The following is a 288,358-nucleotide window of genomic DNA, read 5'->3' on the forward strand; positions in this document are numbered from 1 at the left end:
AAATACAACTTCATCGAAGGAGAGATATACTCTGATGTTCCATTTCATAAATGCTTCTAGATCACTATGGTATATATGTCAGTGGCTGGGAAGAAATCTTTAAACTTTAGAGCAGTGATCTGAAACAAATTGCAGATTGCTTAATTATGCAGAATCATCTGAATCAGCCAGGTCATTGAGAGTTGTAATTATGGTTCATCATATATGAACTAGATGTTTAAGGTGGATTAGGCATTTTTATCCCCTTAAGAAGCTAAGATGCTGTTCTTTAATGATGTTAAAGGTACTGTTACAGGATATAAACTATTCCAAGTAAAGTTGCCTTTTGCAATTGACTGGTGATGATTTTGTTAATATCAGTGGTATTCAAGTAGTGCTCCAGATGTTTTGGGATTGGATTCAAAGCATCTAATACTATTGATGCTATATTTGTTTTCTTTTACCATAATCTTTCTACTTTTATTTGCAAGTCTTTTCATTTTATTTTCTCAAGTTCAGGGGAGTTCTTTATTTTCTGTTCTGCTGTCTTCAGATGCTATACTGTTCGATTCTTCTCAAGTCTGAGGTGTGATGTGGCAAGTACTTGCTCATTTGAATTCTAAAATCTCAGAGCACCTTAGCTTCATTTTTTATTTTGTCTATTTTATGGCCTGACCAATTCTTGCTTACAGACAAATGGAATTTCTTGCAGATATTCCAATGTACCATTGTTGTTACTTTGTCATGGGATTATCTGTAGTAAATCTGTGCCTTCTTGCAGCAGCTAACTAGGTCCACTATTTTTTTCAGCTCCTTTGCAGAGGCAGCACTCCAGTCTTCCCAATTCTGATTTTGTATGTTTATTAGGCTTGGTCTTAATACAGTCCAAATTAGCCCTTTTTCTCTCCTTCTTCCATTTTCTTGCTCTTAGTCATTGCCAGAACTTATCTGCTTTGCCTATTTTTAAAAATGTACTGCCATGAAATACTTTGACTTGTCATGTCTCTTTTCTGTTGTTCATTACGTCATTCTTTTAGGCTGGTTTGCTCTCTCTCCAGTACTCTGCAGGCTTCCTGATAAACTATCTTCAATGCATCTTCTTCTGTTCTTCAAAAATTATTCCAATGCCCTTTTGCTTCAACTTTCTTGATGTTCTTGCAACATTCCACACCCACCTATTTTCCTTGGTATGTTGTCTGTCGTCTCTGCATGAAGGGTATGATTCATTGCCATTATTTTTCTGGCCTTCCTATCCAGTTTTTAGTTCTGCTCAAGTTGTCCTTTATTTTAGCCATCTAACGACAGGAATTGTCTACCTGTTGTTGCTTTTACATCAGTTTAAGGCTGCAAATATTCTCCAAATGGATCATTTTATAAGAGAAAGATTTGTCTACAGCAAAATTCTGTTGGAAGCACTGGCAAGTTCTTAAAAATAAGAAATCTTGAGAAATTGTGAAAAAAGTCAAGTCCTTGATGGAATTTCTCACTTCTTTAGGCTGATCCTGAATTTCACATGCAGCATATCATCAAAAATTCAGAAAAATGGAGCACAAGACTGAGGACAAATAATGAACCATTTACTTTTTTGTTTGTTCATAATTTTTATTATATATTTTAAATACAATAGTAAAAGCTGAAGTCTCCCAGAACTATCAGCCTGAGTACAAGCAAATATATTTCACTGCAGGACAATTAAGTGAGCAGCAACTCTCACTTATCTCTATGGCCTAACCTAAAAAAAAAGAGGATCTGTCATCCAGCAATGTTAGAATCAGGATCCCTATTGACTACTAAAGACTATAAATAACAAAACACTCCTGTCCTGGAATTGCAGCTGGAGCCCATTAGAAACCCAGAAGGGTTTGGGTGATGAAGGCCAGGTTGGCCCTCTCATCCATGATCAGGTCATGGATGACGGGAGCTTTATTAAAGCCAGTATTTTGAAGCAGTAGCAGTGAGTCACAAAATCTCCAAAAACAGGTCTTGGGGCTGAACGAAGCAAGCCAGAATGCAGTATCTTGGTCATTGTCTTGTCACTTGCATTTCCACTTGATTTTCAAGTTTATCTAGCTTTATTTTGTGTATCCAGCAAAAAAAAATCCTTATTAGGGTCATTTTGCCAATTATAATTTTATTTTAATTACCTTTACTATATTGTAATCCACATTTTATTATCCAATATTTCTGGTTCCAGTATTTCTGCATCAGAATTAATATCTTTTGGACAGTTATCCATACAAGTAGACATCATTACTGACATTTCTGATATTATGGCTACTGATGTTTGCCCCATTCTTCAAAAATCTCAATTTTTAATGTTTTGTGTCATTTTGTAAAGCCTTAGAAATGTAAATAAGCAATTTTTAAATATGATTAGAAAGTAAGGTTTGTGAATTCAGTATTCTTTGAAAGCCTCTGCCACGGTTGTATGATGGCTGATCCCTTTGTCTCCTGGCTCTCAGACTTGTGAGAGACTATGGTCTACTTGCTAGTTCTTTGGTCATAGCCATCTGTTGGAACCATCTTTATTCCATGGCTCCACTGGAAATCAGACCCAACTGCTTACAGTATTTTAATAATTGTCGCATTACAGCTTTACAAGTAGGATTCCTAAAATAGTATATTTGATATTAGTATGAGTTCCTGATATTCACAATTAACTTGTTATGTCACGCCATCCATTATGGTTTGCACAATAACAGCAAAACTGAACATACAATTTTGTAACTCAATAAATTAATGAACAAAGGGGCTACCAAAAGTTTTCAGAATAAAATTGTGAACCTCATCAGATACAATCACACGAGACTAGATTTGGATTCTCAAATGTCTTAACAAACTTTTTGAAACAAGTTTATTTAAAAAAAATTCAAAATGCACATTCAACCTATTTTGCTAAAATCCATGGTTGCAAATAAATGTTTTTTATTCAGTTTATCAACACAATATTCGTAACTAGAATAAGATTACCAAGAGACATGTGGAAAATTTGCCATACTTTTATTAAAGGCAAGGTCATATTTAGCAGACAAACTATTATGAGGCTTGAGAGTTGGCTTAGCTTGATTGAATTGTACTCTTGGATAATTTGTTTTTAAAATTTTAGAGAAATTAATTGACAAAAATATTCAATCCCTCTTCTCCCCAAATATTCAGGCTGAAGTACAAAGCCTGGCAAAAGGCTAGGCAAAGCTGTACCTAAAACAAATCCTATAGAATAAAAAAAGTCCCTTCTTTTGTACTCTTAAGGTAGATCCACCTATTGGCTCTGTTGCACACAAGGGGATTTTTTCATGCCTCAATCAAGTCTTGTAATACTACAGAAGTGGGCAGTTTAAGAGAAGCATTTCCTTCTAACAACTATGTACAGTATATAACAGCTCCCTCCTGCATTTATCAGAAGCAGTCACTTGAAGTATACAGTGCAAAGTCTCTAAGATTTATTAGGCTTGTGCTAATCTGTTGTCTAGGTTTTAAGTTACACCTCAATGGATGGCAAGCTCTGTAATTTTCAGCCGCATTTCCCCTCCTAGAGAGCATGGAAACCATATGGTTAAGCTTGGATCGAATGACAGAATAGTGAAATTCCCTCTCCTTGTTTAGTTTGCGGAAATAATCTCCCCGATGATTGACAGAATAGTCAATAGACCTAAGGGATGTTAGTGAACCAGTAGAACTTGCCCGAGAACAATGGGAAGACAATGAAGAAAGTGATCGTGCACTAGAAGAAGTTGAGGTGGACTTTCTAGAAATAGGAGACCCTTCTTTAGAGGACATTTTTTGATCAGGAATCCTCTGATCAGGTATTCTCTGAGCCAGGGGTACTTCCACATTATCTCTTTTGTCAGTCTGTGTCATAGAGGTTTTGTATACAACTGTCGTCTGAGTGCCCACCATTCTAGATCGAGTAGTGGTCTGGGTGGTGGCTGAAACCACAGAAGTAGTAGTTTGTGTGGCACAATTTATGAATGTTGTTGTTCGTTTCTCGTCTAAAGTTTCAGTCTGAGTGGACTGGCTGTTTGTCTCCTTAGGTTTTGTTAGGATTTCAGAACCACTATGCCATTCCTCTTCACCACTAAGGTGTGGACGTTTAGCACTCATCCGCCCCCCTTGGAGCTCTTTCACCTGTTCTATTTCTCTTTCAAGTTTCTTGGGGGAGCTTGAGAGCCTAGCAAATTCAGCTCTCAAAAGGTTACCCACAGTGAAATCTTTGCAAGGTGTTAGTTTATTGACTAGATGCTCATGGCAAATACTAGTCCTGCAGCTTTGAGGCAGCTTGGAATTAAGAGGCTTAGATTGTGCATAAAGGATTCGGAACTCCAAATCAAAATGTTCCACTATTTGGCCTGAGAGTAGCAATAAATTACTGCTATTCAACTTCCCATCAGTCCAGGTGAAGCTAGAAAGATGGAAAAAGAAAATATTATATAATACATTTATAGTATGAATTAATTAAATTAAAATATCTCTTCCCTTTAAAGTAGGCAGTTATCCCCATTTATCATCTTGAGGCTGAGATACTAATTCATGGAGGTACATCTAGCAATCATGGCTCCGAAACAAATTTATTGAGGGGAAGCATTCTACTAATACCAAATAACAGAATTACCCTACTGTAACATTTAGGTAATTGCTGTTGTTAGTTTTTCATCCAGCCTTCACCAATTTATATATAATTGGTAAAAACAAAGACTGGTTACATTTAGAAGTATAAGACAAAATATTATCGTAGTTTCATCTCAATATACTCTATGAACAAAATTAAGTTAACTATGGGAAAATCAAGAATTTTAATCATTGTTGCTTATTAAGTCAAATGACTATTAGCTAACTGTCAGATGGCTATTAGGACAAGCCTACACTAGAAGAAGAATAATGATTTAATTATGCATTTTAAAGTGTTTAATGATATATTTTGAGCAAGAGATTATAATCTAGGGAAAATGGGCACAAAGATATGTTAGATATTTATGTCTGCAATAGATTAAGCTTAGAAAATAACACCTGCTCAAGGTCATTCCATGGGTAAATTTGAAACTCTGCCTTCCTAGTCCTAACTGAATAAATGAACAACCAAACTACATCTATCGTAGAATTTGAAGTGTTTATAAACACGTTACTTTACAAATGAATAAAGTTATCCTGGATTTTTAAATAAATGCCTTATGATTTTTATTTTAATTTATTAAGGATGTTAGTCACCACTGCACTAATAGTATAGAACTCCAATGGGATTAGAATCCTCTATGGCTAAAAGTATAATAGTGAAGAATAAACTCTACTGCTAAGCCTGTAAGCCGCCCTGAGTCTTCGGAGAAGGGCGGGATATAAATGGAATTAAAAAATAAAATAAATTAAAAAAAAATAAAACTCTATCCCAAGGGCTACGTATAAATACAAGCTTATGGCAGTTCAGGCAGACCTTATTAGACCTATTCCAAGTTAATGGTATTATTAACTTGATGAAACTCAGTCTTCCAATAACAAAGTTTATAAAGGAAAGGGGAAAAGCCTGTGTGAAAAAGTGCGTTTTTCTCTTTTTCAATATCATTTCTTGCAATAACCATTCCAGTCAAAATATATTTATGCTTGTCCCCATTTTCTCCATATTCCATATTTTAAAAGCAATCTTAGATCCTTAAAAGCTGAACCTTGTTAGATCATCTTACAGTAGTGTTCCTTAAAATCCTCTCAAAGATCCACTAAATCAAAATTTCTCAGCCTTTGTTGAAAAAAATACAATATTAAAGTCTCTTCAATGATGAGAAATGACAGCAAATGCATCAATTTTAATTTTTAATATAATAAAGACTGATGAATAAAACCCATTCAAACAAAAGCCTTTTTGGGTTGTCTCCATAAAAAGTGTGAAAGCATTCTGAGAGAAAAAATAACACTATCTTACAGAGAAAGATTAATCCACTACATTTTATTTGTAAAGAGAAGAGACAACTTGCTGAAATTTGATGGCAACCCACTTTAAATATGAAAACTAAAGCCCAAAAAGGAACCACACTTCCATTCTAATATAAAAATATATATAAAACAATGTTTTTAAGAAACACAGCCTTGCTTTTCACACCAAATTCCCTACAGAAATGTTAACATACATCCATTCTTAGATCTACTAAGAGAGGATTAGCTTTCCCTGCATGTATGCCCTTCTACAATACTAGATTATTAGCACTAAATAATACTGGAGGATTATGGAAAGTTGTTGTTGTTGTTGTTAGCTGCAAAGTCGTGTCCGACCCATCGCGACCCTATGGACAACGTTCTTCCAGGCCTTCCTGTCCTCTAGGGAAAATTATGCCAAGTCAACTGGGTTACTCAGCTGGAGAACGCTTGTCCACCTATTGAAAGCATGGCCTATTTCGAACAGACCAAGCTAGTTTTGCCGTAATTTGTAACAGATACTTTACCTGTAGGAGCCTGTAGTCACTCTTACACCATCAATAAGCATGAACTTCTCATGGACACTCCCGATTATCTTGGCTCCTGATCTTGCATAATATGTGTTTCCAATAATAGTTCGGACTCTCATTAACTGTTTTCAAAATGACACAAATTTTAGACAAAATTACCAAGGCAATGTGTTTAACCACCTACATACATACATATTATTGCAATGCAGAAATATAATATAGTGAAATATAAATGTTCGGGTCACTGTCAAGTCAACTTTCACATTGTCCATGAAAACAAGCAATTATTATATGGGCAACATGCTTATCTACTGAATACTTATCAGTTCCATGTATTTCTTTGTTCCAAAATTAAATTGTCCAAAATTAATCTTATTGTTTTTCTTCTATGTGATTTAACATTTATTTCTGCTGTCAGTTAAAAGGATGGGACTGTGCCTCATCCATTCAATTCCTTTGATATGGCGAAGGGATAAAATGGACTTGACAGTGCAGAAACAAAGATTTATGACTATACAACACAATGCTATCCTTATCTTCAACTGCAGATTTCTCCATTAGAGCTTCTATGCACTATCAAACCAGGAAATCAGTATTCTTATTAGTAATAGGCACCGAAACCACATTATTAAGAAATGTCAAGAAATCTGCTGCAGGGGATACTACTGGGAAAAAATAAGAATGGCAGAAATCGAATCAAATCCTTTATTTATTATTCTAGCTCAACAAAATACAAATACAAAATTAAGAATACAGGAAAAGAAATATATAAGCCTGAAATATTTGTTGATAAGATGATACCAACTAGTTTCTGCAACCGATAACTATTGCTAAAAACATGGCAATCCAAGCTTAAATCTTCCAGAAGACTAGAATTTTTTGATTAGAGAATTTCTGAAAACCAGGTTTATGAATGCCAGATGCCATAAGTGGAAAATGAGAAGTTAACAATACATGAATTACTGTCTCAACATCTGAATCTGAATAGTCACACATACAATTGCTGTATAGGAGACTAATATATTTTTCTATAGTTTTAATAAGTGCTCCAATTGAAATCAAATTAAAAAAAACAATCACATACATTACTATAATCTTCCAGTTATGACCAAAATGGTGTCTGCTCATCACAACCTGATTTTAGACTATTTTTGTCAAGTTTGTTTAATGAATGGTGTGGTTATTAAGTGAACCAACGGTATGCTAAGGAGCATAATTTTGCCAAAAACTGTAAGTAAATGCTGGTTTTAGCAAAACAGTCATAAAACAGGGTGATATGACTGTGGGGCACTGCAAATGGCTATAAATGCAACCTGGTTGCTAATTACCCAAAGTGCAGTCGTATGACTGTAAGAGGCCCCAACTGTTGAGAAACTTTAAATCTGTGTCATAAGGACCTCCCAAGAAGGTCCGTCAGAACTTCAAACAGTCACTTAGTGACAGATCATAAGTAAAGAATTACCTGTATATGAAATATGCAGGATGTTACAGAAGCAGCCAAGAACTGACAGTGGAGAGTCTACAATTATGCCAACATGGGAATGGATGGTTTGATTCCTGTCATTTTGTAAATCTAAGTCCCAAATCCTTTATTTAGTTTTGATTAAGGCTCTGTCTAGGCTGAGTGGAAACGCTCAGATCAGAATTATTTGCCTCCTTAATGAAGAAAACCTATCTAGTAGGGTAAAGTGATTTAACCAAAATTTGAGTTGGCAATATCTCAGGCAGCCCCCCCCCAAAAAAATGTAGCCAAACTCCAGATGAAAAAGTGATTTTCATATTGAGAGAGGGAGGTAAAGTATGGCATTCAGAAACAGTAGCTTCTAAAGTTGGATCATATTTATAAACACAAGGTTATGCAGAACATAATACAGCATTTATAAAGTATAAAGCAGAACATTTGCTTTATACAGTTATATTGCTGTAGGAGCATAATTATTGACTTAGCATACTTTAAGAGTGTTGGAAACTTTTTGAACTCTAATACAAAGTCCACTCAATTGGTTTTTCCAGTGAGTGAAGGGTTAGAAGTGGATGCCTAGGTACTTGAAGTCTTAATCAGTTGATCTTTTGTTCATATTCCATTTAATGGAGTCTTAAAGTGCATGCAACAGAAAACTAGAACCTTATTTTTTTAGTAATGGATCTCAAAATATTCCCTAAACCAGTAGGAAACTAAATTAACTCAGCAACTGTGAAAGACCAGTTAAGTTACAGATAAAATGGCTATATCATATCCGTACAAGAGAACTGTATATAGGGCAGTAAGTCTAGCAGAAGTTATTTACCAACAAAAAGAATTTAGGCTGGTAAATGGGCCAAAATACATATATTAAATTTAAATGGACAAAAAAAGATAGCAGATAGAGAACCTTAGTCTTCCTTAAGCTATCAGATTGATATATACTAAACTAATTCTGCAAACCACTGAAGATTATAGTATATGCTCTTATTGATAATCTAAGTACTTGTTTATTTTTTACAGCTGTGGATGCATCATTGACAGTCTCTGTGGTAGAGATTGTAAGATAACTTGTAAAACTATTTTATCAGTATAGATAAAATTTTATCTTCTAGAGAGTCATTTTAAAAGGCAGACACTTCACTACCTCTTCCTGAAGTTAATACAATTTATGAAATCAAATGACAGTTATTAACATTATTACTAAATCTAGTTTATTACTTTCTCCTTTTTTCAACAGTGTTCAAATAATTTATGATCTTATGTGTGTATCTGTAAAGATAAAAAAAAGGCCCATAACATACATTTTCCTGTTCAGGGTAGAATTCCAAGTTTTTGCACATTTCTAAGAAATGGCAGAGAAAATATTGATCCAGAAGTATATACACAGGAACCAGCCTCTTCTTACAAGCTTCCTGAAGATCACTGAAGATGTCCATATCTGTGAAGGTGTCCATAACCACAGCAATAACCTTGAAGATAAAAATCAAATGGATTCCAACATTACAAACATTTTATCAAAGGCTTTAGCACAAAATGAAGTATATTTCCATGCTGCAGCATAACTTTTCTCCTTATACCATGCAGATATTCTAAATGCCATTTCCATATTTTTTCGCTAGTATGAATATTCATAGCTCAAACATTTAAACATTCCCTTTATAACCCTTCTTCTTTCCAAGTAAAATGTGTAATGAAACATCTCTGTTCTCTTAATGTTACTGGCTAATGAATTTAAAAAAATATTAAATTTACCGAGGCGTGCTTTCTATTTTCAGTGTGAAACATATATTCTTCCAGGATGACATCTAAAAAATTCATATGTGAATAAATCAGGCCTGTACATAGTTTCTCATTCCATCCATTTTTAAAAAATATACCCATCTCCTGTATTATATCATTTTATTGAATAAAAATGATGGAGCAATATGTAGAGTGATTTTTGCCTACATTAAAAATTCTGCTTCGGCGTCGAGGCCAATTTCAAATGCCACAGCTGTAGAGCTTCACTTTCTTCCTCGCTGATTCTTATTTTACAAGATTGAGGAGCTGGGAAAAGCTCACCAAGTTTTCCTACCAGCAAACCTGTAATTGCAACCTATTTGCTGGGGGAAATAATAGTTTTCATTTTTCTTTGATTATAGCTAATCGTACACAGCCTGCTAATTAGCTGATCAAGAAACTACCTGGATAACATTGTGGGTGGGGAAGCCACTGATTTATCTTCAATAAAGATTTATTCTTACTGTCTAGAGCAGGGCTTTTCAACCAGTGGTACAGGTACCACCTGTGGTACATTGGCACCTGGCAGGTGATACATGACCATCCTAGAAAAGTGGTAGTGGGGAAGGGGAATGAGCTGAACCAGTGGCAGCACCACACAAGCCTGAGCAAGAGACGGATGGAGCTGCAGGGCTGTCAGGGCTCAGCGGAAGCACCAGGATCAGCGCCAGGCTCCAGCTGGAGCTCGGCGCTGATCCCAGTGCTTCTCCTGAGCCCAGAAGCGCCGATCAGCTGGAATGTTGCAGCATCTCCAGGGTCTTGTGATTTACATTCAGATGCTTGGCAACTGATTCATATTTATGACAATCACAGTGTCCCAGGGTCATGTGAAGTGACCAAAACCTGCTGCAACCACTCAGCAGATGGGGCGAATAAAAACCAAACACCTCTCCACCCCACCCCCGCTGCCAATCCTCAACAGAAATGCTCACAACAATGAAAACCTTTGACAGAAGGAAGAGCACCGCTGGGCAGGCAGGCAGATGTCTTGCTCGGCTGTGGCTTGGGGGGGACTTTTTTCAGTGCCATTCTAACTTCAAACAGTCACTAAGCAAACTGTTGTAAGTTGAGGACTACCTATACTTCATCACTTATTTCCTTTTTTTTGGTCATCAAGTTTTTGACACCTTGCTGGGCGACTGGTGGTACTCGGATGTTGCCATATCCTAAAAGTGGTAGAATGGGTGAAAAGGTTGAAAAGCCCTGGTCTAGAGCAGCCTTCCCCAATCTGCATAGTTGAGGTATATAAAGTAGTATAGCAATTGGCCATACTGTCAATTGAATTCTGGAATAAAAATCTCAGTTAATGAAGACCAATCCAGAAAATATGCAATGATTGTAATACATTTCCTTTCTCACTTCTGTTGAAAATATCATGTTTCCACAATTAAGCTTCTATGTTGGGCTTGTATAATTACTTTCATCATGGCCACTAGAAGCTACTGTAGCAAAGTCGGCTATCTTTCAACATTTTCTCCACTCCCTTCCTTCAAGGCAGAAATTGAACCAAGTACCAGCTTGCTGCAGGTGCTGTTGGGAATGTCAGTGCTGTATTTAAGATTTAAAATTGTTAAAAACAAATCTACAAACTACATGTGACTTCTCATTTTTGGAACACTAAACATACATACAAGAATGACAAATTATTAGAACTTGGCACTACTTTTGTATAGGAATGTCATGTATTCCTGGATCCTTGAAAGAAATACTAATTGCCTCAGACTTTTACAATCCTACAGGAGAAAGGCGGGGTGGGGAAGAGTCATCGAGAGAACACTAATGAAAAAGCAACACTTTTTAAGTCTCTAGGTTTATCAAATACCTTCTGTATATTAATAATTGTGGCACATTTATAGAGGCTGTCCTAAATCAAGACATCACTATGACTTTCTATTAGTAATATAGAAGAATAAGCTATTTACGAAGTTCTCATTCTCATGCAGAGATTTTGTATGTTCTCCAAGAAAACTGATACCTGGCTCTGACACTTTACGTCTTGTATCCAAAGGATTTTTTTTAACCAGATGTTTGGCAGACAGAAATTTAAAAAGTAATCTTCTACATCATAATATAATCCAGGACACTTGTCTAAACATCCCATCATGTAATCTAGTGGCTATTTCTTGGTGTTACCTGTACAGCAACTTAATTACCTTCATTTTTTTGTGAAATGCACCTTTTCTTGTCATAATCTAAAATCTAAATGGATTATTCCCTTTGTGTCAATTTGATATTTGACCATTGCCTTTGAAACTCCAAACTCCAAGATATGTTAACCAAAATAACCTAAGCCAAGGTTTACTGAATTAAACGATTTGCCTGTTTGCCTAACATTCTAAACCACACTTTGTTTATATCTCATACTGAGCCATACATATCCAAAGCCACTTTTTAGCACATCACATCAAGTAAATCAAATTCTTCCTCTAGATCACACTAATTGTCCTAGATGAACAATTGATATGCAAGTCCTGATTTTGCCTTCCAGTCTACTTGAACTACTTTTACAACACTATTATGTTAACATATGTAATTATTCATATGAAGTTCCTTTAAAAACACTTGAACACTGGTCTATATACCACCTATTTAGATATTCCTAATCCTGTTACTAAATATCTTTTTACTGAAGATCTTGCTTGCATCTACAGGAAAAGCATTGATTTCCCCCCCCCACACACACACACTGCACATTAAATTCTGAGAACTAGTGGTTTCAATAGGGCTATTACAAACTTCTCTTTGTTCTCAGTTTTGTTAACAGTTTAACCCTCTTGATTTCATCAAGTCTTATGGACTACAGAATCAGAAAAGCTAAATAAGATGACCGAAAGAAAATGAGCAATACTATACAATCATAAAGTGGCTATACAAGAATTACAGGTACATTGGTCTAGTATTGTGTCAGCCAAATGAATATATACACTGCACTGAACACACCCGAACCGTTGGGCGGGATGGATATCTTAAGGAAATGTCAAACTTGCATGATATAGATTGAAATTTATTGAAACATCCAGAACATAGTTATTTCTACATATTAATCTCCAAAATCCATCAAGCATATCAATATAATAGCAACATATTTGAAAATACAGCAATGACTATAGATCTTTGTATGGAAAGATCAATGAGCATCTTTTCCCTGAAAATATCTAAAATTTCTTTTGATTGTAATAAAGACAGCCAGTACTGTTAATTAAGTTGTTCTGGACAATTCACTCCCACATTCTTTTCTTGTAAACCTGTCCATGCAGCTTCTGCTTTCCTGGAAAAAAGTCCAAATTGTACTTGAAAAGTGAATTCTACATCTGCTTTATAAAATCGTTTGCCCCGCAGTAAATGGAGCTTGTCCTTCAACAGGCACCATTCCAACATTCCGTTAGGCAGATGAGTAACTGCATTCCACTGCATATTTGTCTGTATGTGTATATATTTCAATCTGTCAAAGAAGGATATTGAAAGAATTAACATCCCCCAAGTAATTACAGCAATCCCGTTTACAATTACAGTGAGCACATAAGACAATTTATATAGAAGTTATTTGACCTGAATATGTAGATACTGCTGTAGTATTGTATATCACTTTAAATTAAATTATTTTTTTAAGAAATAAATTCCCAACTGAAATGGAGTATGACCATCCCCATCCCTCAGCTGAAATAGAAGAGTAAGGATTCTGGATATCTGGAACTCAACCAGATCAATTATTTGTAGATGAAGGTAAGGCAATTTGTTTTAGAGAACTGGGCTCTGGAACTGTTCACTAAATTGTGATACTTCAATATGATTCTGATGCAAAATGACTGTATACTACTGTATTTATCTTAAATCCAAATTCAATAAAATATAAATAAAGAGCATCTACTCTAAGTTGTATTCTCCAGCACTGCCACAACAAATAATGCCCAAAGATGGTTCAAAAGATGAAATTTGGTTTGGATTATTTCTACATAAATCACTGAATAGCAGTTACAAAAACATTGAATCATTCAACACCAAGCCAAAAGAAAAAAGAAAGAAAAAGCAGGCAAAAAAGCTGCTGTTCGTATTATATAGATGTCATTTCATATACTCTGTAGTTAAGTTGTACTTGATAGTATGGATTGGGAATGATCTTTAGAAATTTAGAAACAAAACCTAAGAGAGACAAGGGACAGTAAAGAAAAATGCATCACAAAAAAACTTCACCACTGAAGAGGTTGTATGCAATATCAAAATATTGATACGAAAGGGCACAGTTTGCACTATGATATCAAAAGTCAGTATTTTGTCATTATCATGGCTGGCTGTAGATGCCTCCAGGTCATTTTTAATCTTAGTTTTTGGTGATCACAAATTCACTCTGTATCATAAAGTACAGAGTAACTTTTCAAGCCCTAGCCAGTCAACCAGGCTCTGTCCACAGGATACAGCAGTCCAGTCTCTGGCCCTGGTTTTCTATTCCTCTAGTCCAGGGGTGTCAAACTCAATTTCATTGAGGGCCGCATCAGCATTGCGGTTGCCCTCAGGGGGCCAGGTGGGTATGGCCAGGGTGGGCGTGGCCTACTAGGTGGGCGTGGCCAGCTCTACATCGTTCACATCAAGGGTGCCTATGGGGGCCCGGGCAGGAGTGGGACAGATCTGAGGGTCTCTGGCAGAAGGAGGGTCTCTGGGCCAGGGCCAAGGCAGTGGGGGCCGTTCCCTCACTGTTTCCAGGATGGCTTCGCGGGCCACATGAAACCACTTTGCGGGCCAGATCTGGCCCCTGGGCCTTGTGTTTGACATGTCTGCTCTAGTCTCTACCCAAACTAAATACTAAAAAAATAGCAGCCAGAGAACAAGCCTCATTAAGTTTGGATGCTACATTAAAATAATTGTTCTACAATGGATGCACGTATAACAACATACAGCCTTTTCCAAACCAATATCCAATATTTCAGGATACAGTCCCATCTTAAACTTGATGGGGGCTTATAGGAGCTAGAGTACACAAATGAGAGTGTATCAAGTTAGAAACTGTAAAATCAAATTATCATCAGTGCTATGTTTTGATACAAGAACTAATCAAATTAGTCAAGATATTTTCAGAGGAAGCCTAGATTATTTCATGATTCTCACATCAGTACCTCCTCTTACAACATAAACTAAATTGTACCTTCTGAACAAAACATAATGGACTGCAGTTGCATATTTTCTGTTTAGCATAATTACTTGTTTAGAAATGATGGAAATTTTCATTTAGAACTTTAATTACAGGCTATATCACATTTGAAAGAACTAGTATCTCAACATATGGAGAATGCTCACATGAATTTGTAAACAATGCATTTTTCTAAATAGGACTAGTAATCTCAAAGTCTGTAGCTGTATCAGTATCACAAAATGGTAGGTGATCAGCCTTACATGGTGCCATACTATCAACAGCCAGAAATAGTAGGAAACAGCTGAGTTAAATATTAACATCCTGGTATCTCCACCCATTAGTAAGCATAGCAGAAATTACAGTTGCTATCTGAAGTGGAAAGACAAGAAATCAAACATAACAAATGGACTTGTGATAATTTGTACTATAAATCCAGAAAACAACTTTTCTACTAATTCTTTAATAAATATTGGGAAGGGGGTTGTTTGCTTTTATCAAAGCATGCTTGCAGATTTGTGCAATTCTATTCTTGCTATCATATGCTGCCAAGTCACTGAGAGTCAGTTGATATACAAATTTTAAAAATAAAGTTTTTATTTCCTCTTCCTATCTTGAATCCAACAACTTTTCACTTATGTCAGTGATGGCCCATGTAGTTTGGTAAGAGACTATCTTACTATGCTCACCATATCAATAAAGATAATGCAAAAAATCTATGCCACAAAACATAGGATAATGGGTACATTAAAGCAGGGCTTTTCAACCAGTGGTACGGGTACCACCTGTGGTACATTGGAACCTAGCAGGTGGTACGCGACCATCCTGGAAAAGTGGTAGCGGGGGAGGGAAATGAGCTGAACCGGTGGCAGCACCGCACAAGCCTAAGCGAGAGATGGCTGGAGCTGCAGGGCCGAGTAGAAGCACCAGGATCAGCACAAGGCTCCAGCTGGAGCCCGGCGCTGATCCTGGTGCTTCTGCTGAGCCCAGAAATGCCGATCAGCTGGAATGTTGCAGCATCTCCAGGGTCTTGTGATTTACATTCAGATGCTTGGCAACTGATTCATATTTATGATGGTCACAGTGTCCCAGGATCATGTGAAATGACCAAAACCTGCTGCAACCACCCAGCAGATGGGGCGAATAAAAACCAAACACCCTTCCACCCCACCCCCACTGCCAATCCTCAACAGAAATGCTCAAAACAATGAAAACCTCGGACAGGAGGAAGAGCACCGTCAGGCAGGCAGGCGTCTTGCTGGGCTGTGGCTTGGGGGGGCACTTTTTTCAGTGCCATTGTAACTTCAAACAGTCACTAAGCAAACTGTTGTAAGTCGAGGACTACCTGTACTTCATTACTTTTTTCCTTTTTTTTTTGGTCATCAAGTTTTAGAAACCTTGCTAGGCGACTGGTGGTACTTGGATGTTGCCATATCCTAAAAGTGGTACAATGGGTGAAAAGGTTGAAAAGCCCTGCATTAAAGCATCCTAGTTAATTTGAAGCAATAGTTAAAATTACAAAATATTTCAATGCTGTGCTCATGTTTTAATAGAAAAGATGTTATATATGCATCTATATTTTGCATACATTCACTGTGAGAATAAATACATTTAGATATCATGGTTTACTAAATTAACTAATTTTGGCTTTCTGTGTTCTATGAACCTAATCATTGTAGTTCACAAAACAATGCATTATATCACCCCAAAACACATTATGACTTAGCACAATGTCAATTCAAACTACAGGTAGTCCTTGACTTACAACCATAATTGAATCTGGCATAATTATAATTTGTGATGGTCATCACATAACTGACCTGATATTATAGTCCTTTTTGTGGTGATCATTAAGTGAACGTAGTGGTCAATTAGCAAACCATTGTTCACTATGGGCCTGTTTTTGCTGGAAACAAATGTCAGTTTGTCATTGTAAATTGCTATCATGACTGTGTAGCACCACAAAAAGCTGTAAATGAAAGCTGGTTGCAGAGTGCCCAAAATGTAGTTACATGACCACTGGAGGGGGGCAGGGAGGGGAAATATCAGAACTTTGAAACCAGCTTTCTGGGGAAAGGGTTCCATTGAAACTTCACACAATTATCCAGTCATCAGTCAGGAAGACAAGGTAAATAATCTGGCATGGTACAAAGCAACTTCCTGTATTCCTAGAGATATAAACTAGATTATATGACAGTAGGCAAATGGTACCAGATGAAATAACTGATGGAAAGACATTGAGAAATAAAATCCAAAACAAATGCTATTAATATTGCCACTGTCAAATGTATATTTCATTAAATAAATCACTTTTGAATAAACACATTTGTCATCTGCTCTCTTTACCTTTGGTTATCAACCTTATTTACATCAGAGCCAAGAAGGAATATAGGTACTCATTTAATCAATTTGCCTTTCTTACTTCTGTGTCACTGAGTCTCTGTAATGTGAATTTCCTTCTTCCTACTGATTATAACACTATGGTTCACAACACAATAGGCATGTAGGTCAGGAAACAAAACATTCCACCAAGTAATGGCTTCACATGTTTACAGTGCCATTAATCATGAAAACATACTCATCACAAGAACAGTATTGTTTATTATTGGTTCCAAAGTCCTTAGGTACCCCTGCTTCAATATTTTTAGCTAGGATTACCACTCAATATTTTAGAATTAACACATGGGAAAAGATCTGGGTGAGGAACGTAAAATTTACACAAGCTCAAAACCTAAGAGAGAACTTTTATAAAATGTTTTATAGATGGCATTTAGATCCTAAAAAGCTTGCAAGTATGTATCCGAATTATCAGCCAAAATGCTGGAGGTGTGGTGGCGAAGATGCAACATATTTTCACATACGGTGGACCTGCAAAAAGGTTAAGGCTTTTTGGATAAAAATTTGGTGGAATATGCAGAAGATCTTCAAGCAAAGGATAAAGTTTTGTCCGCAATTGTTTTTGTTGGGCATAATTACAGATGCTACTGTTGTGGACACTAAGTTGATGTTGAATTTAATTACAGCAGCAAGACTTTTAATAGGTCAATATTGGAAGAAGGAGGAACTGCCGACTATAGAAGAATGGACTTTAAAGGTTTCTGACCTGGCAGAGATGGCAAAGATATCGGCTTATTTGAAAGATCACTCGCAAGAACGTTATATTATGGAGTGGAAAAAATGGATTGAATATATTCAGAACAAATATGGGACTAAAAAGTTTCATTTAGCATTTGAATAAGTCTTCCTTTCTATTTTCTTTTCTTTTTATATGTAATATTAGTATTGCTTGTAGTTATCTTATATGAGCTACAGAGTGATAGATTTAAGAATTTATTGTTGGTAGCATATGGATGTTTATGATTGTTCTTTGTTTTTATACCTTGTACTTAGCTCTGGGAAGTCGGGGGGGGGGGGAAGGGGGGAGGGGTAGGGAGGGATAGGTAGGGGTGGGGGGAGGGGGGATTGTTAAAGATAAAATGTATTTTAAAACTTTTCAATAAAAAAAATATTTTAGAATTAACTCACTAGAACCCTCCCATGCCAAATATAGCATTATGGTATGATAGAGACCTTCATGCTTCTTATTTTAGAAGCCTCAACCAGAATCAGGTACTCCACTTCAATACAACCAAACAATAACTTTGGCCTTCTTTGCAAGAGACACTTCTCAATGGCTGTGATTTTTCAGTTACTTATTATTACAGATGATCAGTTATGGAATTCTTAAGTGTAGGCTATATTTATACTAAGAGATAATTATCCATAACAGATACAAAGCAGGAATCAATAATTTGATGACCAACTAATAATTTCAATTACAGGTAGTTCTCTACTTACAACAGTTTGATTAGTGACAATACTAACTAGTAACTAGTGAAGTTACAACAGCACTGAAAAAAGTGACTTATGACAGTTTTTCACACAACTACTGCAGCATCACCATGGTCATGTGATCAAAATTCAGTCGCTTGGCAACTGACTCATATTTATGATAGTTGCAGTGTCCCAGGGTCATGTGATCACCTTTTGCAACCATTGACAAGCAAAGTCAATGGGGAAGGCATTCACTTAACAACTGTGGCAAGAAAGGTCATAAAATGAGACAAAACTCACTTAACTGTGGCTTATCAACAGAAATTTTGGGGTCAGTTATGGTCATAGGTTGAGGACTAACTGTATAATCTTTCTAGTTCCTGCCTTTGGCCATGTCAACTGCGACTAAGATGAGTTAAAGGGTACCAGGTTGCCAGAAGTAAGGAACGCATGAAACTGATCATTAAGATGAAGGATTTTGGAAGCAGGTTAACCAAGAGCTTTAGCTGCCAACGGAAACCAGATGAAGGATACAGAAAGTCCACAGAGGGTATAACGCAGGGCTTTTCAACCAGTGGTACAGGTACCACCTGTGGTACATTGCACCTGGCAGGTGGTACGTGAGCATCCTAGAAAACTGGTAGCAGGGGAGGGGAATGAGCTGAACCAGTGGCAGCACCGCGCAAGCCTGAGCGAGAAATGGTTGGAGCTGCAGGGCTGTCAGGGCTCAGTGGAAGCAACAGGATCAGTGCCAGGCTCCAGCTGGAGCTCAGCACTGATCCTGGCGCTTCAGCTGAGCTCAGAAGCATTGATCAGCTGGAATGTTGCAGCATCTCCAGGGTCTTGTGATTTACATTCAGATGCTTGGCAACTAATTCATATTTATGACGGTCACAGTGTCCCAGGATCATGTGAAGTGACCAAAACCGGCTGCAACCATCCAGCAGAGGGGGACGGGGGAATAAAAACCAAACACACCTCACCCCACCCCCACTGCCAATCCTCAATAGAAATGCTCACAACAATGAAAACCTTGGAAAAGAGGAAAAGCACCGCCGGGCAAGCAGGGGTCTTGCTCGGCTGTGGCTTGGGGGGCACTTTTTTCAGTGCCATTGTAACTTCAAACAGTCACTAAGTGAACTTTTGTAAGTCGAGGACTACCCATACTTCATCACTTTTTTCCTTTTTTTTGACACCTTGCTGGCGACTGGTGGTTCTCAGATGTTGTCATATCCCTAAAAGTAGTACAGTGGGTGAAAAGGTTGAAAAGCCCTGGTGTAATGAATGCATCATTTGGTGCAGTAATAAACCAGACCTTTACAGCTCCTAAATTGTAAGCTCCATTCAGGCTGGAACTCACTAGTCTTAGACAAGTAATATTGTCTATATTAGGGTAAAATACTAAACTCATAGGGCTGTAGAAAATTATTGTATCTAAAGTACTTTGAAGACCAGTCCTATAATAAAACTTGATTAAAAATAAGTACTGTAAGTCTTGATCTTTGACAATGCCAATTTAGCCTTTATTTTTTTCTATAATTATTTAAATAATGTCATTTCAGTCTAAAGAACTGGCACAAAATTTCAAAGAGCTTGTACTGATTATTTGCAAAGCTAGTTATTTTTCGATTCCTTCAGTTATATTTCTAACTAAATGTTGATCTTAATAGCCAAACTTAAACAGACGAAGCATAACAAGCATTTATATACTATTACATTAGCTTGTATACAATATCAAATTCATTACACCATCCTTTAATCTTGAATTTATCATTTTTATGTAAAATTCCCATCCGAAGGTATAAGATATGAATCAAAGCCAACTTCCCTATTATTACTGACCATTGTTTTTATCTTGGCTTGTTTTCTGTTGCAAGTCACCCAGATTTGCATTGTTAGTATTGGAGGAGCCATGTAATTTTTTTTTTAATGATCCTTGCTGAAATTACAGAAGTTCACTAAATAAAACGCCCTGAGTCCTTCGGCAGATAGGGCGGCATATAAGTCCCAATAATAATAAAAAGAGATCTTCAACTAATGCTTCTACAACAATTACACAATACTTTCAATTAATTTTCAAGAGATAGGAATCTACCATGAAAAGCAAAATGAAAATAACACAATGAATTTATTTTAAAGTTAGACAAAAGATCAACTTCAGTTGACTCTGGCTGGTTAACAGCTTATTTCCATTCCTCAAGAATTGCCTTTGCTTCCAGTCCATATGCCAACTGATGATTTCTGCTCAATTCAAATTGGGCTGGTATTCTTTCCTTGTTTACATTGACAGCAATTGTATACAAAGACTAAATGAAAGCACAACCACCATATTTGACAGCCAACATAATACCCAACCTCCTATTCCCAAAATAAGTCAAACAAGTCCCAGTTACATTGGGGAATCACAGGCATAAAGGATTTCTCTTTAAGAGATAAGAAATCGGTGAGTTTCTGGCTGCTACTGAACACAACTCCCTGTACACTGAAATCAGTTGAAGCTCCTGGGAATCAAAGCTTAGCAACAATCCAGAGCACTGATCTCCAACTGAGTAAAACAATTTATTGTGGTGGAGGAAGAAAAAATTAGAACATTGCCATCTACTACATCATTTTTTTTAAAAAAATGGAATGTTGATTATCTACATATTAATGCATGTATATAACTTATACTGCAAGATCAAGAATCAAGATCAAGCTAGCTGTCCTTCACTGCATTAAACTAACCTTTTATTATGGCATTTGAGTTTCACCTTTCATACAGAACCACAGTAATTCTGTACTGCTTCTGTAAAGGTAAAGAGTCCACCACCACCACCCCCGCGCATACTTTCTTGGAAAACAATTACAGTGTAACACAACAAATTAGTGCCTGGTAGTGGAAGTATTTATTTATTTATTTAATTACATTTATATACCGCCCTTTTCCGAAGGACTGAGGGCGGTTTACAGGGTAATTAAAAAACAAAGATACAAAAGTTAAAAACAGATTTAAAAAATTATATTCGTCCCTGCATAAGTAAAATCCCAATTAAAATTAAGATTAAAATTAAAATTCTCAGCCTGGGCCAGAGAGCTCAAAGAGCCAGGTCTTCAGGTCCCGGCGGAATGAACGGAGGTCGGGGGCAGTAATGCTGTGTAGTTCTTTTTCCCCCGCATCCGACTTCCAAACTTTATTTATTTATTTATTTTAATCCCATTTATATCCCGCCCTTCTCCGAAGACTCAGGGCGGCTTACAATCTAAGCACAACTTTGAGGCTTTTTTGATAACCACAAATTATCGACTAATGAAGACAAAAAGGTAAATCACCACACGCACACCGAACTTCCGACCACACATTAAGGCGACTCCTAGGAGATATGCGTCTCCTAAGAGTAGTAATTTGCGGGTATAGAATAGTAAAGAAGGTTGCGAGGACTCTTGATGGCGGCTGCGGGAACGGACTCTTAAAAACAAAGAGCTGAGCCTGATCTGGTTGCAACCTTGCCGTCCTTTACCACGGCTGTTCCACCCAGGCTGAATCGTGCCCACCACACCAAGCGCAACTCCTGCCTGCCAAAGTAACAAACACTTGTCCCTCACTCACTTCTCTGGCTGACCGGATCTGCTTGCGCACCGCCTCTTTGCAAGCATAGATCACCTCTCCAAAACTGGGCTGGAAATAAGTCTCCACGCGGGTCAGTCCTCGATAAGAGCCGGTGACAAAGGCCGGCCAGCCCAGCTCTAAGACAGGCGGTTCTACGTCGGACTGCACCGGGAAGTATGTGAGCGAGGAGCTATCCAGTGAGGTGTTCAGGACTTGGTCTGTAGAGGAGACACTTTCGTTGGCTCCGAGTGGCGGCACGGCGACGCGCAAAATAGCTTCGATCTCGGGATCGGAAAGGAAAGAGCGCATTTTTTCCCGGCGCAAGAAAGCCTGGAAAGCCGGCCGGCCTTTAGCGATAAGCTGTTCCAGCGCCAGGCGCTGCGCCTCGTTATAGGCCGGAGAGGGAATGAGCTCCCAACCGCGTAAACCTCTAAAAGGGGCATCGTCTAGGCACTGGGACTGGTTCGCCATCGGCCTAGCTAACCTCACCCTTCGGCAGACGCGGACCTCGGGGAATACTTGGGCCCGTGGGAGGAGTTGGTACTTTATAGACAATTTGAATCTAAACTGGCGTCCGCGCTTCCCTTATAGGCTGGAATGGCTCGCGCCTCGCCTCTCAAGAGGCGGGAAAAGCTCGCTGATTGGCTGTATTGGCTGAGCGGCCGTTCCAATCCCGAGAGAAAGAAAGGCGTATCTTGGAGATTTAAAAAACAACCATCCTTCCAAAGCTCTTGGGCCTCAGCAGATACGCATCGCTCAGGCCCGGGGCTTGGGCGCGGTGCGGTGATTGCTGTACTCTTCGATCAGGTAGGTAAATGAAACAAGCTGCAAGCCGCCTGAACTGTAGCCTGTCAATTAAGCCGGTGGCTCAGGGTGGTGTCAAAGTTGTTGCTGAACGCCTTGTCTCCTCTGGCTCTCCAGAATCAAATCAGAGCAGATCAAATCGCCTGCAGATTTCTAGTTCGGTCCTGCACTGATCGACTTCCACGGAATAAATGCCAAAGGCATAAAATAAAAATGAAAGTATCCTCGGGGGGGGGGTCCCGAAATCACCGTCCCCAGAACAAAATAGCTGTTATTTTCATAAAACTGCTAAATTGTTTTTATTATCAGCATTCATACTAAGGACTGGAATTTAGCCCAGTTTTTTTTAAAAGGGGTTGTGGATTGAGGGCAGTAAAGGAAATCATAGAGTACCTGAATATTTGTTTTGGGGAAATGATTGGAAAAATTAGTGAAAACCAAAGGTACCAGACCTAACTCATTGGAAATAATTGAAAACCAGGAAAGGGCAATAAATGGACTGTGTGAAACTACACCCCCACCCCAAGGATCACTAGTGCTTTTTGTTTAAATTTTATTTAAAATTTTATTCTTTTCAAATGATCTGGAATGAGGCCTGAAAAGAGGGAATGTCATGTTTGTGGATGACACCAAACTAGTCAGAACAGTAAACTCAAAAAAGATTGGGGAATGTTTGAAAGTGGGTGAATATATTTCAAAATGGCAAATGAAATTCATTATAAACAACTATAGTGATGCATGTAAGTATCAAACATCTGATTTGGTAGCAAGAGTGGATCAGAAACGAAGTACATAGTTCTGTGAAAATATCAGAGTGCACCACACCTTAAGAAAATATTATAAAGCTTGAAAATGTGCAAAAAGGCAGTCAAAATTATTACTGTACAAGAGCAACTCCCATACAAAGATTACAGTAACAGGAGCTTTTTAGCTTGGAATAAGGGTAAAGACCCCTTCATGGATTACTGCCTTGTCGTGGCGAAGGGGCTTGCGTAATTCAATGAAGCTATGAGCTATGCCGTGCAGGGCCACCCAAGACGGACAGGTCATAGCAGAGAGTTCTGACAAAACGTGATCCACTGGAGAAGGAAATGGCAACCCACTCCAGTATCTTTGCCATGAAAACCCTATGGACAGTACCAAAAGGCAAAACGATACGACGCTGGAAGATGAGCCCCTCAGGTCGGAAGGCGTCCAATATGCTACTGGGGAAGAGCAGAGGGCTAGTACTAGTAGCGCCAGAAAGAATGAAGCGACTGGGCCAAAGCCGAAAGGACGCTCAGCTGTGGATGTGTCTGGTGGTGAAAGGAAAGTCCGATGCTGTAAAGATTTTTTCTCCATAGGAACCTGGAATGTAAGATCCATGAATCAAGGAAAACTGGACGTGGTCAAACAAGAGATGACAAGACTGAACATTGACATCTTAGGTATCAGCGAACTAAAATGGACAGGAATGGGTGAATTTAATTCAGATGACCATCAGGTATACTACTGTGGGCAAGAATCCTTCAGAAGAAATGGAGTAGCCTTCATAGTCAATAAAAGAGTAGGAAAAGCAATACTGGGATACAATCCTCAAAATGACAGAATGATCTCAGTTCGAATCCAAGGGAAACCATTCAATATCACAGTAGTCCAAGTCTATGCCCCAACCACCAGTGCTGAAGAGGATGAAATTGACCAGTTCTATGAAGCACTACAGCACCTTATAGAACTAACACCCAAAAATGATGTTCTTATCATCATGGGGGATTGGAATGCTAAAGTAGGAAGCCAAAAGATAACTGGAATAACAGGCAAGTTTGGCCTTGGAGTGCAAAATGAAGCAGGGCACAGGCTGATAGAATTCTGTCAAGAGAATACGATGGTCATAGCAAACACTCTTTTCCAACAACCCAAGAGACGGCTCTACACATGGACATCACCAGATGGTCAACACAGAAATCAGATTGACTATATGCTCTGCAGCCAAAGATGGAGAAGCTCTATACAGTCAGTAAAAACAAGACCAGGAGCTGACTGTGGCTCAGACCATGAGCTTCTCCTTGCAAAGTTTAGGCTTAAACTGAAGAAAGTAGGGAAAAGCACTAGGCCACTCAGGTATGAATTAAATCATATCCCTGTTGAATATACAGTAGAGGTGACAAATAGATTTAAGGAATTAGATCTGATAGACAGAGTGCCTGAAGAACTATGGACAGAGGTTCGTGACATTGTACAACAGGTAGCAACCAAAACCATCCCAAAGAAAAAGAAATGCAAGAAAGCAAAATGGCTGTCTGAGGAAGCTTTGCAAATAGCTGAGGAAAGGAGGGAAGCGAAAGGCAAGGGAGAAAAAGAAAGATACACCCAATTGAATGCAGAATTCCAGAGAATAGCTAGAAGAGATAAGAATGCCTTCTTAAATGAACAGTGCAAAGAAATAGAAGAAAACAATAGAATAGGGAGGACCAGAGATCTTTTCAAGAAAATTGGAGAAATGAAGGGAACGTTTAATGCAAAAATGGGCATGATAAAGGACCAAAATGGCAGGGACCTAACAGAGGCAGAAGAGATTAAGAAGAGGTGCCAAAATTACACAGAAGAACTATACAAGAATGAGCTTAACGTCCCTGATAATCACAATGAGGTGGTCACTGACCTCGAGCCAGACATCCTAGAATGTGAAGTGAAGTGGGCCTTAGAAAAGCTGAGCAACAACAAAGCTAGTGGAGGTGACAGTATTCCAGCTGAGCTATTCAAAATCTTAAAAGACAATGCAGTAAAAGTGCTACACTCAATTTGCCAGCAAATTTGGAAAACTCAACAGTGGCCACAGGATTGGAAAAGATCAGTTTACATTCCAATTCCTAAGAAAGGCAGTGCCAAAGAATGTTCAAACTATCGCACCATTGCACTCATTTCTCATGCTAGTAAAGTCATGCTTAAAATCCTACAAGCTAGACTTCAGCAGTATGTGGATCGAGAACTACCAGAAGTGCAGGCAGGATTTCGAAGAGGCAGAGGAACTAGAGATCAAATTGCCAACATACGCTGGATCATGGAGAAAGCTAGGGAGTTCCAGAAAAACATCTACTTCTGCTTCATTGACTATGCTAAAGCCTTTGATTGTGTGGATCATAACAAACTGTGGCAAGTTCTTAAAGAGATGGGAGTACCAGACCATCTTATTGGTCTCTTGAGAAACCTATATGCGGGTCAAGAAGCAACAGTGAGAACTGGACACGGAACCACTGATTGGTTCAAAATTGGGAAAGGAGTCCGGCAAGGCTGTATACTGTCGCCCTGCCTATTTAACTTATATGCAGAGCACATCATGAGAAAGGCAGGGCTAGATGAATCAAAAGTTGGAATTAAGATTGCCGGAAGAAATATCAACAACCTAAGATACGCAGATGATACCACTCTAATGGCAGAAAGTGAAGAAGAACTAAAGAGCCTCTTGTTGCAGGTGAAGAAGGAGAGTGCAAAACTTGGGTTGAAACTTAACATTAAGAAAACCAAGATCATGGCATCCGGCCCTCTCAATTCCTGGCAAATAGATGGGGAAGAAATGGAGGTAGTGACAGATTTTATTTTCCTGGGCTCCAAGATCACTGCAGATGGGGACTGTAGCCAAGAAATTAAAAGACGCTTGCTCCTGGGGAGGAAAGCCATGGCAAATCTAGACAGCACACTAAAAAGCAGAGACATCACCCTGTCAACAAAAGTGCGTATAGTCAAGGCTATGGTCTTTCCAGTTGCAATGTATGGTAGTGAAAGTTGGACCATAAGAAAGGCTGAGCGCCAAAGAATTGAGGCCTTTGAACTGTGGTGCTGGAGAAGACTCCTGCGAGTCCCTTGGACTGCAAGGCGATCAAACCGGTCAGTCCTAGAGGAGATCAATCCTGACTGCTCTTTAGAAGGCCAGATCCTGAAGCTAAAACTCAAGTACTTTGGCCACCTAATGAGAAGGAAGGACTCCCTGGAGAAGAGCCTAATGCTGGGGAAGATCGAGGGCAATAGAAGAAGGGGACGACAGAGAATGAGGTGGCTGGATGGAGTCACTGAAGCAGTAGGCGTGAGCTTAAATGGACTCCAGAAGATGGTAGAGGACAGGAAGGCCTGGAGGAATGTTGTCCATAGGGTCGCGATGGGTCGGACACGACTTCGCAGCTAACAACAACAAAGGGTAAAGGATGAAATGATAGAGGAATTTGCTGTCAGGAATTGTGGCTACTGTAGCTAATTTGGATGATTCTAAAAGGGGACCAGATAATTGCCTAGAGCAGGGGTCGGCAACCTTGGCTCTTTTATGACTCGCGGACTTCAATTCCCAGAATTCCTGAGCCAGCATAGCTGGCTCAGGAATTCTGGGAGTTGAAGTCCGCGAGTCATAAAAGAGCCAAGGTTGCCGACCCCTGGCCTAGAGGATCAAGTATAAAAATTTACAGTCTCTTTACTTCAGAAATTGTTTACTATCTCCTGAGCGGCTTAAAATGAGTTGGTGGGAAGTAATAGTAAAAGGGGACAATCTCCCTCCAGTCCAGAGAATGTGACACACAGTGCTTCAATAGATAATCCTTGTTCTAACAGGCTCTTCACATGGAATTTGAATAAGTTCTCTTTCACAAAAGCATAAGAGTTGGAAAGCAACATTTAGACCAGTGTTTCTCAACCTGAGCAACTTTAATGCATCTGGACTTCAACTCCCAGAATTCTCTAGCCAGCAAATGCAATACACTGCTCAGTTTAGGAATTTAGTTTGAAACATCTGTGGCTGTCAAGCCTCTGCTTGAACATACCTGGCAAAAGGAAACATACTGCCTGTCTTAATAATTGGTTCCATTGCCAAACTCTTCCTTAGTTTATTCTACCATTTAATGAGTGTTGTGCGATAATATTTCAGTTTGAAGTGTTATCATATTCTGCTCAGTATTTAGGTCTCAAGCCTGAACATGCTGAGTTCCTTTATTCTTCCTAGTGATTATCTTCTAGATCCTCAATGTCTTCGTTGCTTTTCTCTGAACCTGTTCCAGTTTTTCTAAATAGCATGGTACCCAGAACTGAGACAAACTCAAGGTAAAATCTCACTAATGAAGAATAAAATAGAATTGTTTCTTCCACTGATTTAAGATATGCAATTCCAAAATTGCATTTGCTTTTTTTACAGTCTCATCACACTTTTGAGCCACATTCAGTTTATATCTTCTACTATTGCAAGAGCTTTTTCATAAGCCTCATTGCCAAGCTAGCTGCATCTCATTCTATATCTGTATGTTTCATGTTTCTTAAGTAATTTTGTACTTGGCTTGCTTAAATTTCATTCCATTATTTTCTCCAAGCTATCAAGATGATTTTGAATTTTATTTCAGTCTTCTAATTAATTAATTAGCTATCGTAATGTAAATCACAAGACCCTGGGATGCTGCAACATTCCAGCTGATCAGCGCTTTTTCTGGGCTCAGCAGAAGCACCGGGATCAGCGCCGAGCTCCAGCTGGAGCCTGGCGCTGATCCTAGCGCTTCCGCTGAGCCCTGACAGCCCTGCAGCTCCAGCTGTCTCTCACTCAGGCTTGTGTGGTGCTGCCATCGGTTTGGCTCATTCCCCTCTCCCATTATCACTTTTCTAGGATGGTTGTGTACCACCTGCCAGGTGCCAATGTACCAAAGGTGGTACCCGTACCACTGGTTGAAAAGCCCTGTTTTATAGTATTTGCCATGCTTTCAGGAATTGTGAACATTGAAAGTCAAATATTAGTAAGTCAATCAATGAGAAGTATGTTTTTTTAAAACAGCTATGAGAATTTAAATACATTTTGAACCTGTATTTAGGATTATGTTTACTATATTACAACAACCCCTAAATATTTTTCTCTTCATTTTTTCCAAAAGAATCTTCCATAAGGTTTCTTTACTTTTCAGCTAGGGTTCAGGTTTATTGCCACTGAGTTCAAATTTATAGTAGTTTGGAGTGCTTACATTTTCTGTCATAAATAGGTAACTTTGTAGTGGAAATCATTCTGAATCTACTAGAGTCAATTTAATGAATTGGAGGACACAGCCTGTGGTGATGTGAGATGAGGAAAACAACTTGAGACCATCAAGGATTGAGATCCAAGGAAACCAACAGTAGTAAAAATAGTTAGATGGCATCAGGATTCACGGCTCCGGACCTTTGGCATTTAGGCCTTGAACTGGAGGCTCCTTTACCTATCCCAAGGAAAACCACCATTGCTAGAGAAGGGGTCAGAAGCAAAGAGGCACATGAATGCTTAGCTGTGTACGGAACCATGTAACACAGGCAAATCTATTCAAGAGCAACTTGGAACAGAAAATAAGGATTGATCAATGCCAGATTCCTGTATTTAACATCCACAATCTTTAGCCATATATTGTATGTTGCTTTTAAATATGTTCCTATTATCTAGCCATGAAGTTTGACTTTAAAAAGTAACATTGTCTCGAGTATTGTTTCCAATCCCAGTCTGCGATTCTCAAAGGGAACATCTCCCTTGTTCCTGCTGTAGCTGTACAAGGCAGCTGTGTGATCCTGGGGAAAAAGTTGCTATATGGAATTGCCAGGAGATGCAACGTGGATACTCTTAAAGTCTGAAGCTGTATACAACCCTCATCTGTCACATACATATTTTATTTTATTGAGTGACGAAAATCTTTTGTATACTGCTTCCCATTAAAACTTGAAGTGAAATAGGTTTAAAGTAGGAAATGTCATAAGAAAAAAATTCCCCTCAAGAAATCAGCTTGAGCTTAGTTATTGCAAAGAGGTATTTTCTATTCTTTAAATTGAATCAGATGGCAGAGTGCCAAAGGACACAGCTCAATCAACTTTAATCTGCATTTTTATAACTTTGCCAGATGTTAAGTTTATCGAGTTTCCCACATATAGTTCAAGGCAGCTACCTACATGCAGCAGCAAATCTAAATATATCAGATTATTTTTCACTATCTCTTTCCGGATGAATGGGCACATCAGATAAACAGATGTACTGAATAATTAAATACACTAGGAGGCCACAAGTTTTATCTTCATACCACATGCATTTGGATGTGTATTTGTAATGTATGCATACTTGTTTACATCTGCGTAGGCACATCTGTGTGAGCAGGAACTCTGCATTTTTTCCCATATTCATCTGAGTTAGTGATACCAAGAAAAAAAATACGTCTTTATTTGATGAATTTTTTAAAATTCTTATAGTTGCATGTACTAATTATGAGGTGCATGTGACCATCATGCCTTTCATTCTATAATCTTCTTTTCTTACCCTGCAGCCTCCCTAGCTTTCCATTCCCTAGCCTTGGTGGAGCAGTGGGCTAATGCCTCCTTAAGTAACACCAGCTGCCTGCAATTATTGCAGGTTCGCATCCCACAAGGCTCAAGGTTGACTCAGCCTTCCATCCTTCCGAGGTAGGTAAAATGAGGACCCAGATTGTTGGGGGCAATTAAGCTGACTTTGTAATAATGCCGCTTGGGGGGGGGGGAGTCCTAATAAGCAGGCATATACATAGGATGAAGGCTACTGCTAAGCTTGTAAGCCGCCCTGAGTCTTCGGAGAAGGGTGGGATATAAATGGAATTAAAATAAATAAATAAATAAATTCATTCATCAATTTTCAAATAAAGATATATTAAAAGAATCCTTGTTATGAAAGATTTCAGTTCTAAAAATATGGGCAGCTAGAGAGACTTCAGAAAGAGCAAAATATATGTGTCTGTAGGTCTAGGAAGAATAAGTAGTATACCATCTGCAGCATGGGTGTCAAACTCGCCATGTCATGTGACGTGTCACAACGTATCACTACTTTTTTTTCGCATTGCCAGAGCTGGGGTGGTCACTGCCTCCACATGATGCAACTGGCCCGCAGTCTGGCAGTTTGACACCCCTGATCTGTAGCATTATAATCCAACAGCATTAGACTCAAAAACCCCAAGGGAAATTGGAAAGAACGTTGGTGTGCCACAGCTTTTTATTTTCAGCCATCAACTAGTGTAAGTATATTTTGTAAAAGAAGATGACAAAAGAAAAATTATGGTTAAAAATTGGCCAGATCAGGCTGGGGACTGTGGTGGAAAATATGCCATAAAGAACTTTCTCATTCATTCCTTGGGAAAGGCAACCTGAAAAAGCAAAAGAGCCACTGGGAAGCGGTTCCATCACACATAAAAAAAAGTGGAGCCGCGTGCGTGAGTCCATGCACGCGCATGCGCAAAAATAGTTTGCGCATGCACAAAACATTTTGTTTCTTGCGCATGCGCATATGCGCGCGCACGGTTACTTTATGTGTGATGGAACCGGTTGCGCGGCGGCGACGGCCCATTTGCAGAGCCGACATTAATCTGGCACCCAGTCAAACGGTCACCTCCTTATTGTGATGCCATCTTTCAACCACCCGTGTAAAATTTTCTGGCAAAGCTTCCGTAATCTTAGAAATACAGGGAGAAAGAAAAGCAACACAGAGCGTGAGCCTTTTGTTTTTTCTTTACGAGAAAAGATCCTGTTGTTAAAGTGCTCTTTTCCCTACGACATAAAAGCCCAAACCTTACAAACTGGCAGCCCTCCTCCATTGCATCAGCTCTCCACACAGCCTAGTATTGTGCTGATTTAATTTAAAAAGTCCCGGAGAGTTCCGAGGAACTTGCTCCCCAACTTCGACGTTTTCCCATTTCGACAAAATGGCAGAACCCCACCCCTCTTCTTGGTGCCATTCGATGCTTTAATAACTACGAGAAAGGCAGAAATTTAGCACGATCAGCCCTCAGGCAGTGCTGGCTGCCCCAGTATTTCTGCCTCCCACGCAGCAGAAAGAGCACAAGGGGTGAGACTGGGTGGAGGGGGTGGCAGCGATATGACAAACCCTTGAAAGAAGCCCGATTCCCTTTTCCTTACCCAACGCAATCGCGGCCTCAGTCACCGAAGCCTCGCATTCTCCCAAGCAGAAAAAGGGGACCTCTGTGCGCGACTATGTGAAGGGTAGTGCTGAGAGGCCCAACCGCACCTACTCTGAACTTTCTTGCTGCTTTGTGGCTATAAAAAGAACTCCTGGGACTTAATTTTCCCAGCTAAACAGCCGACGGGTTTGGTTTTTCTGGAGCCTCTGAGAGCCGAGTCGCGTCAGGAACTGCTTGGCGCTTGTTAAAAAGCAAACCAGCCTTTCTTCTCTGGCCTCTTAAACGCAATGAAATACGGAAGTGCAAGTCCATACTATTTCCGTTGCCATCGCTTAGTTCAGCGCCACATTTTGAGTGGAAAAATTGCCCAGTTTCCTTAGAAACTGGCAAGTTATGTGTGCTCTGCAATATGTAGAGTTTAGTAACAGGCCGCAGCAACTTTCCATTCGGAGAGGTGCGTGCGCAGCTCTCCAAAGGTTTGGAGAGGTGCGTGTGCAGCTCTCCAAAGGTTTGGAGAGCTGCGTGCGCACCTCCACCCGTTTGGAGAGGTGCGTGTGCGGCGCCACCCGTTTACAGACCTGCTGCCGCGGCCCGTTTGCAGAGCTACCACCATATATATATATATATATATTTGTTCTCTGTATGTATATATATATATATACATGAATAGGCCTACAACTGAATCCAGCTGCCTCTTTAAAGAAAAATAAATGCTTACATGCTCTGTCAACATCAATAAACAAGCAGAAGGAAAAATCTTTATAAGATAGATGGATAGATTTGTCTGGCCACAGACTGCTAGGTAAGGTAGAACTGGTTCAACAAAACTACTGTGTTTGTAAACAAATCCAGAGAGTCACTTATCATGATCATGTGACTTCCAGGCTATAAATTCTATAGAACAGAGAGAAAATAGGTGTTTCAGTGCACACTGTGGATTCATATTGAATAAAGATTCTTTTATTCTCAATCTCTATGTTTCAGTGTAATCAGGAATGCCATAAAAATATGTAGTCTATGCAGTGCTTTTTTTGTAAAAGAAAAAGGTGCCGGAACTCACATATGTCATACAACCCGCCTTGCTTACCCTACAAGGTTCCATCCAAAAAAGGTGCCGGAACTCCGTTCTGAGCATTCTATGAGAAAAAAAGCCCTGAGTCTATGAACAAAACTTCAATTATTTCCTGAATCCTGACTGTAATCTTTTAATTTATTTATATCCCACTTTTCTCACATGGAATTTACAATAAATTACATTGGTTTCTCAGCTAGTACTGACTTGAGACTATATCTGGTCAGCTTCAGCTAAGCTGGTAGATCAGGAACTTTTAAATATATTACCGTACTGGCCAGATTTCCAGTAAAAGCTAGAGTTACAGTTCAGCAACACCTGGAGTGTTGCATATTGCTTCCTTCTACATTAGGTCCTATTGCAAGGCAACAAAATAGATTGCTAAAAAAAAACACACTGTTTACACATAGGACAGAGATATTAAAGTTCTGCAAGCACAATCCTTTTTTCATACATTACTTTTGAATAGGCACAAAGAATCAACACTCATCTCCTTTGCTGTTAATAAATTTAAACTTTACGTTAAAAACTGTTCACTTAAACAAAGGCAGAAACTTATACTGATTACCCCATGTCATCAGATTTCTGAGGCAGTTTAAGACTTCATATATTGTTTCAAATAGTTATGGAATGACCATCTTTTCATGCATCATATAATCCTATTGTCTTTCATAAAAATAAGAAATAATCCTTCTTTTAAAACTTTTAATATATTAGATTTGATGGGCCAAAATGATGTCTCTATATACACTGTGTTGCTAATATACAATGTTTTCTTTACCTTCACCCTCACTTTTTTTTACAAATATTTCAATGAAATCCTTAGAGTCCTCATTGCAAAGGCTAACCAAACTGCTGAAATGGTGTGAATGTAGCTTATCGTCACTGTTTATTGGTCAGTCACCAGTGGCTCCTAAATTATCGTGTAACATTTACCTCATGCCAGAATAATCATTACAACAATCTGTCTTAAAAAGATAGCCCATTTTTAACAACCCCCTTAATTAAAAAGCAATAGTTTTCCAATGACATTACTAGACATTTCTCTCATTTTACTGTAAAGATTAGGATTCTGTGGAAATTTGAAATTCAGAAATGACAGTTTGGAGAGGAAAACAGATGGTCAGATTCTATGCTACAAGAATGCCTCATGGGGATTTTTATTTTGTTTGTTGTTTCAAAATTACAAAACAAGTTGGAGCTATAGATAATGAAATTCTTTCCAAAAATAGAGTTATAGGGAGAGCTATTTAAATTACAAAAGAAAATTGTACAAAAGAAAACTTGGGGTAAATTGTGGATGCTTTCCATTGCTAATAGAACTTGGAGAAATGGCTGGATTATTTTTTAATAGGCATTAACTTTTAAAGTAACAAAATGAACATGACTCCATTCTATGGAAAACTCACTGCATTCTCCTAAAAGCAAGCAATATCTGTCTGGAAGGTACTTTGTTTTTAAGCATTTTTTGTTTGCTTCATACAACAGAATTTACACCTCTTTCTGCATAAAAATATAGACCACATTTCTACAACTTCTTGAGGCCTCTCATTGTTACCTTCAGCTCCTTGAATATTTCACCAACTATTCATTCAGTTCCATGAAACTACACCAAGTTGAGGAAAATCGAAACACCCTAAAGCTTGCAATTATTAGCAAAACAGAGATTCTGGTAATGGATGCTATTTCAACCTACCCACATATAAAATAAATATTATTATTTGGCAATTCCGTATAACTCAGGTTGTCTAAAAATATTTTGATTACATACAAATAGTCACGGGAATAAAGTTGCCACAATGCATGGCAAGCCTGGTTTTGAAATGATAACTTGGGATTTATAGCAACATATGTGATCGGGTTTTCCCCAAATGTGTCATATAGCCTCACATAGAAAAAAATGTAAACTGCATTTGGGATTTAGTATATACCAGTTGGAGTATGGTATGAATATTATTTTAACTGAATTTACAGATTAGGCAAGTAAGAAGACATTTTTTCAGATAGGTAGGAATAAGAAAAACAAATCTGAGCCAGTCATGCTATAAAATGATTCTCTCAAGTCTATACCAACTGTGAGGAATATGTGTTTCCACAAGTTGCACAAGATCTTTGTTAGCTGTAGCTGTTAGCTGTAAAAGTTGGGGGTTATAGGAGCTGAAATTCAACAATAGTTGGCTTCATAAATTCCTGCAGTTTTACAGTTATTGTGGTAATTTGAGTCCTGCATCAGACATCTGAAAAATATATATTGTGTAATACTTTTACTGTCCACCTGAGGGCATGACAGACCTGTATTCAGCATACACTGACTATTAAAGGGCTGGTATAAATTCAAGAAGTTAATGAGGAAATAGCATTTAAATAAACTACATAGAGACATTTTCTATTGTTGTTTTTCCAATTGGTGGTAGTATAGTAAATATCTTACAATTCTGCATATATAGATTTACAACAAAGCAACAAAGCTGATTTTTTTTAAAAAAAAAATCTGGCACTACATACATTGGAGCGGACTGTACTAGAAAGCAGATTAAATACAGTACTGTATATTCTTTAACAAAGCTTTGGAAAAAAAATATAGAAGTGGTGATAAAACTCAAGAAAGTTACAAGCAGAAAGAAACTAGATCAGGACCTAATACATTAACATTTTCTCTTCTACGTGCAATTACTGATGCTACATAGATTTACTTGTCAGGGTTCCCTATAAATCATAATTTGATATAGATGCTGAGAGGTTTTGTTAAACACCTGTCTCCTTGCTACTAACTACAGAACAATTCTTTCAACTGCTGGAGAAGAAGGAAGATTGTACTTCTGAACTATCCTTAATTGCTATTGTATGTTATGATCAACATTTTATCACTTTGACTATCTTATTGAAAACAGAGAACCAGGATTACCTGCTCAGATGTACAGCTCTTTGCATAGAAAGCTTCAGAGAGAACATGTACCTAACAATTTAGATAAAAGAGAAAAAGTCCAACAAAATAATCCTGTTTCAGTATTATCCTCTTTCTCCAATTTAAAACATCTTTTGAAAAACTGAAGCAAATATAAATAAAAATAAAGACAAGTGTTTTGAAGTTATATTTGTAAGTACAAAATTGACTGAATATTGAATAGGTGACATTTTCAGCTACTTTATTATTTATCAGCTCTAGCACAACACTAAAGAGATGCTTTTTCAACATTATGAATTAAATAAGATGTGAGATTTTCATTGCTGAATCAGTCATTTTAATCACATATAATTTGCCAACACACAGCTGCTCTTACTTTGCACTGAAGACTGTTTCTCATTATTGTGTGTTAAGCACAAGTTCAGATCTCTAGAACACTTTTAATAAAACAGTCACTTTTTCAGATGAAACATTCATCGTGTGCAATATATATAATTTTAAAAGCCCTATAATTATTCTAAAAATTACACCCTTGGATATATAGTAGAAAAGGCTAAGTTGCCTAGTTTGCCTCTTAGATAGCTAGTTTGCTATGTGTTGTACATTGTTTTCCCTGTTAACGAAAAATGAGCTTTTTTGCTTGCTTGCCGAATGGTTGCCAAAGGAATACAGACTTTGGGTTTTAGCAAGAAAATTCCAAACTTAATCTTCAATTAATGGAACAGTATATCAGATGTAGCATGAAGAGTTTCAGAAGTTACTACATTTTCCTTTCACTCTAAAGAAACTTTATGGGAAGTTAAGATTAAACCACTGCTATTGCATAAATAAGGTATGAGTCAAGAAGAGATTGGGTTAAAAAATAAGACCACCAGCGATCAGTATACCTTTCAGCAAACTAAAATAAATGTGCAGTTAAGCCTCTTATGCAGGCATGTCAAACTGCCGGCCTGTGGGTCAGATGTGTCACGCCGAAACCACACCTACCGATTGCTGGCAATGGGGAAAAGTCGTGATATGTCGTGCAACATCATGTGACATCACGAGTTTGGGAGATAAGAACACATATTTATCTCTTGCAGTCAGGCTTCTACCACATTGGCTAGGGTGCTGGCCACTTACAAATTAAAATATTGCTAGATATTGTTAAGTGGCTTTTATTCAATGTGAAAAGCTCCTTCCTTATGTGTCATATTTCAACAAAAGTCATGGGATGTGCTTCTTTGGAGTGAAGTGATGTACAATACCTTTTGAATGTAACATAGGAAATTTGCAATTGTCCCCAAGCTTTATCCTCCAGGTGCTGGCAGAGAATTTTGAATACTATATTCCTAACACAGTTGGATTGCATCAAAGAAAAGAAGGGTAAATAAATATGTTACAATGAGGAGAACCTGACTCAGGAATGTAGATCTCATATGAATACAACTAAATTCCAGCATATAAATTCTGGCCATCAGTTTCTTGATCAGAAGAAAAGCAGAAAGTGGTAATTACAGAGATTTAGCTAACATTAGCAGTGAAACATAAAATGATGCTCATCCCATCCTCAAACCCTAGTACAGATTTAATGTTTAAAAGCCACTTCAAGGGGTCTTTTTATGCACAGAAGAGCAAGTTAATCAAATGATAGTACAAGTTGCAAGGCATAACACTGAGAAGAAAGAAAACCTCTTTCAAAATCTTCAAAATAGAAGTTGGGGGTAAATCAAAAATGGTAGTTCTCTGATGGAGCATGATGAATTAAAATTTGCTACACTACTGCAATGCATATCAAAATATTTTCAAGTGCAAACTAAATGAAAAAGGATGGGTAGAAAGCATGAATTCTTTTTAACTGAACTGCTCCTCTGAGGAGCTGAAAATAATCTCTTCCTTAAAAGAGTTGAAAATTTCATACTTCATTATTTTATAAAATAATAATAAATGATGGCAAAACAAAATTGGCAGCAAGATAGTTAACATTCCAACAGTGCAGTCACATTAGAGGCCGTGTTTTTGGGTTGGTTCTCATAAAGTGCATATATCTTCATGTACAAAACATTACACAGAGTTGTTTACCTAGTCTGCTTGTAAAAAAGTATTTGTCAGTAATGCTGTACCAATGTCAAAAGAATTTATTTCTCATGTGCTGATTATGGTCCCAGAAACCCATGAATAGATATTTGAAATCAGATTAGAGTTGTAATCAAACAAACACTCTCTCATCTAGTAGATAAAAGTTATGTGTAAAGAGTTTCACTTCCACTTCTCTTTCCACCTACATATGCTCATTTTTCAATGAAACTGCAAAAACAAAATATGGAATTGGGTATGCATAAACCTTGAAGAGCCTAGTCCCGGATGATTAAACCAGATCCTGTGATGAAGTGAAAATGAAGATTCAGTAGTGGATGCAACATGCCTACCAACTTGATAGGAATAAACTGAGATCAGGAGATTCTGCAGCAGCCATGCACCTTCTCCTCCATTTCTTCCATGGGAGCCTTGAATTTTAAGAGAGGTGGGTCACCACTTGACATGGTGTAATAAACTGAAGTTCCATTGGAGGTATAAGAAGGTGTCCTGGAACTAATCAAATGTTCTTTAGCTTCTCCCCCATTTTCCACTGTGTCTCCTATACTGCTACTAAAGTGTGTACTAATGAAGGGGTGGTTGAGAAGTTTGGCTGCTGCTCGCTGCCGTTTCAGTTCAGAAAGGGTTTGGTGGCTCCTTTCTTTGTACTCGTCCCAGATGTGATGAGAGTCAGAAACACCAGGGGTATTGTAGGGCAATACTTGGCTTCCATCATTGTCCAGGGCTGAATGCATTATCCAAACATCTCCATTTGGAATAGAATATTGGTAAGGAATGGAGGGTAGACTGAGTCCATTCTGAAGCAAATTTTCTGAATCACATTGTGTTCCTTTTGTTACCAGCTCTGGAAGGATTATAGCTGTATCAATGGTCAAGTTCTGGAACACAAAAATATATATGAGGTGCAACTTTGCTATTCCATCTATCAAACAACTAACAATGTTTACTGATTTTCTTGCATTATAAAATCAAGCCCTTGTGCTCTACCACATAACTATCCAGCTGAAGGTTCAGGACCACATGAGATATCCCAAAACCTTTTGTGTGGCTCCCAGCGACCCCTACCCCAAAGTTCTTACCAAACTGAATTTCTTAAAGAGAGGGAAAATAGTACATTATTTGACTGGATGATAATCAAATTAAGTTAAAGATAGTTTTTTTTCCTTGCCCCATCTATTATTATCCCAACACACAACTTGGAGGCTAAATACAATTACCGTAAGAAAATGTGCAATCTTGCTGTATGTTAAACCAATACATGGCTTTTTTCCATTGAATGGAATCTATAAAGAATATTTGTTTCCTTTAAAAAAATATAAGGGGCCAGCAATGTTATGAACATAAGATGGAAAGGGAAATAAAGAAGATTTCATAACAGACTATTTATGCTTTGGTTATCATAAGTTTTAGTTATGCAACTGGTACTTCCATAAGATTCACATGGTTTCTTGATTGGAAATGCTTTAATAGGAACAGAAGATTTTGTTAATTATTAGATTTTCCTTACTGGATCTGTGTTCTCTTGGTTAGAGGAAGCCTCCCGAATGTCAATACCGTAGTCAGAAGTTCTTTGCTCCTCAGAAGATTCTATCTGTTGCCAGATAATAGCCTCCTTCTCATATTCCTTTCTATAAAGATTTGTTCGATCTGAAAGGCTTGCCCTCCGCACCACTTTTCTAAGACAAAATGTAAAGAGATGACTTACTAAAATGGTGATTTGCAGAAATGGAATGGACATTTTTCTATAGCTGTACTCACAGCTGCACTTTTCTGAAGAAGGAAAAACCGTCTACCTGAACAGAAATGGACCAGTTTTCTAACACCAGGTGGTACTCATGAGTCATTCTTTTTATTTATTCAAAAGTAGATTGTCAACCATCACAAAATTGAAATTCATGGATGAATCCTCGTTCATCCATATCACATACTGATTCACTCCCTCACTTTAAATTAAATTCATTTCTGTTACACATTCATGGTTTAGAATTTTTCAGACAGCTATTTAATCATGTAAATGTAATGTCAACCTGCAAATTGTTCCTCAATTAATTATAAATCTTACTGTTGCTATCCAAACACTAATAAATTTTTGGATTCTAAATTAATTTTCATCACAGTTTGTATGGAATAACATTTCTTGAGCATTTAAATACTGCACATTTAAATTCAAGAATACGAAGTTACATTTTGGTGCCTTCAAGTCAGTCTTGATTCCTGCTGACTGCCTGGACAAGCCCTGTAGTTTTCATGGCAGTTTTTTGAATGGCAGTGGTTTGCCATTGCCTGTTTCATAGATCTGATAGAAAATGACTGGCCCAAAGTCATCCAACTGGGTTTATATATAAAGTGAGTCTAGAACTCAGGGTCTCCTGGTTCCTAGCCAGATGCCTTAACCACTACACTAAACTAGCATTCTTACATATACACCAAGATATTAATTAGACAAAGTTTATATCTATATCCTAATTATGATGGGGGAATGTCTTAATCTTTCATTTAATGAACTATTCTTTTTATGGATTTCCAAGTTTTAAATCTGATACTCCCAATGTAGTTGCAACTTGCACTATCCCTCTCTGTTGTCCATATTGGCTTGAGCAGTATTCCTAGTTTAAAATATCATCACATGTTCCTCTAGCTAATAGAAAGGTAAGTACCTTGTTGCAATCCATTTTAAACTGCGTGAAACTCTGTTTCCAGATTACTCAAAGTATAAGCAATTGACTTAAATCAAGGATAGTTAACATAGAACATATAGCTAATCAAAAGAACAAAAGTCCAGAGAAAGTTTTTGCTTTATTAGACTAAAAATGGTGGCTAGATTCAGGCCAGTGTTTTGTTCATAAGTTTGTCTATCTGCCACCCCCAAAAGGACAATAGTAAGATACAGTGATACAGAATTAGAAGGCATAATATGGATTTCCCATCTTGAAAAACAGTATGATTGGCTATGTCAATGATAATGACTATTTTGTGAGGTAACTACAGCACACTTCCAAATGTATCCACCATTTGAAAGATTTGTTAATCCCTGCTTTAGGAACAAGCCAAATATAATAACCTATTTAAACTTGGCAATCTTTTGTCAATATTAATTGTTAAAATACATCTTGAATGCCATCATAGATAATAACACATGTTGAACTGCTGTATGGTTTTTTTTCCTTCAGCTCTACCACATGAGTGCATAATTTTGTAATAATAATAATAATAATAATAATAATAATAATAATAATAATAATAATAAGAAGAAGAAGAAGAAGAAGAAGAAGAAGAAGAAGAAGAAGAAGAAGAAGAAGAAGTAGTTGGAAGGGACCTTGGAGGTCATCTAGTCCAACCCCCTGCTCAGGCAGGAAACCCTATACCATTTCATACAAATGGCTGTCCAGTCTCTTCTTAAAAGCTTCCAGTGTTGGAGCATTCACAGCTTCTGGAGGCAGGTTGTTTCACTGGTTAATTGTTCTAACTGTCAGGAATTTTCTCCTTAGTTCTAGGTTGCTTCTCTCCTTGACTAGTTTCCATCTGTTGCTTCTTGTCCTGCTTTCAGGTGCTTTGTAGAATAGCTTGACTGCCTCTTCTTTGTGGCAGCCCCTGAGATATTGGAACACTGCTATCATGTCACCCCTCACCCTTCTCTTCATTAAACTATACATACCCAATTCCAGCAACCGTTCCCTATATGTTTTAGTCTCCAGTCCCCCAATCATCTTTGTTGCTCTTCTCTGTACTCTTTCTATAGTCTCAACATCTTTTTTACATCGTGGTGACCAAAACTGGATACAGTATTCCAGGTGTGGCCTTACCAAGGCATTGTAAAGTGGTATTAGTACTTCATGTGATCTTGATTCTATCCCTCTGTTAATGCAGCCTAGCACTGTGTTTGCTTTTTTGGCAGCTGCAGCATACTGCTGGCTCATATTGAAGTGATTGTCTACTAGGACTCTGAGATCCCTCTCACAGTTACTACTATTGAGCAAGGTACCACCTATACTATACCTGTGCATTTGATTTTTCCTGCCTAAATGTAGAACCTTACTTTTTTCACCATTGAATTTCATTTTTTTAGATAGTGCCCAGTGTTCGAGTTTGTCCAGATCCTCCTGTATCTTAAGCCTATCTTCTGGAGTATTGGCTATTCCTGCCAGCTTGGTGTCGTCTGCAAATTGGATGAGTTCCCCATCTATCCCCTCATCCAAATCGTTGATGATGATGTTGAAGAGCGCTGGGCCCAGAAAAAAGCCCTGGGGTACCCTGAGATCCAAGCTGAAAACTCTATTTAGTCATGAAACTTCTTGGATGAATTCTGGTCAATCTACATCAAAGGTCTTCAAACTTGGCCCTTTTATGACTTGTGGACTTCAACTCCCAGAATTCCTCAGGTCACCAATTAATAGAGAAAATATTTGTCAGTAGAGTGAAATATTAATTTAAAAATCTATCTGAAATATGGACTCTATTTGCTTCAAATAAAACATGTAGAAAAGTAGTGGTTTGGGGGGCAGTGAACAGTATCTTAGTACAAATATTTTGGTTAGCATTTCTTCACCTCAGAATTAGATGGTCATGGTGAAAATCAACCTCAAGAAATTGAAACTGTAGTTTAGGAAAAACTTTGTACAGTCCAGACTGACTGACTGGCAGACAACAGATTTTTAACAAATTTGTTTTTTCCTAATCACTCACCCTCTGCTTCCAGTGCTTGATGTTCTCCTGTTCAAGGAGGACTTATGCCTCATTTGAGACTTCATGATGACATCATGTTTATGCTTTAGCTCTAAGAGCAGAACTTTAAACTCCTCTTCTTCACACAGGTCTAAAGGAACACAAATAAATTCATTTAACTGAATTGCTCAGTGATGATAAAACTGACATAAACATGAAATATTGCATCCAATAGACATTCTACATATAGTACATGGTGCAGGATAGGGAAAAATAGGTGTCTTGTATATCTTTAAGAACTATAGAGTTGATGGCAGATCTGTTATTTGAAGAACACTGTGGATTAAGGCTACCATATCTGAGCTATATAAATCTGGGTAATTGCAGTCAAAAGTTAAAGAGGTTCTGTGATATTTTGTGTAATATACAGATTGCATTTTAATAATTATTAATACCAGGATTTGTAGATTTAGAGAAGTAGACAATCCAGGGGACATCTATATTCTGAAAGATATATTTGCCCAAGAGGTGCATCTAAAACTATTCCTTAAGCATCCATAGTTAATCTATCAGCAAGTGAATCTGTGGGCTCTGCTTTCAAGTTAAGAAATATTAAACACATAAATAGCTTTTAGGGGCATCTGACAATTTCAGGATTACTGAAGAATGCAATAGTTTTATTCTAATGAAGACATAATCCAGACTCAGATTTTCTTTCTTCATCCTTGATACAAAACACAGATTTTCTCACACGTAAAGGCATTTTCAGGAGCATTTTCCCATACTTTACATAACAGCAATGCCTGAGAAATGAAACCAACATTTCATGTTTAGCAAATTTGACAAAGGATTCTGAAGGAATTCTTCTGCAGTATCTCATCCTTACCACCTACATGCTTTGCATGCTATTCATGAACATCATTTTACAAACTAATTTAAGGATACAAGGGCTAGGCAAACTAACAGAGCAATTCCTAAAAGAGAATCAAGATATTTGAATGTTGTTATGCTGTCAAAACTTTGGCTAAGAATAGAAGTGTCAGAAATTCACCTATTGGCATCTCATCCATAGCTGTTCGGGCACTCAGGTTTGCCCCATGGGACACTAAGAGCTCTGCCATTTGCATCTGGAACAAAGAAAATGATGTTAAAATGTAATACCTTCCCACAACATCACCCACCTTTTACTTAAATCTAGCACTAAAAGAAGATAAGCTAGGCAACCAGTATGAAGGTAAACCCTCTCTAAGGCGATATATTTTTCAATAACTACCTTAAAATTAAAATGAAGTGTGAGAATAGGTGAAGTTACTTTTTGAATGGGACCTTTTTCTTCCTAGAATGCATCTACTATACTATACTATTAATTCTGCACATGGGCATCATCTAATATGCAGTATATCAGGAGTCAGCAATGAAGCCCACAATGTAAACAGGTTACCCACTAATAAATCAAATCTAATAAATATTTCAGTTCAATTTTTCCCAAGCTATGCCTTTCAGAAATACTGGGATTTAAATTTTCATAAGCTGTTCAAACTATCGCACCATTGCACTCATTTCTCATGCTAGTAAAGTTATGCTTAAAATCCTACAAGCTAGACTCCAGCAGTATGTGGATCGAGAACTACCAGAAGTACAGGCAGGATTTCGAAGAGGCAGAAGAACTAGAGATCAAATTGCCAACATAAGCTGGATCATGGAGAAAGCTAGAGAGTTCCAGAAAAACATCTACTTCTGCTTCATTGACTATGCTAAAGCCTTTGATTGTGTGGATCATAACAAACTGTGGCAAGTTCTTAAGGAGATGGAAGTACCAGAACATCTTATTTGTCTCTTGAGAAACCTATATGCGGGCCAAGAAGCAACAGTGAGAACTGGACACGGAACCAGTGATTGGTTCAAAATTGGGAAAGGAGTCCGGCAAGGCTGTATACCGTCGCCTTGCCTATTTAACTTATATGCAGAGCACATCATGAGAAAGGCAGGGCTAGATGAATCAAAAGTTGGAATTAAGATTGCTGGAAGAAATATCAACAACCTAAGATATGCAGATGATACCACTCTAATGGCAGAAAGTGAAGAGGAACTGAAGAGTCTCTTGTTGCGAGTGAAGAGGGAGAGTGCAAAAGTTGGGTTGAAACTAAACATTAAGAAAGCCAAGATCATGGCATCCGGCCCTCTCAATTCCTGGCAAATAGATGGGGAAGAAATGGAGGTAGTGACAGATTTTATTTTCCTGGGCTCCAAGATTGCTGCAGATAGGGACTGTAGCCAAGAAATTAAAAGACGCTTGCTCCTCGGGAGGAAAGCCATGGCAAATCTAGACAGCACACTAAAAAGCAGAGACATCACCCTGTCAACAAAAGTGCGTATAGTCAAGGCTATGGTCTTCCCAGTTGCAATGTATGGCAGTGAAAGTTGGACCATAAGAAAGGCTGAGCGCAAAAGAATTGAGGCCTTTGAACTCTGGTGCTGGAGAAGACTCCTGCGAGTCCCTTGGACTGCAAGGCAATCAAACCGGTCAGTCCTAGAGGAGATCAACCCTGACTGCTCTTTAGAAGGCCAGATCCTGAAGCTAAAACTCAAATACTTTGGCCACCTAATGAGGAGGAAGGACTCACTGGAGAAGAGTCTAATGCTGGGAAAGATTGAGGGAAATAGAAGAAGGGGACGACAGAGAATGAGGTGGCTGGATGGAGTTACTGAAGCAGTAGGCGTGAGCTTAAATGGACTGCAGAAGATGGTAGAGGACAGGAAAGCCTGGAGGAACATTGTCCATAGGGTCGCGATGGGTCGGACACGACTTTGCAACTAACAACAACAAGCTGTAGTCAGCTTGGCCAATAAGTGAGTTGGAATTCTGGGAGTCATAATCTAATACTTCTGGAATATACTAGGCTGGGCAAGACTGAGCTAAACTAGGCACATAAACTAATCTGATGTTTCAAGGACAATTCACAACTAGGTAATGTGGGGAAATTACTATCCTGCTTTCTGCTTGCCTGTTCTCCTCACAAGAACAGCCCCAAGCTGGTATTCAGTGACACACAGTTCTGGACAGATTCCATTTAGATGTATGGTAAATATTTCTTGATAATCCAATTTTTCTTGAATTGCTCTAGTCACATTTGAACTGGTCCATTAATGAAACACATACATGTCCCCAGAAAGCAGCAGCATGGAGGGGTTCCCAGCCATCGCAGTCCTTAAGATCCAGTCTTGCTCCCTGGTCTAGAAGCAGCTCTGCTGCATGTAGATAGCCATTGGCTGCAGATATGTGTAACTATAGTCAGGAAGAAAGAAAAATGGTTTAAATGTCTGCAATTTTCTGTAATATATGCACATGTATCTAAGTATACTCTCATTTTTTTCATTTTCTTTCATTCTTTGCACATTCTTTGTAATGCTTGTTTTGATTTTGACTTACAGCTATCCTGGTATTCATTCTACAGGACCAGCGTTATGTGACTTAATTATCAGTGGCTTGCTATAGTAGTCAGCCTAGTTTCAGACTAGGGGAAGCTAGTGTTTAGAATGATTTCTGTTCTTACATTGATCTAACTATATAAATGTGCAGGATCTAATATATAATATTTGAGCATTAACTAATCAATGGTAAGATTTCTTGAGCAAATGGTAATAGGTAATATCTGCATTAAAAATCTACATTGGCACTCTAAAGTTGGAATCTGGCATCTGTCTTGCTGTTGTGAGCCACTCAGATAGGGAGCCATATAAATCTTTTAAATAAATAAATAAAATAAAATGTCTTAGGGCTCAACTAGAAGAGAACATTTTCTTTGTTCCCATTTGTACTGTGGAAAAAGCCTGCTAACTTTGCCTCTTCTTCCACCTAAAAGGCTCCCTTGAAGCTGCTCTTATCAGAAGATTCAAAACAGATGCCATTCTAGATCTTTCCTCCCACTATATCATGCCACAGGTAATAACAATTTTGGAAAAGGGAAAAGCAATTTAAGTGTGTTAACTGGCTCTGAAGGAAAAGACTGGTCTAATTTTTCCTCCCCAAATCCCTAGTGAGATGGCCTCACTCCTAATTACAGAACTGCACCATGATTTCAGCAGTGCAAAAAGTATGACAATAAACTCCCTGGAGAAATAGACAAAAAACTTTCTCTCTAGTTCAACATTCTTGACGTATAGCAGCCATTCAAAAAGTAAGCCGAAGTTAAAGGCAATAGCTATCTTCCATATTATTCCAGAGCAGTATTTATTTAAAGATGCCACCTTTGATTTTGGAGATAATTTATAGTTGCCAAACCCAGTAATCTAATCTCTAGGAATTTCTGTTTGAAGCTCCCTACAATTGTGCCTAGGAAATTCTGCAGCTTATGTATGAAACAAGATCTTTTATTGGTCTAGAATCCCATCCCTTATTTAGATTCAATGGATAATATGGGGAAAACCTATTTTCCATGACATGAGATAATGTTTATTATGTACTACTAAGATCCTAGTAATATTGTACAATGTGTATTTTGTTAGAATTGCTGTCATGTTACTAAAAGATCATGCATTGTCAAAGTCATCATCAAAACTTCTGAATACATAGGACCATTCTTATAAAGTCATTTCATTGTTTCTGTTTTATGGATTACCTTTCACATTGTTATTTGAATGTATTTTCTAGCTCACTTAATGCAGAATTCACTATTAACAAGTTAAACTTAATAAAAATATTAAAAAACATGATTTATTTCTCTTGCACTTTTATTATATTGAGTTTATAATCCCAATTCAGTCTCTGACATATACTATATAGTAGAGTAAAATAGCAGAAGCTTTTACATGGTGAAGCATCTAATTTAGTGTCATTGAGTCTAACCTCGTCCAGAAAGGCAGTTCCATGGTAATCTCTATTGTTGAATGCAAATCTGATGAATAGATAAATATAACTATATGACTAGTTTATTCAAACCTTTAGTTCCAAACGTAGCCTCAATTAATGATTATGCCATGAGATCAGTCTACTATGTTAAGAGGTTTCTATTACTGTTGCTGTTATTGAACAGACATAAAATTACAGCATGAATCTTTGGGCAATTTCATACTTTCAGCCAATGAATCTTAATTTCTGTGTAAATGTCATCTGTATAAAATCATTGTGTTTAATTCTGTCTTCAGTGTACATGTACTAGAGTTTGCATGTGGTAATTTGAACACTGGTTGTTGGGGGGCTTTTTGCATTCATTTGCAACCTTAAATTTCAATTCCTGCCATTCTGAGGCAGAAAACAAGCCAATGTAATAGGCAGTACCCCCAAATCATATCCCCAGCCCCATCTATGAATCTAACAAGTTTCCATATGTCTGCTTTCAAGTTAAAAGCAGCTATGTTTTTCCAGATGTAATACAGGAGCAGCAGCATTTAAGCCTTGGGCAAAAAATAATAATACAGATCAGAGCAAAAATAATGAGACTCAAAGCAAGCAGATAAATAAGTAGAATTTCTTCATTTTTCTTGGAGGGAAAAAACCCAACCTGTTTTGAACACTGACCATTTCAGGACCATGTACTTTAAGAAAACCCTACAGGGTGTCTTGAAGGTATATAGGTCCAACTAGATGGCCAGCCTGCATCCCAGCTGTAAAAACAATGCAGATATGGCTCACCAGTGAAACACCTTGAGCATCTATTATGTTCAGATCCTCTCCTCTTGCAATCATCTCTGAAATATCATCAACCATTGCCTGTTCAGGAGCAGCTCGCATCTCATTGATTTTCTCTTGTGTGATTCCTACAACGAATATAACAGGAAATTTGCAATATACAATTTCTGGAAACATTAAAGCAAATGAATAGGAAAAAAATGGAAAAATATGCAATAATTTTTAAAAGTGCCTTTCACATTTATTTAAAATACAAAAATGCTGCTGCATTAACCATTCCAATCCCAGGGTCTCAGTATAATTTTATTGGCTATTCCCAACATCTAATATAACCCATACTGTAATCCTCAAAAATGATCAGATTCCATGAAAACTACTATTACCCTGGATAGTAAAGTAAGGTATTGTTTTGACTCTTCAGAAACAGTGATGCAATAAGTATCTCCTTGGCCTAGATTTTATTTTATTTTACAAGACTAAACAATTTTTATTCAGGCCTAGGAACACAGCCTTTTTTGTCCTGGAACCCACTCTTTGGAACCTCTTTCCCACAGAAATCAGATTGGCCCTGACCCTCTTAGCCTTATACAAGAAAAGACATGCTTCTTTCTGTCTGTGCCAATTTGTATTGTATGTTTTTTTAACCTCAGCTATGTTTTTATTATTTTATGCTGTTTTTAAACTAATTTAGTAAGTTATTTTTTAGGGTTATTTTAGTTTGTTCCTCTTTTTTAATTAACTTGCTGGACACGTGTATTTTACTCTTTTAAATTATTTTTCCATACTGGTTTTTTGAATTTCTTTTTCTAAATGGAAATAAAATTACAGATATAAAATAACATAATACAATGTGTATTTTTTAAAAAATATACCAAGTCTGTCTTTTCCTTATGAAATATCTCAGTACCAACTGCAGGAAGAATTGCATTCTTGACCTTGACTTCAGAGCTCTGTTGTCCTTTGTGTAAATGAACTGTAATGATTTGATACTCTAAATAGTCTTCCTATTACATAAATTTTAGAAATCACTTGGGAGAGTAAACATCGCATTGCAATATATGAAGACTTTTCTTAATTTTTAATGCATCAATTTAAAAAGAAATATTTAAAAAAATCAAAGTTTTCTTACATTTTCTTATGGGAAAAATTGTAAAAAACATATATTGATGATGCACCCACTATTTGCTTTTTAAATTTTGGTTAGCTTTTTACACCATTATATTGACATGTGATGTCTGAACAACCCTGTTGCTATCTTTTCAGTAAGAAAAATCATAAAAAGTCATAAAAATCAGGATTCTTATGAATGTTACTTTTTCATTCTCATTTAATGTTTTCCAAATATAATAATAATAAACAAAATGTTATTTTATGCATAACAATTGATTCCAAGCAGAGAATATCACTGATTGTTGATAAAATGAGTAAATGGATAGAAATACTGCTTCTATGCAACTAAGTGTATAGATGGCAGAACAATGTGTCCTAATCTGATGGCAATGTACCTATATTTGACTATAACTCCCAGAATTATTAAAATGAAGGAGTTCTTTTTTCCCATTTATATATAATACTTGAATATTTTTTAATGTTAGTAAAATATCAAAACTAGAAAAAGAGGATTTTCTTAATATGAATTATGATAAAGATTAAGGAGTTAACAGAAGCATATGCTATTTCTCACAGCAAAAAGAGGCAGAGGTGGTCAAACTGATTCTTTTATCCAAAGAAGAGAACATATCTAACCTTGTTTCTATTTTGAAATTGCTTCTGGATTTTTGATTTTAATGAAAAAAGAAAAGAAACTTTGATTTTGATTTTGCTAATTAGATAGGTTATAGAAATGGCTTGTACATACTGCTGTGTAAAAGTAAAAAGTTGCAGTTGTAATGTTACTTTCCACTATGCTAAAAAGAGTCGGAAGTTTGTGCCTTTCCTTTTCCCACTGTAGACTTTTTTTCCTCCCCCCCCCCACTTTTCTATTACCTTTTAAAATTTCTTTTTGTATTTTATATTCTGAGAAACCAATAAAAGTTTGAATGCTCCCAGAATTCTAGCTGCATGTAAACAGCAAGAATAAATGAGCGTTTCACACCAATGCACCTGGAAGGGAAGAGGTTGGTACAATCTGTCTTAGCCTGCAAACAGAAAAATTATACTATGGGGCAAAAAATTGACAATCTCATTTGATGCTCCAGGTTCTCATATCCTGCCTTACCTTGGTATGCCATGCAGGTTTCAATAACATCCAGAGTTGGTTCATCTTCACAGAGGTCATATGGCATGTTGCCATCTGCATTCACTGCCAGTAGGTCTGCCCCACTACAAGAAAAAAAAGCAAGACATGAGAGATATCTGCAAAGTTGGACAGAAAATCCTCAGGCACTTTGAAGGATGTATAGTAAGAAGCAAAAAATGCAGCCTACAGGCCAGGTACAGCCTACTAGCATCCTCACCATTCCCACAGCCCCCACAGAGTAGGTGGAGCAAAAAAGATGATACTCACCTCTCCTCCCCCGGGCAAGTTTACAGCTGTCATTTTATCCATGGAAACTTTCCACCATTATGGGACACACTTTAGATATATAGTTCTTGAAATTCCAGTAAAATAACCATTGAAAACTAGATGATTTCTACTTTTATATAGCATGCAGTAAGGTTACATTTTTAATTTTCTAATTATATACTAAATGAATTTACATACTGAAGGATATTTAGAAAATGACTGGTCATTGAGGTCAGTTTTATTATACTGAGTCCTGTGGCTCCCAGAGGGAGGGCGTTCTCTGTGAGTGCGCCTGACCTATGGAACCGTTTACTGGTTGAGCTCCGGATGGCTCCCGACCTTCGCTCCTTCCGACGCGACCTAAAAACATATCTGTTTAAGCAATACGGTCTGGTCTGACGGGTTCTGTTTTAATTATTGTTTTAAGATAATTATTTGTGCATTCTGTTATTTATGTTCACTGTTCACCGCCCTGAGTCCTTAGGGAGAAGGGCGGTATACAAATCAAATAAATAAATAAATAAACCCTAGCTAAATGTTACTTATGGCCACTGAGGGGGAGTGCTAATTTGTTATTGTTGCAGTTCTTTATAATTTTAGTGTTCTATAACCACCATATTGTTATTTTGATTTTTGACAAGCTACAAATACTGGCAAATAGATAAATGTGTTGGGTTTTATAGGAAATACAGTTCATGCGTAAATGGATAATCCATGGGAATTTATGTTTCTCTTGCATGTTTTGCAGAACCGGTCTCATTTGTCTCATAGGTAATTTATCATGTACTACTGTATATGTATATGAGATTTTTAAAAAACAAAACACAGCCATATCTATTTGCAAACCCGTGATTTTTTTTTACTGATTACTAAAAAAATTGCCACCAAGCTAATAAGCAAACACACTTCCCAAGAGTCTCACTAAATTCTAAGATGAATGAGCATTTTTTAAAATAAGTAATCAGTATTGAGTATTGTAAATGTTTACATTCTTGGAGAACATTTCTTTCTTTATTAGAGTAGAAGGTGCTGAGAGGCATGTGCGCCCTAAACTAGCAGCCACTCCTTCATGATTTATGTTATCTACATTTTTGGTCCGCCAAGCAAACATGGCATATGTTATTATACAGATCAAGTCTTTCCCATGTGTTCAATACACAGACCGTTCATAATTCTCAGCACTGGTTATATTAAGCTGGGGAATTCTGGGAATTAAAATCCACATATTAGAGGAACACATGGGTGGGAAAGAAAGCTATAGGCTCTAATAATAATTATTAGAGCTATAATAATTATTAGAGCTATAGGCTCTAATAATCCAAATAATAAAATAATATAATGCTTGATAACAAGAACATTCTGGCTTAGTGAGATAACACTAAGCTAGAATGTGATTTGTTGTTTCTGGCTTATTACTGTACAAATCTAGTTACTGTACTTTACAATTAATGGCTTAGGCTTAACATATTATACTTGTTGAACAACTATCTTAGTGCAAGGTATGAACCAATCCATGCTACATATTACAAGTACAGAAAGCCCTTCTATCCACCCAAGTTATTTATTTTGTCTGAGCAGTTCATCTCATCAAATAACTTTATAAATTCTTCTACTTTTTCCTTTCTACTTCAGTGTATCCTTCTAGCACATTCTCTGTCCTCATGAATCTTTATGTAGAAACAGAATAAACCACCAGTGACCTTCCCTGGATTTTGATGTTTAACAGAGTTACTGCCATTTCACTACTAATAGCATTTAAGAATATTAATCACATAAAAGCAATTCAGCTTAAAACATAATAATGAAACTAATCAAAGGTTGTGTTGAGCAAAAACATGTTACTATCTTTCTACGGTTTTTCAGTCAATATAACAAAATTGGCATAAGAGAATTTTTCAAAGAAAAGGACAGTTCTGTATAGTTTGTGGAACTCTTGCATTTAGGTTAATCATAAGCTAGCCACCATTCACTCTACAATCATTTGTAAATCTTTTTGTGTATCAGGCCAATCAAAGGAAGGAACTCTTCCTCTGGCTTTTTCAATAGGGATGATTCCTGCCAGAGAAGGGATCCTTGAGAAACTGATAATTTCCAATTTCCTGGAGAAAACTGGAGGACTGACCACCAAACTTCTCTGCCCACAAATAAGGTAGAGAGTTCAAAAAACTATTTACAGCAAAAAATATACTTCAGCAAACAGCTTAAAATTAAGCACCTATCTGAATTAAAATATGTATTCCTGTTAGTTCAGGTTTTCTATTGTGATTGGATATTAAGGAGGATATAAACATGACCTCATACATAGCAGTGGCCTCATACATGCATTTCCTTAAAATATCTTTCCATTTATTTTACCAGCTACTTTGTGAAGAGTATCTAAACTGATAAACCCACTATTCTCCTGCAAGAGGTGATACCTACCCCCAGATAAATTGCCAGAAAGGTACCAAATATTCTGAATTACTTGAACCTCAACATGCAAATATTCAGTACAGATTAAGCTTGATCCGCCTTGACATTGAAAGCCTTTGAAGAGGACCAACCAACCACTCTTACGGATATTTATGCTCATTTTTCTACCCCATGAGAACAGAGGAAATTAAAATGTAAAATGCACCTGAAAGCTGTTTGTCTATATCAGCAAACAAAGCCTAGGATTAGGCTTCCTTTGTGCTGCTGCTACTTTTACAAGTCTCTTTGGGTTCCATGCTCTGACACTGAAGCCTTTTGATTCTGTGCTTAAATAAGCTCTTTGATCCCAAAGACTTCTGACAGAATCCTGCTTTGATTAGAACAAACGTATGTTGCTTTGTGTTCCGCAAATAAACAAATAAAAACGAATCCAGCCCATTGCCTATTTTGATACAAAAGCTCAACTGCTTCAATGAAACTATAGCCAAAACACGCCCTTCTCTTCCAAGTTCACGGTAGCACATGTAAAGTTTCCCCCACTACTTTTTATTTTATTTCTATAGCAATCTTCTGTGAACATTTCAGAAATGGGCTATAGTGAGTAAATATATGATGGCTCATCCATCCATCCATCCATCCATCCATCCATCCATCCATCCATCATTCATTCATTCATTCATTCATTCATTCATATATATATTTATATAGTGGTCTTTCTGGCTTTGAAGTCCATAAATAATTAATCATAATTAAACCATAACAACCAAATTTGAAAATTCAAATAAAAATAACTACAACAATTATATTAATATGATGTTTTCAAGGTCCTCAAAAGCCCCTTACAACCTACAGTCATACAGCTGGATTTATCCTGGCCCAATGCTCAGGAAAATAGACACCTTTTTAGAGCTTTTCAGAACACCAGAGGGACTGGGGCCATCTGAATCTCATGGTAGAATGATATTCCAGAGGCAGCCACTGGGATAGAGAAAGTTTACCTCTGTGGTCTTCTTTATGTGACACTATTTCAAAGATGGGATCTGGGATATGCCCAGCATGTCTGATCTGGTGAATAAGCAGAAACAATTGGAGACAGATGATACTGAAATAACCTGGCTCTATGTCTGGTTATTTATATAAATCTCCATGTATCTTTGGGTTGGGGTTGAGGGAAGATTCAGAACCCACAAATAGCATCATATTGCCAGAATTGAGCTACAGTTGGCAAAGAGCTTTTGACAATTTCATGGGACAAAGTTTTACAACTAAGTACTATCAGCATACTCATGATATTTCATCTCATCTCATCTAATCTGGCAATTTCATATCAATGTTGAAAAGGACTAGGGGAAAGAGTGGAGCCTTGCAGTATCCCTCAGTGGACTTCTCCTCACATACAAATATTGACTGGAAGCAGCCTCAAAGGAAGGAGAATCACCATAAAACAATGTTCCCTAATCCCATGAGCCACAGTGCTATCAAAGCCCCCGTCAACTCTACAAATGAGCATGGCTGCAGCATTTTCCTTCTCATTCTAGGATGCCACATAGATCAGAGGGAGGGGGTTGTCAAGGTGCTTTATTAGTCAAAATAATCTTTTGTCCCATGGGAACCAAGGTCATTGGGTGCTCCTGAGACTAGGGAATGGGCATTGCATGGGTGGGACATTTAACTTTGTATTGGGGAATTGTTACTTGTGTATCCAGACTCTTGACCATGCTGATACTTTGTAATGAATAAAGATGTTCTTCTGAGGAATTTGCAAGCCTTGAAGTTCTGCTTTATTCATCTCTGTCGGAACCATGACACCCTCAAGGTCATTGGGAGATCAAGGAGATCATGGTTGGTCTGATTCTTTATTCATTTTTTTTCAGTGGCATTCTAGGTCTCAATTTTGTCATTTCATCATCTAGTTTCCTCTGAAAACTAGAGGGTGGTCCAGAATTCATGTGCATAGAGAGTTTGCATAGGCAAGATTTGGTCTAAGGCTGTCATCACCCCCTCATTCCAGATAGCAATAAAGGCCTCAACCAAACCATGCACTAGAACCTCAGGAACAATCCCAATTTCCAATGAAACTCAACAGAGTCCATTAAATATCTAGGTTGGACCAACTGAATACTGTATGTCCTTTCTTTGTACTGAAGAGAATAGCAAGATCTAACAAATGACCCTCAAAAATCTGGGTCAGGTATATAGTTGCCATGGTGGTCATGAACTCCAAAGCTGTCTCAATCTAATCCTATATATGTCAAGATAATGCTCTCCCCCTCTCCCCCCATTACCATACACTTGGGGAACTCAAAAAATAGAGATCACCTTGATGAAAGAATGGATGAGCCATTAAAAGAGGAAAAATTATATCTAATTTCTGGGAAAGTGGAAAGGGTGAGAAAGAAACTCAAAATAAAACTGCCTTGATTCTGTTTGGTATAAAATGGGCCAGAGAGAAACTCTGACATGCTTTCAAGGGTCTGTTACTATGCCATATAATAACATATAATAACATAGTAACATTTCTGGAAAAGATGTGGTGTCTGACCTGGCCACGTCAAAGGGCTGGCAACTGCCAAACTAGCAATGCACAGTTCACATACGGATACTGCCATGTGGCAGGAAGCTGATTCACTAGAAAGAGTTCCATTTCATCCCTATAGTCTGACTTCATGAACAGTGTCTCACATTTGGTTATCTTTGGAGTAGCATCCCTGGAACCCACCAGAATCTCTCAGATGACAATTGCAAGATCATTGCCCCTACCCCTGGAGCCCCACCTGATGTCACACACAGATAGCCACATTTCTGAGAAGCTCCACCCTTTCCCATACACAACAGATTTGTAATGTATGCAAAATTGATCCTGTCATCATGAATAAGACCAACCATGCATTGAGCAGCCAGAAATCTGAGACTCTGAAGACCACCATTAGCGAGAAGTGCAGGGGATGAAAAGTCAGCATTGGCTCTAAACACTGAAATTGTCTTTCCCCAGAATGGCCCAGTCCCTTTCTCCCACCATCTCTTTCCCTCTGAATTAGAATCTTCATGTTCCATTAACAAAGCAAACATACATGCTACAATTTTTTTTGCAGACCCAATTCATACTGCCAGTTTTTCAGTTTAAACTTTGGCCAGTTTGAAAGCAAGACATCTGCAGAATCATCACTTTAATTATTTGCTTCACAAGCTTTATATTTGCTCCCAAAGATTTGGGTTACTGCCATAATCGGTTCCTTTTGGCAGGATGCCAAGCTGTTTAATTAAGGTGTGCCTTTTGTGTGTTTCAGTGAGGAGATCTGACTGCTATTTTATTTTAACTGCTGAGATGCTTTTATTGTTTTCAGCCAATTTCAAAGATGGCTATAAAAACTGCTTCATCCCAGGTGAGGCTGCCGTATTAGTTCATCTAGTCTGCTATTATCTATTCTGATCACCATTTTCTGACATTGTAAGAGAAGCCAAGCTATTTTTGTTTTGTTTTTTCATTAGAGATGCCAGGATTCATCATGGAACCTTAAGTTCTCTGTTGGGGCGCCTGCCCTTTGGAATCAGCTCCCCCAAGAACTTCGGATGGCCCCAGATCTCCGGTCCTTTCATCGCGACCTAAAAACATACCTTTTCCAACTGGCCAACCTGGACTGATGTTGGGGGTTTTAATGATGTTTTTAATTTTTACAGGTTTTAGTGGGACTTTGTAAAATTTAATTTCTTTTAATATTTGTATTCATTGTTTTTATTGTTGTTTTTATTGTTGTTAGCCGCCCTGAGTCCTTCGGGAGATAGGGCGGCATATAAGTCCCATAATTAAATTAAATTAAATTAAATTAAATTAAATTAAATTAAATTAAATTAAATTAAATTAAATTAAATTAAATTAAATTAAATATAAACAGCATATTCCCTGTGACTAAGAAATTATTTCTTAGAATGAGAGATCTACATATATATACACACATGAACACACGTTGACACACCCACACCTACACAAATTTACCAATGATCTAAAGCAGGGGTGTCAAACTCAATTTCATTGAGGGCTGCATCAGCATTGCAGATGCCCTCAGGGGGCCAGGTGGGTGTGGCCTGGGTGGGCGTAGCTAAAGTGCGTATGGCCTACTGGGTGGGCGTGGCCAGCTCTACATCGTTCGCATCAAGGGTGCCTATGGGGGCCTGGGCAGGCCTGGGACAGATCTGAGGGTCTCTGGCAGGAGGAGGGTCTCTGGGCCAGGGCCAAGGCAGTGGGGGCCGTTCCCTCACTGTTTCCAGGATGGCTTTGTGGGCCGCATGAAACCACTTCACGGGCCAAATCCTGCCCCCGGGCCTTGTGTTTGACATGTCTGATCTAAAGAACATACTTTCACTTATGTATTAAAAAATAAAGCTATGCAACACATCAGTGGTAAAAAGGTGTAATGTCCAAAGCATATTATTATTTTCACGTACAACTCCACTAAATATTTACCATGGATAACATTGAACAGGAAGATGAAAAAAAGATAGACCACAAATACAAATACTTTTCTCAAAATAGATATAGACGAAGATCATTAAAGACTCTTACCTACTGAAACAGCCATGTGAAAAAGCATACCTACCCATTCCACACAACCATCAGCTCCATCTCCCAAACCCTCAGAAGTATCTTACAAGATTTACTGTTGCCATCTTTGTAAAAAGCCACCTTACTTCAGTTCCTTAAATGACACCTTTTGAACTGTTAACAACACACTTGACTTCAACAGAAAGTGAGGAAAAGCTGAGCAGCTGGGAAACAGGATGAGATGATTCTCACAAACTGAAAACTGTCCACCGGAACAGCTCTAGCATTTCTGCTGAACAAGTCTCTTTACCGCATTAGTGCTGGAATTAAACTGCAGCCAATAGTTGCAGAAAAATCTACCAGTAACAACGGTATGGTGTTGATCACAAAGCAGCCCATATGCCCCCCATATGGAAGAACCCTACCAGACCATTATGTCTTGCTGGATACTGAAGCTATTCATCCATCTTGTCTCTATCTCATTACTATGTTGTCTTGATTTCATCACTATACTCTATTTCATTTTCTATCCTGTCTTTCCACTAAAGTTTCTGCTTCAGCGCTGCTATGATAGAATGAAGACATATGCTTCAATTACTATCTACCCAAAGAAAATAGATTTATAACATCTCTGGAAGATGAGAGAGACATTTCTTTATTGGGAGACCTCTTTTCCTGAGAATTTCCTCTGAAAAATGTTAGTATACAGTACTACAATCTGCTCCTCAGGAGAAAACTTTAGCTGTTCAAGGGTTTATATTTGGAAACCAGAAGCAAGATATCTTTCTATTGCAGTTTTTTAAAAACGCACCCAAAAGACGGAATGCACTCTGTGGGGTACGGTATTCAAGCATTTGCCTGAATCTGTAAGGGTTCAGAATAGATAGATGATGCAACAATGTATACTGACTACCATACTCATACTTTCCCTGAATTATTCACATTGAGCAAAAATGTCTAAAGGAGAATTGCACTCTTGTTATTTGAATGGGAGTATAGTTTTCTGCATAAATCGGAAGCCAGGATCACAGGATAATCATATTAAACATATGTGAACATAACTCCTATTTAGATCTTCCAGTTGACTGCATGGAGATGTGCAATAGTAGGTGGATAAGTATAGGGACACTGGTGGAGCATGCACATACCTTTACCTAATTGTCTTCACACACCCAAGCAAATGTTTCAAGAGAGCTTCTGTGTAGACTAGGTTTAGCACAAAACTGGGTCAACAAAAAATACCAAATATCACAGGTCACCTACTGCTGAATCAGGATCTTCACTAGATTGATGTGTCCACATGTTGCTGCTGCATGCAGAGGAGTCCACAATTCATTGTCCTTTGCATTGACATTGGCTCCATGGCTCAGAAGGAGTGTAACTATTTCTTCATAGTTGTCTATGCAGCACTGTTGAGAAATCAAACCAATAATGTTAAGCTTTAATTTGTATAGATGATTTCTGCCCCCTGAAGCAATGGAGGGACTTTCATTTTACTGCCACCTGACAGAGCATTGATGCCTTGATAACATACAGATGATTGAAAGACAAACGTCAAGGTGATGAAGACAAGCTTTGTGTTCGCAATGGGGAGACTAATGTTGTAATATGAGATGTAACCACCTAATGTTGTAATTGCATTTATTCTTCCATTCCATGATGCAAACCTAAATAGAAAAATTACCAACAGCTTTTGGCTCAGTCGCTTTCTTTGCCTTATAGTTCTAGATACTAAAACATTCTTCATAAAAAAAGTTCCAAGCAGAGGCTCAGAATTCGGTGTCAGTGAAAAAGTATGTATTACTTCTCATAGGCAATATCCAATAGCCACCTGCCAACAGATCCATCAAAAATAATTTTTATTTCACTAATACAGATGTTATCTTTTTATAATCCAGTATTCATGAGAAAGTGTGAAATCAAAAGCAGAAAAATCAATCTGACACATAAAAATGGAAATGTGCACCTCAGGCAATGATATTCTGCAATTCTCCAAAACTACAAAAAAGTTTTAATTTATAACAACTTCCAAGTATCATTGGTCTTCTTTTATATAGATAATACAAATGGTACAATCTCTGGAGCCATCTGCTTAAGATTTTGGCTCATAGTGGTGTGAAATATATTAGGTAAAGGTAAAGTTTCCCCCGCACATGCGTGCTAGTCGTTTCCGACTCTAGGGGCCGGTGCTCATCTCTGTTTCAAAGCTGAAGAGCCAGCGCTTGTCCGAGGACGTCTCCGTGGTCATGTGGCCGGCATGACTAGACGCCAAAGGCGCATGGAACACTGTTACCTTCCCACCGTAGTGGTCCCTACTTTTCTACTTGCATTTTTACGTGCTTTCGAACTGCTAGGTTGGCAGAAGCTGGGACGAGTAACAGGCACTCACTCTGTTACACGGCACTCGGGATTTGACCCGCCAAACTGCCGACCATCTGATCGACAAGCTCAGCGTCCTAACCCACTGAGGCTAAACAATTTGAATGAAAATTCAGTAAGCTGTTAAAAAAGTCCACAGCACCGAGATTTTATTTGTATATTGTACATGGCTCTGGAGCAGCTTCTTCCTTCTAGACTGACTACCTGATCAATTCTGGGTGGTTAAGATGGAGTCCTCTTTTTATTTATCTTCATAACAAGCTTTCAAGTTGTGCCCAGGAATTAATGTGTGATTCGTTTAGATGTTACACACTTCCTTACACAACGCACAGCAACTGATAAGTCAGTACCTTTCTTATGAATTCCTAAGAAATTTTCATTTAAACATACAATTGATTTATGACACCTTTGGTAAATTTAATGTCAAATGCTAGGAGCAAAAATAAGCCAAATCTGATGTTTTAAAATCCAATACTCTTCTTCCATTTGCATAGGTGAGATATAGCAGAGCTTTTCAAACTGTGTTCTGTGTAATCTAGGCAATTGTGATAACTTGATGGGGGCTCCATGAGAAACTAAGAGCAAAAGAGGAAAAAGCTCATTCAAAAACAGTGCTTTTCTATCACTAGAGGTTTGCCTCTTGATCAAAGCTCTAAGAATTTGATATTTTTTTTAAACTGACAACTTCCATGGCCTGAAAAATTTGAAACCCCTAGTATAAAGCAATGTCTCACATTAACATTATTCAGCAACACTTATATTTATTATTTAAAAAAAATTATGAATGAATTCAGGTTATATGAATGTCAAGGCATTCCAAAGAACTTAAATAATTCCAAGTTTAAAGAAAATCCCAAAATGATGCCTCCCAACTCAAATGTCCACTAGGAAAAAGAGACAGAATTCAACCTGCCTAAACAACCTGACTTCTAATGTGCAATATTTTATATGATTACTTTTCTTATTTTATTTAATTACTATATTTCAAAATCATCCTTTGCTCTGGATTATATGCTAATTAAAACAAGAAAGAAAATGTAGCAACAGGAAAAAGAATCACAAAGCAAATAGTTGAATAAGCTATGTTGCCAATATGACTGCATTCTGAAATATGTATTGGACAATGTCCAATACTGATGTGCAAATTCTTGAGCTCTCTTAATTTTCAGTAAGTAAAACATTCAAACAAAAGCATGGGAAATGGAGAGAGGAAAATAAGGAGATGACTTAATAAGTAAAGGTAAAGGTTCCCCCGCACATGCGTGCTAGTCGTTTCCAACTCTAGGGGCCGGTGCTCATCTCCGTTTCAAAGCCGAAGAGCCAGCGCTTGTCCGAGGACATCTCCATGGTCATGTGGTCGGCATGACTAGATGCCAAAGGCGCACGGAACGCTGTTACCTTACCACCATAGTGGTCCCTATTTTTCTACTTGCATTTTTACATGCTTTCGAACTGCTAGGCTGGCAGAAGCTGGGACGAGTAACAGGCGCTCACTCTGTTACGCGGCACTCAGGATTCGACCCGCCAAACTGCCGACCATCTGATCGACAAGCTCAGCATCCTAACATGGAAGGAGACTGGGGACTGGTGTACTGATAATTTTGGCTTGTGTTCAAGGCTTCATTTAGTATTGTGAGGATATGAAACCAATGGCAGAGCTCTTGCTTTTAAAAATATAAAATCCAAGAATTACTCTCACCCATTTTCTTCTTTAAGCAAAATACAGAGTGAAATAATGGGAAAATACAGTCTTTGATGAACAGGAAAAATCAGTAAATTATAACTTGTACTGTAATTCTACAGTTGATCTATTATTTTTATATTTATTATGTTTATATTTAATTCTTACTTTGCAATATCCATAACATGCATACTGATTTCCAGGGATCTCTTGCTGCTTATGTTTTAACTCACTTGCACTTTTATCTGCTGATGAGAAACTTCTTCTTCCATCTATACTGTAGATCCAATACTGTGTAGATTGACTAGAAGAGCTGCTGCAGCTAATAGCTTTTTATCTGAATAAATGCAAGTATGGTGGGTGCAGGGGTTCAGAATTGAAGGAGGATAATTAATTCCTACCATCACCACGCATGTCATTTTCTTAACTTAAATCAGGCACTGAAATCAATTAACTACATAATTGGAAATAAAAATGCAACTTCTGTCCCCGACAGGTTTTGTACAACAGAAAACAGTAGTTACATACTACCAGCTTTCCCAATGGGTAGCGAGGAAAACATGATTTGGTCTATGCCTATTTCACAAAGAGATCAACTGAGTGTTTTCTTTAAGATAGTAACTACTTTCATGTATTGCAGTCCACTATTTCCTACTGTCCCTAGACCTATACACTAGTAACACAGAAATCCTGATATACGGCTATTTTTCTTCCTTTCTCCCTGAAAGATGTCACTTCTCAGCTTTCCAAAATGCTTACTTGATGCAGAGCAGTTAATCCATCTTCATTGCACAGATCGGGACTGAAGTCGTTCAATAAATAACAGACTGAAAGAGACAAGGCAAAGATTTATCTTCAGGAAGGTTTATTATACTTTATACTTAGATGGAACAAACAATTGGCCCCAAAGGGAACCACTATGTCTAAAATGCACAAAGAAATAAGCTGAATGTGCTTTATATTATTATTCAATACAATAGAACAAGCACCATCTTAAATCCAAAAACTTTCACTCAGCAATTGTTTTAAAAGCTATCTAGTACTCAGTCATCCCCAGGTGCATTGTTATAGCAAGCTATTGCTAGCATTTAATTAACATCAGAACATTTGACAGATGAATCCTGTTCAGCAATCACAATTATCAGTTTCATTGCTTCCAATCAAGGACTAGTAATGTGCTCTCCTTCAAAGTTACTGCACTGCAGTTTTGGTGAGTTTAAACCAGTGTGGTCAATGGTGAATGCAGACTTGTACTTCAACAATATTTGAAAGGTTGCCCAAGTATTTTTTTAAAGAGGACTGCAAAAATGTCTCTTGGTCCCTAAAGATGAATCCTAAATTAGTGTTAAGAAATCCATAGAAAAATGAGAATTTTGGAAGTGAACATCTTAGTTGCTCATCTACATCAGGAAAGCAGTGTAAAGATCCAAAGCACTGGTTCTTCACCATCAGACATCAGGTTCAAAGGATTCAAAGAAACTAGAAGCAAAATAATGAAAACAGTTGTATTTTTAACAGGGAAAATGCACTGAACAATGGGAAGCTATTGTACGTATAAATGGTTTTTAAAAATGAAACAAGGATGAATTTAAGCACTTTGGTAGACTATTTATTAAGGAGATGAAAATGGGAGGAGAAATTTTAAGATGTGCAAATGTCATAGGAAGATAGTGGATAATATGTAGTTTGTTGCAAAAGATGAATGCTTGTCAAGAGAAATGAAAATGTCTTTGTACAAGGGAATTCTCCTGCCCACTTTGTCATATGGAACTGATGGTTAGACAACTCATAAAAACATAAAACAAACTATAGGTGGTAGAAATTGGGGCCCTTAAGAAGAATGTATGACAAAGCAAGAATGAATGTGTAATGAATGAATGTGGACCATATACAATATTAGTGACCATTATGAATGAAATATGGGCTGTTTGATTATATAATGACAATTAATTAAGATCAGTTCACTGTATGATGAAAGCCTCTTCACTGAAAGTCATGGACTTGAATTGACTATGCTATTCCAGTGTGGTGTTGATCCTTATCAGTTTTCCAGTCTAAGACTAAGACAGAGTCACTGGCCTAAAATGTCCCAGCTAGCTTTCATATTTAAGAGAGGATTAGAAACAGGATATTCCGACTCCTAGTCCAGCATCACTAACCACTAACATAAATATATACAGCGGTATGATCAGCTTTTATATTTATTTTAGATACAGCATCCCATGGTCACACGAATGCCATTTGCAACCTTCTTTGCTTGCTTCCTACAGGAAAAGTCAATGGGAATGCCAGGAGGAGGTTGCAAATGGCAAACATATGATGTCCTTGTGTATGTGTAGTGAAAAATTACAGCATCTCAGATTTACTATCTGCACAGCCTATGTACCTATCACATAGACACCAATACATAGTCTATATCTGTATCTATATCTTTATATATTATGATTTGCTTAAATTAATTTTTCCTATTTTATTGCCTTCCACATGCATTGGTCTATATCTGACATGCTAATTGGGGTTGGAAAAAAGCTGCAGTTCATCATCTGCACTTCTGAAAGGTGCTAGACAGAAGAAATCTGGGTCAGGCATCCTTTTTCTTGAGTGTGCATGAAAACTGGACTGTTTTTGTTAATTCTATTTAAGACACCATCATAAAAAAGAGAAAAAGAGAGAAGAAAACTAAGATTTGAGAAGTATTTTTTGTAAGTTCTAGAGAAAACTTTAAATTTTCCCTAATAACCAATAGCATTTGCAAACATACAGTACACTATGATGGACTTTTACTTTCCCTTATGATTATGCCCCTTCCTATCCTTTCTCATCTGAACAATGCATTATTTATATTTTCAACTCATCCAAAGAGGCAGTGTGTGCAACCCAGAAGGTATGTAGAATGGTTTCCAACCATTGTTTCTTGTCCTGCCCTCTGGTGCTTTGGAGAATAATTTGACCCCCTCTTCTTTGTGGCAGCCCCTCAAATATATGTTTCTGCTGCCCTTCTTGGAGGAACTGACTAATAAATGTGTCATTCACCAGTGACTCTGGCTTTTCTGATTTACTCTGAATACAACTTACATTAGGATTCTTAATTCAATCTGACTCATTTAAAAGCCATTGTGGACTAATGACATGAGTATCTGTAATCACACTGGGTCTGCTTCCAGTGATATAGCCATGTTGCTACATGAAAATTAAATTTTATCAGTTCTTTCTGCTTCCCTTCTATTTTACAATATATTCAGAAAAAAATAAACTTGCCTTTTCTGTTCTTTCCCCTACCTCATATTCTTTACCCCTTGGGTATACATTTGCATCCACAAATTTTAAGTAATGAATGAGATGTTATACCTAATTTGCTGAGCAAATGCAAACTGGTTTTATCCAGATAGAAGCAAAGACTTTGGTTTCTTATTCCTAATATTTATATTTTGTTCTTGACTGAGGTTTCAAAGCCATTTATTAGAGCAATTTAGTGGCTTTTTCCTCCATTAATGTGCTTGATCCAGTCAGGCCATATGTATTAGTGATTATCCCCACACATTCTGGAAGTGAATTTGGCATTGACTGCATATTTATGAAAGGATACTTTTTTGTTTATTTTATATAATTATTGCTAATTAATTATATTGGATGGCATTTTGTTGTTCCAAGATGCATAGAAGCTACAAGGGAGGAAAACTCTACCTATTCACACACCCCTTTTCTTCTTCATACAAATAGTTCAGTCATTTATTGTGATGTAGCTGCTGACATCCTTAGTCTATGCTACAAAAAATGGGAATAGGTGCAGCAAGCTGCTTGCGATGATTAGATGCAGCATCTCATTACATAAAATCCCTCTACTGTCCTTCCCATAAATCTTTGTGCTACTATTGTGCTACAAGGGGCTGCCTCAAAAAAGAGGTTAGTCTATTTTCCAAAGCACCTGAAGGCAGGACAAGAAGCTATGGATGGAAACTAATCAGGGAGCGAACCAACCTGGAACTAAGGAGAAATTTCCTGACAATGAGAACAGTTATTCAGTGGAACGACTTGCCTCAAGAAGTTGTGGGTGCTCCAAAACTGGAGTTTTTTAAGAAGAGATTGGACAATCATTTGTTTGAAATGGTATAAGATCTCCTGCTTGAGCAGGCGGTTGGACTAGAAGAACTCCAAAATCCCTTCCAACTCTGTTATTCTGTTACTATATGTCTTCTTTTCCAAAATACATAGGTAGTCCTCAAGTCATGACCATAATCGAGGCCCGCAATTATAGTCATAAATCATGATTATAATATGGGGTACCTCATAATTGGACCTAATTTTACGACACATTTTGTTAAGTGAATGGAACGGTCATAAAGTGAATGCAACAATTGTTAAGCAATGGTTGTTCAACATTGTTGACTATGGGGTGAAGTAAACACTGGTTTCCAGAAAAAAAATGTCATAAATCACAGACAAATGACCAGAAGGCATTGCAAACAACCATAAATGTGGGCTGGTTGCCGAGTGCTCAAAATGTGATCAGGTTATTATGGGAGGAATAGATATTGGATCTTTGAAACCAGGTTGTAAGTCACTTTTTTGGGTCCATCATAACTTTGAATCGTCACTAAGCAACCAGTCACAAGTTGAGGGCTACCTATTTTAGACAATTACTTAGGAAGAATAAACAAAGCTAAGTTTTCAAACTGAGCTATGATGTGCTCAATAAACAGTGGCTGAGTTCATACAACATTTCATGCCAAAACCAAACAAAGCACATTTTGATTCAGTACACTGTTTGAAATCCACATATATTGGGAATGTTATTCAAAATCCCCAGGAGTAAATATGGCTTTATGTAATGGTAGAGAAAGGAATATCTGAACAAGTCTCCAGAAAATAACAGTAGCCCTGTTTCAAAACATTTTCACACTTGATCTTGGCCAAAAAAGCTGAGAAGCTTTTCTGAAATATAAGTTGCTAATCATGACAAAGTTGTTGGTTCATTGAATTCCATTTATATTTTACTTTAATGTTTTTTTTACAAAGCATAGAGGTCACAGAAAGCCCTGTACATTACAGAGACAATTTAGGATGGTTTCCAGTAGATGGAGAAGATAACTGTGTAGGTAGGTGTAAATAGGTTTGTGTTCTTGCTGGCTTGGCTATGATATTGCTTTGCTTTCCTGCTGCATTTCAAGACCATTTGTCAAGATTTTGCAACAAGGTGACAACAGTATAGCAAAACGGATTTCAAGTGTGTTAATAAAGAAAAATTCAATGCCAGATGTACCTTATTTGGTTACTTATTCTTCTCATCCCCCAAGAAAATCCTGAGAACTTTAGTTGCATAAGGTATTTTAAAAATGGAATTACAATTTTGTGACAAGGTGACAGCAATACAGCAAAAGGGACTTCAAGTGGGTAAAGACAAATTCAATGCCAGATGGAAGAATATCTTGGGAACTTTAGTTGCATAAAATATTTTTAAAATAGATTTACAATTTCTAGGCTATTGGCAAGACACCAAATCAAAAATAATATAGGTTCCTAGTGTGAGGACTAACTACGCCAAGAATGCTAACTTAAGAAAAGTGACCATGCAAGATACCTGAAAGCTAGTCCATTTCAGGGTTTCCACTTTTTTAGATAGACCAACACATTTTAAAAAGGGGGAAATAGTGGCTGCTGAAGCAAGTTTCCCTCAAGAAAACTGTGAGAGATGTGAAAAAAGGTTAGAAGCTGAATGATGTTATGGCATTACATAAAGGAAACCACCAGAAGTAATTGAAGCCACAGGTTTACTAATACAGAACACATCGTTCCAAGTTGTCCATGTGTATCAATGCAATTAACACTGCCTTTGTACCACATTGGGAGGTGAAAACTACTTTCAGAGCAGAGCACCTAAGGCCACCTTTAAACTGACTCAATAGCAAATAAATAATAAAATGCAAGTAGTAGGAAGCAGATGTTTCTCTGGAAATAGTTAGCAGGCCAACTCCTTGTACTAGGCAAGAAGGCTGCATAGATTTGCTCTCTCTCTCTCTCTCTCTCACACACACACACACACAAACACACACACACACACAAACGAGAGAGAGAGAGAGAGAGAGAGAGAGAGAGAGAGAGAGAGAGAGAGAGAGAGAGAGAGAGAGAGAGAGAGAGAGAGAGAGAGAGATTGTGGATAGGGTTTTTCTGGGATTTGCAGAAAATCCAGAGGGATTCTTTGCTCCAGAAACCAGGTCTGAACTATTTTAAAGCTTATGCTACATATTTTGGATGTTTTAAAATGAGGGAAAGAAAAAGCTGCACTGATTTTCAATGTCAGTAGTCAGACAGGGTTCTGGGAATTACCCATTGCTGCTTTAAATTCTTCAAAAGAAAGAATAAGAGAGTAGGCAAATTCAGGGGTTGCAAAAGTTTTTGTATCACTAAAAGGTTCTACTTTTAAATTAAGTGGCCTAGTTTTGCATATTAAATTGTTTCAAGAGCAGTGTAAGTTGAAGATAGTACCTTCATAATATAAATAGTTACCCTTGGACAAAGCTTATCAGAATTGTAAGACACATGATCAGTTTTACCCATTAAATTAAGAAACAAGACATTATGAACAGTTCTCAATGCCCTTAAGTCTCTGGACTACTTCCTGCCTACCTTACACTCCTTGTCTCTAAAATGCCTACTATCACAATACTGGGCAGCTGTATAAGTATTTGAGCCCCAGGGCAGACTCTGTTAGTTACCAAGACCATGTACAAGAAGTAATTTGACACAGCTAAGACAAACTGCTAGACAGTTGCTTCATTTCACAGTCCTCCCGCCCCTCCTCTCCCCCCCCTTTTCAAATTCATGAATATCTTTACTTCTCAATTACTTCTTTATCCTGAGAGCTATTCCTAGAATATGGTCACTTGACCTTTCACTGACATTACTGGACTTCATGTGTGTTGAGGCTTCTACTTGCAAATTTTGCAAAAGGTTATTATTCAATGAACAAAACAGAGAAGCAGTCAGCAGGAAACCATTCAGTGTAGCAACTTATCATCTCCTAGAAACATCATTTCTCAAGGTGTTCCATAAACATGACAGTCTTAAGTTCATGGTGTGGCTGGAGGCTACACTTCACTGATCTTCAATTGGTGGCCAATTACTTGATCCTGATCTGGAAGCAAGCCAAGCAAAGTTGAACAACACTCATATGTTCTTGTTCTTTTTATTGTGGTTTTTGTTTTACTTTTAAAAAATGTAGAAAAAATGGCCAATACAACAGATGAAAGGGGAAAGTTATGTCTTTCCTCCTCTAAATACAAAGTTTTCATTTCAGATATTTATCAGCTTTATATACATACCCATCTCACCAAAAATAATTCTGGATGGTGTACAACAATCAGATAAAAGCACAATATAAAAACAATCAATTTTAAAAATATAGACAATCATTAGTGATTTTTTTAATCATCAAAAATTATTAGGATTGCAATTTTCAATATAACAGGTGACCCATTGAAATAATGGCAAGGTTCACATATCAAACTGAATGCTTGCTTTTGGATTAATATGATACATGAACCCAACCATTGTGGATTGCTTAAAGTTGTGTGTGAACACAGCTAGTGCGGCTTACTCAACCATCAAAATTTTAAGAAGCCATGGCTGTCCTTAATATGAGATTCTAATCTTAAACACACCCATCTTTCTGAGTGAGAAAAGAAATGATGATTTTTAAGGAGCATTAATCTCAAACCCAGTTGCAACATACATATACTATTTCAAATCAAATAATTTGCCAGGACCAAATTATCTGACACACACATGGGGGACTATTTTTGTTTACCTACTCAATGTGTATGTGCATGCCTTTGAGTCAGCGTTGACTCCTGGTGACTGCGTGGACTAATCCCTGTAGTTTTCTTGATGGGGTTTCAGAAGGGGTTTGCACTACATCCTTCCCAGACTAAGTGTGTGTGACTGGCCCAAGGTCACCAGCTGTCTTCCAGTCAAAGGTGGGTCAGAAGTCACCATCTTTTGCCTTCTAGCCTGGGGCCTTAATGGCTGTCATTGAGGATAATTTATTGGAAGACAATAAAGGGTAACTACTTTATTACCCTTTATTGTCTTCCAACAAGTTACTCTCAATGAGGGCAATTTATTAGATGTTACACACCAACTCTCAGATGTTACACAGTCCAACCAAAGTCAAAATGGATGCTCTGCTCTACACTTTATCTTTTCAACTGCCACGTGAAGTCTTAAGTAAATCAAGTAAATCTAAAGTCTTACCAGACACTTGAATTTGTTAGACGGATCTTTTGAAATTAGGTACAAGTATATATTAAATTAGACTGAGAGCTATTTCTGATGTAACTCATTGAACTCTCATATATCTTATTAAGCTGTTTTGGCTGAATCACATATTGTTAAATGTGTTACATATGGTTTATTGAACAAACTGATTATGCTAAACCATAAGTTCCCAGAGCATGCTAATTCGAAGAAAAATAAACTATATTATGGCTCAGAACAGGGATGGGGAACCATGGCCTTTTTATGACTTGTGGAGTTCAACTCCCAGAATTCCTCAGCCAGTTGAAGTCCACAAGTCATAAAAAGGTCATGGTTCCCCACTCCTGGCTTAGAACAAAATGTGACCTGAGTTATTTCCTTGACCGGCAATAAATCTCTAGGATTTTCAGAAAGAAGCCCTTCAGGGCTACCTATAAATGCCAAGATGCAGCCCAGAGCATGGCAGGTGTTTGAACAACTTTTTTCCTTGGATTGTTTTTTGTTTGTTTGTCTAGTCTTACCCCATTTAAAATGATTGAAATATGTATTATTAAACAGCTAGATTCCTTTATTGGACTAGCAATTCCAATTATTTTATAATTGCCATGGTTTATGTAACTGAAGGGGTTAGAAAGAGTCACAAATTGTTCTTCAGTGCATCAGTAGTGCTGATTATAATCTTAAATTTTGGGTGCCAACAATAAATCTAACCCTCTTTAACCTCATCAACGCCTTCTCCTTACAGCACTTTTTTAATTCTTTAGCCTCCTTTGAATGTTCTTTTATCACCCTGTTGTTAAGGCTGCCTACACAAGAAACTATTTTCTAAACTATTCCCCCAAGCTTAAAGTCACACAGTGACAAACTGCAATCTGCTCCACTGTTATTAAGTAAAATATATGCCCACACCTCCTGCATTAGGCTTTTTCTGTTTGCAGTTTTCTGTCTGTTAAAAAGATCTTTTATAACCGAAGAAAAAACAAATCACACAAACAACGGAAACTGACTCACTGGTTCAGTGCAGGAAGAACAATGAAGCTGATTGCAGGACAAAAAAAAATTTGCATCTACAAAAGAAACAAGTGACGGCTTCTTTACATTCTGACCTGCATGGTATCAATTTCTTTGTGAATATAAGCAAGACACTTTTGCTTGCAATTCCAGACTCATTCTGCTCGGTCATGTTCATGTGGATGATAACAGCAGTACCTACACACTTACTGAAACCTAGCCTGGAGCTTTTTGAGGAAAGGCAGGCTATAAATATGATTAATTAATTAATTAAATCAAGCCCACCCATCCCACTCTTCAATACCCCTTCTAGGACTGAGTGCAGATTAAAATAAATTCAGCACAACAGTAAATACAATTCTTTATTATGCATATATTATACATACTTGAGTATTATGGCATTGAATATAGTTGTTTTCATATTCCATAAATGCCCAAATACCTTGCTGCATATTAGAATTTATTGTAAAATGAAAAACATAATGTGTGCAAGACAATATTTTCATTTAACCTGGGCCCCAACTGATGACTCCAAGCTCCTGGATTCCAGAACCCCTTCAAATGTGCTTCCATATTATGGATTCCCACTGTTTTGTGGTATGAAATAGAAAATAACTATAATGCAATCTCCATACAGTTGCAAGAAAAAGTATGTGAACCCTTTGGGATTATGTGGAGTTTTGCATGAATTGGCCATAAAATGCACTCTAAACGTCATGTAAGTCACAACAATAGAAAAACACAGTCTGCTTAAAATAATACTACACAAACATTAGCTGTTGTCATGTTTTAATTGAACATAAGATGGAAACATTCACAGTGAAGGGTGGAAAAAGTATGTGAACCCCTAGCCTAATTACTTCTCCAACAGCTAATTGAGGCCAGGAGTGAGCCAACCTTGACTCCAATCAGTGTGATATTGGATGTGTTGCTGACAGCTGTCCTGTCCTTTAAAAACACACACCTGTTTTGGGTTTACTGGTCTCAAGAAGCACTGTCTGATGTGAACCATGCCTCGCAGAAAAGAGCTCTCAGAAGACCTACAATCAAGAATTGTTGACTTGCATGAAGCTGGAAAGGGTTACAAAAGTATCTCCAAAAGCCTTGATGTTCATGTGTCCATGGTAAGACAGACTGTCTCCAAATGGAGGAAGTTTAGCACTGTTGCTACTCTCCCTAGGCGTGGTCGTCCTTTAAAAATGACTGCAAGAGCACAGCGCATAATGCTTAATGAGGTAAAGAAGAATCCTAGAGTGTCAGCTAAAGACCTACAGAAATCTCTAGCACATGCTAACATTTTTGTTGACACATCTACAATAAGGAAAACATTAAACAAGAATGGAGGACATGGGAGGACACCACGGAGGAAGCCATTGCTGTCCAAAAAAAATATTGCAGCATGTTTGAAGTTTGCAAAAGAGCACCTGGATGTTCCGCAGCACTATTGGCAAAATATACTGTGGACAGATGAAACCAAAATTGAGTTGTTTGGGAAAAACACACAACACTATGTGTGGAGAAAAAAAGGCACAGCACACCAACATCAAAACCTCATCCCCACTGTAAAACATGGCGGAGGGAGCATCATGGTTTGGGGCTGCTTTGCTGCCTCAGGGCCTGGACGGATTGTTGTCATTGATGGGAAAATGAATTCCAGAGTTTATCAGGACATTTTGCAGGAAAACGTACAACCATCTGTCCGCCAACTAAAGCTCCGCAGAGGATGGGTGATGCAACAGGACAATGACCCAAAGCATACAAGTAATTCAACAAAACAATGGCTTCAACAGAACAGAATATGCCTTCTGGAGTGGCCCAGTCAGAGTCCTGACCTCAACCCAATTGAAATGCTGTGGCATGACCTTAAGAGAGCGATTCACACCAGACATCCCAAGAATATTGCTACACCGAAACAGTTTTGTGAAGAGGAGTGGTCCAAAATTACTCCAGATCGTTGTGCAGGTCTGATCTGCAACTACAGGAAGTGTTTGGTTGAGGTTATTGCTGCCAAAGGAGGGTCAACCAGTTATTAAGTCCAAAGGTTCACATACTTTTTCCACCTTGCACTGTGAATGTTTCCATCTTATGTTCAATTAAAACATGACAACAGCTAATGTTTGTGTAGTATTATTTTAAGCAGACTGTGTTTTTCTATTGTTGTGACTTACATGACCTTTAAAGCGCATTTTATGGCCAATTCATGCAAAACTCCACGTAATCCCAAAGGGTTCACATACTTTTTCTTGCAACTGTAGGCTTAACACTTAGAGAGAAAAGCACATAATTATAGTCTGTATACATACAATACATCAAGAGCCAGTTTGGTGTAATGTTTAGGGCATTAAGTTCCAGCCCCATCTTAGACACAAAGGCAGCTGGATTGGACCAGTCACTCTCTCTCAGTCCTAGGAAGGAGGCAATGGCAAAACACATCCAACATCTTGCCAACTGCAGGGACTTGTCTAGGCAGCTGTTAGGGATGAACACTGATTCAAAGGAAGCAAAACAACCTCTTCCCCCCACCCCCCATAAAATAAGTGGCCTATTCCTTTCCCCACCTAGAAAAGCCCCTGACCACCTCCTCAAAAATGAATTATGTGCATCTTCCAGCCCTGATATAACCTTTCAAGTCATGTTTAGAATCAAACTACATATTATGCTGGATAATACTCCATGACTAATACAACTTTCAAGGGCTACATAATGTATTGGAGAAGTAGCATGGATCTTGTTTATTTGACCCTTCCTACAATTTTCTAAACCTTTTCCTTCTCCATATCTATTGTTTGTACCAGGAGGGAAGAAAGAACTGACGTAGGTAGCACTCAAGGAAGTGGGGTACTTGGTACTTTCTGAGCTTGGTTGTTTTCTTGCAGGTGATTCATTAGCACTGATGATGTTGCCTAGTTGGGTAATGAAATGTCTGCAAGAAAACAGTCAAGGACTCCACAGCTCAACCCTGAGCTACAACCCTGCCTGAATTTCATTCCCCCCCCCCCATTGCTGGAGAGCAATCATCTCACTTAGGAGGAGGGCTCAAGTAGGGAATTAGTCTGGATTTGTTATGTAAACACAGAGGAGAAGTTCTGATTCCCCCATCCCCCACCTCCAAATACCATTAAGCCTTATCTAGTCTTTCCCAGGAGAAAGCTGCAAATCAGGAAGATTCGTGTTGAATTGGCATAGAATAATAAAGTAATTAGATTGGACTCTACACGTATGGGTCTGGTTGTTCATCCCTTAAATCCATAGACCAATAACTACTAAGGAGAGGATTTAGAATTGAAAAATTAGGAAAGGGGAAAAAAGTTAATAGGCCCAACTCTATACCCATACCTAGAACAAGGTATCAAGAACCTAGAAGTGCCTTCATATTAAGCATATATTCTGATGTAAGAGGTCTGTCTTAGATTTCCTAAAGTGAGAAACTTATTTTTTTTGTTTTCATACTGCTGTTTTAATGGATTACTTCAATTGATTTTCATTCAAATGTTTTATAAGGATTTTCATTTAAAAAAGACTTAATCCTGCTCTTGTTCTTGCTCTAAATCCAACATTTTATCTCTGCCCAAAGGCCACTTCCCCTTGAAAGTGTAATAAGCTATATACAATGGAATTGCAAAATAATTCTTTCCAAGACTATCCCAAGCAGTTCCTTTACCTGTAGGCTGACTTGTGAAACCATATATTCTGATGAGCCCCAAAAGCTGTTTATCTCAGCAGTACAGTCAAATCCATATAAACAAAAGCTCTTTCAAAACATATTCTGGGTTTGGACGTAAAAAGTATCTGGAAACTGAATGAAGACATTTAAATAAACTACAAACTACAAAGGAGCTGTGAATAAATCTCAAACTAATATATGAAAAATTGAACTTACCAAAACTGGAAAACTCAAGAAACATAACAAACATATGAAAAGAGAAGAAGATTGTACTAGTAGAAATTCATCAGAAGTTGACATTATTTTGTATTTTTGTGATAATTGGCCAAAATTATTATTGTGGGGAAAATAGGAGGAGAAAAGAGTATTGTGTGTTTTTGTCATCTTGAGTTATTTATAAAGTAATAAAAGTGAAAACAAGTAAAAACAAGACCAGGAGCTGACTGTGGCTCAGACCATGAGCTTCTCCTTGCAAAGTTTAGGCTCAAACTGAAGAAAGTAGGGAAAAGCACTAGGCCACTCAGGTATGAATTAAATCATATCCCTGTTGAATATACAGTAGAGGTGACAAATAGATTTAAGGAATTAGATCTGATAGACAGAGTGCCTGAAGAACTATGGACAGAGGTTCGTGACATTGTACAACAGGTAGCAACCAAAACCATCCCAAAGAAAAAGAAATGCAAGAAAGCAAAATGGCTGTCTGAGGAAGCTTTGCAAATAGCTGAGGAAAGGAGGGAAGCGAAAGGCAAGGGAGAAAAACATAGATATGCCCAATTGAATGCAGAATTCCAGAGAATAGCTAGAAGAGATAAGAATGCCTTCTTAAATGAACAGTGCAAAGAAATAGAAGAAAACAATAGAATAGGGAGGACCAGAGATCTTTTCAAGAAAATTGGAGAGATGAAGGGAACGTTTCATGCAAAAATGGGCATGATAAAGGACCAAAATGGCAGGGACCTAACAGAGGCAGAAGAGATTAAGATGAGGTGGCAAAATTACACAGAAGAACTATACAAGAATGAGCTTAACGTCCCTGATAATCACAATGAGGTGGTCACTGACCTCGAGCCAGACATCCTAGAATGTGAAGTGAAGTGGGCCTTAGGAAAGCTGAGCAACAACAAAGCTAGTGGAGGTGACAGTATTCCAGCTGAGCTATTCAAAATCTTAAAAGACAGTGCAGTAAAAGTGCTACACTCAATTTGCCAGCAAATTTGGAAAACTCAACAGTGGCCACAGGATTGGAAAAGATCAGTTTACATTCCAATTCCAAAGAAAGGCAGTGCCAAAGAATGTTCAAACTATCGCACCATTGCACTCATTTCTCATGCTAGTAAAGTCATGCTTAAAATCCTACAAGCTAGACTTCAGCAGTATGTGGATCGAGAACTACCAGAAGTACAGGCAGGATTTCGAAGAGGCAGAGGAACTAGAGATCAAATTGCCAACATACGCTGGATCATGGAGAAAGCTAGGGAGTTCCAGAAAAACATCTACTTCTGCTTCATTGACTATGCTAAAGCCTTTGATTGTGTGGATCATAACAAACTGTGGCAAGTTCTTAAAGAGATGGGAGTACCAGACCATCTTATTTGTCTCTTGAGAAACCTATATGCGGGTCAAGAAGCAACAGTGAGAACTGGACACGGAACCACTGATTGGTTCAAAATTGGGAAAGGAGTCCGGCAAGGCTGTATACTGTCGCCCTGCCTATTTAACTTATATGCAGAGCACATCATGAGAAAGGCAGGGCTAGATGAATCAAAAGTTGGAATTAAGATTGCCGGAAGAAATATCAACAACCTAAGATACGCAGATGATACCACTCTAATGGCAGAAAGTGAAGAAGAACTAAAGAGCCTCTTGTTGCGGGTGAAGAAGGAGAGTGCAAAACTTGGGTTGAAACTTAACATTAAGAAAACCAAGATCATGGCATCTGGCCCTCTCAATTCCTGGCAAATAGATGGGGAAGAAATGGAAGTAGTGACAGATTTTATTTTCCTGGGCTCCAAGATCACTGCAGATGGGGACTGTAGCCAAGAAATTAAAAGACGCTTGCTCCTGGGGAGAAAAGCCATGGCAAATCTAGACAGCACACTAAAAAGCAGAGACATCACCCTGTCAACAAAAGTGCGTATAGTCAAGGCTATGGTCTTCCCAGTTGCAATGTATGGCAGTGAAAGTTGGACCATAAGAAAGGCTGAGCGCCAAAGAATTGAGGCCTTTGAACTGTGGTGCTGGAGAAGACTCCTGCGAGTCCCTTGGACTGCAAGGCGATCAAACCGGTCAGTCCTAGAGGAGATCAATCCTGACTGCTCTTTAGAAGGCCAGATCCTGAAGCTAAAACTCAAATACTTTGGCCACCTAATGAGAAGGAAGGACTCAGTGGAGAAGAGCCTAATGCTGGGAAAGATCGAGGGCAATAGAAGAAGGGGACGACAGAGAATGAGGTGGCGGGATGGAGTCACTGAAGCAGTAGGCATGAGCTTAAATGGACTCCAGAAGATGGTAGAGGACAGGAAGGCCTGGAGGAACGTTGTCCATAGGGTCGCGATGGGTCGGACACGACTTCGCAGCTAACAACAACAACAAATAAAAGTGGAATTTAAAAAAAAATCAAATAAATAAAAATGGGCTATAAAGTTTTATAATCAATTAATAGAGGTAACACAACACTATCACTGTTTAAACAGCAAAACTACACTGTATGTTGTTAATGAACATAATAAGATTCAAGCTTCTTTGAGATATGTTTTCCATAATCACTGAATACATCAAGCTGGGCTTAGAATCACTTCAAGGTGCTGGTGATGACCTATAAAGCCCTAAATGGCTTGGGTCCGGGATATCTGAGGGAACACCTGCTGCCAGCATCAAGCTCCCTTCGTCCAGTGTGCTCCCACAGGGAGGGTCTTCTCAGGGTGCCGCCGGTAAAAGATTGCCGGCGGGTAACACCCAGGGGGAGGGCCTTCTCAGTGCGTGCGCCTGCCCTCTGGAACCAGCTGCCCGTGGAGCTGAGGACTGCCCCCGACCTCCGTTCATTCCGCCGGGACCTGAAGACCTGGCTCTTCGAGCTCTCTGGCCCAGGCTGAGAATTTTAATTTTAATTTTAATTGGGGGCTTTTACTTTTTCAGGGACTGTTGTAATTTTTTTTAATCTTTTTTAACTTTTGTATTTCTTGTTTTAATTACCCTGTAAACTGCCCTGAGTCCTTCGGGAAAGGGCGAAATACGAATCTAAATAAATAAATAAATAAATAAATAAATAAATAAATAAATAAACTTCAAGCACAAAGTTTGAACTGCACACATTAAGTGAATCGGCAACAAAAATATTATAGTATAGTTTCTGCATGAGGAGAAACCTTAAATCTTCAAGGTTCCTGAATGGTGAGAACCCCCTTATACAAAAATGGCACAAAGTGTATAGGAAAAATGCATATTCCATTTCTTCCAAAGATTCGTAACTCATGGGTTGGGTTGCTGGCTCAGGAAATCTTGTTCATAGAAGCAAATAACATCATCTCCATTTATAAATAAATCGAACTATCATAACCTGGATACACGCAAGTCCTCTGTAGCTCATTCCTCATCAAACATGTTGTAGCGTCATGTTAATTATTAGAATAACAAAAACAAAATCTGCTAGATCTTAGAATCTAGCAACCTTAGGAACTGGTACATGCAAAATATTTTCTTTTTTATTATATTTTATTGATTTTTTACAATAACAATCCCTAGTGCTTAGCAAACAGAGTGTTGTCTAGGTTCATATATTTAAAAATAATCAATAGTCATTTCTATAATTAATCAATATGTTAATCAATTATATATTTCCTTGATCATCTCTTCTTCCAGTAGTATTCTGTTTTCTGCATTAAACAAATATAATTCTTAATATTTTCAATACATACAAGGTTGAATATAAACATTTTTCTAGTATTTGCACAACTAACAATAACATCAACATATATCTTTTCAATCAGCTTATATTTCAAATGTATTAATAAAAGTCATCTTATTAAGTTATTATGTGTCCTGTTTTCAAGATTCTTATTTAAGCTTAATTTTCCCACTGTATTTAAACCACTCTTATCAGTCATAATTTTCTCAAAATTATTGTTATGTGATCAAAATTCAGACACTTGGCAACTGACTCATATTTATGACGGTTGCAATGTCCCAGAGTCATGTGTTTCCCTTTTGCGAACTTCAGACAAGCAAAGTCAGTCGGGAAGCTAGATTCACTTAACAATCGTGTTACTAATTTAACAACTGCAGTGATTCACTTAAGAACAGTGGCAAGAAATGTTGTAAAATGGGGCAAAACTCATTTAACAAATGTCTCACTTAACAACATAAATTTTGGGCTCAATTGTATGTGAGACATTTAATATAGAAGACAAATAGGAACTCATGTGGTAGGAGACACTAGTTCTAAGCAGACTGCATATCGCTTGCTTCTCTTACTGGAAGATTTGAAGTCTCCTGCTTCCTGGGTACCTTCTGTGAAACCTGATTCTTCTAAGTCTGGTAGGTTTTCTAGAGTTGCGGGGAGGTGAGGAAAATTCTCATGTTCTGTTTTAGGAAGGCAAAATCTCTTGCTCCATCTCTACTCGTTTTGAACTGCATGACAAATCAAGGAGACTGAAATCACAAACTAACGTATTATTTTTGGTTGATCTAATTGTAGAAGTGGTCGATGTTCAAGCTCGCTCTTAAAATAAGAGGTTCTGATCCCTTTGCATAAATCATTTAACTTGTGGAATTACAAGAGGAAGAAGCAGCAGCTAGTGGAAAAAGTCTAATTCCACTGATCACCTAGTATCCTCCTAGAAGCTAGGGGAAAGGTGTTGCTATATGCATTGGCATACAATGTCTTCTTATAACCAGAAGTATCTATCTGTTCAATATCAAATAGCATGAAAACAGTTCAAAAATTCATGATCTTCTCTTTAACAGCAACAGACTATAGAAGGCAGTACCACAAGATTCCCTTTTTGTACAGGGTTTCAGGAAACCTTTTACAATAAATCTCTTCATCTCTTCTTCTCTTCATTCAAGGCCACCTGTAATAAGTATTTTCTTTGGTCCGGAGGTCAAGAAAGAGATAAGAGATTGTAACTAGCAAAGCAACCAATGAATTCCCATCTCATTGTCTGCAACATGATCACCCATGCAGCTTGATACTATGTCAACAGTTCAACTATCCTTACAACAGCTGCTGCTGCAGTGCTACAGGAATGAGCAGCCTTCTGAAATGAACAACAAAGAACCAGCCCATTGTTTCCAATTCAATAATATAAAGTAGCTTTTTGAAAACAACCTTGTATGATACTTACCTTAAGAGTATAGTCTACCACCAATGATTTTCAGATTCCATATATTGAAAGGAGCACTGCATTTTACTTAAAAAGGGATCAGGGAAGGGTTTTTTTAATATATATATATATATATATATATATATATATATATATATATATATATATATATTCAATCAGAATCTAGTACTACATACGACAGCTGAACCACATGCAATAAAAGGAAAATACAGAACTCTGAATATTCTTAAAAGCAACTATCAGTCAGTGGAGCTGAGGTGGAAGAACTGCCTATGTAACAGGTGAACAGACTCTGACAGTCGCTCAATTCCTTTTTCCAGTAATTATATGCAACATCAACATGATATGCCTTAACTTTGCCATGATTTACTAAATTAATTCAAGTGTCCATTTCACACAACAGACTTGAACCATAATATTTTAAGCTTCAATGCATTTTGCTAGATTGTGCTTTACTGTGTCATCAACAACTCAGGCATATCATTTTGAACTTAGTTGATACAAGATAAAAATCTCTGAACATGCAGCTAGATGTTCAAAGCCAGGGCATGGGGCAAATATCCCCTACAGCAGGGATGTCAAACTGCCAGCCCACGGGCCGGGTTCACCATACTGAAGCCACGCCTACTCCATTGCTGGCAATGCAAAAAGAGTTGTGATATGTCGCGACACATCAAATGGCGAGTTTGACACCCATGCCCTACAGGTAGGGAGATGTGCATTATAAGAAGCCATTGTTTGTTTAACCATGTTTTATTGAATAAGTCACAGTTAGCTCAGTTTCTACAAGACTAATAATCAGCTTTGGTTTAACACTGCAGTTGCATAGCATGATAATCTCAAAGTTTATAATATATGTGAAGATTTCCTTGACACCAGTACGTGAGTTCAGGCAGTCTTCAATTTACACTTCATTTAGTGATCATTTGAAGTTACAACCTCACTGAAAAAAGTGGCTTATGACTGTTTTTCACACAACTGTTGCAGCATCCCCATGGTCACATGATCAAAATTCAGACTCTTGGCAACTGACTCATATTTATGATGGTTGCAGCGTCCTGAGGTCATGTGATCCCCTTTTGTGACCTTCTGACAAATAAAGTCAGAAAGGAAGCCAGATTTACATATTAACATATTACTAACTTAACAAATGCAGTGATTCAGTTAACAACTGTGGCAAGAAAAGTCATAAAATGGAGCAAAATTCATTTTGGCTTGCTTACCAACAGAAATTTTGGGCTCAGTTATAGTCGTAAGTTAAGGGCTACCTATATATAGTATACCAATCAGAGGAAGCACCTGATTCAAATATCACTTCAGCCATGGATTCAATAGGTAGCTGTAGAAAACCCTGTTTTACCTTTTAAATTCAAGCGTAATAATTGTTGGAACAATGACAATCAAAAAACTTTGAGCCAAGTATTATAATCACGATTAAATACTGACATCAGGATGCTGACAATACCAAATTCTGATTTCCCCTTGGAGGCTTGTCAAAATCTGGGAATGTTCTCATATCTTACAAAAAAAGCGCATCCTGAATATGTGAATATTGTTAATGAAAGACAGAAAATAAAAACAAAACCCAAGTGTACATTTTACTGAAAGTATTGAAGCAATATCAACTGCACAGAACTTGTTAAAAAGAACATTTAAAACATCTCTTGCATACTTTCAAATGCTTTTAAGATCATAATTAGGATTTTAAGGAACCAGGCTTTCATTTCTTATTTAACCACAGATTTTTTTAAAATTTGTAGAAAACTGGGGAGGGGGAGGGGGTTAAGACACATTACAACTAATCAGCCCCAGGTAAAAATCTTCAATTGAAAATCTCACTGGCTAATGTTGTGTGACTCATTCCCACACTGACTTGAGCTGGGTTCATGTGATTTGGTTAAACCACAAGCCATGATATTAAAAACTATTAGGGCTAAGCCAAGTCAAAAATAATTATTATATTTGCAAAACACACTTGATCTGGTTACTGAATTAATCATATTCTGGATTTACCCAATACATTCAATGACAAATATAATCAAACATGCTGGATTTTGCAGAGCATGCCAAGCCACCAGAAGCTTAATCAAAATTACTAGCCAAATTTAGTATATTAAGCAAATACAGCTTAAATTCAGTCCCTTTGATCTGTAAAAGTTCTTGAGCAAACACAACCCATGTTTCACCATGTTCTCCAAACCAGGACATTAGGGTTTACTGCAACATTATTTATCACAACTACTAAAGATGGTTTGTTAATCATATGTTATAATTTAACATATAATGCAAACCCAACCTTGATCTTTCTTGATAGAAAGTCAAGATTTCTATTAACTGCAGTTTCCCATCTGAAACTTAAACCAATGTTTGTTTTTATTGTGATTTGTGACATGGTAGACAACTAGTTGTGTTCGCTTATTCATTCAGTGAAACCATGACAAAAACCTACAATCTGAATACATTTGTATTATTGAACTAATTTGTTTTGCTGCAGTTGCTATTATTAGAAAGCATGGGAGTCACTGCCTCAGATTTAGCAACTGCACTATATTCATTAACCTCCAATTAGGTTGTCAAGATTAATAACACAGAAAAGATTTAAACCATGTATTTTGTGCTTGCCAATAAGTCAGTGCTCACTATTGAAAAGAAGAAACTAACTTTTGAAAGTTACTGCAAAAAAACAAACAAGGGTACAGCAGCCAACGCTCACTTTTAGAGTAATACTCCCAGCACACTGTTTTGTCTTCACAATTTATAGCATCAAATAAACTGTTTTAGAAGCCAAAGGTGATCTCAGTAAATTCATTAAAGTAATTAATGCTAAAGGGGCTGCCTATGCTGCATGAGAGAAAAGAGATAATTGCATACTATGGACATAGATCATAGTAATGTTCCAGGGAAGCAATGAGTCACTTCTAATTAGGAGGCAAGAGCTTGGCTTTATGTGGTAAAGTTGCGAGGACAAGGTTTTTTTTAATCATTACAGTTCAGAAAGTGCTAACACTTCCAGTTTTGAAGTCTTTAGAATCTCAGTTTTCCTATGCTGTAATAACCACATGGATGAACTGAGTATTTATTTTTAATTCTAAGAAAGAACTCTGATTGGTGGCTTGTGGATTCAGAAAAATAAATGTTGAAGGAAAAGGTTCAGTCATGGTTCAGTCCAAGCCGGGAATAAGCAACATGGAGACTGCTTTAGAAAGAAGGTTGCAGTTTATTGAAGAGGAGAGCCAGACAGAAAGATGGCTCTGGAAGAAAAGAGAGCAAGCACATGTAGGGAGTGGGTTTTTATACCCTCTGGAGCCTTTTGTTTGGAGTTGTTCCTGTGGCATGAACTTTGACCTGAGTCTGAGTGTGCCCTTTGGCATCTATGTGTTAATCCTATTATGTCCTGTCTTAGAGTTTGGGCGGAGTATGTAGATTTTAGGTGTCTTTGTCTTCTTAAGCTTCTAGCTGGGGGCCTCCAACCTTCCTGGATTATTTACATCTGCATTTCTACAAAACTGGTTTCTGCTTGTGGGAGGGAGACTTGGGACTATTAAGAAAACTGGACATGCTTTTCTGCCTCTTTAAGATCCTTTGAAAAATATATTTTTCTGCCCTTTTAATATTTCCTTCTCTGCAGTAATATATATATATATATATATATATATATATATATATATATATATATATATATATATATATATATATATATATATATATATAAACTGTCGTTCTTGTAAATACAAACTGTCATATACAAGAGAGAGTAAATTTCTGGAAAAGCCACCTGAGAATATCCCCAGTCCTGTAACAAAATCTGGTCTTGAGACACTTATTAAACTTTAGCAGGGATGGAGCCACCCTCACTTCAGAGAGGCTGAAGAATGTTATATAATGAGGGTGCCGTGACAGAGAAGGCTCACCTCCTCAGACCCACTAAGTGTAAGTCTCTAGCAGACAGGAAATAAAGCATGCCTTCTCTGATAGGTCTAATGCAGGGGTGTCAAACTGCCAGCCCACAGGCTGGATGCATCATGCGGAAGCCGCGCCCACCCCATTGCCAGCAATGGCAAAACCGTCCCAATACATTGTGCGACGTCACGTAACGTCGTGAGTTTGACATGTCTGGTCTAATGGGACAGGCAGAGTTAATTGGGGTGAGGCAAAATATAATATTAACACTAAATGACCCATTTTTAATTAACACAGTGAAAAAAAGATTCTGAAAATCATGAAGTGGAGGAAGATAGGGTAAAGTTTTAAAATGTTCTTATCACAGTTAATTTCCTCTGTCCCAGTATGTCCTGGTACAAGCTAGGAGATCCTATTCTATGATTGTGTTGACCTTTCATGTAATTAGCTTTTCCTAATTGGGGAATTTTATCCAAAATAACTTGGGGCTGAATAATCTGTATGCCCATTGATGTTTGAACATGTTAAATTGAAATCCAAATGTCCTTCTCCTTTCACTGAAGGCAGGGTGGCAAACAGTCAGATTAGTCACAGCATAATACTTTCCTAAAGAAGGACCAACTATTTCTATTTCAGCAACACTTTCAATTTGGAATGGCTCTTTGGCAATGTGCTGTGGGATGATCATTCATGGTTAGTTTGTATTCAATAATCTCTGCTAGTTATCTGCATTACTGCTACTTCTGTTCTTATTCCCATTTAAGTTCTAAAGCAAGCAAAGGAAATTTAAAGAATTCACAATGTCATAGGAAAATATAAATTAATTGTTGATAGGGTAATTTCCTTTGACTGTTTTGAACTTCAATATCCATAATCCACAAACAGCATGACTAACAGCAAACCAATATAGCAAGAGTTATAATCCAAACCCCCATGAAGTGTCTCTGCCTTGAATATGAGACAACATCAGAACCTTGAGAAATCATTTATCACTATAAGGAGGACCAATGTGACCAAAAGGAGTTAGGATAATCCTACTCAAAGAATATTTTCCAGCTGCCTCCTCTAAGGCATGGTTTGAACAACTGGATTGTATGGAACCTTTGAGTTAAAAAAAAAAACCTTGATTGGGTTGCATGAGAGATCAGGGGTCGGGGGAGTTCCCTCAAACATAACCAGTTTTCTATCACTAGAACTCTTGATCAAGAATTCCAGGTTTTTTTTTGGGGGGGGGGAACTAGCAGGTTATGCAGACTGACAAAACCATGCCCCAGGACTCAGTAGCCATTCCCTGAGGGCTGAAACTACTAGGGATTGAAGCAAAGAAATTGCAACCGGCGAAAATAGTTATTAAAATGTGATTCAGATGCCCTATACACCCATGGCTGAGAAATGAGCAACATATATTCTATATAGCAGGAGAAAGCAAATACACTACTAGCTTCTGAATACCGGCTACAGGCAGTGATTGCTGGGCTGCAGGTAAAGCTCTGACACAGCTTGTCTTGGGTAAATTGATATCTACAAGAATATGCAGCCTGCGATCAACAGTTTTACTATGACTAATACCACCTCCATGTTTACTTCCACACCAGAGTAAGAGTGTGATGCATGTCCTACACCTAGACAGAGCCATATGGCCCTCTGAGTAACTTCATACAAGCCTCTGTTACAGGAAAAGGTCTATAAAACTCTGGCAAAAGAAATAAAAGCATCTGGCAAAGGATCCATGATATGCTGATTTACCAGTAGATGAAGTGTGGGTTGGATGGATGAACAATTAAATGGATACACAGGTAGCTCAAAAATATATTCAAAGAGTACTCATCAATAGTTTTTCATCAAACTGAAGAGAAGGAACAAGTGGGAGTCACAAGCATCAGTCATGGATCTTCCACTCTTTAATGTTTTTATAAATTATTTAGATGATGAGATAAGAGCAGATGCTTATCAGCTCTGCAGATAAAACAAAATTGGGTGGGATAAGTAATCTCCCACAAGACAAAAATAACATTCAAAATGAATGATAAAAAACTGAAAGTAACACAATGAAATTTCACTGTGAAAAGTGAAAAACCCTCATCTTAGAAAACAAAAATCAAAAGCACAGATGGAGAACGAGAGTGATCTGGCTAGCTAATAGCATTTGTGAAAAAAATATTACTTTTTCAGTAAAAAATTGAATATGAGCCAGTAGCGTGAAATGGATGCTAAAAAGATAAGTGCATTTTTAGATTGCATCATCAGAATTATAATATTCAAATGAAATGAATGAAATCAAGTGAAGTTTAATTGAAAACAATTTGGAATGGAACAGCTTGCCTTCAGAAGTTGTGAGTGCTCCATCCTTGGAGGCTTTTAAGAAGAGACTGGACAGCTGATCAAAGGCCTGGAGACTAAAACACATGAAGAATGGGTATGGGACTTGGGTTTGTCTAGTCTAAAGAGAAGTAGAAATAGGGGAGACATGATAGCAGTGTTCCACTATCTGAGGGGCTGCCACAAGGCAGAGGGGTCTAGGTTGTTCACTAACGCACCAGAGAGAAGGACAAACAACAGTTGGAAACTGATCAAAGAGAGAAGCAACCTGGAATTAAGGAGAAACTTCCTGACAGTGAGGACAATCAACCAGCGAAACAACTTAAACCTAGAAATCGTGGGCGCTCCATCACTGGAAATTTTTAAGAAGAGACTGGACAGTCACCTGTCTGAGACGGTATATGTTCTTCTACTTAAGCAGGGGGCTGGACTAGAAGACTTCCAAGGTCTCTTCCAGCTCTATTCTATTCTATTCTATTCTATTCTATTCTATTCTATTCTATTCTATTCTATTCTATTCTATTCTTCTATTCTATTCTATTCTATTCTATTCTATTCTATTCTATTCTTCTATTCTATTCTATTCTATTCTATTCTATTCTATTCTATTCTTCTATTCTATTCTATTCTATTCTATTCTATTCTTCTATTCTATTCTATTCTATTCTATTCTATTATTCTATTCTATTCTATTCTATTCTTCTATTCTATTCTATTCTTCTATTCTATTCTATTCTATTCTATTCTATTCTTCTATTCTATTCTATTCTATTCTATTCTATTCTATTCTATTCTATTCTATTCTATTCTATTCTATTCTATTCTATTCTATTCTTCTATTCTATTCTATTCTATTCTATTCTATTCTTCTATTCTATTCTATTCTTCTATTCTATTCTATTCTATTCTATTATTCTATTCTATTCTATTCTTCTATTCTATTCTTCTATTCTATTCTATTCTATTCTATTCTATTCTATTCTATTCTATTCTATTCTATTCTATTATTCTATTCTATTCTATTCTATTCTATTCTTCTATTCTATTCTATTCTATTCTATTCTATTCTATTCTATTCTATTCTATTCTATTCTATTCTATTCTTCTATTCTATTCTACATGAAAGTACTTTCAGATCACTTTTACTCTTTGGTTCCATGATGAGCAAATCTAATTGCTACATCTAAGACTGTGCTGCTAGGGATGTTCTAAAAAGAAAAGAAGACTTAACAATGGGAGATAAGTGTTGGTTTTGCCAAAAGAATAAGCCAGACTGACATAGACCTGTCATGTTAGACAAAATCAGCATTACATTTATTGTAACTTCTTCTTCAGTAAAATTTACCTAATTTGACAGATGACACTTGCCTTTCACAGGAAAAATTGGATCCAATGGAACTTGAACTAGAATTTTGTTTCATCACTGAAAGAGAAAAATGAATGTACTAAATCTGCAATCAGAAAGGAACTACTTCTCACTTAACTTTTCAGGAGAACTCTTTGGTCCTTTTTCCTATACACTAAGACGAGGTATATTCCTAGTCTTGCACTGTTTTCTACAGTAGTTGAAAAAGGCAGAGTATGAAAACTAAGGTGTCATGCTGTAACCTAATGTGATTTATTATTTATTTATTTATTTATTTATTTATTTATTTATTTATTTATTTATTTATTTATTTATTTATTTATTTATATTTGTATACCGCCCTTTCCCGAAGGACTCAGGGTGGTTTACAGGGTAATTAAAACAAGAAATACAAAAGTTAAAAACGATTAAAAAAATTACAACAGTCCCTGAAAAAGTAAAAGCCCCCAATTAAAATTAAAATTAAAATTCTCAGCCTGGGCCAGAGAGCTCGAAGAGCCAGGTCTTCAGGTCCCGGCGGAATGAACGGAGGTCGGGGGCAGTCCTCAGCTCCACGGGCAGCTGGTTCCAGAGGGCAGGCGCACCCACTGAGAAGGCCCTCCCCCTGGGTGTTACCCACCGGCAATCTTTTACCGGCGGCACCCTGAGAAGACCCTCCCTGTGGGAGCGCACTGGACGAAGGGAGCCTGATGCTGGCAGCAGGTGTTCCCTCAGATATCCTGGACCCAAGCCATTTAGGGCTTTATAGGTCATTACCAGCACCCAGAGGGCAACCGGAAGCCAATGCAGCTCGCGGAGTAGAGGTCTTATTGGGCCTCTGGTCATGTTTGTTGGGGGCTGCACTTTACTTACATAACACATTAAGCTCCTGCAACCCCTTTAGATCTGTAGCAATCTGTAAAAAATGAAGCTCAACAATATATTGTGCTAAATTACGTGAATAAGACATTATGTCTTAATTATCATATCATCAGCTTAATTGTGAGCTGATGTACAATGGGAATTCTGTTAGCTTCTTGGCATAACAATGCACCGGACTTTGAACTCTGACATTGTTAAAGAAAGTCACTAAAGTTGAAAAAACAGAGCTTGGTGTGATAATCTCTAGCCAAAATAGATAAATTGCTAATATTTATAATCATGCTCGAAACATATCTGTACAGGATTGAGTTCAAATATATCCTGTTTAATACAAACAGGAGTTTCCAGTTTGTTTATTTATTCAATTTGTACGGTTTCCAGTCTCAACAAGTGATTGCGCGTGAACAAAATTAACGTTCCATTAAGAGCTTCATTTTGCAGAGAAATCAACAGTTTTCTAGCAAATTAAATATCCACCCTACACTCATGCTTCTAGCACTCCAAAAAAAGATAAGAATGCATTTATTAGACTTTTTCCAAGACTACATACTGTATTTTTACTGAAACAATGTTCCTCCTCTAGAAACTATAACAACCTCCACCCCAAATTTAGTGGTAATCTCTCTGACAAGCTGGCACACTTAAAAGCAATAGAAGTCCATATAATATCCATCTCCTTGTAAATTTACAAACTGTTTGCACTTCACACAATATGCTAAACCCACACCAGAAAAACATAATAATTTAATTTGAAAAGTAAGTCCAAAGCATTATTTCCAGGTTGATTTATCAAATTTATATCTAATAAAGGTTTATTTTCGATCTGTATAGCTCCTTTTAAGAGCTATTTTTGCATCAACTGTGACTGAGCTTAAAATCTTAAAAAGATTTGCCCTGCTTATTTCATGGAGACATGGCTACAAGAAGTCCTAGTATGATGCACTAGATTTGGGAAGTTAAAAAAATAATCACAAAGGAAGGTAATATCCTGCAGGGACCCATCTAAGGAGTTGAAATCAACTAAGATTACCTTTATTTAGTGCAGGTGTGTCTGGATAATGAAACATGCCCCTCAGATCTTGGGGCTAGAAAGGCTCAAGGACATCCCATCAGGTAGTGAACTATACTGGTAGGATAAGGAAAATTAACCTTGCCTTTGCTATTGACTAGATACATACATGCAGAACAATTAGTCTTTTGTGGACTGTTTCCAAGCCAATCCCCATACATAGATCATCAGTTCATTAAAATCTCTCTCTCTCTGATATACTTTGAAACTTTACTGGCTACTTGAGAAGGGAATGAGTCTGTTCAAAGTTGGCAGAAATAAGTGGTAACTAACTTATACTAGGTACAGTCACCCAATTACTCAAAACACAAATGAAGGATGGTGTTATTTATTTAAATTAAGTCACTGCCTACTTCTGAGGAGCCAATTTTGAGTGGCATTTTTTTTAATTTCTGCTCTCCTTGTCTCCATAGATACATCTCTCCTCCATCCCGCCACCACCATGCACACATACCATCCCTCTCCTTAATATCACACTTTCCAATGGTTATTTTGGATTAAATCCAGCAATAGTTGGGAAGGCTACATCCAAGCCAAACATCCTTGGGAAGCTATAGGTTTAAGGGTAGAAGTAGCAAATGTGGTGTGGCTTTCCAGCATCAATATTTTTTTCCATTCCAAGCCCTTCTGTGCAAATCCTAAACCCCAAGCTGCATTTTGCCTCTCAGAGAAAAAGATAAAAAGTCTACCGGAAGCCACATATAGGTATGCTTCCAAGATTTTTTGAAAAAGCAGCAGAAGAAAGTAATTGGGATCTTGAGGTAACTGAAAGATATTTACAAAAAAAAATACTAGAACTCAAAACCTGTTATTGGCATAATGAAGATATCTGGAAAATATGCTAACAAATATGTGAACACACATAGTCTCCAGATTTTATTGCCAATATTTTTATGATTATTTTGTGCTGTCAGTTCTTGGAATACTAATACTAACAACAACAACAACAACTTTTAAAGTTGACCAAGTCAAATGTCGAGCCTTTCTCAGCTACTCCGTTATTTTTGTTTTGTTAATTTTTTTTCAGTTTGGTCCTATTATTTAGATGGCTTTTTAGTCATCTGCCATTAGACAAGCAGAATAATTGTACTTCCGGTGGAAATTACAGTTCTAAGCTGTAGAATAGCATGTACTTTCCTTGGAATCAAGGAACCAGAAGGAATTTTTTTTAAAGGCCAGATAAGATTTCTTGTCATTTAGCTGCCAGCTCTGAATTAAAACTGTCTGAATTAAATAACCTAGATTGCTTTAATCCCATAGATTTAGAAAGAAGAGAAGGAAGATGCAAGAATAACAGAATAACAGAGATGGAAGGGACTTTGGAGGCCTTCTAATCCAAACCCCCACTCAAGCAGGAAATGCTATAACATTTCAGACAAATTGTCTTCTGAACCTGAAGAAGAGAACTATGGTCAAGTAATGACCTAACTACCAGCATTTTTACCACTGGCTAGGTTGGGTTGGACACCTGAAAATTGTAGAACAGTGTCTTCTGGAGAACAATCCTTGTCATGAAGGAATAGGTAACTTTCTTCCATCTGGAGTTTCTCTGTGAGGGAGATAAATAGTTCCAAAATGGGACTATTGACAACCAGATTAAGCCTTAAAAAACTCTTTTCTGAGATTAATTCAGTGCTTCCCAAACTGTGCTCAATTACCTCAAATTGGGTAAAAGTGGTTTTTCTTTGGATAACAGCAGACCAAATGATTAAGCTTAGGTTAAGCAGTCAGTGCGAAATGTTATTTGAAGAACAGAATGATCATTTGAAATCTCTGTGGTTAACACTTCACAATGTATATCCTATGTTAATTGAGAAGGCCATGATGCAATTGTTGTCATTTCCAAGCACCTGCATGTGTGAAGTAGGATTTTTCACTGTTGCCACAACAAATACGAACAAAACTGCTTGCTGAACCCTGAATATGATTTTTAGTAGTGATGAAAATATTGGGAAACTCCAAATCCATTTAATAAAATCTATGCAGATATGACATACAGTTGCAAATATTGTTCCTTTCAGTGTTTATAACTGCATGGCCAACACACTTAAAGTACATCCAAAACAATAAGGTGACATATTGGATACACCAGATCCAGCACCGTACTTATGATGAAAACTGTTAACAAGATGGATAACAGGAACCACAAAATGAAAATATTTCAGGACTGAAAGGTCAATTCTCAACTGAAGTTGTATTTGTACATTGGCAACTCTGGGTTAATAATTTATAATAAAACTGTTTGGCAAATGATGTCTCTGCTATGAGAACTGTTTGGCAAATGATATCTCTGCATAAACTGAAATAGTAATTACCACTTGAGTGGGTGACATCCCATACAAAATGAACACATATGAATATCTGCCACTCATAGAGGAAGATAAATGCAGCATTTTTAGAAGTCATCTGCTATGCCAAATTCCAACTACAGGGCAAAATCTAAGCTAGTAATTAGCAAAGGAATATAGTATCATTTTATATGTGTAAGCCATATACTTTTAAGCCTTATTTATTGTGCAAGTTTTCTTTCTTATCGATTTAACAAGAAGATCTCTTTTTTTAAGTTAAAGGAGGAAGAGGAGGAAAAAATGCTACTCTCATTATAATTGTCCCTCTGCATCTCTTCTCCATAGATGGTTTTGAAATATCTTAATAGCAATGAGAAGTCTGACCACAGATCCCTAACACCTTAGCCAGCTTGACCACTAGCAAACAAAGCAAGCATTTATTTTATTCAAATACCTGGATTTATTTCATAAAAATATATTTTCAAGTATTTTGAAATTTTGTCCTATGCCAAAAGTCTCATCAATATTATTTTCAAATAGGCTGTTGAAGCACCTAACTCAAGAGCAAATATTCCAATGTAAGAGAAGTTCACAGAGAACCATTTTAATGAATATGTGTCTGCTTGGAAAAACAGAGGCACACTCGTGCTCACATTTCAATATTATAATTTCTTAACTGATAATAAACAAATAGCAATAGCACTTAGACTTATATACTACTCCCATAGTGCTTTGCAGCCCTTTCTAAGAAGTTTACAGTGTTAGCATATTGCCCCCAACAATCTGGGTCCTCATTTTACAAATCTTGAAGAATGGTAGGCTAAGTTAACCTTGAGCTGGTCAGGATCGAACTTCTGGCAGTCGGCAGAATTATTCTGCAATACTGCATTCTAAACACTGTGCCACCACAGTTCTCTGGTGCTTGACTTATTTGACTTTGCATTTTTTCTTTCCCCTTGACTAAATATGGATTAACCTAATCTTTTTAGGTAATTCTAAACTTTCCCCTCAGTTCAAGATCTTCAAAGCCAGATATATGTCTAATAATAATGACTCAATATTGTATGTTAAAATATCAGTTATTCTCAGTAATAATTGCAACCTCTGTCCTGATATTAAGAACTAGAATGTTGGTTCTGCTTTTTCTGTAAGAAATGACAGAAGCCAGCAATACCGAGTCAGGTGGTGAGAATACAATTAAGTGTGGCTGACTCATGAGAACAAATAAGTTTGAAATAGCTATATCAGTCTCCCTTTAATTCTTTGTTAGCAATCAAAAAAAATTATGCATGTGTGTGTGTGTGTGTGTGTGTGTGTGTGTAAGAGAGAGAGAGAAGGCATGCTTGATATTTTTTACTCTTAATGTATTTTTATAAACCCTGCTTTGTTACAAAATAGAAACTGACCCACTTGAAATGTTTTCTAGCACATTCAAAAATGCCTATTTTGAAAGTGCAGAAAGGATGTGAGAGAAAACAAAGAGCATCCCACACACTTTCCCACTCTTCTGAGAAATGACACCTCTTAAAATATTGTATACAACTTCTAATTAATTGCTTTCATATGAAATGCATTTTGTTACTGTTTTTTTCTTTCTTTCTTTAGTCTAAATAATAAACATCTAACAAATTGTCCTAAGTCAATAAGTACAATATGTTGGCAATAACTAAATGCTCTGTTTGCATTTTGAGAGCAAAATGAAGTCTGCTGAGGTCAAGAAAGAACATGGGTGTTAATTTGAGATGTCAGGACACTTATCATCATTGTCACTCTTCCTTGAATACATGAATCTACTTTATTTGGATAAAAACTACTGTCCATCTGTCTTCACACTATGTACTCTGCCTAGAAGCAACTTCCCCCTCTCAGATAGGGGTATCTCTGTCTCCTGAAATCCCAGGTGAAGATACTATAATTTGGGATGTTGTGCATACATGCTCTAGCAATCACATGCTCTACCAATAAGCAAAGAAATTTCATGGCAATCCAGATTTAATATAAAAACATGTAACAGGATGAACATGCCCTTTGATAAACAGTAAAAATAATGTTCCCTCTGAAGAAATCCATAAATGCCTTTTGCTAGAAACATCATGTTCTATACTATTCACATGACACTTTCAGGTTACATCTGTCTTTCAGCATGCCCTTATCTCTCTGCTCTTAAACAAGTAGATTAATTTGCAGTAACATTTGGTTATATTGTGGTTTTATTAATGGAAATGAAATCTTTGTGAGCTGAAGTAGGGTGGAAATCAAAGGCAGTGGAATCACAGAGTGTCTCATTCTGTTCTTGACAATATAGAGTTGTTGATTTAGTAATAATCAAGCTAAGGCTAGATAACTCAATATAATGTCCATGCAAGGCTGCAGATCAAGTTCTTATTCATTTATATTGTATTTCCAATATTTAGACTAGATTAGCAGTTTAAGATATTTTCACTAAGGAGCTATATTTAATATTTAAATATTTTATATAAATGTTTAAACCAAGGAGCCTCAAAAATTGTATACAGCAGAAATAAGCCAGCACAATAAATTGTAACATGTTATTTTGCATGCACACTTTCTGGGAGGGGAAGAATGTTCTTATGTTCTAAAAATATTCCATTATGTGTCAGCATCAGTTGCACCTATTTCCACTGGAAGAAACTGAAGATCACAACAGATATGCATCTTCAGTGGCATATGTGTGTGTGTGTGTGTGTGTGTGTGTGTGTGTGTGTGTGAGTGTGTGTATACATATATGTACATGTCGTTTCCGACTCTAGGGGCCGGTGCTCATCTCCATTTCAAAGCTGAAGACCCAGCGCTTGTCCGAGGATGTCTCCCTTGTCATGTGGCCGGCATGACTAGGCGCCAAAGGCGCACGGAGCGCTGTTACCTTCCCTATTTTTCTACTTGCATTTTTAAGTGCTTTCGAACTGCTAGGTTGGCAGAAGCTGAGACAAGTAACAGGCGCTCACTCTGCTACGCGGCACTCAGGATTCGACCCGCCAAACTGCCGATCTTCTGATCGACAAGCACAGCGTCCTAACCCACTGAGCCACCGCGTCCCTATATATCTTATTTCCTGTTTCAGCCAGTGACAGCTCATATTTGTGTAAATTCTTTGGATTGCTAACAAAGAATTAAAGGGAAGCTGATATGGCCATTTCAAACTCATTTGTTCTCATCAGCCAGCCATACCCTTCCTTCTGAGATTCGAACCTGGGCCAACTGCATCTTAAGCAGTTGTTTTAACCCCTAGGCCACAGGCTCTCTCTCGCTTTGTTAGCTGCAAGGCAAGGGAGATATGTGTTAAGTGTTTGTTAAGTATTTTGAATACCTTGCTAGGCCCCAAACACGGGGCAAATCTTTTATATATATATATATGCCTTTCATTCAAGAAACATGAGTTATCTAAGAACAGTAAACTAAAGATATGCAGAGTAAAATTCCTCAAAGCAACAGCATACAAAATGATGCAAGGTGATGCAAGGATTTTAAAACTAGGGAACATTCCCTAGCGGTTCATCTCATCAACTTAAATCACAGTGTCAGATCTCAAATTGAAATTCATATCCATCTTTCTAAAGCCTTCCAAACAGGACATTCTCATTCACTTGGTTGAAAGCCATTGAGAAAACTAGGCCAAAGGGGATGTATTTGATGTTCGCATCGGCAACCTTGGATACGATTGACAATAGCCAAGAATAATTACAGTATATGAAAAAGTTGTAGGTATATGTGAAAAAATATTATAATAAGAGTCTTTATAAGGTGTGATTTAGCAAATGCAAGGGTAACAAGACTTCTCACCCTACTACGTATGTCTAGTTGCTTCTCTGTTTTGCTCTTCTCTTCTTATATAGTAGCAACATATAAGCAGCAGAAAAGATTTCTGAGTATTTTAATGTAAGAAACAAATCTACTTTACAATCACTGAAAAGGGTGTCATAATGAAAGAGCAGCCATGAGTGTTATGGAAAACCTCGCCTACCTCTTCCTGTGCCATGAGTGGAAAGCACAGAGGCACTTCCTGTGAAACAGGAGAGGGGAAAGGGTGTGTACTAGATATTACATTCCTAAACTGGGTAACTGCTGCCAAGTGGAAAAACATTTCAAATTCAGCTACTGGATCATAGCCAAATCAAGTAGTTTTGCTGCTGCATTCAATAACAACAATGATAACAATTGTGACAATGATGACAGTGATGATGGTGATGAATCTGCTAATCCAATTCACAAGAAGGAATTCATAATTATTGAAGTGTTGCTTCAGAAATTAGGATGCAATTTATTTTTGTTCTTCTGTCCTTAAAAGCAGACAGAATGAACTGAACTAGTATTTCATATTTCCAATGGAGAATTCTGTAGTGACATTGTCACTACATGGGCACATCCATTTTTTTTTGACAACTGCACTGAATTGGTTATCTCTGCCTGCTTCTTTATTTTTTTTCCTATTTCCCAATCTAGCCAATAAATCTGAGATTACCTGACGATTTTCAAAACAAATACTAAAGCCAGTCAACCATAGTTAACTGTTTTGAATCACCCAAGTTCAACTACATACTGTATACCGCTTAGAGCAAATTATGTTGCAAACATACATATAAAAATAATTTCTGACTTCTAAATACTCAAGAGAGTGCCACATGTTAATTCATAGCTATGAAATGGACGTTATCACTCGTTAGCACATATAGCACATATTAAATGCATCTGATTGGTTATGAAGCTACTACCAATTTTTCCAAGTCCAATCCAATGTTCTGGCTTTAACCAAGAAAGCCTCAATGCCTTAGATAAGGAAACATCAAAAATTGCCTCTTCTTAGACAAAGATGCTCATGCAGTTTGCATAAAGATGTTCATCAGTGGCTACATGAAATTGGCAGGAATTCAAAAATTGTTCCACATATGGCTGGTACATAATGCAGCAGCACAAACAGTTATGGACAGGCCAGGAACCTTTCCTTCATGAGCTGCACTAGTTGCTATAGGCTTCCAGATGCAGTCCATGATCCTCATTTGCATGAATTTATGGCATAGGCTTGGATATTCGAGTTATTGATCATCTCCTGTATTTTGTCCCCATCTCTTATGGTCTGACCAAGCTGGCATGCTCTAGTTCCCATTGAGCAAAGGAATGAAATCATTGTCATCTAGTGGTATCCAGAAGGTAGACCACTTCCGCCATAGCATCTTCTCTCCAAAAAATCATTTTGCCCAAGATTTATATGGACCCCTCTATCTAAGCAAGCTCTATCCATGTTAGAATGGATGATAGACCCCTGTGGGATGTTTCAGTTATTTAATTAATTATTGCTTTCGCCCAGATTTGCAGTCACTGAATGAGACAGTTGCTAAACGAGGATTACCTATGCAATTGAGAGCCAGCATGGCATAGTGGTTATTAAAATAGCAATGGGCAGACCCAGGATCTAATCTTTCCTTAGCTACCGAAGCCAACCCTGTGGCCTTTGGAATAGTCACCCTCTCTCTGCTCAAATAAGTGTAAAACTGTATAACAAACTGAAGAACAAGCCTCATTATTGTTTCAGGTATTGACAGCTTTTGTGTAAAAACATCAATCCCTCAGCACCTGGTTAAAGAACCAAATCTTTACTAATCTTCTAAAGAATAGCAAAAGGATGTGTATCTCATTTCTGGAAGGAGTCACACATCGTTGGTTTGCTTTATTAGGTAGATCTTTAATGAAGAATGGTTGCCAATGCCTTTACCTCATGCCTAGAATCTTTGCTCTTGCAAATAACCTCTGCATCTTCTTCATCACACAAAGCTTTTGTTTTGAAAGCAGACTGTTTACTGCCTGAAGTCTTGAAGACTTTGTTGGCTTCCAGTGGTATAAGCTGAACAGATGTACAGTGACATCATTTATGTGTTCTGGGGCAGCTATCAAGAGATCTTTTGAAAAGGCTCACCTGCATGATGCAGTGATTTGCCTGGCATTGCATTGCAATTATCAATTTTGGGTGGAAAATTCTTTCCATGGATCATCTTCCTACATGCCAAAAGAATACAAACATAGCAAAGTGAAGAAAGTACTTCACACAGTCACATTATTTTCCTCAGCATATAATACTGAACCAAATACAGAGACAACCATACTTAACCTACACCCATTAAACATAACTGAAAAGCTCCAGTCTACTGTAAATATGCACATTAATGTATGCACCAATAATTAGGCTCTTAGATGTACTGCAAATTTCAAAAATATTTTATGGTTTGGTTTACATGACATGTCTAGCAATAAGAATAGCCTTATTCTTATTAGCACTAGACAAGCAGTCCCTACAACTTCCCCTGCATGAGGCCCTCATCATGGCTAAATCCAGTTTTAAGCTGATTTAATGTATCACATATGAACATGCAATATTTCAGCTCAAACAATTGTATGAGGCTGCAGAGAAAAGAGTGTCCAGACTGACTTTTGAAAGATACATAAATTCTTCACAATACTTGGAAATCCTAAATAGTGATTGTATAGCTAACATTCAGCTGTTTGGAAAACTAGACTTGTACACAAGTATGACAGTAAAAGTAACATTTTACACAAGTATGACAGTTCTAAGAATGCAAAATGGAATGTATGGAAATTACTAAATATTAATTCTGCTCTAATGCTACTGATCATTTTTAGAATATTTGATTTGCATCTGCCAGCAGGAGAATTTAGCCACAAAACCCCTTTTTAGAAACCAGGCTCAATGTCAGGAAGAACAAAACCAAATTCCCTCAAAGACATAGAATGAACTTTCCATATTAATTAACAATATAACTAACTTACAACTATCAGAGACTATTCTTTACGGTCATGGATTGTGTTTGTTTGGGCATTGTCACTTTTCAGATTGCAAGGATATCAGACCACACATATATTAACAAAAGGCTGTCATGAAAAACCAGAAAAAAATGACAAAAGGTCTGATAATTTCATTTTTTGTAAATAAACTCATTGTGAAGGGAAGCAGAAATCTTTATCAACTTTCCCATATCTATAACACTCCCCAGATTTCTAGTGCAGTTCCAATAGATATGAGACTGGTTGGGAAAAATGATCTGTATTTTAATAAACTTAGAACACTGGTGTTAGAGAAGCCACCAATAATATTAGCTAAATCATTGTGATGCCATAATGATGAAGCATTGTCTGTGTTGGGGATAAATAATATATTTTATCTATATAGATGCTATGAGGAATTTTAATTACACAAGAGAAAGATCAGGCAAACTGAAACTCTTTGATGATCCTGGAAGGAAAGGAAACAGAAAAAAGACAACCAGAAACCCAATGTCTTTTTTTTTCTAACTTGCACTTATATTTAAGTCAAACTTACTATAACATATATAATTAAAACTTTTTCATTGTGATAGCAATATAACTTTCAAATTTGTGCAGTGTTTTGTTCAGCATTGATTTTATCTAGCCAGAAATGTATTTTGACATGGTATTTATATTGCATTATAACATTTTCTTTATTAAAAATATGGAAGGCAAATCTTTGGATATACATTTGTAAAGTTAAAAACTATTTGTGGATGTTTTCAGAAAATGCTGTAGTGATGGTTCTTTTATTTATAAAATCTCAATGTAGTAGCTGCGATACTGAGTCTGGATTGAACAACTCTTGGTGAACGTTAGATGGCAGTAAGGAACTAGAGTTCCTTAGTGTCTTTTTGCTGCCATCTAGTGATCTTCTGGATTTTTGCATCACATCTGGTTTTTAAAACACTCTTACTTCTTTAGGTTAAAAAAGTTTGTTTTCTTACTTTAGTTTCAGATAAAACCTCTACCGTACATGTTACTGACATGATAGTAGTGTTTCAATATGTAAGAGGTTGCCAAAAGAAGAGAGAGTCAAGCTATTCTCCAAAGGACCTGAAGGCAGGACAAGAAGCAACGGATGGAAACTAATCAAGGAGAGAAGCAATCTAGAACTAAGGAGAAATTTTCTGACAGTTACAACAATTAATCAGTGGAACAGCCTGCCTCCAGAAGTTCTGGATGCTCCAACACTGGACAATTTTAAGAAGAGATTGGACAACTATTTGTCTGGAATGGTACAGGGGGTTGGACTAGAAGACCTCCAAGGTCCCTTGCAACTCTTTTACTCTGTACTAATTTGTATCACAGTGTTATTAAGTATATAAACTTGTAACTCTATAAGCCTTTAATGAATCAATAAAATGGACTTTGAATTACAGGTTGAAATGTTAATGGAATTTGTTAAGCTGAGTCTGAAAGGTGCATAGCTATCCTCCTGTGATAACTCCTCACCTACTGAATTACTGAAAAGGTAACTAGGTGGCTTGTTCCCCATAATTATTTCAAAACTAGTCAAAGTTTAGCATTTCAGATTAAAATATACTTAAATTATCTACTGTAGTCACTGGCACTTGAAAACAATACATGTGGGGATGAGACAGCATACAGGGCGGAGGTACAAAAACTATCCATATGGTGTTGTAACAACAACTTGCACCTGAACATCGGTAAGACGAAAGAGATGGTACTAGACTTTCAGAGGAAAAAGGAGGATCCTGCCCCACTTTACATCGGGGAGGACTGTGTGGAGAGAGTTTCCTCCTTTAAATTTCTGGGAGTCTACCTCTGTGAAGATCTGACCTGGAAAGTTAATACAACCCAGGTGGCTAGAAAGGCCCAACAGAGGCTTCACTTTCTCAGGGTCTTGCAGAAGAACAGGGTAGAACAACGGCTTATGACCTTCTTTTACCGGTCTACTATAGAGAGTGTTCTCTCGTATGGTATTGTGGTTTGGTATGCTGGTCTGACAGCCGCGGATAGGAAAGTATTACAGAGGGTGGTGAGCACAGCACAAGACATTGTGGGCTGTCCCCTGACACCACTGGATGACATCGCCAGGGCTCGTTGCCTTGGAAGAGTGAGGAAGATTCTCAGGGATGACTCACACCCTGGACGGTATCTCTTTACTCTCCTACCATCGGGTAGGAGATATAGGAGTATAGCCAGCCACACCAACAGGCTGAAAAAAAGCTTTTATCCATGGGCTGTTAGGCTTTTGAATGGGAAATAATTTTTATAAACTTTACGCAGAATTGACTTGCGAGGCCAGTGTGTTGTACAATTAGTTCACATGGTGTATTAAGATGGAGGGTTTGTTGTCACTGTGAGTTGGGGGGTGGGGGCACGAAGGGAGGCTCAGCCAATCTCAATGTATACATGGTTGTACTTTGACAATAAAGGTTCATTCATTCAGGGCTTTTTAACCTTTTCACCCATTGTACCACTTTTAGGACATGGCAACATCCGAGTACCACCAGTCAGGTTTAGGTTTAGGTTTATTAAATTTATATGACACCTAGCAAGGTGTCAAAAACTTGATGACCAAATAAAAAAGGAAAAAGGTGAAGTACAGGTAGTCCTCAACTTACAACAGTTCGCTTAGTGACTGTTCGAAGTTACAGTGGCACTGAAAAAAGTGTCCCCCAAGCCACAGCCAAACAAGACACCTGCCTGCCCGCCCGGGGACGCTCTTCCTCCTGTCTGAGGTTTTCATTGTTCTGAGCATTTCTGTTGAGGATTGGCAGCGGGGGTGGGGGTGGGGGGTGTTTGATTTTTATTTCCCCCATCTGCTGAGTGGTTGCAGCAGGTTTTGGTCACTTCACATTTATTTATTTTATTTATTTTATCCCATTTATATCCTGCCCTTCTCCGAAGACTCAGGGCGGCTTACAATCTAAGAAGCACAAATCAATGTGCTTAGCAATGACCCTGGGACACTGTGACCGTCATAAATATGAATCAGTTGCCAAGCATCTGAATGTAAATCAGAAGACCCTAGAGATGCTGCAACATTCCAGCTGATCAGTGCTTCTTCTGGGCTCAGAAGAAGTGCCAGGATCAGTGCCGAGCTTCAGCTGGAGCCTGGCACTGATCCTGGCGCTTCCGCTGAGTCCTGACAGCCCTGCAGCTCCAGCCATCTCTCACTCAGGCTTGTGTGGTGCTGCCACTGGTTCAGCTCATTCCCCTCCCACACTACTTTTCTAGGATGGTCACATACCACTTGCCAGGTGCCAATGTACCACAGGTGGTACCCGTACCACTGGTTGAAAAGCCCTGTCTTATATGTTTTCATATGGAATTGCCACAATTCCAATCAAATTCAGACTCAATCATTTCTAAAAGCTACTTTGGTTCTAATATAGTACCATATTTTCCGGCGTATAAGACGACTTTTTAACCCATGAAAATCTTCTCAAAAGTTGGGGGCTCGTCTTATACGCCGGGTCATCTTATACGCCGGGAAAAAAAACAAATCAGTCGAGCGTCCCCGTTCTTGCAAAGCCGGGCCACCCCGCGCAACCGAGCTATCTCCGGCACGGCTCCGGGACACGGCTGGGTGGGAGCGTCGGGCGGCTCTCCCCACGCGAAGGCGGCGCTGCCCGTTGGCTCTTGTCCGTCGCAGAGGAGGCAAAGGCCCGACTGGCCCCGCCGGCCCTCCCGCTGCTCCCGCGCTTCTGCCGGCCCCCGAGGTGCAGCGTTTCCCGGGAGGCAGGCAGCGCCGGAGGGCAGCCGCCACCCCGCCACGGCCAGCACCCCTCCTGCTTCCCCCCCAGGCCTTGAACTTCTCCCATTCAGCGCAGGGCGGGGCAGCTCCGCCCGCAGTCTCTTTTTCATGTGCCGCTTCCCTCTCACCATCGCGCCCGCCGGACTCACCTGTCACCAGCACCACTCTCCCCCTCACAGGGATGCGCTTCCGCCTGGCGGTGCTGGCCGAGATGAGCCAGCAGGCAGCTGCCGTGAGCGCGGCACTGAGGGGCAGCGGCAGGACGGCCCAGCGCCTGCAGGATGGCCAGCAGCCCCACGCGCAGCAACGGCCGCCGGCTCAGCAACAGGTCCGAGCGCAGGAGCCGCACCGCCAGGCTGCCCAGGAAAAGCAGCCACACTGAGAGGCTGCACGCCCAGTCCAGCTCCATGAGGGGCAGGGCGGGAAGCCGGCCAGGAAGAGGGACCGGGAGCCCAGGCCGAGCGCGCCTCGGCTGACGGTGAGAGGGAAGCGGCACATGAAAAAGAGGCTGCAGGCGGAGCTGCCCCGCCCTGCACTGAATGGGAGAAGTTCAAGGCCTGGGGGGGAAGCAGGAGGGGCACCGGCCATGGCGGGGTGGCGGCTGCCCTCCGGCGCTGCCTGCCACCCGGGAAATGCTGCGCCTTGGGGGCCGGCAGAAGCGCGGGAGTAGCGGGAGGGCCGGTGGGGCCAGTCGGGCCTTCGCCTCCTCTGCGACGGACAGGGAGGGCAGGGCATGTAAGTATTTTCCGGCGTATAAGACAAAAAACCTTGAAAAACCTCTTAAAAGTAGGGGGTCATCTTATACGCCGGGTCGTCTTATACGCTGGAAAATATGGTAACTCATATGCTGCATTCCAATTTCCCAACTGATTTACACTGTCAGTACAATATTGAAAATCCTATGAATGCCATGCAGCTTGTGTTTAATAGGCTGCAAGTTGCCCTACATTTAAGAAAATATGCCTTCCCTTAAATGGCTTGTACAATCAGTTGAAATGATCAGAAGACTGATTAAATATTATTTAGCCAGTTCACAGTTCTCACCATCTGCTTTCAGCTACCAAAATCTATGACAGAATAAGGTGTCCTCAGATTTCCCTGTTGAGACCTGGCAGACAGAGTTTGCAAAACAGATGGTTACTTTAAAACACTCTGCCAGCTGGTAAAGGCAGTCCAAGGCACTTAATTCAGATAAACTGGTTAATACAAGTGCTGCAACAAATACTTACGGCCTTTAAGACAGAGTTAGACAACCTGTGATTCTAGTGATGTTGAAAGATTGTTAGCAAGTTATTAAACAATTGAAAATTAATTGGATTAATTATATTTGATTACAATTTTAATAAACATTTAAATTAGATAGAGCTAAAGCTAGTGCTATAGCTAGAGCGAGAGAGAAAGAAAGATAAAAATATTTGTTTTGTGCCCACTAATTGTTGGAAAGCAACCCTTGGCACACCACAAAATCCAAAGATGGCCATCATCTCAAAAAACATTGTGAAGTTGTGAAGTACATGTAGCGGGGCTGGCTGAAAGGCTTTGTGGGAGCCTACCCGAGGAGAGGGAAGCTCGGACAGCTGCTGCCGGTTTTGGGTGCGGAGGGCGTGGATCCAGCAGAAGAAAAAGGAGGAAAGAAAGGGTGTGGGTGTGGTTGCTGTTGTCAAGGAGAGACCAGGTGAAGCCGGATTTGAGGTTTTAGCTGATCTTTGAATGAGAGGGCAGGAAAGAGTAAGAGAGGGTGAGAAGGTGGAATTGTATTGCTTTCTTTCACAGGGGGGATATCCTGAGCGGAGGCAAGAGAGAATGAGGAGAGAGAAAGTTGCTGAGGTTGCTAAATTCAGATTTTAACAATAAAGGAAAGGGGGAGGGGTTTTGACATTGACGAGACCTGAGAGAGCGAGCGACGACAGAAGAGAAGGAGAGGCTGGTCGCTATTGCTTTGGAGACCAGCAGCCATTCGAACTTTGATTACTGTTACTTGTGCAAGTTATAGACATTGTGGGGAGTTGCCCTCGTGGGACAAGCTGTTACTGCAGAGCACCGACTACCTTCGTTGTGTTTCCATTGCTGCCTGGAGCTAGGATTTTCCCCACCCCCTTGTTTCCAAATGGTCACTATAAAATAAACACCGCCACCCATTGACTATTGGGGCTAGGGGCTGGTCATCTTTGTTCCTGAAAGCCCCCCCCCCCCCCCGACAATGAGAATCTGCCACCTCCTCACTTCACATGAGCTCCCGCTGGAAAAGATACTTTATTAACACCTTGAGAGGGCAGCTGCAGAACGCAACGGAGGGGAACAGGGCTGGGAGGACCTGAGCTTTGGCAGCCTCTGAGGGGCTAATGCTACATACATCAAAAATGTACACGTGTACAAAAGAAACAAACTGCAAACATAGCTAAGGATACAATAACATATCTCATGTTCCATTTTTTTATTAGGTGTTTGTCATATTTGATACACTCTCCTAACTAGATAATAGATTTGAGGAACATCATAAACAGAAGTGGTGTCTATTGGTATTTTTAAAATGTATTAGGAAATTAAACCTATATATTTTCAATTCTCCATTTCATATTCTCTATGAAACTTAATAAAGGAAGTTAGTGAAGTCAGGAGAAAATAATGCAACAAACAGGCTAACCCCATAAAATTAGTTGCACAGTTGGATAATCTGTATCAGCACTTGGATGATCCCTTCCTCATCCCTTTATAACTTTCAATATTAAGTAGCCTTCGGATTGCATGAAAGGATTGGGAATTGCGGCACTGATTATGATAGTTCTGCTACATCCTTAGAAAGTGATTGGTGTCAGTGGCAGGGAAGAGACATCTATTTGTTGGGCTCTCCAGTGTGGGTGTGCAGGGTTCTTTTTGTTGTGATTCAGGGTCAGCCTGTGGGTTCGGCATTTGGGTTGAATGATTCAGAGGAGGAGGAGGAGGAGGGTGTTGGAGAGGTTGCTGAGGGAGTTGGAGAGCTTGCTGATGAGAGCCCTCAGCCAGGCCCCTCCCACCTGGTCACGACGCAGACCCAGCTGTGTGAGCCTGACAGCGTGGATGAAGATGACCCACAGCTGGCCCTGTTCAAGGACGCCCGACGCAGGAGGCAGTCAATCAGGAGTAAACAGAGGAAGGCAATGGGACACCTCAGAAGGAGGCAGAGAGAAGCCACACCCTGAACTGTATAAAAGGGGAATGCGTGGGAGGGCTGGTTTGCTGAAGGCAACCGTTTGAATAGTTCCTGTTTCATGGTTCGTGTTTGCTCTCTTTGCTCTCTTTGCTCTGTTTATGTTTTTATGTTAATAAATTTGGCAGGCTTAGTTCCAGCCTCTTGCCTTCTTGTAAAAGGGGTTGTCCCTGCCTTATCTGCAGGGCCGGTAGCAGGCTGATACAGAACACTTTTCTTTTTCCCTGTTTAACATTTATATACTGCTCAAAAAATAAAGGGAACACTTAAACAACACAATTTACTGTATTTAATAGTAGGATGTCTTATCTTGTGTTCCCTTTATTTTTTTGAGCAGTATATAAAGCTGTTGAGAGTTCAGGATGAGGAATTACCAGTATACGGAAAACCCAGATACATCCTTCAGCTCAGCTTGGGATGGTGATTCAGTGGAAGTTCTGATTCAGTGCTTGAAGGCTAGAAGAATCAGGTTAAAGTTAATTCCCAGCAAAACCAAATTACTGTTTGACCATCTGACAGTGTAATTGTTCAGTGGTTATTCTGGAAGAGATAGGATTCCCTCAAAGAAGACTTTGGGGTCTTTCTAAAGTCATAGTTGCTGCTAGAGTCAGGTGGAGTTTGTGGCAAATGAGGCTGGTGTACCAGTTTTAGCCATTCCTGTTCTGCTCTGCTTGCAATGACACATGCCCTTGTCAGCTTCTTATTAGATTACTACACAACCCTGAAGGATATCTGAAAGCTGAAATCAGTAGAAAATGAAAGCCCTCCAAGCTCCCTTCAAACTTTATTCTATTCTGAAATTCTGTATGATTTGGCATCCAGGTATTTCCAGGATGGTCTACTCCAAATAGATCCTATCCATCTAGGGTGCTTGTCCCAAATGGATATATTGTGAGTTTCACCCCCTTAGGAGATTCAGGGGAGGGAGGAATAGTAGATTGTTTTGTGTGTGTGTGTGCATGCATGTGTGTGTGTGTGTGTGTGTATGTAGCAGTACCCACCCTTTGGGTGGGGTTAAATTGCACCTTTGCTCCTGAGCTTCAGGAAGACTGTGAAAACGGAGATATTTGGAAAGACATTTGGAAGTTAATATCTGTACACCCATTTATGCCAGTTTATGTACTTATGTATTTATGTACTGTTGAACTATGAATTATTAGTGATGTATTGATTTATTGTATTATCTTTTTAAATTTTAATGTAATATTGGTGTGCTGCCACACTTGTGGACTATGACAGTACATAAATAAAGTAAATATTACTCTTGCAGTATAGACAGACATACTAAATGCAATTGCTAAATGCAATCCTAAACTCTTTTGTGTTATTGTTTTTGCAGGATCCTTTGTACCTTTAAATTATATGACTGACATTTGATAACTCAATTTGCAGCTAATTTTCAACAGGACTGCTAGCCAGCAGAAAGTGGCAGTACAAGTTCCATTAACACATGTAAAGAAACAAGATAAAACAAAAATAAATATTCCACCTGCAAAAAAATGTATCAGGAAGAGGAAAGAAACCTTTCCCCAGTGTGTGACATGCTTCTACTCCTATAAACTCCACACCATGCTGCCCACTCAGCCATCCAAATTTGTCTGTAGTATTTTTATTGACTTGTGTAAACAAATCTTCCCCAAACCTAGATGTGCCATGATGTGATGGATTTTGAATCCTGTTCCTTTTATGTTGGCTCAGAATGTTGTGATTTAAAGTCCAACATATGTGACAGAATTGGGGACAGTCTGGTGAAGACTTACACATCAGAGTTTTATGCAAATATTAGAAATCTTAATATGGCATTCCATTTCTGCCAGGGTTTGGGTTCCATGAAATCATAATAAAGAAGAGACTTCATACAATATCTAGTTTAATCTACTCTGAAGAAGAATCCACTAAACCAGGGGTCCTCAAACTTGGCAACTTTAAAACTTGTGGACTTGAAGTTGAAGTCCACAAACCTTAAAGTTGCCTAGGTTGAGGACCCCTGCACTAAACCCCCTCTGATTGGCAGCATCTACCACCACCACTTCCCCATTTGAAGATTTGCATTGAGGAGGAATCCATCACTGTTCTAGGTAGTCTGTTTCACTATCAGGAAACTTTCCCAAATATTCAACCAGAATATTCTTTAATTTCAACATATCCATACTTGTTCTGCTCTTGATATCAGTGGAGAGCAGTCTTGTCCCCTCTTGCACATGACAGCTTTTACGCAGATATTTGTAGACCATTACCACATCTCCTGTGGTGGTTATACCTTTGTCAAGTTAAACATGTCCAGTTCTTCATAGACCTCGATTTCCAGACCTCATAGGATCCTGGTAATTATCTACTGAACCACCCTAAAATATTCCATGTTTCTTTTAAATTATGTTAAAATTTCATATTCCAAAAGAAGCACAGAATACAGTGGAGCTATTATCCCCTGATGCAATCTGGACACAATTGTTATTTCATGATGTTATTGTTATATAATGATGTCACCTACTTTGGGTAATGGAACATCTTCAAGAACACAACCAAATTCAGAGAGCACCAAGGACCCCTCATTTCAACCCTGAGCTACAAATATTCTCCTTTTATTAATTATCATTGTAGCCCAAGACTGCATTGGATCTTTTAGCTTCTTATCTCATCACTCGCTAATATTCTGCTGGTACCCCACTTGTACTCCTAGCTCCTTTCCACATATACTCTGCCAAACCAGATCTACACAATTTCATATTATGGATTGGATTTTTCTATGCACTTGTCACACGTGAACATCACTGTATTTGACTGGTCTAATGTTCAAGCCCTTCAAGCTAATTTTGAGTTTTGTTCATTAGTGTATAAGCCAACCTCCTAGCTTGGTGTAAACCAGGGGTCCCCAACCCTCGATCCATGGACCGTGGCATGTCCACAACTGGTCCACACAAACAAGCAAAGTCCCATTTGTGGGATGCAGGCAGCACACAAAACCACACACTTTCCAGTCCGCAGAAAAACCTTTCTCCACAGGACCGGTCTCTGGTGCCCAAAAGGTTGGGGACCTCTGGTGTACACTACAGCTCGGTGATCTACATATCCAACATGCATTCTAACATGTTGTTAAATATTCAAAAGGACCTTAATAAACTTGAACATTCAGCCCTATCCAACAAAATGTTGTTCACTGGCAAGAAATGCATGGATCTGCACTTAGGAAAAACCAGATGCACAAATACAAGATAGGCAGTAGTGGATCTGCAAAAAAACATGGAGGGAGAGGCAAAAACAGGAAGGAGATAAAAGGACAGAAGACTGAACTTAATAACAAGCATCTACATTACCTATTTATAAAAAGGCAAAGAACTTCCAGACAAGCCTTGATTATTCTGTATGGTACTATCTTGATTTTTGGGGCAACACCTTCTATTATTTATTTATAGTATTTACACTATGTGATGTTTATAGTCCTGCCTTCATATTAACTACAAATGCACTGTAGATTTTTTTTCTTCCATCTAGTTAGTCATCCTGAGATTTACTGTATATCTCTAAGCAAGACAAAAGTAATCAGATTTTACTTGCAATTTCATTCAAGTTGTATTGTTATTGTAAAGATAAAAGCTTTGGGGGGCAGATCTCCAGAGTTACCTCCCTGAAAATAATTACTGCCTGACAAGATCATTGAAATCCTTTATTATTCTCTGGCTTTTGCTTCCTTTCCTCATGCCTACCTATCAATCCTAGGTACGGACTGACAGATTTTAAAGTAGGAATTATTTTTTGTGTTGTTTTCCCTCCAGAGCTTAGTATGTGAGACCTAAACCTATGGCTGATATGAGACAAACAAGCAGCAACGTTTGAAGCAAGATACGTTAAGACTCTGGTAAGTTTTCTAATCTAAGTGAGAGGATAAATATCAAATATCACACATCCTTTCTCCTTTGCCTTGAGAAAAAAAATTCTTGTACAAATCACTTCAAAGTTACCGTAATATCCTTGCATATTCAGGCAGTTTTAGATGCAGTTTACAATAATCTTTTCCCCCAGAGATTTCCATACAGCATGGAGAGAAAAAAATCAAGACGGCTCTGCCTTTTTATCTGCCTTACAGGCAGAGGTTTGATTGCACCAACATGGCCACCATTTTGACTTTTTTGGCCACATGCTGAGACCATCCCTGAAAAGTACTCAAATAAATATGCAGGTGATAGTAGAGGTTGTAGAACAGAGAAACAGAAACGGGAATTCTTCTGAAGATGGTCAATTAACAATATAAAGGAGTTCAGTATATCTGTTTTTGATAAACAAAGGCATAAAATGCATAAAGAACTCAGCAAAATCATGTAATACATTACTACAGCTGTCCCAAAAATATTTTGGTTAATACAGGGGTCCCCAACCCCCAGCTACAGCCCACTATTGGCCGGTGGCCCTTCAGAATCTGACTGGGCAAGCGGCTGACCAGCGCACACACACATGGACACAGCTCAACTTGTGCAAGCAGCAGGCTGGCACACACGCAGCTCAATTTGCACAAGCAATGGGCCAGCACACTCACCTGTGCACACGTGCATGCTGGCCTGCACAATTCCCCTCTCCACATCGCTGGGCCATAAAGGTTGGGGGCCGCTAGGTTAATACTGTAGGCACACACACATGTATGTATGTAAAATACCTTATGTACTGGAGACAAATTATGTAAATAATATAGTACTAATTTTAGTATATTCCTGTATTCCATTTTTACTGTACTCTTGCTTAGTTGTGGTTGTTGTTAGCTGCGAAGTTGTGTCCAACCTATCACGACCCTATGGACAACGTTCCTCCAGGCCTTCCTGTCCTCTACCATTTTTAAGCTCACGCCTACTGCTTCAGTGACTCCATCCAGCCACCTCATTCTCTGTCGTCCCTTTCTTCTCTCACCCTCAATCTTTCCCAGCATTAGGCTCTTCTCCAGTGAGTCCTTCCCAGTGCTTTTTTTGTAAAAAAAAAAAAAAGGTGCCGGAACTCACACATGTCATACAACCTGCCTTGCCTACCCTACAGGGTTCCATCCAAAAAAGGTGCTGGAACTCCGTTCTGAGCGTTCTATGAGAAAAAAAGCCCTGGTCCTTCCTTCTCATTAGGTGTATTTGAGTTTCAACTTCAGGATCTGGCCTTCTAAAGAGCAGTCAGGGTTGATCTCCTCTAGGACTGACCAATTTGATTGCCTTGCAGTCCAAGGGACTCGCAGGAGTCTTCTCCAGCACCATAGTTCAAAGGCCTCTTGCTTAGTCTTTCTTTATAGGCACACTTCTTCAATCTGGCACCCTCAAGATATATTCTGAGAATTCCAAATCTCATAATTCTCAAGTAGCATCCTGTCTAAGAATTCTGGGATTGTAGTAAAAACACATTTGGAACTCAACACATTGGGGAAGACTACCTACAGGGAATTTTAGTTCCTCTTGCCCCCTCACTATCTAATCTTTAGCAAAATCCACACATTATATCAAGCGAAAATGTGGCTTCTTTTATTTTGATTTAGGAATTCCATTTTGGGGGAAGGTAGCTTTTTCACTAATTAGACCCTTATTATAAACCCACACTTAAATAAGAGGAACTAAATTCAGTTGAACCTTTTCTGGATACGTATTGAAAAATTATACAAAACTAATAGAATTATAATTGTATAGATAGCAACAGGACTTCTGTATACCATCATTTTATGGAAGTTCATATACCAAAGGATATACATTCAGGGTCAGCCCTAATGGAGCCCAGGGGAAGCAGCTATCTTGCAAGAGACGTGGCAGTAGGAGACAAATTCTCATCTACTTTACATATCATCAGGTCAATGAAATCGGGCTGAGCAAGGATGGGATCATGTTAGGTAGAGAATAGATAAACAGCCTCTTCATATGCACTGCATTGCAATAAAAATGTCACCATCTTTGCTTTAAAGAAGTGCAAGGCAAGGGTACATAGTTGAAAAACCAATCATCAAAGGAATATCAAGTTAGGCCTTTAGGCAACTGCTTTACATTGCACCCCATATACCAAGTTCTGCAACTGTAGTACATAACATCAATAATTTCATAATGTAATGGTATAGTCTTATAAAGTAATCTCTTTCAAATCCTTCAAATATATCTTAGCATTCTTAAATGTATTCTGGGTAAATACAACAACACATATTTTTCCTCCTTAATTTTTTTTTTGTAATTCGATTCTTCTACAAATCATTCTGTATAAAATAAAATCCCAAATATACATGAACATTAGCCAAATAATATTTTTTACTTCCTTATTGTATTTACTACATCATTGTATTTACTACTGTCTATCATTCAGATATACCATTTTTATTGTTGTTCAGTTGCTAAGTCATGTCTGACTCTTCGCGACCCCATAGGCCACAGGTCTGCAACCCGCGGCTCCGGAGCCGCATGCGGCTCTTTCAGCCATCTCCTGCGGCTCCCAGTCCTCTGCCATGTGCAGTCCAAAAAAAAAAGTGGGACTAAAAAAGTTCAACCAATCAATTCAAATATGCAGGGTAGGTGCATATCTTGCCTTGGCTCCACTCTTCAGTCAAACCCTGTTCTGCGCATGCGCGCATGTACGCACATGCGCACACATTTTTTGTGGCTCCCAGTTTTTCCTTTTGTGAGGGAACCGGTTCCAAGTGGCTCTTTCACTGTTTCAGGTTGCTGACCCCTGCCATAGACCATAACATGTCAGGCCCCTCTGTCCTCCACTTTCTCCATGTGTCTTCCCAAACTCATGGGCACTGCATCAAGGACACCATTGACATATACCAAATCATCTTCCCAAATCACAATATACCTGAGTTCAGATTATGCTTGACATTATCCTAATTCAAAGATTTATGCCCAATGTTGAAGCAGGAATAGGAATAATCCTAAAATTTAACTGCATCTTGACAGTTTATTATATAATTCAGAAACTACATGGCATCTTCATTCAGGTCACTTTAAAATGCTTCTAATGGATTCAGACTAATTTCTGTTTTAGATCTGGACTAATATAAAGATCAATGTAAGAAAATAATTTCATCAATCTATTTTGCACATTAGGCAAAAATACCTATCACAGCTAAAACCTTTGGAGGCCAAATAAAAAAAAAATTGATGCTCACACAAATTTACTGTGGCCAGGTTTTCAGATATTAACTAACTGACCTCCTCTACTGTATTAACACAGCTACATTAAATTCTTATGCAAAATATGCCTATCAGAAAGACAATTTGCCATTTATTAAATTGAGATAAATATAAAGTAGACTATGCAGAAAAAAAATCTGCTGCTTTCATTAGTGAATCTAATATGACCTAAGTAAAGTATGTCTTTAGGGAGAAGCATATAAAGCAGTTCAAGATCAAGTGGTGCCAACCTTGAAACAGACTGCTCCAAACTTACTGGAAGTAACCTGGGCTAGAAACAAAACAGTCCAGACCAAGTATAGAAGTACGTAATCTTCAGGAAAAGATAAAATGTGGGCAACACACTTTCTAAACATAGTAGATCAAAGGAGTCCCTTTCATGCAGCTGTTCACCTGGATTGTTGTAGACAACCACAATTTACTTAAATATCGTACTTGGTGGAACACCATTTGGTGCTTAAAATGTCTTCAGAACAAACTTAAGGTTTACAAAATGCATGTGATGTTTACATTTAGGCAGTGTTTTTTTGTAAAAGAAAAAGGTGCCGGAACTCACACATGTCATACAACCCGCCTTGCCTACCCTACAAGGTTCCATCCAAAAAAGATGCCGGAACTCCGTTCTGAGCGTTCTACGAGGAAAAAAGCCCTGCGTTTAGGATTTCTTACCTTCCTCAATATCGTTCCTTAATGAAGCTTCCAGCAATGCAACACTGGCCTCAAAAGACACCTTCTTGGAGCAGACAACATTCCTCTTTTTCTCATGCTTTCGTTTCTTGTGCTGCATCTCCTTCTCATACTGGGCCCATTTCTTCAACTGCTGAGCCCTGCGCTTCTGAGCAGCTCGGAGTCGCTCTAGGGTAGGTACCTTATCGAGAAGGTGGAGCTCTGTCAGCAAGTCCATATGGGTGTCCATTTCTTCGACAAATTAGTTGATGGGCTCAGCCACACAGCTGCTGAATGCTGACTAGCCCTGTCTAGACGACTATGTAACAACTCTCTGGCATTAAGAGAACATTCTGAAACATGAGCGGCACTTCTCAGAGTTTGAGGAACACATGGTGGCATCCTGAAAAAAGAGAAAAAAGGCCAAAAGTGAATACTGTATGTATCTTGTCCTAGATTTTTTTAAAAAAGAACAGGACAAGGGGGGGGGAACAGTAATTTTGAATGGGGACACTGATAAGATTATAAACGTTCATTATTACCATGTATATTGTAAAATATTTAAACAAATTATTTATTCCTGGAACAGACTGTTTTAACCTGTGGATAAATGCTCTGATATAAGGATTTTTGCTATCTATGGAAACTTCATTGTAAAAACAACTTTAATAGCTAATCTGCACTCCATTTACTGTATATTATTAAAAATCTTTTTTTCTGTGTCCAATAAGGAATACAAATCCATCATGTTTGGTTTTGCTTAGTTTCTTATGGTTTTTTTAACCTCAAACAAATTTACACAAACATTTTTCATGCACATTTCTAAAGATGTTTGCATTTTAGTGCCGTTTTCCTAATTTTACCTAATATGCATTCTTAAATCAATTCATTTTTAAAGTATATGAAAAACTCTTTTGGACATGAATACCTATCTAATCAAACACTGTTTCTCCAGTGATCTACCAGATATTGACAGGAAACTCCAAGATAGACAGACCTTTTGTTCATAATAGCAAATTCTATATCTCAAGAATTCGGTATATGCAACACTATCTTAATTAGAGCAACTAATATTCTAGTTTAATAATTCTGAGGATTTTGAGAGATCAGAATCACTGAAATTAATATTAAAGTCTCTGAACTGAGCCCAATGGTGATGTCATAGATGTGACTGTGCAACAATATAGAAGCAATTTGCCGTTGCTTTCATCTGGGATATTTTTCTAGACTAGCCCATGGCCTTGAGATTTCCCTGATGGTTATCTATGCAAGTGCTAATCAAATCCAACCCTATTTGGCTTTTGGCAATAACCAGTGCTGCTCTTCAGCTTGAGCCAAAAGCTCTTCTGTCTTGAGATCCATATTATTTCAAATATTATTACATCTTCCCCACTGTAAAACATTTTTGATAGTGTTAGACTTTGTACAAATAGGTAATATAACTTGTTGAATTAATTTTGCAAGTCATCAGTTCCTGCAAATAGATACAACCTATAGTTGATTAAAAATCATTTACGGCACACAAACAAAAATGAATACTTAAAATCAGCATGCAAAGGAAAAAAATGAGAGCAGAGCTTATATGGAAATGTGTCCCTTAGCATTTGGCAGTAAAGCTAATCCTTGAATTACATCAAACCACCCTGGTGTCAACTTTTGAAGCCATCTTTGTCATTCACAGTTGCCACACAGGCTGGGGGGGGAGAAAATGTGGGTATTGCTAGACATAACATCAAGCGATCCCGTGAGAACCAAGGTTATCCTCACAGGTGCTGGAAGCTGTAGAGGAGTGTCAAGGAGCCCACCAATTGCCCTCATTGGGTAGCACTCTCAATGACATGGTAAGGGAGGAGGGAAGTATTACATTTAGTTACATTGAATACACATGAGAATTTTAGAGTTGGTTTCACTTTTGATCATGCCAATATTATGTATCCAATAAACATGTTCCTTGAGGAATTTTCAAGCCTCAGAGTTCTGATTTGTTTGGATTCATTAGTCAGAACCATAGCACCAGGTTTTTCCTTGAATTGGCCAGGATCCATTGTTACTCTGGTCAGCATACACTACTATGGTTCAGAAAAAAAACACCTGAGTTACTGCTGTATCTCTTTCCAAAATGCCTCATCTTTGGAGAAGATGTCAAAAGGAGAATTTTGGAAAAGAAGAGCATGTCTGATTCTGTACAATGCTGCCAGATAGAGACTTACATGGTAAAATGAGACAGGGAAGAAAACAGAGCTGAAAGAAAGTCTTTGGATGGATAGATATTCCTGGAAGCAAAAGCAGAAATAGAATTCTGAAGAATTCAACTCCTACTCAGCAACCCTGGGGGAGAAAACCCACAAGGAGAGTTGATTAAAACCATATATGCAAATATAGTATCTCTCCTCAGACTATTGTGTTGCTGGGAAGGTTTTGTTTTCTTTTTTTTTCTTTTTTTGCTTTCTGATAGTTGTAAAGTACACTTTTCATGTGAACTCTTAGAGAGACAGAGACAGACAGAGAGCCAGAGAGAGGAAGAGAGAGAGCAAATCAGACTAGAGAAGACTATGGAAATTCAGTTCAGTGTTTGGTTTTCTCAGTGGCTAAACAGATTTATTTTTTTAGGAAGCCAGCAAGCAGGCCTTGAAGATGATAAACAACTTATATTCCCTAGAACTGATAAATACAATATTGCCTCTTGTTTCAGGAAAGATAGCATACACACATAATAGCTAGTAGTTATTGATAATCTTATTTTCTCTAAATTTATCTGACTCATTCCTCCCACAACTTTTAGAGACTTCTAAAATGGTGATTATCGTATGTCCTCAAGTAATAAATTCCAGTATGGGAAGAAGCACTCTTTTTTTGTATGCCCTAAATCATCCACTATTTCATTTTTATGAATGGGTAGAGAAGAAGTAGTAAAGAGAGGCAAGGATGCAAAGCTCATTTTGGTACTATCAGTGGATATGATTCATCACTTTTAAATGCCATTTTAAAAGAACAATTGAACACAAAACAACACTTTCACAACCAAACACCCTGTTCACTCTGCAATTAATAAAACTAGAAGCAGAATTTTCCCTCTACACACACACACACACACACACACACACAAAAAAAAGGATCAACCTGTACACATTATGGTACAATTTGGACTGGACTTATAACAAAGCTTGGAATGGTTCTACCTGACTATCCTGAAAACATTATAATATGCAGACCAACAAACTAATGATTTTTTAATGAACTTTGCTTTTCCTCACAGTTTTATAGAACACATGCAAAAGAACATAGATACGTACTGTTATCACCACAGGAACAGAGTTAAAAACGGCAAAGTTGGAAGGGACATTATTGTTTGACATGATCGAACCCCCATATCCTATTTCCACAGCATTTGCCTTATCATAATATTCAGGCCATTAGATTATTTGATAGCAACTATTCCCAGGTGAGATAATAATATAGGCTTTGCTCATGATATTATGCCAGGTTTGTTTCAGCTATGGTTAAATCTTTGGTGCATCATAAAACCTCTTCAATTCTTATTGCAAATCATTTGGTTCCTTATCCAACAGCTCTCCTTACAAAAGTACACTTATGTTCATGACCCTGATCAAACAGAACTAATGTTACCTCAACCATTCTTTAAATAAATAAATAAATAAATGAACCTTTATTGTCAAAGTACAACATGTGTACATTCAGATTAGCTGAGCCTCCCCCCGTGCTCTCTCCCCCCAACACACAGTGACAACAAACCCTCCATCCCACCACACTATGTGAACCAACTACACCACACACCGGCCTCCCAAGTCAATTCTGCATAAAGTTTATAAAAATTATTTCCCATTCAAAAGCCTAACAGCCCATGGATAAAAACTGTTTTTCAGCCTGTTGGTGTGGCTGGCTATACTCCTATATCTCCTAACGGATGGTAGGAGAGTAAAGAGATACCGTCCAGGGTGTGAGTCATCCCTGAGAATCTTCCTCACTCTTCCAAGGCAGCGAGCCCTGGCGATGTCATTCAGTGGTGTCAGGGGACAGCCCACAATGTCTTGTGCTGTGCTCACCACCCACTGTAATACTTTCCTATCCGCAGCTGTCAGACCAGCATACCAAACCACAATACCATACGAGAGGACACTCTCTATAGTAGACCGGTAAAAGAAGGTCATAAGCCGTTGTTCTACCCTGTTCTTCTGCAAGACCCTGAGAAAGTGAAGCCTCTGTTGGGCCTTTCGAGCCACCTGGATTGTGTTAACTTTCCAGGTCAGATCTTCACAGAGGTAGACTCCCAGAAATTTAAAGGAGGAAACTCTCTCTACACAGTTCTCCCCAATGTAAAGTGGGGCAGGTTCCTCCTAGGTGCAAGTTGTTGTTACTACACCATATGGATAGTTTTTGTACCTCCGCCATATATGCTGTCTCATCCCCACCTGTAATAAGACCCACCACAGTTGTATCATCTGCGAACTTGATTATCGCAGTGGATGGGTCAGATGATACACAATCATAAGTGTATAAAGAGTACAGGTAGGGGCTAAGCACACAGCCCTGTGGCATGCCAGTGCAAAGCTTCAGGGGGGTGGACAAAGCAGACCCTCACTGTTTGTAACCGATCCCTAAGAAAGTCTTGAATCCAATCGCAGATGGCAGGGGAGAATTTCAAGTCAGTCATCTTCTCGATGAGAATGCTCGGCAAAATGGTGTTGAAAGCCGAGCTGTAGTCAACAAAAAGCATCCTGACGTAACTTCCAGGCTTCTCGAGACGACTTGCTACAGAGTGTAAAGCAGTAGCCATGGCATCATCTGTCGACCTATTTCCCCTGTAGGCAAATTGATGTTTATCAAAGTCCAGTGGGAGGCATGTCCTAAGATGTTGGAGAACCAATCTTTTGAAGCATTTCATGACTACAGACGTTAATGCAATAGGTCTGTAGTCATTCAGGCACTCAACTGCAGTTTTACATATTAATCTAGAAATACGAGGCAATTCGGAAATAAACCTCTGTTTAGTTATCAATGACAGACATTTGCAGATACAGAACTTTTATTATACACATTAGAAAACTACAACATTAAATTACTTTTTGACATAATCGCCATTCAAATTGAAGCACTTGTCATAACGTATTACAAGGTTTGAAATTCCTTAGTAGTGCTTGCTCGGCGCCAAATCTGGGCTATGGGGGGTGGGGGCGTGATCAAAAACATCCCAGCAGAACTGCTTCAAAAGTTCTTGGGTGCATCTAGTAGTGTTTTGATGAGCATTACTGTGAACCAACACCACACTGGAAGTAGTGCCATAGAAAATCCCGTCAAATGTGAAGATGCCAAAGGAGTACTGCAAGTGAAGTTCATGGAGAGCAGTTCGACCATCAATTCAGATGTCTACTGTGAAACATTATGAAAACCCAGATGAGCCATCCATAACAAGCATCAGGGCATATTAACACAACTGCAAGTGTCTGTCATTGATACCCAAATGTTGGTTTATTCCTGAATTGCCCTCATACAACCAAGGACTATCACCCATTCTTGCTTCACTTCTTGCTCAAAGCTGAAACATCCACTAAGCAGTCCATTTATAATCATACAGTATACTTTACTTCCATCATATACCATTTTATCATTTTCAGTAAGCAATCTTCAACCACGTATACATGCAAAATATTCCATAATAAACCAAAAACATAAAATAAGGTTTCTCATATTAACAAATTTTTCAGTTATCTGGTAAAGAATATGAACCTAATCTACACTCTCCCTACACTCAATAAAGCCACTTTCCAAATTTGGCTCAGTCTCACATCTTGTATTCTTTCAATCAGAATTTTGCCAAACAGTTTCTCAAACCCAACTACCAAAGTCATCCCCTTGTAGTTTGTATGCATTCTTGCCACCTTTAAACGTTAATAGCATACTTCCAATCTTCAGGCACTGTTGCAGCCTTTACTCACATGTTAACAAGTCATACATTAAATCATTAAGCAAGCCATATCCATACTTTAACATTTATCCAGTTGTATTACCTATAACTATTTCCTCCTTAATTTTCAACACTCCTACAGTATTTATTACAATCTTTTAATGATGATGATTATTTGGGGACTGGAATATTTACAGCATTCATTTCAGTTTCACTCTTCAACACAGCACTAGCATTCCCATACAAAGACAAACACTCTAAAACCATTTTTCATTTTGGATTGGCAAAAAGAGTTAAGCATGCCCATGGACAGAAATTGTTTTGGGGTTGTTTTTTAAGGTCTTTGTGATCATGAACACAATCCAAGAAGTCTTTTGTCTGATATTTGAATTCTATCACGTTGTGAATGCTTTGAGTTAATATTTTAATAATAATGTTCCAATATATAAGGGGTTGCCACAAAGAAGATGGCAATCTATGCTCCAAAGCACCAAAAGGCAAGACAATAAACAATGGATGGAAACTAATCAAGGAGAGAAGCAACCTAGAATTAAGAAGAAATTTCCTGACAATTGGAACAATTAATCACTGGAACAACTTGCCTCCAGAAGTTGTGGGTGCTCCAACACTGGAGGTTTTTAAAGAAAAGACTGGACAATCATTTGTCTGAAATGGTGTAGGGTTTCCTGCCTGAGCAGGGATTGGACTAGAAGACCTCCAAGGCCCCTTCCATGATGAAAAGCTTTCACTCTCTCCTAAGTAGGATTCACCAATTGGTACAAAAGAAGTACATAGTGCTTACTTGTGAAGACATTTCTTTCAGAGTGGAGGAATCGGCAAGAAAGGATGCTTTAGCAAATCAGCAATTGCCATCAAGCAAAAACCTCTTTATTTAACCACAAAATGAAGCACCAACAGCATTGCTCAGAGATAGGCTTATAGCTGCATAGAAATCAATGCAACAGTTGCTTTGAGCAGCAATTGGGAACAGGCGGGCATGCTGATCCATTAAGTACCTAAACCCTTGAGGGAAAAGCAACTGGCCAGTTTTTTTCCTTTCAATTTCAGTGCAACAATTCATTAATTAGCACATGGCACAGTTCAGAAACTCTATGTAGATCTCTACTCTGCTCACTTTTCAAAATGACCTAGTTTCCTTCCTGGAGTAGAAAAAAAAAGAACGGAAACAGAATAAAGACATTGCACTTGGAATTTCCCTTTTCATACACACTGGCCAGACCTAATTACAGAAGCATTGCAACTTTTGCACACCTGTGAAGCAGCAGAAGTCAGTGGATCAGTCAGCAATTTCTCCCCCATCCCCACCCCACCTCTCTTCTCTACCCATCCAGATCTGTTTCCATGAAGCAGCAGCCAAAATCTTTTGAGATATGCTGAGAACATCCTGCAAGCTACAAAGCAGTTACTACAAACACAGAAAGAAGAATATCAACTACCCAGGTGGCCAGTTACAGAAAAAGAAACATGGCAAGATCAGGCCATTCTATTGTGACAGGCTTACAGGGTTCTTACAATCTCCAGGAGTACAATAATCTGAAAGGGGCCCAGAAGCAACAATGGAAAGCCCAGGCATTCTCCAGCTTTCTTCAATTAATAGGAAATCAAACCAATTCTAGCTAAACTGTACGTGAAAGAAATACCTCTTATGCCCCCAATACTATTTGTATGCTGAAACTGCATATTTGCCTTTTCACATTTTCCCCATGGTTAAATATACTGTCTACTTTAATACAACCAAAGTATACTTGTTATAATTTGTACAATTAAAAATTGTTTTGCAATTTATCTCTCTTACAGAGTTATTATTTATACTTTACTTACCATCAATTTTATTTTTATTGCGCTATAACATAAGCTATGATTAATTCTATTCCGTATTTTGCTGCTATTGTCATTCTCATCTTCTGTTGCTTTTTCTCTCAGTTTCATATGCAGAATATTCTTCACATGATCTAGGTTTCTATCTTCTATATCTGTAGTTCTTAACCTTTTCTTCAACCTGGACCCCCTTTAAATACCTTTTGTGGCCACAGACCATGGTGACAACTCAAGATTGTAACATTTCTTCAAGCTTTTGTGGACCAACTGTGATGACCTTGCAGCCCCCAGGGGTCTGTGGACCACAAGTCAAGAATCACTGTTCTTCCCTGATTGATATCATTCGTCTGGGCTGTCTTTTCTAATTTGCCTATATCAAGCAACTACACACTTTGTAGAACAGATTGAAACTAGATATTCTTTGATCAAATACTGAAGTTTCTATCCTGTTTCACTTGCCTCACTTCACTTTTCTCCCTAAGCATTCTAGGATAAGGGGAGAGAGGTGCACAAATCAGATTAGAAACTATGAAGCAAATTATATGTACCGCATACCTCTCTAGCTGATATGGGATGCGTACACTGGTAGCCACTGACAAGAGTTGCACACAATTAATATTTTTTCCTTTAGAAACATGATGCAATAGCGGGATGGACACTCAGAGCAAAAGAGAAAAGGTAACATTCCATTTCATCGTCTTTTTCCCCGTCCCCCCATCTATCATTCTCTCATTCTTGTACCAGAGAAGCTAACTAGTATACAATTAAGGCATCAGACCAGGACAAGGAAGACCCAGGACCTAACTCTCACCTGATTGTGAACTTTATTGATGACTTGGTGTAGGGAGTAAAGACAGAGATATGCAGGAAATATTGCTAAGGCAAAAGAAGCTAAAGGATTTTATTTTTTAAGTCCAGAACTGTATGATAACATTGAAGCAGCTCAGTTGCATACATCCCTGATTTACTGAACTTTGAAAAGGAAGGGAGAAGCACAATCAGCCTTGCGCTTGGTGGTGGAGCTGACTTGCTTGCAGAGTATTAAAAAAGTCTGATTTTGATCTACTGTAGAGAGTAAGGAAAATGACCTTAACGGAGTTATAAAAACTCCACTGCCAAGGCAACAAGGGGTGAAACCAGTGCAGAGTGTCCAGATAACATTCAGAAGTGGCTCTGACAGACACTTCCCTAATAATTCACTGAATTATAAAGAGAAAAGAGATAGCACTATACAACCAGCCTTGCTAGATTCTCTTATTATAGCCAATCTAAACCAAAGTAGTTTTAGTCTTTATGTAGCATTGATTTCCTGGTCTGATCTACATAATGGGGCAAACACTTGGATCAAATATTTTCTCTCACTCTAACCTACTTCACAAGCAAATACATGGTCAAAAAAGTCAAGATTGTAACTCCAACTGAGGATTCAAAACCCTGCCCCCTTTTTATGTGTACCTTTAAACAGAGGGTATGGTTTTGATTGCATAGTGCCAGGTGTTTTTTTTTACTCACCTATGGATATTTCTGCTCAACAGGATTGTTATTTTGAAGGAAAAAGAGGGATACCTGCCTTGTATATCAATCTGAGCTCCTTAAAGAAAAAATAGATAACCTTTATTGTTATTTTTTTACTGTGGGCACAAAAGCACACATCAAAAATGAAATTTAGTTGCCCGCTCTCAAAGTGAAACACATACATGACACACACCTAAACATACTATATACAACATATGTATAGACCCACACCCCTACATATATTTCTATATAGTGTTCCTTAAAACAGTTAGTCTAGTCCATTTTTTCAGCAGTTACTCTCACTGAAATGTATAAAATTTGTTTCTAATTAATTGTAAAACAATCTGGTAAATTATATATTTTAGATGACTGGTAACATGAACCCAGTGAAATAATGTTTATAATAGAGCCACTTGGGCCAACTGTCCAACTTCCTTTCCCCCTATTCCTTATTATATAATTGTCACTATTAACAAATATTACTAAAAAGAACCTGTTTGATAGAAATGTTGGAGGAAAGACAGTGCAAGCACAGATATAAAGCAGGCAGTTTGTTTTCTATTTAACAATTTTTCTCAGCACTCATCATTAATCAGACATTGTACAAAGTGGCATTTATGTCCACTTGAATGCACACGATCATTGATTAATGAATAATTTGTTGTTTTTAAAACTGTTACTTCCAAAAAGACTCAGTGACTGCTTCGAGCAATGCCCTCAGTACTAAGCACCTTTTCAGAAGGAACAATTCTGATTTTAATAGCCTAGTTGAATTCCATGCTTCTAATATTCCACTAAGTAATTATCTGACTATCCACAAGCCTTGCCTGGTGAAATCCATTCAAACCTAAAATGAACTCCCAGATATGACTTTAAAGAGAAGAAGAAAGGAAAGATCATTCTGAAAGAAAAGGTCTGATGTCTGCTTGGGGAAAAAAGATATTATCAGAGAGGGCAGCAGCAACTATTTGATCAACTTAATTAAATATACATGCAATTATTGTGAGTCCTTCTCCCTACCCCAAGAATTCTATAAAATGAAAATTGGCAAGATGCTATAACATTTCTTATACAGGGAGTCCTTGACTTGCAACTATTTGTTTAATGGCAGTCTGGAATTAAAACAGCTCTGGAAAGGATGGTTTATAAAGCACTTCTGGACATCTCAAAACCTTGCAGCAGCATCCCTGCCATGACATGACTGTGATCTAGGTTCTTGGCAACCTGTTAGCAATTACAACCAGTTATCAAGTGCCTTGTGATTATGTAGTCACCATTTGCAATATTCTCTACAGGCTTTCATAGAAATTCAGTGGGAAAGCCAGTAGGAAAGGTAGCAAGCTCTTGCCTCCTACCGAGAAGACTCCCTCTTATCTCTGGGGGCTGAAAGATTTTGGCTCTGTTCCTGCTAAAATCTTTCGACAGGTAGCTCTATCAGCCAGCCCTAAGATCAATGAGAACCAAAATTCAAGCACAGAATGGAGAGTCAGCATTGGGCCATGAGGTGGGAGAGGCCCAGTATAGGCCATGCATGAATGTCTCTCCACTTAGGAGCTAAAAGGCCTTCTTGGATTTTGCCAAGAAGGATTTTCAGCTCCTGAGTGGAGCCTCTCGGGGTCTCACCGATCCCAGGGCATCCTTACCTGGGACTCTGTTTGTTTAATAACCCACGCAATTGCTGAACAATCACAACTGGGAGGGTGGGCTTGTAATCACTGAGAGAAGCAGCCACGTGGCATCTCATTTAACTATTGCTTCACTCGAGATTCTCGTCCCAGTTGTGCTCAGTTAAATTCTTGTAAGTTCTGTATATGGTTCTTGCACATGGGTTAGTTAAAATGTGGTCAAATATACTGTATTGTAAATGTTTTTCAAGAAATAAATATTTACCCTCCCTCCTTCTCCATCTCTCTCTCTTTCTCTCTCCATCTTCCCTGGCTTGTCATACTTCAACTCTTTTGAAACGGAAAACATTTTGAGGGAATTCCTCCCATGGACCTTTTTCAGATCAAGAAACAGAAAAAGCAAGGAGGTTACAGAGTAATGGACAGAAAGGGGAAGCCTAAAACACTTTAAACTAATTAGGTGTCAAATCCACAACCATGGCACCATATTTGCAGAACCACAATCCACTTCCCATTCAGTGGATCAATTTCCAGAAAACTACCCTCAGAGTAGCCAGATGACATAATCTAGAAGGGGAGCAAATCATATTTTGCACACCCTTACTTAATGCATGTATAATAAAATTCTGAAGAAGAACACTTATGAAAAACTTCAAGATAGATTTCAGTATAGTTATTACATTCAGTGAAAGTCAATTTATTATAGTGGTTAAGGCACCAGGCTAGAAATAGTGAAAATGTGAGTTCTAATCCTATGTTAGGCACAAAGCCAGCTGGATGATTGTGAGCCAGTCACTCTCTCTCACCTTTAGAAATGAGGCAATGGCAAACCATATCTAAAATCTTGCCAAGAAAACTTCAGGGACTTTTCCAAGCAGTCACCAGAAATCAAAGACAGATTGTTTTTACAGATATAAAACACTTATATCTTATTGCTCATGCCAAGATGCCCAGGTCAAATTAGCTGAGGGGAAAAACCTGAGTAGAACAAGCTGTGGACTGATGAGATCTGACTTAGACCCTGAGATGGTCTTGTGGGCATGGCTCACCTTGCCGATTCCCTCCCTTAGTGTTGCCAATTTATGTCAGGGTTACTGCTGCACTGGTTTGTAAGCTTGACAAATATACAAGGCACCCTTTCATCCATGCCAAAATCTTTTTTTTAAGTAGCATGCGATACCTACAGGTCAGTGTTATGGAACCAGTCTTTCCTGCTTTAGGAAATGGAAATTGTAGTCCCTATCATAATCCCTTAGCTCAATAATTGGTATGCTCTTAACAATCCATGCCAAATATTAAAGGACAAATAGCCAAATTCTGGAAGCACCTGTTTTGAGTTTCCTTGTAGCTGTCAACTAACTAACTAAATAAAACTTGGACGACCCTTCTATCGTCATTCTGAGAACAGGTAACATTCTTTCCACATTTGCAGAAAACCACAAATAAACTGAATGGAAGATTCATTATTTTCCACATTCTTAAGAGAAACCAGGTTGCTAGGTAGCTTCTGGTCTTCATTTCTAAAAAAAATATTGCCAGAATGACATGGCTTTCTTTCCCTGTAGTTAAATCTTGCATCACAGGAATGTGAGTAAAATAATCATATTAGGCAGTATGATCATACAGTTTACATCCCACAGTAATCTGTAGCTTGTAAGATTAATATACTAACTTGGTTGCTTCTTATGCAATATAATTTCACCATCTATATCAGTGTTGTTGAATCTATGACACAACTGCCAAAGACGACACACCACAATATTTTCGATGACATACCAGCATTCATCAATACCAGACTACTATTCCCAAAAGACACCCCCACCATTCTCACGATTTGCAAAGGATGTGGAGACCATGTGAGAATGGGGTGCATTCTCGCATGGCCCCTAGACCTTCAGAGGTCACATGATAGGGCTCTGCTCTCAAGCAGCCTCCAAAACCCCTAAAAACCACACAAGCATGGGGCATGCTTTTGCACAGTTTCCAGAGGGTGCATAGGCCACAAAAGAGCATGTTCCAAAGCTATTTCAAGAACAAGAGCCTCATGTGACCCAGAGCTGCCTTAGGTACGCCACAGGGGCCTGTCAACAGAAAGACATCATTGCCTGAAGGTAAGTGGCTTGTGACACATCCTGGGGATCACACACATGATTTGACTGTGATTTTTTTAAAAAATAAAATGAATATGTAAAGAATTGTTTCTCTTTTGTTTAGGGGAGGCAGAATCAAGTAAGGTGTTTTCCAAAATTTTGACATCCCGAGTCCAAAAGAATTCATCATCACTGATCTATGTTTTAAGGGAATGGCTTTAATTTTATATAACTGAGAATTTTTATGCAAGAAAATAACTATGCTGTTCTAGTAAAAATAAAATGTATATTGGAAACTATCAAAAAAAAGCAAGAAGCAGGAAAATGTGGCTGAAACTTATTCATTTTGCAAATACAAAGCATGCTGTACAAATTCAGGCACTGTGGTTTGCAAACCACAATTTATAAATTTATTTTAATTTTGTCTCAAATTGTATTTACTGGTTTCTTAAGGCAGATTTATAGATGCTTAGAGATCACTCATGGACATGCTTCTTATATTGATCTACGATTGCAGTAAGTAACTGACTGAATTACCATGTTATGCTAAATAAACCCATATGTGAAGAGTGTTTTACTGCAAAATGTGAACCCAGCTTGTTTCTGCCACATCATCTTTGCAAAAAAATTCTGAAGACATCTGAACTAACATCAATTTATGGCCTTTAAACATACGGGGCAGCATGTCCAAAATAAGAAGAAAGGCCATAAATCACTGACAGAGCATATAGTTTGGATGCAGAAGTTCTCAGGTTATAGCTCATGTCTCAAGCCAGCTCTCATTGACAATGCTTGGTTAAATAGAACAGTTTCATGAACTTCTTTAGAGCAGGGCTTTTCAACCTTTTCACCCATTGTACCACTTTTAGGATATGGCAACATCCGAGTACCACCAGTCGCCTAGCAAGGTGTCAAAAACTCGGTGACCAAAAAAACAAAGGAAAAAAGTGATGAAGTACAGATAGTCCTTGACTTACAACAGTTCGCTTAGTGACTGTTCAAAGTTACAATGGCACTGAAAAAAGTGCCCCCCAAGCCATAGCCGAGCAAGACACCCGCCTGCCTGCCCGCCCGGCGGCGCTCTTCCTCCTGTCCGAGGTTTTCACTGTCGTGAGCGTTTCTGTTGAGGATTGGCAGCGGGGGTAGGGTGGGGGTATGTTTGGTTTTTATTCCTCCCGTCTGCTGGGTGGTTACAGCAGGTTTTGGTCACTTCACATGACCCTGGGACACTGTGAACGTCATAAATATAAATCAGTTGCCAAGCATCTGAATGTAAATCACAAGACCCTGGAGATGCTGCAACATTCCAGTTGACCGATGCTTCTTCTGGGCTCAGCAGAAGCACCAGGATCAGCGCCGAGCTCCAGCGGGATCCTGGCACTGATCCTGGCGCTTCCACTGAACCCTGACAGCCCTGCAGCTCCAGCCATCTCTCACTCAGGCTTGTGCGGTGCTGCCACCGGTTCAGCTCATTCCCCTCCCCCGCTACCACTTTTCTAAGATGGTTGCGTACCACCCACCAGGTGCCAATGTACCACAGGTGGTACCCGTACCACTGGTTGAAAAGCCCTGCTTTAGAGCACTTGGTTAACTACCAAGATGCCTCATGTAATCAGTTAAGTTCCGGTTGGCCGCCATTCCTACAGTGTTCTAAATCTAAAAGGTGTGTACAGAAATACTGCAGATTGACAAATCAAATCCACAAATCATCCCAATTATGGTTTAAAAAACAACTGGATTGCTTGGGAACACTGATAGTACAGAACAGTGTGCAACAGACCTCTTCAATTTCAATTTGGAGTGGAAATGTCTCTGTGCTAATCTATCATCAGTCAACCTGAACTTTACTGGCAAAGAAGAATAGTTGCCACTCTGCAATAGACAGAAAGCTTACATTTCCTTAAATCCATCTTGTTATAGCCAAATTGGTGGCTCCAGTTCATCTCTTTTTTGTAAAAGTATCATGAATCAAAAGAGATTACCATTGTTGCAAGGATGTAACAATGTGATACAAGCAACACAATATAGGGGAAAGTCCTCTAGAAGAATGCTATTCATAAGAAGGAAGATTGTGGTACACATCTGATCAGTGTCATATCACCTCTTCCAACCCTGAAGATCTGACTTTTTTCTTATGTTAGTGGAGCCAGGATGTTGGTGGAACTCAGTATGCATATTTTGCCAAGCTACAGAGAGAGTTGTGAAGAGTTTCAGCTCTTTTTAATTATGTGTAGTATTATGAATATTATACTGAAGTCATATATGCATTTGGTTAGCTGCTCATTAATTTGGTTAAGACACTGATTTATCCACTGATTTATTATGTGCCATCAAGTCATTTTCTACTTCTGGCCACAATGATAAATTAAAACAAACTTAATTACAAAAAAATAGATAAAACAAATTGCTTAAGAAATGTGCTCCTGTAAATTATTTAAATAAATAAAAATAACTATTAGTACATTTGACTAATTTAACCCTCCCACAACAATTATATTGTGCAAGTTCTAAAGAACCTCAAAATAATTAACAGCATAAGTTTCTAATATTCTGGCTACTTATGCCAAAAGTTTTGACATTAATCCAGGAATCATCTACCCTTCCTGCTATTTCATGCCATGTGGAAAATGCAACTCCTGTCAAAATTCCCCTTTCCATATAAAATTTAACTTTATGTGTAATAGAAAGCTATTCTCATTCGTTTTCACAAATTAATCACCTACTAGGAATTAATAAGCAGGAAAATTCTCCAATTACCTGAGCTTCAGAATTCCCTACAGGGCTGGTGAATAACCAAATGTATGCAAATATAAGTTCAATTTTATACTGAAATTAGAATATTATTTCTGTGGAAGAATTATGGATCTGTACCAAAACATGTGAGCATCTTCCTTAACCTGGCACTACAGATGTGCTGAAGTAAAACTCCATCAGCCTGAGCCAGAACAGCTGGTGTTGCCTTTCAACATTTGTGTGGGTGCCTACACTGAAGAAAATTCCTTTAGGTTTAGCTTCAGAAATGAGTATTATTGAGTGATTGGGGGTACTGAAGCAGAGCCAATTATCTGGAAGCAAAATCTATAGGTCTATTACTATTAGGAAATTCCATACATTAATAACATGTCTTTCAGTTCCAGATTTCTCAACACTGTTTTGGCATAAGTGATTTATAATTAAGAAGAAAGCTACATATTGCTACAGATTCAAGCAAATTGATCAAAGCCAAGTACTGATTCATAAAATGTGACCTGAGACAGAGAGAAGATGAAAGCCAAGCATTCTCAAGCATATTCCCTTAACCAGAAGAGAAAAACACTGTTTTAGTTTCCTCAAGATAAAAGTGTTTGTTTTCAAAGGAAGTTTGTTTTTCTCTCTTATCATCAGGAATTCAGTGTTTTGGGAAACACACAAGTAACTCCAGTTGTTGACAGCTAATCAGAAATGCCCAAAGCAACTTATTTATAAACAACAGCTATTAGTGGCAAACAATGTGTAAAGTTGCTTGTCCCCCAATAGTTGAGCACTGTGAGATAGATCAGATGGACCCAACTCAGGAGAATGTTTCTTGTGACCTGATTGTGATAGAGAATGCTAGCTTCATACATCACATTAAGCTTTTCTTTGTTTTAAACATTGGTTTGTCAATGAATTAAAATTATGTCTGAAATAGGACACTAGACTGTAGTTTATTTAAACTACCATACAATGGCGTGGTTCAGATGTAACTTTAATTCATGGGCAAAATGATCATATTATGGCTTAAAGCAATACTGGTATCCAGCAACAACTTATACAGGACTTCTTACAACATTCATTCCTACATAACAGAAGTTCTTCAACAATTTATATGAGTTTGGGGAAAGCGTCCAAGAACAATTAATCTAGCACTGAAGCTGTAGTAAAATAAGGTTAATAAAACTGCAGTACACTGATTTTTTTCCCCCTGCAGCAGCAGTCACAGAAAAATTTGCAAAGAATCTGTTATCTTGGCTTGGCCTACAATGCAATTCTAAATCTGAAAACTACCCTACATGAAGAATGCAAGGCCTGAACATAAATGCCATTGCTTTCTGCAAAATGGAACTGTCTTTCTATACACAATATTTTTAAAATAAATTCAGAATCCAGAGTCATGTTTTTTGTTCAGATACCTATGAAAATCTCAAAAGCAGCCCTTTGGGATACAGAATACACATTTAGCTTTCTTGCCTTTTTGGAAATATTACACAATGTTTTAATAAATAAATCAATATTTACCTAATTATATTTTCTTTATATTAAAGCTAGAGTTGAAGATATTCTCCTTTGTGTTATATTTCTCTAATAAGAACTGCTTCTTACCTCAGCTTTTTCAAGCCAGAGTAATTTTATTACCTATCCCCAAAGCAGTAAATTAATTTTTCAATGCTTTTCAAAGTTGCCTTGTCAACAACTGGCACCTATCCAAAGAATAATTTTCTAAACCGTAAGAATTGTGTGCCAAAGTGTCTCTAGTTACTAGTCTATTGTTATTACTAAAACATTTCTAACCTACCTAGCACCTTCTAGTATGCTATGCAACATTTTCTACCATCCCCAATCATCAAGGATCAGTTTCCCAAAACGTATTTATTCACTTATTTTATTAAGAGGCTTTACAAACTAACCCCAATCCAGAACAATGCCCAACAGCAAAAAGCAATGTTAGAAAAAACAACAGTACAAATCTCCAAGTTAATTGTTGCTATAGGCAGTTACCTAGAGCCACAGGGATGTTGAAACAACACAGCTTTTACAGTAGTTGCTTGTGGAAAGTCTAACCAAACTGGGCCACATCTGGAAAAAGTGTGTTCCAAAGAGCTGGGGGTTAAGATGGAAAAGATCTGCTGCCTAAACTGTTATGGATGTATTTGTTGAAGATACTTTCCAGATGACCGAACCAGGCAGGCAAATTCATTTCTGACCATCATTGTTCAATATATCCCACTCCTAGGTCAAAAAAGAGCTCTAAAGATAATGACCAGCACTTTGACTATTAAAGGTATTCTGTTATTAAAGGTATTCTGTTCCTTTGCATGGCAAAGGATCTGTCCATTTCATGGTTAGACCAAAGGTATCGGAATGTGAATAGTTTTCTGAAAACTTTAGATTCATTAAAAAAAATATACTAGTGCAGCTTATAAGCAGAGCCTCCCATAGAAACATCCAGGGTTAAAAGGTCCAACAGAAGGTAAATTTTCTGGTTCAGAATCTGGGAACCTCTGATTTTTTTCAACAAGACCTACACCGAAGAATCAAAATAGGTAATAGTGTATTTGTACCATAAATACAAGCAGCAGTGTATTGGTGGACAAGTTCAGTGTTAAAAACTATGTTTTAAATTTTCTAGTTGAGGCAACTTCTTTAATCTGTGTTTCTATCCTAGGGCTGAGTAATTGAGCTGTGCACTGAAATGACACTTAAGCCCCAGGAAAAGGAATCCTGAAGCTACAGCAGCTGCTACAGTTCACGTTCACCAGATGCAATAGATCTGGGGAGGCAATCAGCCTTGTTGCTCGGCCTTGCTTTTCTTTGGCTCCTCACCTCCTCACCTGCATGAAGAGCATAGAGCACTGAGCTTTATTTTAGTTGATTTTACAAACAGATACATTGCCTATACATTTATAATACCAACTCCTCCCTATTGGCTCTAGATAGATATAAATAGGCAAAAATTTTAAAAAAAGAAAAAGCACCACAAAACCCATACACTGTAAATGTGTATGCATGTTTCTTATCTCAAAATGGAAAGCAGTTTGAAATAACAGGGGAATCTGAAAGATGAATGGTGCCTATTTTCAGGGGCAACTGCAAGCATTAGACTAGAAACTAGGAGACAGTGAGTACTAGTCTTGCCTTAGGAATGAAACCAACTGGGTGACCTTGGCCTAATCACTCTGTCTCTGCCTTAGGAGCAAAAAGAAGAGGCTGACCAAGAGCAAAGTAGATGGACTCAAGTATTTATTTATTTATTTTATTACATTTATATACCGCCCTTTCCCGAAGGACTCAGGGCGGTTTACAGGGTGATTAAAAAACAAAGATACAAAAGTTAAAAACAAATTTTAAAAAATTATATTCGTCGCTGCATAAATAAAACCCCAGTTAAAATTAAGATTAATTCTCAGCCTGGGCCAGAGAGCTCGAAGAGCCAGGTCTTCAGGTCCCGGCGGAATGAACGGAGGTCAGGGGCAGTCCTCAGCTCCACTGGCAGCTGGTTCCAAAGGGTAGGCGCAACCACTGAGAAGGCCCTATCACAGCAATGGATGCACCATTGGAAGTCGAGAAGAACCAGGTTGTGGTTCCTTCTGAAGAAAGTCAATATTGACTTAATAGCACATAATCATAAACAAGTAAGTTTAAGTCTGTACATTTATATATAGATTACATGCATATATGAGTAGGTGGTAAATTTTGGGTGAAGCTTGTACTTTTTTATAATGCTTAAGTAGCCATTGTACAACTAACTACTTTAGCGCTTTTTTAGAATCAGCAATCTATAAGTAACTTAGTTTTTTCATGTTTTGAATACTAAGAAACTGCCTTCATTCATGAATTTAAAATAAGAGTTATGAACAAGCAACCCATGGCTACCATTAATTTCAGTCAAGTATCTACACAAAGTTCACATTATCTCCAGATATCAAATATCTTCTGTTATCTAGTCCAACAGTAGCTACAATGTACAATGAATGATTAATAAATGATGTCACCAACTATTCTATTCTTGTCTTTCTCTACCATATTTCAAATAAGTTGGCTTTACATATATTATTTAAATATGGCTTACTTAAATCACCACCAGGTCAACAATACAGGGAGTGCAGAATTATTAGGCAAGTTGTATTTTTGAGGATTAATTTTATTATTGAACAACCATGTTCTCAATGAACCCAAAAAACTCATTAATATCAAAGCTGAATATTTTTGGAAGTAGTTTTTAGTTTGTTTTTAGTTATAGCTATTTTAGGGGGATATCTGTGTGTGCAGGTGACTATTACTGTGCATAATTATTAGGCAACTTAACAAAAAACAAATATATACCCATTTCAATTATTTATTTTTACCAGTGAAATCAATATAACATCTCAACATTCACAAATATACATTTCTGACATTCAAAAAAATAACAAAAACAAATCAGTGACCAATATAGCCACCTTTCTTTGCAAGGACACTCAAAAGCCTGCCATCCATGGATTCTGTCAGTGTTTTGATCTGTTCACCATCAACATTGCGTGCAGCAGCAACCACAGCCTCCCAGACACTGTTCAGAGAGGTGTACTGTTTTCCCTCCTTGTAAATCTCACATTTGATGATGGACCACAGGTTCTCAATGGGGTTCAGGTCAGGTGAACAAGGAGGCCATGTCATTAGATTTCCTTCTTTTATACCCTTTCTTGCCAGCCACGCTGTGGAGTACTTGGACGCGTGTGATGGAGCATTGTCCTGCATGAAAATCATGTTTTTCTTGAAGGATGCAGACTTCTTCCTGTACCACTGCTTGAAGAAGGTGTCTTCCAGAAACTGGCAGTAGGACTGGGAGTTGAGCTTGACTCCATCCTCAACACGAAAAGGCCCCACAAGCTCATCTTTGATGATACCAGCCCAAACCAGTACTCCACCTCCACCTTGCTGGCGTCTGAGTCGGACTGGAGCTCTCTGCCCTTTACCAATCCAGCCACGGGCCCATCCATCTGGCCCATCAAGACTCACTCTCATTTCATCAGTCCATAAAACCTTAGAAAAATCAGTCTTGAGATATTTCTTGGCCCAGTCTTGACGTTTCAGCTTGTGTGTCTTGTTCAGTGGTGGTCGTCTTTCAGCCTTTCTTACCTTGGCCATGTCTCTGAGTATTGCACACCTTGTGCTTTTGGGCACTCCAGTGATGTTGCAGCTCTGAAATATGGCCAAACTGGTGGCAAGTGGCATCTTGGCAGCTGCACGCTTGACTTTTCTCAGTTCATGGGCAGTTATTTTGCACCTTGGTTTCTCCACACGCTTCTTGCGACCCTGTTGACTATTTTGAATGAAACGCTTGATTGTTCGATGATCACGCTTCAGAAGCTTTGCAATTTTAAGAGTGCTGCATCCCTCTGCAAGATATCTCACTATTTTTGACTTTTCTGAGCCTGTCAAGTCCTTCTTTTGACCCATTTTGCCAAAGGAAAGGAAGTTGCCTAATAATTATGCACACCTGATACAGGGTGTTGATGTCATTAGACCACACCCCTTCTCATTACAGAGATGCACATCACCTAATATGCTTAATTGGTAGTAGGCTTTCGAGCCTATACAGCTTGGAGTAAGACAACATGCATAAAGAGGATGATGTGGTCAAAATACTCATTTGCCTAATAATTCTGCACTCCCTGTACATGGTAAATGTATAATTCAAAATTAATCACCGATGAGTTTTATAATAAAACAACCAAATAAATAGTATACAATGCTACCACTAAAAGAAACAATATTCTCTAAGTTATAACGGCATTGAAAAAAGACAACTTATGATCAGTCTTCACACTTATGATCAATGTAGCAGTCTTATCAAAATTCAGACACTTAGCAACTGGCATGTAGTTACAATGGTTGTAGCATTCTGAGGTCATGTGATCAATATTTGCAATCTTCACAGCCAGCTTCTGACAAACAAAGTCAATGGGGGAAGCTAGACTTGCTTAACAACCATATGATTCACTTAACAACTGCAGTAATTTGCTTAACCACTATGACAAAAAGGTCATAAAATTAGGTTTCAGTCACTCAACCACCTTGCTTAGCAACAGAAATTCTGGTCTTAACTGTGGTTGTAAATCAAGGACCATCACTATACCTTAATACTTATTAGAAATATAAACCAAGACTTTTTACAATGTCTCAGAACAGAATGAAGTCTAAGCATCTTGCCATTTGCTTAAATCCTATTGTCCTCTAAAATATCGCTACTGAAATCATCAGTCCAATCGCTGACCTAGAAATAAAAGCCACCTGTAGTTCATGACATTCTGTTCTCACCATGAGCCAATGTTTCAAGCTTTCTGAGAATCAACGGAAAGAACCAGTGGCTGGTTTTATATAGCATGCTAAACCATAGTATGTTTAATATGATTAAATGAATAAACTATAGTTGGTTGTGTTAACATCATATGTTGATAAAACCAAACAAATCACATGTTGACATAGTGTGTGTATAAACTAAGTCACAGTGTTTGTTCCAGACACAAATCATTTAGGGGGGGGGGGGTGAGAGTAATTATTCCTTAGAGAAGATACAGAACATATAATCTCCATTAAATCTGCATTAATCCAAGAGTCAATAGGAAAAAAACAGTATTTCTGATTACAGGAGCTGTATGTGTGTATGTGTATGTATATGTGTGTGTGTGATGTTGTGATATAAACTCATATAAAATCATTTTCTCAGCATATAAAACATGTTCTCATTTTAGCAATCAATACCCAAATATTTGCCTTCTCCAGTATGAAATATTAAGATTTATTTATACAAATGATTAGAGATTAAATTATCAGGTGAGTCAGTCACCTTTCAAGTTCCAAATGAATGAAAAATGAGTATTTGCCCTCAGATACAAGTAGTCAAAAATTAGATAGGATTTTACTGGCCAGTTGTTAGATAATGCACATTGAACCATCAAGGATTTCTTATTCTGAATTATGTGTCAGGCACAAACAACCAGACCCACACACATGTATAGTTCAAGCTGCGCTCCTTCCAGTGTGATTTAAAAACTTATTTATTTGAACAATCTGGCCTGGTCTGATGGGTTTGGGGTTGAATTAGTTTTAACACACTTTTAGTATTGTATTATTGGGCATAATTATTTAATTCTTTTTAATCTCTTTTTTAACTTTTGTATTTACATTTTGATATTTATTGCCCTGTACACCGCCCTGAGTCCTTCGGGAGAAGGGTGGTATAAAAATTTAATAAATAAATAAATAAATAAATTACTCTGTTGTATTATGCCTATAATACAAGAATCTTCTCAGACTATTTGCCTTCTCTTAGGAACAAACAGATAAGGTTCCATGGAGCTTAGGGATGGATCTCTCGTAGCTGTGCAATGATTCATGGCTAATCTTCCTAATTGAGTCTTCATCCCTGCCTGGCTGGGCATTTCCCAACACTATGTAACAGAATCATTTTATTTTGCTAATTACACAGTTGCATTGAAATAAAGGAAACACAGGAAATGATTGGGAATGGATTTTTATATCAAAGATACATAGGTGCAGTTCTTGTTTTGAAATAAACCATGAAATCAGATTATCTTGTTTCTTTATAGTGAATGTATGGATGTATATACACTATCTTCTAGCTTTCTTCTGCTGTTGATTCTTATGGGGGGAGGAGTAAAGCTGAGCATCATTTTGTGATGTATCACAAAACACAATTTAGAATGCCATTTTAAAAACCTTGTACATCTTGTGTTTGTGTAGCATAAATCTATAGAAATGCACATATCTATCTATGAATGAACAAGCAAAAGAATGGAAAGAAGATGAAATGGGAAATAGTCTAATTGGGGAAGACAGATTTCACGTCAGATAACAGATAACAGATAACATTTGTCTAACAGTTGATGCAGCAGAAAACATGGTGTCAGAAAGTACAGCTCAACAAAACTGTGTTGTTGTTAGATATGACAAGGCAATTTCTTCCTGATTCCAAAGTTCTTTTCTTTATTTTTCTTCGGGGATGAACTAGCTTTAAATGCTTGACTCAAACCATCCTAGACTAATGTGGAAATCAGACCTGTGCATACATAAATATACATTCATATACATAGTGTGAATAGTGCTTCAACAAGAAGAGCATAGCCTCTGATCTCAAAAGCTTACAACATGGACTTTGATCCAAGAGGAGATTTAGGAGACTATATGAGATAAATGTAAGAGTAAGAAGGAAAAGATGGACATTAATTTATTACAGAATAGGGGGTTAAAAAAACTTTTTGAAAATAAAAGTACAACCCTCATCCTTCAAAGGTTAAATTGGTGCAATCTTAGAGAGAAAGGGTAAAATATAAATGCATTCGTGCGCTCCCACAGGGAGGGCCTCCTCAGGGTCCCGCCGGTCACTGAGTGCTGGCGGGCGATCCCCAGGGGGAGAGCGTTCTCGGTGGGCGTGCCTGCCCTATGGAATCAACTGCCTGTGGAACTCCGGATCGCCCCCAACCTTCGCTCGTTTTGCCGGGACCTAAAAACTTGGCTATTTGAGTTAGCCGGCCTGGACTGAGAGGTTTTAAATTTTAAATTTTAAACTCTTTTGGGGCTATTAATTTTATTTTATTTTAATTTGTACATTGCACTGTTTTAATTTGCCCTGTAAACCGCCCTGAGTCCCTTGGGAAAAGGGCGGTATATAAATCGAAACAAATAAATAAATAAATAAATTTACCACTGCATAAATGATCCGAAATCACTTCTTTATAACCTTTTCTTGTTTTATTTTCTTTCTTATTCACTATCTTTATTTTCTTTCTTTTTTTCTAATATTGCCATTGTTTTTTATCTTGTTAAAAGTTTCTTCAATAAAAATTAAAATTTAATTTAAGTTTAAATTGGGAAACCTCACACCACCAAATCTAGGCTAGATCATTATTCTATTATAACCAGTGCTTTTTTGTAAAAGAAAAAGGTGCCGGAACTCACACGTCATACAACCCACCTTGCCTACCCTACAAGGTTCCATCCAAAAAAGGTGCCGGAACTCCGTTCTGAGCATTCTACGAGAAAAAAGCCCTGATTATAACATTGTACATTTGCTTATACATAAATAGCTACTCAGAGAAAGCTGGAGAAGCCTTTTAGCTGGGAGGAGAGAGAGGGGCAGGATTGTTTAGTCTTCCAAATGTGGTTGCAGCAAAAGAAAAGGTTCTGCAAGTGCCCTTTTGGATTCAAGGAAAACTCCCTTCAGCAACTGTGGGGTTCCTTTAACCACAACAACTTTGGTTAAACAATTCTTCTCCTGACCTTGACAGAACAGGAATGGATCAACCTTCACCTCCCTACTGCCAAACTACAAAACATTCAGTTTTACATGCCCATGCAAAAGCTTTCATTATCACTGAAATATCTCATGTTGTTGTTGTTGTTTTTTTTTAATTTTCCCAAGTGACAGTCAGGCAAGTATTTCTGGCTTTATAGATGCTGACTTTACTTAAAAATATATATAATATAAAGTAAAAGGATTGTTTTCTAAACCAAACTGGAGTTAATAAATATACCGGTACTCAGCATAAGGGCAGCAGTTGCAATTTCCTTTTCGGTGTAAAGTCAAGTTGGCAATTTAATTGGATTGAACGGTAAATATGAGACTGCATTTATTCAGACTGGATTTTTAGAAAGCTAAATTGGCAAACAGTTTTGTATGGGGAGGAGGGTAGTTTATGGTTTGCATATCTCAAATATGAATATGAATAAAATGGGGTATAAAGCATATGAAATACAGCAGAGCAATGAATAAAAATGCTTTTTTGCTTTTAAGCATGCACAGAAAGGGATTTGGATTTCTTCCTCCTAAGATTCGTCTATGGATATTCTCTATTATCCAGGTCGTGGTTGTCCCAAAGGTGCTTTTTCCAAAAGCCAACTGGACTTTCTTCTTGTTGTTTTTTCTTTGTAAGTGTTTCATTTCTTATCCAAGAAGCTTCTTCAGTTCTTCAGAATCAAAGAAATCAAAGGGGGGGGGGGGGGAAAGTCCAGTTGCCTTTTCGAAAACAGCACCTTTGGGTCCTAAGATTATTAGCCAATTATTAAGTAATGGGCATAGACTAGATGATCTTCAAGATTCCTTCCAATTCTTATATTTCATAATTCTAATTCAAAGCTAAACAACCAGAGGTACTAGGCCTATATAGCACCCCCCCTTGTGTGCACCTGCAGAAACCCCTCACCAAATTGTTCAACTTTTAAGGAGATGCCAAGAGGAAAAAAAAAATAACCAATGAAGAATAATCATATTACATTTGAGTCTTTACTGAGTAACATTTGATTATATACTGTCCAGAGTCACATTGTTAAGGTTGGGTAGCCATATACATTTCTTAAATTAACAAATAATATTATGTTTAATTCATTTCAATTTAATGTATATTATTTTTTAAAACGACAGAGAATGAGGTGGCTGGATGGAGTCACTGAAGCAGTAGGCGTGAGCTTAAAGGGACTCCAGAAGATGGTAGAAGACAGGAAGGCCTGGAGGAACGTTGTCCATAGGGTCACGATGGGTCGGACACGACTTCGCAGCTAACAACAAATTTTTAAAAAATATTTTTTTCTTGTTCATTCTTTGTCTTACTCCTTTGCTCCCAAACACACTTTGTGGAAAATTCATTTGGATGCCATTTAAAGGCCAACTCCTCAATTCAAGAAACTAATTTTGGAAATGTAATAAAAAAATCAAGAATTTATTTTCAGCAATAGCTACTTTGCCACTGAGAAGGGCGAAATTAGGGTTTTCCGTTATCAAATATTGGGGGAGAAGGGGTGCCAAGTTTTTTTGCTCATAACTCTCTTCTAAATTTCAATACTAGAAAAAATATTTTAAAAAATAGCTCCAAGAAACTATAGAATATAAGAAGTAGGATGGGAATACAATTAATGAATGAAAAACATTATCCCATCCAGACTAGATAGGGAATGATCAACAGCATTTTTGTGAATAAATTAAATCATAAGAAGCCTTGAAAATTAAAAAAATAGATTTAGCTGAAGCTATTTGTATATATGTACCTACAGTAAGTAATAAGTATGCTTTTTTAAAAAATAAAAGACTAGCAGCTTATTACTCAAGTTACTCAGATATTTTTCATGACAAGAAGACTGGAAGAAAATGCAATAGAGAGATAAGGGAGCTGTAGTTCAATTCAAGAGAAGATAAGTTGGTCTGCCAAATCTGAAATCAATCATGTTACCACAACTTAGGGTTTGGCTTGACATTAAAGCTTTGCAGAGCAATATTATTCCCCAGGGATATCTGCTGAGGGATGAGGGTGAGAAAATGTGTTAAAATCTGCAAGATGTGGATGCTGCATTACAATCATGGCCTTGGGCAAGACCTTGATTGAAATGCCACACCCATCATCTTGCAGATAGCTATCTCTCTGCTAATGCTTCTGTTAACCCCTGTCCCGTTCTTTCTATCCCAGGTTCTGCCAATCTTTGTCCTTAGGATCTCCTGAGTTTTCTGGATGGAAATTCAGGAAGTTTCTATCCCAATACATCTGAAAAATGACAGGTTGGTGTAGGCTGCTTCAATACACTCTATTATTATTGTTTTATTCTGGAAGCATAAAGACAGCTTTTCACAAACATGACACTCTCCAGGTATGTTAGGACTGCCACATTCCTGTATTCCTATCCAGCCTGGCCTCTAGTAGCCCCAGCCTCTGGAGCACTGGGTTGGGGACAGACTAATTAAAGGCCAAATCTATATAGCAGAGTTGAGATTTGGTTGGTGGTCTTTCCCTTTCATGGCCTGCATTCTTCTCAAACCATGAATGTTACTATCATTTGTGCTAAATTATACTCTAAACAAGGTTTACAAGTTACATTGAGTTCACAGAACAGGATACGGTAACTCATATCTAAAACTGTCTGTTCCAGCAGTGAAAGAGTATGTAGAACTTCCAAAGGAAATTCACATATTTTGGCTACCCTCTTTTTGTGTTCATTAGTACTGCAAACAACCTTACTTCTAAAACCAGCAAACTCTGATGTGCTTTATGATTATATTGTTTGGAAAGCATCTCCTGTTGGCAAAAATCAGATTTTATATGAAGTAGCTTAAGTAAGAAAGAAGAGTTCATGCTTACGTAAGCCCGTGGGATTATTAATAAAGATAGGACAGTTTTGCCCAATATTGACAGTCATATATTCATTTCATTTATTTTATACTGCCTGGTCCAGAGATTTCAGTACAAAATATTTTTGGCTAACACATTTCAACTCTTAGAAAAAGAAAAGTTACCATCATCCAGTAAGTTTATACATGACATGAGCCAGTATCCTTCCTGCCCATAGTAGATCATCATAGATTTTGCTTTGCAAGATATTTTTAAAGTGCAAAATCATTTGTTAAATTGTTTCTACTAATAGCTTGTCTGCAATTACTAGTGATCCTGAAGGGCATGAAGGGCTGATGGAGAAATCATCAGCAGTTAGAACCAATGCACAGCAGTAAGGGCACAGAAAATCACCCTTCATGTTTTGCAAAATGAGATGTCAGGTAAAGGTAAAGGTTCCCCCGCACATGCGTGCTAGTCGTTTCCAGCTCTAGGGGCTGGTGCTCATCTTAAATTTTTATGACCCTGTAAATTCGGGGTAAAATCAGGGCAAATGGATGGAGCTGAGCGTTTACTGGCCAGATGCCCTTCCTGACTCCATGTGGAGTTCAGAGCAGATATTTTTTCTTTGCGCCCTAGGAGAGAGAAACATCTGCTGCTACTAGGATTGAACTCTCAACCTTCTAAGTGAGGCAAGTGTCTTCTCCACTAGGCCACTAGGCAGCTCTTTTCACACCTACCTACCTACATAGCGAGGGGGAGATAAAATTGCAAGATAAAAATAGAGATGAAGCATATATTTCAGTGACTTGCAGTGGTAAGTGTAAAACATTCTCACTTCACTAAATAGAGTTTCACAATAAACTAATTAACTTTTCTATATAATTAACTTCTCACATTTTCTATAATCAAAAGAGACATACTTTAAAACTTAATATACATCATTTTTATATGTGAAAATAAATTTAAAAATGGATAAATCAATTGGGCTACTTAAAAATGCAACTGTAGTCTAAAGATCATATCATGGCCTGATGGGGGATGGGTTGGGTTTTTATTGTCATTTTTAATATATGTATTTACTGTTTTTAGTTGGGCATATGTTAAATTTTCTTTTAACTTTTGTATTTTTGTATTTTTTATATATCTGCCCTGTTCACCGCCCTGAGTCCTTCGGGAGAAGGGCGGTATATAAATAAAATAATAATAATAATAATAATAATAATAATAATAATAATAATAATAATAATAACAATAACAATAATAATATTTTTTTATTATTATTATTATTATTATTATTATTATTATTATTATTATTATTATTATTATTAATGTTCTTTGAGATTTTTCAAAGATCTACCAAAAAAAGAAGTCTCCAGGCACTTACTTTCTGACACATTTCAGAATTTACAATATCTGAGATAAATTCTTGATTCTTAACTCATAGTTCAAAGCCTTGGATAGTTGCTCCTACATTTGATTGATTGATTGATTGATTGATTATATTTATATGCCGCCCTTCTCCCTAAGGACTCAGGGCGGCTCACAACAATAAAAACTAAAAAAGAACATGAAAATACAAAATTTAAAAAAGAATTAAACAGTAGATATGTTCAATACATAGTAATTTAACCCCATAAAGCCAAATTTAAAACCATAGTCAGTCCAGGCCCGATTGTTGAAACATCCATGTCTTCAGGTCACGGCGAAAGGACCGAAGGTCGGGGGCCATCCGCAGCTCCGGAGGCAATTCATTCCAGAGGGTCGGTGCACCCACAGAGAAGGCTCTCCCCCTAGGGGGTCGCCAGCCGGCATTGCTTAACCGACGGAACTCTGAGGAGGCCGATCCTGTGGGAGTGAACCGGGCAATGGGAGGTTGCCAATGGCAGCAGGTGGTCTCGCAAATACCCCAGGCCTTTGTTGACCATCAGATACTAAGACTCTGATCAGATGACATTGCTTTGACAGGTCTCTGATGAGAAGCCAGGAACATTAAAGAAAGCACAATGGGGCAAAGCCAACATATCTTGAATTATTCTCATAAAGATACGTTCCTTAGATGACTTCTCAGGGGAAACGGAATTCAGACATTGCATGCCATTAGATTAAAATTGGACTTAATATGCTTTCAGGTATACATTTACTTTTTTAACTTCTTGTGAAAGCTCTAACTTTCTAGTAAATCTGATGTACATATAAGGAGCCATAAAGGCATTCAAGGTATTTCTGGAAAAAATAACTTCTCATAGAGCCATAAAGCGGAGTCAACTGACAGCAGTAAAGAAAATCAGGTCACTCAACAAAAACCATTAACAGACCCCAAATTGCTTCTAAGTGAAAATGGGATTCAATCAAGTTATGATGGCACAAAGTGGGTTTACAGACAGACATTGGGTTTCAGTTTCTGACAAAGCACAACGAATCATTCAGCAATGCTTTTATTTGCTGGAATACAGCCAGGGAAACTGATCAAAATATAGCAGTACAATTATCATGCAGATGTAAAATACAGAAGCAATATGATCAGCACCAGAGCCAAGTACAAACATAAACATTCTGTAGCACAAAGATTCAATAAAGCAGAGTATGAAACATTCTGTTGTTGGCAAATATAAAATAAATATATAGGACTATTTCTTTTATATGTGGAACAACCATTCATATATTGCAGAGAATAGATCAGAGAAAGAAATATAACTGGTACCATAGGCAAAGAATCCATGGTACCAAAGAATCCAATGAAAAACCAGTTTTCTAATAAAGAAACCTTGTTAAAAATAGCCAGCTACATCAAGAACCTGAAGAGGGGAAAACTGGTCATCATATAGACTGATTTTAGGAACAGCCTCTATATTTGGCTAATTATCTTTCTTTTTTAACACACTCATTCACAACACGAGTGTCTTTCTTTAATGCCAATCAAATGCAACATTTACTTCTCACAAAAAATGTCACAAGGTAGGAAGGGACCTTAAGATCATTCAATCCCTCCCCATGTTGAAAGAGAGCCTTTGTGCAGCATCTCATTAACCCATCTCAACAACCGTTTTAAATATTTTATCAAGCTGCTACAAAACAGAGCATCAGGCCAAGAAGATATTCCTTTGTTTCTATAACTCCGATGAACTTATGAATATTGGCACTTACACAACCAAAAGGGCGTTGCCTATATCTGAGGAAAAGCTGGTGTGGGAGAATCTCAAGATTTGAAGATTTGTGGGGAAAAATAACCTGTAGGCATGGGGAAGGACAGAATAAAAATAATCCATTAGGGCAGAGCACGTTTCTGAAGGATATAAACCCTGTAAGGAGGGATGAAATGGAGATCCTGGATATCAAAACAAGGAATGTTCCATATACATTATGTGGTAGATTTAACTTCCATTTGTTTAGTTTGTGCAGGGCAAAGTTCATATTCTTTTGATTATCCCAGATGTTCAGAATAGATTTTAAAAATCCAAATGTATGGAATGGCCATTTATTTCACAATAAATTAAAACTGTTATATGGTAAAATTCTTCTGACAATTTAATAGGATGACATTGATGATTATTACTTACGTCTGCATTGAAGAAATAATCTCAAGATAGCTAGGATTTCTAAAGAGGGTGATTGGAATTTCAAAACAGAGTAAAGTAACATAAACATAGTAAACAAATTAAAATTAAAATAGCAGGAATGGTCCATATATGGACCCTGGCTTCAGAAGAATACAGGATGCACATGCAACATAAAATTACAGAAGATAAAAGTCTTAATCATAACTGGGACTTACCACCTCAGGTCTCTTAGGAAATAACCACAGCGTTCAGATGTTTCTAAATCCAACACTGCACACCTAAAAGCTTGGGCAGAAGAAACAATTGTTATGCAACTTTTCTTACTATATGTTCAGGTCACTAACAAACTAAAGCATTCAGATTAATAAAATCCTAAACTAAAAGCCATTCAGACATTATTTCTGAAATACTGAAAAGGAGCTCTGGGAAGGATTTGTGCTTTCATATTTTCATCCTGCTAATCTGTGAAGAAGGTTGGAACATGAGAGAATTCAGATGCTGTATGTGTCAGAGATGGGGAACCTTTGGTTGTACAGATGTTATTGGACCATTGCTTTTTGTATGTCCATCATTAGCCATGACGTTTGATGCTGCTGAGTGCTGACCATCAGGAATACCCAGCCAAACACAAATTTCTTGATCCTGCTTTAAATCAGTATATTTTGCCAGTAATGCTGTGGAACATCCAGGTGCTCTTTTGCAAACTTCAAACATGGACAGATGAAACCAAAATTGAGTTGTCTGGGAAAAACACACAACACTATGTGTGGAGAAAAAATGGCACAGCACAGCAACATCAAAACCTCATCCCCAAAGTAAAACATGGCGGAGGGAGCATCATGGTATGGGGCTGCTTTGCTGCCTCAGGGCCTGGACGGATTGTTGTCATTGATGGGAAAATGTATTCCAGAGTTTATCAGGACATTTTGCAGGAAAACGTACGACCATCTGTCCGCCACTGGAGCTCCGCAGAGGATGGGTGATGCAACAGGACAATGACCCAAAGCATACAAGTAATTCAACAAAACAATGGCTTCAACAGAACAGAATACGCCTTCTGGAGTGGCCCAGTCAGAGTCCTGACCTCAACCCGATTGAAATGCTGTGGCATGACCTTAAGAGAGCAATTCACACCAGACATCCCAAGAATATTGCTACACTGAAACAGTTTTGTGCAGAGGAGTGGTCCAAAATTACTCCAGATCGTTGTGCAGGTCTGATCTGCAACTACAGGAAACGTTTGGTTGAGGTTATTGCTGCCAAAGGAGAGTCAACCAGTTATTAAGTCCAAAGGTTCACATACTTTTTCCATCCTGCACTGTGAATGTTTCCATCTTATCTTCAATTAAAACATGACAACAGCTAATGTTTGTGTAGTATTATTTTAAGCAGACTGTGTTTTTCTATTGTTGTGACTTACATGACGTTTAGAGCGCATTTTATGGCCAATTCATGCAAAAAACCACATAATCCCAAAGGGTTCACATACTTTTTCTTGCAACTGTAGATCAGATTTTCTCCAGAAAGAGAGAGAATACAGGCAAAAAATCAGGAGCTGCCTTCCTCATTCTGCTCTCCAAGCATTTGACTCCCCAAACAGCTTCTTTCCATTGCTGTTGCATTTAAAGGTCACCAAAGGTTGGTGTTGAATTTTGCATCTTTTGAGTAAATGGGCTTATTTGAGAGGAGTGGAACCTCTTCCAGCTTCCAAAACCTCAATAGGCAATTGTCTCTCCATCACCGGGTACCTATCTTTATAACCATTAGAGTTGGAAATTGTTGCTTTAAAAGAATAAAAACAAAAACCAACAGTTTCCCAAGCAGCTAAGTTCTTCACCAAAAAGCAGATAAGGGGAGTATGAAGCTTTATGTTTAAGTTCCAGCTAACATCTGAAAAGGCTTAAAGTATATTTTCACAAGTGGTACATGGAGCCAAAGCCTATGTATATGTGACCAGAAGTTACATTACTTTCAGAGGGGTTTATTCATAAATTGTCATGGACAGGACAATCTTTGGAAGTGAAATACCGCAATCCTACGACATTTCCTTGAAAACACCGCCATCAAATTCAGTTAGGACAGTTCCAGAGCAAACATGCAAATATATTTGTAGTTTCCAATTGGGTTAATGCATCATGTTAAGCTACTTTTCCTCAACTTGATATTCTCTTAATCAGTGTTTCTAATCAATTCCCAGAATTCCCAAACCAGCCACTTATCTTAAAGTTGCCAAGTTTGAGAAACTCTAGATACATTGAATTGCAACTCTCAAAATGTCAAGTCATCTGTTAATTGTTGGAGTTGTAATTCCAATACATCTGGGGAGCACCAAATGGGAAAAGCTATATTAAGCCATAAATTCAATTAATCAGAGTTTATTGAATAAGCTACAATTACTGGATACATACACCTTGCTAAGCCATAAACCATTCTCAACAGATATCAGTGGCTGGGTTTATATAATCTACAAAATTATATTACAGCCTTGTGTAGGAACTCAGTCTGAATTTGAAATAGATTTCTAATAAATATGGATATGAAAAATTGATTTAAATCAAATCTGGTCTAACAAGAAGAATGCACACATACATTCTATTGATTTTATTATTGCCAATAAATTCAGTGTGCTTATCAAAACAGTATGAAGAGGCAAAGATAGCTATAAACCTGTATAGAACCGCATCATGTAAAAATATGAGATTATGTGTGGAATGTTTAGCTCTTTAATTCAGTTGGATATTTTTTTTTAAAAAAAGAATCGTTTGGACAAAGCAAGCAGTACTAATCCAAATAAGACACAGCCCACATCTCTAAAATTCTGCTCTTTTAGTATGATTTCACTTTTGTATGCAACAATGAGCAGATGCACATAAGTCTTAAACACCTGAAGCAACTAAGTATGCAAACATATTTTTCATTGGTTTATTCTTGAAAAATGTCATAGTTGCAGGCTGGTAGTTGCTCTTTCAAATGATATTTAGTTTTGAAAATTGTTTCATGAAAGTTAGTGCCTAGTTGCAGTTGAACCTGAGCTAAATTCAAAAAATTCAAAGGCACAAAGCAGGAAGTTCAGCAAGTAAGCAATCTAAGCTTTTGTTGTGACTTTTGGATAATGGAAACTATGCAAAGCAATATAATACCAAAAATAGGTATGAAGGAAAGAAACTGCTCTCATATACCAAATTAGTGCAACTTAATTAGCATATAGCTTTAGCCTACTTGATGTAGAAGAACTGAATTAGATACAGTTGCAAAAAAATCCTCTTTGGGTTATCACCAAATTCTCTGCACTATCACAATAAGGTGTATCACCCAGGCAAAGTGAATGATTTTTAGTTGACTAAACCTAGAGTGACAACAATAGTTTCACTAAATACCTCTCACCTGCTGTAAATATACAGCTGATATTAACTGAATTATTGCTCTGTAAAGAGAAATTTAAATCAATCAATTTCACATTCAAAAGTGGAAGTTACACTGAACTTTATGAGAATAATGCAGATTACGGAGATTGAGATTCAAAAATATATTCTATCATGAGCCTCAGGGGCAGTACTTTTGCTCTTTGTACTGACCTTTAAAAATAGATGGTAATATAAAATTTGGAACAGGAGCAAACATATGCTCTATGCCAGGGGTCTTCAAACTTGGCCCTTTTATGACTTGTGGACTTCAACTCCCAGAATTCCTCAGCCAGGCATGCTGGCTGAGGAATTCTGGGAGTTGAAGTCCAAAAGTCATAAAAGGGCCAAGTTGAAGACCCCTGCTCTATGTTTTTCAGAGTCAATTGGAAATGAGTTTCATAGAAGAGTTATAAATAAATAAGTTTACAGTAAGTATTATTGTCCTCCAATAATTTCCCATATTGATTAATATTTGTTTTTAACCTTCTGGATTTTTCACTCACAAATATCTAATTCTGAAGGTGACAGAGATATTGAAGAAAAATTATTTCCAAATGTTTACTATTTTCACATATAGTTAGCTTGTTTGGATTTGCATTATAATATTGTAACAGAGTAACCAAATAGTCTAGGTTCACAACATGGTAAATCAATAACCAAGATTGATACATTTGTAATCACCTTTAATGCATTGTATGGATGTATCCAGGGCTTATAATCACCAGTTATAATCACCAGCAACAAGCAGGAACCATAGAACCATAATCATTTGCTAAATTCATTTCACACAGCATAGCAATATTTTAACCATGATTCGAACAGTCCTAATTCTTTACTTGATTCACAGATAATGTTAATCCATAATGGGTAAAGTTATATATTTTAAACCAAAAGAAAATAAATTAAGTTGTAGAAACTACTATGCACAAAAAAGTTCAATTACTATAGTAGAGTTAGAATTTATCTTGACCATGCTTGCACTATGCATTTACATTAACCACAATAAGCTATGATCATTCAATTTCCCATGTTATATCTTTCACCTTACTCTCCCTACTATCACTTTCCATTTGGTGGAGAAAGTAATTATTTCTCAGCAGATACAAATAAATTGAACATGTTATCACACACATCTTTACTTCTCACCTTATTTTAAAAGGCAGTAGCATTATATGAAGCCAGCAGATCATCCCAAATTCTTAAATGTTAAATTTTTAAAGAACCATTTGAAGCAGTCTTCGTACATTTAAAATTAAATGGGAGGGGGTAATTACAAATTTCAATTTACCTTCCTTTTTCATTTCTCCAGCCTACCTCATCTATTACAAGAGGTCTTCCCAGCGTATCCTTTATACCAGAATTTTCCAACCTCTGCAGTTTTAAGATATATGGCCAGTATGGGGGATTCTGGGAGTTGAAGTCCATATATCTTAAAGTTGATAAGGTTGAGAAACACTGTTTTAAACAAATGGATACTAGTCGCTTTGGCTTGTTAAGGGGTGAGGGGTACAGGAAAACACTGTCAGCCTAACAAACCTCCACACTATCTGATTTCCATCCTGTCCTCGTTAAGAAGAGGCAGTGGCTACGAGGAACACAGATAGCAGAAGAGTGTCAGGAAATAACTGATATATATTCAGCCAGAGGTGGCAGAAAAGCAGAAGTGACTAATAATATATATGTGATAGAAGCAGAATTACGCACACTTTACTTTCCCACATCTAAGAGGTGGGCCATCCATTGCATGCTGACTCCCACAAGCTGCCAGGGAAAAATGCATGTATGGAAAAACAAAAAGTTGACGCAGGCTTGCATAAAATGATCTGGGAACATTGTAGTGATTATGCATCTCTGTTCAAGGCAAAGCTCATTTCAGATACAGGTTTTCTCTTTAATTTCTGAAACAACGAAGCGAGACCTTTGCACTTTGGTTTTCAGAACTTGCATTCTTATTTCTCCTTCAAGCTGGGCTTCGTTTAAACCAGCTTTAAATCCGAGCCCTACTGAACAAGCTAACTCCCTAACGTCCGAAGCCAAAAATAAAAGGCAAAGATAGCTCTAACCCAGTTCGTTGTAGCCCTCCTCCTCCTCCTCCTCACTTGACAGTGGTCGGAGAAAGGAGTGGTCGGACATCTTTCCCTCCGTCCACTTCTTCACGAACACCTGAACGGTCCTCAAATTAACACAATCACGCCCAAATTTTCTCGGTAAGTTAGCTGAGGGGGGAAAAAACACTCTGCACCCCAGTGTTTCTTTATCCGCCTTTGCTTAAACGTCATGAGTAAAGACTGGAAGGGTTTTTTATTATTATTATTATTTTCATTCTGTGGAGGGACAGCAGCAAGCACACAGAAGGCAACATGTATACACAGAAGGTAAAATATACGGGAGGTGATGTCGAATTTGCTCTAGATCAGCGTTTCCCAACCTTAGGAACTTGAAGATGCGTGGACTTCAACTCCCAGAATTCCCCAGCCAGCTACGCTGGCTGGGGAATTCTGGGAGTTGAAGTCCACGCATCTTCAAGTTCCTAAGGTTGGGAAACGCTGCTCTAGATCTTCCACTGAGTAAAAACCAGGAAGGTCTGCAGCTCACCCACTCGTCTAATTCCCTTTCCTCGCCCGTCCTTCCAACCTCTCAGCTCCCTGGAGATTTCCGCCCTGGCGACGCACCGCACCTCCAAACGCCGCCGCGGGCTTCGATGGAAGAGACTCCCCGCACGCGCCACCGGCTCCGTTCGCCTGCCGGGACCAGGCGGAGAGCCCGGGCGCTCTCTCACCCAAAGCAACTCACCGGGACCGCCGAAGAGCCAGCAGCTCCCGCAGCGCAGCCACCGCCCAGCGTCGGACGAGCCAAGCGAGCGCGCTCAGGAGCGGCGGCGCCGACTGACGGCGGGCAGCCGCTGCCCGCTCTCGTTACCAAACCTCCTCCGTTTCCTCGGGAGCTTCGAGAAGCGGCTTAAGCCGGCGCTAAAGCAGCTCGGATGAAGCGAAGGGGAGGAGCCTGGGAAGCTGCGCCACGCCCCCCCTCCTCCTCCGAGGCGGGGCTTTGCGAGTGAGGAAGGGAGCGGGGCGCGGAGGTCAGGAAAGGTAAAAAAAAAAAAAAAGGGGGACGCTGCCTCTCGACGGAGAAGAGCGGTGGGAGGATGAGCGTCTCGCGGGCCGACGTGGGCTGTGAGAGGATTAAAGGCAGCCGACCGATGTGCTGGCCAAAACCTGTCCCGTGGTGACTCTTCCAGACAGTGGTGTAGCGTGGGGGGTGCAGGGGGGGGGCCGGCCGCACCGGTCGCAACATCTGGGGGGGGCGCATTAGATGCATTTTACTTTAATTACATCAGTATTTTCATAACAAACAATACATGTGCTTAGGGGGTAAGGGTTTCTTTAACTAATCTAGTGGAAGAGACTCGAGTGCTAAAATCCACGGGTTAGGGGGTGCAAATTACTTGCCTTGCCCCGGGTGCTGACAACCCACGCTACGCCACTGCTTCCAGAAGCAAAAAAAAACATCTCAATGTTTCTATTTCTGGAATTTGCACCCTTGCCTTTTGTTAGGGCAGCGTTTCCCAACCTTAGGAACTTGAAGATGCGTGGACTTCAACTCCCAGAATTCCCCAGCCAGCTATGCTGGTTGGGGAATTCTGGGAGTTGAAGTCCACGCATCTTCAAGTTCCTAAGGTTGGGAAACGCTGTGTTAGGGAATTGAAGGCACGTTACTCCGTTTTTTTTTTATTTTGTTTTTTATTTATTTATTTTAATCCCATTTATATTCCGCCCTTCTCCGAAGACTAGAGGGCGGCTCACAATCTAAGCAACAAATCAAATGTGCCCCATAGCAACCATCCTGCGACCGTAAATTGGGCCAAGAGAAAGTGATGGCTCGAAGTCCCCCAATGGATTTCCAGGGCTAAGGATGGAACTCGGTTTGGATCGCGCTGTTTGTAAAGGGGTTGTCCCTGCCTTTTCTGCAGGGCCGGTAGCAGGCTGGTACAGAACAGGTTTATTGTATTATGTGAATATAGTCAATTTTTTAAGTTGCTAGAGGTATATATTGCATGTATTACAAAAGATTAACCCTTCATTATACAGTATTAAAAGTAACAGGCATAGCTTAGTCCCTGTAAGACTTGCTGTTCCTGCTAAAATTCTATTTCACACAATACTGTATTAAAGTGAACAATGCTGTCTTTTGTTTTGATTCTAGTAAATCTGTTTGAGTGTTATGTTCTTAAAGCTAGCTATGAAACCAGTATTTCTGAGGAGGGAAAAATTATTAACCTAAATTGATATACTTTAAAAATCTATCTTTGCTGGATGTGAGAGCAAAAAGTAAAGTATAAACTTCAGGAGAAGGAAAAATCTGGCACAGAATTGTGACCTAGATGGAGAAAGCTATAGCTACAAAGCCAAAAAAGTGTTAAGTTTTACAGTATGTAAATGAAAATTCAAATAAACCTCTTGACAAAAAAAATTGAAACTACTTAGGAGAAACTACCATTGAAGTCAATGAAACAATTTTGAATAATTGCAATAATTGAACTGATATCTACATGCATAAAACATGAATTGGTTAACTATGATTTCCTGAATTTCTTTGGTCTGATTCAATGAGGACCCCACATACTTTTAAAAAAAAATTTGCTTCACTCATGCCCCTCATAATTTCTCGTCTGGACTACTGCAATGCACTTTACATGGGCTGCTCCTGAAGATCATTCAGAAGCTTAAACTGGTGCAGAATGTAACTGCACAGATAGTAAAGGGTGTTGGGTATTCAATACAACCCCACTGCTTTGTGAGCTACATTGGTTTCCAGTTTCCAATTTAAGGTGCTGGTTATCACCTTTAGACCTCTTCATGGCTTGGGGCTGGCTAATTTAAGAAACCATTTTCTCCAATTTATTTCTGCCCATCCAATTTGGTCAGGCAGGGTATGTATGTATGTAATAAATTGATTAAATGCCAATATGAGAAGACATTCATGTTTTGTAAAAAAAAAATAAACATGTTTAAGGTAATAGAAATTGTTTTCAGCGTCAACTGACAGCTGTATCATGGATCAAGGTGCATTGATTTTACTACAGATGTTATTCTAATTAACTTTCTTCAGTTTTGTACAACTTAATTTCTCCCCAGTTATCTAATACATTTCAAAAATAAGATTCGGAATAATTAGGTGGCATAAGGGCGGCTTGGTTAAAATACTGCAAGTTCTATCTTCATAGAGGTGAGGGTCACTAGAGGCAGGCTGTCCTATTTGTATACTAGAAACATTAGATTTGAAGTTTGATCTAAGGCTAAGCTTTTAGCAAGAATGACTGAGATTGCCTTGGTGAATAACTTATAGCAACTGGATGGGAAAATTTTAGCTTGAATTGTCCTGGAGTTCTTCACAATAATTAATAATTAATGCTATTAAAATTGGCATATGTCTGGAGCAAATATTAAGACTAGGCCTTGGGGCAACAGGCCCTTTGCATTTTTTCAGTTGAGCTGTGCCTAGAAAGCAATAGCAATAACAATAGCACTTAGATTTATATACTACTTCACAGTGCTTTACAGCCCTCTCTAAGGGGTTTACAGAGTTAGCATGTTGCCCCCAACAATTTCAGTTTTCATTTTAGCAACCTTGGAAGGATGGAGGGCTGAGTCAACCTTGAGCAGGTGAGAATTGAACTGCTAGCAGTTGGCAGAATTAGCCTGTAATACTATATTCTAACCACTGAGCCACCACAGCCTATGGCCCTAATGAAGGGCCATAGGCCTGTCCAGTGTTCAGTGTCATTCATCCCTTATGCTATTCAACATCTTCAGGAAACTGGTAGAGGATGTTATCTGGGTTAGGATGCTATCAATATGTTGATGGAACCCAACCGTACTGCTTCCTAGTATCTAATTCCAAGAAAGCAATGTGTATTCTGGATGAATGAGAAGAAGCTGAGCTTGAATCCAGACAACACACAGGTGCTATTTGTCAGTAGAAAATTCAACTTTCAGTTCAGCTTGTTCAAAATGGAGTTGAATCCTCCTGTTAGTAAGACAACAGTTTAGGAAAGGCTTCATGGCATGTCTGAATGGAAAGCTAGGATATAAATAAAATGGACCATTAAAATAATCGTTTGCTGACTAAATCACAAGGGTTGAGTCCACAAAGCTTGCTAAGTTCAAGGTAAACAAACCAGATATCTTAGCAAACCTATACACCCATGAGTTATAATATTGATTCTGACATACTGTGGTTTTTTTTTCACTCTCGTAAGATCCATCTTTGAAAAATATCTTGAAAAAGTACTCTTACCAGATCTCTTCTACAAGGCTTTATAAATTAAATCAAAGTATTTTCCTGCAGGCATAATTAGGTTACCCCTTGAAAAATACGACAATTTGTTTTTATTTTGGGGGAGGGATAATATATGCCACTCATTTTCTTGCTTTGGTAAAGGCTACCAATTGCTTTGAAGATACAGTTAGCCCTTGATTTACAACCAAAATCGAGCCCCAAAATTCTGTTGCTAAGGGAAACAGCTGTTAAGTGAATTTGACTTCTTTTTACAGCCTTTGTTGCCACAGTTGTTAAGTGAAACTGGCTTCCCCATTGACTTTGTTGGTCAGAAGTTTGCAAAAGGTGATCACATGACCCCTGCACACTGCAACCATTATAAATATGAGCCAGTTACCAAGTATCTGAATTTTGATCATAAAAGTCATTAAGTGTGAAAAATGATCATAATTCACTTTTTCCAGTGCTGTTGTAACTTTGAGCCAAAAGAAACTAAACAAAAGGCTGTAAGTTAAGGACTTCCCATATAGTCTTCACTTGCTAGTTACAGCAATATGTATGTAAACCCACAACAACGGATGTTTTTTCATATTCTGTTGAACACTAGCCTTCCCTAACCATTTTAAAAAAATTGGGAACCTGACCTATTTTAGGACTGAAGAACTGGTAAGTATTTGTCAATGACGCTAGCTTCTTCATTTGATAATCCTATGTTTACAGAATGGCTTTAAGGATTGAAAGCAATAATACAGGTAGTCCTCAACATAAGACCTCAATTCAGCCCAACATTTCTGTTGTTAAGCAAGACATTTGTTAAATAAATTTGCCCCATTTTACGATCTTTCTTGCCACAGTTAAGTGAAACCCTGCAATTGTTAAGTTAGTAACAAGGTTGTTAAGTGAGTCTGGCTTCCCCATTGATTTTACTTGTTAGCAGGTCACAAAAAGTGATCAAAGGACCCCGGGATACCGCAAACATTGTAAGTATGAGTCAGTTGCCAAACATCCAAATTTTGATCATACAGTATGACCATGGGGATGCTGCACTGGTTGTGAGTGTGAAAACTGGCCATAAGTCACTTTTTTCAGTGCCGTGGTAACTTTGAACGGTCACTAAATGAACTGCTGTAAGCTGAGGACTACCCTGTAGCAGGGAATAAAAATAGAACATAAGGTCACATAAGAATTTATGAGAAAAGGGCATAAGTTTCAAATCAATAGAACAAAATAAATTAACAAGCTAGAGGAAAAGGAAAAGCTAGAGAAATGAGAATAAATGTGTTTTTACTAAGCCTATCTTCTGGTGTGTTGGCTATTCCTGTCAGCTTGGTGTTGTCTGCAAATTTGTTGAGTTCTCCATCTATCCCCTCGTCCAAATCATTAATGAAGATGTTGAAGAGCACTGGCCTCAGAACACGAGCCCTGGGGCACCCCACTACATACTTCCCTCCATGTAGATGCAGTTCCATTGAGGACCCCACGCTGAGTACGGCCAGTCAGCCAGCTACGAATCCATCTGGTGATGATGCTGTCTAACCCACATTTTTCTATCTTATCAAGTAATAGCTTGTGGTCTACTTTATCAAGTGCCTTACTGAAGTCCAAGTAAATTATATCCACAGCATTCCTCTGGTCCACAAATTTTGTCACCTGGTCAAAGAATGCAATAAGATTTGTCTGGCATGATCTGTTTTTGACAAACCCATGTTGGCTTTTGGTAATGACTTTGTTTGCCTCCATCTACCTCCATTACATGATTGAAACAAGTGTTTGGCATACAAACATAGAATAACAATCATTTTGGTTTTACAGAAACTAAAAGTTGTAATCCAAGCTTCTTGCATCATGTATAATGAGGTCTTGGCTCAAGTCAATGTGTAAATCCAGCAAGAGTGTGTGTTTCAATAAGTGATGGCTAAACAGAACAGGGCTTAGTTCTTTTAAGTTTGGCAGAAACAAATTTGCAGAATGTAGTTTCTAATCCTAAACAATTAACAGATATATAAACCAAGATCACATTCAAATGCATTTGCCCTGGCTTTACAATACACAATTTAATTCCAGAATAGAGCCAGGAAGATTAAGAAGGATTGCAGAAATATTTAAAGTATTTTAAAATCTATTGGGTGTCAGCCAATCAAATAAATTGCTTTAAAATTTCAATAATTTAAATGGAACAGATTTAAATCCTCTTCTTCTGAAAATCAGTGGATTTAAGTGATTAATTTCTGGCTGGGTATCACTCAGTACTTTGTTTTTGCATGCAAATTATTATTTCTGGCCAAATAAATTAGTATTTATTTCCTAAATGTTTTATTGTTGTTGCTATTATTGATATACTTTGGATAATGGTTATATGTACTAGATCTGGTTTCCAGAAATCTGGATGACTAATAGATGGCAGGTTTTCTGTACTGTCCTTCTGCCGTCTAGTTGTCTTTTTTTCCAGCCCAGAATAGGTAATTTTTGTTATGATGAAATGAAACTGCAATGTTCATATATTATTCAGTCTTCATTGGCATCTCCATACTATTAAAGGATAAAGACAAAAATATCTGGGCTAGCACAACACACTAAACTACAAAAGAATCAGCCACATTTTAACTGAACATGTTATATAAATGAAGCTCATGGGATTAGTTTATGGTTCAGTATAGTATGTTGTAGAAACCAAGAAAATTGGGGTTTTTTTTTGTAATTTATAACTGAACCATGTTGATGATGTTGACATTTTAAAGTAGTATTTTATACTACTCTTGCTACACTTAACTGGACTAGAAAATATAGAGAATAGTAGATAGTCGGAGGGCTTTAGCAGAATTTCTTTATGAAGAAAATTGGACATTTATGTTTAAGATACTTGAATAATCCTCTTCCTTACACAGCAATCTCAGTCAACTTACTATCTACAGATTTTTATATGTGCTTTAATCAGCCTCATTTGGGGTTCATATATTTGTATAATTTAATTTATAGGCAGATGGATTCCCATATGACTCTGGGCAGCTCACAACTAGGGATCAAAATAATCAAAACAATATCAAAATGAGCAAAAGAACAAAAAAGGACCTCCACAGTTACCCTGTCCCAAGGCCAGGGACAATAACCAGATCTTCAGTAGTTTCCTGAATAATGTAAAGGTGGGAGTAACACAAATCTCTGAAGAAAAGTAATTCTAGAAGGCAGGACATACAAGAGTAGGCACACTATATATTAGGAAGATGCCATTATTTTTCCCTGTACAAAGGGAAAGGTAGTAAAAATGAATGCAAAAGTTTCTTATGGATTTGCTTGTTAGGTGTTCCCAAGATGTTGGCAGATAATGATGAAAAGGATGTTAGAGGTGACAATGAGGTAAACTTAGGAAGTGCTGTTCATTAGGTCATTAAAAATGTACAATGCATGCAAATAATTTAATAAATTAAGTAAGGACATGGGCTTGAATTAGGGAACTTTTTTCAAATACAGGTAATTCTTACCAAGCACTCATTCATTTGAAGTTAAAATGGCACTGAACGAGTGGTGCATATGACTGATCCTCGAAGTTCTACTTGTAGCACCCCCACGATCATGTGATTGCTATTCCAGAACCTGGGTACCAGTTTGCACTTACAATGTTTGCAGCATCCTATGATCGTGCATCATCATTTGCAACCTTCCCTGCCGACTTCCTTCAAGCAAAATCAATGGGGAAGCTGCAAAGGAAAGTTGCAAATTGCTCTGCTAAGTTTTCCCCACCCCCAGCCTTCCCATGGGCTATATCTTCCTTCCCTCAGCCTTCTTTAAACAGGAGGGTACCTTGTAATTGTATAAAATAAATCTTATGATTTGTAAAACATACGTACTGAAGTTATACTTCAGATGTCTGGACTTGAAGAACCTGCTGAGTACTGATTTACAGCCTTCTGATAATCAAATCTCTTGAATTTATTTTAAATGCTCCTGGGGAGTATCGTAGCAATTCACCATACCTTAGCCACTTTGAATTACTTGTCATATGTTTATTCTCTTGTTGCAAATCATAATGGTTTCTTAAAATTCTTTAAAGTGTCTCGATCATTGTATAAAATTTCAAGAAAGGAGTAGTAGAAACTGAATGTATAGCTTAATGACATGTTACATGTGAATATATAAACTGTAGGCCCTTCCTTCTTTCTTTTTTTAAAAGGTCAAATGGGAATAGAGACATTAAGCAAGGATGTTTAGTCCTATTGCCATCCCAGTTTTCCTGTTTCAATTCCTTCCCCCCTTGAAGTTTAAGAAGTAACTTAACTTTGACATGCTGTACTATTTTGTCTGGATTTTGAAGATACTTTTAGTTTGATGGTATTATTATTATTATTATTATTATTATTATTATTATTATTATTATTATTATTATTATTATTATTATTATTATTTCGGTTTATATACCGCCCTACTCCCAAAGGACTCAGGGCGGTTTACAAGGCAAAATTTAAAAACAATACAATATAAAATTAAAATTAAATTAAATTAAGTCTAGCCGTAAAAATTAAAATCACAATTTAAAAACATTAAACCCCCCCAGTCCAGACCAGATAGCTCAAAGAGCCAGGTTTTTAGGTCCCGGCGAAATGAACGAAGGTCGGGGGCAGTCTGGAGTTCTGCTGGCAGTTGATTCCATAGGGCAGGCGCGCCCATAGAGAACGCCCTCCCCCTGGGGATCGCCCGTCGGCAATCCTTGACCGGTGGTACCCTGAGGAGGCCCTCCCTGTGGGAGCGCACAGGACGATGGGAAATTGACGCTGGCAGCAGGTGCTCCCTTAGATAATCCGGGCCCATGCCATTTAGGGCTTTATAGGTCATCACCAGCACCTTGAATCTCACCCGGAGGGCAACTGGAAGCCAATGCAGCTCGCAGAGAAGAGGTGTTACATGGGAGTATTGGGAGACTCCCATCACAACTTGCGCGGCTGCATTCTGCACCAGCTGAAGCCTCTGAGTGGTCCTCAGGGGCAGCCCCATGTAGAGAGCATTGCAGTAGTCTAGCCGGGAGGTCACGAGCGCATGGGTGACTGTGCGTAGGGCATCTCGGTCCAGATAGGGCCGTAACTGGCGCACCAGGCAAACCTGGGCAAAAGCCCCCCTGGCCACGGCTCCCATATGATCTTCCAAACTGAGCTGTGAATCCAGGAGGACGCCCAAGTTGCGGGCCCTATTGTCTATCTTTATTGCCACTTTATTAAATACATCATCTTTTCTTGCTGCAATAAGTCTTAAGTGTCTTAAGTGTTGGTTGTATTTTATGATTTCAGAATTCTGTACTTGCATTTTAATTAAAAGGTTTTTCATGATTATGCTATTTAATGTATTAGGTGCATAAGTAGGAATCCTGGAGAGTAATATTATAATTACTATTAATCTAAGGTAGAGGGGGGAAAGTAACCTTATTCCAGACAAATTAGGTTTGCATGTCTTTTTCTAGTCTCTCATGGCTGCTTATAAGTTGATGAATATATTAAGAAAAAGACATTAAATTTCAGGTGTTCCCAACAAATTCTACATACTTGCTCTGAATTACATTTTGCTTTTCAAATTGTTTCTCCCCTTATAAAATATTAAGCAATCTATAATGCATGTAAGTATAACATACATTTGGCTTCGGTAAGCATTTAAAAAACCATGTTCCTTTTTATCTAATAGTGTGACAAAAAGGGACACCTCTGAATTATATCAAGTCATACATTATTTTGGGAATTGACATATTTCTGTTTCTAGGCCACATTAGGATAATGGAGATTGCTTTTGTTGAAGAACAATGTTATATATCTTTTTAAAAAATAGAGGAGGTCAAGGGCTTGAGCTCCATCAAATGTGGAATGTGACAAATATTCTACTATTGAGGTAGTGTTATTTCTTATACAATAAAAGGACCCTGTGTATTAATTGTATATGTAAAACACCAAATCTTGTCTCCATCATAAAAGGGCTGAAAATTAATACTTATTTTTTACTTGGGGCAGGGTGATAAAAGAAAATGATATTTCAATGTACACACTGCTTTCGTTTAACAATGTACTTGTACCTCTTGAGACAAACTCTGAATGAAAGATTATAACTATTCATAATTTACTTTAGTAGATAAAAGGATGGGGTGTGAAAATTATTGAAGCTGTGTTAAATGATTCTGATCTGTATTTAGCAATGATCTTTTTCAAAATTCTTTAAGAATTTGAAGTTCTGAGGTCTGTTTTTTCTTACAGTGCAGCAATGCACATGTTCTGATAATTTTCAGCTGCTTTCTTAAATCTGTTGTTAAATGCAAAAAAGGAAATTTCTAGACGTAATTTTTTTGGGGGGAGGAAATAAATTACTAAGTGGTCCCTTCTCAAGCAATATGTTGGCTCCACCTATTATCTGCATAACAGCGAATCAGATCTCTACCTGTACAACTGCTAAAATGGAAAGGAGTCTTGGGGACCAACTTGTAAATCTAAAATACTGCTCATTATCTTTAGTTTTATACCATAGCTTTATCAGCAATGGTGCTTACTGAAATGATGGAGATAATTACCATGTAATGGTTGGTAACATAGTAGTGGGTTGTTGATTACCACTAATAATGGAAAGTTGACAATTTGACAGCCAGGGAGCTTTCTATTCTAAGTGCTAATTATTTTTAGTAGCTTTTCAAACTGTTCAGTTGTAATTCTTCCTGCTTTTACATTTCTTTCATTTAATAGCTGGGCAGGATTTGTCAGGTCTCATCTGTAGTCATTCCATACTTAAGGGTATAATTCCATAATGGCTCCCCATGATTCCCCATAAAGCTTATTCCTGCTTCAAGCCAGGAATCAATATACAGAATTAAAATAGACCTGGCAGTCATGTTTGCTAGTAGGTCAGTTTCCCCAGTGGCTTCAATTTTTTTTAAAAAAGGAAAGTTTAGAGCCAAGTGTTGAGATTTGCTTGTTTATAAAACACAGTCACACAATAGATGCAGACAAAATATTTCTGTCAACATTTATACTGCATTTCTATGTCTTTTCCCTGACTAGCAGAGCTGTCTAGAAGCTGTGAATTTATGGTTGGTCATAAAAACTACAAATGAATCTCTGCATGAATCTCTCAAACATCTTTTCAACTTGCTTTATGTATACTACTTGCACAAATCTATCTTTGGATAGATTTTTTTTTGCTTTTGTTTGGATTGGTTGCATGCTGTCTTTGCTTTTTTTTAAGCCACATACACACTGTATTTATATAAATGGTCCTGAAAAATACATAATATTCATGAGAGTCTTACATAAAGATCTGTACAATTAGATTTATATAACAAGCAACTGTGGTTCATTTAATCATGGTTTATTGATGAACTGTGAACTCATTTGGTTGGATTCATATGTTATATTAAAATATATAAAGAAACCATATTAGGACGGGGTGTTAACCTAACAGCAGCATCTGATTCTACTATATGAGGCTGATTCTAGACTATTCCAAGCTTACAAGCTAATTCAGGTCATAGTATCTAGTATGTAAGATATCATCCAATGCCTCCAATGAATTTCTTCAAATGTAGGTAGGAATTACCTTTTGTAAACAAGGAATGCTTAAATTATACATTAGGCTGCAGTGCTTCAAAGCATTATATACTTTGCTATGATATCACACATTATATAGCTCAGATATCAACTACTGGCTGCCTTTATCCTGTTTCAAGAATATGTCATGGTAACAACTGTGATTTGAGGATTTTTTTTATAAGAAGTCACTCATGGATGATAGTGCAGCAAGATGTGCAAGCAAGAAAATTGTAACAGAGGTAGCAAACAGTTTCATGATTAATACCTACTACTGCTAAACATAGTTCCCTTTATGAAACATTTTACTATATAATGTACTATTTGAAATCTACATCTAAGACTCCTGAAGTTATAGAAAAAATAACTAAACAGTGACCTTGAAATAAGCAAATGTTGTCTAAAATATGCAAATCTAGGTCATTATAACAAACTACTGTACAGGTTAGTTTCCATGGAAAGTATCTATATTATTTTAAAATTCCACTGCCATAATATTAAGAGAGATTTCAAAAATTTGCACATTATTATTTTTTTGTGGTCTTGAGTTAGCCTATGACATTGGCCTGATATATATTTTGGCTTTTTGGCGGGGTGTGTGTGTGTGCGTGCTACCTAATACAACTGCCTTCGTTTTTTCTATATTGTTTCCAGGAAAACAAGAAAGGTAAAAAATGTTCTCTTTAAAGTATCTTTCAAAAGTTGTTAAACACTATAGCTTGATTCATACACAAGATCAAAATTTGGTGTGATTTTTGCTTAGTATAGGGACAGAAGCTGCTGCCTATTCTGTAGTCCCAGTGAAGCACTGTGGAGGCTAGTACTACTCACAGACCTCAAGGCAGCTGACAGCTTTGTATCCTGTCATATTCTATTATATCATAAAAGAACTGCATGGTTTATGGCTTACCCTGATGACTTTCCCCATTACTAGATATACTTTGAAGAAGGTATTTGCAGTGAGGAAGCCTCATGGAACTATGCAACTGAGCTGACTTTCTGCTTGCTTTGCAACATCTGCCGAAATCAAGCAAGGAGGAGGAGACGGTACCCTATGAAGATGACATCTAAGGGACGGAAAATCAAGAAAAGCTCACAAGAGGAAAAATATGAGATATGGAACCTAACACCATCATCCCCAAATTCCTGTAGATTTCAGATCATGTAATTCACAGTAGTTAGATGGAGATGGAGAAGCTCTATATGGAGATGGGGAAGCTCTATATGGAGATGGGGAAGCTCTATATGGAGATGGAGAAGCTCTATACAGTCAGTAAAAACAAGACCAGGAGCTGACTGTGGCTCAGACCATGAGCTTCTCCTTGCAAAGTTTAGGCTTAAACTGAAGAAAGTAGGGAAAAGCACTAGGCCACTCAGGTATGAATTAAATCATATCCCTGTTGAATATACAGTAGAGGTGACAAATAGATTTAAGGAATTAGATCTGATAGACAGAGTGCCTGAAGAACTATGGACAGAGGTTCGCGACATTGTACAAGAGGTAGCAACCAAAACCATCCCAAAGAAAAAGAAATGCAAGAAAGCAAAATGGCTGTCTGAGGAAGCTTTGCAAATAGCTGAGGAAAGGAGGGAAGCGAAAGGCAAGGGAGAAAAAGAAAGATACGCCCAATTGAATGCAGAATTCCAGAGAATAGCTAGAAGAGATAAGAATGCCTTCTTAAATGAACAGTGCAAAGAAATAGAAGAAAACAATAGAACAGGGAGGACCAGAGATCTTTTCAAGAAAATTGGAGAAATGAAGGGAACGTTTAATGCAAAAATGGGCATGATAAAGGACCAAAATGGCAGGGACCTAACAGAGGCAGAAGAGATTAAGAAGAGGTGGCAAAATTACACAGAAGAACTATACAAGAATGAGCTTAACGTCCCTGATAATCACAATGAGGTGGTCACTGACCTCGAGCCAGACATCCTAGAATGTGAAGTGAAGTGGGCCTTAGAAAAGCTGAGCAACAACAAAGCTAGTGGAAGTGACAGTATTCCAGCTGAGCTATTCAAAATCTTAAAAGACAATGCAGTAAAAGTGCTACACTCAATTTGCCAGCAAATTTGGAAAACTCAACAATGGCCACAGGATTGGAAAAGATCAGTTTACATTCCAATTCCAAAGAAAGGCAGTGCCAAAGAATGTTCAAACTATCGCACCATTGCACTCATTTCTCATGCTAGTAAAGTCATGCTTAAAATCCTACAAGCTAGACTTCAGCAGTATGTGGATCGAGAACTACCAGAAGTACAGGCAGGATTTCGAAGAGGCAGAGGAACTAGAGATCAAATTGCCAACATACGCTGGATCATGGAGAAAGCTAGGGAGTTCCAGAAAAACATCTACTTCTGCTTCATTGACTATGCTAAAGCCTTTGATTGTGTGGATCATAACAAACTGTGGCAAGTTCTTAAAGAGATGGGAGTACCAGACCATCTTATTTGTCTCTTGAGAAACCTATATGCGGGTCAAGAAGCAACAGTGAGAACTGGACACGGAACCACTGATTGGTTCAAAATTGGGAAAGGAGTCCGGCAAGGATGTATACTGTCGCCCTGCCTATTTAACTTATATGCAGAGCACATCATGAGAAAGGCAGGGCTAGATGAATCAAAAGTTGGAATTAAGATTGCCGGAAGAAATATCAACAACCTGAGATACGCAGATGATACCACTCTAATGGCAGAAAGTGAAGAAGAACTAAAGAGCCTCTTGTTGCGGGTGAAGAAGGAGAGTGCAAAACTTGGGTTGAAACTTAACATTAAGAAAACCAAGATCATGGCATCTGGCCCTCTCAATTCCTGGCAAATAGACGGGGAAGAAATGGAAGTAGTGACAGATTTTATTTTTCTGGGCTCCAAGATCACTGCAGATGGGGACTGTAGCCAAGAAATCAAAAGACGCTTGCTCCTGGGGAGGAAAGCCATGGCAAATCTAGACAGCACACTAAAAAGCAGAGACATCACCCTGTCAACAAAAGTGCGTATAGTCAAGGCTATGGTCTTCCCAGTTGCAATGTATGGCAGTGAAAGTTGGACCATAAGAAAGGCTGAGCGCCAAAGAATTGAGGCCTTTGAACTGTGGTGCTGGAGAAGACTCCTGCGAGTCCCTTGGACTGCAAGGCGATCAAACCGGTCAGTCCTAGAGGAGATCAATCCTGACTGCTCTTTAGAAGGCCAGATCCTGAAGCTAAAACTCAAGTACTTTGGCCACCTAATGAGAAGGAAGGACTCCCTGGAGAAGAGCCTAATGCTGGGGAAGATCGAGGGCAAGAGAAGAAGGGGACGACAGAGAATGAGGTGGCTGGATGGAGTCACTGAAGCAGTAGGCGTGAGCTTAAATGGACTCCAGAAGATGGTAGAGGACAGGAAGGCCTGGAGGAATGTTGTCCATAGGGTCGCGATGGGTCGGACACGACTTCGCAGCTAACAACAACAATCATAGTGTTGGCTGGAGCAGAATCTACACAAATAAAGAGGGGCACTAATAATTTGTATTGTCAACCAAAATATTAAAATCCTAATTAACTGGTTGGTTGAAACATGCTTCGAAGCAATAAGTATACTTATTAGGAGAGGCATTTGTGCTGACAGAATGGAAAAAAATCCTTCTCTTCTTGGCACTTGCCAAGTGTAGAATTGGTACATTCTTGTCATATATTTTTAAAGCATCTGTTCCTTAGCAGAATCTTTTACTGTTTTGTGATTTTACTGTGCAAATCTGTACATATCTGCTTAAAGATAAGACTTGTTGATTTCAGTGGTGCTTAATGCCAGATACATGCATAGGGTTAAAGAGGATTGGCATTCTGAAATTGATCAAATAATTATTAATTAAAACATTGCAGGCCTAATCATCATTTATCTCAACATTTTAGTCTTATACTGGATATTTGAATAAATAGGATTTAGCTGCCCTGATATCCTAGAAGAATTAGTTATAAATAAATCTTAATAAATAAACATGCCCTTAAGCTTTTGCATGTAGTGTGATTTTTGACACCTTTTGCTGTGAAGGAAAGTTATACTTTGCTTGAGGTGAAGACATTAAAAATAAATGATAAATTGGTTTCTCCGACTCCAGCATGATCTATACAATGTTTTATACATTTGTTTCTTTTACTGTATTTCTAAACTGCCCTAATCCTCGACATAAGAAAACAAAAAATAGAATACTATAAATAAGTAAATCAGAATAATGTCAAAACCCAAAACATACTCACAAAGCAAAAATAAACCCCAAATGAAATCCAGTATCAGCATCTAGTCACTCAGCTGGACCTGAATATGTATTCAAATCAAATAGTCTTTTCAGACTTATTGTAACAAATCAAACAACTCTTTTCAGATTTGCAGCAAAGCAGATTGGGGGGGGGGGCTGCGTGCACTTGTAGAGGTAGATTATTCCATGAGGTAGGGGCTTTTGCAGCAAAGGTGTGCTGTGTCACTCATGTTGCATGAACTCATAAGAGGAAGACATTTTCAGTATGTCCTCTCAATGAATGGACTGGATGGGCGAATTCATTTATTACATGTTGCCTGATGTATCTAGAACTTTATAGATAATGATGAGCACTCTGAATTGGGCCCAGAAGCTTCCAGGCAACCAATACCAATAGCGCTTAGACTTATATACCGCTTTACAGCCCTCTCTAAGCGATTTTACAGAGTCAGCATATTGCCCCCAACAATCTGGGTCCTCATTTCATCATCCTTGGAAGGATGGAAGGTGAGTCAACCTTGAAACAGTGAGAGTTGAACTGCCGAACTGCTGGCAGCCAGCAGTCAACAGAATTAGGTGGCAATACTGCATTCTAACCACCACACCACCACGGCTGTTATAGTCCTACCTATGCATTGACTATAATAGAGGTATAGTTCTATATTGGTAGGGCTTGATCTTGCTGCTATATTTATACCACTTGTAACTTTTGTGTTATCTTTAGAGGCAAATTGGTGTAAAACGAATTGAAGTAGGGAGTTTGAAATACCTAGCCATATATTGTAAAGTAAAAAAAAATGAATTAGAAAAGAAACATAACTAAAACTAACCCTGCAAGTAATCTTCACTTAATCACTGCTATTGGGATGACAACACCTTCACTAAGCAGCATGATCATTACGTGAAACAGCACATGATTGCATTGAGTTTTATCAGTTCCACTGCAGTTGTAAAGTCTGAATCACCCATGCTTGTTAAACGCAACATCACATGACTTGTGGCAGCTTCTTCATTCACTATGAAGGTTGCAAATTGGAATCAAGTGACCTTTGGCATGCTGCAACTGTAGTACATTCAAGGACTAGTTGCCATCATAAGTTTTAATGGTTGCTAAACAGTGCAGTTGTTAACCAAGGACTACTTGTGTTCATTTGTCCCTCTGTATCTTTCTATCCTGGTAAATTAATCTTGCCTCAACCATGTCCACACATTGCTCATACGTTGTCTTTTGTTCTTGAAACTTCTCTTCTTTCAGAATCTGTTTCAGTGTAGCAATATTCTTGGGATGTCTGGTGTGAATCGCTGTCTTAAGGTCATGCCACAGCATTTCAATCGGGTTGAGGTCAGGACTCTGACTGGGCCACTCCAGAAGGCGTATTCTGTTCTGTTGAAGCCATTGTTTTGTTGAATTACTTGTTTGCTTTGGGTCATTGTCCTGTTGCATCACCCATCCTCTGCGGAGCTTCAGTTGGCGGACAGATGGTTGTACGTTTTCCTGCAAAATGTCCTGATAAACTCTGGAATTCATTTTCCCATCAATGACAACAATCTGTCCAGGCCCTGAGGCAGCAAAGCAGCCCCAAACCATGATGCTCCCTCCGCCATGTTTTACAGTGGGGATGAGGTTTTGATGTTGGTGTGCTGTGCCTTTTTTTCTCCACACAGTGTTGTGTGTTTTTCCCAAACAACTCAATTTTGGTTTCATCTGTCCACAGTATATTTTGCCAATAGTGCTGTGGAACATCCAGGTGCTCTTTTGCAAACTTCAAACATGCTGCAATATTTTTTTGGACAGCAATGGCTTCCTCCGTGGTGTCCTCCCATGTCCTCCATTCTTGTTTAATGTTTTCCTTATTGTAGATGTGTCAACAAAAATGTTAGCATGTGCCAGAGATTTCTGTAGGTCTTTAGCTGGCACTCTAGGATTCTTCTTTACCTCATTAAGCATTATGCGCTGTGCTCTTGCAGTCATTTTTACAGGACGACCACGCCTAGGGAGAGTAGCAACAGTGCTAAACTTCCTCCATTTGTAGACAGTCTGTCTTACCGTGGACACATGAACATCAAGGCTTTTGGAGATACTTTTGTAACCCTTTCCAGCTTCATGCAAGTCAACAATTCTTGATCATAGGTCTTCTGAGAGCTCTTTTCTGCGAGGCATGGTTCACATCAGACAGTGCTTCTGGTGTGTGTTTTTAAAGGGCAGGACAGCTGTCAGCAACACATCCAATATCATCACACTGATTGGAGTCAAGGTTGGCTCACTCCTGGCTCCACTTAGCTCTTGGAGAAGTCATTAGGTTAGGGGTTCACATACTTTTTCCACCCTGCACTGTGAATATTTACATGTTATGTTCAATTAACAGATGACAACAGCTAATGTTTGTGTAGTATTATTTTAAGCAGACTATTGTTGTGGCTTGCATGACGTTTAGAGCACATTTTATGGCCAATTCATGCAAAACTCCACGTAATCCCAAAGGGTTCACATACCTTTTCTTGCAACTGTATTTGATTTGCTATTCCGTCCTGTTCATTGTATAACTAAACTACCTCAATATACTTCTTTTATATTAGCAGCTTAATATATATTATGTCTATTCTTAATTCCATTATCTTCTTGCTTTATTGTATTCAGTTCTTTGTAACTCATTCTTATTGCATTCAGCCTATCCTTAAGTTTCTTTTGATCTACACTTCAATATAATGAAGTGGGCAGAAGGCATAATCAAAAGCAAGTGGTTAAGGCACCAAGGTAGGAACCAAGAGACTGTCAGTTCTGGTTCCACCATAGGCATGAAACCTGGCTTGGTCACCTTGGTCCAGTTACTGTCTCTCAGCCCAACTTCACAGGTTTCTTGTGGGGAAACTAGGAGGAGGAAATAATATTAGATATGTGCACTGCTTTAAGTTATTTATAAACATATTAAAGGTGGGATAAAAAAAATCTTAAAAAAATCATTCCTTGCAACAGAGTCCATACTACTTACTACTTTTCTGCCAACTTTTATATAATATATGCATTAGGCCTATTGTACACTGCCCAGAGTCTAGGACAGCTGTAATAAATACAATAAATAAATATTTCACATTTTCTGGATCCACTTTTTTATCTTTAGTAAATATTCTATCAAAATACACAAAATCATCTTTTTTGCCATTTATGTACAATTTACAATTGATTTTCTTTCTCAAACACATTTATTTTGATACATTAATTTTCGTATCAAAATTCCTTAATTTTCAGATCCCATACAATCCAACTGCTACTGCAAATTATTCCCATTCTCAGTCAACAACATGGCATCATCTGTATCCAAAAACGCACATGCAGGTAATCCTTGCTACCTTAATTGGGACTGGAATTTTGTTCCTAACCAAAGTGGTTAATGCGAAATATCATGTGAATGTAGTACTTTTTTTAAAAAATATATTTTTTTCTTAAGTATGTTTTTTCACAAAATAAAAACCAAACAAATTTATGATGTCATTACTGCTGCTGCTGCTGATGATGATGAAGAACCTGCTAATGGAAAGATTATAAAACAGTTTATTTGAACTGCAAGCTCCAAACGGACTGATACAAGTCCATTTATTTAGAGTTTGATTTAGATTTATTCATTAAAAAAACACCTCATTTCAGTTTAATGGTGCCATTTTCTTGCAAAATGTGAATAGAAATTGCACTTCTAATTTCTGCTGTATCATGCCCTTTGTTAGACTTTATAAACTTGAAAGTATTTGTTTAACTCTGCTACTTTTGATTTTCATTATGCCTTTTGGCAAACATTAATGTTTATCTGGGAGGAGCTGAATTCAACAATTTTCTTGTTATTTCCTCATCATTTATTGATCTTGATAAGTAGTTATTGTTAGAATACTGGGAATAATGTTTGAGAACTATTAAAAACCTTGCCAAGGTACAGAGCAAGATAAAATAATCAAAGCTGATTATTCCTGGCTTATTTTTGCATTATAAAATCAAGACACATTCCTGTTCCATTAGATTCTATGGGACTTTTGTTGAAGAATTCCAAGCGAGATTAGGAGGGTAAATACTATTCTATAGAAAATAGCTACCGCTTGCCAAAAATGGTTGGAAGTAGTTTTTCCACCCTTTTGGAACTGTCAGAGCTCTTATTTCATATTTGTCTGTTGCCACTGTTTACAATTGCTGAATTATAACTGCATTTTAGAAGAATAATTCTCTAATTATAAAGACTCTCTCTAATGCATATGTACTGTCTAGCCTGTCATTTATGCCCTAAATTATTCCTCTTTCAGCCACCCCCAAAATGAATGTAACAAAAAAATCATTATTTTTAAGATAACTAGTTTAATGGCTAAATTTGGAGTACAAAAAACATGCGGAACTTGTCAGTTGCATTTTTAAATTGACATTTCTCACCATTCTTCAATATGCCTACGCAAATATTAAGGAAGGTTAGGATATTTTTAAATCAGGTTTTCTAGGTGGCACCAGTGTGACAATACTGAACTTATGCAAGCAAAATCTACAAAAACATCTAATATAGGATGTAAGAATTTACATTCCTCATCATTATGAATCTTCCATAACTATGTGGACGTGCAGAACCTGAGTAGGTTCAAATATCAGTATTCAACATTAACATGAAAGTTCAAATTATATTATATATTCCAATTAGGCACAGATCCTTTGAAAACAAATCTGACAGCTGCCTTCAAGACCAGCTTCAGCAGTTTCAGGTATACTATACAATTGTCCCAAGATGATCTAATAAAGAATGGAGCAAAAATATTTTAACATTCAACATGTTTTAAGAGTTATGGGAGAGGAACAGGTTTTACCAGAAAGAAGACTGAGACTGATATGAGAGTGGATTTAAAAATGTCAAACTACAAAAATAATGCTATATTGGGCTTATAAAACAAACCAGCTGATGTCTTTATAATTAAACAGGATATATAAACCTGGACCTGGATTAATATTAACATTCCTATATTGGATTTACAAAACAAGCTGTTTGAAGAATTTTTTAAGAAGGGACAAGAAAAAAATTAAAAGAAATAAAGTTGTGGGACATTATTTGAAGTGACTAAAAAATCAAGATTTTTAAAAGGAACATGAAGTTGGTTTATTTAATCAGGGTTAAAATAGATATTTTACTTATTTTTTATTTGTATCCCTCCTTTATTACATTTACAAATAGTTCAAGGCAGTGAACATATCCAACATACCTTTCTCCTCCTATTTTCCCCACAACAATCCTGAGAGGTTGACTGGCCCTAGGTCATCCAGCTGACTCTCACAGTTAAGGCAGGACTTGAATTCATGATCTCCCACTTTCTAGCCTGGTGCCTTAACCCAGAGGTTCCCAAACTTTTGGGCACCAGGGACCAGTTATATTGGAGACAGATTTTTCTGCGGACTGGAGAGTGTGTGGTTTTGTGTGCTGCCTATATCCCACGGATGGGACTTTGCTTGTTTGTGTGGACCGATTGCTGGCATACCATGGACGGGTACTGGTCCATGGACCAAGGGTTGGAGACTCCTGCCTTAATCACTAGACCAAACTGCCTCTCATATTGTTACCACCTACTTTAATCCTTTACTGTAACATTTAATGGAATTTTGCTGCTCAGTACTGAAAGGATGATGAGATTTTTAAGGATTAGTATAATGAAAATTGTTGATCCATTGAGGGCAATAGAGATTTTTTTAAAAAAAACACCCCAATAAATACTGAATTTAGGACAAATCTTTGCTAAAAACACTACATGGCTACCAAGAATGGAGCTTTACGTGAAGCATGTTTAAATTACCTTTTTGGGTAAGAATGATTATTATGATTCATCATGATGCCAAATCAATAAAAAATCTCCTATATGTTAAGAAAAGATAGCTAGACATTTACATCATTTCACATACCTGAAAACTGTAATTTTGATAAGGTTATGTTTTTCCTAAATATCATTTTCTTTGGATAATGCTCCCTCTTCTGGACTAACATTGCCAGTGCTGCATTTTTCGCTACACATATACAATTGTACTCTTTGAGAATACTTGTTCTTCCTGAAACTCAGTACTGTTACTTTCCCTCTGGAAATTATTATGTTGACATATTAACAATGAAATGAAATAAACCCAAGACAAGATATTGATGTTACCTACAGCCTTGGCAACAATTTATTAATATAAAACACATTATATGTTTGATTCAGTATGGCTAATGAGCATTTTCTTTGAAATATTCATTTTCTTTCTTTTACACCAAGAACTGATGTAGAGCCCATTTTTTCCCATGGCAACCACAAACATATCACACTGAACATTTACTGCCATAGGAAACAGAAAAGGCTTAGCTGCCTTTTTTAGATATAGAAGTACCTTGATTGAGATGCCCAATACATGTCTTTGAAATGCAAATCCAGTTCTGTAGACAGTCTTGTAGTTCTGGAAAGCAACATCCTTCATCCAAGAATAATATACGTATCACGTTTGCTCAGAAGTGCTGCTTGTGGCAGTCCCTGGCATTTTATTGGACGATGATGTTTCAGCAGTCCGTGGAGCCTGCTTTGGGAGACGGATAGGCACATAGACATTGGAAGCGCAGTGTTCCTTAAGATATTCTCCACCTTTCTCTTCATAATCTTTCCTAGTTATCCAGCCTTCTTCACGATTCATGTACTCCAGTGCCCAGTCCCGAGCTCCATACCATGCGTCAAGAACAGGATTAGAAGCAAGGTGCACCTGCATGGCAACAACAAGAATATCACACTATAGAGACAATTTATAAGCAAAACTATCTGGTAGAAATAATTTCAAGAATTGTCCTTTCTTGCACAAAATGCCTGTTTCTTATGATGAACTTGGAAGGGATAGATAGGTTCTCATGAGAATGGCTCTTTATGAATTCTTTGGTCTTCACTTTCCTAGGGAGGTGGCTATGGGACTCCCTTCTTATGGAATTTTTTTCCTCCTGATATATGTTCTTATGTTCCTGTGAATATAATAGGTTTCAATGGCTTTTGATTTTTAACATTCCATCATTTATATGATTGCACTTTAATTATTTGTGTACTTGTCAGTTGCTGTATACACAGTAAAAGGAAAGTAGGATATATTTAATAGTAGGATATATTTTTCAAACCTTCTGAAAATAAAATAATCTTCTTGGATAAAATCAAAGGTCCATCTGTTTCCTTAGGTAGCCAACTGAATGCTTTTAGGAAGCTACTCGCAGTAACTGAATTAATACCAGCCGAGAGTCACATCTTGGGGAGATGGGCAGCACAGAAATTAAATAAATAAATAGCATGCAAAATCTGAACATATTTTGATGACGCAATGCTGAATATTTCACTAGATAAAACTTTTTGAATTTTCCCCTTCAATTGGCAAAGGGAATACTATACCTGAAAGGATGATTGGAATGGCCTCATTTCAAGCAATTCTTTCTGGATTCTAGCTTTCATTCCAGGATACATCACATTTCCACCAGTGAGGAAGACATTCTGGACAAGTTTTTCCTGTTGATCTTTAGAATATCTAAAAAAGCAACAAAAACCAACCCAGTTATTAAAACATTTAAAGCTCTTTTTGTCTGACAATAGACACAGGAATCTGTCAGAGTATAAGCAATAGCTTAGTTCCCTTTCCCCTGAAGTATTACCAACATATCTCTACAACAAGCTAAACCACCCTTCCTAACCTAGGTTTTTCAGACACTTATGTGAAGCCCATGTTATTATTGCTGAAAATTCAGAAAGTTAAAGGGCACCCAGATAGGCTTACATTTTAAGGACTTCCAGAGTATAAAGCTGTGAAGTGCAATGCTTAGAATTCAAAGATTAAAAAAGGCACTAAAGAGCATGCAAGGGTGCAACATGGCACTCATTTGCACCTTCTTAAAGTAATCAAATCTTAGGATCCTTGTGGCTGTTCTCTGCAGCTGCTGCAAGATCCCAGGGAGAAAAAAGCATACTTCATTCCATGTTTGCTATAAAAATTGCTTCTCAGTTTTAGACCTACAAGTATTTTTTTTAAATCAGTTTGTTTTTTATTTTCTTTTTTCCTGATTTATAAAATCTTCCCAGATGATAAAAGCTTCTTTAAAGTAATTTCTTTCTTCTTCATCTGTTGTGATGGCAAATAATAACTGTAAATGGTTATAGTGAACCTCAGACTTCAACTCTTCCCCATTCTTCCTCTGCTTTCCTTACCTGAAAGAACTAAGTGTGCCTGAGATTGTGGTAGGTCTCACTTTTTTCATGTAGCACTAATCCAGTCTAGCACTTCTAAACACAATTGCTATAAAAGTGACATCCTGAACAGTATTTTTACACAATAGCAGTGTCACCAAAGGTATCAGGTATACATTTCTATACTACTCTTACTATATTTTCTTGGAAATATAGCCCATGTTATGCTCAGAGTAGTTTACAAAGCATATATTATCACACAGTGCTTTGCTAAATGTATAACTGGGCTTTCTCAGAACATGCAAATGCAAACCCTCTTCTCTTATTTAAAAAAATAGTATGAAGGCTAATCTGAAAATAAATAAGTAAATACCACATTTATTTACCTAACTTATAATCCATGATTAATTGAACCATGATTTGCTGAACGAACGTAAACTGCCAGGGTTTGCACAACACATTGAGCCAAAGCTAGATGAGTGCATGTAAACTCACTGTATTATTCAAAGCATCCTTCTGAGAACTGAGAACATATTCTTAAGTGCATCAATTTAAGTTAGGAATTCCAGAAGTCTGTACTTTTACCTGTCCAGGACAAATTGCATGGTTTCTGCTATCCCAGCCTGTTCTTCTCCTATTAGGGATGGCTGAAAGACAATTTCAGGAACTCGGATTCTCTCTGTGCCAAGAAAGAGCTGATGATATTCTGCCAGATTAAACACTGGCTGTAAAAACATGAAGATTCAGGAGAACAATGCTTTAGAATATACTGTCTCTTCTCAAAGCACTTTATCAGACTTTAGATTTAAATTGGTCAAGCTCCTATGTATTTTATCTCCTTCCCTCATACATATCAGATTTTCTTTTTTACAGAGTGCAGTCTTTTCATAGCCATTCTACCCGATGGGGAAAAAAGAAAGATTTGAGAACACATTTGCATTGGACTGAACTGCTTGGCTCTCTTCAAGAACACCTACCTACTTATCTGGGATGTTATGAAAAGCCAGGCCTGCATTTTCTTCTTTCTGTATTTCCCCCCGCATGCTGTGTTCCCCCTTTTTCTCATTGTTTCTATATTTGCAGGAAGGAATGATATTTTTAAATGTCTGTTGTGGTGCTGTAGAAATAAGTAGTTTAAACTAGGGCTGCTACACGACATAATAATTTCTCCAAAACTTCATTGGCATCTTTAACCGTGCTCATAATTAGACAGCACTAAGAACTTTTAAAAATCAACTCTTTGGATTGTTAATTTGGTTTTGGGTCTTACCAGAAGATTCAAATTTCCCTTACAGAACAAGATGATTCACTTGCTGTGATAATGATGACAATGTTATAACTTCATCTCTTTGCTCTAATTTGCAAGGCATTGATAGGATAAGCTATGTTGCAGGCCTGTTTCTGATTTGTGCAATAATTTAATAAAATGACAGATATAATTTTTTGCAAAGAAAATTTCGAAATCTTACCATGTGAACATTTCTACCTGACAATTTTCATTTAAGCCGCTATAAGGTATTTACATAACTAGAAAATTAGGTATAACAATTACATAAATATTTCTCTGTCAATAAAAATTATTCAGAAGCGGGATTACAGTAATTGAATCAAGACAATAAGGTTAGTACTAGAACTGGTTTTATAGATTAAAAATTATATACAGGAACATTACACTATTATATGCCAAATTAAGACAGATTTTTTAAAAAAATCTTATCTCTGCCTTTGAAGAAAAGGACAATAGCAATATAAATAATACAACACAGCAAGCATGATCCAGGGTATGATAAGCCTGGATTGTACTGAAAAGATATGGTTTGTAACACGAAAGCTATGACTAAATCTTAATGCTATTTAGAGAAATTGCAATGTCCTCCAAAGCCGTTCTGGCTAGAAATTAAGTGAGTCCAGCATATTTGAAGAAAAGTAAGTTGGGAAAAGGCAATTTCAATCTACATTGTTAGAATTAGTATTGTATGAATTTAGTTTCTCCCCTGCTTACCACCATTTTCTAAGTGGAAATTTTTATGGCTGAAATTCTATATGTTTTGCCATCTAGAAGCTAACAGCTGAGTGACATGCAGAAATTCACTATGTGTTTTACACAGCATTTAAGAATAGAATTACAGCATTTAAGAATAGAATTGCAGCCTTTGAAATCCTCAGCTATAAGACTGAAATGCAAGAAAAGTACTGCACCTAATAATGTTGCTGCCACTGAAATAACCAGCGTAAAGTTACACCAAATGAACTTCTGACTGCTACACACAACATTTGTGCCCCTTCAACTGAAACTGAACAACCCATTTGCTTCATGATGTTCTCAGCTAAAAAATGGTAAAAAGCAAACAGCAATGTGTGTCTTAAAAGTATTGAAGTTACAAGAAGCAAAATGAAGGTGATCCTAATTTAGACAGAAACAATCACAACAAGATTGCTGAAGGGCAACGATCTTTGAGGGAAATAAATCCAACCTATCCCAGAAGCAAGAAATTAAATAATTCACTTGTTCTGGTTGCCCTCTATTTTCCAGGCATCTTTCCTTGTCTGTCAGATCCCTTCTAATTATACTGAATTCTTTGCCGTTGTTACTCAGTTGCTGGGTTTTTCAGGCAGCTGAAGACCAATATTAAATACAGTATAACATTGCTATTTTTTCACAAAATAGGGTTGTGAAGGATTTCCTAGGGTGAAAGTTTAAAATTTTCCTATTCCATATCTACCCCTCTCCCAAATTCCTGCCTCTGTTTGAGAGGCCCATTTTAAAAGACGGTCACTGAAAACTTTCAAGGCTCATTTGCGTATCTGAAGGAATCAGATATTTTGAATGGACTTAAAGCAAGCTGGGTTTACCGGTTGAGCTCCGGACGGCGCCCGAACTTCGCTCCTTCCGACGGGATCTAAAGACCTTGTTTGAACAAGCCAGCCTGGCCTGATGGGTTTGGGTTTTATTATTGCTTTTAATGTATTTTAACTTATTGTTCTAAGGCATTGGGCACTTTGTTTAATCTTCTCTTAATTTTTGTATCTTTGTATTTTAGTATTTATTGCCCTGTTCACCGCCCTGAGTCCTTCGGGAGAAGGGCGGTATACAAATAACATTATTATTATTATTATTATTATTATTATTATTATTATTATTATTATTATTATTATTATTATTATTATTATTATTAATTATTATTATTATTATTATACATATTGCTCCCCAGATGTGGAATTGATGACTGTTATATGTAGGCCTTTCTATCTGCCTAGAGAAATTACTGTGGTAATTATTATAGCTGTTTATATTCCACCTGATGCCAATGTCAACATGGCACTTTCTAAGCTGTATGACGTCATCACCAGGCAGCAGCAAACTCACCCAGAGGGCGCTCTTGTCGTGGCTGGGGACTTCAATCAAGCTTGTCTGAAGACAGTTCTCCCTAAGTTTGTACAGTATGTGCAAGTTTCCACCAGAGGGAAGAACACTTTGGACCACGTGTATTCCAATCTTAAGCAGGCATACAGAGCTTTTCCTCTTCCCCACCTGGGTACATCTGACCATCTTTCACTCCTGTTGTGCCCAAAGTATGTTCCTCTCAGGAAAAGGACTCAGGCAGTCACAAAAAGGGTCAGAACCTGGCCAGTGGGTGCTCTCAGTCAGTTGCAGGACTGCTTTGAAACCACTGACTGGAGTGTATTTGAAGAACAAGATCTAAATTCATATACAGATGGCGTACTCTCTTATATTAGAACATGCACGGACAGTGTAACAACGGATAAGTGCATTAGAGTTTATGGGAACTGTAAACCCTGGATGACTGCAGAGATACGAACACTCCTGAGAGCCCGGGATTCTGCCTTTAAGGCGGGGGACAGGGACAGATACAGAGAGGCCAGGGCAAATCTCAGAAGAGGCATTAGGATGGCAAAACAACAATACAAACAAAAGGTGGAGAACCATTTAGCGAACAACGATCCGAGGCAAGTATGGCGGGGACTGCAGCACTTAACCAACTATAAGGGCAGCGCGAGGAGCATGGCAAACACCGATGCCTTGTTGGCTGAGGAGCTGAATATCTTCTTCGCCCGCTACAAGGTTAAAAGACCAGACCCCGTAGCCTCTGCTGGCCGGCCTTCTGACTCTCAGCCACTCACCCTGCGTGAACACCAAGTGAGAGCTGTATTAAAGGCTGTGAATCCCAGCAAAGCCGCAGGCCCAGATGGGGTGCTGGGGATAGTGGTTAGGAATTGTGCCGATCAATTAGCAGGGGTCCTGACAAGGATTTTTAACATCTCCTTGCAAACGGCATGTGTACCATCATGCTTGAAGGCAGCTACCATTGTCCCAGTCCCCAAGAAAACTGCAGTTGAGTGCCTGAATGACTACAGACCTATTGCATTAACGTCTGTAGTCATGAAATGCTTCGAAAGATTGGTTCTCCAACATCTTAGGACATGCCTCCCACTGGACTTTGATAAACATCAATTTGCCTACAGGGGAAATAGGTCGACAGACGATGCCATAGCTACTGCTTTACACTCTGTAGCAAGTCATCTCGAGAAACCTGGAAGCTACGTCAGGATGCTTTTTGTTGACTACAGCTCGGCTTTTAACACCATTTTGCCGAGCATTCTCATCGAGAAGCTGACTGACTTGAAATTCTCCCCCGCTATCTGCGATTGGATTCAAGAGTTTCTTAGGGATCGGGTACAAACAGTGAGGGTCGGGTCTGCTTTGTCCACCCCCCTGAAGCTTTGCACCGGCACGCCACAGGGCTGTGTGCTTAGCCCCTACCTGTACTCTTTATACACTTATGATTGTGTATCATCTGACCCATCCACTGCGATAATCAAGTTCGCAGATGATACAACTGTGGTGGGTCTTATTACAGGTGGGGATGAGACAGCATATAGGGCAGAGGTACAAAAACTATCCATATGGTGTAGTAACAACAACTTGCACCTAAACATCAGCAAGACGAAAGAGATGGTGTTAGACTTCCGGAGAAAAAAAGAGGAACCTGCCCCACTTTACATCGGGGAGGACTGTGTAGAGAGAGTTCCCTCCTTTAAATTTCTGGGAGTCTACCTCTGTGAAGATCTGACCTGGAAAGTTAACACAACCCAGGTGGCTAGAAAGGCCCAACAGAGGCTTCACTTTCTTAGGTCTTGCGGAAGAACAGGGTAGAACAACAGCTAATGACCCTCTTTTACCAGTCTACCATAGAGAGCGTCCTCTCATATGGTATTGTGGTTTGGTATGCCGGTCTGACAGCCGCGGATAGGAAAGTATTACAGAGGGTAGTGAGCACAGCACAAGACATTGTGGGCTGTTCCCTGACACCACTGGATGACATCGCCAGGGCTCGTTGCCTTGGAAGAGTGAGGAAGATTCTCAGGGATGACTCACACCCTGGACGGTATCTCTTTACTCTCCTACCATCCGTTAGGAGATATAGGAATATAGCCAGCCGTACCAACAGGCTGAAGAACAGCTTTTATCCGTGGGCTGTTAGGCTTTTGAATGGGATGTAATCTTATGCAGAGTTGACTTGGGAGGCCGGTGTGTGGTGTAGTTGGTTCACATAGTGTGGTGGGATGGGATGGAGGGTTTGTTGTCACTGTGTGTTGGGGGGAGAGAGCACAGGGGGAGGCTCAGCTAATCTCAATGTACACATGTTGTACTTTGACAATAAAGGTTTATTTATTATTATTATTATTATTATTATTATTATTATTATTATTATTATTATTATTATTCTCACTCCAGAAATAAAGATGAAAAATATCAGAGGAAACTGAAACTGACCGGGTACTATACTTTCCCCTTCTTTTTCTCACAAAATCATTATTTTTAACAGAATGAGAAAAATAATAAAAGCATGCATCATAACAATATTAAACATTACAGTATTTATATTAGTACTGAAATAACAAAGAAATAATACTAATTTCTCACTAAATTACTTTCTTTTACTCACAGCATCTGCTTCTACTTCCTGACATTTTGACACTTTTCCCTTGGCAGGAACACGCAGACGTAACTAGTATGTTTCCCAGTACTTCCTTCATACCAGACACCATTTGTAATTTCTGGATTTCACTGTTGTTTTTGGTTAAATTATTACAGGAAATTCCCTTTGTCTTCCATGTTCACCAACCAGGACTCAAAAATATTCATCCACGATGTCATAACATAGCCAACATGATTAAATCTAGTTATAGAAGGCATGGCTGCCCTGGGACGTCCAGCTCTGATTTCAATTGCATACAAATAGATTGCAACAAAAGAAAACAACAGATGAATTGCTTTCTAAACAAATGTCTGTAAATATGATTGAGGCAACACTTATGCTTTTCTCTTCCTCCCACCCCATCCCTGACACAGCAGAGATTGGAGAGAGATTTCAAGAGAGTAAAGCTGTTTAGTCTTCTACACATTGAGAGCAATGCAACTGCATGAGCAGTGGAAAGAGTCAGGTAAAGGAGAGATTTATCTACAAAAATCACTTCCTTCCCTCCTCCACAAAGCAAAGCGATTGCAGAGAGAGAGAGATTCCAGTGAAGTACTGTAAACTGTTTGCTCTTCTACACATCAAGAGCAATGTGATAGTGCCAGCAGCCAAGGGCTCAGCGCCACGGGCATCCTATGCAAACAGCTCACAGTATCCTTTCTTGCTGCCAATGCAATCACATTATGGTGGGGAAGAGTCAGGCAAAGAAGAGATTGCATATAGAAATCACTTCCTTCTTGTGATGCAGATTGGAGAAAAAAAGATTTCAAGAGAGTACTATATAAACTGTGTAACATGCCTACAGCTCCCAGCTCAGGTCTACAAGTGCGACTGTGTTGCTTTCAATGTGTAAAAGAAACAAGCCACTTACTTTCTTGCAATTCCTATATCTCCAATCTTTCTGTTCTGCAAGGGGGGAGAGGGGAGAAAAAAATTCAAACGTCAGGTATAAGGCAATGCAAACTGATTGTAATAGTTATAATGTGACTGAGGGACATTATGAAGGTCATAAATGGGCTGTATATTTATTTTTTTCAGCACCGTTGCAACTTTGAATGGTTGCTGAATAAATGGTTGGTAAGTGAGGAGTACCTGTACTGCATTTGGAGTTCAATGAACCGAATAATAGCATAGCAAAATGGAGGCCACTGCTTGGACAAAGTCAGCAGAAGGATTACATTGGACCTGTCCTTGTGACCAAAAACCCTGTGAAGCCCTAAGTTCAGCAGTTCTTGTGGAAATAGAAGTTTAATCCTGTTAGCAAAGAAAGCCAACTTGATAATTTTGGACCAGTCTCAGCCCAATCCAACTCACAGGACTGTAACTGTGGGGAAAGCAGAGGGAGCAAGCATTAGGTATGCTGCCTTAAGCTATACAAAATAAAGGTGGGATATAAATACATATAAATACATGCAAAAATACCCCTACCTTCTCAGGAGCAGCTGATGAAAGGGAGAGAACTTTCAGCCTGAGTGGTTTATTTTCTTCTCTTTCTTACTTACTAATATATTTATTTAGATATTTTTTATCTTGTCTTTATTTAGAAATAATTCAGGGCAGTGAACATACATAATAATACTTCCTGCTCCTATTTTCCCCAGAACAACAACTCTGTGAGATGGGTTGAGCTGAGAGAGAGTGACTGATCCAAGATCAGTCAGTCGCCTTTCATGCCTAAGGCAGGATTAGAACTCACCATCTCCTGTTTTCTGGATCAGCAGCCTCACAACTATACCAAAATGTTTTTGAAACAAGCAGGTTGTTTGAGATCTAGCAATTTCTTATTTCCTATGAAATTTCCATATGCAAGGATGTGCAGAAAGACATCCACAAAGAAGCCTCTTTATTGTCCAACAATAAAGATCAAGAAAATTGCCTTGTCTGCAAAAAAATTTTTTTCCTTCAACCTAACTTTAATACCAGGAAATAAGATAATTATTTTCTGGAGGACAGGCATTCTTCAGCTGTGACTAAACTGTTAGCTATGGAAAACTGTTCTTCCAATGTAGTTGGGCTTTTAGAACTTGCACTGGCAGACAAATTGAAGTTTTTTTTTTTAAAAAAAAGTCTAACTTCCAGAGATATCAAAAGAGAAAGCCACAAATAAGTCCAGATAAATTTTCAAAGGTCAAAGAATGCCCTTAGCATTTTTGCTGAGCATCACAACAGAGACGATAGAAAATGAACAAGGCTACAAGTCTGGAGGTGGAAATTTTTTTTTAAAAAAAATCACTGATATAAGTTTATGTGAGAGCTTATACTGTAGATTTCGAGTGTACCGATTTCAAAGAGTGGGAAATGGTAGTAATTTTTAGAAGCAGCAATCAGAGATGGCTCTGATATCTCCAAAGATGAAATTCAGTAGTTGCATATAGCCCTGGAGTCTTACCCTATTTGCCCATGAACTACCATTCTTATTATTGTCATTATTAGCTTTTTATTCTGCCTTTTTATATGTACCGTAAGTCAAGCTGGCAAGCACACCTAATTCTCCTGCCTCCTTTTTTCTACAAAGTCAACCACCTGGCTTTCATGCCTAAGGAAGGCCTAGAATTCACATTTCCTGCTTTGTAGGACAGCACCTTAACCACAACACCAAACTTTTTAACAAAATAGGCACACTGTTTGTGATTTAGCAATGTTCTCTTTATTTCCCAGAATGGCTGACCTAGAACTTCTTTTAGATGAATCACATAGAAGTTTATTTGAAGAAAATTTACTAGAATTCATTTTCAGCATGCAGAATTGAAATTTCAGTTTTGTTTCAATAGGATTTAGAAAGACAGGAAGCCTTTCTTACCAAACACATTTTCAGTTTGTCAATTCTACACTTTTAGATTTTGACAGTTCCAACTTTACTATGAAGAAAAAAAATCCATCCAACATTACCCTTCCTTCCTCCTTTCCTCTTTCTCTCTCTTCAATTTATATACCACCCATCTCTTCCAACCTAACTGACTGGATTTCAGAAAGCAAATAAGCAAACATTTATCTGAAATTAAGATTGTGTCTACTTAAAAACAAACCTGTACTGTGGTAACTGGTTTTTCAACTTCAGGTTGCTCCTCAGCAAATAAAGGGTCAAAATCATTCACACTTTCTACATCTTCCATGGACTGTTCACTGCCCACTGGATCAAGGTCAGGAATCTTGGAAGAAAAAAATGTTACAAGTTAATCCAAGAAAAACAAAACACATAAGATATGTGTTAAGTTCTAAAAGGTGTTGCAACCAATTAAGTAAACCTATACCTTTCCTTTTTTCTGAAAAAACGGCAAATATTCTTAAAGTTCCAAATTCAGTAAATCTTATTTCCTTCAGCGTGAAGTTCATAGTAAAGTCTTTGACAGCAGGTTTTTATATTTCCCATTATTTTAAATGGACAAGTTCGATGTTCCAGCATTATTCCTCTGTTCCAAACTGTGGTCGTTTCATTTCAAGCAGTCTCTAATAGGGTTAGCCTAATTTTCAAGATGCCTGAAAGTTGTTGTATTTTTAAACTCACCAGTAGATTCATTAAATATTTCATCCTCATTCCTGTTCACGCAACTTTGGTAAATAAACATTTGTTAGCAAATTAAGATAGGAATTTTAGCAAATTGGAACCTTTAGCTGCAATAGTTAGTTATTATTTTATTTACATATCATTTTTAAAAACCAAACATCTCCCTCATAGAGACTCTGGAGGTTATCATCCCAAAGGACAACACAAAAGAATGTGAAGGAACTAATGTATGAATCTACATACATATTGACTAAAAGTATTATCAAGTAAATCTTTACTAGATTAGGTTTTAAATCTATGGTTAATTATTTAGCACTATTATGCAACGTCGGGGTTGGGAATTCCATTCCAAGAATGTACTTTTTCAATTGCATTCTAAATATACTATTTTAAAGGTGGCAAATATGAAAAAATTAATCCTCACAGCTTAAAATAAAAATTTACATAAAATAGATATTCAACATTCACTTGAATGCAAGCAAAATGCACACATTAAAAATGTATTGCTTGGACTTCCGGTGGCTCCGCGGCGCCGGAGACAGCCTTCCCGGGCTGCCCGCGGCTCAGCTGTGTGATTTTTCGCCCGAAACAGCGCCGATCAGCTGTTCGGGCGAATTTGAAGCCCCCTCCTCGGGAGAAGAGGAGGGGGTGAGCCCCCAGGTAGGGGTCAAGTTCTCCGGGGCCGCCTGAGCTTGGAGCTTGGGCGGCTGAAGGATTGAACTCCCCCGTAGCCTGGGCTGCTCCCAGCTGGCTAGCGTCTCTGCTCCGGACTTTATGGAGCAGAGCCAGGCGTCTGCGACCATCCCTGCTTGAAGGAGAGACTATGAAAGGAAAAGAGCAGGCAGAGCAGTACAAGAGGGAAAGATGAAGAGATGAAGAGGATTATTTTATTTTACTCTCAAGCTTGATGGACTTTGCTTAAAACTTAAAGTGAAAGTGCGTCACAATTGTAAGTAAAAGATGGCGGCTAAACCTCCCCCTAGAACTTTTCGGAGTGCTGGAAATTCTCCGGTACAACAACAATCATTACTGCAGGCGTTGCATTCTCCTGATGTATTGACATCGAAGGATCTTGAAAAACATACCCAGTTAATTTTGGAGTCAATGGGTGTTAAATTTGTACGGATGGAGGAGAAATTGGAGAAATTGGAGCAGAGAATGGAAGAAAGGATGGAACAGAAACTTAGAGAGATGAAGGTAGACATTTTGTCCTCAGTGCATAAAGTAGCTAAATGTGTGGAGGTGCTGGATGACAAAGTGGAAGATTTGACTCAAAAGAATGCTATATTAGAAGCAAGAGTATTGGAAATTGAAGATTTAAAAGGCAAAATGGATAGCGAACTGAGTCTGGCTCAATTTTACCAGATGCAGTTTGCTGTTAGAATTAGAGGCCTAAAAGAGAATATTAAGGAAGATTTAAAGCAGCTGGTTTCTGAGGCTTTTGAGGTGGTATTGAACCATCCAGCATCTGAAATAAAACAAGGCATGGACAAAGTGTTTCGTGTGAACTCGTGGATTGCTAAACAGAGAAAGTTGCCTAGAGATGTGGTGGTTTATTTTGTAAAAAGGGAAATTAGAGATGAAGTTATACAAGCTGCCTATGATACTAAAGTTGTGATTGCTGGTCAAGAAGTTTTGGTTCTAAAAGAAATTCCTCCAAAGATTTTAAAGAGAAGGAAGGACTTTATATTTCTTGTGCAAGAGCTCAAGCAAAGAGATATAAGGTTCAGATGGGAGATCCCAGCTGGGTTGAGCTTCATGTATGATGGCAAAAGGTACTGTTTGGGTACTGTGAAGCAAGCGCATGATTTTTACAACAATGTCTTAAAAGCAACCCCATCAACACTTTTGGAAGCTGCAGAGGGATCTGGAGAAGGAGAACATCAAGAGGATGAAGATGGACAGATAGACGAGAATGGTACAGGAGGAGATCAAGCTGCAACTCTTTTGGATGATCCTAGAGAACAGAGGGTGACGAGTGCTGCCTTAAAACGCTCAAAAAAGATAAAAAAATAAGACCAGTAGAAATCTATGGAACTTCCACAATATACTTACAGTCAAGTGGTAGTTGTGTTTTTAAGAGTTTTGGGATGATATGTATGGTAACAGAATCTTCAATTTGGAATTAATGGACAATTTACTACAGAGGAAGAGGAAGAAAGTTTTGTGGGTTAATGCGGGTTAATTTGTGTAAGAACTATCTATTATAGCTTATTTTGGCTAGAGAGGTTAATAGGGATAGGTGCTTGTGATGTGTAAATGAGAATATGTCTAGGTAATAGTGAATTGTGGAAGAACATAGATGGGAATGATGCTAGTTTTCTTTTATTTTAGTTCTTTATACATATTTAGTATTATTAAGGATTGGTTTACTCTATATAAGCTAGAGAGTGATGGATTTTAGAGTTTATAATTGTTAGTATATGATTGTTTATGATTGCTTTTTAGATATATACCTTGTATTTTGCTCTGGGAAGTCGGGGGGGGAGGGGGGGAGGAGGGGAAGTAGAGGGGGGGGAGGCAGGGGAGGGAGGAGGGAGAGGGGGAGGGGGGGAGATAGGGGGAGGTAGGGAGGGGAGGAGGGAGGGGGAAGGGGGGTTTTTTAAAGGAAAACTGTATTTTAAAACTTTTCAATAAAAAAAAATGTATTGCTTGAAAGATGTAATTATCTTCAGATCATAACATTTTCCCCCCAAAGATGTGCAAAAAGAATTTAAGAAAAATGTTCAAGGAAACAAACCTATATAGCAATAATAAAAAAAGGAATTTAGCTGCTATGAAAAACAGAGACTCAGAATGAGGCCTGCAAAGCTGTTAACTACCCATGAATATCCACATACATTTATGTTCATGGTCACATTCTACTTTTTTCTACTTTTGTCATAACTTGATACAATAGTTCTAGCAATTGCATGATTTTAATTCTAGCAAGAATCCTTGTACATACAAACTATTTTATAAGGTTCAGTGATGGCAATTCTAAGTATACCTATTGAACTAAATATCTCAGAACTAGTAGAGCGTGTACGTACCTACTCTGTTCCCATTTCTTCAATCATTACTACACTGTCTGTACTAATGTGCACCTGTTTTCAGTGACCTGAGCTTTTTCTGATAGTGAAACATGAGTGATTGGGGAACAATAGTAAAAAGAGAAACTTGTCACACTTCCAACTTAAACAGGCTTTATCTTCTGATCTTTTGGGCTTAAATAGGCATTTAATATGTGAATAAATCAGTTTTTCTCAAGAATGCTTCCCACCCACCCCCACAAAACTCTCTAAGCCTACAAGAATACAGTTGTTTTTCAGAAAAAAGTTATTGAGTACCATCATCTTGTCATGCTGCAAATGAATTAAGAACAGAATTAAAGATGACAAAACAAAGAGCAGTAGGAGAGAGAAATGTGTACACTTGTGTGAAGTTGCAGTACAACCAAGAGAACAAAGTCTTGAAACTGTTTTCCATATCGATTCCTGTACGTGGTACCTCTGGTTTGCTGTCTACAACATCCACTTCAACGCTAACTTCTGCCTGGAGGATTTTCTGCTTAGTTTGCTCAATGGCCAAACTTAGCTTGTGGATATAAGACTGGAGTTCCTCAGCAGAGTCCATGTTCAGTTCCATCAATGCTTTGTGAAACTGATCCACCTGACCATCTTCTAGCAGTTCCTACAAAAGGAAGCATTAAAAAGAATCTACTGTTAACCTGCTATAAATCACTAACCTTCACCATCTATTTTCTATTATAAATAAGGCAATCTTGCAGAAAATTACATCTGCTGTTTGGAAAAAAGAAGCAAGCTGATGTTTAAATAAGTGACTTATTATTTGCTGGCAATCGTGTAACATCTTTAATTCCTTCCCTGAAATAATATGAAAATGACACTCTGAGAACAAATATTTTACTGAGAATACAATTCCAAGAATAATCCTCCCCCAGCTTCTCATTTTTCACTTCCTCCAAACTGAAACTACAACTCCAGCAGTGCATAGAGTTACCTGAACATAAAGAAGCCTCTCTAGTCTCTCTTGATCCAGCTGAAGCTTTTCTTCTCGACGGCGAGCATTAAGTTCCTGAAGCCGTCGAAGTTGCTGCTGCCGTCGCTCTTGCTTCTCCTCAGACGTTACCGTACTCCCGAGGAGCTTATTTGAAAAAGGCAGCTGCATCTTATGCACATTGTTCTCATAGTATTCAGGTGATCGCCACTTGTGCATCTCTGTTCAAATATTTTTAATATTTGATATTAATTTTTTTAATCATAGTAATATTTTTTGCTCAGAGATCATCAGTAACGTCTTATGCAAATACCCTGAGAAATTATGGAAAAGCAAAGTAGGATTTTTTGGGGGGAAGGGATGATAGCAGAGAGAGACATAACTTCTATCCCACTGCTTAGTAAATAAATTACCTGCTGTTTTTTTATGATAGATCTTGCACCAATCCATATGAGAAAAGAAACAACAGGAAATTTGTATCTATCTGATGTCAGAAAACAGAAAGCAGAAACTGCAGGGCAAAATACACTTTTCTGAGAAAATTCCAGTGGAAACCAAAAGGCAAACAGCACGCATAAATGAAACTTAATAATCGGTATGATAAAAATTGGAGAAACACTTCTTCTCATTTTCTTTATAAAATGGCCTTTATAAAGCCAACTGTTAATCAAGTAGCATGATACATTCAACTTCCACAGTTTAGGATCTAACTAAGCTAGTCCTTCTTAGATCTCAAATAAAAGGTCACAAGTAGGTTCTTCCACTGATTTCAAGGGAATCAAATATGGATCTAGTCCACTGTGCTTTATTATTATTACTGGTGTTTTATTGCATAATTGCACATTGTTGGGCAGTTCACAAACCTAAATCATAGCTGAGCAACATCATAAGTTAACAACATGACACTGATTAAAAAAACATTTCAAAATTTTAAAAAAGCACGCTGCCAGACAGATGGCAGAAAAGTGCAGTAGTTTTCAACATCTACTCTAATTATGTTGTTTGGATCTAAACAATGATGAAAGTACAAAACTTCCAAAATAAAATATTAATTTATACACTGTAATTATATATATATTAATTATGAGAAATACTCTTGGCAGTTTATAATTTTTCATATTGTATATTTTACAATATAGGTATATCAAATCATTAATGAAATACAGTAAGTTAAACAAAAATATTTTAAAATGAAACAATCTACCCAATCCCTGTATTACTATATTAATCAGTTGGCTTTATGTTTATTCTTAAAATATAAAATCTCAACAACATATAACAACATGCAGTATATTGGTGATTGTTTTTACAATACAAACACAATTTTTCAATGAACTCATTTTTCATCTCTATTTACTCTAAATATATTTGTTGATTTAACCAAGAATATGTATTTAGCTGCTACACCGTTTGCTGAACTTCCTGGATTGAAGAGCCATTCACAGAGTTTGTTGCAATAATTCCAGATATATGAAATCAAAGCATGTTAAAAGATTTATATTCTTTAGATAGGTCTGTGGTTATTTTATCCTGTTCACTGAAATTACATTGGCTGCATTTATAGTAAGACGTCACTTATTTAACTGTGGTTTTGGAATAAGCCATTGGGGCTGATTTACACAGCAGGGTTACCTGGCCCTTTAATGGAATGCAACTCCAACCAAAACCAACTGTGCTCTCCCATTTAGTTTAGAAGACTCCTGGTTACAACTAATTTCTATTTTCTTTTGATTAAAAGGATATTGGCTTTTTGTGAAAACCTAGTGCTACTAAACTATTGTTTATGGAACTAAACTAAAATAATATGTTTTTGGATGCTGTAATAATTAAATAAGTTCTAATGCCTTATTCAGATTTGCAAACAAGATCAAAGCAACCTGCAATTTTAGATACTTTCCTATCTCTTTAGTAATATAAAATTGACTCTATTTTTTTAAGAATGCAAAATGCTGTTTTACAAAATCAGATAACACAAAGGGAATAAAGCTGCATGATAACAATTGACAGCAATGCCTTACCTTCTTTGTAATCTTCGGCGATATAGCTGTGCTCGTGGAGTATTTCTTCCACACGGCTAAGCGTGATGGCAGCAAAATGCCCTGGATATTTCAGTTGCAGGAGACGCTGGAGATAAAGAGCTGCCTGGCATCCTCCAAGATTTATACGCTTACAGTTTCGTGCATCTAACCTAACAATTCATAAAAATGGAGGAAAAATTAGGCTGTATAGAACAGTTTCATTCTTTCTATTAGAACCCAAGTTCTAAAGACTTTTCAAGTAACCATTTATGTCATGTCCACAGTAACTATCATCATCAACATTGGTTGGTTTTCACTCATACAGTGGAAAGTCTTAAGAAATCTTCATTACTTGTGTATAGAGAAATCATTAAAATACAGTTAAAATATCCCAATTCACAAAAAAATAAATTATGCTTAAAATAAAAATTATTCAAGAGAGAGAATCCAATTGAATAAAAGAAAACTGTATTTAATCTACTCCCCAAGGGCTACATGAGAGATTTGAGACAACTAAAAAAAAAGTATTGATTTGGTTCTCACCCTCTGGCAGGGCATTAAATTGAGTGAGTCAGAAAAAAGATAAGCACCCATTGTAAGCGATACAGAACAGAAGAATGAATATTAGTTTCTTCTAAGTATTTTTAACTGACATATTTCATACCATCTGAGATGTTTAGCACAATAAATTATAACAATGAAGTTGAATATCATATATATTCAAACTAAATAACTAAAAAAGCATAGTATTCTTTAAAGACACTGCTAATCTCCAATATTACATGTATTGTGCTATATCATAACAATACTCTAAACACTGTTCAATAGATTTCATTGGCTATATTTAGTCAATACAAGTTCAATGAGTATTCAATAAAGGTTCAACAAACTTCAATGGTTACATTATGCAACACACCCAGGCAAAACCATAGAAACCATTATAATGTTTAGCAGAATATAATGCAAATAAACTCACTAACTATAGGAGAGCTCCAAATAGCTAAACTGACCCTTTAGTTTTACACTGTACTTCCACTGATGAGAACATTCTCTAACATGCAGATTTCAATCTTATCTAGTGCATATTTAAGGTTGCTCATTTCCCATTAAACCTAAATTGCCCACAAAGGCTTATCTATGGTTTTTCCATTACTTCCTTGAAATTAGGTGGTGAAAAAAAAATGACATTGTGCCAATTTGTCAACTCATACTTCTAATTTATGTTAACATGTTCATGTAGATTGGGGCATAACAACAAGGACAATATGTCACCCATCAGTATACTTCTGAGATCAAAGGCACCTCATTCCTGCCCCTCAATACACAAAATAAAACATATTGGTCTTTTTTTGCATTTGGGGAATTTCTTTAAGCAGCAATAGAGTACTTTGCATTACAGCACACATTTTACCTAACTTTTGAACTCCCTTTCAAAAGACTCCTCAGCATTCCCGCACCACTTTTGGAGTGTGGACATCAATATTTATTTTATTAAATTTGTTTACTGTCCATCTCGCCTCAAGTTGACTATGTATGCCATACATATGGTGCATCCCTAGAAAAAAAAGCTGTAGCTTTCTAATGTAAATATTAAAAAGATGTATAAAAAAGAGACAAAACCTATAGATATCTCAAAACCTGCTGCAGAAGATAGAAGGCAAAGATTCCCAAAACACAGCCTTCCACACTTCCTATAGAACTGAACTCACACCCATGTGTGAGCACCCGTCCCAATGAGGAATATAACAAAGAAAAGCATCTTAACTAATTCTATCAAAGATCAATGAAAGAATTTAGTTAGGCTTCTGTCCATTGTTCAGTGAAAGTTAATTTATCAAGGCACCTACTATCCCAAACCCCAGGCCAGAACTTTAAATTGCACACACAACAAAAAGGGGTAATTATTTGTAATTCACTAAAAATTAAATTCTATAGGTAAATAGGAAATAACTCACCTGCCATCTAAAACTGGTAAAATATGAGTACACTGGTATCCAGAAGAAACTATGAGACCACTGCAAGGCCAGCCTTCCCTCTTGTTATGATAGAAACTGTACAAGCTGTCCACACCATAAGAAACCTTTGGAACCTGGTAACATTCAAACAGGAGCTCTGACATCATTTGCCTTGAACAGAGAGGGTTGCAGACAGCCTCTGTTATCACAACTGGATGGTCAATACAGCCCTATAACAAAATTAAGACAGAAGTGACAACCTGTGAATCCCCAACATACATAGGGACAGCGAAGGGAGATATAAAGTGATCATTTCTACACTACGGCATCATCAAATGACATGAGATGACAAACATACGTACATTAGATTTCATGATGCATATGCCATCATGTTGATGTCATTGATGTTTATTACAAAGGCCTGCGATTAGAGCATTTAAAAAGTTATTACATGTAATGACATAACCCCCAACACATAGTATCTTGCTAAGTATTACTTATTATTATTTATGTGTTCTTCCACAGATATGAAAACTAGAATACACATTAATAAATATGGAAGTAAGGTATTTCTGTAGAAGCATAATCACCATTCAACAAAAAAGCTTAAGTGCTAGTTACATATGCAACAGTTATAAAACAAGAATTATGCTTTTCTGATACTTGAATAATGTACTCTTTCTTGAAAATAGGAATGTTTCATAATTAAACTTTTGCCCACAAAGGCTCTGGACTGGCTAAGTTACTCTACAGATTAGCCATGTAGAGAACAATTTGGCAAACTGGGCATTTGCATGTTTCCATTAATTTAATCACCGGAGAAAATGTATGCACAATATAACTCTAATCTCATTCCAACTCTTTGAGAGCACATTTTTTTGCCCAAGGCTCAGGTACTACTTTTATTTTTTACAAAACAACATGCACCTGAGCTCTTTGTAAAAATATTTAATATACACCAAAGGGGAAAAAGCATTTTTATGATTTGGAAGGTGTGTGTGTGTGTGTGTGTGTGTGTGTGTGTGAGATGCCAGGGTTACCCACTCTAGCCTGCAAACAATTTCAACCATTTGACACCATCTAATGGTTACCTGATTTTTGCAGACCAGCCCTGTAAGACAAGAGCTGAATGAAAACAAATGCCTCCAACATTATATTTTGCCCACAGATGGCCACACTGGTGTACTAGAAGCTCTGACACATTCTTTAGCAATTCTTCTTTCACTTCATTTGGGGGAAAGTGTGAGAAAATAATAATAATAATAATAGTAATAGTAATAATAATAATAATAATAATAATAATAATAATAATAATAATAATAATAATAATAATTTATTGTCACTCTGAATGTATGCCAATCGGCACACATCAAAATGAAATTTTGTTGCATACAGCTCTCAAAGGGTCACCATCTGATATACACTCCTTGTTCATGACCAGCTCAAGTTTCAGAACGTCCATTTTAGTCTCTAGGGAGCGAACGATGGCAAACAGGACAGATGGAAATGTAGCTCCAGGTGGATCAGCCCTCAAATTAGCTTGTTTTCCTGCACAACAACTTTGCCTCCTTTCCTTTTTCTGATCCTGTCTCTTCCACCTTTTCCTTAAAGAGGCCTAGCTTCTTTTCACCCCTGGAGCATGCTGCCGCCGCCTCCAACTTCTCCAAAAGCCTCTCTCTCTTCCTCTGGGCCTGCCGACAGCCTCATCCAGTTCCTTCGCTCCATGAGCCTCGGGACCTCTCCTCCTTGGCCTCCTTCGGAAACAGCCCTGATTTGCAATAGAATCTGTCGCTGGGCCAGCAGTCAGATCTTGCTGCTGGCAGAACAAATTCAAACAGCGGCAACGACTTTTAACACTCACCAACGGTTCCGAAACAGCTAGAAACTCGCCATGCCAGCAAAGATTGTCGGTCATATGTCGTATGTTACCTTAGTTCCACCACGTTGCTCAAACACATTAAAACCTTTCTATATCCCTTAATATACCTCCCAAAACTTTCCACCTTCGAGAGCCAATGCAGCCGCAACCGATCCAGGCGCCGCCATCTTAGAACTAGATGGCGGCGCCTGTATTGCTACTGTTCATGAGACAGAAATGATCACTGCACTTTAAGCAATGCCCTGATTCAATTTTTGACTATTGATAGTCCCTCCAAATAAAATTCAACAATGAGTGCAGGTTGTTCATGATGCTAACTGTGGATATTAGTAGTACATATCACTGGAATAAAAAATATATAAAGATAGTGAAGAGCTGATTTATGTGAGCAAAAATAAAACAGATAATCCGTGGCAGCAACCATCCTGTTTTATATGAGAAAAGATGAACTAATTAAGGGCAGCTGATGAATTACTCAAAGGGAAATTGTTGTCAAGTTTGGCATTTTCCAGAAACATGTGTCACATTCTTGACTTTTTCAATACCATAAAGTTCATGCAAGAGGGTTTTTTACATGATGATAGCACAGATGAAACCTTCAACAGCTGTCAGCAATTGTCATGTTATGAAAATAAAGGTAAAGAATTTATTCATAGCACTATTAATACCTGTGCTGTTACAACAAGGTAAAGGTAAAGAAAAGTACTAAGTCCAGGTTGCAGCAGGAAAACTCAGGTACAGGTGTTAGGAATATAAATGGTACTATTCACATAGTGATGCTGGCACCACTATCAACTTGGAGTTCTACATTGCAACATTCAACACATTGAAACAACAATTAAGTGGAGTTTAAAAGCACAAGAAGGTGTGACAATGCCAGGCCTCACACCCCACAAGGCACTCAAAAACCAATTTGATGTAATAGTTAAGGCGCTGGCCTAAAATCTAGGAGACTTTGGGCCAATCACTCCCTTTCATCCAATCTAGAAGAAAGGAATGTTAGGGTATGCTTACCACTTGAGTTAACCAAATATTCAAAAGGTGGGAGTAATAACTGTAAGGTTGATCTCCGTGTTTTATACCATTTGCCATATAGTCCAGATTTGATGCCTTGTAACTTCTATCTTTTTGGAAAATGGAAGGAATATCTCATGGGTGTTTGTCTGACTCAAATGAAAAGATCAAAAAGGACCATCAAGACCAGCATAGAGTTCTTCAATGACAGCTTTAAGAAATTTGTCTACTGTTCCCAAAAGTGTAGCAAACAGGTGATTATATGGAAAAGTATATGCAAGTTACAAGAGTTCATTTATTATTAATATATTTGTATCCCACCTTTATTATTTTTACAAATATCTGAAAACAGTGAACACATCCAACATACTTTCCTCCTGTTTTACCCACAAAAAGAAATGATTGGCCCAAAGTCATCCATCTGGCTTTCATAGCGAAAGCAGAACTTGAACTCATGGTCTCCAGCTTTCTAGCCTGTTGTATTAACCACTAGACCAGGGGTCGGCAACCGGAAAAAGGCAAAGAGCCACTCAGAACCGGTTCCGTCACAAACACAAAAAAGTGGGAGCCGCAAAATGTGCGTGCGCGTGCATGCACGCACGCGCATGCGCAAAACAAGGCAAAACGTGCACCAGCCCTGCCCCCCATCCACCTCCAGTATGGATGGCTCTGCCAAAAGAAAAGCAGCCGAAGCAAGCCTCCCATTGAGAGAATGGGGCGGCGGAGGCTTGCAAAACGGCGGATCCAGCCTCTGCCGGCGGCTTGCAAAACGGCGGATTGAGCCTCTGCCGGCAGACACGCTTGCAGAATGGCGGATCGAGCCTCCGCCGTTCTGCAAGCCTCCGCCGCCGGCAGAGGCTCGATCCGCCGTTCTGCAAGCCTCCGCTGCCGGCAGAGGCTGGATCCGCCGTTTTGCAAGCCTCCGCCGCCCCATTCTCTCAATGGGAGGCTTGCTTCGGCTGCTTTTCTTTTGGCAGAGCCATCCATACTGGAGGTGGATGGGGGCAGGGCTGTGCGCGCTTCCCCCCCTTCCCTCTCGTCGCCGGGGCTGTGCGCGCTTCCCCCCCTTCCCTCTCGTCGCCGGGGCTGTGCGCGCTTCCCCACCTTCCCTCTCGTCGCCGGGGCTGTTCGCGCTTCCCCACCTTCCCTCTCGTCGCCGGGGCTGTGCGCGCTTCCCCACCTTCCCTCTCATCGCCGGGGCTTGCAAAACGGCGGATCGAGCCTCTGCCGGCAGACACGCTTGCAGAACGGCGGATCGAGCCTCTGCCTTCTATTCAGCTCTGGGAAGTGAGGGGGAGGGAGGGGGAGTTTGGGGGGGAGGGGGAGCTCCACGGTGCAAAAATAAAGCCCTGCCGCTCTTTGCGTTGCTTGCCCGACTGGCTGTCACGGGACCACACGGATCGCCTCGCTCCCACCGGCAGCTGATTCCTTCGAGTTTGGTCTCGAGCGATTTTGCATTTTCTCCAGTGCTGAAAGCCACTCGGGGAACTTGAGTTACCAGCTCCCCGATCGCTCCACCCTCATCTTCTCTTCGTTCCCGCTTCCCCTTCCGAAGGTTCCTCTCGCCGTCCGTGACTAAAGTCCCACTCCCACGCCCCGCGGCAGGTTGGATCCCCCCCAACTATCTTGAGTACCTACAGCCCCGCGCTGCCCTCCCCCGGGCCACCGCAGCTGGAGAGGATGGCTCTGAAGTTAGATATTTCGCCCGTAAGTCGCAGAGGGACCCCGGGTGTTCATAATTGATCCATAAAAACCTAATACCAAATAAAAGTAGGATACATCAATAAAAAGATCCAATTTGATTTTCCCCCCGCCACACACACACACACACACACACACACACACACGTTGGAGATCCTCCGGCGTGGCTTGGGCACCCAGAGGCTCCCGCTGCCCCCTTTTCTCCACCGGGCAAGAGAGGCAAAACGTGCACCAGCGGATCCAGCCTCTGCCGGCGGCTTGCAAAACGGCGGATCGAGCCTCTGCCGGCAGACACGCTTGGAGAATGGCGGATCGAGCCTCTGCTGGCGGCAGAGGCTCGATCCGCCATTCTGCAAGCGTGTCTGCCGGCAGAGGCTGGATCCGCCGTTTTGCAAGCCGCCGGCAGAGGCTGGATCCACCGTTTGCAAGCCGCCGGCAGAGGCTGGATCCGCCGTTTTGCAAGCCCCGGCGACGAGAGGGAAGGTGGGGAAGCGCGCACAGCCCCGGCGACAAGGAGCCAACGGGGGGCGGGCGGGCGAAGCGCGGCTTTCGCTCAGCGGGGCTCTCAGCCCCGGCGACGAGGAGCCAACGGGGAGGGCGGGCGGGCGAAGTGCGGCTTTCGCTCGGCGGGGCTCTCAGCCCCGGCGACGAGGAGCCAACGGGGGAGGCGGGCGGGCGGGCGAAGCGCGGCTTTCGCTCGGCGGGGCTCTCAGCCCCGGCGACGAGGAGCCAAAGGGGGAGGCGGGCGGGCGGGCGAAGCGCGGCTTTCGCTTGCCGGGGCTCTCAGCCCCGGCGACGAGGAGCCAACGGGGGAGGCGGGCGGGCGAAGCGCGGCTTTCGCTTGCCGGGGCTCTCAGCCCCGGCGACGAGGAGCCAACGGGGAGGGCGGGCGGGCGAAGTGCGGCTTTCGCTCGGCGGGGCTCTCAGCCCCGGCGACGAGGAGCCAAAGGGGGAGGCGGGCGGGCGAAGTGCGGCTTTCGCTTGCCGGGGCTCTCAGCCCCGGCGACGAGGAGCCAATGGGGGAGGCGGGCGGGCGGGCGGGCGAAGCGCGGCTTTCGCTCGGCGGGGCTCTCAGCCCCGGCGACGAGGAGCCAACGGGGAGGGCGGGCGGGCGAAGTGCGGCTTTCGCTCGGCGGGGCTCTCAGCCCCGGCGACGAGGAGCCAACGGGGGAGGCGGGCGGGCGGGCGAAGCGCGGCTTTCGCTCGGCGGGGCTCTCAGCCCCGGCGACGAGCCAACGGGGAGGGCGGGCGGGCGAAATGCGGCTTTCGCTCGGCGGGGCTCTCAGCCCCGGCAACGAGGAGCCAAAGGGGGAGGCGGGCGGGCGGGCGAAGCGCAGCTTTCGCTTGCCGGGGCTCTCAGCCCCGGCGACGAGGAGCCAACGGGGAGGGCGGGCGGGCGGGCGAAGTGCGGCTTTCGCTCGGCGGGGCTCTCAGCCCTGGCGACGAGGAGCCAAAGGGGGAGGCGGGCGGGCGGGCGAAGTGCGGCTTTCGCTTGCCGGGGCTCTCAGCCCCGGCGACGAGGAGCCAACGGGGGGGCGGGCGGGCGAAGCGTGCCTTCTTGCTCGTCGGGGCTGCTAGCCCCGGCGACGAGAGGGAACGGGGGGGGGGAAGAAGCAGATCTACTTACGTTTTACTTCTTCCTCTCTTCCTCCACTCTGCCAGTAAAAAAACAAAGGTTTGTGGGCGGTCCCACAAACCAACCAATCAATTTAAACTTTTCAAGTTTTTTTGTGAGAAGTTTAAATTGATTAAGTTTTTTTAGTACCATTTTTTTTTTCAAGAGGGAGGAGGCCTGGGAGCCGCATGGGCCGGCTCAAAGAGCCGCATGCGGCTCCGGAGCCGCGGGTTGCCGACCTGTGCACTAGACCAAACTGGCTCATTTCAAGAAGTCTTTTCCTTATTTATTAAAACGTCCTATTTAAACTGAAATTTTGGAGAAGGGGGTATTATTTTTCATTTAACCCTTATAAATGTAATGTTATGTTCTATAAATATACAAGACGCTCCAAATGTGCTTTAGTGCTTTTATGCATCCTTTTAAATATAAGTCAAGGTGGTGAACATACTTAATACATAATACACATAGTCCTTCAGATCTTGAATACACAGCTGTAGTTCAGAGCCCACTTCTAAATTCCTGCTTTTGCTATCTGACCAGCCCATACCCCTGAAGAAAAGCCTTATATTACCTTCTCCCAATGTGGTTTGTAAGAATATTTTGTTTTAAGGACACTTACCGGTCTTACCCAAGTCATTAATTTGTGTGTTCCAGCCTTACTGAACTTATAGTCACTGAAGAATGAATTCTATTGAACATCAGTTAGTGAGGCAATACGTTGACCCCGCGCAGGAAATTTTGTTGAGCTAAAGAGGGGCCTTCGGTGCAAATGTCACCGCTGACTCCATATCTTTTACATCCGGGCAAATCTAAGCTAGCGGTTGCCGTTAGCCCTATCACAACTGCGCTGCGAGTCAAAACCGGTGCAAAACTTCTCATCTGTCGCGGCTGAATCAACAGGCACGCAAGTTCTGCCTTCCTTACCTGCGAGGAGACGCCCAGGCGCTGGAAGCCGTGATCAAAGAGCTGCTCTTGCAGCTCCATCTGAACAGGCACGTTGCGGTCGAAAGGCGAGCGGAGGAGCCATCGGAGGGGCTCGGGGCTGCCCAGATCGTTGCCCACCTGTGTTTCCGGGCCAGCGCCGCCGCGAACTCCCCGACTTCGAGCAACTAAGGAGCGGAACTGGAGCAAGGGCTCGCCAGGCACCGCGGCGTGCGGGCAGGCCCACCCCAAACGCAGCTGGAACGAACCGTTATCCAGCACCAGAGGAACCGGAGTCGGCAGCCGCACCGCCGCGTGAGCTTCCAGCATCGGGTCCGGGTCCCATCGGACGTCGCGGAACGGGAACACCCCTCCGGCTGCCTCCATAGCGCGAGAAACAATTTGCCGCCCGTCAGGTCCCACCCCGTCTTTTCTCCGACTCGAAACAAAGACTTCAATGGAGTGTTCCGTTCCCGAGACGAATCACCATGGAGACCAGTAAAACAGCGCTCAGCGCCGGTTCCGCTTTTCCCTTTTCTCAGCCTCAAGCTTTAAGATGTGTGGATTTCAATTCTCAGAACTAGCATGTTAAAGTTCCTGAAGTTAAGAAAAATCGCTTTAGACTAGAAGAGTGATTTGCCACTTTGCTGAACAGAGACATAGAATAAACAGAGGCACAGAATCAAGATCACGGGAAGTATTAATACTGCTTTATAAAACCCTAGTGAGACCACACCTGGAATACTGCAATCAGTTTTGGTCACCATACTACTTAAAAGATTTTGAGACCTTGGAAAAAGTTCAAAGAAGAGCAACTAAGTTACTAAGATGATCAAAGGCATGGAGACTAAAACATGAAGAACGGCTGCAGTCTAAAGAAAAGAAGAAATAGGGGTGACATGATTCCAGTTTTTGAGAGGCTGGCACAAAGAAGAGGGGGTCAAATTATTCTCCAAAGCACCAGAGGACAGGACAAGAAACAATGGTTGGAAACTGATCAAAGAGAGAAAACAACCTGGAATTAAGAAGAAAGTTCCTAACAGTGAGGACAATTAACCAGTAGAACAGCTTGCCTTCAGAAATCGTGGGCGCTCCATCACTGGAGGTTTTTAAGAAGCTGGACAGTCACTTGTCTGAGATGGTATAGGTCCTTGGTGGCAAACCTATGGCATGGGTGCCACAGGTGGCATGTAGAGCCCTCTATGAGCACGTGCGCCATCGCGCCAGTCCTAGGCCTTCAGCTGGATTTTATAAAACCTTTTCACTTTAGGCCTCCGCCGTGTGCAAAAAAAAAGAAGGTTCAATCAATCAATCAATTTCAACTTCTCGCAGGGAAAAAGAAAGTTCTCGCAAAGTTGAAATTGATTGATTCAACTTTTTAGTCCCACCCAGTCTGCCATTACCACCGCAGCCATGCCCACCCAATGGGCCACACCCACCCAACTGGCCTCACCCACGCAATGGGCCACACCCACCTAGCACCCAATGATACATGTGGGTTTTGGGTTGCATTTTGGGCACTCGGTCTCTAAAAGGTTCACCATCACTGGTATAGGTTCTCCTGCTTGAGCTGGGGACTGGACTAGAAGATCTCCCAGGTCCCTTCCAGATTCTATTCTATTCTATTCTATTCTATTCTATTCTATTCTATTCTATTCTATTCTATTCTTATATATTCTATTCTATTCTATTCTATTATTTGTATGTGCAAGTGTATACATCCAAAACCTCTCTTTACTGAAGTAGCAGGATTTTGAACTGCATATTTAAAGGCACAACGCTTGAGAACCTGAACTAGAGAACCATTGAATAAAATATAATATTCCTCCCTCCCATTTAATGTTGGAAATAGAATCTGCTTTTGATTAGCATGTTTGAAGGCTAACTGATTAGGGAAGATTGAAGAACAATATTAAGAGCTGTTATAGATTTATTGAGATTCAAACCTCTTTTGTTCTTTAAATATGCGTTAATGTAAGTTTACTTATAGTAGAGCTGACAGGAATTTACTAAGTTCCCTTACTAAGAAGAAGTGAAGCTAGATTTCTGGACATGAGTAACAGCTGATGATCGCCATTTTGAAATTAAGAATGATTTATTTATAATATCTTCAGAAGACATCTCTTGGCTAGCCATTTTAGTCAACTATCACATAATCTCTAGCTTTCCTTTATAGGGAATGTTTTAGAGAAGAAATTGGAGATTCAGCTACCCAGGATCTTGGAGAAACCATTTTCTGGATTTTCTACAACTGAGCATCATATCTGGGTATAGGATTAAAATGGCATTGCTTGCTTTAATGAATGACTTTTGGTGGGACCTGGAAGGAGGGGATGTGCTAGTCCTCTTAAATCTTTCAGTAGTTGGTACAGCACAATATCCATGACCATCTTTCTAGACTGCCGATTGGAGCTTCAAGGAATGGTTCTGCTGTGTCCCTGCTCTTTCTTGAGCATGTGGTTCCAGTCATCATGGGTGGGAGGAAAAAGTGATTATGCCTGTAGTTGCTCCAGGGTAGAGCTCCGCAGGACTTATTCCTCTCACCCATGCTACCATGTTACATACATGGGTGAAATGATGTCTAAGTGGAGAGTCATATTACATTCTGCACTACAATTTCATGTATTTCCCATTTCAAACGGAGTAAACTGCTATCACTTTTCAGATTGTCCACCTGTGATATAAGTGACCTGGTTCATATTGTAAAAAGCTATAATGAGTGTTGTTTGAAATTCTATAGAATTTTTGTGTGAGTTCACTGTATTGATAGCAGTTGTATTTTTAGAACAAGATGGCCTAAAATGGGTTGGTTGGTTTGTGGTACTATGCTATTTTAATCCAAAGAATGTTGTTTATTTGTAAATTTTGTAAAACTCAGGCAGTTGGGAAAATTCACTAAACCATGATTCAGTTAACCTTCAATTAGCATTTTTTTTATTAATCCAGCTATTGGAAAATCTTGCAAGAGATTATGCTGCTACATACTCAGCTACTTAAGCAGGGTTTGATTTTTTTAAAAAATTACCTTTATATTTATGTAAAATGACTTTACAGCATAAATATTGCCCATTTATATTTTTCTATTTCAAATTAAAGTTCAAGATACAAAGTGTACTGCAGTTTCTTGATCATTTCATCTGTAATATTAGGCTTAATATCAGCTGTGTTGGAAAGATAGCATAGCTGCTTTGTGATTCAAGTCATGATGTAGTAAAAGAGGGTAGTTATATAAAGGTATTTAGGGTCACACAGCAAAAACTTAGGAAGTCATGCACATAGTGAGTTCAGCTGGATTTTGAACCAAAAATGAAGTATCCCCTACTTCCTTTAATTAATGATCTAACATTTCCTTTTCTCTTCTTCTGGTTTTGTTTGCCTTTGGGAATACTATTGATCTTACTGATTTTTTGGTTTCAACATCTACTTAATGAAGGTAAGCCATATTGGACTACAATTTTTACAGTTTTCACTTAATGTGACTTTTAGGAATTACGTGGGTTTAGCACAAGGTATCCAGGAAGTGCCAAGATGGGGATGGCTATTATAATTTAGTTTTTATATCCCATGATATCCAAAATATTAGCACAACTGAAAAATAAGCATTACATTATATGTCTATTCTAATAGGATCTGTTTCACTTAAAAATGGTGATATGTAGTACATAAAGAAGAAAACTGTAAATATTTTGAATTTTATTATAAGTCAAGTCATTTAAGCAGAACTGGTCAAAAGTGACTCAGGTCTCTCCACCAGTTGGGGGATGCACTGAAATAAGGTTAATGCCATTACCTGTATCCTGATGATACTATAGGGGCCTCTACAAGTCTTTGGAGGCTGAGATGAGTTACCTGGTTCATGCTCCAGAGGAAATACTGTGGAAATGTGAAGGCAATATTTGCAGTGTTTCCTCTGGAGCTGCAGGGTAAGTGTGTAAGATTTCATTTTATCTTTTCACCATACCTTTCCTCCTCTAGAGACTCTAGACTTTTTATTTAAAGGTTTGTTGTTCTCAACTTACAGGAGTTAAGTAATGTTTTAAATCTGGTTGTTCCTTGTAAAAAGAATTCCCTACAAGTATAGCAGTGAGGAAGAATGGGCAGTTAGTTGCTGCTATTAGCTGGTCTCAGTTGGATAGCTGAAGGAAGTTCTGGTTATTTAAGAAACATAAGGATAGTAGTTAGATGTTACGCAGCTGCTTATGATTGTGCACATATGTTTGTGTTCAAAGTTGGTCATGTCAAGGGAATCGGAGTTACATAGGCATGGTGGATTAGCTTTTAACTAATTTAACTTTGGTTTTTTTAACTTTATATTTTTCACACAGGGAGAAAGATCTTGGATGACTGCAGTTTGTTAAATGGATTGTAAAACAGAGGATATTGTGCTTTTAGGCTGTGTCCAAAGACAACCTAAGCTGCTACCTTATTGTAGACTGACATTTGGTAGACCTGTTAATGCAGATTTCCTGAAGCAAAAAGCAAAGACTCTTGGGATCCTATGGCTAATTACTCTAGATCAGGGGTGTCAAACTGGTGGCCCGTGGGCCAGATGTGTCACACGCAGGCCACACCCACCCTGGCTCTACAAAGGTAAAAAAACATTGTGATACATCACGATATGTCACGTGACACAATAGAGTTTGACACCCTTGCTCTAGAACAAAAGCTACTGAAATTGTATTTTTTTACCCAAACTCTGTTAGTGGAAGCATATTTGACTGCTTCTTAGTTACAAGCCAATTTAGTTTACTGATTAAGGCACTAGACTAGAAACCAGGAGAGTGAGTTCTAGTCTAACCCATAGGCATGAAAGCCAGCTGAATGACTTTGTTAGTCACACTCAGTGCAACTCATTTCACAGGATAGTTGTGGGAAAATAAGAAGGAATAATAGGTATGTTCACTACCTTGAGTTATTTATTTAAAATAAAGACCTATGTAAGTAAAAATGTTAGTTTTATGTGCTTAGCAACATACTGGTACATTTGAGGATCAGAAGTAATCATCCCACTATCACTATCATTTGGAAATGCATGAGCTGCTATCAGAATAAAACTCCTTTTTGCAATGTGAAGTTTGGAATGGCGCTATTCCACCACAATTCCAGAACTATTACTAGTCTGTGTTATCAAATGCCACATTTTACAATATAATTAAATATGGCTGCAAATTTTCCACATAGGGGAACTAGTGTCCTGGATTCAATTGGTGTGATACAAATATACAGTATACAGATGAGTTGTTCTTATGCACAAATCTGACTAAAGCATTTTGAATGACTTTATGAACAGGTAAATCAGCAGCATTTCTTCTTGAACAATGGTGAATGTCTTGATTGCCCTTCCCAGCATGTGTAAATAACCCTTTTCAAAACATCAAAATCGTAATTAGCAATCCCTATCCAATGTTGAGTAAGAAGTTGACTTCTTCGTGAAATGTTTATTCAGATTCATCACTGTTATTAAACTGAAATGATGTTAATCATGTTGAAAACAATTATGAAAATTGCCTTTCATTACTGGAGCAAGAAAGATTTCAGGCATTAGAAAACAGATCAGGAATCAAATTTAGTTTTGATTTCTATCTTTGATAACATAACAATTGTCCCCTTTGGATATCAGTGTTATGCATTTTACAAATCTATGTTTAAACTGTACTGTAGATAGAAAAATCTTGCTTAACTGTTAACACCTTCTGTATTTAACCAAAAGGATTATCTTTCTCGCTTGTTTTTCCCCGTTGCATTGATATAAAATCCTAATATTTGTATTTTTAGCTGAAGTTCCCATTACTAAAGAAATAAAGATGTCACCCCGTGATGATCCTGATGGAAATATTGACCTCAAATCTGAACATGAATCCAGTGGGAATAACAGCCAAAACAAGTACAGAAAAGCCTTAAAATTTGATATCAAGATGACTCCAGTTGTGGAAAAACTGGGCTTCAGGCCTGCTCACTTAGGTTCAAAAGAAACGGAGAAAAGCCTGTCTGCCTGTATTTCACGCCAACTAGACCAATATGGCAGACAGTATTGTTCTGAGAAGAATTTCATGCACAATACCCCTGTGGTAAGTAAAAGGACCTACCTGTAGTATATGAGTAATAATGGTCCTCTCTTTACTAGGTCCGTAGAAGAAGAGATCTGGCTCATGGGTGCCATTAAAATTGGGTGACATGAAAAGTCCCCGGGCAAAGTAAGGCAGAGCAGTCCTCAGCTCTTTTTACCTCTTGGTTCATTAGGTTGGAAAAAATTGAGCTCTGGGTGTCTCTTTTTCTCCCCTGATTTGCATTCAATACATAAATGAGAAACTTACATTTCCTTCCACTCACCCATTCAGCTCAGACTTATTGGCTCATGTTCAGCAAATAGTTTTGGTCAATATTTAGTTCTCAGAACTCAGCAGCCAATGTTGTCTAAAGAGATTATAGTCTCACCATATAACCCAGACCATGCAGGGTTACCATTTTAAAAAAATGTGCATGCACATGGCTCTAATATAATTTTGTGCAGTATTTAGTTGTTTTTGATTCCTGCTGGATTTAAGAAAAACTATTTTTTAAGGTTTACCATTTCCGTAGTTGTTAAATAGCAGGTTCTTTGGCACAGGAATGAAAACGAGGAACTGAGTACAGGGTAACTCATAGTTTATTTTGTGCAGAAACTGTACTGGGGAAATGGCTGCAACTAGCTGCAATATATAGTCTAGCCCCTAGGTGGCAGCCAATAGGTTTGAATCAACCATTGCTGCCTGGAGATAGCCAATTGCAGCACAGGAGACTTGTAGTCTGGGTTGCTGGAGAGCCGTTAGCTGCTCCAGCAACCCATGTAGTATTCCTCAAGAGCCCAGTACACAACACCCCTCCCCTCTTAGAACAGACCATAACAGACCAGTTAGTCTCAACAATTATCAAGACTCATTATCCAAACGCACTAAAGTAAAAGTGATAATAATAATAATAATAATAATAATAATAATAATAATAATAAACAATAATAAACAATATAGGTTACAATGTTATTAAACAACGTCTGAATGAATAGGCTTCAAAGATCGCACTTTTAGACAGTTACATCATAGCACTAGTTTCTGTAGTATAGTGGCAACAGGAATTACAACAATATATAGCTCTTTATTTTACAACGTAATCTGCAAGATATGAAGGAGGCTTGTGTGCCCTAGAGGAACGTCTCGGAGTTCCCATCACTTTGTGATCTACCAGCTTACCCAGTGGGCTGGGTAGACTTGTGTCCTTTTGTGCACTCTGGCTGGCCTCTCCAGGTTGGCCCACCCCAGAGTCAGACTGTTCGGCAGAGTAGGCATAGCGGTTGCTGAAGTTCGGTTGGCTTGCTCCTTCAGGGGATCCATGTTGCTTTCCAGGGCTCCCCAGTTCTCCCTCTGGTTCCACCTCAGTTAAGAAGGAAAAGTCCTGATAGTCCATGTGAGGACTGGCTTGGCTGCAAGTTTGAGGACCTTGGGAGGGTCTTATGACGCAGTCCTCACTTAGTGGCCATTCTGGAAACCATTTCCTGAGCTGATCAATGTGTCGTCTGACAACTCGCCCTCCCTCCACCCCCACTTCATAAGATAGGGGTCCGAATACCTTGGTAATTTGACCAGGAACCCACAGATTCCCATGACCACAGTTCCTGGCCCAAACCCAATCGCCCATGTGCAGCCCCCTCGGGGGTTTTGGTCGAGAGACTTCTGTGGCCACTCTATCTGGATGCAACCTGTCCAGTTTAGTGATCAAATGCCTCCCCCAACGTAGTTCTGCAGGACTTTTGCCTATAGCAGTGCAGGGTGTAGAATGCTGGCAGAGTAAAAAATCTGCCAATCTGTGATTCGTCACCTATGACAATGCGCTTGAGTGATTCCTTTGTTGTCCTCACCATGCGTTCAGCTTGACCATTAGAAGATGGATGAAAAGGCACAGACATTGCATGTATGATGAGATTAGCTCTCAGGAAGGCCTGAAATTCAGCAGCAGTGAATTGGGCCCCATTGTCTGAAACTAAGACATCTGGCAACCCATGTGTGGCAAAGAGTTTTCTCAGCACCTGGATGGTCCTAGCAGTAGTCATGTTAGGAACTGGAATTACTTCCAGCCATTTGGAGTGGCTACCCACTACTATAAGGAAGAGCTGTCCCTGAAAGGGCCCAGCGTAGTCTATGTGAATCCTAGACCAAGGTGTGTGCATTTCCTTCCACCAGTGAACTGGAGCCTGTGGCATTTCAGGCCTAGATTGCTGGCATGTATAACAACCATGGACTTCAGCCTATCAAGGCCAGGCCACCAGAGGTAGCTTCTAGCTAAAGCTTTCATTCTGACAATGCCTGGATGGCCTTCATGTAATGATTGTAAAACCCTGTCTCTTAAGGAAGTGGGAATTATGACTCTGTTTCCCCATAAAATGCACCCTTTATGGGCAGATAACTCATGCCTCCTGACAAAATAGCTCTGAAATTCTGAGCCTGGACTTTTATCCAACCAGCCCATGTATACTCATGACAACATTCTACTAAGTATTTTATCTGTGGCAGTTTCAGCAGCAATGTCCCCTGCATGGAGGGGAAATTCAGGTATGTCCTGTATGGACAATATTCTAGCAGCTGGAGCCAGATCTGGATCCATTAGTGGCAGTGATAGTCTGCTGAGGCCATCAGCATGGCCCATTTCCTTGCCCAGTTTGTGAATTAATTTAAAATTGTATGCATATAGGAAAATAGACCATCTCAGCATTCTTGGAGATAGTATGTGGGGGGTTTGTTTGTCTGTTGTAAAAAGTCCCAACAGAGGTTTGTGGTCAGTATAGACCGTGAAATCCCTGCCATATAAATAATCATGGAATTTTTTTATATCAGCAATGATGGCTAGGGCCTCTTTGTCAATCTGAGCATAGTTGCACTCAGCAGAGGACAACGTCCTTGAGTAAAATGCTATAGGAGCCTGTTTCCCATTTTTTTCTATGTGACTTAAAACTGCCCCCACCCCATAGAGAGATGAATCACATACAAGACATACAAGTTTAGACTCTTTGTAGTGAGTTACAGTGGACTTTTCTGACAATAGTGCTTTTAATTCCTGGAAAGTTTTTTCATGTAAGTTAGTCCATTTCCATGGAGCTTTCTTATCTAGAAGCCTGTGGAGGGGCTCTGCTATTGCAGCCTTATGAGGTAGAAATGTGTGATAGAAGTTTAGGAGGCCTAAGAATACTTGTAGCTCTCCTTTTGATTTAGGCCTAGGAGCCATTTTAATGGCCTTCACTTTAGAATCAGCGCGGTGAATGCCGTTAGTATCAATTCGGAGATCCAGGAATTCTGTTGAAGAAACCCCAATACTACACTTGTTCTTTTTGAATTTGAGGCCTGCTTCGTGAAGCCTCTGCAAGACAGCCCTGAGCCTACTGGCCAACACTTCTGGGGATTCCCCTGCAATAAGAACATCATCAAAATAAGGGCAGACACCCTGAATACCCTTGAGTGTACGGTCCATGATTCCCTGAAAAATACCTAGTGCAACAGACTCCAAACTGTAAGCGTTTAACTTTGAAAGCCCCCCTGTGAGTCACGATCGTTTGAGCCGCGGCTATGGCCTCATCAACCAGCAATTGCTGATAGGCCTGTGCTAAATCAAGTTTAGCAAAAACAGTACCCCCTTGCAAGGAGGCTAAAATATGGTTGACCACTGGGACTGGGTAAGCATGTTGCTTCAGGGCTTTGTTTAGAGTGCATTTACACACAAATGCGAATTTCCCCATTGGCTTTAAGTGGAGTGACTATAGGAGTTTCCCACTCCCCATCATCAACAGGCTGTAACACGCCCTGTTCTACAAGCTTATCAATTTCGGAATCAATTTTATGTTTTAAGACAAAGGGGACCCTACGAGGCTTAACTCTGATTGGAACTATGTTGGGATCTAGCTTAAATGAGATAGGTGGGGCTGTGTATGTTCCTAGGGTTGAATCAAAAACATCCACATAGTCCTTGCATACTGACGCGAGGTCTGTAGTTTGTGTCCGGTTTATGCCAGTAATCTGAATACCTAAGGCATCAAACCAATCAAGTCCAATGAGACTCGTTCTCTGGCCCCCTACTACTATTACATCCAGGTGCCCCCAAAACCCTTTAAACTTTACCAACAAAGTGGCTTCTCCCTTAACTTTAACGTGAGCATTTTGAAGTCTGTTAGGATTATATTTGAGGGTCATAGTTTGGCCCAATTGTTACTGTACCTACACATGAAGTTAAAAGTGTCTTGAGAAATAATTGAGACTGCAGAGCCAGAGTCCAATTCCATCTTACATGGAACTCCTTGTAGCTCTACCATGAGCTTAAGTTTGGGTTTCAGGGGGTGTCGAGCCCCGGTGCGGCATATGCTTCTATGGCTTCTGGAAAACCCCACACTAACTGGACCCTGGGCCCCAGTACCTCTCCTAGTTGGTTCTTCCAACTGGTGTTTGGGTGGCCGGTCTCTCTGGCGGGCTCTGCAAACCACTGTGATGTGGCCTGTCCTTCCGCAAGCTCTGCATGTGGCTGATCAAAATCTGCAATTGGCGTGAAAATGGTTGCCGCTACACCCCTTATATCTCAGTAAGAAAACTGCCTTGTAACTGTCTTCTTGCTGCTGGCTGTTGCGGTGTTGTGCGTTGGGTTGCTTTTGGAGTCGGTTGATTTCAGGTCCTTCTTCCTTGGAAGATTCTTTGGTGCATTTGGCATCCTCAAGGTGGACCGTTTCTTCAAACTTTGTCGATTTGGCGGGCTGTACTGTTTGAACTGCGCCCCCGGCCATCTCTTTGTCTTGTGCTTCAGAAAACGTTAAGTTTGGCCTAGCAAAGAGTCTCTGCTGAAACGTTCTGTCCCGTAGGCCGCAGATGAGCCGGTCTCGTAGTCGCTCTTCTAAATTAGAAAATTTGCATAGGTGTGTGGCCTGCCTTAGGCCCGCTATGAATTCAGAAGCTGATTCACCAGGTAGCTGCACTCTTTGGTCAAACTTGAACCGTCAAGCCATTTCAGACATCTTGGGCTGGAAATGCCCGGTTAGCTTCTTCTTGAGATCTGCGTAGGAGACCGCTTCAATAGGTGTTGGTGCAAAAAGGTTCTCGGTCAAATCAAAGGTTGCTGAGCCGCAAACGCAGAGTAGTGCTGTGGCCTTCAGTCCTTCTTTCGCGATCTGATTAGCCCTGAGGTAGTTTTGTACATGTGATAAATATGGCCATTCCTCCAGGTGTTTCACGTCGAATTCTTGCAGTTTTCCGACTTTCGGCATTCTTTCTTGCTGGTTCCTGCGTTCTTCCGAATCCTGCTTCCAGGCTCAGGGAATGAGTCCACTGAGCACAAGGTCGCCAACGTAGCTTGCTACCTGACCTTGAGGGGGGGAAATGCCTTTTTCCTCCGGCATACACTGCCTTTCCCTCGTAGACTTCAACTCTTCATTCAGTGAAGCAGGATCCCACCCTTGTCGCCACTGTTAAATAGCAGGTTCTTTGAGGAACTGAGTACAGGGTAACTCATAGTTTATTTCATGCAGAAACTGTACTGGGGAAATGGCTGCAACTAGCCGCAATATATAGTCTAGCCCCTAGGTGGCAGCCAATAGGTTTGAATCAACCATTGCCGCCTGGAGATAGCCAATTACAGCATAGGAGACTTGTAGTCTGGGTTGTTGGAGAGCCGTTAGCTGCTCCAGCAACCCACGTGGTATTCCTCAAGAGCCCAGTACATAACAGTAGTTATTGTAAGAATTAGCAAATACACCTGTAATAATTCATTTTGAAGGTGATAAAAGTTTAGTGCTGGCTTTACACATTCCCTGTAGCCAGACATGAGCAACATCTGAGAAACTGGGACCCAATTCATATTCTCAACTTTCTGGAGGGTTGCAGGAGATAATCTGAAATAGGAGAGCCACATTCTTTTCAGTCCATGTTTTTTACCTTTGAGAGACAGGAGGAGTTAAGACTGAGAGGCAAAGCATTATTGGTACTATTCTGAAATCCCCTGAACCACACAACTTTGAGAGCTACAGATGGCATATTGAGGAACTCTGTGCGTGTTGCCTATTCCTTAGCTTAGCCATGGTGTATTAACTATGTCACAATTGCCTAGATTCTCATAATGTGCTATAATATAACTATACAAACAACTTAACAGCAAAGTAGGTGAATAGAAACATTTAATATGTTTGATTAATATTTATATGTATTTATATGTAAGGGTGTAGGTATATATACATATGTTGTATATAGCATGTTTATATGTGTGTTATGTATGTGTATACTTTTGAGAGCAGGCAAAAGAATTTTATTTTTAATATGTGCCAGTATGCCCACAGTAAAAAAATGACAATAAAGTTATCTTGTCTTGTCTTGTCTCTACATAGATAATGTTTCTAAAGTTCTGCTACACCATAATTGATCTCTGTAGTAACAGTCTTCATGAACTGGCTTAACTGCTAGCAATAACTATGGGAGACAAATTTGTAAATGTTTCTTAACTTGATTTTTTATTTAACTTCTGAACTTTTTTTTTAGCCTTCTTCACCAGATGTCTGAGATTGCCAATGTTCTGTGGACGCAGCTGCTCCCTTCATCTCCCGTTGCTTGTATTTTCAGCTCCTTATCTGGTTGAGGAAAAAGCCTGTTGAAATCTTGGTTTCCTTGAAAAAATAAATTGGTATCTGTCATGTCTTGCAGGAAGAGGGGCTAACACCATCTATGGGGATAATTAAAACACAGCTGTTCCACCAAAGAAAGATGGATGTGTAGCAATTCTTTAGTTTGTCAGAAAAGTGTTGCTAATTTCAGGTGTGCTATTTTTTCAAAGCATGCAATGCTGCTTGCTTTATCATTCAGATTTTCTGTACAATAAATCAAAACTTTAAATTATTTCCTTGTTCTTAAACTAGAGCATTATTCTTAAATGATATTTGTATATAAAATTAAAAAATTCATATAATTACTATTACAGTGTAAATGCAAATGTGTTTTTAAAAGGTATCGTGAACAGTAATTACAGATTACTTATCATGGCTCTTAGACCAAAAACAGATGAAGTGTAACTATAACTCCCAGCATCAAATGCCACTGGACAAATTTGCTGGTAGTTATAATGCAGCTCCTTTTGAAGATATTTCTTAAATTATAAGTGGTTATAAGTTGATTTTTTCCCTTTTGCTCTTTGGTATATCTGGTACATATATACCAATTGGTATATATGTAATTTAATTTAATTTTAATTTAATAATATTTATATACCGCCCTTCTCCCTGAGGACTCAGGGCGGTTCACAGGGCAGAATAAAATACTAAATACAAACGTTAAAACAAGATTAAATAATTGCCCATATTAAAACAGTTGGAATCAAATTCTAAAACACCAAGTTAAAATTAAAACACAAAAATAAAAACCCCACCAATCCCCATCAGGCTAGGCCGGCTTGAACAAACAGAAACGTCTTGAGATCGCGACGAAAGGAGCGAAGATCGGGCGCCATCCGGAGCTCTACCGGTAGCTGATTCCACAGCTCCGGAGCGCCCACAGAGAAGGATCTCCCCCTGGGGACCACCAATCGACATTCTCTGATCGGTGGCACCCTGAGGAGGCCCTCTCTGTGGGAACGCACAGGGCGCAGGGAGCTTGATGCCAGCAGCAGATGTTCCCTAAGGTACTCCGGCCCCATGCCATGAAGGGCTTTAAACACTGTTACCAGTACCTTGAATCTCACCCGGAAGACAACTGGCAACCAATGCAGCTCACGGAGCAGCGGTGTAACGTGGGAGTATCGGGAGACTCCCAACACAACTCTCGCGGCTGCATTCTGTACCAGTTGGAGCTTCCGGGTGGTCCTCAAGGGCAGCCCCATGTAGAGAGCGTTGCAGTAGTCTAGACGAGAGGACACGAGCGCATGAGTGACCGTGCACAAATCATCCCGGCTAAGATAGGGCCGCAACTGGCGCACCAGGCGAACCTGGGCGAAGGCCCCCCTAGTCACAGCTCCTATATGGTCTTCCAGGGTGAGCCGTGAATCTAGGAGGACACCCAAGTTGCGAGCCCTATCTACGGGGGGTAATAGTTCACCCCCCATAGCCAAAGGTGGAACATCCGAATAAACCCGGGATGAAGGTATGCAAAGCCACTCAGTCTTGTCGGGGTTGAGCTGGAGTCTGTTCCTCCCCATCCAGACCCGAACCGCCTCCAGGCACCGGGACATCACGTTGAGGGCATCACTGGGGTGGTTTGGGGTCGAAAGGAAAAGTTGGGTATCATCAGCGTACTGATGATACCCAACTCCAAAGCCACGAATGATCTCACCCAGCGGTTTCATGTAGATGTTGAACAGGAGAGGCGAGAGGACCGACCCCTGAGGAACTCCACAAATGAGAGACCTCGCGGTCGACCTCTGTCCTCCTGCCAACACCGACTGCGAACGTCCCCGGAGATAGGAGGAGAACCACTGTAAAACTGTGCCTCCCACTCCCAATCCCCTGAGACGCCGCAGCAAGATACCATGGTCGATGGTATCGAAAGCCGCCGAGAGGTCTAATAGGACTAGAACAGAGGAATATCCCCTGTCCCGAGCCCTCCAGAGATCATTCACCAGCGCGACCAATGCCGTCTCCGTGCTGTGCCCGGGCCTGAAACCCGATTGGTACGGGTCTAGATAATCCGCTTCATCCAGGACCAGAGGGAGCTGATGCGCCACCACACTCTCAACAACCTTCGCAAGAAAGCGAAGGTTGGAGACAGGACGAAAGTTGTTTAATACAGCTGGGTCCAAGGCAGGCTTCTTGAGGAGAGGCCTCACCACCGCCTCTTTCAAGACAGCAGGAAAGCAACCCTCACTCAGAGAAGCCGATATAACTGCCTGGAACCAGCTGCGTGTCCTCTCCCGGGCTGCATAGACCAGCCAGGAAGGGCACGGGTCCAATAAACATGTGGTGGTGCTCAGCCTCCCCATGATCCTGTCCACTTCCTCCGGAGTCACAGAATCAAACTCCTCCCAGATGATATCGACAAGACCGCCAGTGTCCTGATCGTCAGACTCTGCCCAGTCAGAGTCCAGACCGGTCCGAATCCGAGCGATTTTGTCCGACAGATGTTGATTAAACTCCTCGGCACGACCCTGCAAGGGATCCTCCCTCACCTCCTGATTTAGGAGGGAGCGAGTCACCCTAAACAGGGCGGCCGGGCGATTATCTGCGGACGCGATAAGGGTGGCGAAGTGGTTAGACCTCGCCTCCCTTATCGCAGCGAGATAAGACCTAATATAGGCTCTTAGTCGCAATCGGTCGGATTCGGATCGGCTGGACCTCCAACCGCTCTCTAGGCCCCGTCTCCGACGCTTCATCTCCCGAAGCTCCACAGAGAACCATGGAGCTCGACGGGATCTGCACCGGGTCAGGGGCCGCAGGGGTACAACTCGATCAAGAGCCTCAGTGGCCGTCCTTTCCCAGGCTTCCACTAAGGCATCTGCCGAGCTGTGAGCAAGGGAGGCAGGTGGGGACCCCAGCGCTGCCTGGAACCTCTGGGGATCCATTAAGCGTCTGGGGCGGTACCATTTAATTGGTTCCAAACACCCACGGCGGGGGGTGGCAAAACGGAAGACCAGCCGCAGGAGATGATGATCGGTCCATGACAGGGGCATAATAATTGGAGAGCCCCCACCAAGATCATCTAACCACCGTCCAGATAAAAAAACTAGGTCAAGGGTGTGGCCTCCCTCATGAGTCGGTCCCGAAATTACTTGCGTCAGGTCCATGGCCGTCATGGAAGCCATGAACTCCCGAGCCAACTCAGATGACCCTCCCAGCGATGGTAGATTGAAGTCCCCCAAAACTATAAGTTTCGGGAACTCAACCACCAGCCCAGAGAGGACATCGAGCAGCTCAGGCAGGGCTGCTGCTGCGTGACTAGGCGAAAGGTACACCAGCAGCAAGCCCAACTGCGCACCAGGGCCGCATCTCAAAAAGAGAGACTCACACCCGACTATCTGAGGAACAGTGGCCTCCCGCGGACACAAGGTCTCCCTCATAACAACAGCCACACCCCCACCCCTACCCTGAGCCCGAGGCCGGTGCAGCACCCGGAAACCTGGTGGGCAAAGGTCAACCAGAGGAATCCCGCCCTCTGGGCCCAACCAAGTCTCCGTGATGCAAGCCAGGTCCGCCTGCTCACCCTCGACCAGATCACGAACGAGAGGAGCCTTATTAGAGACGGACCTGGCATTCAAATACACCAGCCGGAGCTCAGGGGGCTGCACACCCTCACTCCCGGGACCTTGGGGTAGAGCCAGAGGGTCGGAGTGCCTCACCAGTTGGTATAAAGAATCTCATCATTTTATCCAAAGATCTTGATATCCCTACTAGGAATATTTTAAAGCAACCAAGTAGTTCAATAAACTCTGTTTATTAACAGAGTTCAGGAACTAGGCTGTATATCGGAATCCTACGTCTAATACTCAGAACTGGTTAACCTTGGTTCTATGCATAAAAGTGGACCATTGGACCTATCTGTTCCACCTACTCATTGCTATGAACTGTGTAGGTGGGGGTTTACTTTTCCTTTGAGAACTTCTCACAAAGTTGTCTCATCTCTGGAGGAATGTTTCTGTTAAATCTTAGTGTATAATTGAAGTGTAATGTGGCTCAGTTAACTATACTTAAAATTATTTTCTCCTCTGGGAACACTACCTAATGCAGACCTAATACAGTACTACATTATGACTAAGTAAGAGAATAAAAGTGGAAATTTGTGTACAAGTAAAGAAAAATGAGTTGGATGTTGATTCTGGGAGAACAGACTTAAGTTATTGGAAGTTTAGAAAATGATTTACTGATTTACCATTTATCTCTCCCTGCCCTCAACTAATATATAAAATACATATTGAAATTTTAGTTCCCTAGACTTCATTAAATTGTTCGGAATTAGTCCACAGCAAACAAGTATATCAACCACTTATTCAAGTAAATACATTTTAAAGCATTTTAAATACATTTTAAAACACTTTAATTGTAAATGGCTATGGAGATTCTCAATCATCTGGTCATGGTTGTCCTAAAGGCAACTTTTTTGAGAAGGCAACTTGTCTTTTCTTTTTTTTCCCTTTGAAAATGTTTTACTTCTCATTCAATAATCTACTAACTGATGGGGAACGGAAGTATTTATATTCTTTCAGTCATAAATCCCTGCATTCTCCACTAGTGGAGAAGTTTCTTGGATGAAAAACAAAATGTTTTGAAAGGAAAAAAACCCCAAGAGTGTCCAATTGCCTTTTTTAAAAAAAAGCACCTTTGGGTCACTTTAATTGTACTTCCAAAAGTTATTGCTGAACCCTTTGTAAGATTTCTTTGCCACTGCTGTGATCTATCCCGCATCCTTCGCAACTATTGTAGTTTCAAAGAAGAGTTTTTCTTCAATGGAAATTGCTATATTTCGATCTTAAGTCTGAGGTTCGTGCCCTGCGGCTGCCTTCGGTTCTCAAAACGTCCTAAATTGCAGATGTACACAACCCTACGCCGCCACCGTGGGCCCAGAAAGACGACTACTATTCCTCTTTTCGTCCCTCATGCCTCCTTTCTTTTCCCCTCTGCTGAGGAGTTAACTTTTCTCCTCCGCGGGCTCCGCCCCCGGCTCCATTCACACGCGACTTCGCAAATCAAAACGCCTCGCACCAGCTGGAGCAGAAGGCCGGAGGAGTGGCCGGTGGCTTCGGCTGCTTTCGCTGCTGTGTCGGCGTTCATCCCGCCGGAGCGGAATCGGCGGGGTGGCGGAGCCTTTGTTCTTCAGAAACGCTTCATCGCGGGCGAGGGGAGAGAGAGGAAGCCGTTTGAAGGTGGGTGGAATAGGGAAGCCGCGGGCTTTAGGGCTTTGTCTGCGCCCTCAGTGGCCAGGATAAAGGGCGGGGAGGGGGAGAGAGAGAGAGAGAGAGAGAGAGAGAGAGAGACAGCCCAAGTTTTAGCGCAGGGGTCTTCAAACTTGGCCCTTTTATGACTTGTGGACTTCAGCTCCCAGAATTCCTCAGCCAGCTTTGCTGGCTGAGGAATTCTGGGAGTTGAAGTCCACAAGTCATAAAAGGGCCAAGTTTGAAGACCCCTGTTTTAGCGGCTTCTCTCGGTGCCTCTGTCCCGTTGGCCTCAGTGAAAGAGCACGTTTCTTCCCGTTCTCGGGCGAGCGTCGCTTTTGCGAGGAGCAAGGCTTGCCCGGTGGAGAAGCCCGGATTTAAAGCGCTCCTTCTGGAGGAGCAACTTTTCTTAAACCAGACGTCAGACTTCCAAAGAGTCGGATCCGTTCCCGAATTGAAGCGACCCGAGTTCCCGAGCGGGAAGAAGCGGCGTGTTTGGTTACTCTCTATTGCTAGTTATAGAGCCCAATAGAATAGAAGTAGAATAGAGGAGGAGGAGAAGGAGGAGGAGGAGAAGGAGGAGAAGGAGGAGGAGGAGGAGAAGGAGAAGGAGAAGAAGGAGAAGGAGAAGAAGGAGGAGGAGGAGGAGGAGAAGGAGAAGAAGAAGAAGACGAAGAAGAAGAAGAAGACGAAGAAGAAGAAGAAGACGAAGACGAAGACGAAGAAGACGAAGAAGAAGAAGAAGAAGAAGAAGAAGAAGTCGTCCCTGGATTAGTGGGAGGGAGGGGACTCCTACACTGGGGAAGCGAAATGAGTTGTTGCTGGTATTCCCCTTGCAGTATTTCAAAAATTCCCACCCTGTGAAGTTTGGTTCGCCACACCTCGCTTGCGGCAAAGAATTGCCAGCGTAATCTACTAGCTAGCGTGAGCCGTGCGGGTTTCCTCGGGACTAAGACGCCCTTGTGTTGGAAAAGTTCACGCTCCGAGCAAATTCAACTCTCCAGCGCGCAAGCAAGTTTCTTGGTTCCAACCTTTCCATTCTATTGAGAGGTCCCAGATGTGCTTTTTCCAAAAGGCAAGTGGACTTTCTTGCGCTTTTTTTTTCTTTGTAAACGTTTCTCTTCTGATGCAACTGAATAGATAGAAGAACTGAAAAACTGGGATGAGAAGCGAAACATTTTCAAAGGAAAAAAAAACCCCAAGGAAGTTCAGTTGTCTTTTGGAAAAAGCACTTTGGGGACCACTTCTTCCTTCTGAGTAAATGTGCCTAGCGTCTGAGGACTTTAAAAGGGTGCCTGTTTATCTTATATTTCCCTACGTCCTTTGTTCAGTATATTGCTATTTCAATCGTCTGCTAACTGCCAGGAGCCTATTGCTATTTTTTTTTTTAGATTTTGTTATAGCCTCCTATTCCCAAACGCGCTATTCTACATATTTTAAAGGAATAGAGATTAAGTCCACGTTAATCTCGAAGGTGGAGTTTTGCTGTTTTTGAAATGCGTTGCTGTAATCCGGCGGGGTACATCGTATTTCCTCTCTGCTTGAGCAAACCATTAAGCAGTAATTCTGTCGGTGTCAGCTGACGGACTGCATTGTAAATGGTAATCGACTGCAAATGGATGAACCGTTAGTGCGGCAGTTGCTTTCCCGTTGGGCTTGCTCAAAAGCACATGGGGGGGTTGGTTTTTTTTTTGCTTGACTTGAAATAACTAGACTTATTCTGAAGGATGGCTGCTTCTATGCCAGAGGCAATCGGTTTGGAGGAGACTGTTTGGGGTTCACATTTAAAAGAATTAATAATACCGGTATGTCTTTTGCAAATTATTTCTAAAATAATCTGGAAACCAGAGCATAGTCGCTATGGATGATTTTTCTACTCGGGAGAAAGTAGGACTTGTGGAGAAATCTTTTAATGTTTTTTAAAAGAGGATTCAGTCTGGTTCCTTCAGATAGATAATTCTCAGATTTCCCAATCTGATATTTGAAAACTGAACCCAAAGTAGCTGGTGCAGGGAGATGATAAAGAAGAGGGCAGCATAATTCAGTAATTATCACTCTTTTCCCCCTTACGCTGACTATATTTTTATTTATTTCTTTTACAAATAACTCAAGGCAGTGAACATATATAACACACCTTCGTCTTCCTATTTTCCCCATAACAGCAAACCTGTGAAGTGGGTTCAGCTGAAAGAGTGAGTGGCCCAAAGTAACACAACTGGCTTTCATGGCTAGGGTAGGACTAGAACTCATGGCCTCTTGCTTTCTAGACTGGTGCCATAACCACTGCATACTGGCTCTCCTTATATTATAATATTAATATAATGAAATATATTAATATGTTTGCAGTGCACACGAGGCAGTCTTAGATAATTTTGAGGCCCCAAAATATTTAGTATTTAATTTTTAAAATGGATGAAATCTCATGAGATTGCAGTAGCAGAAACATTGTGCAGTTGGGGATGGGGGCAGAACTCTCTAGAACAGGGGTGTCAAACTCGCAATGTCACATGACGTGTTGCGACGTATTGTGACTTTTTTGCCATTGCCGGCAATGGGGTGGGCATGGTTTCTCTATGATGCATCTGACCTGCGGCCGGCAGTTTGACACCCCTGCTCTAGAAGATTTCCAGTGAGAATGCCAAACTTAGCATTTCATTGCATTTAATGTATGGCTTGCTTTTATATTATGTATTCTTTTACAAGAATGGTAAGCCAACCAAAATGTTTTTGGAGCTGGACAGTCTTGAAATCTAATAAACGTACTCTTCTGGCACTATTTATCATGTACCACACGTTAGAATCTAGTGATATTTTTGATGATTGGGGTTTTTTATTAGCATTATAGATCTGCCTCTTCATACTTTTCCTACCAAATAAACTTTAGTCTGGCCTGAGCCTGCTGTCTTTTAACATTCATTCAAAACAAAGCATTTAAAAGTCCTGTCATCTTTCCATCCTAGAAATGTAAAATAATGTGCCAAATGTAACAACATACTTTTAATATATTTATAAAAATACTGTCAAAGTTTCAGCTGTAAAATCAGCTTCATAAAATTAGTAGAATAAAGGATATTTTAGTTCTTGACTTCAGATCCAAACATGGGTGACCAGAAGTAACCATCATGTTGGTAGGAACCTATGCTACTTAATGGGTTTCGTCTGGGTTTTGTGAAATGATGGTAATTTATGACCTGGTTCTGGGTTCCATGGATACTCTTTTTGGATTACTCAATTAGCTGGGTTTACAAAATATAATTAGCTGGTAGATTTACATGCTGTACTGGACCAAAACTAAAGAATGTATGTTATAATTTTGTGCAATGTGTGTAATAAACTATTTACTCCAGATAGTGTGATGAGGGGAAAATGTTTTATGCTACCCAACTTCCCTTGAGGTGAGATGGGCAGCAGACAAATGTAATAATAAAAATTTCTACAACAGTAGTTCTGAATTACATTTTGATTTCTTGCTATGGGTCAATAGATCCCACTCATTCCTTGGAGGATTAGTAGTACTGTACATGTAATCCTTGTTTAGCAATTGCCTCATTTAGCAACTATTTGAAGTTATGACAGTGATAAAAAGTAGTAATTTTGAAGTCAGTCCTCAGGAGAGCTGAAGCATAAGCACAATTGTGGTTTTACTTAGCAATCATTTTTTCTTAACAAAGATTGTAGCCACTAAATGAGGATTGTCTGCATTCTGCTCCAGCCCTTATTCATAAAAACTGGGTTGGTGGGTGTGTTACAATTTTTGGTATAGAGAACTTAGGCTGAATCAGCTTTTGGTTTGGTTGTATGTATTTGAAGGTGGGGAAGCTGGCTTGATATCAAATGGATGAAGAACATGCTGTGGTTTCTGTGGTATTACTTGTACCTCATTACAGATGTGATTATTATTTGTCTTTTGTTTCTGAAAAGTACAGACTGTAGTTTGAGAGAATATGATGATATAATCCAAACTGTCTGGTATTTTAGTGTATTGTTACTAGAAGTTTGGGAGAGACGGGATGGAATGGAACATTCTGTAGGGCAGCGTTTCCCAACCTTAGGAACTTGAAGATGCGTGGACTTCAACTCCCAGAATTCTGGGAGTTGAAGTCCACGCATCTTCAAGTTCCTAAGGTTGGGAAACGCTGCTGTAGGGTATCTATTACCTCTGAAGGCTTCCCTTCATCAAATATATTTCTACCAATTATGCATGTATTTAACATTAATTGAAATGCACCATCTGTGGTTGTTACTTTATTGTACTATTTCCAGTATTAAACTGTTGATGCATGAAGCTTTCTAAGTGCATATGTCTTTAGTGAAGGAAACTGGATAGAAAAGATATTGATTTCATTAGTATTTTGATTTTTTAAAAATCAAGAAAACAACCAGTTGAATTAGTAAGTCCTACAAACAAATTGGAATGAAATTATATGCCCAGATGTTCACTTGAACTTAACTGTAGTATTTACATAAAATGCAGGTAGTGGAAAAACATGCATATACTATGTGCATGATTTTTTCTGTGAATTAGAACAAAATTGGACAAATATTAAAAGTTAAAGAAACCTAGCTTAACAAATGCAATGTTCTATAGATACAGCAATTTATTTGGAACCAGCTTTATAGCAAGTGTTCAGATTACGAATGAAGGTGAATGGCCCAAGATAATGTTGTAGGATCCAATCTGGGTCGGTCACCGGGACCAGATGTTTAATCTTCTGAGCTTTCCAGCTTGTGCTAAAGCCCATCTTCGGAAAACTTGTCTCTAGCAGTGTTCAGATTATTTAATGAAATATTTATTAAATATTTAATCATGAACCATTGTTTGTATGACTGCAAATGATGTTATAATTTGGCAGTTCTACAAGCACAGGATGTCCTCCCATTTGTCCAAGGAGCTTAGTTCTTTCACCCTGCAAACTGCATCATGGATCATTAACATTGTGATGGTTGTAACCTATTTATTTAAAAGATTTATATGGCCACCCATCTTATGAACCATATGATCAGCTTGCAGCAACAGTTAAAAAACAAATCAATAAAAACCAACATCCGTAACTTCAAATTGCATTAATGTGCTGCTTTCTTTTTCTTTAAATAAGCAAACAATCCTTTGAATTACTTAGAGAAGACAAGTGATTAGGGCTTCACCAGAAGGAAGAAAGATAATGATCACTTGAGAAAAAAAAGTGATTTGGAGGTGCGATACATTCTTATAAAATTTCTGAATTTTGGTGGAAAAAATGTAGTGCGCTGTCCTTTCTGTTATATTGCTGAAATCAAATACCTGTTGCACTGAATTGATTGGAGATTTAGGGCTGATGAGAGGAAGTACTTTTTTACATAGCATATAGTTAAACTGTGGAGTCTCTTGTACTATAGGACATTATAATGAATTTAGAGGGGGATTAATTAGGCTATCAGTGGCTACAAGAGATCGTAGCAATGTAATAGCAATAGCACTTAGACTTATATACCGCTTCATAGTACTTTACAGAGTAAGCGGTTTACAGAATCAGCATATTGACTCCAACAATCAGGGTCCTCGTTTTACTGGCCTCAGAAGGATGGAAGATTGAGCCAACCTTTAGCCGGTCAGGATTGAACTACTTGCAGTCGGCAGAATTAGCCTGCAATCCTTCATTCTAACCACCGCGCCATCACGGCTCTTTAACTAGACTTCAAAGTATGGTAGTCCTTGAGTTACAACCATAATGGGGCTTACCCATTAGGATCATAAATCAAGTCACTCATGTGACTGACTTGTTTTTACAACTGTCGTTAAGCAAACCAAAGGTTTGTATAGGCTGGTTTTGCCAAAATTCAGAACTAAATGCAATTTCTTTTGGCAAAACTGTTGTAAAATATGTTCATATAACAGTAGGGTGTTGCAAATGGCTATATGAATATGGCCTGGTTGCTGAGCACCTGAATTGCAGTCACAGGGGGTGGGTATCAGAACTTCAAATCTGGGTTGTAAGTATTCCCAGGGAGGTCCATTGTAACTTTGAACAGTCGACTAAATCAAGCACTGTTATAGAGAAAGATGCAAAGAAGCTGAGAGAAGGAACTGGAAGTACCTATGTGCTAACTCTTAGATATATGGCATTTTCTAGCCAAACTCATTAAAATTCCAGTTAACTGTCATGAAATAAAGATTGAGTACATTAAGTAACGCAAGGAACATGATCGCTGATAGCTACTAATAAAGTTCTGTTGAACAGTGGCAAATAGACTTAAGTTTTATTAGCATTTGATGTCATTTGGATTTTTTATCTTAATCTGAAAAATGCATTGAAAACTGTTTTGACTCCCTTTTTAAATATACTTTGATCATATTATTTTTGGCTTTAAAAAACCCTTTTTTATTTTTTTCTTGCAGTATCCCAACACTGGAATCATCTGCTTCTAAGATCACTAAGCAACTACTCCCTCTGTTGGCTGGTTTCTGCTATGTTCGTTTTATTTCATAAATATGGAAAACAGAGGAAGTGCACCTATCCAATTCTGCAGTCTGCTATTGGTCTGAGCTAATAGTGGCTGTTGCTTTCTCTATCAGTCCTTGCAATCAGGCAAAATGCTTCTAGTCACCAATTAAAAAGCCTCCCCAAAACAGTTGCTAGTGCAGGGGTAGGCAACCTTGGCTCTCTTATGACTCATGGACTTGAGCCAGCTGGCTCAGGAATTCTGGGAGTTGAAGTCCATGAGTCATAAGAGAGCCGAGGTTGCCTACCCCTGTGCTAGTGTATACTCCAATAGGCATGGTATTTTGTGCTACACTACAGCATTTTGGGATGTAAAAATAGAGTTGGGTATGATACATATCCTCCGAATTAGCCTGCTGTTCCTTGGCAGTAGTGGAGGATGCTGTGTTATTATTGATGCTGACTGAAGCATAACATTTGGCCTTTGTATGTGGAAGGGTGAGAGAAGCAATAACATCTTGTCCTTCACCTCTAGAAGCAAAGTAACTTAAAACCCCATGTAATCCTTATTTGTAGTGGGTGTCCTTCTGATTCCTGTTGTACTTCCCCCACTCAAATTGGTTTTCTGATTGCATTTGTAAGACTACCATTATAGAAAGTATCTGATATTCAGATATCATTCATTTGCTTATCTAAACAAATATTTTCCTGCAAATAACTTTGTGAAGACCTAGCTCTCTGGGGAAGGTTCAAATGCTGGGAAAGGAAAAGAAGAGGACAACTAGCAGTTTGTGTGATTGTTGTAGGACAGTGTATGAGCTCAATTATTTGACAGATGAGTGCACTGTTAGAAGACCTGAAAGACCAGGTTAGATGCAGATTATCATGGAGAAAATCTTACCTGGTTGCTGTGAGTTGACAATTACTTGATGGCATGTAATCAGTTGCAATGAGAGCCAGGCTGGTGTAGAGGTTAAGGCCCTGGACTATAAATTGGGAAACTGAGTTCACATCATCTTAGATACAAAACCAGCTGATTACTTTGGGCCTTGCACACACTCTCAGCCTTAAGAAAAGGGCAATTATTTCCAAAAATGATGCTAACAAAACTTGAGGGACTTGTTCAGGCAGTTGCCAGGATTTTTTAAAAAATTATTGGTATGTGTCTGAATCTCTAGCAATAGGTGGTTCAGAGTCTGAATTTGCTGTGATGCATCAAACCAAATATTTCTGTTTTGGAAGCTAATTAGCTTTATTTCCAATTCTCACAAACCTTTTTTCTGTCACATGACAACCCCTGAGGAATAACTATCCTAGGCAATCATATAACATCATATGAATGTTGTGTCACTTTATTAGGAAGCATGAGAAGTTGATCACTTGATTGTTCCCTCCTGAGTGATCATTTGATCTTTTTTCAGAAAACAGAAATACCTTCCTCCTGCTTCTGAAAAATCCACTGGCTGAAAGAGAAAGAAAATGTAATTCACTGGAATATAGAAATTTAACAAAGGCCACTTCCAAGAAGAGCAAAAGAAAGGGAAAGGAAACTGACTGGCAACTTAGTCATTAAGCAAAGTCTGTAAGTGCAAGGATAATAGCAAATAGTGCTAAACAAGACAGTTGCTAGATGAGGACTATCTGGCAATAAAGTTAAACTAGTTTGATAATTCTTGTACAAAAGTCAACTTTAGTTTTGTTGAGAGTTGCTAATGACTTCTAACTGAAATTTAGAGGATTATTTTTTTATACACTGCTTTTCTATTAGCTTCAACAATTCTTCAATCTGGAAAAAGTGGGTGGAATATCAACAGTGGAAGCCACTATTAAGTGAAGGTATTAAGACTTTGTATACATTACAATTATTTATAATAATAAAGTTGGAAGGGACCTTGGAGGTCATCTAGTCCAACTCCCTGCTCAGGCAGGAAACCCTATACCATTTCAGACAAATGGTTGTCCAGTCTTAAAAACTTCACAGCTTCTGGAGACAGGTTGTTCCACAGATTAATTGTTTTGTCAGGAAGTTTCTACTTAGTTCTAGGTTGCTTTTCTCTTTGGTTAGTTTCCATCCGTTGCTTCTTGTCCTTCCTTCAGGCGCTTTGGAGAATAGCTTAACTCTCTCTTCTTTGTGGCAACCCCTGTTCATGGCTACAATGCCTATAACAGAGAAATTGATATTTTTACTTCTTCTTTCAGATGTGCCATTATTTCCTGTATACATTGCATATGTAGTACATTATGTGTGAAGTAGCTTGGCCATAACCTATGAAGAAATTGTATAAAGGTCCTCAACTTATGACCACAATTGACCCCAAAATTTCTGTTGCTAAATGAGACAGTTATTAAGTGAATTTTGCCCCATTTTTACGATCTTTCTTGCCCAAATTGTTAATAACACAGTTTTAAGTGAAACTGGATTCCCAATTGACCTAGCTTGTTGAAAGGTCACAAAAGGTGATTACATGACTCCAGGACACTGCAACTGTCATAAATATGAGTCAGTTGCCAAGCATCTGAATTTTGATATGTGACCAAGGAGCTGCCGCAATGTGAAAAATGCTAATAAGTCACTTTTTTCATCGCACTTGTAACTTTGTCACTAAACAAACGGTTGTATGTCGGGGACTACTTATAATGAGAAAGGAGGTCTGTGCTTTTTAAAAACATCTCCACAATCTGCTAGGGACATATCTAAGTCATTTTCAATAGGAGAATCTCTGTGTTCTCTTCCTGCAATTTTCATCTGTTAGTGTATATTTTGAGGGAAGTTTCAAATATTTCCAGAGAAATGAATAATAGTCCCTTAGCAGAGGCTATTTTTTTCTCAAAGAGACAATTACTTTGCAGGCTACTATGCCCTAAATCAGGGGTGTCAAACTTCCGGCCCGCAGGCTGGATGCATCACGAGGAAACCGCGCCCACCCCATTGCCGGTAATGGGGAAAAAGTTCCGATACGTTGTGCGACGTCATGTGACGTCCGAGTTTGACATGTGTGCCCTAAATGATGGGCTAATCTCCACAACTGAGATGCATTAACAGCATTTATTTCCAAAATAAGCTATATTGGTCAGTTACAGGTAGATCCAAAATAATGTATGTTTTGGTAAAGAAAGTAGTGAGTGAAAAAAAGGTTAAGATATGCATATATTCTAAAACCTTCTTGTTCTTTCTTCAGTGTTGCAGTTCTAGAATTTACTAGCAGCGAGAGAGGACAATAAGAGGGAAATAGTGAGAATGAAGACATATTTATTTAAGAAATCCACATGGTTGCCAAAATCACTCACACTGACTTGCTGCAAATTACAAGAATTACCCACTTTTGATCACTTTATGGTCTGAAGAATGGGGAAGTGGGATTGTTTATTTTGTTTATTGTTAGGTATTGCCTGAATTCTTATATTGCAGGAAACCACGATTGACTTGATGCACTGATCAAATTTAGGCATAAGTCATGCCATATAAATTATTATAAATTAATAAAGTACAGGAAACCAACCAACCAATATTGGGGCATTAGTATAAAGTGTGAATCCTGTTCCTGCGATGATTCTCATAAGTATATACACGTTATGTGATCAAAGCAGCATCACAGGAAATGATTACTTACTTGTGTCAATGAACTATTTTATAATAACTATGGAGTTAATTAAAGGCTTTTGCTGTCAAATTAGGCAGAAATATTTTTTATTTTTGTTGAAAAAGTTTGAGTTGCATATGTTTGCCTGTGAACCACTCCTTAATATCACTAATTTTCATGTGTTGCTTTTGACAAGACAAAAAGTTGAATTAAATCTTTTTGGTGCATCTCTTGAGGATTATGATTCTAAATAACAGTACTTAAGTGTTGTTTATATTCTCTTACTCAATTTAAATATATTAGATGTACTTTTACTGATCGTTGCCTGTGATTGTACTGTGTGCTGCTTAAGGCCTTTTGAAAGAATGAAATAATCACAAAAATGGTTACAGTATTTTGCTTTAATAAATATGAAACTTTGAACTGAATAAGAATTGATGTACATCAAGTCTTATTTGCTCAATAGCAGGTGGCCTTAATGTATCAGATCTGGAAGGATATCCTTTTGGAAAGAGGTGGAAAAACAAAACGAAGAGATTGACTTGTTTTTCTAGCCCAGTTGAGTCTCAGAGAAACCCAGCGTTTGCAAATAACACTCTTAACATAGTAGAAGGAAATCCTGTCCTTTTGTGTAGGAACTGAGAAGAGAGATTGTCTTATTTACATCCTTAGCAGCTGATCTGAAAAGCAGCTGCTTAGACTTCATTAAGAGATGTTTTTGTGTTTCTTGATTTGGGTAATGGAATACAAGATAGAGTTAACATAATTGGTTGGGGGCCAAATGGAAATTTGACTTGACATCACATTTGGCTAGTGTGAAACGGCAAAAGGCTTTCACACTTATCTCCTTACCATTTGCTATCCTATTCTTCCTCACTTGGGGTTGAAAATAATATTCAATCTGGTTGAATGCAGTACTCATCTGCATGCGCCATTTTAATTCCAAATAATTAGGAAGGCATTATTTGTTCCTGAGATACGTGTTTACAACAGAGAAATACAGAAGATATTTCTATGTACAACCATATTTTCTTGGCTTCTAAAATATGTTTACACTTGGAAGAGGCAAAGAATAATCTTGGAAAAACTTGCATGCAGTCCTAAGGAAGCTCACATACATTACCTGCTTTCAGTGTTCTATTTTATCTATAATTAATTCAAGGTCTCTCACCCTCCCCACTTTAAGCATGCTACTTGAAGCAGTTATTTTAAAAATCAACCTTAGATTCTTCATCTGATGATCTGGACTACAGTATCAAAAATACACAACCTTCTGTGTGAGGAATGGATTAGGAGTGAGAGGGAAATGCAGTTATTCTTAGCCAACTGCTAAATTAACAATAGTCTGTAAACTCTTCAAAAGGGAAAAATATTCTGGTTTATATAGTCATGCATAAGTGAAGACAATTGCTGGCATTTATCCAAAGATTATTCATAATTTAAAAGAAGTTCATAAACAAGCCAGAAGTTTAGAATTGACCTTCATATGACAGACTCTCATGTGAGCAATAGTTTTGTCAAGTATGGTAGTGCTTTTTATTGTGCAAATAAAACAAACCCTGAAATGATATGAGGTCACCTGCTTGAGCAGAGGGCAGGACTAAAAGACCTCCAAAATCCCTTCCAGCAATATTCTGATGCTGATGTTTATATTGTATTAATTACAGTTGTGTCACCAAATGAATGATCCAAAAATGGGCTGTAGTAATGAATTAGAAGTGTCTCCAAAATAGGGTAAATAGAAATTTATATAAATTAAATTATTTAAAATTCAACACAACTCAAATTTTAAAGAAAGCTAGGAATTAAAAAAAATCAAAATAAGCATCCCAAAACCAAGACATTGCTATGCAAAAACCTTTTCTAGTAATGGTCAGATGGTAAAGTGATTTTGGGGAAAAGTTTCTGATGCTGGGCTTAAAATAAGACATGCAGATATAGAAATGGGTAAGCCTTTAATCCTAAATTAGGAAAGCCTTAGAATTATGATCTTGCATGTAGTTTCTTCTACTACAAGTTTGTTGGTTTGTGTCTTACTCAGCAAATGACTATTAAATTATAGCTTAGCCTGAGATCTGTACGCAGTCTAAAATGTCAAGAGGCACTTTTTATTGGGTCCAGAAACAGTAGGAACCAGCGCAGTTGATGAAGCATTGGCACAAGATCATTATGGTGATACGTTGTTTAGCAGTTGCAGCTCCTACACAAAAGAGGAAGGGCATCAATAGATTTGAAGAAATTCATAAATTTGTAGAAGTTTAAGAACATTTTAGTAGTTCCTTCTGCCCTAAGGTTTCCAAAATGTTCTGCAGCTCTGCTAGTAATAAAAATTTATGTGATGTCAGAATGCAGTAGATGAACTGAATAACAGCATAACAGAACAACAAAGTTGGAAGCGACAATTGGAGGTCTTCTAGCTAGCCTAACCCTCTGCACAAGCAGAAGACCCTATACTGACAATCAGACAATATAATGTTAACCTGGATTTTTTCTTTTTCTTCACATACAGTATATGGACATATATGTATAAATTATCTTTATAAAACCATACAGAGCTCAGGGATTTAAATTCTCATAAAATTTAAAAGCTTAAAAAAAGGTAAAGGTAAAGGTTCCCCCGCACATGCGTGCTAGTCGTTTCCGACTCTAGGGGCCGGTGCTCATCTCCGTTTCAAAGCCGAAGAGCCAGCGCTTGTCCGAGGACGTCTCCGTGGTCATGTGGCCGGCATGACTAGACGGCAAAGGCGCATGGAACGCTGTTACCTTTCCACCTGAGTGGTCCCTATTTTTCTACTTGCATTTTTACCTGCTTTCGAACTGCTAGGTTGGCAGAAGCTGGGACGAGTAACAGGCGCTCAGGTGATTTCCTCCACCTCAGCCACAACTTTCTGGATTGGTGCTTGTTTTGTGCTAGAACAGATACTACTTTAACTGATGTTTTTCATCTTTACAAGCTGTAGTTTTGTACTCCCCCCTCCCAGTGGATATGGTTTAGAATACCCATGACCTGTAATCAGACTGGTATTATTTTCCTCTCTTATTCCTGCAGAATGTGTGGTCTAAGCATGCAACATTCAGATTAGGAAAAGCAAAACAAAGATAACTAGTTTGGTGTAAAACTGTTATCAAACTATATCAAGAAAAAAAGCATTTTTAGACTAAGCGGAATGTTAGGTTAACGTCAAGGACTAGACATGTATGGAGGTTGTATGTGCAGGGTAGTGGATATAGTAGAAGAAGCTTTGACCTGTCTTTAGCAAAAGGGAGTGCCTACAGTATGCATTCTACCTCCAACCCCTTGCCCCAATATTTAGAGATATTCCATATTAACTCTGGATAGTGTAATATTTATTCCCCCAGGCAAAATGAAATCTGAACGTGTGGACTCACAGTTCATTATTCTGGAGTGAGTTACAATTCTAATCAGGAAGAGCTTTACACAAATCTATCAGCTACATTAGTTGTACCCATTGTACCCATTTAGAGTGCAGAAAGCCCTGGTCATGGTTACTCATATCTTAATTACTTAATCACTCATATCTTGTGCATGGAGCTGCCTTTGAAGAGTATTTGGAAGCTTCAGCTGGTCCAGTATGTGGTGGTATGAAGTTCTGGACACATTATAATATGCCAATGTAACTCTGGATCTGAATAGGCTTCTAGGTACAATTACAAGGGTTGGTTGTTAACATTAAAGACCTACTTGTGAAAAAACTACCTTACGTGTGAGACTACCTGACTGGTGATTTCTGCCTATCCTATCCGATCTGGCAGATCTGTTCCAGGTCCCCCTCAATGAAACAATTTCTTCATGCCTTATCTATTCTGGCATAGAACATTCCCCCCACTCTGAGATTCAGATTGCCCCACCCTATTTGCCTTCTAGAAGGCCTTGAAAACGTGGAGCTAGTATGTTAGCCAGTGTGTGTTTATTAGAGAAATTCCCCTAGCTGCTTTTTGTTTAATTTGTTTTTAACATTTTGTTTGCCACCCAGAGTTATCTTGCTTAAGATAAGTGGTCATATACTTTTGTTTAATCAGTAAATAAATGATCAGCCAAAGTAAATTAAAGTTTGACATTAGTGTTTTATAAATGAGCAACACAATATACCTACAAATAAGAAGTCTGAGGCATTCTTGACTTCAGCAGAGAGACTTGGTGCATTAGATAGACTGAAAATAGGTGTTCCAGTTATTTACTTCACAAATTTCCAATGGTATTGATTGTGTCCACTATATTTAACAGTATATTTTATCTAAGTATAAATAATGTGTGTACCACACGTGTCCAGTATGCTTTGTTTAGAAGGAAAGCAGTAATATATAAAGTGCATTCTTAGAATGTCCTGCTGCTTGAGAGGTTGGTATCCCAAAATGTAGGTTAACATGTCAAATATGTTTCATATCAGGAGTCCCCAAACCCCAGTCCATGGACCGGTACCGGGCCACAGCATGCCAGAAACTGGTGCACACAAACAAGCCAAGCCCCATTCACGGGATGCAGGTAGCATGCAAAACCACACCCTCTCTGGTCCCCGGAAAAACCTTTCACCATGGAACCGGTCCCTGGTACCCAAAAGTTTGGGGGCCGCTGTTTTATACTATACTAAGAAAGCATTTTCATCATGCAATTGTTTTTCTGCAAACTGGATTATTGGTATTTTGTTTTACAGATTTGTTGTATAGTGTGTTTTATTTGTGCTAAATAAGTGAAAGGTATAAAAAGGTTCTTAAATCAGTAAAAGAGAAAATTTCTCACTTTATTCATGTTACATTATATCACTATTTTAAAGTGTTTCCTGGAAAATTGCATGTACAGAAGTTATTTTTTAAAGCATACTAATTAATATTTACCTCCTATTAGTTCATATGCTTCTAAAGGCTTGCATCATTCCCACACCAGAGAAACTGGCTCTTGTCCAAAGAATAAAAACCTGTAGGGTGGCATTCAATTCCCAGAGAAATCAATGCTATCTCATTATTGTAATCCACAGAGAACTGCAGTTTGCTCGTAGGAATATTTATGTATGTTGGTGTTTTTCCCATTGCTTGGGCTTAATAATGGGCTAAATTATTCTTGCTTGCTCTTAATTTATTACCACCAGGGAAGACATAAAAAGATTCATGCCACAAAATACTTGGATAATAGCTTTCAGAAGGGTTTTTTATGTACATTTCCATACATAATCATTGTTAAAAAATAAAGATGGCTTTCTGATAATAGCCCGTGATTTTAGGCCTCTGAACCTTGAAGTTATTAGAGATCACTACTCCTTTCTTCTGATTGTTGAACTCTAGAACACTTAACGAATTGTGCTTTTACCAGGTCTTAGTGGAGGGTGTGGTTACCTGATCTGGATGAAGAAGGGGCATGAATAGTTAAATTCCTTTGACATGCAGTGTGGAAGATTTATGTTGTGCCTTTTGGTTTAGTCACTAAACTTTAGTGAATGCTCTCTTGATCTTTATTAGATTTATTTGAGTGACTTATAGATTTATTTTGAAAAGCCAAGTACCTGTGCTGTAAAGTTCAGGCTGTATTTGAAGTGATTCACCGACGAGCCTAGTTTTAATCTGCCTGACTTGAACTATTTAAAGTTTCACATCTCTTCTGAGGGCCTCCGTATGGGCTGTGCCAACATGATATTTTCCTATCTTGACATTACCCAAATCTCAGGGAAGTGCTTTGGAGGATTTTGTTATTTTTATTGGTTCCTTGTGCCTGAATTTCAACTTGCACCTTTTAAGCTTGCTTACTAAAAAAGGGGAACTGAGAGAGTGTGAGTTCTAGTCTTGACTTGGACACAAAGCCTGCTGGGTGACTTGGACCACTCACACATTCTCAGCCCCAGAAAGAAGACAAAGGTAAGCCCTTTCTGAAAATCTTGCGAAGAAAACTGCAGTTCAGGCAGTCACTTGGAGTTAAGATTAACTCAAAGGCACATAGATACACAAACATACCTAAAAAAGCAGCTCTGTTCAAGTGGGAATCTAATACAAAAGAGACCTCTCTATCATTAAAATATTTTTTTTTCTCTTAGCTCTCCTCCTCCATCCAGATTTCACGTTTTGTTATTAAAATGGATAGTTCTGTTTTGTCTTCTCCTCTAGATGGCCAAGACTATGGAACAAGAAATTTTGCTTTCTGCCCTTTAGATTAAACAGAGTTACCTGTTGAAAGAAACCAGTACATTTTTAACAGTTTTGGCAATCAAATATTCTTTTCAACATTGGAGCTGTTTCTTAGAGGAAACTTACACTCTGAAATCTGGATCTACTACAAGAAGCACCTTGGAGCATCTTCAGACTCTGCAGGAAATCACACAGACTCAAATCAATTGGTATATTATTCCTATTTAAACTTTTATATCACTTCTGTCACTAGCTTTCCAATTAAGCACTGATGCTCTTTCACAAAGTCATGAATATATCATCCCCCGTGACCTGCCCCCTGTCTCTTATCTTGCATCTGGAAAATATTGTCCTCATCATTTCACTTTCTTCATTCTTCATTAAGCCCCACCCCCAAAATAAGCCCCAGTTAAGAGCATCAGCCAGAAGGATGCGTTTAGTACCGTATTTCCCCGAATATAAGTCCTAAGTGGAAAATAAGCCCTAATGCATCTTTGGAGCAAAAATTAATATAAGACTCAGTCTTATTTTGGGGTAAACATGGTAGCAGCAACAAGATCTTTATATTGGATTGATTCTCTTCAGGCATCCTCCCAATTCACTCTTTCTCTTTTTCTGGAAGTGGTCAAAATTGTACCAAAACAGTTTTCCTTGTTGCCTGAGAAAAAAGAGATTGAATTCTGCCATACCAGCAAGGTAGCCAGACATTTTAGAATGTTTCCCTTCCACTTAGGAACTTTTGGTGTCCTCATAGCCAAGCAGAGATCAAGAGTGTTAATGCTAGTGGACATGCTAATAGTTAATGTAACAATGTCCTTTTCTCATCATCGGATTGCAAGAAATGGGACTCAGCATGCCAGTTACTTCATCTCAGGTAGCGATGCCAAAGTCACAGTGTCTTTTTGTTGTATGCCATCCAGAGTCACTTGGTTGGGACCCACCTTCCCCAGTCTGTTAGTTCTTGTATTTTCTACATTTTTACATTTTCTAAATCATACCACTTCATCCAAGAATAGCTGGGTCATCTGATCCCATCTGTGATTGTCAGGGATGGGAGATGGTGTGTGGTTTGCTATCAATTTTCTGCTATCTGTATGTCCCTCTTAAGAAATTGGAGGCCAAATATATTGGTTTCTTCATTTTACCAGCTTAAATTCACTCACTTTCCTTTTGCTTGCGACTTCCAGGTACGATGAAAATACTGTTGGTTTTCCCTCATTCTGTCCTTGAATGCCATTTGTGGGACTTGAAGTCCCCTGTCCTACTTTCTCCAATTTCATTTGATGAGGAGGAGAAATTTGGTGCAGAATCTATTTTGAATTCCTGTTGCAGAAGTGGCATATTGGAATACTTCTTGATTGTGTTCATTTGTTCTTTTTTGTAAAGAACTATACTAGAGAAAGAATGTACAAAAAAACCTGTTTTAAACAATTGTTTTTTTTAAATACTGTATGTATCCTAGAAAGCAGTAGAAAGTGACCATGTGCCCATATTCTCCACTAATTATATTTGCAATGCTCACACAGAATTTGGCTATCAATATCAAATGAAGTGCAGTCAAGGTATGTTAATGCCTCTCTGCAAACAGATAGTAATCACTTGAACAAGTCATACGAGGATGAGTATGACTCACTTTACCTGAAAGATGCACACTAGAGGAGACTCCATGTGCTGACCCATGTTCTTTTCAGTCCATGAGCAACCAGTATGCAAGGCTTAGACTGGAGGTTACGTCACATGCTGGCAGTCTTTTTCAGTATCTGAACAATGATATGTGAGGGTCACAGGTTACTTTGATTTGGCTGGTTCCTTGGGAAAGTATTTACTTTGACATTGCTGATTCATTGTTCCACTCCATGTTGATTCTGTTGTTCGTTTTTCATAGAATCATGGAGTTGGTTTGGAACATTCTGCTGAGTGCAGTATCCACTAGTAGGGGTGTGAAACTGCCGGCCGGCAGGCTGGTTTTATCATACTGAAGCCACGCCCAACCCATTGCCGGTAATGAAAAAGAGTTGCGATACGTCACAACACATCACATGACGTGGTGAGTTTGACACCCGTGCACTAGAGCATCTCTGATAGATGATCTTTTGGGTTCTGTTTGAAGATTTCTTGCAAAGGAGAACTCATTTCTTCATGTGGCAGCCATGGCCTGACAACACATACAGTCAGGAAGTTCTCAACGTCCTCCCTTGCACCTTTAACACAGGTTATGCTCCCTGTGACCAGAGAATAAGTCGTATGTGCAGCCTTTCAAATAATTAAAGCCTATCTCTTTAAATATTAAAAACTATACCTTCAGTCATTTGAATGGATGGAAACTGATCAAGGAGAGATTCAACCTAGAAAGGAGACAGTGAGAACAATAAACCAATGGAACAATTTGCTTTTAGAAGTTGTGGGATATTCATTGCTGGAAGCTTTCGAGAAGAGACTGGACTGCCATCTGTCAGAAATGGTGTATGGTCTCCTGCTTGGGTGGGCGATTAGTCTAGATGACCTGCAAGGTCCCTTCCAATCTGTTCTTTTGTTATTCTGTTATCTTCTCTCTGACGTCTAAACTTGGTTTCCAGAGCCTTAATCATCTTGCAGTTCTTCTTTGAACTGCTAGTATGTCACTGTCTTTTTTGATTGCCTGGCATTGGACATAATACTACATATGGCATCTGACTAAATCAAAATAGAGAGGAACAGCTGCTTCTTGTGGTGTAGACTGGTTGGTCATTTCAGTGTACCCCAAGAAAGCATTTGTCTTTTTAGCAGTTGTATCACACTGCTGCCTGACAAGGACGTTCAATTCTTTTCCATGTACCATACTATATTGCCAAGCCAGGACTCTCCATTCTATAATTGTTTCATTTTTCCTGCTGAAATGCGGAAATTTACATTTCTCCCACCCTATTTGTTTCAAGTTCACTGTTCAAGTATATTTAGATTTCTTTGAAATTCCCTCTTTCATGCAAGAATATAAACTGAAATTATTCCCTCATGATGTTGTACTTACGCTTACTCAACCTATAGACCCTTTCATATAGGTAATGAAGTATATATAAGAATATGGCTTTATATCAGGCTATTGGATTAGTAAAGAAAAACTGTAAATGCTGTTACGCAGTTTGACGGGAAGAAAAGCAATGCTAGAATAAAAAAAAAACTTCAATACTGCTATAAAGAAGGTCAACTATTTAGGAGTTTACTTCCCCAAAAATAATTATTTACCACATTGGATTAAGAATTATTTACCAAACTGGGAAGGTACCAGTTATTTCTAGATAGAAAAAAATTCTCTGAATTTCTCTTGGTTAGGAAGAATTGCATTCTGTCAAGACTCTGTTTTCTTTCCTGTATGATTCCAGACATGGATCACAAAATGGATTATACTTCCTTGTTCTGTTATACTGAAGGGCTACGGTTCCATATGGTTTGTAAAAATATCTTTAAGTTAGAGCCATTAATATGCTGCCTTTTCTGCAGTCTTTCAACTATTTCTGAGTTCATCTGATAGTAGTATTAGCTATCTCATAATTTACTCTTCTGTTGAAGAGCATATAATGTGTGACTTTCTTGAAGAGACGTTGTAGATAGCAATAGCAATAATACTTAGACTTATATACTGCTTCACAGTGCTTTACAGACCTTTCTCAGCAGTTTATAGAGTCAGCATATTGCCCCAAACAATCTGGATTCTCATTTTACCGACCTTGGAAAGATAGAAGTCTGAGTCAACCTTGAGCCGGTGAGACTCAAACTGCTGGCAGCCGGGAGTCGGCAGAAGTAAACTGCCAATGGTGCATTCTAACCATTGTGCCACCCCTGAAACAAATACACTTCTGAGTGTATTTTAAAATGTGATTTACTTTTGCTGATTGATCTCTGGAGGCTTTTAAGAAGAGGCTGGACAGCCACTTGTCTGGAACGGTATAGTCTCTTGCTTGAGCAGGGGGTTGGACTAGAAGATCTCCAAGGTCCCTTCCAACTCTTACTCTATTATCTGAATGCACTCTGTTTATGTTCAGGTATGCATTTGAGTTAAAGAGATGCCAATAGGGTGCAACATAATGCCTTCTCAGCAGCTCTAACTCAAATGTGAATTTTCCTGAGGTTATGCAGCTGCTTTGTGAAGCTAAGAAACAATTGCATAAAGAGGTGCCAAGAGGCACCTTTTGGCTTCAGATCCAAAGCAGCATGCATCCCTACTTGAAAGGTTCTGGTTGGATGAAGGGAGCTGATCATCTTGGTTGTATGCTAATTTGGGAGGGGGATGGGTGAGAGGAGGAATCAAGAAAAACAAGTTTGACACTCAGTTTATGGGGGAGAAGAGATGGGCAAGGAGCAGGATAGAAATTGAGCTATTCAAAAGCAAGAAGGGATGGTAGTGTTTTGAAAAACCCCTTTCCTAAATTAATAGTAGGAATTCCCATATGCTTAATTTGCAGTGATATTCCTCTGTATATTAGTGTTAAATTTAGACTGTATCCCATGTTTGATCCTACACTGAACACTATGGCCATATGCCAAAGGTGCCCTGTCCTTGTACAAGAGATTTTCAGGTCATTTCCAATATCCCAAAAATATTAGATGAATGGATACCAACTTATGAGAACAAGGTTGCCGCCCATTTGCACGTACTGTATCTCCTGCTAAAGTCTGAATTTGGTGGAATTCCAGACAGCCTGAGGATTTGGATTGATTTAGAGTAATTAGAACCGTTTTTACCAAATAATAATTAAACTCTTGATGGGTTTCTATCTATGCTTGCCAGTTTCAGCAGTCATAAGTTGCATATGTTAATGGGCTATTACAAATCAAAATTGTGTATTTCCCATCGTGCATTGCTTTTCACTGATGACAATGCACAATGACTATTTGCTATCTATTGCACAGAGCAATTGTTACAGACGAGACAGGAAGACAGACAGATAGATCTGCACATGGATTAGAGAACAAACGATAGTATACAATATCATCAAGAGAGTAAAAGAATTGAAATGGAAATGGGCTGGTCATATAGCAAGAAGAACTGATGGCAGATGGACCAAGGCAGTCACAGAATGGATCCCACTTGTTAAAAAGCATCCACAAAAGAGACCCCAAACAAGATGGATTGATGACAGGTATTGAGGACCCAATTGGCAAAAGAAAGCTCAAGAGCGCATTGGTTGGAAACATGCAGAGGCCTTTGGATAGACAACGGCAAAAATGATTACACACACACACACATACACACGGGGGGAGAGAGAGACTGGACTACATTTGAGACATTTGTGGAAATGAAAAGGGACAAGTTTACCAGCCTTTTGAGAGATCACTGAACTATGGGAAGGTCCATGCCTTCTTGACAGAAAACATACTAGGAGAGGATAATAATGCATAGCCTACTAAATGCCAGATGTTCTCTGTAGAACTGGCTCTACTGACTGATATGTCTGTATTTCAGTTGACATTAGATATTATACTTTTCAGTATGGCACTCAGTGCTCTAATCCATAATTATCAAAGATCAAATGATGACTGTGTGAACTGATTATTATTCAGTTAATTCTTATAAATAACACCCTGTCCTGAAAAACAGTACTTTAATTCAGCGTTCTGGCAAATAGATGGGGAAGAAATGGAGGTAGAGACAGATTTTATTTTCCTGGGCTCCAAGATCACTGCAGATGGGGACTGTAGCCAAGAAATTAAAAGACGCTTGCTCCTCGTATAGTCAAGGCTATGGTCTTCCCAGTTGCAATGTATGGCAGTGAAAGTTGGACCATAAAAAAAGGCCGCGCGCCAAAGAATTGAGGCCTTTGAACTATGGTGCTGGAGAAGACTCCTGCGAGTCCCTTGGACTGCAAGGCGATCAAACCGGTCAGTCCTAGAGGAGATCAACCCTGACTGCTCTTTAGAAGGCCAGATCCTGAAGCTAAAACTCAAATACTTTGGCCACCTAATGAGAAGGAAAGACTCACTGGAGAAGAGCCTAATGCTGGGAAAGATTGAGGGCAAGCGAAGAAGGGGACGACAGAGAATGAGGTGGCTGGATGGAGTCACTGAAGCAGTAGGCGTGAGCTTAAATGGACTCCAGAAGATGGTAGAGGACAGGAAGGCCTGGAGGAATGTTGTCCATAGGGTTGTGATGGGTTGGACACAACTTCGCAGCTAACAACAACAATTCAGCGTTCTCCCTCTTTAATGTTCTCTAGATGTATACACTTCAAATTGTAGCATTCTCAGCAGGGGTTAGGGAAAATAGATGTTTCATGTTAAGTGCTGTTCATGGTAATACTAAAAAATCACTTAAAATATACTATCGTGTCTTTTTGATCTTCCTTCAGCTCATATTGCTCTAAATCAGACATGTCAAACTTGTGATGTCACATGTCGTCGCGCAACATATTGGGATAGTTTTGCCATTGCCGGCAATGGGTTGGGCATGGCTTCTGGATGATGCATTCGGCCCGTGGGCCGGCAGTTTGACACTCCTGCCTAAATTGTCAGCTGCCTGTTGTGTTGAGAATCCCATCACCTCTAATACCTAAGTAGCTTAACCATCATATGTGGATAACAGAATATTGGTTTCGGCAGCTTCTCTAATTTCTTATAAGAATTTGTTGAGGATTTAAACTGCAACTTGTATTATATTCAGTTCTCTATACATTGTCAGGATTAACTTCCATCAGTGATTTCGATTGATATTTCCCTGCAGTTAGTCTAAGGTAGTGCAGTCCAGCTGACTGAATGGAGAAACTTTGCAAGTAATCTTTAAAACGACAGCAACCCTTTTGGTCTGATATACTGTACTGGTTTCTCTTTTGAGGAAGTTTCTTTCTATATAGGGGGAGCATTAAGAAGTGCTATTTCTGAGAAAAACGGGAAGTTTTATGATTTGTTGTAGTGTTAGGGCTCAGCTGTAACTTTGCCATAGATGCCAACCATATTTATTTTTTATCTTTATTTCTGTGCATTAAGGAACTTATCTCTGCAGCCTGGTTTTTGAAAATCATCTGTCATGGCAGTGAACCCTAGAAACATACCTTGGCCTGTTAAATAATAAGATTATTTGTTTATTTTTATATTACTTCCCTTCCATGTAAAGACCAAAATTTAACTGTCTGCAAACTTTTGCCAGGGTATTTTATGATCATTATTCCAACTGCAGTCTGGTTTGGGCAGGTATTTCTGGTTTTGTGTCTAATCAGCTGATGGGAGATAAGTGTGGAGCAGGCAGACACTCTGGATCCAAACTGCCTGGCCTGACAGCAGAACAAGTCACGTCTTTCCACCCTCAGTTTCACATACAAGACAGGTATCCTTTGCATTTCAAGCACAAGACAGTTGACGACAATTCTTGAATGAGTGCCTGGCTGCATACTTGAAGTCATGGGTATGTTGGCTAGATTTTATCTCTCTGTTCTCACTGGGTGTATATCAGGGTAAGAGCGAAGGAGGAGGATCTACTACCCAATTAGCAGCATTCCTGAGGAATGAGTGGGAGGTGCATTGTGTTCAGAGCTGCCTCTTGCGGAACAATCCAAACTTCTCAGCATAGGTTCTTCTGTTCCTGGATATTTTGAGGACACGGATGATTTGATAGGTGCCTTTCTTGGCAGCAACAAACTATCTGGGCTATAAATGAAGAAAATGGATAAATTTGGAAAGCATGGCAGATATGGATTTGTTAGAACTCGATTTCCTAGACCCCAGATCATCTTGCAGCCAGTCCTATCCTCTGGACACACAGAAATTTGCAGGTACGATTTGTGTTAACTTGTGTTACTTCCTCTTGAATTTACACCAGCACAGAAATGGCATAAAGTAGAGCAGTAGTGTAAAATTCTAAAATTCAGGTACAATGACAAAAAAGCAAATTAAAAATGGCAGAAAGCTTACTTTTTTGTCAGATAGCCAGCATTAATTGACTTCACATGGCAATGGGATAGGGGACAAGAAACAAACTGCGTGGATGTAGAAGATAGAAGTAATTTTTAACATGCAAAATAGCTTATCAAACCTTAGAAACTTGTAATTGGAAGTACATCTTCATTAATACTAGAACTGAATAGAGAAACTATATGTGTAAATATTGTACTCCGTATATGTGGCATGTGATCAATTTGTTAGTTGATTATAGCTGCAATACGTCTATTGAATAATTCCAAATATTTGTGTGTTAGTATAATGTTTTAGTATAATGGTGTTCAGTGGTTTTTTGGTGCTGACCTTAACAGTAATAGTAATGGATCAACTACTTATATGCCATATAATCTAACGCAGATGGATTTTTTTCCTTAGCTTCCTTCAAATGTAGTTGTGCATTAATTAGGGAACATTAATTGCCATACAATTTCTTTTCTAGGTTTGTACCTTATTTATAACAGTACTTGTTCTATAACTAATACTGCAAAGTCTCTCTTTTACTGTTGTAAAGGTCTTACCTTCTTTTTGTGTAAATAAAAATTGTTATTCTCTTATTATTAATTTTGAAAGAAATGCAGATAAATCAGCCTGTTTTAAGTTGTTCTTGCAGGTTTTTTACTTAAGTGTAGAAATTGTATTTAGATTATGAATCCTCTGTTATAGATTTGTAGGCATAATTAATTGAGCCTGTGACTACTTGACACTCACAAAATGTGATGGAAAATATACTGACACTTCAATTACTCATTCAAGTGATCACTTGTTCAATTAGTGTTATAGCAACCACAGCAGGTAAATTGGATTGTCATCAGTCATAAGTCATCAGTATAATTTAAGTGCCATTCTTTCACCACCACCACCACCCAAAAAAATAAAAATCAGAAGAAGATGGTCATTGATCCAGATTCTTTTGCAACATTTATTTGGTTTCTTATTCTTCAGGCTAAGTGCCAGCTGTGCTGTGATTTCTCTAAGCTCAGAAACTGACTTGGTGACATTCCACAAGATGATCAAACTTTGTGCAGAAACTATTTGTGCATTTTCAGCCATTGTTGTCAGTCTTCTGCAGTTTTGTTTAAAGACAAACCTTAAATATTCCCTCTTCTCTCTGTATTTGTCCCTTAAGTTAATCCATCTCTAAATCTTATTTCAACTAAGGTTCTGATGGTTGATATATCACTGAATTGCAGATTGCCAAACTATCTCATTCCTCAGTGGGGTTCTGGGAAGGGGAAAGAAAGATTGCAAGGATTTTTAGGTATGTTTTTAATTTCCATTTCTTAAGCTTGCAACTTAGAGTAATTGTTCAGTACATTTTTCTTGGCTTTTGTGCTGGTGGGATTGGTCCATATTTTATTCCTCTACTGTTTGCAACACATTTTATTACTTACTGAACTAGAATGACGTATAATATATCCAAAGACATGAAAGAATAAAAGCCTATTTGCCTGGTGCTGCAAAGAGGACATATGTTGTATGCATCACTGGAGGGAGCATTCTGCAGCTGGAGTGTAGTGAACATTAACTCAGAAGACCTCCTGGAGAACCACTGGCCACACCTAGTGTGAGAAGATAGCCAAAGCAGGACCTCTTCAGATGTTTAATTGTGTTTTTCTGAATAAGCGGCGGATGACGTGGTTTACACAACAGTCTAAGCCAGGGGTCTTCAAACTTGGCCCTTTTATGACTTGTGGACTTCAATTCCCAGAATTCCTCAGCCAGCTTTGCTGGCTGAGGAAATCTGGGAGTTGAAGTCCACAAGTCATAAAAGGGCCAAGTTTGAAGACCCCTGGTCTAAGCTCAAACCAAACTTTTTTATGACTCAGTACAATGTGCAGATCTAGCCTGTATGTGAAGGGGAATAACACTTGGAGAGAGATTTTGAGAGAGATGTTTAAAAGAGCCCTGAAAATTCCATTTCAAAACTGGTGTGTTAACATATTTCAACCCTAAGACCAAGACTCTTAAAACTTGATCTCTGCTGCTTCTGAATAGAAGTAGCTCCTTAGGCAGAATTCTAAAGCTTTGTCAAGATGCAGGTTAATAATATTTAGAAATGCCAACCTTGTACTTGGTTCCTGTTCATAAATTTGGTAAGCTGATGCTTCATAGTTGACTGATATCTAACAATTAGAGATTCAGAAATTGAATGAGACCTGGGCTTGTAGCATTACCTTTGTGCACACAGGGGGGAAGACACAGCTGGGAATGTTGCGAGCTGCCTGGTGGCATTATTGTTTCAGTTCCCCATTTATTGCCTAATTGATTTGGATCATAATTGTATCATTTATATTCAGGTCACTACTGAATTGGCATCAGTGAATTAACAGCTCTGCTTTTTTCATCTCTATCTATTGGAATTTAAAGCTAGAGAATATCCTGTTGGCCTGAAGTAGGTAATCATTCATAGATGAAGGACTGTGCGCAGTGGACAGAGCAATGGCAATTGCAGATTTTTAGCTAATCCTCGACCAACAACCACAATTAAGCCCAAAATTTATGTTGCTAACTGAGACATTTGTTAAGTGAATTTTGCTCCTTTGAACAAACCTTCTTGCCACAGTTGTTAAATGAATCATTGCAGTTGTTAAGTAACACGGTTGTTAAGTGAATCTGTTTTCCCCACTGACTTTGTCAGAAGGACACTGCAGCCGTCATAAGTATGAGTCAGTTGTCAAGAGTCTGAATTTTGATCATGTGACCATAGCGATGCTGCAACGATGGCAAGCGTGAAAAATGGTCATAAGTCACTTTTTTCAGTGCTGTTGTAACTTTGAATAGTCACTAAATGAACTGTTGTAAGGCGAGAACTACCTGTATGCCCATTGGCATGGTTGTCTTTCTAATAGATGCCATGGAAGAATAATGGATAAACTCGGATTCTCCCTCTTTGCTTTTATTCCTCATCTAAGCAAAAATAAAGGGCCTTTCCCAACTTGAATCTAACCAGAGGTAGTCCTTGATTTACGACCACAACTGAGCCCAAAAATTCTGTAGCTAGGCAAGACATTTTTAAGTGAGATTTGCCCCATTTTATGACCTTTCTTGCCACAGTTGTTAAGTGAACAAGTCATTAAGCGAATCTGGCTTCCCCCATTGAATTTGCTTGTCAGAAGCCGGTTGGAAAGGTTACAAACAGTGATCACATGACCCCGGAATAGTGCAACTACCAGAAATCCAGTTACCAAGCATCTGAATTTTGATCACGTGACCATGGGAATGCTGCAACAGTTGTAAGGATGAAAACCAGCCATAAGTCACTTTTTCCAGTGCCGTTGTAACTTCAAAACGTCACTAAATGAATGGTTGTAAGTCAAGGGCTATGTGTATGGCAGGGATCCCCAACTCCCGGTCCGTGGACCAGTACCGGGGCTGCGGTATGCCAGCAACTCGTCCGCATGAACAAGCAAAGCTCCATCCACAAGATGCAGGCAGCACACAAAACCACACACCCTCTGGTTCACAGAAAAACCTCCATCCATGGAACTGGTCTCTGGTGCACAAAAGGTTGGGAACCTCTGGTGTATGGCATGAAATCCCCTGGCAGTGTCTTTATTCTGCTGTATCCCCTTGGTGTTGCCTTCACCTTCAAAGATGGCCCCTCTTCTTAGCTGAACAGGAGTTGAAATATTTTTCTCTTCAGCTGACATCAACTACAAGCAATTTCAAAATGTTTCCAATCCCTTTTGTCAATAAGTCCCATCAGGGGACCCTGGTGGGGGAGTGAGCAGATGAATCTGGCACCGTAGGAGTATTTCAGGCTGTTGTAGGTGTGTCACATCCCCTCCGCACACTTTCATTATCGTTCTTCTTACCCTTCCACCCCAAAGAGGAGGTGCAGCTTTTTGAAGTAAGTTAAACCTACGTTTTTCAGAGACTGCAGGCCTAGCTGTCTTTCAAAAATTGCTACTTTATGAAAGCTACAGTAGTGGCCAAAATTGTGGGGAAAGTATACAGTAGAGATGCCATCTTTGGTTAAGTTTCCACCAATTTTTCTTCTATTATCTTTACAACTGTAGCCTTGTTCACTTAATAATACTATTTTACATCGCTTTCTGGGCAATCAGTCAACTCTGCTCCATTACTTTAACTTTATTACGTTTTACAAGCTCACTAAATGAAAGAAAAAAACCCCCCAACGAACTTGATAGCGATCACATAACACACTGACAAATGTCTTCTTCTCAGCTTCAATACATGACATCAATAACTGAATCCTACTGTGATCTGATTGGCTCATTGTCAAAACAAGATGACACCTGATTGGCTCTCTAAACACTCGTGCTCATTGGCTACAATCAGATGAAGGAAAGCTACCTGATGTCAACCTAAGCAAGTTGTACTTCCTTTTTCTGGTTATTTGGCTATGTTGCAAATACATTCTTGATTAAACTATCTTTCCATTGATATATAATTTTATGGTACTACTACAAAAAAAAGCAATCAAACCTCAAAAATACACTTTTCCCAAAAGGTTTCCACAATTTTGGCCACTACTGTACTCAGTAGCTGTTTCTATTGTCCTGGGATTGGATTTTACACCTCCCCAAACTCACTGGACAATTCCTCAGCCAGCTTGTGGAGGTGATGCGTAGGTTTTCCCTTTCTTTTCCCATGAGTGGTAAAACAGGAGAATGTGGTTTGAGCCACCTGCCAAATCTGCAGCCTTCCCAAGCACTGTCCTTGCATCACAGCTATGATTGGTGGGTGGTTTCCCGCTGGCTGGTAAGTGGGAAAGCAGCAAAGCCAGGGTTTAACTAATCTCTTAGCTAAACACACCCTGCTAATCTGGAAGCAGAGGCCAATATTCTGCGATAAAGCAAAATATTGTAAAATAGAGATTTTCCCCTGATAGTTTCCTGCTGATTCAGGGGTGAGTAGAAAGCATTTTATCATCTCAGTGGATATGATAAATATCTCTGCATGAAGTCAGCTGTAATCACAATTATTCCATATTGGTTCAATGCTGGATTTCATTCTACCAAGCTGCATGTCAAAGTGTAATTCATCTACTGTTTGTAAATAGGATTTATAATTACTAGATTTCTGTAATTGCTTAAAGTATTTGGATGGTATTCAGAATTAGCAGATTTTCTCAGCAGTTCTACTAATCTATGGATGCTAACCCATATTTGTAAATAATAAAATAGGACTGACATATCCGAGTTGTAAAAGCCAAAAACCATTGAATGTCATTTAAAGAGATTCATACTATTTAATGGTTGTCCCATTTTCTTGTAATCCAGTGTGGTTGTCCTACTATAAAAGCTGATTGAACACAAAATGCTATCAGAATTAAACAAATCATGTCAAGCACTTGATCCCTCTTCCCAATTGCAGATTGCTGTGCTATCCTGTATCTTGCTTTATTCTCAACTTCACAGAATCTGCAAGTCTGGTGGCAGGTTGTTTAAATATTCCATCCATTTATCAAGAAGGGAAACGTGGTAGGAATACTGTGTAAAGGCTGTATCATTACCTTGCTGAAAGTTTTATTCAGATTTCTCTTCCTCTAGTACATACTTACATAAGACTTTTACAGTATTATAGGTAATCTCCAAGTTACGAGCATTCACTTAACGTTCGTTCAAAGTTACAGGACCAGCACCCCCTAGTGTTTACGAGCAAATCCCAAAATTACGAATATTGCAGCACCACAGCAGTCGTTCACCCTTACAAGCAACTGCAGAGGCTCTACAACATTCACACTCTTTCCCCACACACACAACTGCTACCACCTCCCTTTCTTCTAAACTGGACTCGCTTACCTTGCAAAATCTGTCTCCTCTCTGCCGTGGTTTCTTTCCATTTGAGGGAGAGGAGAATTGGCTTGGAAATGCTTTTTGCGCTGACAATGGAAGCTCCTGGGTGCCGTAATATCGTGTGGATTCAAACACAAATTCTCTGCAAAAGAGATCATGGCCCCCGGAAGCTTCTATTCTGAGGGAGGGAAGTGTTTGCTTCGTCTGCATGCCTATGGGGCAAAACATGGAATTGGAGTTGGCCGGGTACAGGAACCAATGCTGTCCATGGCCCAGGTGCATTGTGTCGTGATTCAGTGTCAGCCTGTGCTCCCAGCAGCTGAGTCTGAGGATTCGGAGGAGGAGGAGGAGGGGTTTGGAGAGCCTTTGGTGTCGGAGGAAGGCTCTGATGCACTGCAGGACTCTGAGCCTGGCCCCTCCAGTCGTGTTCCTCATGAGGTTCAGCTGTGTGAGGAGGAGGTATCGGACTCAGAGGAGTCACAGCTGAATCTGTTTAGAGACGCTAGAAGCAGAAGGCAATCCAGCATAGCAGACCAGAGAAAAATCAATGAGGCAACTCAGTGAAAAGAGGAGAAGGCATTGAGAAGCCACGCTTTGGGACAGATAATAAAAGGGGAAGGTGTGGGCGGTGCTGGTTGCTGAAGGCAACCGTTTGTAGACATTCAAAGAGAATCCTGATCTGTTCTTGCTAATCTGTTTGACTCTTGTTTGTTGTTTGACTCTTGCTTGATGCTTGAATCATTTATTGAAGAAAATATTATGCTGCTTTTTTGTTTGAAAGACTTTATCATTTTGGAACTGTAAATAAATTTGGGTTGGGTTTTTTCCAGCCTATTGATTTGTCAAAAGTAAAAAGGGGTTGTCCCTGTCACACAAACAGGGCCGGTCGTAGGCTGGAACAGAACACATTGCTTGCTCGCATGTGCCAGCCTTGGTTTGAGGGAAGAAACAAAACTTTCAACTGAGCGGGGATGCATAGTGGGGCAAGTTCCCTTGCACCTGCATCCAAACTGCTGGCGGCGGCAATAGCCGCCTGAGTGGCTACGATCTCCTGCCCAACCTACTCCTTGCCTGACTGGCCAGTGGCACAAATCCTGACCGCTCTTCTTGTCGTCCTCCCCACTCAAGCGGTGGCAGCAGCTTCAGTTTCTCCACTCCATCCGAAAGGAGGAAAGCAGAGGCACAGAGCAGGATTGCTCTCAAGAAGATGCGGGTCCACTGCTCGCTTGCATGCACCGGCCTCATTGAGAGTAATCCCGCTCTGCGCCTCTGCTTCTTTTCACTTGGACGGAGCGGAGAAATTCAAGCCACTGCCGCTCAAACACATTTTATCCAAACGCAGACCTGAGAGAGATTGGAAGGTCCATGTGACTGCTTGTAGCTCCGTTTGACTCAGGTCTCCGTTTGGATAAAAAGTGTTTGAGCACCTATGGGGCTATTTAAAATGCATGGATTTGCTGTGTTTTGAAGCTCCCTGTGACAGTTCTTTCTGTTTGTGAAGTGCCCCACAGGTCTTAAGCCCTTTCTTGGTGAAAACGGAGCCCCTGGAGTGATCACGCCATGCTCTGTGGCTCCATATTTGCCAGAAAAAGCCTTTTCTCAAGCCCTTTCCTGGCGAAACGAAAGCCCGTGGAGTGAGCGCACCATGCTCTGTGGCTCCATTTTTGCTGGAAAAAGCCTTTTCTTAAGCCCTTTCCTGAAGAAAACAGCAACCAAGGTGGTAGCGGCTTGAGTTTGCTCACTCTATCCAAGTGGAAGAAGCAGAAGAAGTGGAAGCACAGAGTGGGATTGCTCTCAATAAGCCCGGCGCACACGAGCAAGCAGCAGACCTGCATCTTCTTGAGAGGAATCCTGCTCTGCGCCTCCACTTTCTTCCTTTTGGATGGAGTGGAGAAACCGAAACTGCTGCCACCGCTTGAGTGGGGAGGAGGACAAGGAGAAGAGTGGTTAGGATTTGTGCCACCGGCCGGTCAGGCAAGGAGTAGGTTGGCCGGTGTGGGTGGCTGGCTGGGGAGGAGAGATTGTGGCCGCTCAGGTAGCTGTTGCCGCCACCACTGCTGCCAGCAATTTGGATGCAGGTGCAAGGGGACTTGCCCCACAATGCATCCCCGCTCAGTTGAAGGCTTCGTTCCTACCCTCAAACTAAGGCCGGTGCACACACCCGGGCCATGGACGGCATTGGTTCTTGTGCCCGGCCGACTCTAATTCCATGCATGCAAACAAAGCAAACACTTCCCTACCCCCTCAGAATGGATGCTTCCAGGGGCCATGATCTCTTTTGCAGAGAATTTGTGTTTGAACTTGTGCGATATTACGGCACCCAGGAACTTCCACTGTCAGCACGAAAAGCATTTCCAAGCCGATTCTTCTCTCCCTCAAAGGGAAAGAAACCGCAGCAGAGAGGAGACAGTTTTTGCAAGGTAAGTGAGTCTGGCATGGTAGGAAGGAAGGACATGAGGTTTCTTAATGGGTCAGGGAGGCCTTGGGGGCCTGTTCCATCATTAGGCCCCCCATGGCCTTCCCCAACCTGAGATACCTCCTGCACTTAATGTGCTGTGTGTGTCTTAACGAGCAGGGAGTTTTTTTGTCCAAGGTATGAGATTCCCACGAGTTTTCAAGTTACAAGTGGAATGTGCAGGCTCCATTACACTTGTAACTCGAAGACTACCTGTATTTAGTTAAACCATTGCCACTTTAGCTTGCCTCCATGTCCTGCTTTTCATCCTATTCCTTTTCTCTGTTTCTGTGATAGGCAGGAATGTCTTTTAAAAAAGCATGCACATGTAAATTCATCTCTGGGAACCATTTGAACTGAAAAATAAAATTAGAAGTATCAAACTAATCTTTTAACACTTGTCACTAATAATGATTGTCATTCTTGTTCCTTTGTTAAGTAATCCATGCAATGTTTGGATTACCAAGCAAACATCATCTATATATTTCTATTGCACTTTATTTGGGGTATGGGCAGTTGGATGGTGGACATAAGATAGCAAAGGCATTGATACTGACTTGTTGTTGTTGTTGTTGTTAGCTGCAAAGTCATGTCCGACTTATCGCAACCCTATGGACAATGTTCCTCCAGGCTTTCCTGTCCTCTACCATCTTCTGGAGTCCATTTAAGCTCACGCCTACTGCTTCAGTGACTCCATCCAGCCACCTCATTCTCTGTCGTCCCATTCTTCTCTTGCCCTCAATCTTTCCCAGCATTAGGCTCTTCTCCAGTGAGTCCTTCCTTCTCATTAGGTGGCCAAAGTATTTGAGTTTTAGCTTCAGGATCTGGCCTTCTAAAGAGCAGTCATGGTTGATCTCCCCTAGGACTGACCGGTTTGATCTCCTTGCAGTCCAAGGGACTCGCAGGAGTCTTCTCCAGCACCATAGTTCAAAGGCCTCAATTTTTTTGGCGCTTGGCCTTTTTTATGGTCCAGCTTTCACTGCCATACATTGCAACTGGGAAGACCATAGCCTTGACTATACGCACTTTTGTTGACAGTGTGATGTCTCTGCTTTTTAGTGTGCTGTCTAGATTTGCCATTGCTTTCTTCCCGAGGAGCAAGAGTCTTTTAATTTCTTGGCTACAGTCCCCATCTGCAGTGATCTTGGAGCCCAGGAAAATAAAATCTGTCACTACCTCCATTTCTTCCCCATCTATTTGCCAGGAATTGAGAGGGCTGGATGCCATGATCTTGGTTTTCTTAATGTTAAGTTTCAACCCAGGTTTTGCACTCTCCTTCTTCACCCGCAACAAGAGGCTCTTTAGTTCTTCTTCACTTTCTGCCATTAGAGTGATATCATCTGCATATCTTAGGTTGTTGATATTTCTTCCGGCAATCTTAATTCCAACTTTTGATTCATCTAGCCCTGCCTTTCTCATGATGTGCTCTGTATATAAGTTAAATAGGCAGGGCGACAGTATACTTGCTGGACTCCTTTCCCAATTTTGAACCAATCAGTGGTTCCGTGTCCAGTTCTCACTGTTGCTTCTTGGCCGACATATACGTTTCTCAAGAGACAAATAAGATGGTCTGGTACGCCCATCTCTTTAAGAACTTGCCACAGTTTGTTATGATCCACACAATCAAAGGCTTTAGCATAGTCAATGAAGCAGAAGTAGATGTTTTTCTGGAACTCTAGCTTTCTTCATGATCCAGCATATGTTGGCAATTTGATCTCTAGTTCTTCTGCCTCTTCGAAATCCTTCCTGGTAGTTCTCGATCCACATACTGCTGGAGTCTAGCTTGTAGGATTTTAAGCATAACTTTACTAGCATGTGAAATGATTGCAATGGTGCGGTAGTTTGAACATTCTTTGGCACTGCCTTTCTTTGGAATTGGAATGTAAACTGATCTTTTCCAATCCTGTGGCCACTTTTGAGTTTTCCAAATTTGCTTGCAAATTGAGTGTAGCACTTTTACTGCATCGTCTTTTAAGATTTTGAATAGCTCAGCTGGAATACTGTCACCTCCACTAGCTTTGTGCTCAGCTTTTCTAAGGCCCACTTCACTTCACATTCTAGGATGTCTGGCTCGAGGTCAGTGACCACCTCATTGTGATTATCAGGGACATTAAGCTCATTCTTGTATAGTTCTGTGTAATTTTGCCACCTCTTAATCTCTTCTGCCTTTGTTAGGTCCCTGCCATTTTGGTCCTTTATCATGCCCATCTTTGCATGAAACGTTCCCTTCAACTCTCCAATTTTCTTGAAAAGATCTCTGGTCCTCCCTATTGTATTGTTTTCTTCTATTTCTTTGCACTGTTCATTTAAGAAGGCATTCTTATCTCTTCTAGCTATTCTCTGGAACTCTGCATTCAATTGGGCATATCTATGTTTTTCTCCCTTGCCTTTCGCTTCCCTCCTTTCCTCAGCTATTTGCAAAGCTTCCCCAGACAGCCATTTTGCTTTCTTGCATTTCTTTTTCTTTGGGATGGTTTTGGTTGCTACCTCTTGTACAATGTTGCGAACCTCTGTCCATAGTTCTTCAGGCACTCTGTCTATCAGATCTATTAGATCTACTGCTAAGCTTGTAAGCTGCCCTGAGTCTTTGGAGAAGGGCGGGATATAAATGGAATTAAAATTAAAAAAAAATCTATTTGTCACCTCTACTGTATATTCAGTAGGGATATGATTTAATTCATACCTGAGTGGCCTAGTGCTTTTTCCTACTTTCTTCAGTTTAAGCCTAAACTTTGCAATGAGAAGCTCATGGTCTGAGCCACAGTCAGTTCCTGGTCTTGTTTTTACTGACTGTATAGAGCTTCTCCATCTTTGGCTGCAGAGCACATAGTCAATCTGATTTCTGTGTTGACCGTCTGGTGATGTCCATGTGTAGACCCGTCTCTTGGATTGTTGGAAAAGAGTGTTTGCTATGACCATTGTATTCTCTTGACAAAATTTTATCAGCCCATGCCCTGCTTCATTTTGTACTCCAAGGCCAAACTTTCCTGTAAATCCGGTTATCTTTTGGCTTCCTACTTTAGCATTCCTGTCCATTTTAGTTCGCTGATACCTAAGATGTCGATGTTCAGTCTTGTCATGTCTTGTTTGGCCACGTCCAGCTTTCCTTGATTCATGGATCTTACATTCCAGGTTCCTATGGAGAAAAAATCTTTACAGCATCGGACTTTCCTTTCACCACCAGACACATCCACAGCTGACCGTCCTTTCGGCTTTGGCCCAGTCGCTTCATTCTTTCTGGCGCTACTAGTACTAGCCCTCTGCTCTTCCCCAGTAGCATATTGGACGCCTTCCGACCTGAGGGGCTCATCTTCCAGCGTCATATCGTTTTGCCTTTTGGTACTGTCCATAGGGTTTTCATGGCAAAGATACTGGAGTGGGTTGCCATTTCCTTCTCCAGTGGATCACGTTTTGTCAGAACCCTCTGCTATGACCTTTCCGTCTTGGGTGGCCCTGCATGGCATAGCTCATAGCTTCATTGAATTACGCAAGCCCCTTCGCCACGACAAGGCAGTAATCCATGAAGGGGTACTGACTTGTGGATAAATTTAAAACATGAAGTTACGATATAAATCTTCACTCTCATAGCTATGGAACCAGAATGTTGTCTTTTGCATGGTTGCTGAAAATGATCAGTTTGGGATGAATGCAAGTTTTTTCTAAATAAAGGTAACTCATACATCAGACATCTAGCCTTTTCTGAAAACCACTGGAAAGGATTACAGGAAGTTGTTGTTAAACCAACTAACTACAGATTCTAGATGGTGGGAAGCATACAGCATTGTGTAAGTAATGTGAATTTCTCTTCTGCATTTCTTCTTTAGAATGGCAGCAGAATGGTTATTATAATGTTGATTTGGGAGGTTCTCCCTTCCCAAAATATTATTCTGTGAATCAAAATTGGCTGCTTTTCCAGCTGCTTAATTTACTTAGCCACACAACATTCTTGCACTGCTGGGGAGACCTAATATCAGTTGATTTGATCCTCATAGGTTTTAAGTGATTACTTACTATGATCCATTATTCAAATGACAATGCTTCAGGCAAAGACTTGGAAGCAAATGAAAGAGACTCAGTTTCCAGTTATGTGATTTCTCCACCCCCCACACATGCATGCTAAATTTTTTTTTAAAAAAAAATCCCTTTCATCTGTCATTTCCCTGCCAAGTGATTATAAGACCTTGAGAGGCTAGCTGGAAGCTAGCCAATGATCTGCCCTTTTATTTATTTATTTATTTATTTACATATACATATACACAGGGCTTTTTTTCTCATAGAACGCTCAGAACGGAGTTCCGGCACCTTTTTTGGATGGAACCTTGTAGGGTAGGCAAGGCAGGTTGTATGACGTGTGAGTTCCGGCACCTTTTTCTTTTACAAAAAAAGCACTGCATATACATATACATATACATATACATATACAGATACAGATACAGATACAGATACAGATACAGATACAGATACAGATACAGATACAGATACAGATAGATAGATAAAACGTTCCTGTGAATTTCTTTCAATGCTCTGCTTTCCCTTCCCAACACTGTGATTTGTTAGACAGGTTTAGGTTTAGTTTGTTCATGCATTTTTGTATCCTGGATTGTAGGACTGAGAAAATTAATGCATAAGAAGTTCTGAGAATCATCAGTTCAGTGAAAAAGCCAGCTTTATTCAGAGGACTTTTCCTGAATTCTGCTGTTTGCTCCAGAAATAATTAGTTTCACGTCCTCTAAATGTGTTAGGATTACAGCTTGCATAACAATGAGTGCTTTTCAATATTTTTAGGATTGCAGAAAGTTTTCTTCTTCTACGTTTGTAAAGTTCTTTGTGTTTACAGACTCACTCTGAACCCTTGATGTTCTTCTGTGTGTTCTGAAGGAGATTCTCATCTAAGTCTAGATGAGAGGAGAGCAATCTAGAAGAGATGTTGTTGCCCTTTGTGCTTACGTCAAAGCTTGGGCTTATTTAGTCTACGTTACTGTGCAATAAAATGAGAAAAATAAAGATGTTGCAGAGCCTTATCTTTTCTGGAAGTTGTTGACAGCTGGTTCATGCAGTAAGCGCTGATACTATCCACGGTATTTATATTTGTATAATAATTGGTTATTTTCTCTCCCCTTCTCTCTTAGCATTAGAAATTGCCCTTGCAAGATGAATTACTTTTCCCGGAAGAGCTCCTCAGAGATTCCACCGTTGGAATACAGGCCGTCCCAGACAGATTCATCAACTAACCTAGCTATGGATACCTTTTGGCTAGAAGTAGAGAGCATCAAAGAGAGCACTGAATCTGAGTCTGATGAGGGCAGCCTTACAGAAGCCAAGCTCCTAGAAGGTAAGACGTGCCCTGTCGCTTACTAGAGTCTGACTTGAAGATATTTTTGCAAACAATAGCTTTACTGGGCACAGCCATTGTGGCAAATGGCACGTTCTCTCAAATAATCTTTGTTTCCTTCTTGAGATAAAAGCTATTGTAAAATGTGAGACAAAGAGAATTGCAGCCAAAGCAAACAAATTACCTAGGGAGATGGTGGTATTTGTGGTTTTATTTGTATGGAAGTAGAAGCTGAAGAGAATTTTCTTGTGGATGTTTCAGCTTAAATACTTAACTTAGGCAAGTTGTTGAGCTCAGCAGTCTAAAATAAATGATGCCTTCTGACTTGATGATTCTAAGTGTTAATATGTTTTGCATGATTTTTAGGGGAAGAAGTTTAGAAATGTTTTATTATTGTGGAACAGGGAGCAGCAAAAGTGTTCTAGCTCTTTGACCTCACCATAGTTCTGTCATCACTAAATTTTGTATCTGGATGAAGCCTCTCTATGCTTGTTATTGCCCTGGGTTGAAAGTTTCTATTACGAAACTCCCAAGGCGAGAGAATCAGGAGCTGTTGATTTGAACAATGTTGGGAGCAAATAGTTCAAACTTTCTTCTCCTCTTGCCAGGATCGAAGTTTTTGGCATTCATTTCTACAGTATTTATTTTTAATTATACATAAAGGTTAGATTGTCCTTGTGCTTATTTAGTCTTGAACCAGGAATCAACTCCCTAAAATCCAATTGTTTCTAAATTCACTTTTGGAGTTTCTGAAGTGCTGTTGAAAAATAAGTTTCAGAAAGAAAGCAGTTTCCCACTCACAAGTATAAACTGTTCAACTATCTCTTCACCTCCTCTTAGTTAACAAATACATAACTCTTTGTCTCTTAACTCAACTCCTAATACTAGGCAATTTTAATAACACATTTTCCAATCCAGCCATCACCAAAAAGTCCAAAGTTCTGAAATAAATTTGTTAACAAATATTAAACAAAATATGAAACTCATCATTCCATATCTCAACTCTTAACTGGAAGCAAATTCAGTATATAATGTCTTTTCCAGATATCAGCAAGTCTAGAAAATAGCTATCCCACTTTAAATCTGATCAAATATGTTCCTCATTTTTTACAGAAGACAGTCTTCTTTAATCCATTATCTCTTGCCTCATTTTTTTCAGAACTTTTAACAAGCCTCTTTTATAAGTTCAGCAAGGAAAAAAATTGCAATTACTGTTTTTTCTTCAGACCATATAAATCTTTACTCTCATGATGGGCTTTGTCTTTTGATTTTTAGAGATTCATCTAATGTTTCCAGTCATAAATTCCTATTCACAATGCTCTCCATAATAATTTCAAATAGGCTTTAAATAATTCTGGTGTTATTTATTTATTTATAAATTTATTTTCTGCCCATCTCACCACAATTGCTTCTTCTGGGTCAGGGTGTTCATGAAAACCTGTGGTATAGCAGACAATGTTGATTTAAAGTCCTGTTGCCATTTCTCAGCGATAACTTTGAATACCATTATAAGTTGCTTATCTTGTTATGTCTTCAATATCAAAAAATATTTTTTCCACAAAAATACAGTTTATTTAAAATTAATGTCAGCAACTTAATATTCAAAATTAAATATTACAACTTTTACTGAGTTCTTAATTTATTTAAAACTTTCTGTAGTCAAAGCCTTGTCTTCCTTTTTGCTTTTTATTTTGAATTGGTAAACTTTTAAAGATACAGTTTCATTTTCTTATGCTAATGATTTGACGACGCTCACCTGGTGTTTCCAGCCATGTCATTTTGAAGGTGCCTAACTTCTGTAAAGCAGTTAAAAGATGGTTTCCAAAGGCAGTTAGGCAGGAAGGGCAGTTTTAGTGTCCTTTAAAGTAGTGGTCCCCAACCCCCAGCCACAGCATACCAGCAACCAGGCCGCGCAAATAAGTGAAGCCCCATCTGCTGGATGCAGGCAGCACATGAAACCGTGCCTTCTCTGGTCTGCAGAAAAATATTTTTCCACAAAACCAGTCCCTGGTGCCCAAAAGGTTGGGGACCTCTATTTTAAAGGGTCCAACTACAGCTACAGGAAGAATAGTAAATTCTGTCGTGTCCTGATTTTCCCCAGAGACAGTGCATTGCAATTTTCCGGTGAGGAGCAAACATATTGAGTGCAATGTGGGCAATCTTATTTCCAATCAACAGAGAGGGTCAATGGACCTAATGTTTCTGCAGGCTTCTTGTCTTAGCCACAGTTGTTTGCTCCTCAAAATGCTGAGCCATCTTCAATTTGCCATTTCTTCCCTGAAAGTTCCGGAATATTTCTCGGCCTAAATTTCATAGGCAGTACTGGGAGAATAGAATTAACTAATTTTGTATATACACTATTAAGTTGAAAATATTCCTAAGTGAAAGTCTATGAACTAAACCTTAGGTAGACCTTTCATGTAAATTTGGACAGATTTACTGATTTTCTTTCTGATATTTTCTGCTAGGCAGATGCAGAATTTCATTGACCGGGTGGAGTTCCTCATAGTTGATATGAGGAATTTCACAAAAGAAAAACTGTTTCTGTGTTTGGAGAGTGGTATGGTGTGTGCATTTCTTTGAAATATTCTTATATTTTCCAGGCCTCTTAGTAATTATACCTAGTGGGTGGAAGTGAAAGAGATGAATGTGCTTTGTTGAGCAGTGTTGCTATTCTTGGAAGTGAAGAGACCCTTCTTAATAGCTACAAAGAAAAATCAGAAGTGTGTTTGTGTGGGTTGAAAAGTTTCATTTACATTTATAGGTGTCACTGATTCCCAGTTATGGAATATTATACTTTTAATTCATACCAGGCTAAGCCTAGATTCTTTCTAGAGCTATGCTGGTTCTGTAAACTCCTCCAGGGCAGGAGAACCAGATTTTTTTTATTATGAAACTACAATGTATAGTTTCTAATTCTCGTTTGATCAGTTTGTGATTCATTAAGATTGAAGGTAACTTTCACCTATCCCTGATACTGGAGCTATGGTGGCGCAGTGGTTAGAATGCAGTATTGCAGGCTAACTCTGCCAACTGCCAGGTGCTTCATCTTGACTGGTTCAAGGTTGACTCAGCCGTCCATCCGCCAAAGGTTGGTAAAATGAGGATCCAGATTGTTGGGGCAATATGCTGAGTCTGTAAACTGCTTAGAGAGGGCTGTAAAAGCAGTATATAAGTGTAAGTGCTATTGCTATACAAACAAACTTTGATTTTTTTGGTGGGGGGAGGGAATGCCATGTCCCCATGTCCTCGTGCTGTCTTCTTTATCTTGTTCTTAGTCTATAAGTGAGACAGTCTTAACTCAGTTGCAGTGATATTAGTGTAGTCTGTCTTTTTTATGATAGCCATCCAAGGGAGTAAATGTGCAACATCTATTAGGCTTCATCACTCGTTATCTTGGAAAGAAGTCAGAATTTGGCAGTAACTGGAACAGAGGCAAGAGTGATAGGACAGAGGTCAACTGTACGGATAGCAAATGTCACATGTAGTTTTCTTCCAACTCAAAAATGGGTGGACAGCATTTCAGCTCAGCAGGAGAAGTCTGCTAAGAAGAGTTGGTCTATAAATAGATGTCAGATTCTGCTTCCCTAAATATGCTGAATATCTGGTTATATGTAAGGAAAAATGAAATAGAAATGTATCAGAAAACAACTCTGTTCTACGAAAAACTGGGCAAAAAAATACTTGCTGGGAATTTGTTTTATTACTCATGCAGTGTCAAAATGAAAAAAAAAAAGGTTTTCATAGCTCTTTGTGTGTATCTATGAAGAAAGGTGAAAGACACCGAGAAAATAATGTTGTAAACAATGCACTTGTGGAGTTCCTGGTGCTCTCTGAGTTTCGTTGTTTGCTTGCAGACATTTCATAACTTGAAATGGCATCATCTGCATATCAGTGCAACATAGGAATGTGTTGTTTGGAACAAATATTGCATTAACTCATTAGCCTTGAAGTATAGTAGCTCACTAGGAATTTTTTTAGGATTAAAAATGTACAAATACATAAAGAAGAACAATACTGAACTAAGCATTGGAGAAACAAGATTTTGCAAATATAATCAAATATGTAAGGAATATGATGGAAATCCTTGTAAAGTAATTTTATTTATCCAGAAACAATTTTTTTAAAAATTAGTTTTCTAATTGAGATAGATGACATCTCAAATCAATGTGCTTTCAGCATAGAAAGCTAAAGAAATGAGGGAAAAATGCTGAGCAAAGAATATAAGAAACTTGTACATGCTATTCTTGTCTTTATCTGTTTTGCATGGATGTCAGTTTTGAAATCCTCATAAATTAGAAGGACTTGACTCAAGGAAATAGATAGTTATTTAAATAGGACTGGGAGTTTTCACAAGCAAGCCCATTGGGCCTTTTCAGCCCTATCATTCAGGGAAATTAATGGGAGCTTCTTAAGATATCTTTGGTTAAAGATACATTTGTTTAGCTTTTACAATTGTATTTATCTGAATTATTCCATTACTGAAGAACAGAACACAGAATGTTAGACTAGGCATTGGGTTGTTTGTAGTTCCAGGTGCTGTGACAATTTAGCCATTGTCTTTTCAGGTTGCATGAGCCATTAACCAATAATACAGCATAGACTCAGATTCAGGCTTCATAATGTTGTGTGAATCCATTCTTTGAATAGTTAAATGCTATGCTATTTATTGACCTTGCTTTCCCCATTCTTCCTTGCCTCTCAGAGGGGGAAGCTGAAGCTGAATGGCTGCAGGATGCAGGACTCTCTGACCTAATGGAGGACCATGAAGAGAATAGCAACATTGTCCTGCTGTCCACTTTGACCAAGACTCAGGCCGCGGCTGTGCAGCGAAGGTTGGATACTTATACCCGCTCCCGGCGGAAGAAAAATAAGCAGCCTATCCGTGATGTCAGAGACATTTTTGGAGTAGTTGAGTCTGGGGTACGTTCCTTTACATGGTCATTTTGCATCGGCTCTTATGTTCCCAATTTCTAACGCCAACAATTTAGAATTATCCCTCAAAAAAAAGTCCGCGTTTTATCCTCTTTTTAAATTTATCAAACTTTGCAGTCCTATCAGTTAATCTCACTTAGATATTTTTTACAGAATGGGTGTTTTAAGTGTAACATAGATAAATTTGTTTTCATAAAAACGTGCTAATTTTTGAGTGGTCAAAACCATCAGATTGCTGCTTCTTGATTAAATGTGGAGGATATTTTCCTTGTTAGCAATTTCAGTAATTTTCTTAAGTTTGTACCCCAGGCAAACAGTCAATTTTCAACTGAGAGAGACTGTGCGAGCCTCTTTAACACGTGCTCGACGGCCACAATTGTGCCCCAAAGTTCCATTGCTAAGCAAGACAGTCATTGAGAGTGTTGTGCCCCATTTTATGACCTTTTGTCATGGCTGCTAAATGAATCATTGCAGCTGTTAAGTGAATCATGTGGTTGTTAAGCGAATCTGGCTTTCCCATTGACTTTACTTGTCAGAAACTCCCTAAGAAGGTTGCAAATGACAATCCCAGGATCCCGGACACTTCAACCACTGTAAATACATGCTGGTTTGCTGGGCATCCAAGGTTCATACGTATGAAAACTGATCATAAGTCACTTAACTTTGAACAGTCATTAAACGAATGGTTGTAAGTCAAGGACTACCTGTGCTGAGTAATTGTTATTGTCTCATCATAACAGTTAACCTTGCTGTGCACTAAACCAAAACCATGATGGTATCCCAGATCAGTTGCTCTCATTTAAAGAAAAAAAATATTTTTCTGACTCAGAGCAAACCTCTTAGAGCCTGCAATATTTGCTTTCTGACCTTTGACTATATTAACCTGACAACAGGAGTTTAATATGAACTGGGTTTTAGCTGTGAATCTTAATTTTTGTTTCAGGTACGGCAACTGAGACAATAATTGAAAACCCCCAAATATATACTGGAATGATTTTTTTTAATAACTGAAGTGTAGGACATCACTCTATGGTACCTAGATAACTGTAAAAAGATAGAATTTTCAAGTGTGCATTTTTCCTATCCTGTTCTTCGAAAAAATGAAATCATATTTGAAATCAGCTAAGGTCAGCTACATGCTGCCACCTGCTGGGCTTCAGAAATCACATCAAGATCCATTTTTTTCATAAAATTTAATGAACTTCCTTAGAAATGATTAATTATTGGTTGACAATCAATTTTGATGGGATATCTCCATTGTGTTGTACTGACAAAGTTGTATTTTAATCTCAAATTTGGCTTAATGCAATATGTGAATCAGTCTTCGTAAAAACTAGGTGTTTTATACATATTTGACTTTTTAAAAAAATTTAAAAAAATACAATTATTGTAAATATTGCATTTTGAAAACATTTTCATTTGTTTTATTTTTACATTCTCTATTGGGATAGCCTGCAATCAAAACAATAAACTTGCTACTTATGTAGTTTACACATGAAAAAGTCCACTGATGTGCTAGAATGCATGCTTAAAACAAGCCATGGTTTAATGTGATATGTGAATTTACTTGCTTTTCTTGCACTCTCTGCCTAGGAGACTGAACCAGTGATGGAGTCTGAAATGGATCGACGTCACCGCAGGTCTGCATCATCTAACAACCTTCAGAAATGTAAGAAAATTATTGCATTGCTGTCAATAGAAATTAGGAATATAAAAGTATGCAGCTGTTGCCAACTCTGGGTTTTTCCATGTGTTTATACACTGACTATAGTTTTGTAACTAACTAGTGTGGTACTATCCAACTAGTGTGATATGACATCACGTTTGCAGGAAATTTAAGGTGATTCTTCTGACATAATTTCTTGTAAATTTCTTCCTCTGTTTTAAAGTTCTGTCAGCCCCATTTATTGTAGCATGTATGCAAGCTTTACAGTGTGAGTACAGTGGGCCTTTAGTAACGACCAGGCTGACTAGAAAATTCTCGGATGTAAACTACACGCATTGCATTTAAAGAAAACCTATTTATATTTTGGTGGTGATTACTTTCTTTTATTTCAGTAGTCTTGTTTTTTTCTTTTTTCTTTTTCTAAGAATTTAAAATTTGCAAAACTGAAGATCTAAAAGCTTCAGTTAAATAATTAAGTCTTAAATTGGAGCTTGATTCTTGGCAATGTGATAATCGTATGGATGCTTTGGTTTTCTTGGTAATAGTGCACAAGTCATTTGCCTCTCATCCAAGTACTAAGAGAGTCTGAAGTGTAAAAGCTGTCTAGTTTGTTGAGGTCAGCCAGGCTCAGCTAAATGAAAGAGTTAGATGCAAAGTAAAATAAATTTATTTTTACTCCTGCAAACATATTTATCATATGAGTTAAAGTAACTGTAGCTTGATTAACAATACTGTATATTAAGTTCAGGTATGGAAAACATATATCAGTTTTGCAGGAGGGGAAAGCAAGGGAGGAGATTGTAGCACTCAAGGTTTGAGCTTCTAGAATTTTTTGAATTCCAGCCAATACAGTGGTCACATCAACATCACAGTGGAGAAGGCTTAGCCCTCTCCTTCACAATGTACTCTTGTAACTCCCCCACCTCCCCACAAAATAATACTGCTTTTTTAAGTTATAAAAAAGGACCCAGATTGTTGGGGGCAATAAGCTGACTTTGTAATAATGCCGCTTGGGGGGGGGGCGAAAGCCCTAATAAGCAGGCATATACTGTACATAGAATGAAGGCTATTGCTAAGCACATTGATTTGTGCTTAGAGTGTAAGCCACCCTGAGTCTTCGGAGAAGGGCGGGATATAAATGGGATTAAAAAAAAATGAGGAATTGAAGTAGCTAAAACCAGCTAGGTAGGAACACCACAGACGTTAGTTAATTGTTGCATCTTTAGTGAATGTATACATCTGGCTGGAATTCTTAAGAGCAAATGTTATGTGATATATAATGTGGATATGACAAAACTTATTGGAAATAAAATTATTGGGTGAGCTCAACTGATTGAGCAAAATAATTTCATTAAAAATACTGATTCACACAAGCGGCATGTACAGTATGGAAATCCTTCAAAGACAACTGGATGTTGAAATGAAAAGGGCATAGCTAAAGCTTGGGGATTATATGTTCATGCAAAGCTTTTATTTAACATCTTTATTCTGGAAATAAAACCTAGATTATTTAAATTTAATTGATTCTTGGTTTTAGGACCCTGGGATCCATTTATTTTAAAAGCCAATCCGTATTTCTGTAGAGAGTGATTTTAGTCAGTAGATAAAAGTGTAATTTTTTTTCTTGTTTATTATGTTCTTTTCTTCATTCAAAATTCTTTACTTTTAGATCCAGTGGGAATCCCGGACTTTCAGTCTCCACTAAGAGATTCTGTGAGAGAAGAATTATTCAGCACTGAGGTTGCCTATTCAGAGCAGGCTGTGATCCTGCTCAAAGGATCATTCCCGAGGGAATCCAGGAGAATAAAGGAAGAGAGTTGTTTACCTGTAAGGCTTCCATTGTTTTCAAACCAGGGTTGACCATCCCATGGGCTGAATGCATTCCCATTTGTGTACACTCCCACAGCTCTGAAATTTGATGGCTGAATAGCAAAATGTCATCAATAGGATTTCAGGACTTCCATTGGGAGACTATTAATGAATGGTAGTAGCTTGCCTTTCTGAAGGTGTCTGCCCCCACTCTCATTCACAAAACATCCTTCAGGACGTCAACAGAAATATCTGAAAAATATCTGCTCCCCATTTTTTGGGGGAAGCAACTTTATTACTTTATCTGTGGAGATTCTCAGTCATCCAGGTCATAGTTATCCCAAAGATACTTTTTCATGAGGCAAGTGGAGTTTCTTGTTTTTCTTTGAAGATATTTCGCTTCTCATCCAAGAAGCTTTTTCAGGTCTGACTGGATAGCTGTCTGCAAGGAGTATAAATCCTTCCATTCCCCCACCATCGAGTCAGAGCTGAAGAAACTTATTGGATCAGAAGCAAAACTTCTTCAAAGAAGAAGAAAAACAAGGAAGTCCAGTTGCCTCATGAAAAAGCATCTTTGGGTTTACTTTATTACAAGGTTGCCCTTGCAACCTTCTAGAACAGGCATGTCAAACTCGTGAGTCATGTGACATCACGTGACATATCAAGACTTTCCCCATTGCCAGCAATGGGATGGGCGTGGTTTTGGCATGACGCATCTGGCCCATGGGCCGGCAGTTTAACATGCCTGTTCTAGAAGAAGCTGAGTTGCAATCAAGTTTTACGCATCCTTTTTCTAAGTTTTTATCTATTCATTACTTTGAAAAAAAGTTTTCTCAGAGTTACAAAATGGACCCTAAGGTGTCACACTAATTTCCCCTCTTTTGATTCGTTGGTTTAGAAGTTTAAGATCCCCAAGGGAAGGCTGGGAGTAACCAGGACAGAAGATCTGTCTCTGCAGGACATGAAGAAAATTCCTACCCTAGCACTCATTGAACTAACTGCACTCTGTGATATTGTTGGCTTAGAGCTGAAGAGGAACAAGGCAGTTAAACGAAAGTCACCAGGTAAACTGTTCTTAACTCCCCTGCTTTTTTTTCCTATGGTACCTATAATGTGTGTTTCCTGAAATTGCAGGGAAGGGAGACAGGGTACAGTTGCTAGATGACAAATGGGAAAGCTTATTTGAAAGCTGCTTGCCACTGTGCTTTGGAAGATGCAATATATCTGCAAATTTGGTGCATGTAATTTCTGCTGTTGTTTGAATTGTCACTATGATATCTTTGGAGACTAAATCACATAACAGTTGATTTTGGGGGAAACAGAGCCCTATTCAAAAAACAAGAACATATTTTTGTAGGATGAATTGCTCTATGAGAGTGATTGGGGTTAGGGTACATAGATGAGGGGAGAAAAGAAATTCAGTCTATCTGTTCCTCAGTACATTCCAAATGTCTGTCCAGCTTCTCTGTCCCAACTCCTCAACCTTTGTACCAGGGAGATTCCTGGCACCTGAGTAGGGTTCCTTGTCCAGGAAATGTGCCTTCAACAAGTCTCTACGCTGCATCTTCTGCATGCTTCAATATTCACTAGCTAGCCAATTCAGTAATAAATGCAGCCATGATTCTTCTGCTTATACCATTGCTGTGGTATTGCTAGCATACCTTCGCCATTATTGCCACCACATCAAGGGGCCAGCTCAATTGGAGTCTAGTCTCTATCAGCCTTCATCGGTATTGCAGCTTATGGTTAGATCTTAAATCTTTTCTCTTTCTCCTTCTTGAATATGTCATTGTGCAAAATTCACAATATTTTCATAATATTGCTTGCCCATACAAAGCTTCTATCTTGAGTCGGAAGTATAGTCCATGGGTGGTGGCTGTTTTTTGGTACATTCCCAGCCTTCACAGTTGATGTTAATCTCAAAGTTATTTTCTCTCCTGTTGCATGGTGGTTCGAGGCAAGTCCAGGGTAAAGTCCATCAGGAAATAGGCAACCTGCGAATGGCAGGCAGAGCTACAGAACCAGAAGAGAAAGCTGAATTGGTGGACGTCATAATCACATTATGGTCTTGCTGTTTTAAGTACAGTTGTTTTTCCCTATGGCCTACTAAGCTGTCTTTAGTTGTTCAAGTTTTTGTTTTGTTTGAGGATGAAATAGTTTTAAATATCGTTGTCTTCATTGCAGACCACAAACTTTTTGGAGTTGCACTTGGCACTTTGCTGGAAAATGATCAAAAGCTCCTTCCAAACACTAGGGTTCCACTGATTCTGCAAGCGGTAAGTTCATTTCATATCTTCTGTTATTATCATTTCTGTGTTTTGAATTTAGCTGCAGTATTGTTGCTTTTTCATGATGATTTATTCTTTTGCTTCACAGTTGCTTTCATGCTTGGAAAAGAAAGGGCTGGATACAGAAGGAATCCTGAGAGTTTCAGGATCCCAGTCTCGCATTAAGGTACATTGCTATGGCTTTTAATTCAGTTTCCTCTGGAATTCTTTTGAAATTTATTGGGCAATCTTCGTGAGAACATTTGATCTGCAGTATATAGAAGAATAGCATAGATGAAATCTAAATAAAAGTAAATAGAATGCAGACCATGGTCCATCTGTGGGTTACTGGATAGTTTTTGGTAGACTATCAGGCAATTCCTGATTGCTAGATTGTTCTTTAGAATACCTCTGCTAAGTGTTTAGGAAGCCGTTTTATAAAAATGATGCATCAGTAGCCTTAGAATCCTTATTTTTAAGGCCTGTGGAAGAGGAGGAAAAATATGATGCACAAGACTCTTGCTATACTTGCTCATGTTTTTAGCTGTTCAACTGAGTAAGGAATTCTATCCAGAGATGCAAATGATAGTCTCCCAGAATAAAAACCTTAATGAGAAAAAGAAAATATTTTCTCTTTGTCTCTTTTGAATCCAATATAGTAAACAGCACATTGGTTCTTATGTTCATGAAGAAAGTGTACACTTTGATCACTTATCAAGCAGTAGTTAAGCCTTAGCACTGTGTGATTCTTTAAGTATAGTGTTAGACGTCTGGCACATCATACAGAATTTTAGAAGTATATAATCATGTCTGTTTCCCATTAAAGTTGCAATCTTGCAGTGCTCTGGAATCCTCTGTAAGATGCAAAGATGTCAGAAAGATGCTGGTTTCTCAGGGGTTATATTGGCTTAAAAAGTAAAAAAAATATTATTAAATGTTATTATCTGTTCACAACAAAGTGAAGTCTCAATTTCACAGTAACTCATTCATTCATTATTTTAAGCCTAAATGTATTTGTCTTGATATTAGCTTATCAAAGCCGGTCATCTGACTTATAAGCGATGGTTAGCTGTCACATATAAGCAAAGCCACTTCAAATAAGAGGTAAAACAAACCACAATTTAATACAATCGGAAAACGTGCTTACATTTGTTATTTCATCTTGGATTAAAAACAAAAAGGAGTTCCTTGCTCTGAGAATTTGTATTCCTCACCTGACCAGAGGGTGGCAGCAGCAAGCAGAAAGTGCCATTTTTGCTATATTCAGAGACATTAAAAAAAAATCTTTTCTATTATTGCTGCAGTAAATCATTGTGATGCATTCAATGTGGACTGGAATTCTAATTAGCTTTCCATCTCTTAGCAGCAGTTATTTAGTTTGTAAGCTGTGGTACTGTACTTTCTCACTAGGAAAATACTAAGATGTTGATCCATCCATCTTTTTTTTGTTTCTGTAGTTGCATTTTAAGGCAGACATGCTGTTAATGCAGATCACATTTCTCTCTCCTTCATCCATGGGCTTGTTTTAACCAAATACTCTAAAGCAGGGGTCTCCAACCTTGGTAACTTTAAACTCCCAGAATTCCTAAGCCAGGTTTGCTGGCTGAGGAATTCTGGGAGTTGAAGTCCACAAGTCTTAAAAGTTGCCGAGGTTGGAGTCCCCTGCTCTAAAGCCTTTTTAACATCAAGGCATCTCGTTTCTCTTTCCCTTTCTTCATTTTCTTCCCCTTGCATTAGTGTTTGGAACAAAAACTGGAAAATGAGTTCTACACTGGCTTCTTTCATTGGGATGAGGTGCATCAAAATGACGTCTCCGGTCTGCTGAAGAGATTTATTCGAGAGTTACCCACACCTCTTCTAACAGCAGAATACTTGCCTGCGTTTGCAGCTGTGCAGAGTAAGTGCTAGGCCAAGCAGAGGTTTCCTAGCCTTCAGCACTCATTCTTTCTCTCCTCCCTTGTTGGGGAAGGCATTAGGCTGTAATGGATCTGTTGCTGGACACGTTCTGTAGCTGTCTGTGTCTATTTTCTTGCTCAGTCATAAGGAGAACTTTTATATAAGCTAGCAGTAGGTGCATCATCTGCTACCTTCTAGATTCCTTGCTCCACTTGATTTTATTGTACACTTAGATTTTTTAAAAAATAAAAATTGAAAAGGGTGATAATATGCCTCAAAACAAAGCAGTAGTGTTGAGCATAATAATTTCCAAGAATTGGAAGCTCAGAGTTCCTTCTGAATTGCAGAAGGAAATAAAAATGAAATAAAAAATAAAATAAAAACTACAGCACAGAGCTGTATTCAAAAGAGGCTCACCTAACCTTCAGAAAGAAAGTTGGGATGATAAAGGTTATCTTGTGCTGTAGTTTTTATTTTATTTTTTATTTCATTTTTATTTCCTTCTGCGGTTCAGTGTTAAATAAGATGGTGGAGCATAAGCTATAGTTTACACTCTTATAAATGGATATTTTGTGCCTGTCCACACCCACCATGGTAAAGCCATTTTGGGAATACAAATCTTCCCCCATTCTGTGACACACACACACGCACGCACACACATACACACATGTACGTTTGTATGTCCCTCTTGCTTAACTTGCTCTAAGTCAGGCATGTCAAACTGCCGGCCCACGGGCCGGATGTGTCATGCCGAAACGACACCCACCCCATTGCTGGCAATGGAGAAAAAGTCGTGATGTGTCGCATGATGTCACATGACGTCGCAAGTTTGACATGCCTGCTCTAAGTCTTATGATTCTACTTATACTTAATTTCCTACAGCTCTCTGGAAGAAGATGCAACTCATCTTGGCATCATTTTTTTTTCAGATGGTGCAATTGAAGTAGTCATAGAAAACGCTGTTGTTTGTGCACACTTTTGAATAACTGCAGTAGTTGCCCATGATAGTAGCAGTTTCTTATCACTTAGGCTTAAGTTTTCTATATAGGTCACATTGAATCCTTTTCATATGAGATACGTGAAATGGAGCAACTGGCTGTTCAGAATCAGAGTCTTTGAGGATTAATTCTCAGAAAGAATGCAATTGTTCTCTCCTACTACAGATATCACAGATTTGATACAGAGGCTGCAGGCTCTCAATCTGCTCATACTGATTTTACCAGAACCTAACCGAAACACCCTGAAGGTAATCAGGCAAATGCTACCCAGGGAGCTATGACTTGAATAATTTTAAGTGGCAATAAATCACTAAATAAAAGCTGTAGCTTGGTAGTACAGTACATTACTTTTTGGCATAAAGGTCTCAGATTCCCAATTTTCTCCGGCTGTTAAAGTCTTATGTTTGCAATGTTAGGCTGTCTGGTTTTTTTCAGCCTTGGCAGCTTGAAGATACGTAGACTTCAATGCCCAGAAGTCCCCAGCCAGCCACTTTCTTATTGATATTGTTATAATAGGATTGAACGGAAGCGATTCCTTTTAAAAGAGATGGGCAATGAGTACTACTTCAGATATTGTGGGAATGCCATTCCCATCATCCCCAGGCTTGTATACTGACCGGCTTGATGGGTACTTAAGAGTTCAGGAGTTGGAGGAGACCATTGTTCATAATTGTTTTTAAAATTCCACAAATTTGCATGCAAGTTTTTGTTGCTGTTTTGTTCAATTGTTTCGTCACTTTCTATTTATGACAAAGCAGACATTGTTTTGCCAGAATGATGAGGACTTTTTGGTATCTGCTAGACTCCATGCCCCATCAAATGGAGATTTTTTTAAAAAAAAAGTAAAAAGAAAAAGTAAACTGAAGTTCTGGTGTTGCAGAGCACATTTATTTCCAAGAATGGGCTCATTAACACACTTAATGCAATAAAATTTTATGATAGCTTCAAAACAGTGCTTCAATAGTGTGTCTGCCTGCTAGGAAATAGCACGTGCTTTGACATTCTAAAGGTATCAGTAATGCAGAAGTGTTAGGAATTTCTGCTAACTCGTACAAGTTAAAGACTTTAATGCCCAGACATCAAAATATTTTTGATGCGCAAAGTATTTCTACCATAACTTTTTAGAAGGATTACAACACTGTACAACTCACTCGACTCAGTTTACAGATTTGGGCAGCAGATATGTATCATCAGCAAGCAGTCCTTAATATTCAGTCTCTTTGGAATCACATAATTCTCTCCTCTCCTCTCTCAGGCACTACTGGAATTCCTTAAGCTCGTAGTTACCAAAGAAAGGAAAAACAAGATGAGCCTTTGGAATGTTTCCACAGTGATTGCTCCAAACCTCTTCATGCACAAGAGTTTGCCAAGCAAGATCCCAGAAGGAAAAGAGAAGCAGCTGGCAGAAGGAGCAGCAGATATTGTTCGAATGATGATCCATTATCAAGCTTTGCTCTGGACTGTAAGTTAGGGGAAACTTTATTTACCATTCTTAAATTATCATTAGCAAAAAAGCTTAAGGTAATATTTTTCCATAAAGAGAAAAGTGTTGATTAAAATGATCCTTTTAGTATTTAAAATAACCTCTTTTCACTTTCTATTTCATGCTAAGAGTATTTACAAATTGAATTATTTAGATTAAATATTGTTCTTCATGTATAAATAACTCTGATCTAAGAACTATCATTTTCAAGCAACCAAGAAATTTCCAATGCCAAATGGCTGATACAATTGGACTTGTAAAGGATGGATAGTAGATGTAATTAAACGTATTTAAAAAAAACCTCATTAGTTGTTTGTTTCTCCCATCTTCAAGAGATAATTCAGAATGATTTCTTGGAGATTTCTCATGTGAATGAACTGTATCACTGAGAGTTTGCACACTTGTCATTTTTCATGTTTGCTTTAGGTTCCTTCTTTCTTGGTAACTCAAATAAGAAAACTGAATGAGAACAGCAGCTGGAAGTATCAGTTCTATGACAGGAGGATCAAGAATCTGTTAAAAAAGATTCATGCAGACAAGGAAAAGACAGAAAAGAACAATGTTGAAGTGAGTGAGATCGACTCTGTCCAGCCATTTTGTATCTAGGACATCATAAATGGGACTAAAGCTACCTATCCTCCCTAATAATTTTGGTGAATGAAAGTGATAGGGAGAATCTGTTCATATTGGCATGTAGCATCCAATTGTAAGCATGGATGTTTTGGAGGACAGAGGGGGAGCTGGAAAAGGTAGAAATGAAATCCATCTGTTCTAACTCCATGTATGTGGTCCTCAACTTATGATCATTTGCTTAATAACAGTTTGAATTAATTATGGACTCTGAAAAAGTAAGTAATGACTTAAATTTGAATTTGAAAACAACGCGATTGCAAATTGAATGCTAGGCAACTGGTTCACCTTTATGACTAGTTGCACTACCTTGCGGTTAAGTGATGATAATTTGTGACGTTTGTTGCTGGTTTCCGGCAAAAAAAAATTGCCATTGGTTAACATGGGTTTGCACTTAACAATCATGTGACTTGATTTAGAACCATAGTAAAATGGTCATAAACTCAGGTCTGATCACATGACGACTTAACCTATGACCGCTGTGATTGACAATAGAAATTCTAATCCTAGTTGTGGTCGTAAATCAAGGAGTACTTAGAGGCTGATTTAATAGTACATTCAAGGCATGTACACAAATGAAATGATGCCCCCACAGTATTACTTCTCCTAACTGTTACAATCATGCACAACTTTGTTGTCATCTGAAGTGACTTTTCAAAGGCTTCGGGCTGTACATTCAGTTTTGATGTGCAAAAGAATGTCAAAATCTTGCTAAGCAGTTTCTTTCATGTGATTCTTGCATGATGAAAAAGAAATTGGGCTGTGTTTTTTTCTGAAAAAAATCCTTCAAGAAAAGAAAGGTCTTTCCCTCATGTAAACACAAGGGGGCAGTCCTGTTTTATCAGATCTAGGCACTCAAACCACTTCTCTTACATGTGAAAATAGTAGTTTTAATCATTATTTCTTTATGGCAGGGGTGTCAAATTCGCAACGTCATGTGAGATGTCACGACGTATCGCAACTTTTTTTTCCATTGCTGGCAATGGGGTGGGCATGGCAGTTTGACACCTCTGCTTTATGGCAATCTTGCCCTTTGCTCTTGCTGTCTGGAGGTGTAGGCACAGCAGATATTTGGAGGCAAGAATAACTCTAAGCCCTGATTAACTCAATATACCTCCACACTTGTTACAAGCATTTGGATTTATTTTTGATTCTTTCTTCATCTCTCTTTTATTACCATCCCTTTCTTTCAGCCTTGCAAAATTGTCAAAATCCAGGCTTCCTTGTTCTTAAAAGACTCGCTAGAAGTTCATTTAACTCATGGAACAAAGGTAGCTGATGTTCTGAGACAGTTCCAGAAGAACCTTGGTCAGAATGGCTGGAATATTGTCAGCACAGTCAACATTATCAAATGGTAATAGTTTCCAGTTTCTAATAATAATAATAATAATAATAATAATAATAATAATAATAATAATAATAATAATAATAATAATAATAATAATAATTAATAATAACAACAATAACAACAACAACAATAACAACAACAACAATAATAATAATATTAATAATGATGATGATGATGATGATGATGATGTTGTTGTTGGAAGGGACCTAATCCTTACCCTAAGCCAAGTTATAGTTATGACTTGCTTTTACCTAGACATTAAACAGGAGGAATTTGAACACTGAGTTTAATAGTAATTAAAGGAAAGATATCTGTGTCTGTGTTTTCATTGGCTAGAGAAGTCAGCTCAATCACAGTATGCCAAGAGTTTCAGTGAGCACTTGATTTATTGATTTTTCATTACTGTTAGTAGCTCTGTAAGCCTAATAGGACACTGGTTTCTGACTTTTCAAATTTGGAGGTGTTTTCTGGGGAATGTATATTAAGCTACTAAGTGCATCTGTACATTACAATATTAAAAACAATTAATTTCAAGATAAAAACATCTTTATGAATAATGTACTACCATGAAAAATTAGAACACTCCTGCATAGGGACTGGTAACTGAAAGAATTCCCCTTCGCCTTATAATTGACAAAAAATCCTAGTTAAAGAATCCAAAGTAATGGAAGTGTGGTTCTGCAGATTAATATCTGGTGTATTGAAACCATCTCTTTCTATCTCTTGACTACGAGGCCCAGCAGAGATGCAAGAGGATACTAATAGTCAGTATCCATGGTAACCAGACTGGTTCTACCTTGAAGGAAGAGATTCCAACAAATATGTGTTGCATTAGATTGCCACTCTTTGAAAAACACTTTTCTGTTTTTAAAATTGCCCTCCCATACAAATATAGTCAATCTGGAGGAATTTGGGTCTGCTCCTGAGAAGGAGGTAGGAGAGGCAAAATGTTTGCTTAGTCCTGGGAAAGTAGAAAGTGTGAAAAAGAGACTTTATTTTGTTTCCCTTAAAAAGGGGTAATGAAAATTTGGGATAGGCTGTAAATATTTTCTTATATACCCTACAACACTAAAGTAGCATTCTTGAAATCGCTGCTGTGTTTGTTTCTTGACCTGGGCCTACTTTAAGTAGTTGACATAAGCCATTTCCCCCAAAACTAAAAGTGAGCAAAATAAATATAAGTCACATCTTTGCTAAAGATAACTTTGCATTTAATATGGCATGCTTAAGGTGCAGATATTAAAATGCTGTATGTTTTAGTTGGGAAGCTGTGTCAGACCAAGGTGGATGGAGAGAATTTGATCTATTGTTGAACACACTGATGTTTGAGGATTTATCCATGTAGTTATCTACAAATTCATAACCATGTAATTTTCTTGGGAGTAATACAAAAGTGGTTTGTTATTGCTATCTTGTGGTTGTGGAAGAGGGGGCCAGATTGGACTTCCAGGTCTAAGCTTCAGCTCTGATCCCTTATTCATGTAGTTCTGCCCTGTTTCCCTTTTTGAAAGGGGGCCAGGTCAGCATGGTACTTCCACATAGATTTAAAGAATTTTCACATTATCAGTAGATGAAGACTGTACTAAAGCCAACTTTCTAAAGAGGCATTTTCTGCTAGGATGAGAAAGGTTTAATTTATCTGCCAAATCTGATTTCCTTCTTGTCTTTCCCCCATTCAGTGCAATATAATTTTGAAACAAGGAACAAGGCATCACATAGAAGTATTTTGTCATGTGAATGTTGCTTTTAGAGTATCAATGTGCAGTCTCTAGAGACCTTGCTTGTTAGCTGGTTCTTATGCTTTATAGTTTCTGTTGTAATCTTGATTATTACAAAACCTTTTGGGCCAAATCCCAACCTGGATAATGCTGTCAATTCTATTCTGGTGCTGTGTTATAGAGATCTGACTCTTCTAATTATGATAATTGAAAGCAGCTAAAATATAGCAATAGGTAAAATACTTATTAGTCACAGATTAACCATTATGACTCAAACGTGGCTGTCTTAGAAAATCTTCTTCTGATATAATTTGTATTTCTGTTTATAAGAGGTTCCCTATGCATAGGAAGGGGCGCGGTGGCTCAGTGGGTTAGGACGCTGAGCTTGTCGATCAGAAGGTCGGCAGTTTGGCGGGTCAAATCCCGAGTGCCGCGTAACAGAGTGAGCGCCTGTTACTCGTCCCAGCTTCTGCCAACCTAGCAGTTCAAAAGCACGTAAAAATGCAAGTAGAAAAATAGGGACCACTAAGGTGGGAAGGTAACAGTGTTCCGTGTGCCTTTGGCGTCTAGTCATGCCGGCCACATGACCACGGAGACGTCCTCGGACAAGCGCTGGCTCTTTGGCTTTGAAACGGAGATGAGCACCGGCCCTTAGAGTCGGAAACGACTAGCACACATGTGCGGAGGAACCTTTACCTTTACCTTTATGCATAGGAAGTAATTTTCTTGTCTTCTTCAGTAAATAAAATATATGCCTGTACAGTGGAAAAAAGGAAGGGTGTGCCACAATAGATTTAAAGCATTAGCACTTAATGCTCTATTAATGGCAAACCTTTTCCACCAGGAGCAGTGCAGTTTGTTTGTAACACATTCAAGTATCTCTTGAACAGGCTGTTGAGCTAAGTTGAAATGTTGTCAATAGGTATTGATTTTTTTAGCCTTTTTTCTTGAGGTTGCCTTTTGCTAGGAGTTAAGGGAAGGAAAGGAATGTCTTCACTAGACTATTGTTCTCTTGAGCAGTTTTCTCTGGCATCTGCCCTACAGATGTGTTGTACACAACTTTCATAATCTCCACCTACAATGGTCAAATTGTAGAAATTTATTAAATTGATAATATGTCTCAGGCTGAAGAATCTTACACAAAGATAAAATATAAAGACTTTCTAGAATCTATAACCCTTGTCTTTCTTACTGCTATTCCACTCTGTGGTAATTTTCAAGGTCAGTTACATGCTATTCACATGTGACTGATTATGTGCCATCAAGTAGGTGACCTGGTGACCACATAAACCTTCTCCACAATGTTCTGTCCCCAACTTGGCCCTTCATGCCTTCCAATGGCATATCCGTTGCTGCTGTAATTGAGTTCATCTGTCTTGCTCTTTCCTTCCACTTTTCTCAGAATTATGGACTTCTCCAGAGAGCTTGGACTAATGTGTCCAATGTGTGGTCATTTGAGTCTCATCATTTGTGCCTCAAGAGAGAGTTGATTTGTTCAGTGATCCATTTCTTCATTTTGGAGGTGTGGGGCAGTGGGGATGGGGGTAGGTGGGAACTCTCCATGGTATTCTCAGCATCAAAACTCTTTCTGCATTTACATGTACCTTGGATTAATTCTGTCCACATATAGATTTATTATCAGTCTCTCTAGCTTAAAAACTATATCTTATTATAAAATTATTATTCCTTTAAAAGAAAGTTTTAACTGGGATTTGTTAAAAAGATATATTTTAAATAGTTTTTTAACTTGGTTTTTTTAACCTTTTGAAAATCAGATTTCTCTAAACTTAAATCTAGATTAATAAGAACAGTATTTTGTTTGCTGAACATTGAAGCATATTGTTTTGTTTTTCTTTGTTTTGCAGTAATGGTTCAGTGGATTCAATGAACTTCCTACTTTATGAAGTTGGCGGTAACATAAGTATGTGAATTTTACTTGCTTGCACTAATTCTTGTTCAAAGGGAGGCTGGGCTACTAGTTTCAGGGGATAAGATTTGGCAATGGAGAATAACCACTGTTGAAGGAATAAATAGGCAGTGGGCAGCAACTAAGAATTGACAGCTTTGACCATTGCTCAGTTGCAAAGCAGCATGGAAGTTGCTGAGAATTGTTCAGGTTGGGCATTCAGAGAAAATCCTTTTGATCAAATGTAAGAGACAATAAATAGTCTGGTTCCTACAACCTGACAAAAGCATAATCCTGATTTAGCATTATGTGTGAAATACGACGTGGTGGCTCAGTGGATTAGGACGCTGAGCTTGATCAGAAGGTCGGCAGTTTGGCGGGTCGAATCCCGAGTGCCGCATAACAGAGTGAGTGCCTGTTACTCGTCCCAGATTCTGCCAACCTAGCAGTTTGAAAGCATGTAAAAATGCAAGTAGAAAAATAGGGTGGGAAGGTAACAGCGTTCTGTGCGCCTTTGGCATCTACTCATGCCGGCCACATGACCACGGAGACGTCCTCGGACAAGCGCTGGCTCTTTAGCTTTAAAACGGAGATGAGCACCGGCCCCTAGAATTGGAAACGACTAGCACGCATGCGCGGGGGAACCTTTACCTTTACCTTATATAAGATAGTGTCTAGTATAAGTTGTTCCATATCAAAAAGAGAGGATAGCTGCCAGGTGAGAATGAAAATGCTTCCCAGGGACATACTTGGCAAATACGTTTTCAGCTACTACAAGTCCATTTTTAGCATTATGCTCAGCAGACTGTTTGGTTCTGTCATGAGCCTAATTCATCTCTATTTTCTCTTTACAACTAGAAACATTCTCTTCATAGGATCTTCCACCTTCCTATTCTTTACTTGTAACCCAGGAATAATGTTTCATGAAAAATGTTTATGAAATCATTTGAAACTAATGACTAAGCATAAAATAAACTCTAGTGCCAGGTTTATAGCTCATTTTTAAAACTAAACAAACTGTTTTCCCCTTCTAACAGATGAACATTGCCTGGATCCAGATACATATCTTTTAGACCTGTACCATGTGAATCCTCATGCAGAATGGATTATAAGGCAAACCCCGTCTTTTCCAAGAACACCTTAGGGAGTCTGCTTTGTAAAAAACAAAACAAAAAAACAATGGAACCAAGAATTTGTATTAAATTGTTTAAACAAAGGTGAAATGTTGGAACCAAGCACCATATGTTCATGAAGATAACAGTTTAAATGGAGCAGCAGCTCCAAAATTGGAAAATTAGCAATTCCCTTTGAATGGTCATTTGAGACAATAGCCAATAGAAGGTGGCAGTGTTGAATGATAACATGGCTTATATCATAGAAAAGCTGGTAGGAAAAAAAAGGACAGAAAGCATTTGGAAAACTCATGCAGATAATTTGATTTTAAGGTTTGTTCATATCGGAGCATATCTCAATATGCAATAGCTGGTTATCAGTGTTGACTTTTACAATGTGAAACTGAATATTTGAATTAAGGCTTCTTGTACAACCACATATTTTTTAGAAAATATTCCTATTGCTTTATTTCTGGAGAGCTTAATTGATAACCAGCTGCCTAGAATATAGGACAAAAATTGATTACTATAGTGGGAGTTCTGCTTTAAGAATGCTTCTGTCCATCGATGGGGTGATCATGCTATGTACAAGTAATAACTGTAAGTAAAGAATGTCTTCTTTAATGACTTTGAACATTGCAGTTTTACATAGAAGTGTTTATATAAGTTCAGTTTTACAATGAAATTTTATTTTTTAAAAGAATATGTTCCAAGAACATCTTCCTACTATGTCACAATAAACCATCTCAGTATTATTGTTTATATACATTTTTCTAATATTCAAATTGGATTTCATATTGTAATATATTTTCTTCTGCAAAGATCCCCAATTAGAAATTTCTTACACATTTTTTTCTAAGACAATTCATAAGTATCTGAGCCATACAATAATTTAATATTGATGCCTTTTTGTTTCTTTGATATACTTTTTTTTAAAAAAAAAATCACTTATGAATGTATTTAGGAAAAATCTGTTGCATTTGTCCAGGTTGTTCTCAAGAAAGCCATGATACTTCACTTGGACATAAATGTACATCAACCAACGTTTTCAAACCACATGCCAAAGGAAACCCATGTATTAGTAAGACAGTGTTTTTTATTTTGTAACTTTCAAAGAATTCATTTTGAAGATTTATTTTAAATACATTGTATTAGGTAGTTCACCAAACCTTGGAACTTAGTTGGATGATAGAATTACAGAAGTGTGTGGAAATGATGCTGCTAAAAGTGATAATTTTATGTATGTAATTTCTCCACCTTCTCAATGTTTAAACATCCCGAAACCTTTAGATGTGTTGGACCTCAGCCTCCCATAGACCACGGGTCAATGTTGGCTCTTTTATGACTCGTGGACTTCAACTCCCAGAATTCCTGAGCCAGCATGGCTGGCTCAGGAATTCTGGGAGTTGAAGTCCACGAGTCATAAAAGAGCCAACGTTGCCTACCCCTGCCATAGACTGACTTGGGAATTGAAGTCCAAAATACACATGGAATGAATTAAAATGTTATAATTACTTCCATTTATCACTGTAGTTTTCTCCTTCTACAGTAGATAGTGATAGTTCCTCCCTTTTCCCAAGAACATTCTGATATATACATTGGACTAATCAAGTAAGTTTAAGCATATCAAAGTCTAACTGAGACTAGTTGTCAATTAAGTCCGTTGAATATTGATACAAATTATTTTGATATATCAGATGAAACAGATTCATACCAGTATAATAAATGATGCAGCTTGTAGAGCATGCAGATAGTCAAATGGGAAAAAAGTTTTGATCCATCATGAAAAACTTTGTGTGAGATAACCGAAAGTGAATAGTAGTGGATAAAAATGTTTACTTTGATATTTATAAAAATCTCAGTGCTACAACAATGAGGCCAAACTTTTTAAAACAAATATTGCTGAAATAGATTTTTGACATAATAATGATATGAGTGTTATAAAGGAGACACCTGTAATATATAAGGGAAAAACACCATCCTTAATTCTGTCCTTAACTTGATTTTTTAAAATCATTTTGGTATGTTTTGTGTCCTTGTTGACAGTAGTTAAAGCAGTGAAGCATAAACTGGATGTTTTTAATAATGGTTTTTATTAATATTTTAATGCTGTGTTTAAAACAGTTACACAATAAATAACTAAACATATTTCCAAAAAAAATTTCATCCTGTTTTTTGCTGCATTTTGTTTGTTTCCGGATCTACTTCATAAAAAAAGCTGTAAATTTATTTAGTGATCAAATTTATTTGCTGCCTATCTCATGGTTCAGGTGACTGAGTGGTTTATAATGATTTTGTGTATGCAGCATGCTCAGCTGAAACACATAAATTAAAAAGCACATTACACCCTAACTTAATGAGTGACTACAACCAGGTCTACTATGATGTAGGGGATTTTTTAGGTGTAAAGCTAGTTTGACATGACTAGTTTTTCAGAACCTTGTTTGAACTTTTGGACATAAAGAACTCTGGAATTGCTGTTTTTCATCCTTGCCAGATACTGAAACCAAGATGATGAGTCATTTCCCCAGAGCCTCTTCCTCTTTGAGTAGTGTCCTGGGTCTAGTTAGGTATAGGGCATGGGTAGGCAACCTCAGCTCTTTTATGACTCATGGACTTCAACTTCCAGCTATGCTGGCTCAGGAACTCTCGGAGTTGAAGTCCATGAGTCATAAAAGAGCCGAGGTTGCCTACCTCTGGTATAGAGCTATCCAGAATATTTCAAATCAGTTGTACTAAGTCTTTAGACCTCAAAACAAAATGTTTAAGCAAAACATGTTATTTTGCTTTGATGTGAAGCAACATTGAGCTATGATCAGGGCCTCATTTTTTTGGGGGGGGGGGAATCCCATGTTGCAGTTTAGCCATAACTTGGTTTATTTCGGGGTTTGTGCTTTTTCAAACTTTTGGCAATATAGTAGCAGCAACCAATAACATCTCTGCTTCTTTGGTTTAGACTGGACGGGATAATTTGGAAGTGGAGTGATGAAAGGAAATCAGTGATTTTTTAAAATTTATTTTATTTGTTAAATTTATATGCCACCCATCTCTTCAATAGGTGACTCTGGGTGGCTTACCGAATGTAACAGCAATTAAAATTAAGCACACAACCGGACAGAATACCGTCTACTGGATTCTAGACTCTACTTAGCTTTTTGCTTTAATGCTATTCTGTCTATATGATTTGAGCACTTAAACAATTGTTAACCTCACCTTTTCATTTCTTATTATCTCTCTTTAAGATTCAGCAAGCTATCCAGTTGCTTATTTCTTTTAAGTTCTGTTTCAAACTGTTGCACATATAAGAAACTGAGAACATTGCATTTATGATCTAGTATGAGAGTAATTCTCCTATTTTTCATCCTGAATCTTTAATCACCTCTGTTGGTTGCTGTTGTTTCTGAGTATTTCCATGTGGATTTAAAATAGTTTTGGAACTACATGCTGTGCTTAAAGAGAGTATTTATAGTGTGTATGTATATGTCTGTATGGCATATTCCATTTTTTAATATGAAGTTGGTTGCTGGAAGGAAGGGAAATAGGCAACAAGGACCATAATAAATGAGAAAGATGGAAGGGAGAATAGTGGAAAATGGGCTCCTTTCAGGTGCAGGCCTATACAAATACTATAATTAACCTTAAGTGTGTATCTCCTGCTGCCTTCATTATAGCCTTTTATGTACAGATGTAAATTGAGGTGGCAGCTCTCTTCTACGCTGATGACACTGGTAAGCTACACTTTGTACACAAGAGTAAAATTGGGTATTATTTATAACAAACCAACAGAGCTGGTTGATGATTTAGATTCCAGTTTACAAGAGACAATTAAGAATATTACATTGTTTTCTGTCTTCTTTTTTAACCAAAAAGCAGAGAGAAAATCATGGGGCTTCTTTAATAGCCCTTGTGAGTCTACTTCATGTCCTTAGAGCACATTTGTTGTGTGTTGCATTTATTATGATCCACTTGTTATTATCCATAATTATTTTGCTTGGGGGAGGTCTCTTACTCAACAGCAAAATTTGCAACTTGATGATGAACTCTCAGCTGCCTGTATTTAAGGTAAAATTACTGCAATTAAGGAAGTGATCAGTTCATGTAGCTATCTGACTGACTTTGGACAGAACAAAAGGACAAAATTAGAACAGCTTTAGTAGCATCAAGGCAGGGAAGAGGGCTGCAAATTTTAGGAGCAACAAAAGTAGCCTGCATTTGAAATGACAAACTACATAATCCTGGTTGGGTTTATTCTTTCTATAACCAGACAACATTGCACCTATTCTCAGAAATGTGTAAAGTGGAATTAAAGAATAATATATAAAACCAAATGTACCCCAAAATGTATGGAAATAACAACAACAACAACAACAACAACAATAACAACAATGATAATATAGAGTTGGAAGAGACCTTGGAGGTCATCTAGTCCAATCCCCTGCTCAGGCAGGAAACCCTATACCATTTCAGACAAATGGCTGTCCAGTCTCTTCTTAAAAACCTCCAGTGTTGGAGTATTCACAGCTTCTGGAGGCAGGTTGTTCTACTAATTAATTGTTTTGTCAGGAAATTTCTCCTTAGTTCTAGGTTGCTTCTCTCTTTGGTTAGTTTCCATGCATTGATTCTCATCTTGCCTTCAGGTACTTTGGAGAATAGCTTGGCTCCATTTATAATATATTCCCCAATGTTGGTTTGGTTTGTTCAGCAACCTTGCTAGATGCAGTTAAGAGTTGTGCATACTTTCACTGTGCAGAGTACTTAGAAATCATTTTCACAATAAATCTTTGAGGTTGACTGGAATGGGGTGCAGATGAGTTTTTCATACAAAAGATTCATGATTCAGTCCCTGGCATCCTCAGATTGGGCTTGAAAAGGAGCCTGCCTTTCACTATGGCGAAGCCCTGCCCATCAGGATAGATCGCTTTTACCAAATCTGATAATTTTTTCAGATATACTGCATATGATTACAATTCTAGCCATTTCCACCATATCTTCTCTTTTCCTCCCACCTACAGAGTCTTCTAGGGATCTTGATAACTTGTATATTATTTTTAAATTGGCTTAATAAAGATATTGTCTAAAATGAATTGTGAAATGTCTAAGTATATGCTCTTTCAGATAACTTTATAGCTTTTTTAAAGGATACACATTTGCTGCTAAATTCGTTGCAAGACTCCAGATGTCATTCCTCCAGGATTTGCTTCTGTTGGTATAATCAACAGATCCCATTATATTTAATTTACTAGTTCTGAATATATCTTACTACTATTAAAAATGCAAATGTTGCATACAATTACAGGTATCCTTGACTTATCACCACAGTTGGGACCAGAATTATAATTATTAAACAGCAATTTTTGAATGAGTTGCACCTGATTTTATGACTTTTTGCCACAGTTGTTAAGCAAATCACTGCAGTTAAGTGATTCTTGTGGTAGTTAAGCAAATTTCTCTGTTGCCTTTGTATTTCAGAAGCCGTCTGGGAAGATCTCAAATGACAATGACTTGATCCTGAGATATTGCACCCATCGTAAACATAGGTGCTGATTTTGATTATGTGACCATGGAGACGCTTCAATGGTTATCAGTGCGATGACCAGTCATAAGTCACTTTTTTCAGTGCTGTTCTAACTTTAAATGGTCACTTAATATTTGGTTGTAAGTCGAGGGTTATCTGCAGGTTAGTGTTATATAGAATGCAGCTAAATAAGCTAGATAATGCCCTAATAAGCAGGCATATACATAGAATGAAGGCTACTGCTAAGCTTGTAAGCCGCCCTGAGTCTTTGGAGAAGGGCGGGATATAAATGGAATTAAAATAAAATAAAAAATAAATAAAAATAAATGCTTGTATTTGGCATATATTGGATGAATGATTTTTCCCCTCATGCGTCTGCTATTTTATGGCTTAAAAAAAAAACTTTTGAAATATATTGGTGGAATATTTCTCTCCCCGCCCTCATGCCATATCACTAAATACAGGGATGTTCTGGAAGTTTTATAACCCAATTAGCTTTTTTTCTAATTGCCACACTTTTGTGAATATTTGCCTTAATATTTATTTAATACTTTATAGAATGCATTCTAGTTTAGGAAAATTTAAACACTGGTTAAAATTAACAATCTTACAATTTCTCTTGTTCAGATATGTGCAGGTTTCTCTTTCATGTGAGAGTTTTCAGTGACGGTTTTTTTTAACCTCACAGAGAATGTTTCCATCCTTCCCAAAAAACACACATAGACAAACTTCTGTTTTCCATTTTCAAACTTATCCATACTAAAACTATTTTAATATTATACAGTTACTTTTCCTGATATCACTGTTAACAACCAGCACTGTGTATCAAATCAGACTGGGTTTTTCCCCCTTCAAACATAGCATAACAGATAAAAATATGTCATCCAAGAAATATATATATATTACTGACCTATCACCATAGGAAAATGTAACTCAAAATAAATGAGTTTATATGCCAGTGATTCCAGAGTTATTATTAAAACACTTTGGCAGTGAGGAAATTGCTTTTCATAAACATCCTGGGTAGCTCTTCTGACTTTTTAGGATTACTGCACAGAGAAACGTACTTAAATCTTTAAAAAATTCACAAACTGTATCAATAATGAAACAGGAAAAATGATCATTTCTGGATATGGACATGATGGAAGAGAATAGGACAAAAGAAAAACACTCATTTGTCAGATGGTTGGAATACGGCATACATTTTGACATGATGAGCGATTTGATTTGGATTCTTGTTTACTTAATAAGTTAAAGGTAGCAAATGTATGTAGTATAGAATACAATGAAGTCAGGATCAAATCTGAGTTGGTCATTGGGACCAGAGGGTTTATTCTTCCAATCTTTTGGACTCATGCTGGAGCCCATCTTCAGAGAATGTCTCTTCTTTCTGGAGACAGAGAAGTTCTCTGAGGATGAGCTCCAGCACGAGTCTGAAAGCGTGGAAGAATAAACTGGTCCCGGTGACTGACTCAAATTGGATCCTGCAATTATCCTGAGATACACATGCTTACCTTCATTCCCAGCCTAAGGAACCTGACATGCTAGTTTAATGTTGAAATAGAATTAGATGGTGTTCCTGGCAATACGGCAAATAGTTCATTACCTATTTGGCCTGTGAAGCATCATTCAGTCTTTCTAGCATCATCTTTCTTTTCTTCAAACCCTAAACTAAGAATGAGCAGTTGAAGATCCTGTAGAATGGGAATGAATGACAACAACCTAGATCACCTTATCTTTATTGACTGCCAACTGTATTAATAATTGTAAACTGCAAAATGTGTTAAATAATTTCAATCCAACTACTCCGTTCCTACTGAAATATGATGTGAAGTTCATCATTTGCTCTATAACTTCACTCTTTAAAGCAGAAAATATGAGGAATCCTAACCTTGAAGGTAGAGAAATTTATAAGTTTGGGTCCCATGGAACTCAGGCTTATCTTCCTGGGGCAACAGACTCATCGGCATGGATATTGGCCTGAAATATTGATGTATACTATTCATTGAATGATCCACAATGTTTAAACTTGACAGTTTAATGCTACATAAACCATTCACAACAGGGTATATTATATGGGACTGGAGTGGATTTTTTAAAAAAAAAAGTTATAGAAATTTAAAATAATTCTTGGCCAAAGGATGCAAACACATGGAATTAAGAATTGTTGCTTTTATGTTCTAAATCTGGTTTCCAAAGGCACCAACTGTAATGGATTAAACTGAGTGGATAATTTATGTGCTTCAATTTCTGTTAAAATATATGAGAAACTCTGGATTGCTGATTCATGGACTAAATCATGACACTTGTAACAATCTGAAGGATATAATTTATTAAATGTATTTACAAAGATGGGAGCTTCTCCAGATCTTGGGGAAAGATCTAGTCTGCTGCTCAGTGCAGGCTTTCTCAGCTACAATATTTTTGTCTCATGCCATGCAGCCTCCATTTATACTCCCTGTTAAAGGGAACCTTTTTCCTTCTCTAGTAATCCCTCCTATTTTAAAAAAGCAGTTAGCTACTGATGGGGAATTTGTAATGTCCACCTGCTAATTCTAGTTTTACCATCTAGATCCAATCTTGCTTACCTGATTCAGATGTAAATGGTGATCCAGACAGGCAAGGGGATACAATTGGATAATGGAAGAGAGTTCTTTACTAGATAAACAAGAAGATAAAAATGATAAAAGATAACCCTCCCATCAAATATACTGAATTTACTATTGCCTAACATGAAAAAGTTTTAAATCAGGGTTATGTATTCCACTGTGTCATGATTGCTTGGTTTGGTTTGTCATAGTACTCTGTATAAACCAGCCATTATAGTTTGTAAACCATAGTTGGTTTAGTGTGTGACATAAAGCCAGCCAACTGGCCAGGCAAGCTATGGCTTTATGTGATATGTGAACCAGATCTTTGTGTCTTTACAATTTCCATATTTAAAAGTTGATTCAAAAATTAACTTTTGCTGGAGTGTCTGTTGATCACAAATAAATAGGTAAAGTGAAATGTCATTTGTGCACAACTACTTAAAAGGCTACCCTCAACAATATTTAGAGAATGTAGTATTATGGAGCAAAGACTCTATTAGCCAGACTTTTGTTTAAATGTAGAAATGTAGCCAGAATGCTGGAGAGAAATGGCTTGTCTAAAGGAGATGCTATGATTGGCATCAGAAAAGGACCTGTGAATAAGCATGCAAATATTGAGATCAATAAACAATATTAAATACTCCAAAAGAGATCAGAAGATTCCTATCTGAAATTTAGAATGTGTCAATATCCATTGAAGAACTGGACTGCTGTAATAAGAGCAGAATTTTTGGCATGATTTTTTTAAAAATGTAAAGCCTACCAGTGTGCATCTAGGAATAAATTATTGCATGGCAGCTAAATTGAAGAAAATTATGAGTATTTTTCGCCCCATCCCTCCTGGAAATCTAGACATGTAGACCAATCTGAGTTGCTAGGCAACTGAGCCTGCACATGGCTGATAACACTCAAGGCATTATTTGCCTGCCTGACTGCACTGAATCAGAACAAAGGCCAGCTAACGAAGCTTTCAAATACTGTTGGTTCTTCCCGTTGATGGTTCACCACAGGTTTTCCCTGCATATTTCTGACAGTTACACATCCCCTACAAAGACAAATGCCTCACAGGTTTGAAAAAGCAAAAATCCAATGAAAACTAGATGACAAAGTAGATCATGTATGGCCACCGAAAATGTCTGACAGAAATTCAGTAATTCACTTTACAACATGGAGGAACTCTGGAAAGAGAGATGAGAGGCGAATTAACTGATATATGGAGTGATGGGATTCAACCAGTTCAGAACTGATAGCTAATTTTTTGTTGCCCAGGCCCAGAACAGACTTCTGGAAGCAGCATCCACACAGAGAACTGGTTCTTCACATATTTGAATCCCACCACTGGACATATGTATATATTGTATATACTGTATATGTATATGTTGTATACTGTCAGAGACTTGAATTTATTTAGAGGGATTTTTGGATCCAGTACACCTTTGCTGCAAATACTGAAGCCAGGGGTTCTCCTAATATCAGAATAGAATGAGAATAGAATAAACAAATTGTGTTTATGAAACTTTCTGGATCAGATTTGATTCAGATTCTATTATTTGTCCTGTGTGTGTGTGTCTTGATAATTCATGTGATTCATGTGATTTTATTTTTTAGTTTAGCATGAAATATTTGACCTATCAAGATCTAGGTGCATCACGCATATTCAACAATTCCTGGCTAAAAATATGGCATAGTATTATGTGTGAATAAGTATTATATGTGAATGCAGCCTTAATATTTAGAGATTATAAATATCTGTTTGCTTGTTTATAATTTAGATTTCTAAAGACCATTCAACTCATCACCAACTCTAGGTGGCATATAAATTTTAAAATGACAACATAATTCAGTGCCTTAAAGTAGAATACTTAATAAGATAAAACAACATTTCATAACAGGGAGAGCAAAGGTATGCTATCTGTTTCATAGTGGACATACACCCTGACGTATTTTATGGCCTGAGAAAAAAGTTGGGTGACCAAAGCTTATTTGAACGAAAGAAGATGCAGAGCAATGCTATTGTAGCATGCACTGTGACATTTCTATAAAATATCATTGCTTGATAATAGATGATACTCAGTGCATGCCAACCCTGTCAGATACTTTAGGGCAGGACAAAACCATGGGAGAACAACAGGATTTTTTTTTTTTTTAAAGGCCTTATTCCATGTAGAACTTTGCAGATAGCAACCAATGCCTTGAAATGTATTGGGAAGACATGTTACATAACCATGCCAACTTACAACTATATCATATATATCTGCTTATGCTGCTGCATTTGGGGCCAGCTGAAGTTTCAAGGACAACCCCATATGGAGCATATTGCAGTAGTATTGTCTGTGAGTTGAAGTTAGCAACCTTCCCTATCTAATAATCTGTGTTGGACATTTTCCAGAATTCCTAGCCCGCATAAGCTACGAATTCTGTGGGTTGTAGCTCCTGAACATTTGGAGAACATCAGGCTGGAGATGTCCACAATATAAATTGATAGCACTCTACGGTAATATCACCATAGTATTCTTCCAAACCATGGGAAAAAAGAGCCAATTTATACTACACAAATTATTTGTAAGTAAAGCACACATACCGTAAGTATACCAGTCATATAAGGATTTAAAATATTTAGTAACTTTTTCCTAAGAATATATTGTACTTGCTCTGCACAGTAAAATTCAGCTCAAATTGGAATAAGGTTTTCATTATTATTTTTTTGCTAAACTAGTTTTCACTAGCCTAGGGCATCAAATTGTGGAAGTTGATTTAACTGACACAGCTCTGGAAACAAATACCTATGAGCAAGATAAAATGATAACCGTTATGTCAAGTTTTACGGTACATAAAAGTAATATAGTAACTGCTATCTTCTTTTGTCAATCAGTTAAATAGCATAGAAACAAAATTTTTGGCAATTATTTCTAAAATATGTGCCTGGAAATCCTACTATTAAGTATGATTAAACCTCCATGTAAACAATATAGAAAATACACTATATACAACGGAGATATCAAGATGAAATCTTTAAATTCCTTCTGCAACTCCAGGTAGTAAAGCCCTGTTCTGTATAGAGGAGGACAGAAGGAGAAGAAGGAGCTATGGAATCGGTTGCCGGTTGAGCTCCGGATGGCGCCCAACCGTCGCTCCTTCCGACGCGATCTGAAGACACATTTATTTGAACAAGCTGTCTTGGCCTGATGGGGGATGGGTTGGGTTTTTATTGTCATTTTAATATATGTATTTACTGTTTTTAGCTTGGGCATATGTTTAATTCTTTTTAACTTTTGTATTTTTGTATTTTTATATGTCTGTCCTTCGGGAGAAGGGCGGTATATAAATAAAATTATTATTATTATTATTATTATTATTATTATTATTATTATTATTATTATTATTATTATTATTATTATGAATCCGAATAGGGCATTTCAGGATTGCTTATGTATTAATAGCTGAAGTATTATGTGACATCTACAGGCCAAGTTATGTTTGCTTTATAATAGTGAAAGCAGTTTATAATTTGGAATCGAAGTCTGGGTTCATATTACATTTAGGTTTAATGAGATCATCTGAGGTTTGCATACAATTGTCACAAATCAGTCTATTAGAGTCTTGGGATTAAGATTTCTATATTACTGCCTACTTCTTTGGAATTTCACAGAAGGACTGACTTTCTAAAAGTCTTATCAAGAAAACTGCAGGAAATAATCTACACAATCACTAGGAGTTAATATTGACTTGAATTCCTGTGCGTGCATACACATGGACATAGTAATAATGACACAAATGCAAGTAGCAGACTGGATTGGCCAAAGCTCTATCTTCTCTACATCTATTATTTTTTTATAATTTCAAATGGACATTCCAACTGCTCTCCTTAATACAAAATGTACTTAACAGTTGACATAGTAGCAAATTAAGTCCAAATTTCATAACTAACTTGACTGGATTGTGACTGTAATAAAGATAGATTGAAAGTCAAGGAGAGAAGCAACCTAGAACTAAGGAGAAACTTCCTGACAGTTAGAACAATTAACCAGTGGAACAACCTGCCTCCAGAAGTGGTGAATGCTCCAACACTGG

The 288,358-nt window shown here is 38.7% G+C and overlaps 4 protein-coding genes across 12 annotated transcripts; 1 reads left to right on the forward strand and 3 right to left on the reverse strand.

Annotated features, from left to right (window-relative positions):
• Nucleotides 1–3,088: 3,088 nt before the first annotated feature.
• FAM83D (family with sequence similarity 83 member D) lies at nucleotides 3,089–22,640 on the reverse strand (the record flags this gene model as incomplete). The annotated part of the gene is made up of 4 exons (XM_083360645.1): nucleotides 3,089–4,378; nucleotides 6,402–6,526; nucleotides 9,171–9,338; nucleotides 22,170–22,640. 4 exons carry the CDS (start codon nucleotides 22,638–22,640, stop codon nucleotides 3,376–3,378), a joined length of 1,767 nt encoding a protein of 588 aa, XP_083216771.1. The 3' UTR covers nucleotides 3,089–3,375.
• Nucleotides 22,641–33,855: 11,215 nt separating this feature from the next.
• On the reverse strand, nucleotides 33,856–151,124 carry PPP1R16B (protein phosphatase 1 regulatory subunit 16B). 8 transcript variants are annotated; one of them, XM_083358030.1, is made up of 13 exons: nucleotides 150,933–151,055; nucleotides 148,120–148,159; nucleotides 144,951–145,020; nucleotides 113,356–113,755; nucleotides 62,486–62,553; nucleotides 58,930–59,075; nucleotides 50,427–50,530; nucleotides 48,212–48,336; nucleotides 45,740–45,865; nucleotides 43,631–43,706; nucleotides 42,601–42,730; nucleotides 39,425–39,593; nucleotides 33,856–38,795 (listed from the first exon to the last, which is right to left on the reverse strand). In XM_083358030.1, the coding sequence occupies exons 4-13, from the start codon at nucleotides 113,600–113,602 to the stop codon at nucleotides 38,274–38,276; spliced, it is 1,713 nt and encodes a 570-aa protein (XP_083214156.1). In that variant the 5' UTR covers nucleotides 113,603–113,755; nucleotides 144,951–145,020; nucleotides 148,120–148,159; nucleotides 150,933–151,055; the 3' UTR covers nucleotides 33,856–38,273. The 8 variants fall into 8 exon arrangements, with proteins under 8 accessions (XP_083214156.1, XP_083214158.1, XP_083214155.1 ...); XM_083358032.1 differs by lacking the exon at nucleotides 148,120–148,159 and having other exon boundaries at nucleotides 144,954–145,020; nucleotides 150,933–151,124; XM_083358029.1 differs by lacking the exon at nucleotides 148,120–148,159 and having other exon boundaries at nucleotides 150,933–151,124.
• Nucleotides 151,125–155,588: 4,464 nt separating this feature from the next.
• Nucleotides 155,589–199,409, reverse strand: ACTR5 (actin related protein 5). 2 transcript variants are annotated; one of them, XR_014491945.1, is made up of 10 exons: nucleotides 198,990–199,409; nucleotides 191,854–192,083; nucleotides 189,899–190,068; nucleotides 187,884–188,101; nucleotides 187,371–187,553; nucleotides 183,403–183,525; nucleotides 174,960–175,099; nucleotides 173,589–173,721; nucleotides 172,561–172,923; nucleotides 155,589–156,947 (listed from the first exon to the last, which is right to left on the reverse strand). XR_014491945.1 is itself a non-coding variant. In XM_083358028.1 (9 exons), exons 1-9 carry the CDS (start codon nucleotides 199,371–199,373, stop codon nucleotides 172,666–172,668), a joined length of 1,839 nt encoding a protein of 612 aa, XP_083214154.1. In that variant the 5' UTR covers nucleotides 199,374–199,409; the 3' UTR covers nucleotides 172,331–172,665. The 2 variants fall into 2 exon arrangements, 1 of the variants encoding a protein (XP_083214154.1); XM_083358028.1 differs by lacking the exon at nucleotides 155,589–156,947 and having other exon boundaries at nucleotides 172,331–172,923.
• A 41,051-nt stretch (nucleotides 199,410–240,460) lies between these two features.
• On the forward strand, nucleotides 240,461–278,328 carry ARHGAP40 (Rho GTPase activating protein 40). Its single transcript, XM_083357643.1, has 15 exons — nucleotides 240,461–240,698; nucleotides 254,211–254,413; nucleotides 259,119–259,336; nucleotides 260,942–261,017; nucleotides 262,684–262,841; nucleotides 263,722–263,887; nucleotides 265,008–265,099; nucleotides 265,200–265,277; nucleotides 266,828–266,987; nucleotides 268,150–268,232; nucleotides 269,240–269,446; nucleotides 269,894–270,034; nucleotides 271,291–271,451; nucleotides 275,029–275,084; nucleotides 276,107–278,328. Exons 1-15 carry the CDS (start codon nucleotides 240,580–240,582, stop codon nucleotides 276,211–276,213), a joined length of 2,025 nt encoding a protein of 674 aa, XP_083213769.1. The 5' UTR covers nucleotides 240,461–240,579; the 3' UTR covers nucleotides 276,214–278,328.
• The last annotated feature ends 10,030 nt before the right edge of the window (nucleotides 278,329–288,358 follow it).

Source organism: Vipera ursinii (genome assembly GCF_947247035.1).
Source record: "Vipera ursinii genome assembly, chromosome: 3".
Classification (NCBI taxonomy): domain Eukaryota; kingdom Metazoa; phylum Chordata; class Lepidosauria; order Squamata; family Viperidae; genus Vipera; species Vipera ursinii.

What these genes read in the sequence shown, in the direction of transcription:
- ARHGAP40 (XM_083357643.1), top strand. Translation starts at nt 240,580, where the DNA reads ATGAAGAAAATGGATAAATTTGGAAAGCATGGCAGATATGGATTTGTT. An exon ending in AGAAGCCAAGCTCCTAGAAG is followed by an intron (nt 254,414 to 259,118) that starts GTAAGACGTGCC and finishes CTTGCCTCTCAG; the next exon opens with AGGGGGAAGCTGAAGCTGAA. An exon ending in TGCGTTTGCAGCTGTGCAGA is followed by an intron (nt 266,988 to 268,149) that starts GTAAGTGCTAGG and finishes CTCCTACTACAG; the next exon opens with ATATCACAGATTTGATACAG.
- ACTR5 (XM_083358028.1), bottom strand. Translation starts at nt 199,373, where the DNA reads ATGGAGGCAGCCGGAGGGGTGTTCCCGTTCCGCGACGTCCGATGGGAC. An exon ending in GCCTGGGCGTCTCCTCGCAG is followed by an intron (nt 192,084 to 198,989) that starts GTAAGGAAGGCA and finishes ATTTTGTTATAG; the next exon opens with GGCTGTATTGACCATCCAGT. An exon ending in TTGTAGACAGCAAACCAGAG is followed by an intron (nt 183,526 to 187,370) that starts GTACCACGTACA and finishes TTTTCTTCCAAG; the next exon opens with ATTCCTGACCTTGATCCAGT.
- PPP1R16B (XM_083358032.1), bottom strand. Translation starts at nt 113,602, where the DNA reads ATGGACACCCATATGGACTTGCTGACAGAGCTCCACCTTCTCGATAAG. An exon ending in GTGAAGATCCTGATTCAGCA is followed by an intron (nt 50,531 to 58,929) that starts GTAGGTGACCTG and finishes TTTTTCTTGTAG; the next exon opens with TGGGGCAGACCTACTGGCAG. An exon ending in ATGCTCAAGGTGTTTCACTG is followed by an intron (nt 45,866 to 48,211) that starts GTGAGCCATATC and finishes TCCTGACTATAG; the next exon opens with TTACACATATCTGCAGCCAA.